This window comes from Pteronotus mesoamericanus, unplaced genomic scaffold, assembly GCF_021234165.1.
Source record: "Pteronotus mesoamericanus isolate MK-2021 breed Mesoamerican mustached bat unplaced genomic scaffold, CSHL_Meso_final contig_65, whole genome shotgun sequence".
In the NCBI taxonomy this organism is placed as follows: Eukaryota; Metazoa; Chordata; class Mammalia; order Chiroptera; family Mormoopidae; genus Pteronotus; species Pteronotus mesoamericanus.
In genome coordinates, this window is record NW_026555228.1 from 2,158,831 (window position 1) to 2,447,188 (window position 288,358).

Here is a 288,358-nt window from a genome sequence, read left to right on the forward strand (position 1 = left end):
ACTTCAGCTCTCTTCATACCATGATCCTGTTATACACACGGCTTTGCAACGTGCTGTTTGTACTTGGTGTATTGTGAACACCTTCCTTTTCATCACATTATCTTTTTTAAGTTCGTATTCATTTATTTTTAGAGAGGGGGAAGGGAGGGAGAGAGAGAGTGAGAGAAACATCCATGTGCAGTTGCCTCTCTCGTGCCCCCTACTGGGGACCCGGCCAGCAACCCAGATGTGTGTCCTGGCTGGGAATCGAACCAGTGACCTTTCGGATGGCTGGAGGCACTCAATCCACTGAGCCGCACCAGCCAGGGCTGGTCACATGATGTTTTGATGGCAAAAAGAATGGTTGTAATCAAAAGCACAAAAGCTGTCCAGTGTCGGAGAACTTAGGTAGAAAACGGAGCCTGCATCCGTAGCTGGTGAGGTGGCAGAAAGCTCCTAGGGGGCAGTTCCTAGAATCATCTCAAAAGGGCCTGGGGAAACAGCGTAGCCCTTTGTTCCAAGTTACGCGCACACAGTATGATCCACGTGTCTCACTCCTAGGCACCTACCCACAACAAATGAGAACATGTCCGCTCACCTGAAATTTTTTACACAAATGGTCATCGCAGCGTTATTCGTCCGAGCCAAAAGGTAGAACTGATCCACGTGACCCAGAACCAATGAATGCATGCACTATGGTACGGCCATGCACCGGGACACTGCTCTGCAGCGTGGGTGAACCTTGACAATCTTAGGCAAAGTCAGAAGAGCCAAACACCAGACACCCCACCTTGTCTGGTTCCAGTTGTGCTTGCAGCGCCGGCATACAGCTCTGTTTTGCGGCTGTAGCATACGTCATCCAACCTGACCCTATTGTTGGACTGGGCGTAGTTTTCCATTGTTTCGATATTGCAGACAATGCTCTGATGACCATCTCTGTCAGTAAATATTTGTGGCCAATCCTACTTGTGTCCTTGCAGAAAGGCGTGTCTGAAAGTTTGTGTGTGAAGGCTTTCTGTAAATGTTGCCAAAAGGCCGTTGGCAAAGTTTGTTCCGTCCGCGCACCCGCCCCTAGAGCGGCACTTCCCCAACGTGGCACTTGGCCGCTCCCCCGGGGGGCTGTCCAGGCCTGTGGGTCCCCCCCTCATGATGCCCTGTTTTGGTTTGCAGTTCCCCTGGCGACGCGGGCCACCATGGGGTTGCACATCCCCACCGCCCGGCTCCAAATGGGGGGCTTCGCAGTGGCCACCGTGGGCTGGATATTCTGCATGACCTCCATGGGCCTCGCGGAGTGGCGTGTGTGGTACGTGCGCCGCTCGCCGCCCCTGCCCCCCGGCCTGGTCTGCGTGGGCATGTGGAAAGTCTGCATTTACCAGCCCAGCAGCTACTCCCAGAAAGACATCGCCTGCCACCTGTACAGGTACGCGGACCCCTCCCTGCCTGTGGATATCCGCGTGGCGCAGAGCCTCCTGCTGGCCGCCAGCGTCTTGGGCCTTCTGGGCAAAGCGTTCCTCGTGCTGGCGCTGAGGCGCGTGTGCGTGGGGAGCCTGCGGAAGGAGTCCACCCGGCGCCTCTTTCTCGCGGCCGGCGTCCAGCTCGTCAGCGCCAGCGCCTGCATCTCCGTGGCTGTGGTCTGCAACGCCAGCGCCGTGGGCAAGGCGGCGGGCGTAGCCTTCCCACCCTCCTTCGCCTTGCCCTTCCAGCCGGAGACGCAGGAGGTGGGGGGCGCCTCCATCGTGGCCACGCTGGCCGTCTCCCTGATGCTCTTGAGCGGGCTGCTTTCCCTCTCCTACACACTGCCCCCCGAGAGCCAAGTGCACCCTGTCATTTCGGAGGTATGACATGCCTGCTGGCGTGGGCCCCGCACACACGAGACCACCAGGCCTTCACGGGGCGCGTGACCGGGCTGCTGTATGAAACATTGCCAAGGGCTCAAGGCCACGGCCAAGTGGCCCTTCCCTCTGGGTGCGGATGGGGCTGGGCGTGGGCGAAGGCCCTCTGGTTCCAAAACATTAAAAAAAAAATCCCCAAAGACCGACCGCCCCCCTGTCTCACTGAACTTGAGTTGGAATTGTTGTCGAGTCAGTGCTACGAGTTTCGGAGAGCTGCACCCCTCCCCCTTCAGCTGTGGCTGAGAACGACGGGCCTGATTTCTCGTGGCGTGCCAGGGACATGTGTGGCTCCCAGAAAGTTTTCCAAACGGGCCCCAGCACGGCAGCATGAGGAACGCCCCCCGCATCCAGGACCAGACGCAACAACGACCAAGAGTCTGCCAGAGGCCCTTTCTCTCTCCTTTCTTCCCCTCCTTTACTCCATTTTCCTTTTTCCAAAGGGCTTTATGTGTTCAATCTTTTATTTTAGGTTTTAGAGAGGGGAACCTCGATGTGAGCGAGAAACATGGGTTGACTGTCTTCTGGAGGCACCCCGACGGGGCACCGAACCTGCCACCCAGCCTTGTAACCTGACTGGGAATGGAACCCTCAACCTTTAGGTTCACAGGAGAATACTCCGCCCACGGAGCCACACCGGCCGGGGCTTTCCAAAGGGCTTGGAAGCAAACTCCAGACCTCGTGTTTCTTCATCCCTATACACTTCAATATTCCTGTCTAAAAAAATGGACGTATCCTTGCGTAACCATATTATACCTTACAAATGAACAATTACTCTCCGTTATCATGACATACTTATCACAATTCTTACACGCCTCAACAGGCGCTCTACCGTGTTATTTGTTCACAGAAGGCGGCCCCCCTGCCTCTTAAGTCCTAAGCGCTCTGCCTACCACACCCACTTTCTTTTTGCGGGGGTGAGGACTGATTTGCAGAAGAAAATGAGTCAGTTGTCCTGTTTTTAAACTTAATACCTCTCAAGGTTTGATTAGATTAGGGTCAGCTCTTTGAGGAAGAGTCTTTCAAAGTCGCTGCCCTGTACCGAAGGGCATTATACTGATGGCATATGGTTAATTGTCCTTTTTGGCGATGCTAAAATCGGCAGGTGGATCCACCAGGGGACAGCCCAATCCCTCTTGTTTCTTGCGCGCGACGTCCACCGAACGGACCATCTACTGAATGATGTTCCTTGTGGGAATCAGTCATTGCTCTGAGGGTTACCGGTGGTTGGTTACCTTCTACGGTGAACACTCTTGTCCGGTTTACTAGCCGCTGGGAGGCTTTTGTAAAGAAAAACTTTTCCTCATCAGGTACGACTCCTTGGTTATTCTAAAATCCAGCCCATACAAGAAAAGGCAAAAGGTAAGTGCATTATCTCCCACCCTCAAATTGTGAAATTTCTAGCATAAGGAGGGAAAATGCCCTCGTTAACCTTGTTAACCTGTGGTGTCGGCCAATGTACTTACTTTTTATCAGTATAGAAATGCATTTGAATTCAAAATAATAGGTTCTATTTAGAATACTCACAGTTAGCTACAGCAAATACCATTCACTGGCTCTGAAACAGGGGTAAAGGTGTTACTCTTTTGAAGTCAAAAAGTGTATTATAAAATGTACAAGGGAAGAAAAATAGATAAAACAAGTTTGCTGAGTATTGGGAATTATTACTGGAGAGACACACTAAGATGCTGTAACAGAGTCCAAATGATAAAACATGCCGCAAGGAGTTGGCTCGCTTTATCAGTCCCCTGGAGGAGAACCCAGTAACCTTGGCAACACAGCAACCCCCGGGCTTGGGAAACAGGGCCAGCTCTCTTGACATGCGCACACAGTAATTCTCTACACTTCCCCTCTCTCTAGCTCCCTTCCTCACACTGATTTCTGGTTTTCTATCTCAGAGTGGTTTCATCCTGTCGAAAAATACTTGGTTTTATTTGTAAAGTGGAGTCAATAATAGCCCGATTGAGGTCAGGAACCATTTAGCTGAAGTTGCTTAAGGATCAAACTTTTGGAAAGGCTCAATCAACTAGTTAGCAGAAAGCATCAGAGGCTTGCAGGGAGGAAGAAAAATAAAACAGGTAATGCACATTTGCTAAAGAGATCAAAAGAACAAGCAGTTTAAAATGGACACAAAGGTGCCTGGCCCATTGGCTCGGTTGGTTAGAGCATCTTCCTGATACGCCAAGGTTGTGGGTTCAATTCCTGGTCAGGACACATACAAGAATCGACTAACGATGCATCCATAAGTGGAATCACAAATCTCTCTCAAAAAAATAAAATAAAGCTCTGCAACTACCTCCTGTCCTTAGAGCAAAGATCCTCAACGGGGGCCACTCTGTTCCCCAGGGAACATTCAGCAACGTCCGCGGACATTTTTGTTGCCACACCTGGGAAGGCAGGGGTGGATCAGGTGGACAGAGAGCGGGTTTGCTGTTCAACAGCCACAGCGCACAGGACAGCCCCCTAGACCCCCCACAAAGGATTACGCTGTCTCATTGTCACCAGGGCTGAGGAGGAGGAGCTTGGAGCTGCCACCTGGGATGGACGAGGAGGACTATTGGTCATAGACACCAGAGAAAGTGATGGAAACCAATCAATGCAGCTCCCACCGGCAGGTCCGCCTATTGAGTATATTTGACGTTTTTCTACAGTGGGGGAGGGGGAGTAAACGTGCTTGACTGCAGACTGGGCAAAAACAGTCAATATTTTTGTGCGGATCATGCTAAGTTTATTTTAACAGGCAAAAGTGACATAATAGTGGTTGGCCCTTCTGGAAGAACATGGTATATGCCTTGCCTTTTATTCGTTTTTAAATGTGTTCTGAGGAATGTCTCAAGGAGGTTTCTTTGCATTGGGTTTGGGTCATCCCCAGAATGGGGACACTATGAATAAAGTTACTGTACACAGTGCGCTGGGACGTAGGGAGGAGTGCAAATTGTCATTACGTGCACTTGGACTTAGGCATGAATGCAAATTGTCACCTCTCTGGATACGGCGGAGTAGGGTTGCTAGGGCGCGTGGTCAGTCATTCCCAGACCTTCAGCCCATATTTACTCATTCCACTCAGCATCTATAGTTGTGTGTGGCTGCTGGTGGTATTCCTTCCCTTTCAGGGGTTATCAACACAACAGTTAAGACAATTTTTGCAGAATCCGTATTAGAAGCACAGGTCTTGATGCAAATCTCGGTCACTGCTCCCGGAACCCCGTGCACTACGGATGTCCTCGTGTGGGGGGAGAATGGCATTTTCTCTCAGATTTCACGGGTGGTCCAACTCACTTCTGATGCCCTCAATGGATTACATTCCAAAATCAATGTCTCAGGAGAGACAACCACCAGCTGCTTCACTCGCCGATGGCCTCTTTCAGCAAATGTTAATTGGACGTCTTTCACGTGAGACGTGCCTCTCAAAATGTTCGATTGAGAACTTTGGGGGCATGGCATATACAGGTCACAACCCTCTACCGGATGGCTCACGGCTCTTCCGGTGTTGAAAAGGGACTCCCTCCAAACTAAACAGATGATGGGGGCGGCGGGGAGGGAGTTTTTCGTAGGTTAAAATTAGACACACTCCCTTCAGTCCCTGAGTCACACACGGAGGGGCATGTGGAGCTCCCAGGAGGGAAACCGGAGGGCTGACCCGAAGTGCCCTTCTCAAAACACATTCCGGTTTGTGAGAGCACAGTGTTTGAAAACAATTTTCCCCATGACATAAGTCTATCAGCTGTTTTATTTATTTTTAGAGAGAAGGGAAGGGAGGGAGAAAGAGGGAGAGAAGCATCGATGTGTGAGAGAGACTTCGGTCAGTTGCCTCTCGCACGCCCCCAGCTGGGGACCTGGCCCACAACCCAGGCATGGGCCCTGACTGGGAATCGAACCGGCAACATTTTGGTTCACAGGCTGGTGCTCAAGCCACTGAGCCACGCCAGCCGGGGGTTAGTCTATCAGCTACTTAAATAGGTGTTTTCCAAACACTGCCCAGGGTCCCAGGTGGGCTGGGTACTCTGCTAGAATGTTCAGCAGAGTCTTTGCCTCTTTGGGGTTTACATTCTTTTTTTAATTGAGTTTATTGGGGCGCATTGGTTCACAAAACCGTACCGGTTTCACGCGTACAACTCAACGAGACATCATCTGCACACTGCATCATGTGTCCGGCGCCCTGAGCGGTCTCTTTCCGTCCCTGTTTATCTGCCTTTGCCCACCGGCACCCACCTCGCTTTCCCTCTGTGTCTGTGGGTGATGTATATGTGCTTTCTGGCTATCCCCTTCCCCTTCTTTCACCCCATCCTCCGTCTCCTCTCCCCTCTGACAGCTGTCAATTTGTTCCCTGTGTCCATGCCTCTGTTGGTATTTTGTTCCTCAGTTTATTTCGTTCATAAGATTCCACATATGAGCGAGAGCATATGGTATTTGTCTTTTTCTAACTGGCTCATTTCACTTCGCATAAGGCCCTCCAGATCCATCCGTGCTGGCGTAAAAGGTAAGATTTCTGTCTTTTTTATGGCCAAGTAGTGCTCCATGGTGTAAAGGTACCCCAGCTTTTCTATCCACTCACTCACTGACAGGCACTTGGCCTGTTCGCAGATCGTGGCTATTGTAAATAACGCTGCAATGAGCCAATTTGCAGGCAACCGATTCTTCCTCTCAGGTGGAGATTTTGTAAAATTGTGAGGGCATTCTTTACGAAAGGGCCTCTCCCCGCTGGCCGTTATTTGCATAATGGCCTTAGCACTGGGAGGAAATCCCATGCTTTTGCAGTTGGTTAGAGACCCTGGCTTCCTTTGCGTGTGTGTGAAGGAGCTGCATGGCCTCTGAGTCCCGTCTGGGCCTGCAGGGCTGGCCTTGGACCGAGTCTCACCCATTCTCGGTGCAATGACAAGAATGGCTTGTGGGAATGGTTCTTAGGTAAACATCTTGTTTCCTCCAATGAAATCTTGCCCGATAGTAGGTCAATGTAAAGCCAGCCTTACAAAAAGGGTTGAAAGAGGACGTGTGTTATTTAAGTGGATCAAACCATGGGTTACTTGTGGAAAAAAATAAGCATGTTGGCTGACATGCCTGTTATGAAGGTTGCTCGAATCGTTACCGTGCAGAGGGTGGCGCGTCTGCCACCTGGTGGTCACTGGGGGAAGTGACGCAACTGGTTTGGGCTGTGAAAAGTGGTCTTTTGATTCTCCCCCGTCTTCAATCTCAGCACAGGGCAACATGATGGATCGTAATGGCTTTACACACAAAAAGCAAGGGGAACCCTGGCCAGGTGGCTCAGCTGGTGGGAGCACCATCCCATAAACCAAAAGGTGGTGGGTTTGCTCCCCAATCCGGTACATTACCTACGTTGCGGGTTTGATTCCGGAAGGAGTGTGTATGGTAGGAAACCAATGTGTGCTTCTGTGTCACATTAATGTTCCTCTCTGTCTCTCTAAAAATCAATAAACATATGCGCAGGTGAGGGTTTTTATTTTGTTTTTAAAGATTATATTTATTTTTAGAGAGATGGGAAGGGAGGGAGAAAGGGAGAGAAACATCCTTGTGTGGTTGCCTCTCCAGCGCCCCCTCCTGGGGACCTGGCCTGCAACCCAGGCTTGTGCCCTGACTGGGAGTCGAACCGGCAACCTTCTGGTTTTCAGGCTGGCACTCAAGGCCCGGAGCCACACCAGCCAGGACCTCAGGTGAGGATTTCTTTCAAAAAGGTGAGAGGACCACCTTGGTAGGGCCTGCTTTGGGGTAGGAGGGAAAAGAATTTCAAGGCCTTCTGATGGACTTTTTGGAGAGGTTTTTAAAGGGCTACTCGCGTTATTTATTTATTTATTTATTTTAACCGGAATAAGGCAAGGCAACGCGCCCTGTGCATTTCCCTTTGGTCCAATCCAGCAGCCAGGACGCAGTAAGGGCGGCAGGATTTCTTTCATTATTTCTCCCCGCCAGAGACGCTTCCAAGGTAAGCAGGAGCTGGAGGGTGCCGTCAGGTGTTTGGGCCGCAGGCCAGCGTGGCAAAGGCCAGGACATCTGTTGCTGACCCCAGGAAGGAAGGCGTCCCCGGTGGCGGCACTCGCCAACGGGAGACAGAGCAGAGCGAGAGGCCAGGGTCACTGCTGGCCACGCCTGCTGTCTGCCCCAGCCATTCCCAGTCCCAGCTCGGGCTCCCAGGAAACGCCCGCAGGTGACAGTTGTCAGGATGCCCCGTGGGTTGAGTGTTTCATGGTTCATGAGTCTCTCTGAGCTTTCCCGTCCTGGCAGCGCGCCCCGCAGCCCTGGGGCATGTGCGCGGCAGGCTGGAGCAGCGGGGCGCTTGGAGTCCCTACGGCAGAGGGAGGGAGGGCGCGGGGCAGTGGCTCCCTCTCCCAGGGCGGGACGGGAATGCAGAGGCTCCAAGTGGCCTGTGCCTGGTCAGCGGTGGCGGCTCTGGGACAAATCCCCAGGTCTTCTCGACGCACTCCCTTGTCACCATGGTCAAAGCAAGTAATTCGGATAGGATCTGCTGGAGAGCTATTTTCTGATCCGAAAGGTCCTTGTTCCCAGAGCTGAGGTGTCTGATGGGAGACATCACATGTTGTCACGATGTCTTCTGCATATTCTCGTTAGGACACCTGCCCTCGCTCTGGGAGATGAGTCACTGCACAAGGAAGATCGCATGGCCCCCCTCCCCCTTTGCCTTGCCTGGAATCCTCATGTGAGGGGGAGGCTCCCCTAACAGACACAACCAGGCCAGTAGCAATAGCGTGCATGGAACTCTGGGCAATGTCAAAACCACCGACTCCTGACTGGCCCGAAGGTTAAAGGTTCAATTCCCTACATACAAGAATCAACCAATGAATGTGTCAATAAGCACAACAAATTGATGCTGTCTCTCTCTTTCTCTTTCTCTGTCCCTAAAAATAAAAATAAATAAATAGGTAGATAAATTTATCCCCATAATAGCTGAAAACTGGAGACACTCTAAATGTCTATTGGTGGATGAATAGCTAGCTATACAGACGAGGTACACAATAAGCATGAACAAAGTGATGAGACACTCAACAACGCAGTGGCTCTCAAAAACATGATGCTGAGAAAAGGGAACCCAAAGCTTATGGTGAGAGGTGAGGGCAGAGGGGTCAGGCACTCGTGGCTATTGACTGGCAAGAGGCATGAAAGAATTTGGGGGGACACAGGAATATTCTGCCTCTTGATCTAAGTGGAGATAACAGGGGAACTCACATAAAAATTCCTTGACTAGCCACAGCAATCAGACAAGAAAAAGAAATAAAGGGCATCCAAATGGGAAAGGAGGAAGTCTGTAGACGACATGAACACGTACATAGGAAATCCTATAGTCTCCACCAAAAATCTACTGGACCTAATAAGTGAATTTGGCAAAACAGTGGGATGTGTCAGTATTCAGAAATGGAGGGCATTTCTTTTTCTTTTTAAAAGATTTTATTTACTTTTAGAGAGAGGGGAAGGGAAGGAGAAAGAGGGAGAGAAACATCATCATGTGGTTGCCTCTCACACGGCCCTAACTGGGGACCTGGCCTGTAACCCAGACCTGTGCCCCGACTTGGAATTGAACCACGATCCTTTGGTTCACAGGCCGGCATGCAATCCATTGAGCCACACCAGCCAGGGCATGATATCAAAGGCGTTTCTGTACACTAAAAATGAAATATCAGAAACAAAATCTAGGAAAAGAATCCCATTTACTATAGCAACAAGAAAAATAAAGTACCAGGAATAAACTCAACCAAGGAGGTAAAAGATCTGTACTTAGAAAACTAGAGAACAGTGAAGAAGGAAGTTAAGGAAGACACAAATAAGTGGAAGCATGTATATCATGTTTATGGATCAGAAGAGTTAACATCATCGAAATGTCCACACTACCCAAAGCAATGTTTAGATTCCACACAATTCCTTTGAAAATACCAATGGCGTATTTCACAGATCTAGAACAGATATTTCAAAAATGTATATGGAACCCAAAAAGACCCCGAATAGCATCAGCAATCTTGAGAAAGAACAAAGTAGGAGGGATCACAATATCTGATATCAAACTATATTACAAGGCCACTGTAATCAAGATAGCCTGGTACTGGCATAAGAACAAGACACATGAAACAATGGAACAGAATAGAGAGCCCAGAAATAAATGCAAGTCTCTACGGTCAATTAATATTTGACAGAGCAGGCAGGACCATCCAATGGAGTAAAAATAGCCTCTTCAATAAATGGTGTTGGAAGAACTGGACTGGTACATCCAAAAAAGTGAAACTAGACCACCAGCTTACACGATACACCAGAATAAACTCAAAATAGGTAGAAGAATTATAAGCTGTGACACCATAGAAGTCCTAGAGGAGAACAGAGAGAGTAAAATGTCAGATATCCCATGCAGTAATATTGTTACAACTGTATCTCCTAGGGCAAGGGAAATAAAGGAAAAAATAAACAAATGGGACTACCTCAAATTAAAAAGCTTCTGCACGGCTAAAGAAACCATCCGCAAAATGAAAAGGGAACAGACCATAGGTAAGAACATACTTGCCAATGATACATTGGACAAGGGTTGGATCTCCAAAATATACAAAGAACTCCTATGTCTCCACACCAGGAAGACAAACAATCCAATTAAAAAAATGGGCAAAGGACCTGAGCAGACACTTCTCCAAGGAGGGCATACGGAGGGCCCAGAGGCATAGGAAAGGGTGCTCAGCATCGCCAGCCATCAGAGAGGTGGGAATTAAAACCACCATGAGGTACCACCTCACACCGGTCAGAATGGCCATCATAAACAGATCCACAAACAACAGGTGCTGACCAGGCTGTGGAGAAAGGGTCCCCTAATGCGCTGTGGATGGGAATGCGGACGGGTGCAGACACCGTGCAAAATTGTTTGGAATTTCCTCCAAAAACTGAACATGGAACTGCCTTTTGACCCAGTGATTCCGCTTCTAGGAGTATACCTTAAGAATCCCAAAACGCCAATTCAAAACAACCTACACACCCCGATGTTCATAGCAGCATTATTTACAATAGCCCAGTGCTGGAAACAGCCTAACTGCCCATCCGTAGATGAGCAGATCAAAAAGCTGTGGTACATTTGCACAATGGAATATCTACCCAGCAGAAAGAAAGAAGGAACTCGTACCTTTCGTGACGGCATGGATGGACCTGGAGAGCATTATGTTAAGTGAAATAAGCCAGGCGGTGAAAGACAAATATCATATGATCTCACCTATAAGAGGAACCGAGGGAACAAAATAAACTAAGGAACAAACTAGAACCACAGACATGGAAACAGGGAACAGACTCACAGCGACGAGAGGGGAGAGGGGAGGGGGAGATGGTGGGAAGAAGGGGAAGGGACTAGGTGAGGAACAGGTATGGACGACAGGGTGGGGGCTGAGTGTGGGAGTGGGGAGTGGGCTGGGTGGAGGACAGCCAAGGGGGAAAAATTGGGCAACTGTAACAGAATAACAATAAAATATTGAATTAAAACATTCCTCGGGCTGCACACTGAAGACTAGTATGCTTCACTCTTTGTAAATTATACCTCAAGTAAAATATAAAACCAAAAGAAGTAAAAAATAAAAATTAAACCAGGAAGCCATAGCCCAGTGGCTCAGTTGGTTGGAGCATTGTGCCATACACCAAAAAGTTGTGGGTTCAATACCCAGTCAGGGCGCATGCCTGGGCTGAGGGGTTGATCCCTGGTTGGGGGGTGTACGGGAGGCAGCCGATTGATATTTCTCTCTCTCTCTCTCTCTCTCTCTCTTTCTCTCTTTCTTCCCCTCTCTCTAAAGTCAATAAACATATCTTGGGTGAGGATTAAAATTTTTTAAAATCAAATCTGATCAAATATGGTCAATGAAGAAAATAACTTTAAAAACAAATTTTAAATAAAGCCACAAGATTTTCCCACTATCTCCCTATTTGCCATCCGCCCTCTGCCTCCCCCTCTGCCCACTTCTATCCCTGCTTCATGCTTCGTGTTGCGAGTTTCCAGAAGGAAGTCTTTAATTAAAACCGTGTCCATTTAGAACCATAAGCAGAGCCAGGTGACAGCCACATTGGAGGTAGACTAGAGGGCGGGGACAATGGCATTGATTTCTGCAATGAAAACAGGACAAAGCTGCACATGAGGGCCTAGGCCAGTGTGGATCCATGCTTCCTCCTCCAAGAAGCCTTCCAGAAGGCACGTTCCCGGTGGCCTTTGCCCTGGATCCCCCCATGACGCGGTTTTTCCAATCCTTGCAGCTCTTCTTACAGTCCTCCTCCTCAGGGCTCTCCTGACTTACAGTGACTCTTTGATCTAGGACCTCAAAAAAGACATTTCTATTCTAGAAAGACTTAACCATTCAAGGGGTTCCATGACTCTGGCCCTTTAAGAAGCCTCTTGTCACAGAGCAGCCCTGGTAGCCATGGAAACGTAAGAATGTTTTGATTTCCTTATTTCTGTTATACCTTGGCAGTTCCTACCTTTTGCGCCTCTGGTCAATTCTCCTCCTGCCTTCTATATTTGCTGGGGAGTGAGTGTAGTTTGTTTATTTTTGCCTCGGTGAAGAGGCGTGGAGAGGTTTTTTTGCGGGGGGCTCCCTTTAGTTTCATCGTTTCACGTGCCCTGTGGAGAGGTTACCGGTAAGTGCCATCGGACAGTCCTATGAAAGAGGTGAGCCCAGGACGCCTTTGTTTGGGTCAGAAACGAGCATCGCCTCCCTTCTGGGCCTCCCTTCTGGGCCTCCCTTCTGGGCCTCCCTGCCTTGACTATTGCCAGCTGAAGCCAGCTGAGTCTCCCCTGAGTGTGAATCATGACTCTCAACACTGGGTGACGTCGCGTCCACGGGACAGTGGCGGGGGAGTGTGAGTGCGGGACAGTATCGTGGACCTTAGAGATGGAAGGCGTGGAGGGGCCAAACCACAGGGTCTTGCTCCTGTATTTCTTTTAAAGAATTTACCTACTTTTAGAGAGAAGGGAAGGGAGGGAGGGGGAGACAAGGAACATTGATGGGTTGCCTCCCGGACGTGCCCCAACCGGGGACTGAACCCACAGCCCAGGCACGCGCCATGACCGGGAATCGAACTGGCAACCTTTCATTTTGCAGTATTGACACCCAACCCACTGAGCCACACCGGTCATGGCAGATTTGCCTTTTTTTGTTGATAGTCTTTTGATGTGAATAACTGTCACCCGATATTAGGACAGGCAGAAAGCTGTGTCAGCAGCGAGGACTTGGAGCGCGGCTTTGACATCTGTATCTCCGGGACCTTAAGTAAGTTACTGAACCTCTCTGTGCTCAGTTCCAGCTCCTATAGAATGGGGATCATAACTGTATATCTATCACTGGGTGGCGGTGAGCACTGAACGTGTCGATATTCATGCAGTGTTTGAAACAGGGCACGACCTACACAAAACACAAGATACGTGCAGAAGAAGCCTTCGGCGAGGGGCAGGGGGTTGTTGGGCTTTGTTCAGAGCTCCCGACTCTACCTAACCATCCCTCTTCTGCTGTAGGTGATTCATCTCCGTTTGGGGAGCGCTTCGTGTGGGCTGGACCTTCCCCCTCCTGTTCAACATTTCCTGCTGGGACGCGCAAGCCCTGCTGCGCTCCATCTCCCTGAACGCTTCACTTCTTCCCCATCGACAGCTGGTACATTTTTAAAATAAGATATATGCACTCTTTCAAATTTAGTCTTCAGGGAAACACATGTCCCTACCGCCCCACCCCCACGCCCCAGCGGCAGACACAGACCCACCGAGATGTCCCCACGCTGGCATGTTTTCCTGCAAATGTCACCTTGCCCTCTCCGCCTCCCTCCCTCTGTCAAAAGTCCCTGGTCCCGGGCTCTGGTCCCTCAGCCCTCCGAGGCCAGTTCCTGCGCAGTGAGGCGGTCACACGGGCTGCGTCCCCACCCCGTGCTGGTCAGGGCGCTTCCCAGCTGTAACCCCGCGGGCCTCGTGCAGGGACAGGGCGCGTTCCCCCAGGCCGCGCCGCCGAGGGCACCCTGCTGGGGATAGCAGCCTTCGGGGCAAGGAAGTAGAGTGTGGAGGGCCCTGAGTTCTTCGGCCGGGCAGGTGCCTAACGTCTGCCTTCTGAGCACATCCCGCCTCACTCCGTGTTAACCCGCAGGGAGAGGAGCCCCGGGCACACCATTTTCTGATTAGCCCAGCGACTCCTTCCAGGGGGTTGAATCGAAATGCAACCCCAATAAGTTGGTCCGCAGTCTAGAGTTTGCTTCATAGGGCTTATTTGCTTCATGCAAAATGCATCAGGGTATTTTTACCTCGCACCCGAGAGAAGCCAACATCTAAAGGGGTAATTTTGAGCAGGTGTGGGTCAAAAAGTAAACAGGCATGATTTCTTGTATGCAACATATCATAGATCTTCAAGGTCATATATGTTTTTAACTACAAAAATACATGTGTGTTTTTCTGTATAAACCATACAAATTACAGAAAAACATACAAATAAGAATGAAAGTCTACCCCTCTTAACTGATCTGCCTAGAATTATTCCTTTGGTGAGCACCCTTGTAAGTCTGTAAAAAAATTTACGTCTCTATTTGTATATATAAAGAAAATCATACCTGTTTTCCTTCTGATACAAATGATCATACCATATGTATTATTATTCACTTTGTGCTTTTTTTGGTATAAAAAAATGTCTTCAGACAATTCGTTCTTGGTAATGGTCACTGTAATCCTGGATGTAGCATAATGGATTTAAGGGTTCGTCTATTAATACACAGTTAGGTTATTTCCAATTTTTCTCTATAACAGACAGTGATAGAAGGAACATTTCTCCCCCTGCACTTTCCACAAGTCTCGCCCCTGCTTCCGTAGTCTCGGGAGCGAAGCTGGTGGAGCAGAGATAGGAACGTTTCCGCTTCCCTCAGTTATTGTCAGATTGGGTTTCAAAAATGCTTTGCCCATCAATGCCCTCACCATGGTCACGCATTTCTCAGCACCTTTTATTCTTATATCAAATATTTAGAACACTCACTGAAGACCGATCCATAGGTAAACCACCTAAATATAACCTATAGGTAGGAAGCACAAGATGGAAACATTTAGCATGGCATACGTGGCTCATGGAGTGTGTTTGTTTGTTTTTTCTCTTTGGTTGCTCCTGGCTTGACTCGGCGACGCCTCTGCCTCGTCTTCAGTGAACCCGGATCGATGCGTTGTCCCTGCAAAAGGGTGGCCCTGTTTCTTAGCTTTGTGTCCTGGGCTTTCAGCTTAGGCATAGCCAACAGCAGATGCTGGCGTGTGTGGGAATTTGACAGCACTGTTATTCCCTTTATGCATATTGGACTTTGGGAGACTTATTTTGTTCAAAGATTTAACGTGTCTGACCATGTGCTTGACATACCCATGTATGTCATGTTCAACAACACCTGGGAGATTCCAGACGAATTGTACTATGGGCAGGATCTGATATTGCTGGCAAACTTTATGACACCAATCACTCTGTATTTTGGCTCCCTGGGAGTGTGGGTCCGCTGGATCAATGCTCCACACCCAGAATTCATCCAAATCTGTTACAACATCTCTGCCTTGTTTCTTTTCCTCAGCTGTTTTTTTATCAGCCTTACACTGAGCTGGAATTTCATTACAGATCTGTATGGCAAAACCACCCTTGACTTCCCCGCATCCTTCCCTGTGGGAGCCGAAATGGTAAAAGCGAAACACATCTCGTATGTGTTGCCCTTAGGCATCACATCTGCCTGCCTCAAGCTGGTCAGTGCCCTGATATTCTGCTATGAATGGTATTCAAACTAGTCGTGCCCAGCGAAAGCCACGTCTGTGGCAACAGATTCAGAAAAAGAGCTCTGAGTGCAGGACCTTCTCTTTGGAATGGCTGGGGCGGGTGTTTTCTTGAGGGCAGTTCCTATGTACACATGCTATTGCCATCATCCCGTTGTTCCCAATAAAGCAGACTTGGTTTCCCAGACGTGTCTGAAGCCTGTATGCTGCTCTTGTGCTCTGCCCCGCAAACCTACTCCTTCCCTTGGAGCTTTTCACATCCTGAAATCTGTAGGCAAACATATTCTGTATAAACTGTCAACACTCAACGGCAAGAAAAATGGCCAGCATCTGGGGTCCGGGCACACGGCACAGTGTCAATGAACACAGCCAACGCTGATGTTAGAAATAAGCTCACATACGATCATCACATGTAGAGCCTAGAAACCCTGAGGACATCCTAACTGGTACGTTAGAGCAGACTTTCTCCACCTCACCACGGCTGGCATTTTAGGCTTCAGGGGTGGGGGGCCATGTGTACGTTGCACAATGTTTAGCAGCATCTGTGGCCTCCACCCCGTAGACGGTGGTAGTACCCCTTTCCCTCCACTAGAGATTGAAGAAAGGCTCCAGACATTTCCCAGTGTCCTCTAGGGGGAGGCAAAATAACTCCCCACCAGGAAACTCTGGATTAGGGCGGCCGGTGCCTTTGGCTGACGGACGCTATGGCCTGGTGAGAGGCTTTGGATGAAAACTGATTATGAAACAAAACTGCACAGGCTCAGGACTCCTTAGCTCCCATTTGCCTGGGTGTGTGGCTTTCATGGACTCAAAGGTCTACTGGAGGTGATTTTGCTTTCCTCCCCCAGAGACATTTGGCAATATTACTGAAAAAATGTAATTTTAAAAAAAGATTGTATTTATTTTTAGAGAGGGGGGAAGGGAGGGAGAAAGAGAGGGAGAGAGACATCAATGTGTGGTTGCCCCTCACACGCCCTCCAGTAGGGACCTGGTCTGCAACCCAGGCGTGTTCCCTGACTGGGAATCGAACTGGTGAGTTTTCCTTTTGCAGGCTGCCACTCAATCCACTGAGCCACACCAGCCAGGGCTGAAAAATGTAATTACAAAAAATTCTTGTTTTACTTTTAGAGAGGGGGAAGGGAGGGAGAAAGAGATGGAGAGAAACACGGATTGGTTGCCTCTCGAACGTGCCCTGATTGGAAGTGCAACCCAGGCATGTACCCTGACCAGGAATCGAACCGGCGACCTTTCAGTTTGCAGGACCACGCCCAACCCACTGAGCCACATTGGTCAGGGTGGAAAAATGTAATTTTTAATGTGTAAAACTCTATGGGAGGATTAGATAGCTAGATAGATAGAGCGGATGAGAGGATTGGGAAACTTGGAAGATAAATTGGACAAAAGTGCCTGAAATCGAGAGTGAAAGATACACTGGAGACGTGATGGAGCACTGAGGAGGCACGGAGGAAAGCAGGAGAAGGCCCAGTGTATGCCTCCAGGCATTTCAGGGAGATAAAAAGCAATCCTAAAGAAGGCAAGATTTGAAATGAAGTTGAAATTTTTCCAGAGTTAGCGAAAGACATGAATCCTTAGATTGAGAAATCTCATTGTCTTGAGTAGGATGAATAAAAATAGGTTCACACCTAGACGTATCAATGAAAATGTAGAAACCTCAGGTACAAAGAAAAATTCTTTAAAACAAAACAAAACAAAACCCAGAGAGCAAACAGAAATTCGTGATAAAGGATCTAGAATTTGACCAGCAAACCCCAGCTATCTCAACAAAGAACATAAAGAGTAAAACAATATCTTCCAGCTCTGACCGGTGTGGCTCAGTGGGTTGGGCACGATCCTGCAAAGTGAAAGGTTGCCCATTTGTCGGTCAGGGCACATGCCTGCGCTGCAGGCCAGGTCCCCGGTTGGGGGCGTGTATGAGAGGCAACTGGTCCCTGTTTCTCTCACATATTGATGTTTCTTTTCTTTTTTTAGATTTTATTTTTATTTTTAGAGAGGGGGAAAGGGAGGGAGAAAGAGAGGGAGAGAAATATTGACTGATTGCCTCTCACTTGTCTCGAACTGGGGACCTGGCCCAAAACCCAGGCATGTGGCCTGACTGGGAATTGAACCGGCTAACTTTAAGTTTGCAGGCTGGTGTTCAAGCTATATCAATGCCACACCAGCCAGGGCATTGATGTTTGTCTCCCTCTCTTTGTCCCTCACTGCCCTTCTCTCTGAAAATAAATAACATCTTTTAAAAACACAATATCTTCCAAGTGCTGAGGAAGTAATGGTCAACCATTAGTAGTTCTATACGTACTAACCCATTGATCAAGAATGAAGACATTTTCACATAAAGAGCTTACAAAGGGAGACACTTTGGGAAGAAAGTAATTGGACCCAGAATGAAGGAGTTGGATCCAGAAGCAATGATGAACACAAACTGGTGAACACACGAGTAAATCCAAACCAGCACTGATTATAAGTTTTAAATGTCTGTGTTACGGAGCTCACATATGACATGTAATGCAGGAGAGGAACAATTAGGGCGAAAGCTCTTTAATGTCCTTGTTTATTTTGAGTCACTGATTACATTTGAAGTTATTAGATATGTTAAAATTTTAAGGGTAAGCAGTGAAGAGCATGAAGAGAAATGAAAGGTAGAAGGATTGGGAAGGAAAGAACAAAACTATATTTTTTCAGAGGCAACATGATTATGTAGAAAATCCAAGAGAAGATTACATAGTCATGATTCCACTTGTAGGAATTTTCCAGAAAAGAGAACACTGTGGATGTAGACACAGCAGCGCTGGCCTGGTGGTGGAGGGGGAGCCGGGAGTGGCCAGAGACTGTGCCAGGGGCTGCCTTGCCCTGGCAAGCGCGCCCTAACGCTGGCGGTGCTCGTGGTCCTATAGTTTTAAAAATTTACTAAAACTGTTCAAACTACTCATCTTAAATGAGTGCACTTGAGGGTATACAAATTAGATCTCAACACAGATGTTTAAAAATTAAATCCGATTGCATTCCTATAAACCAGTGACAACTTTTTAAAATGTGTTTTTTTTTAAAAAAGATATTTACAATGGTAAGAAAACGAATAGTTGTCCAAGGAATCCATCTAAAAGATGTACAAGACTTACATGGGGGGGGGTGACCCTTATTTCAAGTCACAAAAGACAACCCATAGAGATGATCTCTCTTATATGTAGAATCTTAATAATTTTAAATTGCTTTAATGCACTGTAGTAGGACTTCAAACAGGATAAAGGCTGTTTTGAAATTTTTAAAAATCTAAGTAAATAAAATTTAAAAAGCCTAACTCATAGATACAGAGAACAGATTGGTAGTTGCCAGAGACGGGGGGTTGAGGGAAGTGGGAGAAATGGCGGAACTGTGTTTGTTCTTTTTTTGTAGACCATGGGCACGAACGAGTTGACTCCATATGTGAGGGCAGGGGGTGTAGCAGAAATCTGTACTTTCTGTTCAATTTTTCTGCAATCCTAGAACTGCTCTTAAAAATAAAGTCTATGAGAGAGAGAGAGAGAGAGAGAGAGAGAGAGACACTATCTGTCACTGATAAGAGAGACTCTTCCAACATCTCTTCGCTGAGTCCAAAATAATGTTCAGGTCCCTCAGCCCGCCATGGAGGGGTTCTTCATGACACCGGTCCCACTGCCCCTCACTGTCCCAGGGCCCCTCACTGGCCTGGAGACTGTGTGTTCTTCTCTGCGCTCTCCTCTGCACCAGCCAATCCACCTCCCAGGTCTCCAAATGCACCTCCTTCGGGGCCTGGGCGCACACTGTTGTCTTTTGGAATGCTCCCCTTCTCTGTTGTCACAAATGTCTGCCGAGTGAAAGACAAATCCACCCCTCAAAATTCTAGCACCTCTTTTCCAGTTTGAAATTTGATTCTATGAGAATTCTAAAAACATATAGAGGCACATTCAGTTCATTCATTACTCAGTCATTAACCAAGATCAGGGAGATTTCTGTTTTCTCCCACTTTTTGAGTGAGCCTTGAAGGGATATGTCTCTGTCTCTCTCTGTCTCTCTGTCTCTGTCTCTGTCTGTCACACACACGCGCACGCACGCACGCACGTACGCACGCACGCACGTTCACCCCTTTCTCTGAAAGATGGAAGAAAAGAAGAAGAGGTTTTGAACCGCTAGGAGAAGGCAACATCTTGCCATGAGGAGGGTGTAATCAGCCCATACTCGGGCCCCATTCCTGCAGTACAGAGGACGGACACCCGCAGCCAAACGGACCCACCAGGCACGATCATATCTGCTGTTTGTCAGGAGAGCTCGGTGCTTCACTCCACTGCTACGGAAGACAGAGGGACTAGTTCTGGTGAGTCCCAAACAGGGATGCAATGGAAGCATACTCAGTTTGGATCAAAGCGTATGATGTTGGGGTGAAATGACACATTTGAATCGCCTTACTGGGAGATTTTTATTAAATGGCTTTCTGGAGCCCTATATCTCACATGGGCTTTCTCATGGTTGTGGGGCAAATCTCAAGAAGACCTGATTGGCCCTGGCCAGTGTAGCTCACTTGGTTGGAGCGTCGACCTGTAAACCAAAGAGTTGTGGGTTTGATCCTTGATTAGGGCGTGTGCCTGGGTTGCAGGTTCCGTCTCCAGTCGTGCCAGTGTGGTACGTGGCCAGGGAAGCAACCAATTGATGTGTCTCTCTCACACTGATGTTTCTTTCCCTCTCTCTCTCCCTCCCTTCCCCTCTCTCCAAAATCAATGAGCATGTCTTTGGGTGGGGAGAAAGAAAGAAAAAGAGAGAGGAGAGAGAGAGAGAGAGAGAGAAAGAAAGGGAAGGAAGGAAGGAAGGAAGGAAGGAAGGAAGGAAAAGGAGAGTCATGACTTTTGAAAGCTAGTGCAAGAGCTTTGAACATACCTGTGTTTGTCTCTTAAAGGGAATTAATGAGTTTCCTCTAAGAGAAAACTGTCGTCACAGGTCTAACCAAGATAGCAACATTATTCTTGATAATATCTGTGAGCCAATGTGCCCGCGTGGCTGACCACTCAACATTGCCCCCTACCCAGGACATGCATTGCCTTGAACAGATCACGGAATAACTTTACACCTCTGGCTCCTGCCCTAGCGATGCTTCCTGCACCCACATCAGGGCCAGGATGCTCCCGGTCAGGGATGCTGCTCCACAGAGCCCTGCGCAACGGAGCTCACACGGCTCTCTTTCCACCTCGCTATGAACCCAGAATGAATCCAGCCTCAGAGGTGGGAAAATGCTTAGATCAGGAACCAAAGGCCTTGGCAGTTGTTCTTGTCAAGCAGCTTGGGTGTCCCTCAAGTATGTAACCCTCAAGCATTTGGGCTCCTCCTGGGCCTTCTTGCTTTCTTTCTCTCCGAGCTCTAGCTTGACAAGCCGAAATCAAGGCCCATTCCATTGTTCACGGCAGCCCACTCAGGTTATTCCTCATGAGCCAGGATGATGCAGGCAGCCTAATGCTCAAAGGGTTTGAATGGGGTTGAATTTTATATTCAGAGACATACAAAAACATTAATGACAAATTTCACAGAGATAGAGGCAATGTATGGCCATCATGAGCTACTGCGATATTGATCCAGCTGGCCAATCATTTGCCTTATGTGCGAAGTTTTCACAATGCCTGGTCAGGGCCTGGCATGTCACACGTCTCCACGCAGGCTGCTTCCGTTCTTCTTGACCCTTCCCCACACTGGGCACCACAAAATGGAAGACCTGGGGAAATGCGAGCCTGGTAGGAGGATTTCAGCTGTTACTTGTATTTCAAAGGTGGCACAAACTATGAGACTGAATCCTAAGCTGCAACTCTTGTGGTCCAATTGCCTTTCTACTATACTAATACTAGTTTTGTTTTTTTTAAAAAAATACATTTTATTTACTGATTTGAGAGAAAGAGAGAGAGAGGTCAATTTTTTGTTCCACGCGTTCATGCGTTCATTGGTTGATTGTTGTAATAGCCCTTTCTGGAGGTCAAACCCTGACCTTGATGTATTGGATGATGCTCTAACCAACTGAGCTCCCTGGCCACGACTATAGTAGTTTTCTTAAAGGGGGGAGGGATGTACCAGTAATGAGAACAGAATCTTAAACTATGTCTCTTCAAAAGCAGATTGAAAAAGTGGTATGACCCAATCATTGCAGTCACTATTTTAAAAATCCGCACCCAAGCATTCCAACCACTCATTCCTACATTCCAACAAGTAACTTTGGTGAGGACTTCTGATGTGTCAGATATCATTCTGGGCACTGGGAAGACAAATGGTCAAGGCTGGAGGTCAGGGCCTGCCGGCCAAGAGCACCCCTTGAGCAACGATGAGGGAGGGGTCAAGGCTTTCGGATCAAGGTCAGGATGTTGTTGGAGCGGAATGCAGGCGCTGGGTTACTGATGGAGGGGCGGCCGATGAAGCATAAAAGGGAGGCGGGAGAGGGGGCAACCGTGGACACCATTTCTGGACTTGACCCTGAGGAAGGAGCATCGTGACCAGATTGGCATTTTGGAGAGATCCTTCGGGCTGCAGCTGAGGACTTTTGTTACAAGATTCTGGTGACAAGGAGTAAGACTGCACATGCATGAGAAGGCATGAGCGCTCAGGCTTGTAGGAGGAGCTCGCTGCACCTCCCTATGTCCTGGCTGTCCCCTTCCGGCTGGCCCCTCTGGGGTGTCCCAGCAAACGTGCGCCAGTGCCAGGAGCTCTCTTGGCACAGTGCCCAACAACTAAGGGCCCAGGCTTGGGGCCGGAAAGAGCTAGCTTCAAATTCTGCCTCTGCTGCGTGTGAGTTAGGGGACCCGGGGCAAATTGCTAACCCTTTGTGAGCATCAGTCCCCTCACTGACAGCAAGATGGCCTCACGGAGCTGTGGTAGAGTGAAAAGACCAGCGCAGCAAAGTGTGCCAGCTCTCATGGGTGTAACCAGCCCCATGCCTGGGACAGCGGGGGCTTTAGACTGGCCAGGGAGCCTGGGAAGAAAGGGCTCTGGGGAGGGTGGAGACGTGAAGTCACACTGGAAAAGGAGGAGCCTGAAGCCAGAGAAGGGGCGAGGGGACGCCAGGGGCTGGAATCTTTTCCAGGAGAGGAGGGTCAGCTCGTGCAAAGGCCCGGAGGTAGGAGCCCAACTGTTGGCCGTGGGAGCAGAGGAGGCGGGTGGGATGTGGGGAAGGACATGGCTGGAGATGGGGCCTTGCAGCCTCTTATGCTCCCGGGTGGCGTCCAGAGGGCCGAGGGCAGGGGGCTGGAGAGCCACCGGGGCTGGGGGCGGGCAGAGCTGGGGTGAGAGGCTGCTGCCGGGGTGGGACGGCAGTGCAGAGGTGGTGGCGCTGAGCCAGGGGCATGGCAGCTGGCGGGGGAAAGAGGCACAGATCAAGGAGGCAGAAGCACCAGGGTTGGGGGTTGTTGAGAAATAGAGGACAAGCAAGTGTGGTGATGAAAGACAAAACCCACGTGTCCCTCTTGAGTGACTTACGCGCTCACTGACCTGTCGTGTTATGCTTGAGCTAGTGAGCACACTCAAAGCTAGACTGGGAAGATCTTGGCTGACAAATGCACCTGAAGCTTCTGATCGCCTGACGACTTTGGACTCGCCAGCTTGGGTAGCTGTGAGCAGACCAGCACTTTAGAGTGTGTTCATAGCTCCCAAACTGAAGCGGGCACAAGAACTCTCAGAAGGTCATTGCTGGGCCAGTGAATGGGGCTCGGCTAGGACACCGTCGGACCAGAATGGGGGACCCCACATCCACAAGGATATTTACTGCTGTGCTATTCTCACCGCCAGGTCCCTAAACCAGCTGAACTTGGTTGAAAGAAGTCAGGAAATGGCTTTATTTTTCTCCTAAAATGATGTAGATGAACCTTGAAAACATGATGGGGTGGGGGAGAAGGCAGGTGCAAAAGGCCATAATGATAGAGCCCTATTGGCAGGAAATAGCCCAAGGACGGCAAACTCAGAGGGGACGAAGGTGGGCTCCTGGCTGCCAGGGCCTGGAGGGGTGGCACAGGATGTGCAGTGACTGCTCATGGGGCTGAGGCCTTCTTTTGTGGTGACAAAACTGTTCTAAAACTGACTATGGAGACGGTTCACTGTGAATCCGCATGTACTAAAAACAACTGAATCATGCACTTGAAATGGGTGAATTGTACCATATGTGGCTAATAGCTCAGTAAAGTTGTTACACTATCTATTCATCTATCATCTATCTGTCCATCTAGCTACCCATCATCTGTCTGTCTACTCATCTACCTATCCATTTATCACCTCTCCATCTGTCTACCCACCCATCTATCTATCCATCAATCTCTCCATCCATCTATTATCCGTCTGTCTGTCTATCTATCTATCTATCTATCTATCTAGAGAGCCAGAGATGCACATGGTTACATAATTCCTGATAAACACTGTGTAAAGTAGGAAACAAAAGATACTTAAAAAAAAAAAGACACTTCACTTAATGGTTTCTATCTTAAATGAACATTTACACATTTAAGAGGGAAACATTGATAGTCTTCCCTAACCTTGGTGTGGAGGGGGCCTTTTCAGAATCGCTTGTAGGGCTTTCACAAATGAGTACGGCTCCCCCCGAGCCTCTGCTGACCCTGCAGTCCCCATGTGTGAATCACTGGAACATGCCTGGAAAATAAGGACCCAAGCTGGAAAACTTGTCATTAACACTGTAACACAAGATGAATCTGTAAGCTCTAGTCGGGGTGACTTAAGTCAGGAGACAGAGCAAAGAGGTATAACTGTGCTAGAGGGGGCATAAGTTGTTGATCAGACACGCTGATGGTGTGCCGAGAAAAGTCCAAGACAGTGCTGCTATTCCAGACCCAGGGAAGGTCAGGTACACAGATGGATACAAAGTACACAAAAATCAATGACCTTTCTTTGTCTCTACTGCAGTCACTTCAGAATTAGAATGGAAGCAAAGTCCTTTCTCAAAAGCAACAAGCTCAAAAACCTGCAAGAAGCTTGATGTACTATATATAAGGGTGTTCAATGCAACATTTTCTATTATAACCAGAAAACAAAAACAAACGAAAAACCAATAATTAAAGACAGAACTTGAAACAACGAAAGCCTCTGAACAGGGTCAAATACTATTTTTTTTTTTACAGACTTGCTGACAGGTAAGGAAACCAAGAATCGAGTATCCAGACCTCGTTCAAGTTTAGCCCCCAAATAGCAGAAAAGTTGACTTTGTGCAGAAGAACAGCGGCCCCTTGGTCTTCCTATCTCCCCTGCCCAGGACCTCAGAACGCTGAACCGAGGGCAAAGTGACATTATCGCTGATTTTTTCTATTCTTTGTTCTTTTCTGGATACTCTAAGTTTTCTAAAATGAGCCCAGGTTAGTTTTAATGAGTTATATATATGGTATCTTTACCAATACAGAAAGAACACATCTGGATTTTATAAATTATTCTACATGCATAAAGCATTTTTTCTTTTTTCCACTGGATGGCAGCGTAAGCACGTGAAATGATAGCAAAAGTGGTTTCAGAGCATTTGGTCTGAAACAAACTCTTCTGCGTTCATAAGGCATTCTTCTGTGTTTCCCCTGGATGGCAGCATAAGCGCGTCAGAGAGCAAAAATGGTGGCGGGTATATGGTCTGAAATTGGACGAGTCTATTATAGAGTCTATTACATAGTTTAGTAATTTACTTTTTTGTTGATTGGCTGACTTGAGAAGGAGAGAGAACATGTTCGGTTCCACTTATTTATGCATTCATTGGTTGCTTCGTGTGCGCGCGCTGCCCGGATGTTGAGCCCACAAGCTGCGTGTAACGGGACGAAGCTCTCACTAAGTGAGCTCCCCATCCAGGGCCGTCTCTATTACATTTATAAAGGCATGTCTTCATTGGCTGAGACCCTGAGTGGAATGTACAGCGTAAATATAGTTATGTAAGTTTACTGATGTAGATATACATAATAGAGTTATATATAAGATGCTCGTTGAAAATTTTGTTTCTTCATAGCAAATAACAAAACAAAAACCTAAAAGAAGAGACAGAACTTGAAGCACCCATAGTCTCTGAACAGTGTCAAATTCCTACTATTTTTTTTAAAGAGGCTTCATGACAGGCGAGCAAAGCAAGAGTCAAGCATCAAAACCAAGTTCCAGTTTAGCACCCAAATAGCAGAAAGGTTGACCGCATATGGAAGAACAACTGCCCCTTGGTCTTCCTATCTCCCCTGCCCAGGAACTCAGAATTCTGAACCAAGGACAAAGTGACATTATCGCTGATTTTTTCATTCTTTATAACTTTCTGGGTACTCTAAATTTTCCAGGATCAGCATGCATTAATTTTTAACAAGTTATATGTGGTATCTTTAGTATATATAAAGAACACAGTTGGCGCTGGCTGGTGTGGTTTAGTGGGTTGAGTGCTGACCTGCGAACCAAAGGGTTGCTGGTTCAATTCCCGGTGTAGGGTGCGTGCCTGGGTTGATTCCAAGTCTAGGGCACATGCCTGGGTTGCGGGCCAGGTCCCCAGCAAGGGACGTGCCAGAGGCAGCTGATCAGTGTATCTCTCACACATCGACATTTCTGTCCCTCTCTCTCTCCCTCCCTTCCCCTCTCTCTACAGATAAATAAAACCTTTAAAAACACAGTTGGATTTTATGTATTAGTCTATATTCATAAAGCATTCCTCTATTTTTCCACTGGATGGCAGCATAAGCGGATCAAAGAGAGAGCAAAAATGGTTTCAGAGTGTTTGGTCTGAAATTGAACACGTCTGTTACATATATACTTCAGTAATTTTAATTTATTTAAGTTTATTGATTGATTTGAGAGAGAGAGAGAGAGAGAGAGAGAGCTACAAAGAGCAAAACATTGATTTGTTGTTCCACATACAGGGAGATCGAGCCCACAACCTTCTATATCTGGACAATGCTCTAACTAAATTTACAAATGCATCTAGCCATTGAGAAAGACACTGTTTAAGCCCTGGCTGGTGTGTCTCAGTGGATCGAGAAGGACACTGTTTGGAATTTACACTATAAGTATAATTATGTGATTTACATATATATATATATATATATGCACACACAGAGACACACACATGTATATGTTATACATATGATTTTCATGAAAATTTTTTTTAAGTAATAGCAAACACTGAAAAACCAAAAGCAAGAGACAGAACTTGAAGCAACCAAGGTCTCTAAACAGGGTCAAATTACTACTATTATTTTAAAAAAATCTTGATGATAGGTGAGCAAAGAAAGAATCAAGTAACAAAACCAAGTTCAAGGTTAGCACCCAAATACCAGAAAAGTTGATTTTATATGGAGAAAACAACCGTACTTTGATCTTTCTATGTCCCCTGACAAGGAACTTGGAAAGCTGAACCAATGGCAAATTATTTTATTGGTGATTTTTTCATTATTTATACTTCTCTGGACACTCTAAATGTTCTATTATGAGCATATATGAATTTTAAGACGTTATATGTGGTATCTTTATCAATGTGTAAAGAAGACACCCGGGTTTTATATATTATTCTACATTCATGAAGCATTCCTCTATTTTTCCACAGGATGGCAGCATAAGCACATCAAATAGATAGCAAAAATGGTTTCAGAGTTTTCGGTCTGAAATAGAACATGCCTGTTATATAGTGTGGTGATTTTTAAAAATTTCTTATTTATTGTTTGATTTGAGAGAGAGAGGAGAGCAAGAAAGAATGGGAGAGACAGAGAGCTGGAGAGAAAAATAATGATTTGTTTTCCACTTTTTATGCATTCACCGGTTGATTCTTGCATGTGCCCTGACTTTGGACCAAACCTGCAAACTTGGCACAGCAGGACGATGCTCTAAGTGAGCTAATCAGCCAGGGAAATATCTATTACATTTATAAATGTGTGTAGCCATTGAGCAAGACCCTGTTTGGAATTTACACTGTCAATATAGTTATATAATTTTACCAATGTATTTCTATATATTATATATAAAATGTTCGTGGCAACATTTTTTTTATCATAGCAGAAACCAAAACCAAACACAAGAGACAGAAGTTGAAGCAACCAAGTCTCTAAACAGGGTCTAGTACTAGCATTGTTTCTTAAAGAGTCTTGATGATAAGAGAGCAAAGCAAGAATCGAGTATCCAGACCTCGTTCAAGTTTAGCCCCCAAATAGCAGAAAAGTTGACTTTGTGCAGAAGAACAGCGGCCCCTTGGTCTTCCTATCTCCCCTGCCCAGGACCTCAGAACGCTGAACCGAGGGCAAAGTGACATTATCGCTGATTTTTTCTATTCTTTGTTCTTTTCTGGATACTCTAAGTTTTCTAAAATGAGCCCAGGTTAGTTTTAATGAGTTATATATATGGTATCTTTACCAATACAGAAAGGACACATCTGGATTTTATAAATTATTCTACATGCATAAAGCATTTTTTCTTTTTTCCACTGGATGGCAGCGTAAGCACGTGAAATGATAGCAAAAGTGGTTTCAGAGCATTTGGTCTGAAACAAACTCTTCTGCGTTCATAAGGCATTCTTCTGTGTTTCCCCTGGATGGCAGCATAAGCGCGTCAGAGAGCAAAAATGGTGGCGGGTATATGGTCTGAAATTGGACGAGTCTATTATAGAGTCTATTACATAGTTTAGTAATTTACTTTTTTGTTGATTGGCTGACTTGAGAAGGAGAGAGAACATGTTCGGTTCCACTTATTTATGCATTCATTGGTTGCTTCGTGTGCGCGCGCTGCCCGGATGTTGAGCCCACAAGCTGCGTGTAACGGGACGAAGCTCTCACTAAGTGAGCTCCCCATCCAGGGCCGTCTCTATTACATTTATAAAGGCATGTCTTCATTGGCTGAGACCCTGTGTGGAATTTACAGCGTAAATATAGTTATGTAAGTTTACTGATGTAGATATACATAATAGAGTTATATATAAGATGCTCGTTGAAAATTTTGTTTCTTCATAGCAAATAACAAAACAAAAACCTAAAAGAAGAGACAGAACTTGAAGCACCCATAGTCTCTGAACAGTGTCAAATTCCTACTATTTTTTTTAAAGAGGCTTCATGACAGGCGAGCAAAGCAAGAATCAAGCATCAAAACCAAGTTCCAGTTTAGCACCCAAATAGCAGAAAGGTTGACCGCATATGGAAGAACAAATGCCCCTTGGTCTTTCTATCTCCCCTGCCCAGGAACTCAGAATTCTGAACCAAGGGCAAAGTGACATTATGCTGACATTTTTTCATTCTTTATAACTTTCGGGGTATTCTAAATTTTTCCAGGATTACCACATCATTAATTTTTAACAAGTTATATGTGGTATCTTTATAATATATAAAGAACACAGTTGGCGCTGGCTGGTGTGGTTTAGTGGGTTGAGTGCTGACCTGCGAACCAAAGGGTTGCTGGTTCAATTCCCGGTGTAGGGTGCATGCCTGGGTTGATTCCAAGTCTAGGGCACATGCCTGGGTTGCGGGCCAGGTCCCCAGCAAGGGACGTGCCAGAGGCAGCTGATCAGTGTATCTCTCACACATCGACATTTCTGTCCCTCTCTCTCTCCCTCCCTTCCCCTCTCTCTACAGATAAATAAAACCTTTAAAAACACAGTTGGATTTTATGTATTAGTCTATATTCATAAAGCATTCCTCTATTTTTCCACTGGATGGCAGCATAAGCGGATCAAAGAGAGAGCAAAAATGGTTTCAGAGTGTTTGGTCTGAAATTGAACACGTCTGTTACATATATACTTCAGTAATTTTAATTTATTTAAGTTTATTGATTGATTTGAGAGAGAGAGAGAGAAAGAGAGAGCTACAAAGAGCAAAACATTGATTGGTTGTTCCACATACACGGAGATCGAGCCCACAACCTTCTATATCTGGACAATGCTCTAACTGAATTTACAAATGCATCTAGCCATTGAGAAAGACACTGTTTAAGCCCTGGCTGGTGTGTCTCAGTGGATCGAGAAGGACACTGTTTGGAATTTACACTATAAGTATAATTATGTGATTTACGTATATATATATATATATATATATATATGCACACACAGAGACACACACATGTATATGTTATACATATGATTTTCATGAAAATTTTTTTTAAGTAATAGCAAACACTGAAAAACCAAAAGCAAGAGACAGAACTTGAAGCAACCAAGGTCTCTAAACAGGGTCAAATTACTACTATTATTTTAAAAAAATCTTGATGATAGGTGAGCAAAGAACGAATCAAGTAACAAAACCAAGTTCAAGGTTAGCACCCAAATACCAGAAAAGTTGATTTTATATGGAGAAAACAACCGTACTTTGATCTTTCTATGTCCCCTGACAAGGAACTTGGAAAGCTGAACCAATGGCAAATTATTTTATTGGTGATTTTTTCATTATTTATACTTCTCTGGACACTCTAAATGTTCTACTATGAGCATATATGAATTTTAAGACGTTATATGTGGTATCTTTATCAATGTGTAAAGAAGACACCCGGGTTTTATATATTATTCTACATTCATGAAGCATTCCTCTATTTTTCCACAGGATGGCAGCATAAGCACATCAAATAGATAGCAAAAATGGTTTCAGAGTTTTCGGTCTGAAATAGAACATGCCTGTTATATAGTGTGGTGATTTTTAAAAATTTCTTATTTATTGTTTGATTTGAGAGAGAGAGGAGAGCAAGAAAGAATGGGAGAGACAGAGAGCTGGAGAGAAAAATAATGATTTGTTTTCCACTTTTTATGCATTCACCGGTTGATTCTTGCATGTGCCCTGACTTTGGACCAAACCTGCAAACTTGGCACAGCAGGACGATGCTCTAAGTGAGCTAATCAGCCAGGGAAATATCTATTACATTTATAAATGTGTGTAGCCATTGAGCAAGACCCTGTTTGGAATTTACACTGTCAATATAGTTATATAATTTTACCAATGTATTTCTATATATTATATATAAAATGTTCGTGGCAACATTTTTTTTATCATAGCAGAAACCAAAACCAAACACAAGAGACAGAAGTTGAAGCAACCAAGTCTCTAAACAGGGTCTAGTACTAGTATTGTTTCTTAAAGAGTCTTGATGATAAGAGAGCAAAGCAAGAATCGAGTATCCAGACCTCGTTCAAGTTTAGCCCCCAAATAGCAGAAAAGTTGACTTTGTGCAGAAGAACAGCGGCCCCTTGGTCTTCCTATCTCCCCTGCCCAGGACCTCAGAATGCTGAACCGAGGGCAAAGTGACATTATCGCTGATTTTTTCTATTCTTTGTTCTTTTCTGGATACTCTAAGTTTTCTAAAATGAGCCCAGGTTAGTTTTAATGAGTTATATATATGGTATCTTTACCAATACAGAAAGAACACATCTGGATTTTATAAATTATTCTACATGCATAAAGCATTTTTCTTTTTTCCACTGGATGGCAGCGTAAGCACGTGAAATGATAGCAAAAGTGGTTTCAGAGCATTTGGTCTGAAACAAACTCTTCTGCGTTCATAAGGCATTCTTCTGTGTTTCCCCTGGATGGCAGCATAAGCGCGTCAGAGAGCAAAAAATGGTGGCGGGTATATGGTCTGAAATTGGACGAGTCTATTATAGAGTCTATTACATAGTTTAGTAATTTACTTTTTTGTTGATTGGCTGACTTGAGAAGGAGAGAGAACATGTTCGGTTCCACTTATTTATGCATTCATTGGTTGCTTCGTGTGCGCGCTGCCCGGATGTTGAGCCCACAAGCTGCGTGTAACGGGACGAAGCTCTCACTAAGTGAGCTCCCCATCCAGGGCCGTCTCTATTACATTTATAAAGGCATGTCTTCATTGGCTGAGACCCTGAGTGGAATGTACAGCGTAAATATAGTTATGTAAGTTTACTGATGTAGATATACATAATAGAGTTATATATAAGATGCTCGTTGAAAATTTTGTTTCTTCATAGCAAATAACAAAACAAAAACCTAAAAGAAGAGACAGAACTTGAAGCACCCATAGTCTCTGAACAGTGTCAAATTCCTACTATTTTTTTTAAAGAGCCTTCATGACAGGCGAGCAAAGCAAGAATCAAGCATCAAAACCAAGTTCCAGTTTAGCACCCAAATAGCAGAAAGGTTGACCGCATATGGAAGAACAACTGCCCCTTGGTCTTCCTATCTCCCCTGCCCAGGAACTCAGAATTCTGAACCAAGGGCAAATTGACATTATTGAAATGTTTTCTTTCTTTATAATTTTTTGGGTACTCTAAATTTTTCTAGAATTACCACGTATTAATTTGTGCTAATTTTTTGAGGCCTTTTAAACCTGTGAATGTTCTTTTAAGAATCCAAAAATGTGTAAATAATTCATTATAAAACAATATTAGAATTATGCTATGTGCTTTCTACAATGCCTGTTTAGAAATTAAATCTTTTTTTCCTAGGGAGATTATTTCTAGTAAGTATCTTTTTTAATTGAAATTTACATAGATTTTAAAAATATTTATGTATTAAATTTTTGTAAGAAGTCCGTATTTTTAAGTTCATTAAAAGCGAAACTAATAGGTAGTTTCTCCTTCATTTATAATATGGAATATAAACAAAGTTACACTATTAATTTCATGTCAGTAGGAAAGTTAAGAATCCGTTTCCCAGCTTCCTTTGTTTTTGAACCATTTGATTTTTTTAAATTTTATTTTAATTTATTTTTTCAAATACATTTGTCTCTGCCTCCCCCCCACCTCTTTCCCTTGCCCCCTCCCTCCTTCCCTCCCTCAGCTCTTCCCCTTTGGTTTTGTCCATGAGTCCTTGCTATATGTTCCTTGACTTTCCCCTTCCCTTCCTTGTCCCTGCCCCACCTCCCTCCTTCCCTCTTGTCTCTGTTGATTTCTTCTCCTTTCAGTGTTGCTGGTCTTATTTTCCTTGCATCTTTGTATTGTTGGTTAGGTTCCACTTATAGGTGAGATCATATGGTATTTGTCTTTCGCCCCCCTGGCTTATTTCGCTTAGCATAATGCTCTCCAGTTCCATCCATGCTGTCGCGAAGTTTAGTAGTTCTTTTATTCTTTCTGCTGTGTAGTATTCCATTGTGTATATGTACCATGACTTTTTGATCCAATCATCTACTGATGAGCATTTAGGTTGCTTCCAACACTTGGCTACTGTAAATTGTGCTGCTATGAACATTGGGGTGCATAGGTTCTTTTGTATTGGCGTTTTTGTGTTCTTAGGGTATAGTCCCAGCAGGGGAATCACTGGATCAAAAGGCAGTTCCATGTTCAGCTTTGTGAGGAAATTCCACACTGTTTTCCACAATGGCTGCACCAGTCTGCATTCCCACCAACAGTGTACTAGGGTTTCCTTTTCTCCCGCCTCGCCAGCACCTGTTGTTTGTGGATCTGTTTATGGTGGCCATTCTGTCCAGTGTGAGGTGGTACCTCATGGTGGTTTTGATCTGCATTTCTCTGATGGCTAGTGATGCTGAGCATCCTTTCAAATGCCTCTGGGCCCTCTGTATCTCCTCCTTGGAAAAGCGTCTGCCCAGGTCCTTTGCCCATTTTTTGATTGGATCGTTTGTCGTCTTGGAGTGGAGTTGAGTGAATTCTTTATATATCTTGGAGATCAAACCTCTATCTGATGTATCATTAGTGAATATATTTTCCCATAGGGTTGGCTCCCTTTTCATTTTGCTGATGTTTTCTTTTGCCATGCAGAAGCTTCTTATTTTGATGAGGTCCCACTTGTTTATTCTTTCCTTTATGTCCCTTGCTTTAGGAGACATATCAGTGAAAAAATTGCTGCGTGGGATATCTGAGAGTTTCCTGCCAATGTTCTCCTCTAGGACTTTGATGGTGTTGCGACTTATATTTAAGTCTTTTATCCATCTTGAGTTTATTTTTGTGTATAGTGTCAGCTGATGATCCAATTTCAATTTTTTGCATCTAGCCATCCAGCTCTCCCAGCACCATTTGTTGAAGAGGCTATTACTGCTCCATGTTATGCTTCTGCCCCCTTGTCAAATATTAGTTGACCACATAGACCTGGGCTTATTTCTGGGCTTTCTATTCTGTTCCACTGGTCTATGGGTCTGTTCTTGTGCCAGTACCAGATTGTTTTGAGTATAGTGGCTTTGTAGTAGAGTTTGATGTCCGGTATTGTGATCCCTCCTACTTTGTGTTTCTTTCTCAAAATTGCTGGGCTATTCGGGGTCGTTTATGGTTCCATATAAATTTTTGAAATGTCTGTTCTATTTCTGTGAAATACGTCATTGGTATCTTAATAAGGATTGCGTTGAATCTATAAATTGCTTTGGGTAGTATGGACATTTTGATGATGTTAATTCTTCCAATCCATGAGCACAGTATATGCTTCCATTTATTTGTGTCTTCCTTAATTTCTTTCCTCAATGTTGTACAGTTTTCTGCATACAGGTCTTTTACGTCTTTGGTTAAATTTATGCCTAGGTACTTTATTTTTCTTCTTGCTATATCGAATGGTATTTTTTTTCTGATTTCTTCTTCTTCTATTGCATTGCTGGTGTACAAAAATGCCTTTGATTTCTGAATGTTGACTTTGTATCCTGCTGTTTTGCCGAATTCACTTATTAGGCTGAGGAGTTTTTTGGTAGAGTCTACAGGGTTCTCTATGTACACTATCATGTCATCTGCAAACAATGATAGCTTTCCTTCCTCCTTTCCTATTTGGATGCCTTTTATCTCTTTCTCTTGTCTGACCGCTGTGGCTAGGACTTCCAATACGATGTTGAAAAGAAGCGGTGAGAGCGGACATCCTTGTCGTGTTCCCGATCTTAGTGGGAAAGCTTTCAGTTTTTGCCCGTTGAGTATGATGTTGGCTGTAGGTTTTTCATATAGGGCCTTTATTACGTTGAGGAATGCCCCATTTATTCCCATTTTGCTGAGTGTTTTGATCATAAATGGGTGCTGTACCTTGTCAAATGCTTTTTCTGCATCTATCGAGATGATCATGTGGTTTTTGTCTTTTCTTTTCTTTATGTGCTGTATCACATTTACTGATTTGCGTATATTGAACCATCCCTGCATACCTGGGATGAATCCCACTTGATCGTGGTGGATAATCTTTTGAATGTATTGCTGGATGCAGTTTGCCAATATTTTGTTCAGGATTTTAGCATCTATGTTCATCAGCGAAATTGGCCTGTCGTTTTCTTTCTTTGTAGGGTCTTTATCTGGTTTTGGGATCAGGGTGATGCTGGCCTCATAGAAAGAGTCTGGGAGTCTTCCCTCCTCTTGGATTTTTTGGGATAGTCTGAGAAGGACAGGGGTTAGCTCTTCCTGAAATGTTTTTGTAAAATTCTCCTGGGAAACCGTCTGGCCCAGGGCTTCTGTGTGCTGGGAGTTTCTTGAATACTGCTTCAATTTCCCCAGCTGTTATCGGTCTGTTCAAGCTTTCTGTTTCTTCCTCGTTCAGTGTTGGAAGATTATATTTTTCTAAAACTTTGTCCATTTCATCAAGATTTTCAAATTTCTTGGCATATAATTGTCCATAGTAGTTTCTGACGATCCTTTGTATTTCTGTGGTATCAGTTGTTATTTCTCCTCTTTCATTTCTGATATTATTAATTTGGGTCCTCTCCCTTTTTTTCTTGATGAGTCTGCTTAAAGGCTTGTTGGTTTTATTTATCTTTTCAAAGAACCCGCTTCTGGATTGGTTAATCCTCTGAATTGTTCTTTTCGTCTCTATGTCATTCAGTTCTGCTCTAATCTTGACTATTTCCTTCCTTCTCCTTGTTCTGGGATTAATTTGTTGTTGTTTCTCCAGTTCTTGAAGTTGTAGTGTTAGGTCTTTTATTTGAAATGTTTCTATCATTTTTAGGTAAGCCTGTATTGCTATGAACTTCCCTCTCAGGACCGCCTTTGCTGTGTCCCATAGGTTTTGGACTGTTGTCTGTTCATTTTCATTTGTTTCCAGAAATTTTTTGATTTCTTCTCTTATCTCCTTATTGACGCATTCATTGTTTAATAGTCTACTGTTCAGTCTCCATGAGTTTGCAAGCTTTTGAAGTTTCTCTTTGAGGTTGCTTTCCAGTTTCAATCCCTTGTGGTCCGAGAAAAAGTTTGGTATTATTTCAATTTTCCTGAATTTGCTGAGGTTTGCTTTGTGTCCTATCATGTGGTCTATCTTTGAAAAACTGCCATGAGCATTTGAAAAGAATGTGTGTTTTTCTTCTTTGGGATGTAAGGTTCTATATATGTCAGTTAAGTCTCTTTGATTCAGTGTGTCATTCAGCGCCACAATATGTTTATTAACGTTTTGTTTGGAAGATCTGTCCATTTTTGACAGTGGGGTGTTGAAATCCCCTACTATCAGTGTGTTGCTGTCTATATCTTTTTTGAAGTCATCCAACAATTTCTTTATAAACTTGGGGGCTCCTATATTGGGAGCATATAAGTTTACAATGTTGATGTCTTCTTGATAGATTCTTCCTTTAAGTATTATAAAGTGCCCCTCTGGGTCTCTCTTTATGGCCTTTGTTTTGAAATCTACTTTGTCTGATACAAGTATGGCAACCCCGGCCTTTTTCTCATGCCCATTTGCTTGGAATATTTTTTTCCATCCCTTTACTTTTAATCTGTGTAGGTCTCTTGCTCTGAGGTGGGTCTCTTGTAGGCAGCATATGTGTGGGTCATGTTTTCTTATCCATTCAGCTACCCTGTGTCTTTTGATTGGGGCATTTAGTCCAGTCACATTGAGAGATATTACTGATAGAAACTTACTCATCTTTTCTCTTTGTACCTGTGTTCCTCTCTCTCTCATTCTTTTCCTTCATCTGCTTAAACCAGTCCCCTTAGCATATCTTGGAGTGCTGGTTTGGTAGAGATGTATTCTTTTCGTCTTCTCTTGTCTGGGAAACTCCGTATTTCCCCTTCTATTTTAATTGAGAGCCTAGCTGGGTAGAGCAGCCTTGGCTGTAGGCCCTTGCTTTTCATGGCTTGGAATATTTATTGCCATTCCCTTCTGGCTTGTAGTGTTTCTGTTGAGAAGTCAGCTCCTAGGCGTAACGGGGCCCCCTTGTATGTTACTTTCTCCTTCTCCCTTGCTGCCTTGAGGATTCTCTCTTTGTCTTTGACATTTGCCATTTTAATGATGATGTGTCTTCGAGTGGACCTCCTTGAGTCCCTCTTGAGTGGGGTTCTCTGTGCCTCCTGGATCCATGAGAGCCTTTCTCTCCTCAAATTAGGGAAATTTTCCATCATTACTTTTTCGAGGAGGTTCTCTATCCCTTGCTCCTCTTCTTCTCCTTCTGGTAGCCCTATTATACGGATATTATTGCGTTTCAGGTTGTCCTGCATTTCCCTAAATGCCTCTTCATTCTTTTCGAGTCGTTTTTCCATTTCTTGCTCTTTCTGGGAGCTTCTTTCTACTTTATCCTCCATCTCACTGATTCGATCCTCAGCTTCATCCAGCCTGCTTTGGATTCCTTCTACTGTGTTCTTCCATTCAGAAATGTTATTCTTCATATCCTCTTGTGTCTTCTTGATAGTTTCTATGTCCTTTTCCAGGCTGATATAGTTTGCTGTAAGATCCTGATAGTTTCTCTGCAGTTTCTCATAGTTCTCTTTGAGCTGGCTGAGCTCATTGAGCTTCCTTAGAACCATTGTTTTGAATTCCATATATGATAGTTCCCTTACCTCTATTTCATTTAGCTCTCTCTGTGGGGAGTCCCCTTTTCCACTCAACTTCTTTTTCTTCCCATTTTTGGGGGAACTTCTTTTTCTTCCCATTTTTGTGAGAGTCTGTTAAGTATTTTTGTCCTTTACTTTTCTTTCTGGGCCTGCCTCTGATGATGTCAGTTGTTGACCCTATAGGACCTTGGGTTGTTTGTTTGAGCCTTCCAGGAGTCTAATGCCTGTGTCTGACTCCTGCTTGGAGCAGCTCTGTGACCCCTTCGGTCAGGACTGGGCTATTTTTTGGGATCTCTCTGCACTCTCACACCGGCTCCTTGAGCGCGCTCCCAGCGCGGCAGGATCCCCCACCTGCCTGGGCTCGCATGCGCTTGCCCCAGACCAGGGGGCTTATTTGTGACCTCACATACTCATCTGGCCCCCCTGGCCTGCGAGTTCCCCGGCACTGGTCAGTTTAGGGACTTCTGTTGTGTGTTTTCCCCGCTTTTGGCTCTTTGGGTGCGTTGCTTGCCCTCGCCAAATGGGGACTACGGAAATGGGAGGAAGTCAGCTCCAGGACTCTCCGGTTAATCCTGTCTCCGGTCTCTCCTCCAGGGACTCTGTGCAGCTCTACTAATTTCGTGGGCTGCTCCGCAATCGCGGCGGGTAGGTCAATTTACGCCTGCCCTTGCACCTCTGCACTCCCTCGCAGGCCGTATGGGTGCCAATCTGTGGGAGACCTTGCTGGCCAGTGCAAGCGTTTGCCAGCCCACGCGGGTCACACACACGCTCGCCAACCCTCGCCGGTCACTCGGTGCAAGTGTGCATGCCCAATTTGTACTAATTTATATGTAATATCTTTATCAATATAGAAAGAACACATCTCGATTTTAGAAATTATTCTACATTAATAAAGCATCCCTCTATTTTTCCACTGGATGGCAGCATAAGCACATGAAATAAATAGCAAAAGTGTTTTCCTGATATTTGGTCTGAAACTGAAATTATTCTACATTCATAAAGCATTCCTCTCTTTTTCCACTGGATGGCAATATAAGCATATCAATAGTAAAAATGGTTTCAGAGTGTTTGGTCTGATATTGAATGAATCTATTATATAGTTCAGTAATTTTGAAAAAGTTTTTTACTTATTGATTAGAGGGACAAGACAAGAGAGAGACCTGTAGGGAATGAAACATTGAATTGTTGTTCCACTTATTTATGCATTCATTGGTTGATTCTTGTATTAGCCATTTACAGGATCGAACTCTCAACCTGCATGTATTGGGAATATGCTCTAACTAAATGAGCTACCTGGCTAAGGCAATATCTATTAAATTTATAAATTGCAGCCATTGAGCAAGGCCCTGTTTGGAATTTACAGTACAAATATAGTTATGTAATTTTACTGATATATATACGAGGTCTATCCAGAACATATCCAGCCATGTGATATGAAAAATAGAGACATTTATTGAAGAAGATACAAGATACAAGAAACATTGTACATAGGACAATGATGCCTCTGTCTCTTTCTAAGTAAGCACCTTGGAACCTCACACAGTTTCCCATTCACAATCAGCTGCCCTGTCATATTTTCCTAAATCTCACGGACAGTCTGAAATCTCTTCCCTTTCAAAGGTGATTTTAGTTTGGGGGAAAAGCCAGAAGTCCCAGGGTGCCAAACGTGGGCTGTAGGGGAGCCGAGTACCCTGGGCGATTTGATGCTTCACCACAAAACTGTGCATGAGATACGATGCATGAGCGGGTGAGTTGTCGTGATCAAGCTGCCAATCACCAGCTGCCCATAGCCGTGGCCTTCTGAGTCATCCGAATAATTGATGCAGAAGGATGCTCAAGCTTAACACAAAATTTGATGTAGATTCATTGCGCTACCTGCTCAGTCATTTTGAATGTGATGGCCACACAGTACACATGCTCGCTCAGTGGCGTCTACCGCCCTCACTGACTAGTACAGTGAAGTCGTCATTGTTCACACATGCGCATTCCAGTCCACTCTCCTTGGCTGCCAGGTTACATCGATGTCGCACAAACTATTCTCATTATATCAACAATGGCTGGACGTTTTCCAGACAGACCATATCTCATATACACACACACACATGTTATATAGAAGATGTTCATTGAAATGTTTTTTAAAATTATATATTATGGGTTATGCTATTACAGTTGTCCTGATTCTTCCCTGTTGCCCACCTCCACCCAGCTCTCCCTACTCCCTCAGGCAATCCTCCGCCATTGTCCATGTCCATGGGTCACATGTATAAGTTCTGTGCTTACTCAATTTTCTATACTGTACTTTATATTCCCATGGCTATTCTTTAATTACCTATTTGTACTTCTGAATCCTCTCACCTCTTCACTCATTCTCCACCTACCCCCTTCCAACTGGCAACCATCTGGTAACAAACTTCTTTTCTTTTGCTGCTTTATGCTTCTCTCTTTATCTTTAACCTTTCGCATTTTAATTGTGATGCATCTGGAGTGGGCCTCTTTGCTTCCCTCATAATTGAGACTCTGTGCTTCCTGGATTTGCATGTCAATTTCCTTCACCAAATTAGGGAAGTTTTCTTTCACTATTTTTTCAGATAGATTTCCAATTTATTGCTCTTTCTCTTCTCCTTCTTGCATCCCTATGATGCAAACGTGGGTATGCTTGAAGTTGTCCCCAAGGCTCCTTACGCTATTCTTGTTTTTTTGAATCCTTTTTTCTTTTTGATCTGGCTGGGCTTTTTTTTTGTTTGTTTGTTTGTTTCCTCGTGTTCCGTATCATTGCTTTGATTCTTGGCTTCATCCATTCTACTCTTGATTCCCTGTAAATTGTTCTTTATTTCCATGAGTATATCCTTCATTTCTGTCTGGGCCTTTTTTTATGCTGCTGAGGTCCTCACTAAGTTCCTTGAGCATCCTTATAACCAGGGTTTTGAATTGTGCATCTGATAAACTGCTCATTTCCATTTTGTTTAATTCTTTTTCTGGAGTTTTGATCTGTTCTTTCATTTGGGCCATGTTTCTTTGTCTCCTCATTTTGGCAGCCTCCCTGTGTTTGTTTCTACGTATCAGGTAGAGCTGCTATGACTCCTTGTCTGATAGTGTGGCCAAATGTAAGTAGGTGTCTTGTAGGGTCCAGTGACACAGCCTCCCCTGTCACCCAGGCTGGGTATTGAAGGTGCGCCCTTCGTGTGGGCTGACTACACCCTCCTCTTGTAGTTGAGCCTTGGTTGCTTTTGGCAGATTTGGGAGGGACTTACCCAGGCCAGTCAGCTGCAAGGAGTAGCTGTGACCACTGACATCCCTCCTCTGTCCTCCATGGAAGATCAGCTGTGCAGGGGCAGGGTGGTGGTGTTCTGATGTGGTCTGTAGCTGTCCACTGGTTTCACAGGCTCTGGGGTTTCCCAGGTGTTGCAGACCAGGGTCAGCCATTACCTGTGTTCCTCCCGGAGCACCCAGAATGCACTGCAAAGCAATCTGCAGGTGGCTGCTACTTGTTCTGAGATTGGAGGTTCACAGGAGAAGCCAAACTGTGATCCAAACCCGGCTGCTGGTAGTGCCAGGCCTGGGGCCACTTAGACAGATATATGGGGGCTGAGGGCTCACTGAGTCTTGTTGCTTGTTTGAGAGGATTTAGAAAGGTGTGAAGCCTGAGCTGAGAGCAGCCATACACATGGAAAAGCCACTGTTAACAGCTTGGGTGGACTCCTATGTTGGGTGGGGCAGAGCCTCAGGGATTCCTCAGGGTGGAGCCAACCATATGAACCAGGTTGATGGAGCCTCAGATGTGGCCCCTCCCTGCCGGCTCTGGCTCTGTGGGAAGAGGGCTCATAAACAAGACAGTGACCTCTGCCCACCTTTCTGCCTGAGAGAAAGCTGTCCCCCAGGTCTCGCCCTGATGCCAGATACCTCAGTTCTTCCCCGTATGCCACCGGTGTCTTTCAAGCTGCCATTCCGGTGCTGGAGCTCAGAGGGAGTACATCTGAGGAAGTCTGTGTGTGGGGCCCCGCAAGAGGCACTGCCCAGGACTCCAGTAGTTCCCCTCAGTGACTCAAACCCCGCTGGCTTTTGCAGCCAGAAGTTATGGGGGCTTCTCTCCCTGGCACGGGAATCCTGGGCTGGGGGACTTGGTGTGGGGCTTGGACCCCTCAGTCCCAAGGTATCCTTCCTGAATTTTTATCCACGACCTGTGGATGTGGGACCTGCCTGTTCTTCATCTCCACATCTCCACGACCCCCACCAGTCTAGATGGATGTGGTTTCTTTAGTTCTGTAGTTGTGAGACTTCCATTCAACTCGATTTCTGACTGTTCTGAGTGATGGTTATTCTGTAGTTTACTTGTAATTTTGATGTGGTTGTGTGAGAGGGCAAGCAATGTTTACCTACACATCCATATTGACTGGAAGTCTACAACTGTCCCTTGATCTTTCTATCTCTCCTGCCCAGGAACTCAGAATGCTGAACTAATGGCAAAGTGAGATTATCAGTGATTTTTATAATTCTTTTTACATTTCTGGATACTCTAAATTTTCTATTAGGAGTGTGTATTAATTTCTAATAAATTATAGTTTGTATCTTTATCAATATATAAAGAATACAACTGGATTTTATATACTAATCTATATTCATAAAAGATTCTTCTATTTGCCCACTGGATGGCAGCATAAGCACATGAAATAAATAGCAAAAATGTTTTCAGGGTCTGAAACTGGATTATTCTACATCATGAAGCATTCTTCTATTTTTCCACAAGATGGCAGCATAAGCACATCAAATAGATAGCAAAAATGGTCTGAGGGTATTTAGTCTGAAATAGAACATGCCTGTTATAGTTCAGTGATTTTTTAAAGAAATTTTTATTGATTGATTTATTTTAGAGAGGAAGGAAGAGAGAGAGAGAGAGAGAGAGAAACATTAATTTGTTTTTCCACTTATTTATGCATTCATTGGTTGCTCTTGTATGTGCTCTGACTAGGGATTGAACCTTGGCATATTGGGATCATGCTCTCCCAAAATGAGCCACCTGGTCAGGGCAATATCTCCTAAATTTATAAATGCATGTAGGCATTGAGCAAGATCCTGTTTGGAATTTACACTATAGGAATAGTTATGTAATTTCACATATATACACATATATACACACACACGCATGTGCATGTGCACACACATACATATATATGTATTCATATACTATATATGATGTTTACTGCCACAATTTTATCATAGCAAAAAAAAACTAAACTAAACCCAAACCAATAACTAGAGACAGAACGTGGAGCAACCAAATTCTCTTAATAGAGTCAAACTACTAGCGCTTCTTTATTAGAAGCTTGATGATAGGTGAAAAAACAAGAATCAAATATCAAAATCAAGTTCAAAGCCAGCACCCAAATAGCAGAAATCTTGACTATGTGTGTGTGTGTGTGTGTGTGTGTGTGTATATAGAGAGAGAGAGAGAGAGAGAGAGAGAGAGAGAGAGAGAGAGAGAACACAATGGCACCTTGATCTTTCCATCTCCTCTGCCCTGAATTCAGAATCCTGAACTAATGGCAAAGTGCAATTATGGGTGATTTTTTAAAATAATTTTCTGGGTACTCTAAATTTTCTATTATAAGCATGTATTAATTTAATAAGTTATATGTAGTATCTTTATCAACATGTAAAGAACACATCTGGATTTTAGAAATTATTTTACATTTATAAAGCCTTCTTCTATTATTCCACTCAATGGCAACATAAGTACATTAAATAAATAGCAAAAATGGTTTTAGAGTATTTGGCCTGAAATTGAATGGTTCTGTTATATAGTTCAGGGAATTTACAAATAATTTTCTATTGATTGATTTGAGAGAGAGAGAGAGAGAGCTAGAGAGAGAGAAACATCAATTTGTGTTCCACTTACTTATTCATTCATTAGTTGATTCTTGTATTAGCCCTTTACAGGATCGAACCCACAACCTGCACATATACAGACTATGCTCTAAGTGAACTACCAGTCCAGGATAATATCTATAAAATTTATAAATGCATGTAGCCATTGAGTAAGACCCTGTTTGGAATTTACACTATAAATATAGTTATGTAATTTTACTGATATATATACACACACGTGTGCATGCACACACACAGACACACACACACACACACACACACACACACACACACACGAGTTCCAGCCAAGATGGAGGCATAGGTAGATACACTTTGCCTCCTTGCACAACCAAAATGAGGACGACAACAAATTTAAAAACAAAAAAACAACAAGCATTGCTAGAAAATCAAACTGTATGGAAGTCCAACAACCAAGGAGTTAAAGAGGAAACATTCATCCAGATCAGTAGGACGGGTGGAGATGGGCAGCCAGGGTGGAGAGGACGTGCATCCAGGCTGGCAGACTGGGCAGTCCCACATTTACGTGCAGAATAGCCTGGAAGAACAATTGGAGAGCCAGACAGACAGCACAACCCAGGGTTCCTGCGCGGGAACCTCTGCCTGTAGAAACTGTGGAGGTTGCGGTAGCAGGAGAAACTCCCAGTCTCACAGGAGAGTCCGTTGGAGAGATCCACAGGGTCTCAAAATGTACACAAACCCATCCACCCGGGAATCAGCACCAGCAGGGCCCAATTTGCTTGTGGGTAGCAGGGGAAGTGGCTGAAAGCCCGCGGAGAGCCGAACAAGCAGCATTGTTCCCTCTCAGACTCCTCCCCCACACACAGTGCAACAACGCAGTGGGTTGCCCCACCCTGGCACATATCTAAGGCTCTGCCCCTTACAATGTAACTGGTACATGGAGACAAAGAAATATGGCCCAAATGAAAGAAGAGATCAAAACTCCAGAAAAAATAGCCTTAGCTGATGTGGCTCAGTGGATTGAGTGCCAGCCTGCGGACCAAAGGGCTGCCGGTTTGACTCCCAGTGTAAGACACATGCCTGGGGTGCGAGCCAGGTCCTCAGTAGGGGGTGCGCAAGGGGCAAATACACATTGATGTTTCTCTCCTTTTCTCTCTTCCTTCCCCTCCCTAAAAATCAATAAATGAAATCTTTTTTTAAATCTCCAGAAAAAAATACAACTAAGTGATGAAGAGATAGCCAACCTATCAGATACAGAGTTCAAATCAGGATGCTCGCAGAAATGGTTGAGTATGGTCGCAAAATAGAGGAAAAAGTGAAGGCTATGCAAAGTGAAATAAAGAAAAATATGCAGGGAAACTGTGAAGGGAAGGAAACTAGGACTCAAATCAATGATTGGGAGCAGAAGGAAGAAATAACATTCAACCAGAACAAAATGAAGAAACAAGAATTCAAAAAAAATGAGAAGAGGCTTAGGAACCTCCGGGACAACTTTAAATGTTCCAACATCCAAATCATAGGGGTTCCAGAAGAAGAGGAAGAGCAAGAAACTGAAAACTCATTTGAACAAATAATGAAGGAGAACTCCCCCAATCTGGCAAAGGAAAAAGACTTCCAGAAAGTCCAGGAAGCTCAGCAAGTCCCAAAGAAGTTGGACCCAAGGAAGCACACACCAAAGCACATCGTAATTAAGTTACCCAATATTAAAGATAAGGAGAGACTCTTAAAAGCAGCAAGAGGAAAGGAGAGAATTACCTACAAAGGAGTTCCCATGAAACTATCAGCTGATTTCTCAACAGAAACCTTGCAGGCAAAAAGGTCCCACATCTGCTTGTGGATAAACCAGGAGGAACAACTGGAGAGGGCAAGACAGACTGCGCAACCCACGCAAGAAGGGGCTGGCAAGAAGTATTCAAAGTCATGAAAGGCAAGGACCTAAATTAAGATTACTCTATCCAGCAAAGCTATCATTTAGAATGGAAGGGCAGATAAAGTGCTTCCCAGATAAGGTAAAGTTAAAGGAGTTAATCATCACCAAGCCCTTATTATATGAAATGTTAAAGGCACTTATCTAAGAAAAAGAAGATCAAAACTATAAACAGTAAAATGACAACAAACTCACAACTATCAACAACTGAACTTAAAGAAAAACAAAAACAAACTAAGCAAACGACTAGAACAGGAACAGAATCACAGAAATGAGGATCACATGGAGGGTTATCAACAAGTTGGAGGGAGAATGGGAAAAAAGGTACAGGGAATAAGAACCATAAATGGTAGGTGCAAAATACACAGGGGAAGATTAAGAACAGTGTAGAATATGGAGAAGCCAAAGAACTATGTATGATCCATGGACATGAACTAAGGAGGGGATGGATGCTGGTGGAAGCAGGGTGCAGGGTGGAGGAGAATTAAGGGGAGAAAAAATGGGACAACCAATAATAGAAACAATACACTATACTTTAAAAATATATGTACATACATATATATTATACATAAGATGTTCATTAATATGTATTATTTTTATGATAGCAAATAATAAAACAAAAACTGAAAACAAGAGACAGAACTTGAAGCAACCAAAAATCTCAGAACAGGGTCAAATGACTACGATTTTTAAAAAGAGGCTTTATGACAGGTAATAAAGCAAGAATCAAGTATCCAGACCTAGTTCAAGCTTAGCCCACAAATAGCAGAAAAGTTGACTTTGTGCAGAAGAACAGCGGCCCCTTGGTCTTCCTATCTCCCCTGCCCAGGACCTCAGAATGTTGAACTGAGGGCAAAGTGACATTATCGCTGATTTTTTTTCTATTCTTTGTACTTTTCTGGATACTCTAAATTTTCTATAATGAGCCCAGGTTAATTTTAATGAGTTATATATGGTCTCTTTACCAATACAGAAAGAACACATCTGGATTTTATAAATTATTCTACATGCATAAAGCATTTTTTCTTTTTTCCACTGGATGGCAGCGTAAGCACGTGAAATGATAGCAAAAGTGGTTTCAGAGCATTTGGTCTGAAACAAACTCTTCTGCGTTCATAAGGCATTCTTCTGTGTTTCCCCTGGATGGCAGCATAAGCGCGTCAGAGAGCAAAAATGGTGGCCGGGTATATGGTCTGAAATTGGACGAGTCTATTATAGAGTCTATTACATAGTTTAGTAATTTACTTTTTTGTTGATTGACTGACTTGAGAAGGAGAGAGAACATGTTCGGTTCCACTTATTTATGCATTCATTGGTTGCTTCGTGTGTGCGCGCTGCCCGGATGTTGAGCCCACAAGCTGCGTGTAACGGGACGAAGCTCTCACTAAGTGAGCTCCCCATCCAGGGCCGTCTCTATTACATTTATAAAGGCATGTCTTCATTGGCTGAGACCCTGTGTGGAATTTACAGCGTAAATATAGTTATGTAAGTTTACTGATGTAGATATACATAATAGAGTTATATATAAGATGCTCGTTGAAAATTTTGTTTCTTCATAGCAAATAACAAAACAAAAACCTAAAAGAAGAGACAGAACTTGAAGCACCCATAGTCTCTGAACAGTGTCAAATTCCTACTATTTTTTTTAAAGAGGCTTCATGACAGGCGAGCAAAGCAAGAATCAAGCATCAAAACCAAGTTCCAGTTTAGCACCCAAATAACAGAAAGGTTGATCGCATATGGAAGAACAAATGCCCCTTGTTCTTTCTTTCTCCCCTGCCCAGGAACTCAGAATTCTGAACCAAGGGTAAAGTGACATTATTGAAATTTTTTATTTCTTTATACATTTTGGGGTATTCTAAATTTTTCTAGAATTACCACATATTAATTTGTACTAATTTATATGTAGTATCTTTATCAATATAGAAAGAACACATCTCGATTTTAGAAATTATTCTACATTAATAAAGCATTCCTCTATTCTTCCACTGGATGGCAGCATAAGCACATGAAATAAATAGCAAAAATGGCTTTAGAGTAGTTGGCTTGAAATTGGAATTATTTTACTTTCATGAAGCATTTTTCTTTTTTCCCACAAGATGGCAGCATAAGCACAACAAATAAATAGCAAAAATGGTTTCGAGGTATTTGGTTTGAAATAGAACTCGCCTGTTAATAAGTTCAGTGATTTTTAAATTTTTTTATTTATTGTTTGATTGATTGTAGAGAGAGACAGGAAGGTAGAGATCTACAGAAGTGAGAAAGAGTGAGAGCTGAAGAGAGAAGCAACGATTCTTGTTCCACTTACTTATGCATTCACTGGTTGATTCTTGTATGTGCCCTGACTGAGGATCAAATCCACAACCTTGGTGCATCAGGACGATGCTCTAATTTAGTGAGCGACCTGACCAGGGTGATATGTAATAAATTTATAAATGCATGTACCCACTGAGCAAGATCCTGTTTAGAATTTATACTTTAAATATAGTTATGTAATTTTACATATATAGTATATAAGGTGTTCATAGAAAAATTTTTTCATCATAGCAAATAACAAAACCAAACCAAACACAAGAGCAAGAACTTGAAGTAACCAGTCTCTGAAGAGGGTCAAATTAGTATTTTCTCTAAAAGAGTCTTGATGATATGGGAGCAAAGCAAGAATCAAGTATCAAGATGAAGTTCAAGTTTAGCACACAAGTAATAGAAAATCTGACTTTATACAGAAGAACAACTGTACCTTGATTTTTCTATCTCCCTTGTCCAGGAACTCAGAATGCTGAACCAATGGCAAAGTGAGATTATCACTGATTTTTTAATTCTTTATACTTTTCTGGGTACTGTAAATTTTCTACTATGAGCATGTATTAATTATTATTAAGTTATATGTGATATCTATCAATTTAGAAAGAACACATCTGGATTTTATAAATTATTCTACTTTCAAAAAGCATTCCTCTATTTTTCCACTGGATGGCAGCATAAGCACATGAAATAAATAGCAAAAATGATTTCAGGGTACAGTCTGAAGTTGAAATCTACATTCATAGAGCATTTCTCTATTTTTCCACTGGATGGCAGCACAAGAACATTAAATACATAGCAAAAAATGATTTTCAGATATTTCTGAAATTGAATCTGCCTATTTTATGGATATTTCAGTAATTTTGACTTTTTTTGCAGAAAGATTATTCATGAAATTGTTTATTTTTCTAATAAAATGATTTTATATTCATTGTAAAAATTGATATATAAGAGAAAGCATGACACCTCTAGTCACATTACTCAGATGTAGGGAAGGTTGACAATCTGGTATTTATCTTCATGTTAAGAGGAAGCTGCACAGTTTTAAATACAATGTGCCCTGTATGCAATTGTTTTCCAACTTACCCTTTCTCATCAAATGTGTCTTAAGTACATCCCTGCTTCTCTAAATTATTAGATATGGTAATTTTTAAAGTTTGCCTGGCGTTCCAGCCTGTGGACACATTGTGACTTGTTTAACTGGTTTAAATTGGCCAGTTAGGCTTTAAACTGCCCTTAAAGAATAAAAGCTTTCTCATGAACACAATATGCATAGAAAAAATAATAGTCAGCCAAGTAATCAGTACTCATATTTGCTACATTTTAATTTTTACCATTTGCTTCACCTATTTTTAAGAAAGAAAAGCTTACAGGTAGAGTTGAAGTTGTCTCTATCCAATTAATTTCTATCCTTCCATCCTACAGTCACCTCTACTCTAAAGTTGGTTTTTCATTTTCTCATCCTTGATCTCAGGCTTTAACTCAAAAGTTTGTTCCTTAAACAATATAAGATTGTTTGAGTGTTTAAATTGTACACATAAATGTGCGTGCATATTCGTTATTCACTTAACATGATTTCAGGATTTACCCCTGTTAATATAGACCTAATTTTACCTGCTCTATTATCGTCTATAAATACAATTTATTAAAACCCCCCCCCCATCGGTGTGCATTTAGGTTGCTTGTAATTGGAACCACTGCTCTGTGATGGGGCAGGTGTGCGTGGTTGGTCTGGGAGCTGTGCCTGGAGAAGAACGAAGGGCTCAGTCTAGAGGGCGAGCCTCTTCCGTCCCGCCGCATACTGGTGAGGCGCCCCTCCAGACTACTCAAGCTTATAATCAGCCGGCCGTGAAAGGAGTTCCATTTCCTCACATCCTATGTGTGGTATGAGGCATGGCTTTCTTATAGCATCTTCAAAGTTAAGCATCTTGCTGGCTCATTAGCCAGCAAGTTTTGTCTTTTGAGCATTTCCAATCCGTAGCCTTTGCTTATTATCTACTTGGGTTGTTTGTCTTTTCTCACTGATTTGTACAATCGATTTTTTTTTACATAGTTCTGATTCAGACGGGGCCTCTAAAGGAAGCACGTGCTATGTGCAAACCCAGTAATTTAAGGTAAACTTAATAGAGGGACTATTTACAAAAGCACGGGCAGGTTCGAGGAAAGCAGCGAAGAGCAGTGCAGTACCCAAAGTGGGCAGCAGGTGGCAGAGCTCACCACCTCGGGCCTGAAGTGGTCCGGCAAGTGTTGGGCAACAATTCTCCCAGGGTTTCTGGGCGTTTCCGCCTGGTCCGGCTCTTCTGAGCAAAGGGCGCTGGGAAGCTTTGTTCAGAGATGACTGGATAGCCGCCAGCCTTGAGAGCTGGAGATAGTGGACATAATAAAGATAAAGAACGTAGCCCTTGGGGGGGACACTGCAGGATCCTAAAGCCTCCTCCTTCCCATCCGTGAGACCTTTGCTCACCTCCCGGGGAAACAGACCTGGAGAGCCCTCCCCTCGGCCCCTCGGGAGATTTGCCTGCATTCCGGATGGCGGCATCCGTCTGCAGGGGAGGACGGGCAGGCCAGCGGCAGCCCTGATAACAGCCCAATTTCCTAACCCGAGGGGCCTCCTCCCACCCGGGCAGGTGAACATGGGGCCTTTGTCACGTAGCCCTGTGGGAACTGTGGAGCTGGGTACCAACTCAACATAGCGCTGTTGCTGCTGCTTTCTGCTATAACAGCCTGTGTCTCTGATCAGGACGCTCTGGTGCCTGTCGTCAGGGTATGTCCCTGAAACTGGGCAGGCTGACTGGTCAAAAGGCAAAATCTCAGAGCCCTCCTAGTTTCTGACTTGACAGAAGTGAGCAGAGCCTGGGAAATGTAACTGAGTTAATAGGAGCTCAGTCTCCGCGGGGGACCCAGCCAGCTCTGTGCACAGTAAACACACACCGCCTGCCTTCTGGGCTCCCCCCCGGCGCTTCACCTGGGAACCAGAGGGGGCCAGAGCACCTGGCTCAGGTCACACAGGTCGGCCTCGCAGGAGCAAGCAGAACAAGTGGGACAGGTGGAGGTTGGACAGGAGCACAGGAAAGCCTTCGGGCACAGTGAATGGTCTGCTGCTTTGCAGACTTCCTCTCTCGCACTGTGCCTTGTCTTTCCTATGGAAAGATAGTCTGCTCGATACTGGCTCTTAGACATGCGTTCAGACTTGCTGTATGTACTTGTACCTGGTCCACATAGCTAAATGTTCCATGTGTATATTGACTAATTGTTGTATGCTGGCTTCTGAGCGTGTCCGCTAGCTCAGATAAACAGCAAGAATGATAGAGACTAATTGGAGCAGGGTGTGTGTGGGGTTGGTTAAAAAAAAAAAAAGAGTGGAGCTACAACACTCCACAGTAACAACATGCAGGAGTTCCAGCGTCTGCCATTGCAAGTGTCAAAAACCACGACTTTCTTGGGACAGGCAGTGGGGACACTAGATCCTTTTTCATTGGAAGCCCAGATGTGGTTGTCTCCAAGGTTGGTGGAATTGTCACCAGCTTCCTAGTGGCATGATTGACCTCGATGTGACCATTACTCTTCTCTGTTGTCCTCCGTATTTTAATCATGTGAGGAGCAAGACATTTGTAGCCATGCCCGGTACCTCATCCAACCTTGACAATGTCAAGGGAAAGAGGTAACTATTGTTGTTGGATGACTCTCCTAAAAAGAGAAGAAACTTCTCCCAGAAGCCCTCCTACCAGATTCCTGTCATGTCTTGGTGGCTAGAGTTGGGTCACAGTGGCTTTCCTGGAAACATCTACTGACAAAGCAGAAGATAACAAATTAGTCATACTGAGTTGATTCCTGAAGCAGGAGAAGGAGTTGGCTGTTCCTTCCAGAAACATGCCATGCAGTGGGACGGCGGGTGACCACCACCAGGAGCGTTTGGACTCTTTTAGGTAGAAAGGCAAGTGAGTAGATGCTGGGTAGACAAGCCAAAGCCTCCACTACAGGAGTGACCCAATTAAAGCTACCTCTCCAATCTCCACTGTAGAAAACAAACAATCCCATTGGGAAACAAAGCAAAAGACGTGAAGAGACATTTCGCTGAAGAGGATAAACAGATGGTAAACACATGAAAAGATGTGTAACATCATTAGCCATTTGGGGAATACAAATCCAGACTACAATGAGATATCATTACACAGCTATCAGAAAGGCTAAAAAAAAAAAAATAGTCACAACACCAACTGCTGAGTAGGATGGGAAGAAACCAGACCATTCATACATAAGTAGTCAAATGTAAAATGGTACAACCACTCCCTGTCTTGGTGGGTCCATGTGACACCTTTTATTCCTATGATGGTATCAAAACCCCAGCCCTTAATAACAAGGGTCTGTATTGGGATACGGTCCCCTTCAGACCCAGGAAAGTGCCGTTCCTCTCTAGCTAGTTTGTGTATTTCATATTTGTATTATATTTTATACAACATGTCTATGTATTTGCAGAAATATGAGGGGCATGGGATGCATTACTCAATCTGCCCAATTGCCAGAACTGAAAGTTGTAGTCTGTTTCCAATTATTTAATATTATAAATAATGCTATGATGAATATCCTTGCCCATTAATCTTTATGCACATCTCTGGTTATTTTCTTTGGAGAAAAGCCTAGAAATGGTCAGAGTATGAACATTTTTAAGGTGTTTGATATATATAACGTCCCATTGCCAACCCCAAAGAATGCCCCACTTTACATTCCCTGCGAATTCCTGTTTTCCTGCACCCACTCTGACATTTGGGAACTTCTAAAAAACTACGATTTAGTTAGATAAAAAATAAAGTGTGAAAACATTATTTTTTTTACATTTTAACTGGTTAGAAAAAAATCAGAGGAAGAATAAAATTGTGTGACATGTGAAAATGATATGAAATTCAGATTTCAGGGTCAACGAAGACAGTTTCATTGGCACAGACACACATCCATTCCTTTATATAGCGCCTATGGCTCTGTAGCTTTAAGCTACAGCGGCAGATGAGTCATTTCTACAGAGACTATGGCCTGAAACACCTAAAATATTTACAATCAGACCATTTGCAGAAAAGGTCTGTGAGCCTTTGGTCTAGATAAAATGAGCCCATACACAGGGACATTGTAATACAGTCAGACCATGGTACTAACCCCATTAGTGAGACCAAATGAACTACAACTACACACAACAACGTGAATGAATCTCACACACATAAAGTTGGAAAAAAGAACTCAAATATCAAAGAAAATGCATGTAGCAAGTATCCTGTTGATAGAACGTTTAAATACAAGCAAAAGTGACCTTCGCTGATAGAAGTTAGGAGAGTGGTAACCCTGTGAGGGACAGTTCAGCGACCAGAAGAGGCCATGAGAGGGCATCGCCAGTGCTGATCTGGGTGCGAGTTAGATGGGTGAGTTCACTTTGTGAAAATTCATTGCGGTCTACACCCACGACTTGTGCATCCACCTGTGGGTGAGTGGCACTTCAACACAAATTATAGAAAGAAAAGGAAGTGACGGGGGTGGGGGGCACCCTTTGGTCACATCTGGGAACATATAGTTCAATCGAAGCAGGCCAATATCTATTGATAGACTGATTGATTTTAAGAGAGAGAGAGAGAAAGAGACAGAGGAAGAACAATTTGTTGTTCCACGTATTGATGCATTCGTTGGTTTATTCCTGCATGTGCCCTGACTGAGGATCAAACCTGCAATGTTGGCCTGTCAGGGCGATGCGCTAACCAACTGAGGTGCCTGGCCAGGGCAAAGCAGGCCAACATTTCTTCTGCATTTTTTCACTTTCTGTTTCTCAGTTCTTCTCCTATATTTCAGCTTTCATTGCTTTCCTGTCCTCACTACCTCCTTCTGCTCCCGGGCTATGGGGAGGAACTCCTCGTAGAAAGTAGGTTGGTGTTATACAGGTCGATGCATTTGTGACAGGTATTTATTGCTGTGTAACAAATCACCTCCAAAATGAATGGCTTGAACAACAACGCTCTGTTGTTTGCCCATGATTCGGTGGGTCAGGCAGGGCTCAGCTAAGTGACGCCTCTGCCACAGTTGTGCCCTGGGCTGCCCAGCTGTCCAGGACGGGAGGCGCACGGAGCCTTAGCTTACAGAGCCCGGCTTCTCAGTGCCCCTTCCCACATGGCTGTCCTGGGCGGCCGTTAGCATGGCCGGTTCAGAGCGCTCAGGCTGCTGACGTGGTGGCTGACTTCCAAGAGCAAGAATGTGGAAGTGCCAGTTCTCTTAAGCGTGGGGAGAGAAGTCCTAGGACATCACTTCCACCATATTAGATTGGGCAAGTAAGTCACGAGGTGTGCTTGTTCAACATGAGGGCAAATAAACCCCCTTTCTCGATATGACTAAAAGAAATGCGTACGTGACCTTCTTGAATCTACCCAGAACTGTATCTGAGGTGATAGTAGCTGAGTTGGCTGGAACTTACCACACTTCCTAGGGTGCTAGGGCCTCAGCGGGTTACAGTACGTACCCCCTGCCCCTTCCACGTTATGGGAGACTTCTGTCGTCCCATTAACGTAACATGTTTATGTCCCAGCCGCCCAAGTGCCACTTGCATGAACTCAGTAACAAATACACACATAATTTAATCATTTGTGGAGACAGTTTATGGAATTAATTGAATTGGAACTTGTCAGCTTTTCGTTGAAAATAAATGCCAGGATGTACTCTGTTGAGCGTGAAACTCAAGCAACACAACATTACCATTACAGGGCTGCTGCCTGAGCTCCGGTCTGGACCGATGCTTCCTAAACTTTAATGTGCATGGGAATCACCTGGGGCTCTTGTTAAAAAGCACATTCTGATTCCGTAGGTGTGGAGTGAGGTCTGGTTGTGCTGCTCTGTGGGCCACAGAGTGTGACGCTCACCGCGGCAGGGCACAGTCAGACCACATTGTAATTCAATCAGTTGGAGTTCAGTACCTTCCAAAGCACACACTGGTGCAAACACCCCCTGGTTAAATTGGCTTAGAGTTAAGCTGGTCCTTTATAAGAAACATAAATCAGTCGGTTAGGGATGAAATAATGTATTCAGATGACAACCAATCACACACACATACACACACACACATCTATAAATGGATGAGAACATGACAAGGGCAGAAAATTAGATTCAGGTTCATGCACAAAACCAGAAAGGCAAGCACTTTAGGAGGAATGCAACTCGAATCATATCAGACCTTATCAGCTCTTAGCAGGCTCTGGAGGGCTGAGCAAGGTTTCTGAGTTTGGGTGGAATGTATTTGATAAACAATATTGGTATTTGATCATATTATTGACACAGGGTTGCAAAGATGGACTTGTGATTTTTTTAATGTAAGTGCCGTAATTTGGACACTGCACAGCCCTTCAGAAGTGGTGATTACAGCTCTCAGAAGTAGTGTGTATGTATGCACAGAAGACTTATTTAGTTTACAAATTTCATAGTCAACTTATTCAAGTTACCAACTCAGATGCCTCATTTTTCTTTAACCTTTTAAGTTCAGCCTGAAAACTTCATTATTCTTTGTTTTAAAGTTCATTTTTAAGTCTAGGACATAATAGCAATGACTTTTAAGGGGCCTTTGGAAAATACTTGATTCCACTTGCAAACTTAGTTAATTCAACGCTTCCATGAATTTCAAAGTACATTTAAAACTCTTAGTGTACTGCACTCAGTTTTCTTTTTAATCGCTTCAATTGTCTCAATTAACAAATACCCTCCCCCATACTCGAATAACTTTTAAATCCAATGAATTAACCTCACAAATACAGTGAAACTTAAGTTCTCTTAAAATGTGCCACTCTTGTTTATAAAACTCGTTTTCAACTACAATCACAAGTTTATACTAATTACCCAATTGTACCCTTTATAATGGTCTCCAAAGCTCAGAAATTCTTTGAAACTTTACAAAAGCAGAAAATGTCAAATATGCACACATTCCTTCTTCACTCAAATGTGAATCCTATCGTTTTGAGTCTCTAAAAGCTTCCTGGCACTCGGAGGAGCCCCCCCCCCCCCCATCACGATGACAGTCACCATCCTGTGACCGGCCGGCACACACGTCCTGGATTTGCGCTGGTCCCTGGGTAGATTGTTGTCAGTGACCGTAATGGGCCACTTGAAGCCTATTAATGATTGCTATAGCCACAATGCTCTACTTCCCAGGAGGTGGTCTCCAGACCCTGACCCTTAGTTTGAAGCCGTACCCATTATTGACTCTTCCGTGTACCCAGGGACAGTTGCAGGACGAGCAGCTTGACCCCTGGACTGGATTTTGCATTTACGTGTTCTCAAAATATGTGTTTTCCCCCTAGCTCTAAAGACCTTTGCACTCCAAGAATCCTAAGATACTCTTTTATCTGCTAATAAGACCTTCGGAATCCTTGGAATCTTTGTAGATGCTTTGATGAGATTGGGTTTGGATCTTAGGGCAAAATTGACTCAGAGGTGGTGGAGTTTGCTTCCTTAGACGCACTTCATACCTCAGTGTCTGTCTTTTGGTGACTTCAGCAGCAGCACGTACTCTTTCGGATATTTCAGATTATAGAGTCGTCCTTGCCCTCCCCCGTCCTTGCTCTCTGAGGTGGGGCTTTGGCAGATGCTTAGGTCATGATGGTGGGGCCTCAGGGATGGAATCCATGTTCTTTTACTTACTTATTGTTATATTTTTAAAAAATATGTTGATTGATTTTAGAGATACAGGAAGCGGGGCGGGGGAGAGAGAGAGAGGGTGAGAGAGAGAGGTACATGTGAGAGAGAAACATTGATTGGTTGCCTCCCATCTGTGCCCCGATCAGGGACTGAACCCACAACCTAGGTACGTGCCCTGACTGGGGATCAAACCCGCAGCCTTTTGGTGTACCGGATACAGCTCCGACCAACTGAGCCACACTGGCCAGGGCGGGATCAACGTTCTTTGAAAAGAGACCTGACAGTGCTCCCCTGCCCCTTCCACCCTGTAAGGACACAACCAGAAGCCTGTGACCCAGAAGAGGGTCCTCTACCAGCCCTGTCCACAGCCTGATCTCGGACTTCCAGCCTCCACACCTGTGAGAAATAAAGTTCTGTTGTTTATAAACCACCCTGTGTGTGGTATGCTGTGAAAGCAGCCCGCACGGACTAAGGCAGGGGCTCATATTTTCATTTTGTACCGCAAAACGTAGACCCCAAATTATGCAGCCAGTTCTGAGTGGGGACACCAGGAAAATCCAATCAGGCAAAACTCCAACGTTGCTTACAGTGTGGTTGGCTTGGGGCTGGCTCTTTGCCCATTTCTACTTCCGTGCCAGGTAAGTCTGGCTGAACTTCATGGAGACATGGCCTACAGCTGAGTGACAAACAGATCCAGGCTCTTAAGTGTGCTTTTGCAGAGCGAGCGTGAGCATTTGCTCGGTGACGCGACTAGGGCTTGGCACCTCTTAGCTGAAAAATAGGCCCCTATTGATTATGAGGTTGAGTAGCGAGAATGCTACCCAGATGGCTCTCTGAATCAATATTGTCAAATCGCTTTTCTTGGATGCCACACGCCCACCTTCTTCCGTGTCTGTAATGCAGGCTTCACAAACCAACGGGGCTGGGCGGGGCTTTCCTACGAGCTCCCCCACGGGGCTGCTGGTACACGAACCACTCTGTGAGCAGAACGAGTCCGAGAAACACAGCAGCTGGTGATGGAGTCGGGGGGTGTGATGGGTCCTTCCTGTGTCAACCTGACGCAGCCACGGAGGGCAGAGACCTTGGGTCAAGTGTGCTTCTGGATAGGCCGAACCTTTGAGTCTGTAGCCTCAGGACAGCAGAGGCGGGCGGGCCTCACCTGATCGATGGAAGGCCCCATCAAAACAGAGATTCCCTCTCCCATGGGTGAGGGGGAGCTGCTCCTGCCTGCCTGATCGAGCTGGGCCATCAGTGTTTTCTGCCTTTGGACTGGAACTGAAACATCAGTTCTTGCTGCTGGCCTTGGACTGGAACTATGCCATCGGCTGTCCTGGGTTTCCAGTTTGCTGACTGCAGATCTTGGGACTTGTCGGCCTCCAGAATCATGTGGGCAAATGCCTTATAATGAATCTCGACACATATATACACCCTATTGCCTCTGTTTCTCTGGGGAACCCTGACCACTACGGAGGTCAGATGGGGTAGCTGAGCTTCAGTAGATGCCAGGAGAACCCCTCCTTCCAGTCATGACAACTAAAAATGTCTCCAGACACTGCCAAATGTTCCCCGGGGGCCGCAGTCGCCCCAGTTGACAACCACTGATATATAACCACCATCTCGGGTTGTTGCTCTAGGATCTAGTGAGGTTACATGTGTTCCAAAACTGTTCCATTCATGCTACAAAAGAGACTAATTTATAACGCTAGTGTCATCAAATGAAAAAAAAATTGTTAATGACCCAGAGACTGCTCATTTCTGTGTTGGCTAAATCCTCCTGCTTGTTTCCGTAAGCCTGAGACTTCCAAGCTGCTCTGCTTGGCTCAGAAAGCAGAGGTCTGCAGTTTAAGAATCTGTTTTTCCAAATACACAGGGGACCAGAGTCATAATCCTAAACAGGAGAGAATGCAGCCAGGAGGAAGCATTTTGTAGTATGCTGGCTCACGGCAGCTGCGTCTTCCTGAAATGATGCTTTGCCTGGAATCCATTTCCAATGGGCTCGTTAGCATTTTGTTGAACATAACCCACGGGCTGTGAAGGAAGAAGAAGTAAAAACGTAGCTTCGGAAGCGGAGACCTGGACATGGAAGTGGGTGACTAGGAGCGTTCTAAGTTCGGGATTGAAGCTGGTCTAGCATTTTTTTAAATCTGGATTTTAATCACCCAGGTACAAACGGAGACCGCCTACAATATGACGGCCATGGACCGATTCCAAGGACATTGCTCGGCTCTGAGAAGCCGACACAGGGCAGGATAGAGCACTAAAATGGACTAAACACAGGCTGCCTGGCTTAGCCACACAGCTGACTCTTCCGGAATACCCTGCATCTCTTTGCAGCGGAAGATCAGCAAAGGAGAAAAAGCCTTGATCTCCAGACGGCGGGATGCATCAACACAAATCAAGGAAGTCCCATTTGAGAAAAGTGCTCCCGGTCTCCCTGTCCACACACCAAATCTAAACAACGGCTTTTCCGATCACAAGTCAAATAGGTGTCTAAAGTTAAAGAGATAAAGGCGTGAAATAAAGGATTCAGGAATAACCCCACCCCTTCCCCATTCCAATTCCTGAGCCTGGGGAGAGGTGTGGACTTAGGGACCTTGGCGTTTCTCTCTTCCTTTGCAGTCCCTAAACCAGCAAGACAGGAATTAGCAAGAATTACATCTAATCTCCTCCCAAGTGTGTGGATTTGCATTATTTAAATATATGGGAAGCGCCCATAACCGAGTAATTATTACAGCATTTGAAGAATGCCAAACAATGAGCCATTTCTTCTTCAGACCCAATCTGGCCCATTTCCGTTTTCCTCTTAGCACATTGTACAGAATTACCCAATGTGTCACTTCCTAGAACACTTGATTGTTTACACAAGTAAGCAAGACTTCTTTGGCAGTATTTATTTCTCATTTTAGACACGATGATTGCTGCCTTCACGGTGCTCTCCTTTCTAGAAGCCTCTCAAGTATTGCATGTGTATAGATGCACTTTCGTACCTTCCTTTTAAAAACAAAGGTTACCCTTTGGGAAGAGGGGTAGGGAGAAAAGGCTGAATCCAATTGAGAGTAGGAAAATCTTCAAATTCTGTGCTTGCTTGTCTGGCATGCAAGGAGTGTGCTGGATTTACTCCTTAACAAGCATTTTTAAAGAAAATATTCTGCAAGGGGATTTCCCAGAGGGTCTGTGAGGAGGACAAGTATTTGCATCTCGATTACCCAGAGCCCAAGTGGATTTTTCCTGAGCCATTTTTCCATCAGAAATCTTGGTGGGAGGAGAGGTCACTACAATGTTTGTGCTTTTGTCGTTGGCGAGGCTGAGGTTTTCATATGGAGGCAATAAAGAATGCATAATTGTGCATTCAGCTAAGACTAAAGATTCCTTCCCCTAGCAGTGTGTTGTGTGTGCATGTGTTTTTTGTCCAACACGGAAAGCCCCACTTGACTCTTAAGAAAGACGGGCCTTATTCTCCCTAACAATTAACACACGCACACACGATTTCTCAACTTACGGCAAAGCTGGGGAGGTAAGAGGCCCCTTACCCCTCCCATCTTCTCTTCCATCCCAAACCCCCACACAAGCCCCCACACAGGACAATCAGCAGCTGCCTGGACAAACATTGCAAGCCTGAAGGGCTACTGCTCCAACAGGCAGGCCTTGGTCACACCGAGTTCTGGACTCTTCCAAGTTGGCTTATTTTAGGAAAAAAATGCAGTGGGCCTCCTTCACTTAGGTATCTGAGTCAGAGAGGTCCAGAGGCCAAGGATAAAGCATCTTCAGTGACGTCTACAATCTGTCGTCTCTGGCAGGCAAGTGCCATTAGGGATACCTGTAGATGTTGTCATGACGATCAAACGATTCATATTTGCTAAGTGCTTGGGAGAGAGCCAGCGAAGCAGACTCTCTGACGTCAGGCCTCCTCAAAGCAGTGCGTGAGCTGGGGGTTCTCGTGCGAGTGAGTGATTGAGTGAGTGATGGTGGATGCTGGCTGATGCGGGCATGGAGGTAGGCGAGGGCGGGGAGGAGCTAGCAAAGCCACCATGGCCCTTGGCAGCTCTGGAATGTAGGTGCACTAACGTTTGTCCCACCAGGACAAGGGAGTTGGGCTGTCACAGTGCAGAATGGGTCCCTGGAGGGTGGGTGACACCATCTCAGACGTCTGTCAGCCAGGGGTAGTCCTCTGTAAGGGTGCAGCCCCAGCCAAGGAGATCTGGGTGGGGAGCTGTGTCTGCTACGCAAATTGACAAGCATTTGATGACAGCAGCTCTATGTGCCGAGGAATAAGGGCTCAGAACTCAGGAATCTGAAGACCTGAGCCTCAGTTTTCCCATCCAAGATGTCTTCCTTTTGGTCTCACAAGGCCCCCTGAGTCCCCAATTTGAGGTTGGCACCCTGGCTTCATCTGTAGACAAGTCAAAGTCACGAGCGCCTATTTCTTTGTCTGGTCCCAGACGTGGGCAGTGGGGAGTGCACAGACTCTGCCCTTTGTCTGTAGCACCTCAACACCAGCACAATGCCTGCACACAGTAGGTCAGCAGCACGTCCTGGCTGGCAGTCTGAACGACTACATCACACCTGCCACTCTCAGTGAAAGGCCTCAGCTCCTAATGGATGGAGCTTCAGGGGATGTGGAGGGCAGGGGGGAGAGAGAGAGAGAGAGAGAGAGAGAGAGAGAGAGAGAGAGAGAGAGAGAGACAGACATTGCTTTGTTTTTCCACTTTTTAATGCATTTATTAGTTGATTCTTATAGATGCCCTGTGCGGGGATTGAACCCACAACCTTGGTGTATCGAGGACAATACTCTAATCAACTGAGCTACCCGGCCAGGACCCCTTCCTCTTTATTGAGGCTTCTCGGCTTGCCTTTCCTTCCTGGAGCTGGGAGTTGCTGCTGTGCCGGGGTGTCCTCCCTCTCTTCCCACCTCCCTCTGTAGAGGCTGGCTGCATTCCAATATGCTCCAGCCCCATTCAGGGTAATTTCCAGTGAGAGCTCCCAGATTTGTGACATTTTGAGATGACATGATGCCTGGGAGGGCCATGTCAGGTAGTAAGGTGTCTGCAGGGGGTCAGAAGGAGAGGAGAAGAGGAGGCAGCGGCAGCCCTCTCAGCCATAAATCATGCCAATCGGCAGGGAAGATGTCAGAGCACTCCCTGGAACTACACAATCGCCAAGTATTTGGTTTTTTGATACTCTCCCCACTTTCCCTTGGACATTTCATAACCGTCCAGGTTTCACTAAAAGGACTCCAGTGATGGAATTTCCGGCATATAACAGGCCGGGGGGGGGGGGGTGTGCAGATACTTGGGCAGCAAGGGAGTTTCTGTGTTGAGGTGGGAGGAGGGGGGGAGGAAAGGCCTTCCTTGGATATGTCCCAATGAGCAGTTTCCATGCCTTCACATTCTTCTTTTTAAAAACAACTTTCCCCTTCTAAAAGTAATATTACTATTTTACAAACAATTTGGAAGGTAAATAATTAAAAAAAATCATCCCTCTGAAGGAATGCAAATGACTGTGAGCATTTTGGACAACTTCCCTCTGGTCTCTTTCCTTAGGTATCTCCGTTCGGATCCCCGTTGGAGTTTTTACTAGATAGTTTTGTGTCACTGTAACAGTTTTACAACCGCCGTGATAGTTTCCTGCACTTCCTGACATTAAGTCCTGCGGCCAGGGATCTGGAGCACTAAGTAGCTGGGGGTTTGGAGCAAGAGAGAACCCTAACTTTGGACTTCAGTTTCCCAGCCTTGAGACGTGAGTGAAACATAAATTATCACTGAGGTTTCGTGTTTTAGGAGTCGTCCTGGCTTCCTCCCCAGCAGGGGCCTACTTGGGTCTCTGCTCCAACTGTGGGATCCTCCAGGCTGGAAGATGGGAATGCTTAGGGCAGGTCAGGGGGCCTAGGCCCACAGTGGGGATTCGGGATAAGCCCTTTTGGGGCTCTCCAAGGGACACCAAGTGGCCACCTGCCCAGCTGACCACTTCCAGGTGGTCCTCCCTGCCACACCCAAGAGGATGGGCCTCCGGTTCCTCCTCTAGCTACGACCTCCCTCGGTCTGCCCTCGGGGGCTTTACCACGTTCGTGAGACCACCTTGGGTATTCGGGAGACCCAGGGCACAGCTCCCCAGCGCGATAGGGCAGAGGGGAGGACCCCAGGCTTCGGGCAGTGGGTGAAGTGAGGTGACCGCCCTCTCCCCCGGGAATTGTTTGGGCCCCAGGAGTCGGCCCCAGGCAGGCCGCGCCTGCAGCCCGGGTGGGACGCCGTCCTCCCGGCCCCCCTTCCTCTCCGCGGTGGCCCGGGGGCGGACGGACGCGGTGGCGCCCATCCTGGCCCCCGTGCGGTTTCCCGGCGAGGCCCGAGGAGGTGGTGGAGCGGGAGGGGAGAGGGAGGAGCGCGCGGGGCGCTGGTGGGGAGGAGTAGCAGCGGGCGGGGGGAGAAGGAACAGCGGGCCTGGGCGGAGGAGGAGAAGCGGCGCACGGGGTGGGGGCTGGGGGTAGAGGAGCGGAGAGCGGAGGAGCCCCGGGGGAGACTGGAGGCGGAGCAGCTGTGGGAGATGGAAGGCGTCGCAGCGGGCCTGGGACCGAAGCAGAAGGGGGAGGGGCCGGGGGCGGGCCGGGGGCGGGGCCTGTGAGCGCCCCCCGCCCCTCGCCGCCGGGCAGCGCCGAGGAACGAAGATGGCCGGGCGCGCCGCGGGAACTGAGGAGTCGCCGGCAGCAGCGGCAGCGGCAGCTTCAGGGTTGTGACTCCACGCGCGGCAGCGACTCGAACGACCGGAGCAGAGCGGGCCGCCTGCGGAGACCCCGACGCTCCGCACCAGCGGGCGGCGGGCAGGCGCCGGTGCACGGGCGCCGGGCGGAGGATGCACCGGGCGCGGCGGGCGGCTCCCCGCAGCCGCCCCCGCGCCTCGGGCGCCGGGCCTTAGTGCTGGCTGAGGAGGCGGCGCGCGCGGGGCGGCCGGGCGGCGGCGGGGCCCGCGCCGTCATGCCGTGGTTGAGCGGCGGCCGCCGGCGGCGGCGGGGACAGACGCGCGAGGCCCCGCGAGAGCCGCCGCCGTCCGCGCAGCCCCCGCGGGAGCCGCCGCAGCCCGCGACCCCCGCTGTGGTCCCCGCGCCCCCCGCGTCCTCCGTGGCACCGCTGCGGGCCCGGGAGAGCGCCGAGCTGCCGCTGCCCGCCGGCTGGGAGGAGGCGCGCGACTACGACGGCCGCGTCTTTTACATCGACCACAACACGCGCCAGACGTCGTGGATCGACCCCCGAGACCGGTAAGGGCGCCGGCGGGGGCTGCGGGCCCGGGCCACGATCCGGACGCCCCATTCCTTGGGCTCCGGCAGAGGCTCGAGGACACAGGGAGGTCTCCGGATCTGGGCGACGAGCAGGGCGCCCACACGCCCCCATCTCCGGGGCTCTGGTCGAGGATCGAGGCGCCTCCTCTCCCGGCTTCGAGCTCCGGAGCGCGGAGCCCCAGCCTCCTCCCGGTCCCCGCCGCGGCGGACACACTGACTGGGTTCCCTCACGTCACCCGCTGACCGGCGCCTGGGAGCTGGGCGCCTGGAATTTCCTCTCCCGGGGCTGACGGATGGCCCTCTTTTCCTTTTTCCGCCGCGGCCTCGCCCATCCCTGCCGGGCCTCTGCGGCCCACCACCCCCGGCTGTGGCCCCGCAGGCACCCCGGCCCCGCGATGGCCAGATGAGCTGTCACCTTGGAGCACAAACGTGCGCCCTAGCTTGGTGGCGTGGGCTCCTTGTCTGGCGGGCTCAGCCTGGTTTCCATCCAAAGACTGCTGCCGGTCGGGACACCTCCGGGGTTCCCAGTTCTGTGGGAGTTGGGAGAGCCTCTTCCCAAACCGTGATGGTTAGTTACTCTGTAGCGCCTTAAACATCGAGTTAAAATCCTGATTGAAACAGCCTTGTGTATTGTGGCCAGAATGGATTATGATTAGACCCAGATGCTTTTGGAAAAATCGAAAAACAAGAGTTGGATTTTAGGTTTCCTCTTTGTGCAAGATATGAATAGGGCACTAGGCTGTCTTCTTATTTATGTATATAAACCCTATGGAGTCAAAAACGGATTCTTGCCTTTAATGAAGTCCGTGTAATGATGATGCTTTTCTTAACCCCTTTCAATAGTTCAGCTCCTTTTGGAGAGGCGCATTTTTCGTGGGACTGGGAATTCTGTTGAACCCGAGTGTTTCCAGTGGTTATCTGATATCTTGTCCTGTTTGGAGCAACTTCTGTCCATTGCCTGAGTGCCAGAAAGGAAATATACTCCAGGTTTCCCAGTGATTTTAAGACTTGAAAAGGCCAAGTGTGGTGACATTGCGCCTGCTTCCTCCTACCTGCACAGGAAAGGCAGCGCTGCACGGCACTAGCGTTTGAAAATAAACGTTGGAGGAGGGAAGCTGCTGAATTATTGTTTGAATATTTCTCTAGGTTCAGATAGGGAAAAAGAAAACAAAGCAAAACAAAGCAAAAGGACTGTGGTTCCCTAACATTCTCTCTGAACTTTGCAAACTCTGAACTCAGAAACTTAGATAATGCTGGCACGCTTTTATGGGTTAAAAGGATGCTTAGTTATTTTGAAAATCAGGTGAGATCATATTGTAATTTTAACCAAAGGCCAGAGCCACAGCTGTTTGATCAAGCCTTGGATGGTTCTGGAATTGCTAGAACTGCTTGGAATGTGGTGCCCTTTTATGCTCTATGTGTGTTAAAAACCCAAACAACTGGAAAATGAACCAATTAAAAATACCGTTTTGCTTAGAAAAGGCTAAGGCTCATTTTATGAGGGTAATATAAAACAGTTGTGGTTACACTGGAGTGGGGATTCATGACGAAAAGTGTAAATGTAAGAATTTCCCTTTTTATGGTGTGACCCAGGACCCGGGGAAGCAGATCCTACACAAGTCAGCTTGTAGAACCCTCCTTTCCGCGCATTTCATGCACGTTTCCTGTGTCTCTCCTTCCAGAAGTTTGTTACCCAATGACATTCTCCCCGTTTGCAGACATCGCTTATGTTAGAGATTTTTAAAAAGTCTTGTTTCTAGTGCTCGCCTCGGCAGCACATATACTAAAAAGTCTTGTTTCTAATGCTAAAAAGTGTCGTTTGAGTGAACAAAAGTGGATATTTTACATTTTTTGTAAAGTAAAAACATGTGTATACTTTTATGAGACATTGTTTTTATAGTGAGTGAAAATTCAGCAGGGGGACAGCTTGCACTTCAGCTCCCATAATACCTTGCCCGAAATATGTATGGAATGTTCGGCAAGCCACAAACATTTAAGGGGAGTCTCTGAAGGGTGTAAATGGTGTAATAGTCATTCTTCTTCTTCTTTCAAAACAGAACCCTGCCGATTTTTATAGGTGACCGGGTATCCTTTAAAGTTGGAATTGTTTTATTATATGGAAAAAACTGTGTTGGAGCATATTTTCTCCATGTGCATCTGACAGTTAAAGCCCCTTTTGAGTCGCCTTTGATTCACACGATCAGAAAACAGTGCTCAAGAAATGAGGACTTTCCCCCAAACTGCTTCCAAAGACAGAACTGACAGGAGAAAGGCAAATAAATAGAGTTTTAAAGAAAATGAAGAATGAAATTGAAATTATGGAGGAATTTCAATGTAGTAGGTTAGGGGCAAATTATTGCTGACTTAAAACACTTCATATATAATTTAGCATGAACTGTAATAGCATAAAATATACCGCTGTAAGCAAAGTATCTGAGGGCCAAGGGTGGTAAACAATCTCTTCTAGAGTTTTCTATTCATTCCATTCATTGTTGTGTTTCTCAGCATTTGATATTGCCAGCTCAGGGCGTGTTGGTGAATTATTGTAGCTGTACTTTCTTTTTCAAGTCACAACAAAGAGGTTGCAAGCCTAAGGAAACATCTTTACAGATGTGGCTGTAAACATCCCACTATTTTCAAAACAGAATTCTTTTAGTTTCATGATCAGCCCACTTTAGGTTTAAATTTACTATCTCTGCAGATCAGTACTGTGAGTATAATTTTCATAGTTTTTGGAATTGTACCCAAAAACTTCTTAAAAAACAGAGTTAATTCACCATTTCTGTGGCTGGTAGTTTCTGTGGGTGAGTCTTAATGGGGTTTACATGAGTGGCACATATGTATTCTACACATATTAACTCCAAGTTCAATGTCCACTTTATAAAAAGGTATTTACCATTTAGGTGGAAAATATGGGAAGAATATTTTTGCTTCCTTTGGAAAAATTCAGTGCCTTCGATGGTTGTGTAGACATACGTGTGCTTCCGGTGGGGTTGTGTCGATGTTATCCTATAGATGGACTGGGTGGTTGAAACTTTGTTCTATTTGCCTTAGCTCATTTATTTTTATTTTTTATTATTTATATATATTGTAATCCTCACCCAAGGATATGTTTATTGACTATTTTTTTTTCTAGAGAGAGAGGAAGGAGGAGGCAGGGAGGGGGAGAGAGAGAGTTAAAGAGAGAGTGTGAGAGAGAGGAGAGAGAGAGATCTGTGTGAAAAACATCTATCAGTTGTATATACCCCTACTGGGGATCGAACTGGCAACCTAGGTATGTGCCCGGCCTGTAAATCAAACCTGCAGCCTTTTGGTGTATGGTACAACGTTCCAACCAACTGAGCCGCCCGGCCAGGCTCCCTAGCTCCGTGTTTATTGCACACTACTGGAAATGCCAACCGCGAGCAGCTGAGGAATGGGGACCATATCACATTTGAGATCAAAGCAGGCGGCCACGATCGATGATGGTGGAAGGCCCAGAGGGTACCACGGCAGAAGCTTCTAGGGGCCCATTTGTTCACGTGATGGATTTGCCCTGCGCCACGTAAAGGGATTCTGGGATATTAAAAGTCCTTTGGACAGGTTATTGCTTTAAGGAGAAAACAATCCTTCGTTCAGGGATTTGTCAGGTTGGAGCCCCACCGATCAGAGCCAGATGACATCATTGATTGCTCCCTTCTTGGAACCCTTATTCAGTATTAATTAATAGGACATTTACTATATTTACCACGCAGAGTTTATTTTGGGATTATATAAACGTCCTGATAAACTAGTAATGATTTCTTAATTTTTCACTTACAGGTAGTGTTTGTATGAACGTGGAAGAGTGTCTTGATTTTAGGAACATGGGGGTGGGATCCTGGAAGAACGTTCTTCCATTTAGAGGAGCAACAATCACTTCTTGGTCTGTTCTTGGTCTAATATCTTTCTTTTTCTTTCCTTCCTTTTCTTTTTTAAGTGAATGGAAAAGTCATTCATTTCCAAAAATAGCTCCCGGATGTTTGGAAATCTCTAAGTTTCCTTTTCTTCCCTTTCACTCTGATTTTGAAAGTGGAAATAATGTGCTTCACCTTCTCTGGTAGGTTCTACTTCAGGAGCCCTTGGGTCAAGTGACATGTTAAAGGTCACCTGGTGAGCCTGGCAAGCTGCTTCTAGCCCAGGTCCTTTTGCTAATGTTGGCTGCCTTTCCAATAAATTGAAATAAAGTTAATCTGATGGGATAAAAGCAGAGTTAGAGTCTACTGAGTTGAGCTATCCCCCTTAAAACCCAGTAAAATGAAGAACTATTTCCAGAGATTCTTGGCCTCCCGTGTGCTGGGATGGTAGATGGAGATGTTTGTCTGGGAAATGAGACAGACATAGAAAATGAAGACAATGCTAGTTACCAGGTGCTATTATCAGCTGGCGATGGCTTCTGGGAAAAAGAGGGAGGGCTCATTTGAGCTGGGGAGGGGTCTTTATTCTCATCCATCCTCCCCTGGATTAAGGCTTTCTCGTGCTTTCTCCGCGTTGGAGAAGAAAAGTGGGAACGTGAGAAAAGTACTGGAGATGAGGAAGTGCTGGCTGTGTTCAGAGTAAATGAGGGGATCAGAGAGTTTGACCCACAGCCCTTATAAGGGAGTGAAGAGTCGGGCAAGACCACACATAACTTGGAATCCTACAGCGTTGGGGTTGGAAGAGCTAGGGCTGTCCTTGTTCAAACTCGTCATTTCTCACTTGAGGGCTACAGTCAAGGGGTGCGTCCTTCCGGAAGTTGGAAGGACAGGGACTTGAGCTGTGCCTTCTAACCAGGAACTTCCACTGTGCCACCCAACTGTCCAGCCCCTACTCCCTCCCTCCCGCCCTCCGTCCCCTCACTGTCGCACAGCCTCTCAGTCGCAGGCACTCTTCCAGGGTTCAGGACTCCATGTGTGCACCAGCGGACAGTCCCCTACCTCCGTGGGGCTTACAGTGCGCTGGTGTCTTTCTCCCTAAGGCCTCACCATGCTGCTGCTGCCTCCCAGTTTCTCCCACTGGAATCCCTTGGGTCTGTGGTTATGGTGGACATAGGTGGAGTGCTCACCATGTGTCAGGCGCTCTAGGCATCTGCATGGATGCTTTTACCGAAAGCCCACAATGCCTGCACAAGTGTAGGTGGACGGATGATGAAACTAGGCCAAGGGAGGGTGACTTAGTGACCTTGCTTCCCATAGCCAGTGAGGGGCAGCGTCTGTCCAACGCCAGAGTTCAGCCCTCACTTGGCTAGAGAGATCTGTGCTCCTTGCATGGTGTAATACCCACCGATTATTTTTATCTTGCATTCAGTGTTTGCTATTTAACCCCTCCTCTGGTAGGTAGAATGACGCCCCCCCCCCCAAAGATGTCCATGCCCTAGTCTCTGCAAACTGTTAATAAGTTACCTTCCATGGCAAGTAACATTTGTAGGTGGAATGAAGTTACGAATGTTGAGATGAGGTGATTATCCTGGATTACCTGATGGGCCCAGTGTAATCACAAGGGTCTTTACAGGGGGAAAGCGGAGGGTCAGAGTCAGAAGAGGAAATGTGACGGCAGCAGCAGATGTTGGGAGTCACGTGGCCGTGCAGGCAGCGTCTAGCAGCTGGAAGAGGCAAAGACGTAGATTTTTCCTTAGAGCCTGGAGATGGAACACAGCCCTGCTGAGCCTTCGATGTAGCCGAGTAAAACTGATTTTGGACTTTGGATCTCCAGGGCTGTGAGAGAACACACTGATGCTGTTTTAGGCCACTCGGTTTGTGGCAGTTTGTTACAGCAGCAATGAGAAACTAATGCGCCCCATGCGATGGTTTTCAAGTGAGCGTGGGAGCATTTGGTCAGCTTGGTGTCTTTGATAACAACCACAGTAGCTGATGTTTACTGTGTGCTTAGCAGGTATCATACTAAGCGTTTATATCCATTTCTCCCTGGTGCCTGACAGCACCCCTAGGGGTCCTCATTTCTTGTGGATTGAGCCTGGAGTCTTGCTCACATTAGGCACCAAGTGAGATCTGATGAGCTAGCCGAACGTGGGATGGTGGGCGGGGTGGATTTCCTAGAGAAGAGGCCAGTTGGAAACCATCAGCGGTTTTCACAGATGGTGATGGGCCTGAGCTAGAGAGATCCGGGGCACTAGGCCTAGAAAAGGCGGGGATTATGTCAGAGGAATTGTGAAGGCAGCAAGAAGTGCCCAGGATTCAGCTGACGCTTGAATGAAGGCAGGTGGAATCAGAAGGGGGTCAAGGGGATCTTGCTGACACCTTAGGAGGAGCCGAGACTTACCAGGGGTCAGCCCGAAGGCCTTCTATTAACCCCACTCGTAAATCTTCACTGTTTTGGCTGCTGCGGTTGATTGTGTGCGTTTAGGGCCTTGGCTACATAGAGAAGTGTGTTGAGCTGCTCACCTTCCTGTCTTGTTCATGGGCAGTGCCCTAAAAGGTGGCCAGACTTGGGCAGGGGATCCTCTGGAGCGGAGTTCTCAGTCTCGACGCTGTTGGTGTTTGGGGCCGGGAATTCTTTGTTGCGGGGCTATTCTGTGTAGTGTAGGATGTTCAGCAGCATCCGTGGTCTCTATTCAAGTGTCTCCAGACGTTGCTAAGTGTCCACTTAGCGGGGGCAGTATGGCCTGGTTGTGAACCTCGAACTACTTCTGTCTACGTGGTTACAGCGATTCATGTTTAGGAGCTGAGTCTGTTTCAAGCAGATCGACAGGACCGTTACTGAGCTGTTACGTAAGAGAGGGGGAGACCACAGAGGCTTCTTGCGGTGTGTCCATGAGGAGTGGATGTTAAACGTGCTCATATGGAAACCCCTGGATTTACTACACCGCAACCAGTGGTAAAACCAGCATATGGAACTTTGGGGCTGTATTGTAGTGCAGGTGTATTCTTCAACTTTTAGAATATTCTCCATTGATAGGTAGTTCCTGAATGTCAAGTGTATACACACACACAGTGGAACAGAAGAAAACGAGTCCGCGGCCACTTCAGTGTCTGCAGCGACCCCGAGAGCCGGCCCGGCCTTCCGAGCGTGCGCGGGGCGGGGGCAACGGCAACGGTCTGCCTGAGATGCCCCGAGACATGCTGATTCTTTCTGCCCACGAAGGGGCCGTGTGAGGGCCGCCTCCGCCTCTGCTCAGAAGTCCTACGAGGACAGGGCAGGGGTGTCTTGAAAAGCAGCTGACAGAGCTGTGGGGTCGCCAGCCGTTTCCATCCGGAGGGGCCTTTTTATTTCGTTAAAGCTCAAGGGGCTGAGGGACAGAGGGAGGGAGGAAGGGAGCTGGCCAACTCCTAGGGGACAGGCCCTGCCGTCTCCTGGGTCGGTCAGGAGCCAGGCTGGAGATCTTCCGAGGGACCCTGGGCACCAGCCCCAGTGCCACCAGGAGACAGAGCACGGCCGACACGAAGACGTTGCCAGGCCGCGTGGCAGTTGGGCGGGACACAAGGTAGCCATTGCAGGAGATGGATTCTTTTTTGCCCTTGGGAGCTCCGTGTGTGGGAAGGAGCCCTGGATGTGTGGGTGGACTGGATTTGCCCTGAAAATTATCGCCATGTCTTCGAAACAATTGAGGTAGAATTCACGTATCATAAAATGCATGGTTTAAAAATATACAATGTAGTGGTTTTTAACATATTCCCAAGGTTGTGCAACCGTCGCCACTATCTACTTCCAGAACATTTTGAGCGTCCCCAAAAGGAGCCCTGTGCCCACGAGCAGCCACTCCTCATCTCCCCCAGCTCCTGGCAGCCACTAGTCTGTTCTCTGCCTCCGCAGCTTTGCCTGTTCTGGATTTTTCGTGTAAGTGGGGTCATGCAGCCTGCGGCCTCGTGTCTGGCTTATCCCAGTCAGCATAATGTTTTCGAGGTTTATCTGTGTCGCAGCACGGATCATGCTCCATTTCTTTTCCTTGCCAAGCACTGTTCCACTGTGTGGCTAGAACGCATTGGGAAGCCGCCCTGAGGTGCCCTCCCTGTTGAGGCGTTCCCTGCAGAATACAGGAAATAGCTATGTCTTGGATTCCGTTATGTCAACTCCCAACTGTTTTACTCACAGAAAAATGACCATTCACATGTTTACAATGTCAAAATATAAACATGACCTCGTGGACTCGGTGGAAAAAACGAGGTCTGGGCCGGCCGTGGTCAGCTGTCTGCTCCGTTCGCAGGCTGCTGGCTTCGGATCCTTGATAACCAGGCCTGGGTCTCCCCACCAGGGCAGTCGCAAGGCAGTCGACCTGGCCTGGGACCGTCAGGTATCCCGGCACCCTCTGCCCTCAGGGCCCAGGCAGCCCCATGTTTTAAGCTCTGCCGGGGATCACAGTGTGTAGCCAAGAGTCGCAAACATTTTGTGCCAGGGCTAGTGGAAAAGTGATATAGGATGTGCTGGTGTTTAATGGAATTGAAGTTGGAAATCTTAAAATGAGAGACTGTGAGATGCTTAATCGTTTCTCTGCAGATTGGGCAAAGGTGATTATTTACTTGTCAAGGAGAAGGTGCCCTTGTTCTGAGGACCAGCTGGACAGACCTGCCCTAGGGTCGTGGCTGTCACTTATCTGACTGGGCCTCCTTCTAACTTCTGGGAGCTTCGCTTTCTTCCCATATAAACTGGGGCCCATGTGGGCTGTGACGAAGGCCCAAGAGTGAGAGAGGCGGTGCGCAGAGCCTGCGTCCCCCGCACCGCAGCCCCGGCCGCAGGGCAGCTTGATTTTTAGAAGTGGCAGTTATGTCGGGACGGGTGGGCATGCTTGGACGGAGCCTGTGAGGGTTTGGAATGGGGGAGTCACGGGCCTCCCGGCCCAGGGCGACTGGCAGAGCTTGCTTGCAGGTCAGAGGCCAGGCCGGGGGCATGTCCCGCCGCTCTGCCGGGCTTCGAGCTCCAGGATGGGGCTCGGCACTCAGAGGCCAGCTCAGGGAGGATCTAGCCGCAGTGCTCACATTCACAGCCTCCCCTCCATGTTTCTTCTGTTTCAAAGTGTCCTTTGTGCACACTGGCCTACTTCTAACAGAAAATTAAAGTTTTTAAAGAAGGGGTGATGCTGTCCTAATAGTAGGCCCTTACAAAGCCTATTGTACTTATCCATGAAGTTGAGTGCACTGCGTGTGACTGATCAGCCAAGTGATGCAGCCAAAGCATCGTGATGAATTGGCATCATGGCGTCCAAAGAGCTGCTTTGAGTTTTCCTTTGCAACCAGCCATGCTCATCCTCTTGCTCTCAACCCTCGGTTGGCGCCGTACACCGATGCAAGATGTGCTTGGAACTGACTGTGGGTGCCCTCTAAAATGCTCAGGCCCGTAGGGACCTGGGGTATTGTTTCTGTCACACAGGGCTCCATCGAAGCGTTCTTGCCGTATGAGAATGACACCGTGCTTTGTGTCCTTCTGGCCCCTTCTCTACACCTCCTCCCAACTATACGTGCATAAACCCAGACTTCGGTTTTGAGATTTTACCTGAATGGGATTACACTATCAGTCCCTTTTCTGAGACTTGCCACTTTCACCGAACGATATGTGTAGGTGCTCTTTCCACCCTCAGCACACACAGAGCTACAGAATGGTGACTAGTTAACAATACTGTAGTGTATATTTGAAAGATACTAAGAAAGTAGATTTTATAAGCTCTCATCACAAGAAGAAAAATTTTTGTGTCTGTGTGTGGTGATGGATGCTAACTTATTGTGGTGATCATTTTGCAATGTGTACATCTATCAAATCGTGTTGTACACCTGACATGAAAATGGTGTTGTATGTCAATTATATGACAATTTTAAAAAAGAAAAAAGAATTCACAGATTTACCACCATCCTTTTTATTTTTATTTATTTAAAAAGTTTAAAAAATATATTTATTTTAAAGAGACAAGCGGGGGGGGGGGGGGGGGAGAGAGAGAGAGAGAGATGTGTGAGAGAGAAACATTGATCAGTTGCCTCCCATACATGCCCTGACCTGAGATGGAACCGGCCACCCAGGTGTGTGCCCTGACCGGGGATTGAACCCGCAACCTTTTGGTGTATGGGACAACACTCCCACCAACTGAGCCACACCGGCAAGGGCTACCACCATTCTTTTTTTAAAAAATGTATTTTTATTGAGGTAAAATTCACATAGCAAAATTACTCATTTTAAAGTGAACAATTCTGTGACATTCAGTACAATCACAGTGTTCTGCAGCCACCCCCTCTGTCTAGTTCCAAAACATTTTCTTCTCTCCGAAAGGAAGCCCTGTGCCCATTAGCAGTCACTCCCCATCCCTCCTCCCCACCCCAACAACCAGCAATCTGCTTTCTGTCTCTATGGATTTGCCCATTCTGGACATTTCATATCAGTGGACTCACACGATATATATGGTCTTTTTGTGTTGGGCTTCCTTTACTCAGCATCATGCTTTTGAGGTTCATCCACGCTGTAGGGATCTGGTTCTGTGCTTCTGCTTTTGGTTTAAAGCAGGGGACACACCATCTTGTGATCCTAACTGAGGGCAGCTGTGCGAACTTTGCCCCCAGAAGCAGCCGGCACCCTTTAAGAAAAATGAATTGAGCATCAAAGGAAAGAGATCGACTTCATTTAGTTTTTCATTTGTTACTTTGAAAAAAGAGAGAAGTGTAACATATTTCACGTTTCTTTCTAAAATTAGGGACAGGAAGCCAAAAAACTAATGTGTGCTAAGACATCAATGCTGCAATGGAGTCTAATGAATCATTAAGCTCACCTAGCCCTTTCCTCAAGGAGGAGAGAAGGCAGGCCCCAAACAAAAGACCTACAGAAAATAGCAACCCAACGATGGGACGAGTCAGCCCCGGAGTCAGGCTGGGACAGCCAGCTCCTACCAAGCCCCCCGCATTGCTCGCGGCACCATGAGAATGGCTGCGCTTATCGACAGTTGACAAACCAGTGTTTGAGCGGAAACTCTTTCCCAAATGTGATGGCTGACCCCAGGGGGCCTTGGGGACAGGGTTTTCCCATAGCAGCCCAGGGGCTGAATCCAGTCCCTCATGTTTATGCACAGCCTGCAGGATAGGAATGGGCTTTCTGTTTTTAAGTGGTTGAATAAGAATCCAAAGAAGTGGAGTAAGTACTTTGTGAATGTTATATGAAACTCCAGTTTCAGTGTTGGTAAATAAAGCTTTATTGGAGCACAGCCATGCTCACGTGGTTATTGTCTATGGCTGCTTTTGTACTGCAAGGGCAAAGTTGAGTCACTGAACAGAGACCCTGTGGCTACAAAGCTGAAAATATTTACTATCTGGCCTTTTAGAGAAAACAGTTGCTGACCCTCGATCTTAGGAAAATGCAGGATCTAATCAAGGTACCATTGGTCAGTGGGGGTGGTGGGCTGAGGGGCGCAGGATAAGAAGATCCCATAGGGAAGTCTAACCAACTAGGGAGAAGGGGCCCAGAATCATAAGAGCCAGCGGGCGCCAGTGGGCACCAGCGGGGGACCTGTTAGTTTGGGGACCCTCAGTAGAAACTTCTCCCCACCCCCCAAAGGATGTTGCATCTGTCATAAGACATCCAGGGGAAGTTAGATCACTTAAATAACAGGCAAATTAAGACTGCTTTATATAATAAGGCAGGAAAATAACCACTTTTAGAAAGACTTCCATTAAAAATAGTTGGTTCTGGAGATCTAATTGTGATTATTGGTAATGTATACTTGAAAGCTGCTAAGAGAGTACATCTTAAGTGTTCTCACTGGAAAAAGAAATGATGTGATGCCAGTGTTAGCTAGTTACAGTGGTAATCATATTGCAACAAATAAGTGTATCAAATCAACACATTGTATCCCTTAGACTTACACGGTGTTATTCATCAGTTGTATAATTGTATCTCAATAACGCCGAAAAAAACACACAGTTCAAAGCTATGGTTTAATTCTACAAAGAGTTTTAGTTGCTGGGAGAATCCAGGTGTAGGAGATTTTGGAACAGGAAATGTGTGGCGGCTCTAGTTCATCCTTGTTCTTTCAGCAGTTGAGCTGTGTACCTTAAGAATATGTCTTTAGAAAAGATTGCGATATGCTTTTGGAATGCCCATATAATGTCACAAACTTCTGTGTTTAGAAACTGGTGTTTTTTATTATTATGCAAAGAAAAGGTGGTGGGTAGTTGCTTTTGAATGGCTGTGTGGTTTGGGATCTAAAATGATACGGCTCTAGCACACGGCGGCCAACCCTGCAGAGTTGTTTCACATTGTGACTTTCCTTCAGAAGCACCGCGACACCATTTTGCACGCTTCACAAGGCATCTCGGATCACCCTGTGCTTGATTTGGCTCAGGTCAGTCCCAAATTGTCGTGTCATTAATCTCGCTACTAAAAGCCAAGGCACCAGAAATCAAACCCTCCCCCCTCCAATATTATAAACCTCCAAAATGTCACCATGCAGATGGCATATTGACAAAAATGTCAAGGATTACCAAAAATAGCTTCCTGAGTTCACATGTACTCAGGGGAGAAGAACAGAGTAGCATTTGCATTTTAAGTGCCACCATGGTGGCCAGAACCAATAATTCCTGTTGGAGCAACTCCCAACCCTCAGCTCTATCTCGGGGCTTTAGACATGCTTTCAATTTTTAAATAAGAACTCATGTATGTATCATGGCTTTCAAATTATTAATAGAATTCTTTTTCTTGTGCCATTTAATACCCAGCTCCTTTAAAAATATGGATCACTATACAGCTTTATATAAACATGTAACCAATAAAATACTTGTTTTTCCTGAGTCATTGTCAACAACTCGGTTCTAAATCCAGTGCCAGCTCAGTAAATATTTGGAGTCCAAAGTCTGCATTTCCTTCAGATGGGCTAATTTTTATCTTGTTAAGTAAAGTAGAGAAACATATCACTGGCTTTTCATCTGTTTTGGGGTGGCTAGTAGCCACTCTTTCAGTGGGTGGAGCAGATGCCATCCCTTTTTGCGCCATTGAAAATGATACCCTAGTATATCACTTTGGGGACAGATGCTACTTTTTAAGAAATCATTCTTGGAGTTCTAAAACCTTGTGGATTAATCCCAACCGGGTGGTGGGGTAGGAGCAAGAGTTAGCCTTGGATTGCACAGCAGGGAGTCAGTGTCGACGGAGAGGCTGTGCGTGGCGTGAGGGGAACAACGCGATGCCTCTATGTCTTTCCTCTCTTCCCTGTGGTCTCTGACGTGTCAGGGGTGTTGGTTGCTTTACCTCTCCACCTGGCGCTAAAGGAGGTGCCTTTGCATGTGCCAAAATACTAAAATAACTGAAAATTGGGAAATTTTCCGTGAAGCAAATCAATGACATAGTGGGACGACAGGCGTATATATGAGTTACTGGAATTGGTTTTGGGAAGCAGTTGGCTGGTGATGTTGGCAAAGCAGGGAGGTGTTAAGAAGCGGGGTTTTTTTTTTCTATCACCAAAAAGGCAGTCCTACATTAAAGTTCTCATTCTTGTATTAATTAATGGGTTTCAAAGAAACTGAAGTTCAGTTTTTTTCCTTCCCATGAAAATAAAGGTGAGACAGAAGTGTAACCTTTAGACCACCCTACTTTTGAATTAGGTCTTATATTCACTGGAAAGATAGTATCGAAGTCAGAGCTCCCCACAAGCAAGGAAAACAAAGGGCTGCAGAAGGAGGCTCAACGGTGGTGCAGCGTGTCTGCAAAGGCGCGAAGGAATAGCACGCGCAGGGAGGACTGCCCCCGCCGTGGTGGACTGGTGCAACGAAACAGTGGCTCATCGTCTCTGATCGCTGGTAGTAAAGCCAAATTGCTGAGATACCCCCAGGAACCAGCGGGCGGGATTGGAACGCCATAGGCTTGAAGCCACAGGCACCATTTCCGTTTCAAGCTCAGTCTCGCGCGTCAGGGTCCCGCAGGAATCACAGACTAAGCGGTGACCATCAGCGGTCAAGTGTCCAGGTCCTTTCTGTCCAGTGATATCTCTAACCACGGGTTGTTAGCCAGCTCAGAGTTTGGCCATTCTTTCTTTTCTTGACCTGGCCTTGGCTGCAGCTTCACCTGCCCCCTTGGTCCTTGTTAGTTCTCATAAGAGCCTATCAACATTTGCCCTTACTTGGTGTTTGTAACAAGTACAGCATGGTTCCTTGATACTGAGCATACCTCTCCGGTTTGTTCTGTGCTCATCTATGTGGACTAAACTATGGGTCCTTCCATCATTCTGGGGCACGATTTTGAATTCATATACCATCCTGGTTACGTTGCTCTTGACAGCCTCATAGCTGGGATTGCCTTCATTTTCCTGAACGTTACACATCTATTTCTGTTGTTTTAAAATGCATAGATTTTTTTCAGAGAGAGGATGGGGCAGCATGCCATACTCTTTACCCTCCTTACCCATGGTGAGTGTCGCCTCAGGTAAGCTACTGAGGTCTCAGCCTACAGAACTGCTCTCATTTTTATACACATTTCAGGTTGCATGCTGTTCAGTCCTAGATGCATGTAAGATTCACCTGGGGAGCTATATATTTGCATTTGTACGCACACCTACACACCCCCCCCTACGCCTCCCCCAACAGATTCTGATCAGCAGGGCCCAGGAAGCCCCCTGATACCCATTTCCCCACATTTTTTATTTCTTGATTTTAGGGAGAGAGGAAGGTGGGGCAGGGGGGAGAGACAGAGGCAGACAACATACATACATTTCTTGTTCCACTTACTGATGCATTCGTTGGTTGACTCTTGTATGTGCTCTGACTGGGGATCGAACCCTCAACCTTGGCGCATGAGGATGATGCTCTAACCCACTGAACTACCCAGCCAGGGCCTAATTTCCTCCTATCTTATAGATTGAGGTAAAAATTCAATAACATACAATTAACCACTAACCATATGAAATGGTTAATTCAGCGGCATTTAGTACATTTACAGTGTTGTGTAACCACCACCTCCATCTAGTTCCAAAATAGTTTCACCACTGAAGAGAAAAGAAAACCTTGTACCCATTAAGCAGTCACTCCCCATTGCTCCCGCCTCCCCAGTCCTGGCAACTACCAGTCTGTTCTCTTTCTCTATGGTTTGCCAACTCTGGACATTTCCTACAAATAGAATCAGAGAGTACGTGGTCTTTTGTGTCTAGCACGTGTTGTTCCAGGTTCAACCGTGTTGCAACGTGGATCAGGATTAATTCCGTTTCATGGCTGAATACCATTTCATTATAGTATAGATGACACTTGTTATTTTCTGGGGTTTTTTGTTTGCCTTTTTAAAAAAAGGTCATCCTTTCAGGTGTGAAGTCGCATCTCATTGTGGTTTTGATGTGCATTCCTCTGATGACTAGCAGCGGTGGGCATCTGTCTTCTCATGCACTTGGTGGTCACTTGTAGGTTGTGGAGAAAGAGCTGTTCAAGTCCTTTGTCCATTTTTACTTCTGTTTGTGGTCCTTTTTTGTTGTTGAGTTTTAGTAGTTGTTTATATATTCTGGTTACTGTAGCCTTATCAGATGTATGATCTGCAACCAGTGCCCATTTTTAAAGTGTCCCCCTGCTGGGTTTGATTAGCAACCAAGCTTAAGGAAGCCTGATCTAGACTGGCGATTCTTGGAGTTTCCTGCAAAACTCCTGGGAAGCTTTCTTAAAAGAAAAACAAACCCCCCTCAAATGCGGCCGTTGGCCTCAAACTGCCCAGGGCGTTCTGACAAGCCCCTCCTCCACCCCCAAACAGAGAACCCGGTAGCTCCACAGAGAACCAGCCAGCACAGCTTCCTGCTCCCCGTTCCCCAGAAACTTCCGAGCAGCGCGTTTGTGAAATGGGCAGCGGCTGTTCATCACCATGGCTTGCATTACAGACGGGCCCAGCCTCCGTGAAGTCCCACCAAGACTTGTCATGTTGGCAGGCCTCTCAGGATGTGACATGTGTCCGCTGGTTTCCTCTGTGCCCATGGGAAGGGCAGCATGGCATTGACATGTGAGACACCGAGCTCTGCACGCATTTCTTTCTGCTTTCTTTCGATGGAGAGAGCGCTGTGGGCGCTTGCCAGAAACATCACTTGAATCATGTGAATGTGGCGTGTTGTGGCTTTCTCCTCTGAAGAAAGACACTGTCAGCCTGCTTCCCCTACTCTAAGTCACCTTAGCTCCAGAGGGTGGCTGAGAGGGTAGGACGGCTCTGGGGCTGCAGGGGGAGCTTGGTAGTGAAAGAAGGTCTCATGTGGTAGGAAGCTGGGCATGGGGGCAGGGGAGGGTGGGATTCCTCCGTGTTCTCTGCTTCTAGGAGTCTCTTAAGAGAAGACACCCCGGCAGACCGGGCAGTGCGTCCTGCGGTGTCCTTTATCACCCCAGTGGGACCCTTCTGGTACCTGGGCTCCTAGGCGCTGCGAGCCTGTCACATTCCCGGTGTGGACCCCCTGCTCCAGCCCGCCGCCTGGACCCCTCCCCTGTCTCCTGCTGCTCTAAAATGACTTATCGCGCCGGAACTTTGGGAACAACGCAGGGACTCCTAAGAACAGATTTTGATGGGCGGGGAGGGAGAATAAAAACATACCACCCAGGGCTTCAATTCCATAGAAGTACCTGTGTTTTCTGAAATTTCAAGTCAGGGCGGAGGGCGCTTTTGCCTGGGCAGTTTTTATAGATCATTTCCCTTACAGGCCGCATCATGTCCAACCTTAGAGAAAGAAGGCAAATGAACCTGGTTCGAATGCTCCCCGGGTCAGCTGTACGTCTCGTGCTCAGCACGTGCTCCCTGTGCCAGTTTTCAAAATCGAGGACTATTTTAGGACCATTGTCTCCCTTCCTGGGCTAGGTGTGGCATTTTACCACGTGGATGCATACTGTTGTGAAGCGCGTTGTGTCCATGGGTCTCACTGGTGCTTTTTTTTTGTCCCCACCTTGCCAGACTGCCTGGGGCTTGTCCTCATCTCTCTTGTTTCCCAGAGTGCTTCTTGCACTTGGGGGCCAGGAGTGCCATCACTCACCCCTGGGTGGGTGAACCAATAATTATTCGATTACAGTTCCTAAAGATATTTTAAATATTCAAGGTGGAATCCTCAGTTTGAAAAGCAGAGACTGATGACAGTGACTGATCACATGCTCTCCATATATGCTTTCTGACTCCACTCCCCTGCTCACCTCCCTCTCCGTGGAGCTGCCATGCTGCAGGAGACAGATGACTGTTTACTTTTGAGCGTCGACCTGGGCTTCAAGTCATGATCTGAAGAGCCTTTAAAAACTACTGTTGCTCATGCTCCACCACGAAGCAATGAAGTCCAGCTTCCTGGGCCGATCCCAATGTCCCTGGTGAATCTACTGTCTCATGGGACTCCGTCTTGTTCACAGTAATAAATGAATATTTGTCGATGATTTCGACCCCTGCATGAAACTTGGGCAGATTAGCCTTGGCCTTGGAAACTAGAAGTATTGAAGTTTGTAAAAGGGGAAAGAAAGGTCAAATAGCTATAAAATGCCATTGTATTATTGTTTTGGAGTATGAGATGGGGTTATGGGTTTGATGTTTTCCTGACCATAAACATAGTTTATATTAATGTTGAATCGTTTCCTCCTTTGAGCTTCCACAGTCCTCAGTCTGTGCCCCTACCATTCAGGGAATTTATCGTGTAGTGGTGATTTGTTGTTTATTTGCTCCCTGGCCGAGCTGAATTCCTTGAGGTTAACTCCTGGCACCTAGCATCTCAAATAGCGTTCCTGTAGTGAATTTCTAAACAAATGAATAGCACTTTACAGTTTTCATAGTGCTTCTCCTAGGGTGGGGTCCCCAAGCTCTCTCATCCTTAGCCAAGATTACATGCCTGAGACCGTGAGCATCATCTGTACCAGGCTTCATGCCTGCCTCTGCTTGGCAGGGGCTCCCTTACATGCCTTCTGTTTGCCAGGCCATTCCCCGGGAAGGATTTTCCCACCTCTGCGCCTCACCTTGGGGTGGTGGTTACAGACTCAAATGCTCAACTGGGGCTGGACCCCCAACCAAATGGTCAGATGTCAGAGGTAACAGAGTAGTGAGGACTGGACAAGCTAGTGAGTAGCCCTGATCAGCTTTAGCCAGTTTCCGTCTCTGGGGACTGTAATCCCTGTGTTCCAGCTCTTCTGATTTTCAGGAGCATTAGAAATCCAGGTGTTTGTAGTGAAATCTCCCGCGTTTAAGTGCTGGCTGCCTGTTGGGGTTTTGGGAGAACGTTCCGAGGGCCAGCACGGCAAACCAGACAGAACATGTCTGTAGGCCGAGATGGCCCCAGGCGGCCTTGGAGTCACATGCTTCCAGCTCTTGCTGCCTGGCTTGCCCTCCCCTGAGGCAGAGAGGAGCAGGAACCCAGGGAGCATGCAGTGGTGGCCACGCTTGTCCTTGAAGCTCGTGGGAAGAGGAGAAGAGGCCATGTTGGGTTCTGGGTAAACTCCTTAAAAAAAATGACTTATTTATATAAACAGTCCCACCCAGCCCTCTACCTACAATTACTGCTATGTTGGGTGTCTTCACTAGTCTTTTTTGGTTTTGTAAACAAACGATCCCAAACTTGATCATATATCAAGTAATTTAATAGCCATCCTTTCCCCCAACCAATAACCAAAGCACTTACAAGTTATTACAGTGTGTGAGAGTATTATTAAGCACACTTTAAAAATGATCCCAGATAGGCCCCCCAAGGATGGGAATTCAGTTTAGTGTCTGCTTCATCTGTCCATAGTACCTGGGAAGAGCCTGGCATGTATCGTAGTAGGTACTCAGTGAGTAACTATTGGTTGATTGTTGGTATGTGGCACTCTTTTGGATCCCATCCTTATTGTTGGCCCCTTGGCTTGTCTCCTTTTTCTTGTTATTGTGCATAGTACTGGGATGCACCTCTAGATTCATTAAGTCTTTACATATTTTAGATCATTTTCATAGGTGGTACTGTTGACATTTAGGCTGGGTCATGCTCTGTGGTGGGTCTGTCCTGAGCACCATAGGATATTGAGCAGCATCCCTGGTCTCCACCCAGCAGATGCCAGGAGCACCTCTCCTCAGCAATTGGGATAACCAAAAATGTCTTTGGACATCGCCTGGTGTCCCAGGAGGCAAAAATGGCTCCTGGTTTGAGAACTACTATGTTAGTGGGGTTCGTGACCTGAAGGACACCAATGTGTTTTAAGATTTTGAACCTTAAAATACGCATTGCTTGGAGAAAGTCTTTCAGTGAATGGTTGTTTGCTGCCCCCCCCACTCCCCTGTTTTCCCTGTTCTCCTTCCCACGAGGGACCAGTGTCCTTTCTCTGACCTTGGACTATGTGCAGTTGCGCTGTCCAGTAGGACACTCTGTGATGAGGGAAGTACTCAGTGTGGCAGCCACTGGCCACCTGTTTCTTGAGTACTTGAGCTGTGACTGGTGCACCTAAAGAATGTACTTTCCATTTTCCTTCATTTTAATTAATTTATGGAGCCACGTGTAGATAGTGGCTGCCACAATGGGCAGTGTGGGGAAAGTCTCTCTCTGTGGCACCCCAAAATGACCCACCCTTTTTCACAATGGCCCTGCTGAAAATCAAATCACTAGCAAGTTTGGGGGCAACTTCTCCGTGGTTGGTGTGTGACTACTATTGGTTTCGGCGCCTTCTTTTGTTACCTTCCAGCGTCTCAGTTAGGAAAGTGATCTACGGAAAGAAATCATAACTGAGATAGGAAGGAACCAGGCTGCCCTCCGGCCCTGTAAGCCTGCCTGGAATGTGTTTGCCTGTAAATCCCGAGGGACCTGCTTTAGGAATTCTGGCTTACAGGAGAGACCCAATAGGAGGAGGGAGTCTTCTCTTGACTCATAACATTCGCTTCCTGCTTTCCAAGAGGTTTCCTCCCCACTGGCCTATGTAGATGGGTTCCTCATCGGTTTGCCTGCCCCTCCATCCATCTGTCCTTCCCTCCCTTTCTCCTGCCACTCTTACATCCATAGTCCATCCATCCTTCTGTTCATCCATCTATTCTTTCATCTGTCCTTCTGTTCATCCTTTCTTCATCTATCCCTTTGTCTAGCCATCCATCCATCCTTCCATTGGTCCACCCACTGATCCAAATTTTCATTTATCCATCCCTGCATCCATCCCTTTGTCCATCCTTCAGTTCATCCCTTCCTCCTTTTACTCATCCCTCTATTTTTTCTCTGTCCCTCCTTTCACTCTCTGTCCACCCCTCCTTTATTCTCTCCATCTATCCATCCAGCTCTGTCACACCATTTCTCCATCCATTTGAACCTAGTCACTCCTGCTGCAGGGTCAGGGCCTGTGCCAGGTACCAGGGGAGGGAGGAGGGCAGGACCACTGTGATCCTTGACTTCATGGTGTGCAGAGTCTAGTAGGGGCACCTGAAGACATTTGCCCTTCAGTGAAGATTCAGAGCAGAGCAGAGTAGAATTTTGAGAGCAGGATTTCTGGGCTCGTGTTGAGTCAGGGAGAGGGGGCTGTGGATGCTTGGAGCCAAAGATCGAGTTAAGATCATTTCTGGATTCAGAGCATTGTGCCGGATTTTTGGAAGGGTCAAAGACAGGGGTCCGTGTCCTTGTGGTCTCAGTCTCTGCAATTGGGTTGCCTGGTCATTACTTCTGAAAGCCAGGCAGGTGTGACCCTTTGGTCTTCCTTGGTTTCTGGTCCTGGGAATAACTACTCACTTCCTCATGTTCCTCTGCTGTCCTGAAGCAGATCTCTGGCACATGACGTTTACTTTAGCAAAAGAACTCACTGTTGAGTCCTGATAGAGTGTTCCCTTGATAGGAGGGACCAGGTCATTCTGCATGGGTAATTAAGCAGGTCTCATTCACCTTATCGTTGCTCTTTTGTGACAGTACTAAAGTCTACTCAGATGGCTCAGGCTCCAAGTGGTTTGGTTTTGGGGGTATGCTTCGAGAAGTTTGACAGAACAAATATATTTCAGAAAAATAGCAAGTTAGTTGTTCAAAGTGTTGCTTTCCGTTTTGGAGACAGCTGGGTGTTGTGCTTTTGTTTCAACAGTCTGGGAGTCCCCCCGCAGCCAGACCTCCGGGCCACGTAGTGGCGGTGTGCATCAGCAGGGGTGGGGGGCAGGCACAGCTACGGGCGTCTTTGCAGGGTCGAAGGGATGATTCCACAGGCTCCCTCATGGGGCTTTTAAAGATGTTACAGGGTGCCCGGAGTCCGGCCTGGTCGCACCTGGACTGCCTCAGTCGTTCATTTGTTCACGCAGCTGTGTCTCAGGCCCCATGGGGGATGCTGTGAGAAAGGCAGCAGCCCCTGTCTCTGCCTCCATGGAGAGGGTCGGGGCGGCCGGCCGGCGTGGCAGAATCCTTTATACCCATAACGAATTATCCCTTGGGCAGCCATGTGTTAGAGCGGATACGCTGCAAAAGACCGCGACTCAGTGCCTCTGTCATGGCCCTTGGAAGGGAAACTGTCAGGATCATGGAAATGTGCAGAAATGGTTACAAAGGAGGCTCGTGTCCCCGTCACGCTTCCGCGGCGTGCACCTGAGATGATGCTGCACACCTCGCCTTGCTCAGGGGCTTGGTGAATGGCTTCCCAGTGGCCCGAGGACCTGGGCCCTGTCACTGCTTCCCTGACGCAGGACTCTTCAGGTGTCATCATTTTTTGCCCACGACTCCAGCCCCACTCCCTCCTATCCACTTTCTCTGCAGCCGAGAGGATCTTTCTACAGAGCAGATCTGATGATAGCGCCCGCCCTGCCTCCCATGCCCTGATCTTTGTCTGGACAGCCCACGCCTTTGGGGGGGGTGTGGGGAGGCTTCCTTTTGCTGGGCCCACCCTCGCCCCACCTGCACGAGGCCAGGGCAGGTCCCCAGTCTGTGAGCGTCGTCCCCTGCCCCTTCTGGGCAGGTTAGAAGTGGCTTTGGTGCTTCTGTCTCAAGTGGGTTTGAGACTGTAACCCCACCGCCTGTGAAACCAGCCCTTCCCCCTGGAGCTGCGCTCTTTACCTGGTGCCTCTTCCTCTGGGCGGGGAGCTGGAAACAGACATCCCGAAACTGGACTTGCCGGACTGACGGCATTTTGTGCATATACGAAGGCAGCATTTTGGGTGTATGTGTAGGCACATTTTTCTAGGGAGGAGATTGACGGCTTATCTCAGGTTCCCAGAGAGATCCAAGACCTAAAAGCACCGCTGTCCCTGCAAGCTCTCCTCTCCTGGCACATGGTATTTCTCATGAGCTTGATGGATGACTGAGTGGCTTAGATGCGCAGACATTTTCCCCGTGCTTTGGTTTACGGATTCAGCAGGTGATGTATGCAAAGATGGCATCTGTAAAAAGTGGAATTCTCATGCCAAAAAGAAAACAGATGAAGTGACTGCTGAAAGTTGTTTTTGAGGGGTGGGGTAGGGGGAGTGAATTATTGCAGAAAAGGGCAGGCGATAAAACCCTTTCACTCTTACTCTTAGAAGCCTGACGCAGGACTTTCTGCAACTGGGTACAATACACAGGGAGAGTTTGATCTTGGCGCTATTTGCAAGGCTCAAAGTGAGATCACAGAGCCCTGAGGACTGTGACGTCCCCGCTGCTGTGTCCCACTTGTCTGAACAGATGGCCAGAACCATCTGGGTCGCCTCCTCCTGTGATGCCATTTCTAAAGAATGTGATTGTTGGGCCTCTTCACTCCGCTTGGCCAGGCCCGTTTTCCTCTCCCATTTCAGCTGAATTGACTTCTTCCGTCAATTGTCACTATTTGTTTCTTTTCCTCCAAATCCTTCCTTAAAACCTCCCCTTTTAATTTTTACATATCCCTTCCCGTCCATTATAACCAGTAGTAAGTTAACCAAACTTTTGGAATAATGTAGTTTACTTTTAAGGACCTTGTTGAGACCCTCATCTAGCACGTTGGCCATATGAAAAAGTGAGACGGTGGTCATTAACTTCCCTACCTGTCATCAGAGGAAGCATTAGAAATTTGTCAGGTGCGTAAGGGAGATACAAAATTATTAAAAAGTAGAAAATGGTACATGGCTGCTTATTCTTATAGCAGTTGTGCAGCATCTTTATTTCTAGTGTTTTCCTCAGGGATGGTGGTTTCCTGCCTGATTGGCTCTTGGAACCGACTGATTTTTGCTGGAAATTTCCTCCCCGAGTTCAGTGGGAGTGCAGAGAGCCAGTGGGTACCCGAGCAGGCTTCGTATGGGTCTCCATTGCCCACTTTTGTGACCAGGACGCGCCGCTTCTTAGGTGTGCACCCCCAAGCTCAGTTTCCTCCTCAGTGAAGTGGGAGTGGGATAATGGACCCACGTCTTAAAGCTGTAGTGCCGATTCAAGGCAGCTCTCCTTGTCTGTCTGAGCACGATGTGGGCTTTGCCCAGGACTGGTGGGCAGGGCTGCATGCGTTCAGTCCTGTCTGCGAAGCCTGTGCACTGACCGCTTCAGCGCTGTGTGACTGGACGCGTCCACCTGGAGACATATCCTAGAGCACTGCCTTTCCGAGTGCTGCTGACTGCTTCCGAAAGGAAGGGCACCGTTTCATGTCACACACAACCAGAAGCACAGTGTCATGACAGTATGACTTGGAATTGGTGGATCAGAATCACCAGTTGCGTGTAATCAGCAATCAGAATCACCAGCCTAACGTGAGCGAGGTAGCAGCGAAGCTAATGATAGCACCCAAGTTTTCTGATTGTTCTCTTCTTCCCCCGAGTGTTTCAGGTCGCTTGGAATCCTGAAATTGTTTCTTCTAACTGTAAATGAAGTTCTTACTAGAAACCTCAATATGGGAGGGGGGGGTGTAAGGGGCCTAAATAGTAATGGAAAAATAAATACAATAAAGACTAAAAAAAAAAAGAAACCTCAGTATGTGTGCCCATATGTGTATTTTGAACACACCTTAGTGAAGTGTCATTTACATACCACAAAATTCACCCATTTTTGAGTAGTTTGATGAGTTTTTCCAAATGCATATAACTGGTCGACCATCACCGTGATTGGGTTTTAGAACATTCCCGTCTCCCACCATCCCCCGCCATGTCCCCTTTCCCGCTCCACTCCCCAACAGCCACCGATCTGCTTTCTGTCGGTGTGTGTATTTTGGAACACCATCCTCTGTGGTTCCTCCTTGGAAAGGCGGCTTCCAGCGGTCAGGCTCTCCTGGGAGTCGTCATGTTTCCACCCTCCCTGCTGGGTGAGCTGCGGTGGCCGGCGGTCTCCCTGGCGGCCGGCTTCCCCCGGTCGGGGGCCTGGGGAGGAGAACGCACGCAGGCCCATCTGGAGGAGACTGGCTGCTGAGGGCTGGTCTGTGTGCGGGGTGGGCCGCTGTGGAATATCGGCAGGTCCAGAGCTGACTTTGGGGTCCTCTTGCTAGGGACCTCCAGCCTGCACTGGCTCTCCTGCATTAGCGCTGTCCGTCCAGGATGCCGTTCCTAACTCGACAAGCCCGCGTTTCCTATTGCGCTGGTAAACAGATCCCGAGCACCTGTTAGTCCCATCCCCGAAGAGGAAGCAATGCATCCGTCACGCTGCAGCCCACTCTCTCAGATCCAGTCTCTCAAGCCCAAATCTGCACACCTGCTCTTGGGCATATATTCTCTGAAGACAGCGCCACCCCAAGACAGCTTTAGAGCTGCCGTAGACATAGATTTGGGGGCAGGCTTCCCTTTGCCATGGCTCAGGTCAAGTCTGTGGCTCGGCCCTGTGTGTGCAGCGGAGCACCTAGTGGGGCAGGTCAAACAGAGCTGGAGGAGATGACATCCTTGCCCAGAAGTAACAAACACTAGGGGAGATGCGACGTTGACAAATAACCACCTACAGTTCTCCCTATGGTTTTAGTAGATGTCTAGGAGGAGAGAGAAAGGGCTGAGGCTGGCCAGGGAAAGGACCGCTTACTTCCGCGGGGGTGGGCTGGGGCTGGGGCTGGGCAGCGGGAGTCTGGGCCACGTCTGGGAAGATGCATAAGGATTTGAACACAAATTGGGGGAGGAAAGCATGGCAAAGGGAGAGAACAGTCCCCTTTGGGCCACAGCAGTTTCGCAGGTTGCTGGGAATACAGAAGGACTGAGGGGGGCAGGGCGGGAAGCTGAGACTTCCCTGCCTGAGGTTTTATGGTCTTAGAAACTTGACTCTTTTAAGGTCCCCGCTAGGGACTTGTGGAAGACGGTTCTCAGGCCAGATAATTCTTAAGTGCTCTCAGTCTCAGCTGGCGGATTTTGCCATGATCCTTCATAGAGTCAATTGTAGAACTGGGCGAGGCCCCCGAGCTGCGCTGTGGTGCAGTCGGCACAGCCACGTGGGCGACCGTACGCCTGAGTTGTGGTGAGCCAGAGCTGCGATGGGCTCTAAGAGTAAAACACATACTGCAGTGCAAAGAGTTTGTACAAAAAAGGATGCCAAATATCCTGTTTATATTTTTTATAATTACGTGTTAAGTTGATAGTACTTTTAATATGTTGAGTCTAATAAAATGTTACTAAACTCAATTTCAACTGTTTCTTTTTCCTCTCTTAAGTGTGGCTACTAGAAATTTTAAAAATAAGTGCGTGACTCCTCTTGTATTTTTATTAGAGTGTCGCCCTAGAAAGTCCTCTTTGCCAACTGGACCGAAGTGTGTCTTTATTGTACTCTAAGTTGTATTGTTAGAGCTCATATATGGAAATGAGCAAAGTGTTTTTAGGACTGTGTACTTGATGGGCTTGATGAGAAATTGCTTTCTGTCATTTTCGTGACAGAGGGACTCTGCTGGGTGATGTGCTTTCTAGTACCATCGTATCGGGCATTAGGATTCAGCATGGGAGTTTGGGGGCACACAAACATTCAGACCCCAGCAGCCATCCTCTACTGGCTTGCCTGGTTTTGGGCATGGAGGATCCTGCACAAATCTTACAGGACAAGCCTGCGAGGGGTGTACATTACCTCTGCCCCCCAGCACATGGCTAGAGCCCAGCCACATGGCTCCACCCAGCTGTCCAGCAAACGGGGAGATGTGATATTTCTGTGTGCCCAAGAGGAAAATGAAGCAGGGTTTTGGTGGAATCGTTGCATTGCTGCTCCTCCATTGCTTTGGGGAACGGATGTTAACTTACCAGAGGCAGCCTTTAAATACCAGCTCAACTGACGGGGCATGACCGTTTCATTGTGACTATGAAAAGATGCATTTGGCATGATTCGAAGTGGGGCGTTGCGACCTGATTAATATCCCCATTGAAACATCAGCAGCATTGACCTTCAAACTCAGACGAGCTGACTGAACAGACTCTACCATCCATCTCCCTTCAGGCTCGCTGGCCCGTTTCTCCACTGTGAAAAGCTGTGCCCCTCAGAACGTGCTGGCCCCTGGCTTTGCGTGGGGGAAGCTCAGGAAGACAAATGCAGCCGTAAATGATGTTTTGTTCCCGGGAGTGACACCTGGGAGAAGCTGAGTGAGAGGTACCTGGTTGAGGCATAACGGCTGGTGGTAAAACTTGTTGATACTAAAGCAGCCAGTCTGGTGGTGGACCTTTTGTTTTTTGAAATGAAGCCCTGGAGACTGGAGGTCTCCCACGAATGCAGTTTTAGGATTCACCCGCATCCTATTCTCTGTGATCATTTGTCTTGTGACTGCACTGCCATTTATAAAACCTCCGTGTCTTCGCTTTCCTGGAGATGTCTTTGAGGAGCCGTTTGCTCTTCAGATTAGTCTGGAAATTTGTCCCTGAACCGTAACTGTTAGCTTTCTCTTGAAGTTGATGAAAAGACTGATGATGTATAATTTATTTTTTATTCTCAAGAAGACAACCTTTTCACACAGAAATCATGAATGTAATTCAAGAGTGATTCTCAAACTCTTACCACTACAGTCGGGTCCCTTGTGCTACATCATTACACTGAAACGTTAATTGCAATGCTTTGACTGAATTCTAGGTATGATTACTTTTTACAGTAAGTTCTAGAATTGGAATTCAATGATAATTGCCAAGTCTATATGTTATTCCAAATAAATTTCTGGAGTTAAAATGTAAATGTTGTGACTATTCGAGTGAATTTTCAGGATGAATGTGGCAGGTTTGTGGTACATTCACCACTCTTTTAACCTTGACAGAGAAATGAGGAATATTTCTAAAAGAGCTTCTCAACTTTGTTTCTTGGGTGTGATTATCATTTCCGGGAATCTGCTGGAATTCCTAGACTGTGCTTATCAGTGTTTTAGTGCAATTTCAGGGAGTTCGGGGACCCGCTCAGTGCTAAGTGAGAACGCTGGCTCTCGGGTGTCAATGGTGCGCCATTGAAGTTGGGGAGGCAACCGCACAGCAAACGGGGCCTAAGTCACCGCATGGTGCCCATGTCCCAGCAGGCTCTGAAACTCACTGTGAGCCAGGTATGTCAGAAAAGCCAAAGGAAGTCATTATAATTTCTTGAGGTTTGGTCTGGAACTGAAATTGAAATGAAGAGGATCCTCCCTGAATAGCATACTGAAAACATGTAGGATGTGGAAATATAAAGGTCATCTTGTTCCAGGAAGCTGGACAGTGTAGTCCACATGCCATACCCTTGCCCTGGCCTTTTTTTGATAAAGAAAATGTGTTAGGAATCAGTGTTTATACTCCTCTCTGCTCCCTCTGTCTGCTGCCCACCTCTCATTTTCTGCACTTTGGTATAGCTGGTATCAGGGGTCCCAGGCCCCTGAGCCTGGCCAGGAAGGCGGGCACGGTCTTCGAGGCCCTGCACCGCCTCCTGCTCTGCCCATCCCCTCTGGCCCTGCGGTCTTCCCAGCAGCTGTCTGTAGTTGGCAGAGTGATGGCCTCCCAAGATGTCCATGTCCTGATTCGGGCTGGAACTGGTTCATATGTTACCTTACATGGCAGAAGAGACTTTGCAGGTGTGTCTAACTAAAGGATCTTGTAATGGGCAGATTATTCTGAACTATTCAGGGAAATCCAGTGTAATCACAAGGGTCTTTATAAGTGGAAGAGGGAGGCAGAGGAGGGAGGACCAGAGACAAGACCTCCTGAGAAAGACTCGGCCGGCCGGGGCCGGCTTTGCAGGCGGAGGAAGCTTCCGTGGATGGTGGGCAGTCTTTAGAAGCTGGACCAGGCAAGGGAGCAGGTTCCCCTCTGCGGCTTCTGAAAGGAACACAGACTTATTGGCAGTTTGGTTCAATAGTTCAGAGAAATAAACCCAGGCTTCTGATCTTCGGAACTGTAAGGCAGTAAGCCTGTGTTGCTTAAAGCCACCAATTTTGTGGTCCTCTGTTATGGCAGCAAAAGGAAACGGATACAGTGTGAAGCAGGTGTACTAGGGCAATGAGAGGGAGGCAGGAGGGGGAGGGCATGGAGCTGGTGTCCGTGCAGAAACCAAAGAGGCTGTCCCAGCTAACGTGACCCTGTGAGGTTGGTCTGATCACCCTCACTTTCAAGATTAGGAACCGGGCTGTCTTGGAGCTGGCATGGACTGAAGTGGCCCGATGCTGCTTCTAATAGAGTCCCGCAGGATGCAGCAGGCAAAATGGAGTAAAAAGAAGTCCGGTGCCAGTGCCACCCATCCTTGTCTCCCTTCTTGTGGACCAGCTCTGGTAAGAATGCAGAATGTATCCATTTTCTGTACCAAGGCCAAGGATGGGAATATCTCTGAGTGGGGGTTGGGGCAGGGAAAGAGGGCGTCTTTCCTGGTTGACGTTGCTCAGATGGGGCAACTGAGCAAGGAGATCAGGGAGAGCTGGCCCAGGGGCCTTGAGATACAGTGTTAGAGCTCTAACGCTTTGAAGCGTGGGAACAGTGGGTACGCTGCTTATCACTTCATTGCTCACCGTGTTTTCCCAACTCCCCCACATTCTGAAAATGCTATTAAACTTACACTGTACTCCCTACCAACTTGTTCCTTGAAAGTAAAGCATGCTTCTGCCATATGGATTTATTCTGAGCCCTTGAACAAATGTGTTAAAGATATCCCCAGAGGGCGATGAAAAAGACCACCACTTATCTCGCTGGTAGGCATGTATGCTGATGGTCAGGCACCTTCGCAATACACACCAAGCATTTACTGTAAGCTCATATCTTTTCTTTACGGTAAAGAGCAGAAAATTGGAACATGCCTAGATAGATGACTTCAGGTGCCTGGTAAATAAATTATGATTTACTGCACACGATGCAAGACTCCAACACAATAGAAAGTGATGCTAACAAAGAGTTAAAGGGCCTGAAAAAATACACAAATGAAAGAAATCAGTGTATGAAATTGTATCTAGTATGATATCAGCTGTGGAAAAATGTAGGAAGCAGAAGGAGAGAAAGTAGCCAGGGCCTCTGGATTATAGGTGACTTCATGTCCTTTCCTTTACACTTGACTGTCTAGATTTTTCACGTTAAATTTAAGATATGGAGAAAGGAGCTTCACATCCTTGACCTTGTACATTTACTTCTGGGACTTTTTTAAAAAAAGTAACTACAAATACAGATTATGAGCTTTACACACAGAGATGTTCCTTTCGTCGTAGTCTTAAAAATTGAGATATAGCTCACATATACCATAACATGCACCATCTAAAGTGTACAGTTTATTTGTTTTTAGTATATTCACAAAGTCGTGTGAACATCTCCACTGTCTAGTTCCAGAACTTTTTTATCACCCCCAGAGGAAGCCCTGTACCCATTAGTAGTCACTCCCATTTCCTCTCTCCCCCAGGCCCTGGCTGCCACTGCTCTACTACCTTGCTATGGATTTGCCTCCTATAGACATTTCTTATAGATAGAACCACACAGCATGTGGCCTTCTGTATCTGGCTTCTTTAACTCAGCACAGTGACTTCAAGGTCCATCTGTGTTGTAGCCTGTGTCAGTACTTTATCCTTTGTAATGGCTGAATAACATTCCATTGTATGGTTAGACCATGTTTTATACATGCATCCATCAGTTGATGACCCTTAGTTGTTTTCACCTTTCGGCTGTTGTGAGTAATGCTGTTATGGACATTCTTTTGTATGGGCATGTTCCTGTTTCTCTCGGGTATACACCTAGGCATAGAATTGCTGGGTCATATGGAAACTCTTTGTTTAGCTGTTTAAGAGATGGCTGCCCTGGCTGGTGTGGCTCGGTGGAGTGAGTGCCGGCCTGCGAACCAAAGGGTCGCCGGTTTGATTCCAGTCAAGGCATGTGCCTGGGTTGCGGGGCAGGTCCCTGGCTGGGGGCGCGTGAGAGGCAGCCAGTCAGTGTTTCTCTTCCTCTCCTTCTCCCTCCCTTTCTCACCCTCTAAAATAAATAAGTAAGTAAAATCTTTTTTTTAGAAAAGAAAAGAAATTGCTGAATTGTTCCCCAAGCAGCTCTCATGAATATTTATACTAGTGGAAATTAGAAAATAATGTAGCTATCCATAGTAGGAGAGTGTTTAGGTAAATTATGTTAATCCCCTTAGCGAACCCTTTGTGAAAATGGAAGTTATTTATTCCTGGATTTTATTCCTAGGCTTAACTGGGGCCAGTGGAGCCGCTTCCAAGGAGGTTTGCTCACATGGCTGGCTGTTGGCGCTGGCTGTCGGCAGGAGGCCTCAGTCCTTCTCCATGTGGGTCCCTCCACTGGGCGGCTTGAGTGTCCTCACAGCGTGGTGCTGCTCTCCCCTAGAGCCAGATAGCCAAGAGAAGAAGGTGGAAGCGCAGTGTCTTGTATGACTTTACCTTGGAGGCCACACACTGTCCTTTCCATAATATCCTGTTGGTTGTACAGGTCAGCCCTATTCAGTGTGGCAGGGGGATTACAAGGTCATGAACATCAGCAGTGAAGAAGTGTGGGGAGCCATCTTAGAGGCTGGCCGCCGTGGGTAGGCTGTTGCAGGCGAGTGCATTTCACAGTGTGACGGATGAATCCAGTGAGCGGGCGTACATGCTCCTCCGTGCCGGCAGCTGCCCCCTTAGCTGCATGAGATCCCTGTCCTTGCCTTCTAGTGTACCACTGTTGTCTTAGAGAGCCAGAAAACTTCATCACTGTCCAAGCCGCTGTCAAGTGAGGGCGAACGAGCTCAAAATGTGGGCGCTGTGGGCTGATGAGACCAACAGCAAGGACTTGGTAATTTTTCTGTGGGCGCAGAGACTGAGAGCCATGACTCCTCATCAGCTCGCTTTGAGGCACCAATGCTGTGGAGGGTCATGCAGAGCCCACACCTTGTTTAGAAAGGAAGTGCAATCAGAGACGTGGATTGTGTAGTAAGCCAGAATAACATTCACCAAAATGGTAGATGTATCGGTTTGTTTATTTTTGGAACAAGGAGTACGGAAATGTTATTATAATTACCGGCATTGGTTATTGGGCAGAAAATTGAAAAATATGAACTTACAATAGTTTCATAACAGTTCTGAATTGTAAAGTGAGTCGGGTGGGCTCAGCAGTACTGAGAGATCAGGTCTCCCACCTATGTCTGCGGACTAAATGAGATCATGTATGTAAGCATACTTAGACTGCGCCTGTGCTTGGGCATTTTTCCCTAGGCTTACTCATCAATCTAGGATAGCAGAGATGTGCGCAGGACTCAGTTTATCTTAAAGTAGCATTGTCTTTGTTGTGGTTTTGTCCCATTCAGGACTTGAATCACACACAAAATCCTGCTGTGACCTGCTAGACGTGGAACCAGACCCCTGGCACAGTGTTCCCGACCTGTAAAGGAATCGTGTTGTGGACGTTGTGTTGTGGGATGGGACCGGCACACAATAGGCTCTTGTGATGTTGTGGGGTTTTGAGCGCATTGTATTTGGGAGGATGTCTGCAGTGACTTTTACCTTTTGTATATTTCTGTTTTGGTATGCACTCTAATTTCTTAAAACCGTATGTTTAAAATGAAGACGAATTCTGATCAGTGCCTTTCTAATGGTGTTCATCAATTTCTAAATGCTACTGGCTGAGACAAAGCCTTGTTGCCGAACCAGTTTGGAAGAAAAACATGTTCAGAATTTATAGTGGTCTTGTGGGGTTTGGCGGTGGTTGTGGCTTCTCACTTTCCCGGGGCCAGGGACTTGAACAGAGGATGTGGGAGGATTGAGTTAGTGAAATTGAGGTTATCGGCTTCCCATGCATGTCAGTCTGTGCATTTATAGAGAATACTGAACAGATAGCTGCCCAGACTCAGACAATGATAGGCGTGGCATGTTTTATACAAGAGCTGTCTTGTCAATCAGTGTGATCGTGGGGTGTGGGGAGGGGGAGTTCTAGTTAAAGAAGCCCATCTGGAAACTTTACCTTTATCTCTCTGTGTCGAACCAAGGTTTTTAATCAGCTTTGCTTTAAGGAGAGAGGTCTGTAGACAACATGCTTTTGTTGTTTTTCTCCAGAAAACAAGAAGGACCCTTTCCAATCTTGATTCCTACTGCATCGGGCACCCAGGCAGTAGGTAGTAGGCATCTCCTTGTATTGTTTACCACGCGTGTTTGGATTTTTGTGTTTGGTCAATAGTTATTTTTAACTCCTTAACTTATGACCGCCAGTCATAGAAAGATCATGTTTTGGCTAGATGAAAGCTGCATTGTATGGAAAGTTGGGAGGGCAAACATTTTGCAGGAATTGAGAACAAAGCGGGGCTGCTGTCCTGTTGCTGTGGAAGAGCCGCATTCCGCTGTCATCACCTCATTACACGCACTGCTTGGAAGAAGATGCTTGTCTTACCTGTTTTGTAACTTTTGATATGTTTTTGCTGGTATTTAAAGTTGCACTATGAGATAGAAATGCTTTTAACTGTGAGTGTACTGATATTGTTACTGATATTACTTAGGCAAAGCTGGTGATTTATTTTTCCAACCGAAAGTTGGGGGCAAAACCAGTCAACGAGATAAGATAATATATCATTTCGTATTAAAACCTTGATTCTAGAGTCGATTCAGCAAACTTACACAAGACCGACCTGATATTCACATTTGCTTTTGTAATTTTATTTTGCAGGATAACAAAGCCACTGACCTTTGCCGATTGTGTTGGGGATGAACTTCCTTTAGGATGGGAAACTGTATATGATAAACAGATTGGAATTTATTACATGGACCACATAAATAGTAAGTAGAGTGCCACATTGAGTTATTGTATGTGACTGAGTTTTCATTTTGATCTCAAAGATGCCAAAAGCTCTTTTTGTAGAGCAAAACAATCTTTATAGCCCAGTGCAGCATTAAACTGGATTTTATAAATGTAATCTGAAGTTTTCATTAGCTGACTCCTTAAAAAAGGGAAGCAGCTATGTAGCTACTTTGCTTGTACACTGCTGAGGACTGTATGGCGTATGTTTAATGGAGGGTCATAATATCTAATGTAAGGGATACCTCTCCCAGACAGTTTGGAACTAGAACTACCTCTTACAACGAGAAGGTTGGTTATCGCAAAGTGGAGCTTACACATTCTTGGAATGATTAACTGCCCAAGTGGTGACCTTAACTTCATTTTGGCTTATATGCGTAACTGGAGTCCACCAAACCTTTCTGATCTCCGTGAAGGGAGGGAATGGTGTAAATACTACGGCTAAACCAGCAGGTCCCTGACCACACCAGCCTGCTTTGTAGGACTGCTTAGAGCAGTGGTTCTCACCGGGGCTGATTTTGCCTTCTGGGGACACTAGGTAATATCTGGTAATAGTCAGGTGTCACACATGGCGGAGGGGCCTCCTGGTGTCTCGTGGGTAGAGGCCAGGGGCGCTGCCAAACCTGCTGCAGTGCACCGCACAGGGTGGCCCCACAAGAGAACGAGCCGGCCCCAAATGTCAGGAGGGCCGAGGGTGGCATACCCTGCCTCCCAGGCCCCATGTCATTCTAGATCTGTCTCCCCACTGCTCACGCAGTGTAGTGTTTCTGTCATTCTCCTTTTTTTTACTAGCAGGGGCGTAAAGCACGGCTTCCCCTTACTGTGTGTTCTGTCCTCTGTGTGTTAAGTGCGGGGCAGGCCGGAGGGTCTGAGGATGCCGCACGCGCCTCGCAGGAGTGACTTCAAAGCTCTTCCCTCAGTCTGGTCCCATGGCTTTGCATGTCCTCTTATTGTGGTCAGGCCAGGTTGCTGCCTTTAGGGCTGATTCCTTCACTGTCACTTGCCAACTCGCCTCCTGAATGGCAAACCTGAGTGGCGGTCATGTACTTTGCAGAGCAGTCCCCCTGATATTTCACCTGAAACTCATACAGAATAATATTGAATGTAAACTGCAGTTGAAAAACAAAACAAAACAAAACAATAGAAGGAGTATAGGTACACATTATTCCCCGAGGGTAGCATTGTTGTCCATCCAATCTGGATTAGGTAGTTAAACAAGAAAGAAACAACTCATTTGTCACATTAAAAACTTCAAAATATTAATGTGCATGGTGTTTATTCAAAGTATGCCAAAATGGTCTAATCTAGAGAATTACTAATCTACACATAGTTTCTTCAATTACAGTTGGACAACAAGAAATGAGTAATAGACATTCTCACTATTAATCTTAAATGCACATTTTCAGTGAACAACTTTTTTAATCATTATTTTCTTTTTCCCTTTTATGTTTGTTCTAATTCTATTTATTGAAATTTAATTTTATGTTTATCGAATCAGATAATTAAAAATTTGAGCTAAAGAAAAAGAAGAGAAAGAAACCTGAATGGCCAGGCTCCCCCTGTCAGCCCTGGGGTAGAGCCATTTCTGATACTTGGCAAAGACTGGGCGCTCAGCAGAGGTGCTGCCTGGCCTCCCGGGCAGGTATCCGGGTGGCAAGAGGGCTTCTAGGTGGATCCACCACCCCGGCTGACCCGGTGGTGTGTGTTTGGGGTGCCTGGCCATCTGGGCTTGCTTTCCCAGCTGCTGGTGGGAGCGCCCACAGTTGAGGGCCGCTCCTGCACAGGAGGGCAGTTCCCACAGGTGAAGGCAGCTTCCACAGGTGAAAGCAGCTCCTACAGGTGAGGGCAGTTCCCACAGGGGAGAGCCACTCCCACAAGTAAGGGCAGTTCCCACAGGGGAGGGCCACGCCCACAGGGGAGGGCAGTTCCCACAGGGGAAGGCCACGCCCACAGGAGCTGGCTGCTCGGCCAGGTCGCTGTGCTGTGGGCCTGCGCGCAGCATAGCTTCATCTCCAGGCTTTCGCCTCCAGGGCCCAGGTGGTGTGACTGAGCAGTAAAGGCATCTGCCTTACACAACCTTTCTGGAAAGTCGGCCTGCCCGCCGTGGAGGCCCAGGACCTGTCCTGGCTCGTCTCTCATAAACTCATCCCTCCGCGGCCCCGGCTCGTCTGCCGCTGAATCAGAGCAAGTGTTGTAGAGGTCCCTCTGTTTTGACCCCTCTTTAGGCCCTGGGGACGCAGGAAAGCGAAACCCAGCCTCCACCCTCAAGGATTCGACAGTGCACTCTAGACATTAAGGACTTTCTTAATGCCGCCTTGAGTGTAGTTGGGGTGAGCCGCCACCAGCGGGGATGTGGGCGAACACATCACCTCCAGGCTCACTCCCTCTTCCCTCTGAGGCCTTCAGAGAACCCAGTTTTTTTTTTTCAGAAACAAGAAAAGTTATTGTTGTAATAATTTTTACATAGAGGGCCAAAGACCCCATTCCAGAACACTTGCTCCTGAGAAACCAACTCTTGGTATCACAGCTTTCAGAAGGCACAGAACCCGAGGGGGCAATTCTATTAAATTGAAACTGTGCAGGTCGACAGTGGGGTTAGGGACCAGAGGGGCCCTGAGGTGACCACCTTGAGGGGCCCAGGACCCTCTCACACACTGGACAGGGTGCTGACAGTGCCGGCCATCGCAGCGGGTCTCACAGCTGCATAAACGTCAGACACATCGGGCAGTTACAAACAGCTGTGGCTGCTCTGCCCCAAGCCCTCTGACTGAACTCCGGCACTAGGGCAAGACCCTGCTTTTTGCTGTTTCCCTGGTTCCTTATTTCCCCACGTACGCTGTCAAGGCCTGGAGAGGCTTTCTAGGAGGGCTCTGGGGTGGTGGTGAGAAGGGGGATGAGAGGTGTTGGTGGAAGGGGGTTTAAAAGAAGAACTTACTTGAAACATCCTAGCAAGTGCTCGTGTGTGTGTGTGCGCGTGTGTGTGTGTGTGTGTATGTGTGTGTGTGTTAATGTAAACCAGACATAAAATTTCCATTTTTAACCATTTTGAGGTGAAATGCACAGAACACAAAATTAACCATTATGAAGTGTACAGTCCAGTGGTGTTTGGTGCCTTCACAGCATTATACAGCCAACACCTCTATCTAGTTCCAGAACATTTCATCGCCCCAAGGTCAAACCCTGAACCTGTGAGCACTCCCTCCCCATTTCCCTTCAGTTTCCCAGCCCCTGGCAACCACCAATCTCCTTTCTGTCTCTACGGATATGCCTCTTCTGGAATTTCATATAAAGGGAACCAGATACTATGTGATATTTTGTGTCTGGCTCCTTTCGCCATGATGGCTTTGAGGTTCAAGCACGTGATAGCCTGTGTCAGTGCTTCATTCCTTTTCATGGCTGAATTATACTCCATGGTGGATAGATTACACTTTTTCATCCATCCATCCATCAGTGGGCCGTGGCATTAGGGTTGTGGTAGTGCTGCTCAGGCGACCCACTTTGGGATTATTTTGCATATTTGTTTAGGGTTTGGCTGGGGGGAATTGGACCAGCATTTCTCTCCTATGAACTCTCTCTTATTTTGTTTTGGTTGCCAGCAGCCCGCATATGCTTATCAATATGTCAACATGATAGCGGAGACAGCATAGCCTGGGGACGCTAAACATGGAACAGGGACACTGCTTTCCATTTTTGACTTGTGTCGAAACCACCACCAGCAGAGTAGTTGCATGAAGAGAGTTGACCTTTGCTGAGTCTGGGTGTCTTGCCCGTTTGCTCAGTTTGCCCCCTCAGTCTAAGGATCTGATTTCGGGACTGTAGTCCTCTGTCCTTGGAACAGACTGCCCCTTCTGTTCCTCATTCAGTGAGCCCACGGACAACAATCGATGGCCCTCTGGGTTTCAGCCTGATGAAGGGTCCTGAGAATACAAAAATGACTGAGGCTGCGCGCCTGCTTTCTAGGGGTTCTCACTTTATGTAGGAAACAAAGAAATAGAAAAACAATTAGGTGCTAAATGGAAAGAAAAGCAGTGTTAGCCATTGCATAGAGATGTATGTGCTCTGAGGGCAGAGAAGGCTTCAGAAAAGAGGTGCCTCTGCAAAGGGACTTGGAAGAGGCTCAGGTCCCTGGTGGGCAGAAGGGCAGGGGCAGCAGGAACAAACGCACAGGTGAGTGATGCCAAAGATGGGGACTTGGGGAAACAGTCAGTCTCTTTAGAGGGCATCTGTGGGAAAAAGGACAGAGTCTGGCAAGTGAGTTTTAGGACTCACGTAACATGTGGAGGATGTTGGATTTTGTGCTTTCAAAGAGGTTTGCGTGTTCAGGAATTTCAAGCAGATGTGGGAAGGCAGCTTTGGTGAGTGCACGGAGGGTGCCTTTCAGTGGGTGAGATACGAAGCCTGCGTGTGTTTGCAGAGAGATCACGAGGGTCTGACTGAACTAAGGGGAGATGGAGAGGAGGGCGCGTCAGCAGTCATTATACCCAGCGGCAGGGGTCACCAGCTCTTGATGACCCCCGGCCTGTTCTGGGGGAGGGAGAAGGGCAGGGCTTCCCTGGGGATGGAGCCCAGGCTGGATTCCCTGGCCGGCTAAGTGCGGGAGTCCAGACCATGGCGCTCATGTGGGCAGGGAGGGCAGGAGAAGCGGGCGTTCGCTGTTGTGTCATTGTTTGGTTTGGTTCCTTTTTTTTTTTTTTTTTGAAGATTTTTACTTATTTATTTTCCGAGAGAGGGGAAGGAAGGGAGAGAGGGAGAGAAGCATCGATGTGTGAGGGATACATTGATTGCTTGCCGCTCGCACGCCCCCAACAGGGGACCTGGCCCACAACCCAAGCATGTGCTTTGACTGGGAACTGAACCGGTAGCTTTTCAGTTCACAGGCCAGCACTCAATCCACTGAGGCACACCAACCAGGGCTGTTTGGTTTGGTTTCAGTTTTGGGGGGCAAAAGGGCGCTGCCTGAGAATGAGTTTTGCTTTGGATGACAGACTCAGAATTACTTTGGGTCTGTCCAGGCAGAGAGGCATGGAGGAGGCAGGTGGGAAGCAAAGATGGGAGCTCAGGAGAGAGGTTGGAGTCAGAGGTAGGTAGCGTGAGCCTTTCTAGGAGCCTGTAGGGTGAGAAAGGCGGACCGGGAAGTGGGCAGTTTATGGACCGGAGGAGACAAGCAAGTCCAGGAGGAATGCAGACAGGCTGCAGGTGTGGTGTGAGAGCAATCTGGGCCGGAGGGCAGCGGAGCCGCAGGCACCCTAGTCAAAGAGGTCGGTGAGAAGAGCGCTGGAAATCCATTAGCTTGACAGTGATTAGCTCATTTGGTGCATCTCTGCCAACATTTGTTTACAGTGTGAAAAATAGTCTAGTATTGTCTTCCCCCTCCGGTGAACTATTTTGTGTCTGTGGAGTTTTCGCCTCATTTTAAGTGGCTATAAAAATAAAAGGGTTCCTTCCACACTCTAGGAAGGTTTGTTATGTAGACTCTCATAACGTGTATCCTGGTAATTCATTTTCATATTGACGCGTCCCATAACCGCATGACTATTAGTCAACCTCAAGATTTGACTTTGAAGTCATTGCATTCTTTGTGTGTGTGTGTGTGTGTTTTACTTACGTCTCACGCTTTTTCATTTCAGAGCTGACCCAGATTGAGGACCCCAGAGAACAGTGGAGGCGAGAGCAGGAACGGATGTTGAAGGAATATTTAATTGTAGCCCAGGAGGCTCTCAATGCCAAGAAAGAAATCTACCAGATTAAGCAGCAGCGCTTCGAGCTGGCTCAGGAAGAGTACCAGCAGCTGCACAAAATGTGTGAGGACGACAGCCGCTCCTACGCCAGCTGTGAGTTGACTGACTCCCTCAGTTAACACGCGGGACTTTAAAAGCCACTTCTCTGCTAGGTTGTCTGCAAACCCCAAACTTTACTCGGGCAAGACAGCTTCATCAATTTTCTGTTCCCGTACCATTAGGTCATCAGCAGGCCGCACTGGAATCAGATGGTCATCTGCTAGCCACTCCTTTAGCAAATACTTATCAAGTGCCTACCCGGTGCCCAGGCACTGCGATACAGTGGCGCCTAAGAGACGACGGGCGCCTGCCCTCGTGGAGCTTACATTCAGGTGGGGAAGGTGGAGAACAAGCAAGCACATTTCAGGTAGTGACGTGAAACGACCTCGTGTCTCCCCTTTGTCAGTGTGGAAAAAGGCCTTCGCCTGAGACCCCTGCAGTTGTCTGGTGATCCTTGGGAAGTCCACACAATGGTTCACAAATCCCGTACCTGTCTCTTTGTAGGGTCCTTTCTTGGGCCGCCACCAAAGGTGGGGGAACTCAGTTTAACCCAGGCAATCCGGGGAGCTCTTTCTGCCCCTCCAGTTAGATGGACACATGCTGATATTCTCAAAGGGAACCCCTCTTAGTTTAGGAGGCTGCCAGAGGTGGCCCCCCGTTTCATTAGTACTCAGTAGATACTCAGGTACTGGGGGAGCCAGGTCCAGTCTCGGAAGTCAAGACATCTGTTACTGACCCCATCAGGCTGCCTGAGTCAGTCCCCGGACACATCGGACAGCCCACCACAGGGACGCTGGCGACGCCTGTTCTGGGTGACAGGGAGCTTGGGGAGAACGAACGAAGTTGCTACCACTAGGTGTTATTTTATAAAAACCTAAGTCTACTTGAGACACGAAAAGATTGACCTGTGGCATGACTGCCATACTGTCAGGTATTTGGCTCTGGTGACACCGCTCCGAACAGTTAGAGACCTGGTCGGAGCTTTTATTCTGAGTTGCAAGTCAGAATGGAGTTAAGGCCAAGGGGCCGTAGGTCTTTTTGATGGCAGCTGCTGTTGAAGGTGAATAAGCCACACAAGCTGTGAGGAGGAGAGGGGTGAGGTCTCCCCCACCCTGTAACAGGAATTTCAGATTCTTCTTTTACCACGTGCCTCGAGAGAATGTAGGGCCTCAGGTATAATGGTATGTTGTTTCCAGGTGGCTTTCTCTCTTGTTCTTCAGATATTGGTATGTCCTAGATTTGTTTTTGTTTTTGTTTTTTTTATTTTAACCTCCCATCAGAACGGAATGAGTCAGCTCCGTGCTAAATTTTAGAGCCTGGTTTCTTATCGCCATAGTTTTTCTTTCTTTCTTTCTTTCTTTCTTTTTTTTTAAATGTGTTTCTCTGATTCTGGTATCAGGATAATACTGTCCTCACAGAACAAGTTGGGAAGTGTTCCCTCCGCCTCTCTTTTCAGAAAGAGTTTGTGTGGGATTGGTGTTAACGCTTCCTTGGTCGTTTGTTAGAATTCACCAGAAAAGCCATCTAGGTCTGGAATTCTTTGTGAGAATGTTTGTAGGTACAACATCAGTCCTTTCCTACATAGAGGTATGTTCAGATTCTCTATTTCTCTGTGAATCAGTTCTAGTATTTGTGTGCATCAAGGAATCGGTCTAGTTCATCTGATCTTACCGTCAGGAAACTTTTCTCTAAAGGATCAGGTAATAAGTATTTTCAGCTTTGTGGGCCACATGGTCTCAGTCGCAACTACTTACTCAACCCTGCTGTTATGCAGCAAAAGCAGCCAGAGACCATGTGTGTGGCTTGTTCCGAGAGAAGTATAAAAAACAGGTAACAAGCTGGAATTAGCCCACAGGGAATTAGTCAGGTTTGTCAAGTTTTCTCAGACTTCTCTTATAGTTCTTTTCATTCCTGGGGGCTCTGAGGTGGTGTCCTCTCTCTTTCATTCCTGATCTTTATCATTTGTGTCTTCTTTCCTCTCTCAATCATCATAGCTGGCATTTTATCGATTCTGTTTATCTTTACAGTGACCTGGCTTTTGGTTTACCTTTTATCCCCTACTTCTTGTCTGTTTTCTATTTTTATTGCTTTCTCCTCTTTATTATTTCCTTCCTTCTACTCAGTTTGGCTTTAATTTGTCCTTCCTTTTCTAGCTTCCCAAAGTGAAAACTCAGATCATTGATTTTAGACCTTTCTTATTTTCTCACATAGCTTCTAAAGGTATAAGTTCTTCTCTAAGTATCACTGTAACTGCATTCCTCAAAATCTGGTGTTTTCATTTTCAGTCGGTCCAGAAATTTTCTCATTTCCTTTGTGATTTGTTTTTTGACCATGGGTTCTGTAAAAGTACGTTGTTGGGACTTTTTAAAGGTGTCATGTTGTTGATTTCTAATTTAATTCCATTGAGATTGGAGGCTACACTGTGTAAGATTTCAGTTTTTTGAAATCTATTAGGACAACTTTTATGGCCCGGCATATGGTCCCTTTTAAGTGATCTTGTAGGGTTGGAAGCCCATATGGACTTGGTGCCTCGAAGTCACACCCAGCGGAAGCATTGACTTTTAACTGTCTCTGAGAACATATAGTTAGCGCTTCTAAACCTTTCAGGAAGTTACTTAGTAGAAGCTAGGTTGAACTGTATAAAGTTGTCATTTCTGTAGCTTAAAACAGGCTGAATATTGGTAATTTTATATGATTCAACCTTCAGGCACCTTTTCTGTTCCATGGTCCCTTTTGGTCAGGTCTCCAAAGAGGCTCTCCAATCAGTGTTTCCAAGGATGGAACGGGAGAGAAGGACATATCAGGAAAACTTGAAAAGAAGTTTCTTGCCAGTGACGGAAAGGAAAGATTGCCCAGGGAAGGTGTGTCTTACCTACTGGCTACTATACCGGTGCAGCCAGGACTTCAGTTGCAGTGAGCTTGGGGACTCAGGACTGGAGCCCTTGGGGATGCAAATATAGGAGGATCTTATTGCAGCCCTGGGATTCCACACCCAGCCCGAGGGGGAGCGAGGGAGGAATCCCGCTGAGCCTGTACGTTCAGGGCATTCAGAACTTGTAGTCCTATGGAGCTGGGACATCTGTCAGCATCCATTTTTGTATTTTCATGGGCTTCACACGCCCTTCACGTTTGGGCAAATAGGGAATCACACTCAGTTACGTTCCTTCCTGTGCTGTAGGGAATTTCATTAGTGCCCAGTAAAAAAGAAGTTCTGAAGATGCTGTCTTCAGAGTGGCGTATGGAGAAACCTGCAGTACAGGAAGCAGGTGACTCTGTGGTGTTGACTTGAAATTCTAACATGCTCATCAGATTCCATTTTCCGACCCACTAGAAGCCTCTGCTTAGATGCAGCCTCTGCATCTACTCATGTAGGTTGCCTTGGAGGTTGGATTGGGCCTGCCTGTTTTCATAAAGGGCTGGAGATGCCACCGGCTCTTGCCGTGTTCTATGTCAGAGACTACGAGTGGAATCTAGAGTTAATCCACGTGGTTTATCAGGTTGTCGCTGCCCCTGGGGTTTTGACCAAACTCCATCAATTTGCCATTTAACCTGAACTACCAGTCACAATGAGGAAAATTCTTAGATATGACTCAAATGAATTTTTTTGGGGGGGCCACAAAATAAAGTTCAAGGGCGTGATCCTGTTGGCTTGAATCGTCATGATCTAACCAAGGTCTCCCATAGAGGTCTGGGCCCACGTCAGGAGCTGCTGGCGGTAGGATCCATAGCATTCCTGAGCTGCGCTCGGCCATCCAGGTCTCTCACAGCCTAGCTCACTCTCAGCGCTAGTCCTCTGAAGTAGGGAGGCGTGCCCTTGCTCTGCTCCTAGGAACAGAATGACGTCTGAACTTATTTCCCATTATTCCTTCATTGTTAATGACTTGAAGCTAAGGGGAGCAATATTCAGTGAACTACTGTTTTCTGTGCATTGTTACGATTGCAACATTGTGAAGCACGCATTATGATGTTATCTTCATTGGACACACAAGGGGCTGAATATTGGGGAGGCCAAATTACTTCAAGGTTACATACCCAGTAAATGGTAGAACGTGGATTTGAATCCAGGTCTGGTTGTGTATGTAGTCTTCAGTGCTCTGTACTGTTTCCTAGATATGGAAGAGGCAGCTTACAAGAACCGATTGTGTTTTTGGAACACCTTGCCCTCCCATTGTTCAAGTTATCTGGAAATAAAGACCGGTTGTAAGTTGACAAGTCATCTATTTTGCAACACTAAATGGGGCAAGTGGAAGGCAGAGCACTTTCTACTTTTTGACTTTCTCATGGTCCACGGTAGGATTGCTAAACTATTCATTTAGTTTTCAGCAGATATTTATGTAGCACCCGGTGTTGCTATACACTAAATGTTGGGGACCCAATTTATCCCTAATGGCTAATTACAGGGGGAAATGAGGCAATAATGGTAAACGAAGGAATGAACAGCCATTTCTCATATTGGAGCAGAAGGGTATAGAGGAGGGTGGAGGGAGGGGAAATGCATCATGCTCACACCCTTCGTAGATTTCTCCAGGTTATGGAAATCACCAGAATAAAACTCCATTTGTTGGAGAGAAAAGATTTTGTATCAATATTGCACCATCTGGTATCTAAGAATGTGTAAGCCTTGCCTTTTTTCGTCACTGACCAAGCAAACCCATCTAGACGCTTCGGTGAATTTGAGCATGCATGTCCCCAGAAGGTTAAGGACCCAACTTTATTTGTGTGAACTTGTGAGCTAGCTGTTTGGTACCCAGTTCTGGTATGTTTTCTTACAGCTCCATTTTGCAGAGTTTTCTTTTGCTTTCTTTATGCTAATATGTTCTTCTGTTTGCCTTCCTTTTAACACGGAATACATTAGTTGTTTCAGAAACTTTTTTTTTTTTCTGGAGTTACTCGTTCATTCTTCCCAAGAAACTCTAGCCTCTGGATGTGTTCAGATGAAGTATATGACCTTTTGCAGCATCTTTTGGAAGGGATTCTTGCATGGGGTAAATTATCATTTGAACCACAGTTCAGTAAATTACGGATGGCCCGCAGACTAAAGCCAATCCACTCAGGGTATTTGTAAATAAAATTCTGTTGGAACACAGCCACATCCGTTCTCTTACCTATTGTCTGTAGCAGCTCAACGAGTTGAGTTGAGGTACAGACTGTATGACCTACAAAGCCAAAAATATTTGCTATTGGGCCCTTTGCAGAGAAGGCTTCCCAGCCCCTGGTCCACACCAATGGTTCTCAGTGCTGCCTGGCTGCACATGAAAATCTCCTGAAGGACTTTTAAAACCCACTGCCGCCTGGGCAGAGATTTTGATTTAATTGGTCTTGAGTGGGGCCAGACATTTCTCTAAAAAGCTCCCCAAGTGATCCCCAGAGTTGAGACCCACTGGTCTAGATTGATTCTTTTAGCAGCAGGAATATGGCTTTATTTGTTACCCTGGCTCCTAGGAGCTCCCAGAAGTCTACACCAGAAGTCTCTTTGGGTGGCTGGGAAAGAGTCAGCCTTATCTCTGTTGGGAAAGTGCTGATCCACCCTGAATTCCTGAGTTAGGTGGTGGTGAAGCTTGACCTTATCAGCGATCAGCGCTGCCAACATTCTTTCTGAAGCCCCAAGGCCCTCCCACAAAGACTATCTCCCTTTAGTTCTCTGGTAAAGGGTTTCTCATCTACTATCTAGATTAGGCTAGGGGCCAAAGTCCATCCATTTAGTCTTTTGTTTTCCCTCATTGGAGCATGTTGGAGCAGGCAGGGGAAAAATGGATCACACAGCATTTTTCACAGGTATTAGTTGGCAAGACTCAGTCTTGAAGGTTGTAGTGGAGCGCACACGTTTACTGAGAGATAATCCCCAGTCTGTTCTCGATAGGATTCTTGAATTGGATTTGGTGACTTCTTGCGTTACTTCTGTAGGTCTTGAGCGTGCTTGTTTTTTTTTTTTTTGGTCCTTTGCTTATGGTGCCTTTTAAAAAATGTCATGCCCTCCTTTGTTGGCCTCAGTTATCCCTGCTCCGGTAATTAGTACCTGTCAGCATGGAGCCTGTCAGGGCTTGCCTCCTTTCTTCCAGTCTTCGCTGGCTCCTTTGAGCAACCCCCTACAGTGCTGATGCTGGAGACACCCCCCGGTCTTGAGCCTTCTGTCCAGAGGATGTCTTTGGAGAGACAGAGACAGACCCACACAGTTTCCCCCTTTCAGTAGCCTGTATGATTGAAATTCACGATAAATGCTGCGGTCTGTAGCATTTTGAGTGTTAAATACACAAGTCTAGGTCACCTGCTGGGCAATGGGCTTTGGGGAGCCAGAGGGCCATTTCTTCTTCCATTGGAAAAGTGAATCTGATGAGAGGGTGTTGGACAGCTGACCCATAGGAGCCCAAGTTCCAGACACAGGTCCCTCTGTGACTGATGGCATAATGCAGATCAAGTCACTGCACACTCAGTCTTGAATCTATAAAGTGGGGGAGCATCATCATCATCTCTCACAAAGATTTTTATGAGACTAGATGAAATAAATGTGAAAGACACCCTATAATAGCAAGGACCAATCATGTACGTGGTTGTGGTCCAGTTGAACTAAAACCTTGTTATTATATCATCCAAAACAATAGCATGTGCCTGAGTGGACTCCTTAAGCTTTTTAATAGCTCTGCCCACTCAGCTTCAGAGGTGAAAGTCTGGTATTTATCATAAACCCTGAGATCAGAGACATGTCTTAACAGAGGAAGATAGTTTTTCTCTAAATGATGTGGAGCACATGCTGTTAAAAATGGGGTCTGGAGTCCTGAGCTATTTCTTGGACTCCAGATATGGATTCCATTAGACTTACTGGCAGACATAAGGAACTGAGAATTTACATAAATCGAATTATATTATTAAAAGTTAGGCCAGTGTTCACAACTCTCCTTAGCATTTGAAGATAAGGTGTACTCACTGTCTTAGGCGCCTGAGTTGACTTTTCTTTCATTCCAGTCCTGGAATTTTATAATTTTAGAGACTATAGCAAAGCTAACATGAATGATATCAATAGAAGTAAAACCTAGTCTATCATTTAGGATGGTTTCAGCTGTAAGTCTCAGAAAAGACTAACTCACACGGGTCTGGACAGTAAGGAAGTCCTCCGAGGTGGGGTGGCTTCCTGTTGGTGGATTTAGTGGCTCGGGGATGTCGCGTTTCATCAACCTCTACTTCCAGGACTGGCTACGTGCTGAGTCTCCTGGGGGAGGAGAGGTGGATACCTGACAACCTCAGGATGCCGGTAGTTAGGACGGAGAAGGGGGGCAGGTTGCCATGTATTTGTCCAAGTGTGCCTGCTACACCTCCCATGTGAATTACGAGTTTTGTGGCAATGATTTCAGATCATTGTTACTGATGTCTAACATTGCAGTTAACTTCCCTGCACTTCGGTGGTGGGGTTACTTTCTACCCCAGTGGGAAAGATCCCAGGTGGTAACTGTTGGCATGGTCTTCCTCAACTGTAAGGTGACAAGTTGACACAGTGCAAACGAGGAGTCAGCAAACCCTAGGCTCATTTGCATATTATCTGGCTCCCGAGTGAAAGCCCCTTAAGCTGAGGTCTGAGAACCTTTTAAGTCCCAGGAGTTTAATGTGGAGATTTTATACAAATGATTTCTGCCTCTTAAGGGCAGTGTTTGAGGTGTTGCTTTCATCACTGATCTTCAATGAAACCAAAGAGTCAGACCAAATAGAACTTGTAGGATTTGGAAATAGACATTCTTTGTCTAAGAAAGAATTCTATTTTAAAAACATTTTACTCCATGTCTTGAGAGATTACGATTCTAAATATAAGAACATAAAGTTGGCAAACACTTAGCTCCTCCAGATATTTATTTCCAGTGGATTCTAGTGGTTCGAAATTCTGACAGAGTAGATTTGCCATAGAACTGTTTTTTTATAAAGAGGTATCTCAACTGCTCAAATTAACTTTGAATATAATTAGGGCTGTTAAATAATCTTGCTGTTGAAGCCATTTGGTGGCTTTGAGCCATCCTTTGCCATAGAAAGTCAGGACATGGTTTTGAACTAGTTTCTAGGTGTTGGCAGCCAGTTCCCTGAATGACAGCCTTTAGTCCCCAGATCAGAGGAGTACAAGAAAGGATGCTGGCCCTGTGGGTGGGTCTTCTGAGCAGGTGACATTAATGAAAATGACCTGGAGGCAGAGGAAAGGAGTGTGGGGTGTCCACAGATGAAGACAGAGGAGCGCTGCACCACCTAAGGAGGGGACACAATGCAAGTCACTGTAGCCCAGAAGCTGATGGCCTGAGGAGCCTCAGAGAAAGGAGAGGGAAGCATCAGGAGCTAGGCACGTGCCGCTCTATATTTTAGGGTGACAGGGTGGTGGGATGAGAAGCAGCCACTAGCTGCTCCAGCTGCTGAAATGACAGAAGGGGCTTACAGCTCTCTGCGCAGATGGAAAGTGGCTAACTGCTTAGCACCCACGGGAACGGCTCTTTGGGTTTCCTCCACCCCCAGGTATCGGCTCCTCGTAGAGATGCTGGGGCCGTAAAAAGAGGTTAAGGCCTGTGCACTGCACCATTTAAGCACACATTTAGTTATGTGACGTGCTTTAGCTAAACAGCTATCAAAAGCAAGGTGCCAGAATAAAAGGACGTGTGCTTCCCTTTAGTTCATGTGGAACAGCCTGGAAGAATAGCTTTTTCTCAAGCCTGTCAGACACTGGCACATTACTAGAAAGTTGTCTTTTTCATTTTACAGATCTTTACTATTTTTTTCCTACTTATGTCAAAAATTATTCATCTGGGGACTATAGATATGAAGGAAATAAAAATAAAATCTTTTGTAATGAAACCATTGAAAATAACCACAGTTGACTTTTTGGCTCTATCCTTTCAGAGACTTCCGTGTGTGTGCATTTTAAAAGAAAGTAAAAAATGATTCATAGTGCATCCACTATTTACACAGTAAGAGCAGTTTTCCATAGTTAATCATACCTTTCCCTCCCCATGTGTATGTGGTTTTTAAGCCTACTAGTTTTGTAGTCGAAGTAAGCAAAGTTTTGATTTACCGATAGCCACCTATTTTACTAAGTGGAATCCTGTAGAAAGGCCTCATGCAAAAATCAAACATCCAGACTTGAGGTTGGGAAATGCTGATTCTTTAGGAGCCAGTGCCAACTTGTAAATCTGGGACTTAATTATTTAATACGGTGAATCAGAAGTTCCTATCTATGTGTATTTGTTTATTTCAAAGGATCCATTATAAAATAAATTATTTTCCTTCTCTTTAGCCTTCTCTGGATATTCAACAAATACAAAATATGACCCACACCAGATTAAAGCAGAAATAGCAAGTCGCCGGGATAGGGTAAGTAAAACAAGTGTTCTCACAACTACATGCCTCATATGTATTTTTATGTAACATCACTTATTCTGGTTTATTTTAGGGTGGTCAGTGTGTCTAACACTCATATTTTAGTAAGATTTTTGATTTCATGGACCATTATTATGTTTGGTTGTACTCTCTGCTTGTTCCCAATAGGAGGGAAAATGTTTCATTTTAAAACCTCAGCCCATCTAACAAAAAGTTGCCTGTGTTCCTGTGTGTACCCTCCTTTCTCCCCTTCAGCCCCTTGTCTTGGTTGCCAGGGGAGGGGGTCCGCTTTGTTGCATTGGCATCAAAACCCAGAAGACACCTCGGAGATGACGCCTCCCACGGTGGTTGGCGGTCGGTGTCTCAGTGCCTGGAGCAGAGCATATCTTTCAGGGCAGTGGTTCTCAAATCCTGGTGCACCTAAGAATAACACCTGGGGCTTGGTTAGCTGTGCCAGGTCCCGGGCCCACCCCCTGAGCATAACACAGGCCTGGGGCGGGTCCCAGAACCTGCTTAAATAAGCCCACACTCTCAGCAGCCGGGCTTCATACTAGGCTTTGTGAGTAGCAAGGAGAAAGGAAGAGAGACAAAGTGTTACCCAATTTGCTGATTGTGATGAGCAAATCAATACCTTAAAAAAGAAAATAGTTGGCATTTCACCTGGAGAGGAACACATGGGACTCTGGTGTGTTAGCAAAGCAGTTCATTCTTCCAAGGTGGCTGTTTTATATGCGTGTGAATGGAAGTTCATGGAGAGAGCAGATGATCCAGTGAATTGCAAGCTAATCAGAAACTTCAGTGACAGTGATAACAACTGTAGAAATAATTTTTCACAGCAAGTTTTGGGGAAAAACAATGTTATTTGTCTTTAGCTTTCCAGATTGAAACGAGAGCTGACCCAGATGAAGCAAGAACTGCAGTACAAAGAAAAGGGGGTGGAGACCCTGCAAGAGTGAGTTGCCTGCCGCTGTAGAAGGGAGCGTGGGGTGATTGCCTTGTGTGCTGGCCTCGCTGGTGCCTGGGCAGGAATCCTAGCGCTTCATGGGCACCCGCTTCTGTGCTTCTGTGTATGCCTCTGGCTTCCCAGCCCGGAGCCTCAGAATCTCTCTTTTCCCTGAAGAGTCTTCATTCCTTTAAATGGAACTACTTGCGAAGTGGGATCTTTATTTTATATTTATGCACATTCTCAATAGATGCACGTGGCTGTTTACATTTGAATTCCAGTTTTGTTAGTTTTAGACTTACATTTTTTAATTCTACAGGTTAAAATCAAGTTAATTAAAATAAAATAAAATAAAAAAAATTACATCCCCCAGTCTCAGTAGCCACATCTGAAATGCTCAGTGGTCACACGTGGTTAGTGTAGATTTTCTTTATCTCAGCGCCATTGACACTTTGGGCCAGAGGACTCCGAGTGGTAGGGCTGTCCTGCGCACCATAGATGTTCACCAGCATCCCTGGCCTTAGCCCCCTAGATGCTGGTAGTACTCTCTTACCCATTTGTGACCTCCAAAGATGTCTCCAGACTTTGCCAAGTGTTCCCTGGAGGGCGGCCCATTTGCCCCCAGGTGAGAACTCCTGGGCTCGTGGCTATTCCATTGGATGGCACAGTTCATGGAATATTTCTGTCATCACAGACCATTCTGTTGGACAGTCTGGTCTATAGGTCTTCCTCCTGTTGGCATATTTACAATTAAAACTTCATCCCTACTAAGAGTTTCTTATTATTTGTGAGCTTTATTAAGTCAGCAAATTCAATGAACAAAAGTTATTTTATAAGTGGTGATATTGTTGGTCTGCAAGAATTAATTTTCTTAAGAAAAGGGTATTGTATGCTCGTTGGTCAGCATTCTCTCTTGCTTCAGAGTCTGGCTTCACGTGCTGAACTTGGGCATGTGCTTTACAACTTCTGCACCCACTCTTCTTACGGTCAATGGGGACTGTCTCAGCCAGCCTGGCTGCTAAATACCATAGACTTGGGGCTTAAAGAGCAGACATTTACTTCTCACAGTTCCTGCTTCTTGCTGTGCCTTCACACGGTGGGGGTTTTGAGGGAGCTCTGGTCTTTGATGTCTCTTCCTTTTCTTCTAAGGACACTAATCCCATTTTGGTGCTCCAGTCTCAGGACTTTATCTAAATGTAATCACCGCCCAAGGCCCCGTCTCCAAAATCTCCAAACACCTTGGCATTGGAGAGCAGGCGGGCACGATCCAGTCCCTAGCAGCTCTCACTGGGCTAAATTGTCTGGGAGGCAGCACCAGTGCCTGCTACCTAGTCAGCCTCAGCAGACGGCTGGAATTGTGGGGGCGTGTTCCCAGTGAGGTGGGCGGCGCGCCTCTCCCGCGCACCCTGTGTGTCAGATGTGACTACCGTGTTGCTCTCTATAGGGCGGCGCTGGGTGAATGTGAGCATTTGACAAGTGTAGCCATCTCCGCCTCACAGAAAGGGTAATTACTGGGCATGTCAAACGCTGTGGTTTAACACTAGGTTGAGCTTCGCTTTCTGAATCATCCAGGATTGATTTGGTTGATGATTCATTTGTCCATTTCTTTATTAAGGGCATGTTATAGGCACCTGGGCAGACACAACAGAAAGGTGAGCTGGGTCCCGTCTAGAGGGGCTGGGCTCTCTCTGGCGCTGACACCTGGCCCTGCCCCCCGCCGGCCCCTCCAGGCGTGGATTTTGGTGCACGCTCAGTGTGAGCTGGAGTCTTGCCCTTACAGCCGGCCTTTTGCTTTCTCTGCCATTACCCAGCGGTGTGTGTGCTCATTCTCCTGCAACGCGCATCTGCAGCGGGCCTTCCTTTCATTAGCCCCAGTCACTACAGCTTTTGAAAAGTTTCGCTTAAGCAAATCAAGCAGCTTTTTCCGTATCAGCCACCAGCGTTGTTGCTCACTTTGTCTGTGTGCAGCTGTGTTTCCCAGTGCACCGCTGCGTGCTCGGTAATTTTACCCCGTACAGCCCAGCCAGCCACCAGAGCACAGACGCCTGCCAGGGTGCTTCTGTGTGCGCGGTGGCCACGTCCTCCCGGTCACTTCTGCTGAGGGCCTGGGTGAGAAGTAAGCAGAGCCAATCATTTAATTTGGTAGGTCCTTGAAAGTTGCTAGGGCTCACTCATGGAGTGGGAGTCTGCTTTCCTTCTTTCACGTGGCCAGTGCTTTCTGTCATTACCAGAAAGAATCACAACTTTGCAATGCCTGTAGATGATACCGACTTTTCAGGCTAGATACCGTGTGGGCTGTGAAGGTGATCGGGGTTCAGGGTGGTTCAGGAATGCTATGAGGTGACACAGGACCCCTGAGCCTCAGAAGGGAGTCTGCCTGGCACCTTCCCCTGCCGGCTTCGGCTTCTGTAGCGGGATTGCCAGGCCTGGCGCCTGTCCCTTTGCCTGGTTGTCGTCACTCTGGCCATGTCCACTTCCTTATTTGAAGACAGAGGTTACATTGCAACGTCAGCTTAAGACCAAACGCCCTAGAATAGTGATTTTCAACTGGCATGCCATTAGAATTTTTAAAATGTGCGATACCTGAGTATTTGGTCAGGGGCACTGACCTTTTTTCCCCTCAGACTGTCGAGTGAAAAAATGACAGCAGCCAACACAACAATAGCTGCGCAGTGTGAAGCAATCAAAATTATACCTATTTTTGGTCCTGTTGCCAAAAATATGTATTTTCGGGTGTGCCACAGAATTTTAGTAATGAGTTTATGTCTGCCCTGAGATGAAAAAGGTTGAAAATCGCCGGTGTAGAACATAAAAGGGGCCGGGGCCCAGGTGTCTGAGAAAGTCCTTCTTCGCATTGCTAGGGAGTCGGTTTAGCTCGTAGTAGAAGTAGTTTTAAGACTAGGAAAAGGCGACCTCGGTTTCTCCAGGTTGACTGGGCAGGAAGCGGAAGCCAGTCGAGGAGGGTTGTAACTTTTCACCTGCAGCCAGCATGGAGTACGGGCTACGCTGCTGCAAAGAGGAGGCCCCGTGCTGCATGCATTTTCTGTCTACTTTCCGTAGCAAGATCCCAGGTTCGGGGGCAGCGCTGGTAAACAGGCCCCCATCAAGGGGACAGGCCTCCCTTCCTGCCAGAGCCTGGTGGAGGCTGAGGAGTGGCACGGGGGGAAGTTGTGGACCTGCCCTTGGTCCTGGGAGACCCACCCCAGCTTTCCAGACGGAGCAGCCTCGAGAGGCAGCTTTTAATCAGATGGTGCGTTTTCACTGTAGGTGTTCACCCTATTCTGTGACATGGTCTCAGAGCTTAAACTTGTTTGCAAGTGAAAGTCATCTGGTCCCTTCCTCTGAGTTGCCCAGGCCGTGTGTGAGATGGCCACAGCCTCGTTATTTTTCTGGTGCTGAAGATGGGCTCTTATATTTGGATCAGATCAGGCAGCTTGGTATTATTTATTGAGAAGTTTTGAAAACCTTTGGTAGGCATTGATAAGGTAGGTGATCACCCCACCCTTGCTGTCAGATTCTAACTCTTAAGCATAGAGAATACATGAGCTCTTGTCCGTAACTGGGCTTCTCGGATACTATTGCCAACCTCGATTTAAGGCAGAGACCCTAGGTTTTCCTCCAGAAACATTTCTGCTGTTCTTGCTTCCCAGAATATCCAGTGTATTCTTTTCCAGAGCACCTCACCAGGAGTTTGGCCGCTTACAACATTTTAAACTCGACTTGTTTATCTTGGTGAACTTTCCTGGCTAGCGAGAAAATCCATCATTACGCTTGGGTCCAAGTGAGGAAAAAAGAACCTTTTGTATTTTTTTAAGTCTATGTATGTTGTTAATTTTTGTAGATGGGAGCTGGCCATGAACACAGTCTCTGGGTTAATGATAGAATATGTACGTGTGTGTGTATAATACATATAAACTTTTAATGATGGAAAATGTCAAACATACACAAAAGTAGAGAGAACAGTATAACGGACCCTCGCCGCCACCCCGCATCTCACTTCGACAACTAACACGCAACGACCCATCTTATTCGGTCTCACACCGCGTCATCCCCTAAGCTCTAACTACTTTGTTGAAGCAAATCCCAGAATCATATTTAATCCACAAATATCTCTCCCAAACTTCTGGACTCCTTTGAGAACATAACTATAAGCCCACTTAATAGTAATCTCTTCCTATTGTCCCTTCTCCAGCAAGTTTGCCCGTTTCTCTGGTTTGTTTGGGTCCAGGTTCAGATGAAGCCCGTGCAGTGCGCCTGGCTGCTGTGTCTCTTCATCTCTACTCCCCTCTCCTGTGTTTTTCCTCCTGAAAACTTTGTTGAAGAAGCTAATTTCCTTTTCCAGTAGAATTTCCCCAACACTGGGTTTTGCTGCTTGAATGCACATGGTGGTGTTTAACATGCCCGTGCTATTTATGCAAACTGTGGTCATCAGTTTGAGGGGCATCATCTGATTCAAGTTCAGTTTCTTTTTCTTCCCTTTTCTAGGAGGTTCTTACGTTTTGTAGGTGGGGATGTTGCTTCCATCAGGAGGCACACAGTCTCCAGTGGTCTCTTTTTGTGGTGTGATGATGATGGGTAGGTTCTGTCATTGTCTGCTTGGTACATCCATTTGTAGTCGGCTTTCCGCCTGACGCTGGGCACATGTAGATACTAAAGGTTTCAGCACAAGTTCCCGAAACTGGGTTTGCTGGGCGAAAGGGTAGGTGCATTGCTGGTATTATTAGATATTGCCAAATCCCCCTTTCTAGGGGTCGCTCCATTTTGCATTCCCAACACTAGTAGGTGAGTGTTCCTGTTCCCACAGCTTTGGCAACAGAATGTGGTGTCAGGCTTTTGCATTTTTTCCAGTCTCACAGGTGAGAGATAGTATCTCAGTGGGGTTGTCATTTGCATTTCTCTTGAGGCCCTTTATAAAAGTCTTCAGAAAATAGGAGCGACATTTTTGATTAACAAAAGTCTTCAGAAAAAATGAGGCTTTTCCAGGGAAGGAGCCCCTGGGCTGCGCTCCTGCGCTGTTTCCGAAGCTTGTTTGGAGGCGTGATCTTACTGTAACTCATTCTAGCATCCAGGGGCGAAGGGGGAGGACTCAGAACTAGTCGTGTGCAGTTTCCCAGATGGGTGATGCATGAGAACGTGCCAAGTGTGCCAATGGGTGTAGGGAGATTTCCCTCTCTGGTTATGCTAGATCTCTTGCAGATCTGGAATGTACCTCGTGTTAGATTCCGAGTTGTCCTGCAGCCAGGAAGCTCATTTAACATTGCTTCACCCTGAGTTTCCCACGCTTATGTGCCATTGAAGCCTTTTTCCACCATGACACCTATAACATCGCTGCGCGCTGGCACGATGGCCCGAGAGACTTTGGTGGGGGGCACTGTCCTGACTGCCTTCTTACTATCTGTCTTTCACGGTGTGCTGTTTCCAGGCCTGGCGCCCACTCCATTGTCACAGCTTCCACTGTCACTGCTCAGCCACGCCGCGGCAGTGGCTCACCATTCTCACACTCTGGCCATGGGGATTCTTTTTAAGTGTCTCCTCTGCTGGTGGGCCCTTAGTGGCCTTCTCTCTGTTACCTAGACTAAAATCCAGACTCTGGATGCATTGGGCCCCTCTCCTGACCTTATCCCTCTCTGGTCTCACCGGCGCTCACCTGTGCCAACCCCCTGGCCACCTTGCTGGTCTCCACAGCGTTATGTCAGTCAAAGAGATAGACAACAAATAGAAATCGTCATGCCAGGCAACGGTCAGCAGTCTAAGAAAAACAAAGCTGAGTTGGGGAATAGAGTGGGTGCCGTGCAGAGTGGCTGATGTCGCTGCTCCTGCCCGCTGGGAGCCGTCCCACAGTTCACTGCATTCTTGGACACTGGGACCCTCAGGGTGAGGGCCTGGGCTGTGAGGATCTCGGGGAGGTCTCTGTAAATCGGCCAGTTACCTTCTCATTAACTGCCCTCTAGCACTTCCTTCCCTGCTACATACTGTGTTTTAAGAAATCCTATTCCTTGTTACTGCTATTCGAGTCACAGAAAAGGGCTGTAAACTAAATGTTCCAATAAGCAGTTTCCATGAGGTACATTCTTAGCCAGGTGGCCTCTTTCCTTCAAGCCTTTTAATTGCTTGATGAACTTCTTTCCGATTGGGGTGGTATGAGTGAAGTTAAACCCACGTCCCCTTACATAAAAGTCCTTACTCTCTTCTGAGCACTCGATACCAGAATGAGGCAGTATTAGATATTGGAATTAGCGTTTTCTGTCCGAGGGGATTTAGTGGTTTCAAAAGAGAGTAAGATTGTTCGCAGTTAGAACAGGCTTAGACCAACAATATCCCATTAACATAGCACATGAGGTACAGCCCGTGCGAAACCCCGGCACTACTCAGATAACAGTAAAACACACAGAAATGGGGGCGGAAACAAAAAGAGCATTGTTCCTGCTGCGGGACAGGTCTGGCGTTCCACACAGGACCTGCTGTTGATAGAAAGCTGCCGGAAGCTTTCTGAGGTTCATTCAAGGCCCCCTGCCAGAGCTGGTGATGTAAAAGGTAGAGTTGTAACAAAACTTCTCATTCTTTTGGGTTGTAATGTGTGGTATTAACATGGAATATCTTTAGAGGCCTGGCAGCCCTTTTCTTCAAGATGTGGGTTTAAGGAGTCGTTTGGTTTTACTTTTGCCAGTGCAATTCTCTTGACATCTTAAATTGAACAACAAATATGGAAACTTGAGGGCAGCAGGAGGAAGAGGTCGATGATAAACATCTCAAAAATGGCTTCCCAATAGTACTACGGTTATCGTTTGGGGCTCTGCCTTCTCCTCTTCTCTCTAACCATTTCTTTCGAGAGCAGACCATAAAGACCAAAAAGCTTTAGTCTGGGATGACAGTCGATTGGCTATGTGGGTGGCCTTCGGATTTGACACAGTGTGAGTCTGGAGACCTTGACTTGGAGGGTGTTGCCCCCGCCCCCCGTGATGAAACGGATGAGGGCTGGTGTGAGGGGCCTCAGTGGGAACCTCACTGTGTCTCTTAATGGCCGTGTGACCTTCAGCAAGTCACTCAACCTCCCCAAAGCTGTGGCAAAATGTTGAGAGATGAAAAGTAAAGACTGTGCATTCTGAGTACTAGACTTCTTTTTTTTTTTTTTAAACACTGTCCATTTGGCTTGCTCTTATATCAAAATACCACAGACTGGGTGGCTTGTAAACAACAGAATTATATTTTCCATAGTTCTGGAGGCTGTAAGCCCAAGATCAGGGTGCCCGCATGGCCACGTTCCATGTATCGTCAGAGCCCGCTTTTAAGTTCAAACATGACCACCTTCCTGCTGTAAGCCCAAGATCAGGGTGCCCGCATGGCCACGTTCCATGTAGCGTCAGAGCCCGCTTTTAAGTTCAAACATGACCACCTTCCTGCTGTAAGCCCAAGATCAGGGTGCCCGCATGGCCACGTTCCATGTATCGTCAGAGCCTGCTTCCCAGTTCAAACATGGCCACCTTCCTGCTGAGTCCTCATGTGGTGAAAGGGCCAGGGAGCTCTCTGGGTCTCTTGTGGAGACACTGACCCCATTCACGAGAACGTTTCCCTCAGGACCTGATTGCCTCCCAGAGGCCCCACCCCCTAACACTGGCACACTGGGGGTTAGGGCTCCAGCATGGAATTTCGGTGGGGCGGGATAAACACTCAGATCATAGCACACTTCGTAATAACTTAGGTCCTTCCAGTACCGCCTTCTGTTGGGCAGTTATCAATTTCCAATCATTTTATTTGAGATGTATAAGCACTGTCTTGGACTCTTAATTAAAATTTTAAAAAATTATGATTTTCTTAGGAAATGGAATATATTGATATTTTAGAAAATACCAAATCATTGAGCACACCCTCTGAATTTGGCCCAAGTTCTAGAGGGAATTTGACAAAAAGGGAGAAAACTCCCAAATGAATTTTGCAGATATGAAGGAAGAGGTTTTCTGGCCTTTCAAGTTTTTGTTAAATGAAAATCCATCACGTTTGAAAAATGGAAGTGGCTTGAATTCTGTAAAACATTGCTTGCCTGTGTGGACCCTACCTTGGCTGCTCTGAGGAAGGGTCCACCTGTGGTATCAGGGGGCCTCCAATGCAGACTTGAGAATTAGGAGGTGGGGGTTTGAGTCCCGGCTCTGCCACAGTTTCCCTTGTTATCTTGGGCCACGTAGTTAATCTCTCTGAGTCTCAATTTTTTTTTTTTCATGAAAGGAAATCTCAGAAGATTATGCTTATCTTGTAAAGCCATTGAGGGGATTAAAGGGGGTGACAAATGTAAAGCTCACAGCAACACCCTGTCACCTAGTAGGTCCTTGAGACGTTGAACTATTTTAATATGCTATTTATATAATTATATAATGTAATCAAATAATGTCTGCTACATAAAATGTTTATATCAGGTTATATTTATATAATATATAATGATATTTTATACAATGACAGGTTCTACAGTAATATGTAACTATTTTTACGTGATAGTATTGCAGAGATTCCTAGAACATTGAGATCACGTTCTCTAATAGCTTTCACACTGTTTAAACAGTGGTGTCTCTTTCCCTTCCCTGCAGACATCATCTTCTATAGAAGCAGAATAGCTGAGACTGCAAAGCAGGGGAGGTGCTTGCTGAAGCAGGGCTGATGGCTCCCCTTTTAGCTACTCCTGCTCACCATGTGGGGACACCCTCGGAACTGAGTGAAAACAGCTGCCCTAGGCCAGGCTTCATTCTTCTTCAAGGTCTCAGAGCGCTCGGGTAGAGCTAAGGCTGGAGCTCACGTCTGTGGCCGTGAAGTTGAACTTATCCTAGGCGCTGTGTGGTGTCTGCCGATGGGATGGATTACAGGGCGCTGATCCCTTTGCCTGATGGGAATCACAGCCTGTTTTCCTCCATGTGGCAGACGTTCCCAGCATAGAAGCTGGTGCCTTGAGAGACTGCTGGCTCCATCCCTGGTGTCCTGGGGGCCACCCTTAGGCTTTATAGCTGCTAAAAGCAAAAAGGAAATCACAACACTTAAGTACAGAGCTGGGGCTGACATGGCCGGCGTCCCTCAGTGCAGCCCGAGCGGTGGCTGTGTGTCTATGACTATTGGACTAGGACGGATTTTCGAGCAATGGAAACAACTTTGTTTAAGGCAGTTGAGTTTCATTTCTTCATACAGGCGTCAGTGGCAGGTGGTGAGCCATTGGCTGTATTTTTCATTCTGGAGCAGCCAGTAGACCTGGTTCCCAGGAGCTGTGGTCATTGCCTGCTACAGACGAATGGGACTTTTCTGGCCTTAGGTTTTTTTTCTTCCCGGTCTGGAAATGCTGTAATCCTTTTCTACAGACTTCATCAGCCTATGTGGGTTGTGGTTTGTGACATAAATGAGATGTATTGGGAAGCCTTTGATCAGAAGATGAATACAAGAAGACATTATTATGTAAATGAGTCTAGATGTTTTTCTGCAAGAAAAGTCAGGCCACTTCCTTGGCAGATGTGAGATGGATGGCCTTTTATTTCTGTCGTGCGTTAGAGACTCCTGATTCTCCATAGAAAAGCTGTAGTGGAAGAACACATGGCCAGGCCATGTTGGGATTTAGGGGTGTCCCCATTTAATGTGTGGGGTCCCATGGTGCGCCTGCATCCGCTCTCTATGGAAGAGGACTTGGGACCAGTTTTCATAAATGTTTGATTTGTGACTGATGGCAGTCACAGCAGTGCCGCCGAGCCCCAGAGCCCATTTCCAGAGGGAGGTGATGGTTTCCTGCTTGTTCCGTTTGTCCTTCTCTCATTCCAAGGGCGCTGACAGCTCAGATCAGCTCTGGTGCTAAGTTCTGCTGTGAGTTGTGACGCGTCTGGCCAGGAATTTGTTAATGATAATAAGGTACCAGAGTTGGTGAATTATTCACCTTCACTCCCATGAGTAAGTAGATCGAGCATCGTCCTGATAATAGTGACAATCACCGCAAACATCACACGCCAGGCCTCTGCCAGGTCAGCCCTTTCCTTACACCTTCTCATTAAATGGGAGAAACAGTGTTAGTATCTGCATGTGACATGAGGAAACTGAGGTTTAAAGAGGTGACGTGACCTGCCCAGGTCCCCCTGTAGAGCTGGAGTGTCACCTGTACTCACCAGCGTGCCAGGGTTCTTTTGTGAGTGGAAAATGAGGGCGTTTGGGCTGGCCATTAAGATCTAGATTTTCAGTTAACACGGAGGCAACAACTTAGAACCAGAAGCGCTGTGATGGTGCAGGTGGAACCTGCCATGGACGCTAATGACTTTCCAGAGGAATGCACTCCATTTCTGGAGCAAAGGGTTCCAGCTTCTTTAGCCCCAAGGGCTTCTAAGAATCAAGACTTAGGTATGGAAGACATGACAAAGGACATGCTGCAGGACACTGCGTGCTCTTGGACGGTCAGAGCCAAGCCTTGCCTTGGTCACTGCTCTGCTTCTGCTAATCAGAACCAGGCCCCGTGCACACAGGGGTTGGTGGGAAGGGAGTAAGGAAAGGTGAGAAGGAAGGGAGGGAGAGAGGAAGAGAGGAAAGGAGGGAGGGAGGGAGGGAGGGTGAAAGGGAAGGGAGTTTGAATGCCTGGAAGGAAGGAAGGATGAAGGGATGTTTGGTTTGAAGAAAAGAATTTGAGGAGGTGAGTAGTAGAGAGAGAAGGATAAATTAGAACCAGCATGACAAAAAAGAAAGAGATGCATAGAGGACACGTAAGAGTTTTCAACTTTTGTATAAGGCATCCTTGATGAAATTTCACTACTTCTTGCTATTTCCCATATATCCTCCTTGCACACAGAACTCAGTTGTATGTTTGTTTAGTGGGTGGTTCGCTGGGGATGAGTGAATAAGACCTGGTCTTCCTCTCAGAGAGGGGAGTTTAAAATCTCAGGCAGTTTCTCAGACTGGCGACCTCATAGCCTCCCAACTGTACATCACCCTCAAATGATGGCACAAGCCTCGTGCCTGTGTTCACTGCAACAAAGGGGCTCTATGCCATCTCCATCCTCCTTTGCCAAAGCCTTGTTTTCACTGTTTCCTACCTTTCTACGGAGCTTTCGAGGTTTTTGTCATGTTTTAATGGATGTGATAATCTCACACGAATGACAATAGTTTTCTCTTTTAACCAGGATTGATCGTAAGATGTCAAATGCTCACACCAGCTACAAACTGGATGAGGCGCAGGCTATAATGAGCGAGCTCCGGACCATCAAGAAAGCCATTTGTACGGGCGAGAAGGAGAGGCGGGACCTGATGCAGGTAAGAGGCCAGTCTGCCGCTTGCCTCTCTTTCCTCCATTTAGAATTTAAAACATATTCTATGTTTATTATATGCACAATTCATATATGTTCTAAGATATACATGTGTATATATTATGTGTGCATATATCTTTTATGTATGTGTATACATATATATGTAAAAATAATTAATGCATTCCCTAGGGCTGCCATGACACAGTACCCCAAACCAGGTGGCTTAGGACCAAAGAGATTGATTTTCTCAGAATCTAGAAGCCGGAAATTTGAAATCAGGGTATCAGCAGGGCTGTGCTCTCTCTGAAGGCTCTAGGGGAGGCTCCATCCTGCCTCTTTCAGCTTCTGGTGGCCGCTAGCACTCCTTGGCTTATAGATGCATCATTCCAATCTCTGCCTCCATTGTCACATGGTGTTCTCCCTCTGTCTCTGTGTCTAAGTGTTCGCTCCTTATGAGAACACCAGTCATTGGATTAGACCCCGCTCTAATCCAGTATAACCCCATCTTAACTTGATTCCATTTGCAAACACTCTATTTCCAACAAGCTCAAATTCATAGGTCCCTATTGAACACATTTCTTGGAGGACACAGTTCAAGCCACAACAATGGGTGATACATTCAGTGTTCAATAATCAAAATAATTCAAAAAGTCAACAATAGGAAGTGTTGCTATCTCCCCCTTCTCACACTGCCCGTGCTTCTGCGCATGCTCAGCTGCCCTCACAGAGAGCGAGGACTGTGCCTGCTGGTCGTCACCGGCTCCCTCACACAGCGATCGGACCTTGCACCTTGTCCCTTATCTGTGCACAGAGCCCCTTCATCCTTGATACGGTCGCATAGCATTCTACCATGTGCATAGATGTAATTATATGGCTGGGATCACTGTAGCTTTATGTTGCTTTTCTTTTTTGCACCTTTAGTTTTTGTAATTTCTCTTATATGTTAGAAAAAGCTGACTTTTTGCAAATGGATGCACGCTGGTCTTTTCACTCCACTCTGGCATGCATTTAGTTGTTTCTGTTATGACTTTTATTTTTTGCTCAACACACTAAGTGAGCACCTAGCACCTGGTAGGCATTTGTCTTGATTCTACCAAAGGACATGGGAAGCAAAGCTCAAACTCATTGGCCAAACGAGACAGGTACATATGTAACTGCCTTGCAGGGCATTCCTTCCTAAGGTCAAAGACGGGCGAGACTTGCAGAGTGTCCCCAGGGTGCTCATTAAATTGCAGGTAACCGAGCCCTACCCCAGGCCTACAGGATTGACTCTCTGGCCGAGGGGCCCAGAAATCTGTACTTTCAGGCACTCTGTCTTGGTCCTGAGAGGTAAATGGTCAATTGTCAGCTTTTCTCCAAGCACTGGTAGCAAGGAGAACATCTGTCATTCACTGAGGCATCGTGTGTGCATTGCACAGGTGTTCTGTGGCTGTGATCCATTTAGTTCAAGCCCAAACCCCAGGCCTGAGCCAGGTGGCGTTGCACCGTGGGGGCACCACTGGGACACAGAGGCCTCGCCCCAGGTGGTCGAGCTGGCGCCCCTGCCCTGACCTTTCTGAGTATGCAGAACTGGGGCAAAGCCACCCACTTGGCCTGAGTTGGGTTCCCCACTGTGGAGGCTGCAGGTAGAATTTCTTGAAGAAGCTTCAGATCTCAGCATCTTCTCTGAGAAGCTCCAGGGAGAGGCACGGGCAACGTCATGTAGTAAAGTCAGTTAAGCTGTTTTGTCTGTCTTATAGGAGCTGTACAGCATCGGCCCGCCGCAGGACGCCTTTGTCTAGATTCAGAGCAGCTGCGTGTGCCAGACTGTACGTGGGCACCCTGCTGTCTGCAGAAATAGTCTTTTTAAAAAATTATGGAAAATTGATTTCTCTTTAACCTTCACTCAGAGGGGTTCTCCATGTCAGCATACATGCTTCCTCTGATTTTTGGCGAACTAACATACATATGACATGACTTTTGACTATGTAGAATTGTGATTGAAAAATCAGGTTATAAAAATGTGTAAATGTCGTCTGGGAGCTGTTTTCACCTTTTGTGTGGTTTATAAAGATGTCAGGGTAGCATTCATCTCAGACTCATTTCTTGATCGAACATTTGGGATGGGAATTCCCTTCCTCCCACTTTATTGAGGTGTAGTTCACAAACAAAATCGTATACATTTAAGGTATACAATGTGATGATTTGATAGACATATATTGTGAAATGCTTACCACAATAAAATTAGTTAGCACCTCCATGACCTCACGTAGTTACCTTTGGGGTGTGTGTGGTGAGGACCTCTAAGACCTGCTCTGTACGCAAGTTTCAAATACACAATGCAGTGTTGTTAACTGTCGTCACCATGCTGTGCATTCCCTCCCCAGGACTTAATCATCAAACTGGAAGTTTGTCCCCTGTGGCTGACATCTCCGTTTCCCGCTCCCCCCAGCCCCTGGCAGTGGCAACCACCCTTCTCCTCTCTGGTTCAATGAGTTTGGGGTTTTTTGGAGGGAATGGGTTGGTTTGTTTGTTTTGTTTTTTTAAGAAGACACAAAGTTTTGAAAAACAGTAAGAATGGTACCACAGTTGTCCTCTGTGTTATTCACATGCTGCCAGGAGGACTCAATCGCTATCTGATTTAAATCACTGAACATTTTATCGAAGGCGCATGGAGTGCTGGACATTTCTTTTAAATCTAATGGGAATGGGGTTGGGGTGGCCAGCCCCCCAGTGATGAAGCGGCCGGCCTGCAGCCCGAGCGCAAGGACCGCTTCTGGAAAGAGAGACGCATTACCATCTCTGTTCACCTAGCTCGTTCGCTCTGTTGCAGAGCCTGGCCAAGCTCACCGACGGGTTCAGGAATAACTTTTCTCTGACCGACCCGCTGCAAGAGATCCCTCACCATCAGGGCACGCTTGGCGAGTCTCACCAGTTCTGCGACGCGGGGTCTCAGACCGACATCATCGGAGAGGTACGCTCACCGGGGAAGAACTGAGTGGGTCGAGAGAGAGAAGGGCTGCTTTGGGGTTGCCATAACTCATTTGCTTTAATTTTCTACTTTCTCTTCAGAAATGTTTTGGCTTTTATGCCATTAAGTTTGAGGAAAAAATTTTGTTTCTCACATCCAGCTGTGAAGGGTCAGTGGCCTGGGACGCAATTGAATTGCTTATTACCTCTAACTTTGTGATTTGGATTTTTAAAAATGGCAGAATCCTTTTGAGAATTGAGCTTAGATGGTTTCTTTTGATAGACATGTAACTTTTTAGAGTATGGATTGGCTACCTTTTCCTGGAAAGGTCCAGATGGTAAATATTTTAGGCCGTGCAGACCGTGCCATCTCTGCCACACCTACTCAACTGTGTTGTAATGCAAAAGCAGCCATTGGGATATGTGAATTATGGGCGGGACTGTGTTCCAATAAAACTTTATTTACAAAAACAGGTGGTGGGCCAGATTGAGCCTTCCAGCCTTAGTTGGCTGATCTCTGGCCTAGACCAGCGATTTTCAGAGGCTTTATGGCTGTATCACCCTTGGCTTATACTTGGTGCTATTTCTTAGTCTTCTAAAACAGTGCCAGGAAGTTGAATTGAATTAAAATTAATTTCGTTTGGGACCTGAAAGGATTTCCAAACTCCCCTTTCTGAGAATTAGGGAAACCTTGAGTTAGCCACAAAAATAAAGTTGGCAGTCGTCATTTGAAGGAGGGTGGTGAATACTTGAAGACTCTACTATGGTAATGTCATTGACTGACATTTATCATTTATTTGTTACAAATGGAAAAACAGTTTGGGTGGCATCTTTTCCTTTGGGCTTATTAAGTAAAGGTGAAATATCAGTGGAATGCAGAATGTCCTGCCTCAAATTAAATTTTTTTTTTTCAAAAAGGGAAGAACCATTGACAAAAACCTCTGGGTTTTAAATAATTAGCTAATATTTTGAAATTTTGGCAGATAGTGCCTCTTTGAGGGGAATACAATACTAGTAAATAATGACTTCTTATATCTTGGATGCTCTGGACTAGCCCTATTTTCAGTTTTCACCTCATTGTTCTTTAAAGTAGGATCAGGCATTTGTGACCAGGCATCTTTGGTTTAAAGAATATGGTGACCATTAGAAGAATCTGTAAGTCAAAAATGTCTGGCATTTTTTGCCTAGAGATGTTGGCAGGAGGGAAGGAAAGAAGTACAGTTCTCAGTGAATTACGTGACTCAGTCATTGCTGCTTATCATGCAGTTAGAATTAGAATTTAGAGACTCTTAACCGGTTTGAGGAAAACAGGATAGGTCGAAGGTTCTCTCCTGGTTTTCTGAAAATGTCATGCGAGAGTGGCCAGTTATGCTGCTGTGCTGTGTCCAGTGGTGAATTGTCACTGCTGATGAGTGTATTGGGGCTGGCCTGGATTGGCAGCCTCAGGGCTTTTATCTCCATTTAAGTAGTTTCCATTCCCTTGTGACAGATGAGGGGATCGAGGTTCCAGATTACCTAAGGTCATGTAGTCTGGGAGAGGCAGGTGTGAGTTTGAGTCAACATTTCTGATCCCTAAACCCCTGTGCTTTCTACTGCATCCCATTGTTATAGAAAAATACAGTTGACCCTTGAACAGCGTGGGTTTGAACTGCGTGGGTGCATGTGTACAGTGTGTATGAATAAATTCGTCACTAGTCATGCAAGTGGAATATTTTCAAATATTTGTTGACATGAGGTTATTTTAAAAAAAGATTAGCAGCCATAATATATGGTCAAGTAAGGTCAGATCTATAGATAGAGGCGATTTATTGAAACCAGAGCCTCGTATTTCCAGGAATGAAGGAAAACCAAGGTGAGCTACTTTTCCTCCCACACAGGTCTTTTTTCCTTTTGTTTAGGGATTTGTTGACTTCAGTGTAATTAGTTTGAAAATATTTAAGTACAACTAGTGGTCATAGCAGAGCATAGCATTTCAAGTCTAATTCCTAAGGTGATGTGCCCCAATCTTGGGCTTTCTTTCCTCCTCTTTTGGCTCTTTAACAGGCCATGGAACGTTTGGAGGAGTCCTCTAGCCTGTACCTCACACAGCTAGTCTGTCATCTTCAGATCTGGCGACTTCTTAGAACATTGTTTTGTATTTGTTAAGGAATGAGACTATAGTGCACAAAATGGGATGAATTGTTTTGCCTTTGTACCAACTTTTATCAAGTAATTCCACATTTCTTTAAAAACTTATTTTATTGTTTGGAATTATACAATAAATGAATATACTTTCACTGTTAAAAAAAATCCACTGGTGTTGGGAAAGCAAAAGTCTCCCCAGCCCCACCGATCGGAGGTGGCTGCTGAGTAGTATTTGGTGTGTTTCCTTCCAGACCTTTGAAAAGTGGAAACGGGAAGATGAATTCAAATATTCTTCATTGTTGCTAAAAGTTTAAACGAATTTCCTATTTTGAAAATATGTTTTTAATATGTTTTCCTTTCTACCCCCCCTTCTCTGTTTTGGAAAGTTTGTCTTCGACGATAAAACGAGGCTTGTAGACCGAGTCAGGCTTAATTGGCAGTATGAGGAAGCCAGAAAGAGGTAAGAAGCTCCTTTTCCAAATCTCACTTTCTGCTTACTTCCTTTCTCCTGTGCAAAGACTTCCCAGGATTCCACTGTGTGATTGTCTACTTTTTATCAGAAAGCAGTGTTTTATAGAATAAAAGATAAAGGATGTTCATTTATGTGTAGTTAGCGTCTTAAGGCATATGAGGGGAGGGCCCAAAAAACCAGAATTATCTTCTGGAGGGCGAGCCCCTTGTAGTACAGGCTTCCCTTGTTAGGTGAGTGTTCTAGAAACCCATCTGGGTCAGTATACCAGCTGGTGGTGGTGTGAGACTCTGCGTTTGGCTTCAGTGAATTGTTTTTGAAGACTCTTTGAATGTGTTTGCCCATTTCATGATGGGCGATTTACGAGTGCACCTGCCCACACTGTGCTGAGTGTCTAATAGTTTTTGACCAAAAAGGGCAGGACCCCCGTGCCCCACCCTCCCTATTCACCCATTTCCCCAAGTGATATTTGTTTCCCCGGATGAAAAAAGTCCTCAAAGGGAAACGTTTTGCCGCTGTGGAAGAGGTGAAACAAAAACGGCGGAAGGGCTAAAAGGCATCCAAATCAATGAGTTCGGAAACCGTTTTGAGCCGTGGAAAAAACATTTTGACAGGTGCACTGCATCAGGTGGAGCGCACTTTGAAGGTGACTGAAGTTTAAACATGGAAGAATAAATGCACAATTTTTTATAAACAAATTCTCGGTTTTTTTGGAGGTCCCCCCTCGTAGACAAAATTTCATGTGCATTTAAAATGGCAAAATTCTCAAAATTGCAAATAGTTATAATGATTTAATAAAAATAGGGACTTTTTTGGCTCTCCTTACCCTCTCAGGTAGTTTGGAACTCCCTGCCTCCCTGCCTGCCTTCCGTCCTGTGTTGCTCCCTCCCTTCACCCGCCCGCCCTCCTTCCCTTTCACCTGAGCCTCGGCCCCTCAGACGCCTTAAGCAAAACGGTTATGCGTCCTAAATATGTGGCTTCCAACTCCATAGGTTCATGGCAAAAGTCACGTATCTTGGTCTGAAAGACAATTTAATAAGGATTAGGTGAACAGATGGTAGCAGTACCTAATCTATTTCATTTTGATAGTGAGCATCAAAAGGTCATCATTTCGGTTAACCTGTGTTATAAATCATCTGCCTTCTGAAAATCGCAGACCTGACCTTGTGTGTGCATTTTCAAGTTTGTCTTTCTCTCTTCCCTCCCGGTCTTAACCACGGGGCAGGGGCAAAGCTGAGAGGTGGTATGCAGTCCTCCCCGGCGGGGGCCCTGCTTTCAGCAGTCTGACCCCGGCCCAGCTTTCCTGTCCTCTTTTTTAGAGACTCTGGTTTTTTGCATGCGGGAAAGAGTCTTAAAACCAAATGATTTGAAAATATGTACTTTGGAAAGCTATAAAGCATCTCTTTTTAAAGTTCCTTTTGTCTTAGAGGGTGGGGGAAAAGGAGCGGAGTGCCAAGTGGGGTGAGGGGGTCCTTTCTGGAAGCTCAGTAGTTGGGTCTGCTCAGTATACTGTATCATTCATGGATGTCTGGAAATCCACTTTGTTGCCTTTTTAGAAAATGTAAAAATAGCCACAAAAACCGATCATCTGACTCCCCGCTGGAGGGCAGGCTGGGACTGACATGGGCCTTTGTTTGCCCACGCCTCTGGCCTCTGCGCCGTCCTTCCCGTCTCTCCCCGAGGTATTCGTGGTGGGCTCCCCGTTTGCCCGCGGACCGCGGCCAAGCCCCTGCGGCCGCGCTGCGTGTCTCCAAGCTCAGATTCCCCATCTAGGCTCATTCCTTCCCTTGAGCTGCCTGGGGTTTGTCAGGCGATTGTCCCTTTGCAGTGTTCCTCTGCTCATTCTCACATGTTTCTTCTGGAACTGCACAATGTGGGCGCTGGAATTTGCTGTGTTGTATAAAACGCAGAAACTAGGTGGTTGCTACACTCGGGAACATAATTGTTACGTGTTTTGCTGTGACATTTACCAAACATAGCAAGTGATTTCTTTGTTTTCCAGAGATGGTATGTCGAGATAATACATTTGGGTAAACAGTTGAGTATTTGAGAAACTTATTCAGGGGAGGACATTGCACTTCCTCGTATCTGTTAAAGGAAAGAGGTATTTCAAGACTGCTGGAGCCTTGGCAGGAAAAACACTGCAGCCACAGAGGAGGGTCCTGTCCCCAGCGTTTCAGCCTCTGTGGGGCAGTAGGGGCTTCTCAGAAAGGCCTTTCTGGGCTGCACTGGCGACATCTACAAATCTGGGATGCGCCGTCCAGGCCTCCCGGGGTGGCTTGCACAAGCCCTGCCCACCTCCCCCCCGCCCCCCCGCAGTGGTTCCCAGCAGGGGTGGGGGCGAACCCTCCGGGGGACTTCTGGCCTCGGCTGGAGACAGTTTGGGTTGTTGCAGCTCTGGGGGAGGTGCATTTGGCGTGCGGTGGGTGGCGCCAGGGACGGTGCTCGCCATTCTGCAGTGCCCAGGGCGCCCCGCACAAGGAAGGACCTACCCCCAATGTCACCAGTGCCAAGGCTGAGGACCTCTGCTTTGTGCTGAAGGATTAGGACATCTTAGTGCGGCCATCGCTGCGTGATTTCCCAAGGGCCAGTTTGTGTGGGTCACCCCCGTAGCTTCACCCACACAGAGAAGCTGCCGGGGGCCTGGGACACTGTACTTCTGCTGAGTGCCTGCCCTGTTGCAGGTGTTTTGAAGAAATCAAGTGGTTTGTGTGGTGTTAATCACATGTGGTTTTCAACCTGTTTGGGACATAAAGTCCTTCACAGCAAACAGAAATATGTGAGAAGACCAGGGGTTCTGCCTGGGAGCGGGGCTACTTCTGGTAGTGTATGAGGACACACTCCAGGGTTTATATGTGTGCTCATACACACGTAACACATGCATGCTTACATATATGTGTATATCCACACACGTATTTCCTTTATTTTTATTACATGAATAATATATGCATACGCAGTTTTTGTCAAAGGCACTGTCGTAGAGACCATCCATCTTCCCCTGTCTAACCTCACCGCCCGTCTTTAATGGTTGAGTGTGAAACCTTCCAGTCCTTTCGGTGAATGTTTAACTAAATTCAGGCCAGTGTAGTTAAATATGATGCATAGCTTCTGCCGTGTGATAACCACCCCTCTATGGATGGACATGTAGATGGTTCCAGTTTTTCCTTTTCATAAACAGCACATCTGTTAACGGGCCCAGCCTTGCAGAAGTGACTGTTTCCTCAGACAGATACTTAGTAATGAATTGTCCGGGTCTAGAGACACATGCATAGAAAGTTTTGATAGATGTCACCAATCGCCTTCTGAAATTGCTTAAGCGCTTTACACTGCCACATAGGATGATCGAGAGTACTGGTTTTTACATCTCCTTAGCATCATTATATATCATCATTCTTTGTAAATTTTACTAGTGTAACGGGCGGAGACGTTCTCTCAGTTGTCGTATGCTTTTCCTGGTGACAGTGGTCCAGCTTTTTACTGGTAGTACAGCTCAACGTAGTTTTGTGTGACTTGGGCTGTTTAAATTGACACGTCTGATTTTTTCCCCCCCAGACACGTGATCCTTTCAAAGCATGTGAGATCCCATTATTGCTCTGTTCATAGTGGATGTGAACCATTGTTGGGGGTGATTTTTGGCCCCTCGGGGACATTTTTGGTTCTCCTGACTGCTGTCATCGAGTGGGAAGAGCCAGAGGGTGCTGCCAGACACCCACTATGCACAAGACGACTCCACAGCAAGGACTTAGGTGGCCCAGAGCATCAGTAGCACTGCAGTTGAGAAACCTTACTCTTGTCTTGCTCCTAAATGTCTGCTGTTTGTAGACAACATGGGCCTCCAGGAGCAGGTGGCCCGCTAACTCAGGGCGTTAGCCCACTCCCCTGTCCTGCTCATGCGCCTTGTTCCAGCCCCAGGGGCCCGCTTGGTGTTCCTTGGAGACATGCCAGGCCTCCAAGCTGCCAACCTGCTGACATAGTGCCTGGAGCCGGCGGATGGCGCCCCAAGATGCCCATGCCCTAATCCCCAGAACCTGTGAGTGTGTTGCTTTCCATGGCAGAAGGAGCTCTGCGGAGGGGATTAATTAATTCAGGATCCCCAGGGGGCAAGATGAGCCTGGATTCTGTACCTGGGCTCAGTGTCGTCCGAAATCATTCTGCCCCTCTGCAAAACCTGCTGGGCTTTGCCTCTTCTCCTGTCCTCACCCAAGGACATGCTTACTGATTTCAGAGACAGAGGGAAAGGGAGGGACAAAGAGGGAGAGAGACATCAATGTGAGAGAGACATAGATTGGCTGCCTCCCACACGCACCCCAACCAGGGACCGAACCCACACCCCAGGCTTGTGCTGTGACCGGGAATCGAACCGTTGACCCCTCGGTTTATGGGATGATGCTCCACCTGGCCAGGGCAGCTTTGCCATTTATAAACCAGGAGAAGTTTCTGCATTTAAGTACTTCAGAGAAGGAAGTCTTTCCTTGTATATCTAGATGTGAGATATTTTTCCACAGCTGGGAAATCATCAAAATGCAGTGTTGTGGACAATGAGAGGTTTCATAAGTATTTACATTTAAAGGATGTTTGTGGGAGTGGACCTCATAATTCCAAATGGTGGTGTGATTTCTAGAGAATTCTCCAGACCAAACCAGCACTCTCATGGCTAGTTTTGTGTTCTTAATTCCGGGTCATGTGAGATGTACCCAAACGACTGCTGCTTCCTTTCTCGTCAAGAACATCCCTTTGGATTCTCAAGGCAGGCTGTAGGATGGGAATATTGTTTAGGATACATTGGTTAAAAATTTAAAAATTTTTCAAGGCCAATTTGGAAGAGCAAGTCTTCTTGAAGCAATCCCGGTGACGCAGATAGCTCCTTATTTTTAACCTAAGAGCACTTGTTCCAGAACTGTGCACAAACTGTAGCTGTTTCCATAGAAACACTCGCTGTCCCGATAGGAACAAAACATTCGGCCCATCCAGTTTCTCTGTGTCTTAGTGTCTGTTGCCAGGATGGGTCCTGCTGTTCATCCGTTGTCAGGAATCAGGATAGTGTTAGGATTCCAGTGGAATTTGATCAGTTGCTTGGATTTTTTCTTCATTTCTCAAGTGACTGTGTATCTGGGTTTTGGGGGTGGGGCTTGGCTATGAGAAACAAAGAAAGGATCCTTGACGTTGTGGCTCCCTCTTCCCATTCAGGCCAAGAGAAAGAAGCCTGCAGATGGTCTGCTTTTCATTTAAGGAAGTCGCTCTCTGAAGATCTGTACATTCAAAGGGGAAAAGATGGGAGGGCAGGGAGGAATGTTGGGGTATTAGTAGACCTTTATGCCGCATAGTCTAGATTCAGACTTCTCGAATTTCCAGTGTAGAATAAAGAGTTGAGCCACAACGCTGGTTTATCAATATTTAGTTCAAGCCACTGAAGTGATTTCATCGTTCATCTTAGATCTCAGCTGAGATTTTCTTGAAGATTTGCTTTTTATTTAAATGAATATTTGCAAAGAGAAAACTAAGGAGAGAAACCTAGAATATCAAATCTGTAGCTGTAGTTGAAAGCTGAAGGCACGAGGCCCTAAGCTGACACCGCGTCCTGGAATGTGGCATTGGGATCCGTCACGGCTCATCACTGTCACGTGGGCCCGCAGCTTGCCTGGAGTGCCTCTTCTGTTCCAGAAAGCAGCAGTATTTTAGGAACATGTGAGATTATATAGTAGGCTGCAGAATTCGCTGTACATCAAATAATGGGGGATTACTCTGGCTATGTAAAAATGCCTCCAAACTGTGTACTATAGAAAGTGTATTTTTTTTCTTGGAACAATGCAAATCACATTTAAGATTTTCATGTGAATCGTGAAGGTCCAAGTAGTGTCTGCAGTATAAATGCAGCTTTCCATTCACAGTTTAATGGTGCCTGGATTGTAACAGAAAAGGTGTTTGAACAAAACTAGGGAAGGAAAAATGATTCTTATTTTAGTTCTGTCCACATTAGAACCGTTCAGGGAATAGAATTTGGAAATCACATAATAAATATGAAACCTGAATGCTTGACTGACGGTTTGCTTTCATTTCTTCGCTGCTGCGAGCACGGGGTCATAGATTTTAAAGCTTTTGAAGGCATTTGTGACAGATTATATATAGGCCATAAAATGCACTACCTATCGAAAATAAGAATCAATAAAAAATACAGTTGACTTGTAGGGAAAAAAGAACTCTTGCCAATTTTAAGTTGCTCTCAGTTCTCTTTAAAAATGAACTGGGAAAAGTTTCTTTTTTGTAAACTTGAATCATGACCTTGCTTTGCTTCCATGTATTTAATTTCACTGAAATGATATTTCAGAAAAGAGCCATTCTGGACAATTTTTTCCTTGTCTTACCCAGAATTGGAAGGCTGGCAGTTGCAGGAGTGTGGTTCCAACCCCGGGGTCAGCTGTTTGGTGTGGACGTAGAAGAAGGGGCGTTAGAACCGCGCAGCCGTGCTTTAGCCTTAGGCGGCGTGTCTGTTTCCTCCAGCAAACCTAACGCACTACGGCTGCTCCTCCAGGGTGGCTTGTCTCCAGGCCAGCGGCATGCTGGACAAGGCATATTGTTTAAAGGCAAAGCTGTCTTGTCTATCCCTTGGCGAATGTACAAGAAATAGTTGAGGGAATCCTTCTAGAGCTTTCGGCTTCCAGTGCAGACAGACACATGTGTCTCCCTCGACCTGGCTGAGAGCAGGCCGTGGGTGCGTGCCTCCAGAGTGTGGATATAGGGAAAGAAATAGCATCTTGCAATAGATGCCAGTATTCTTCCAGAGTCAAATGTGACTCTGGAATGGACATGCAGCCATTTACATCATTGGGAAATGGAATTATTTTTTAAGAAGCACTAGTCTTCAGCACAGAAATGCTTGCCTAGCGTTCAGCACAGCCCAAGCAACTTTTCCAGATGGGTTGCATGAAGTCAGCTTCTTCCAGATTTTCTTTCTGCTTCTGAGGTTGTCCCTCACCATACATCCTTGCATATTTTTCTTGCAAGCTATGGAAAGTTACAGTACAGTATTTAAGTTGGGCCATGGTACTACTACTTTGATGCCCGTAGTGGGCAGACCTTTTGAAATTTGCCCTTTGCCTCTCCTCCCTCATGCAATTCTTTTTCTCCCCATCCTTCTTTTTTCTGATAGTGGACGTTCCTTGAGATCTTCTGAGAAAGCGTAAGATTATCTAGGTTTGCATCTTCTGTCACCCTCAGCAACTCATATCCTTGTAGCGCGGCAGCTAACCTGGGGCCAACTCAAATGGAGTCTTGATCTCATTTGTAAACCTCAGAAATCTCAAAAGGAGTGCTTTTAAAATACGCCTGCTTGTAGCGTATGTATGAGAATTAGTATATATTACAAGGTAATACTGCTAACTTAAGCTGGGCTCAGATAGGCTTTCAGTGGATCCGCTAAATTGAAATGAAAAATTATGTGGACACAATGGATTTGCTCATTGTTCTTCGTCTCTTTCATATTTACTCCTTACCTTTGACTTGTCTTGATCTACAGTAGAATGTTCCAGAAATTTCATTGGGTATAGTGTCTGATTTGGCACTTACTTATTTATGGGTCTGCTTAGAGTGTATTTTCCTCGGGCTTCAGTTATATGATGGCCATAAATTTTCATTACGCTAATTAGACAGAGGTGGACGCCTAAGCGCAGTTGGATCCCTAACTCTATTCAGCTGCCTCTGTCATTAGTTTTTTCAGTGACATGATTTGGCACCATTTTCCAACACATTTGCAGGAAATTAGTTTTAAGTTAGAAAAGAACTTGTCTAATAAAGCTACTGACGTTCAACTATTTTTTTTACCTTCTTGGGGAATTGGAGGTGAGTAAATGCATACATTTAAAGCAGTCAGCTCTGGGTTTTCTGGTTGGTTTGGTACCTGAAGAAGGGGTCCTGCCTGGCCCTCTGGCCGGGCTGGCTGGCGCTCGTGCTGATGTCTGGGTCAGGAGGTACCCGACTTGGTGCAGGGCTGGCTGACAGGCTTTAACACGCGGCCACTGCTGGTCGATCAGCGGAACCTGCAGTGCTGAGGAGGATTCTGAAGGGTGGGCCCAGCGGGCAGGACGCCAGCTTTGGTTAGTGACATTTGGTGGTTTTTGGACATGTGCGCCAGCCTTTGTGGTCCACAGCACTGGGTTCGGGTCGAGTCTGGCGTTTCTACATTTCTGCCCGGAAACAGATAACACTCTTGTCTAGCCACAGTTAAACTTAAAAACATTCTACTCCTGCTTTGAAAGGATGCTCTGAAAGTATAAGCCACATCTGTTTCACTTGATCTGCGTTCGCCAACACTGCAGGACACAAAAAGTGGTGCAGCCTGTTTGCCGGGCAAACACGGGGATGTGCATGCAGGCCCAAAGAAAGCGACGATAGAGTCCGTGTTTTTGCTCCTTGAGGAGGGGGTGCTGACACAGTGCGGCCAACTGGGTTGCGCCCAGAGTAGCTCGCTCCCTGACCATGCCCATGTGCACCAGGGCTGACTCTCGCCCTTCCACACAGTGGCTGGTGTATGTGTGTACTGCTCCATGCATTCAGCCCTTGGCAGCTCTCAGCTCTCTGCACGACGTTTGGAATTTCATGCACAGTCAAGGTCTCCCAGGCGGGAGCGAGCTCACAGGCAGCGGGCCTCAGGGCTCCTCATTCAGGAGCGCTGTGATGGGTGCATGTCTCTCCTCAACTTTCTCACGGCGGGTGTTGGCAGTTAGGCACGGCCGAGTGGGCAGCAAGCCGGAAGCCCCTCTCATGTGTGCAGCCACGTTTAGCTGCTGGCGACGGGAGACGGGGAGAAGAGAGCCAGCCCCCTCCTGCCCTGGGACAGGACCACGTAGGAAACCACAAATCTGAAACCACACAGCACATGGGCGTGTGGAGGGCTGCCAGCCTTTTTGTCAGTTCTTCGAAACAAGCATGATGTGGTTACTGTCGCCCTGAATCTCATAGGCAGGGGAATTACACTCATTTTTATACACACATTTCCAAATTCCTTATTTTTGTGATTTCAGGGTCACTTGGTGCAGTCATTTCAGTATTTACTTAGTAGAGTGAGTTTCTAGAATCGATTGTGTGATGGTGCTGAGAACAAGTGAGGACAGTTTTGTAAGTTCCTGTACTTTTCTCTCTCCGTTTCTTGCAGAGTCTCAAATATCCAGCAGCAACTGGCCCAGCTTGATAACGAGTCCTGGCCGGGCATGGCCGAGGCCGACAGAGACCGGCTGCAGCTCATCAAGGAGAAGGAAGCCCTGCTTCAGGAGCTGCAGCTCATCGTCCAGCAGAGGCGGCCGGTGGAAGACGTGGCCCGGCTCGAGGAGGAGAGGAGGCGCCTGGAAGAGGAGATCCAGCGCGCGCGCGCCACCTCTGTGCAGGGCGCCACGGAAAGGTGGGCTTGCCCTCCGGGCCTCCAGGGGCAGGACCCGGCTTCTAGTGAAGAGCCAGCCCGGAAAGCTGCGTTAGCAAACTTGCATGTGGCTTGGGAAGGGTCTTGGTCAGGGCACCTACTGCCTGACCAGCTTCCTTGCCAAGCAGAGAGAAGGTAAAGGGAGAGTGTAGCTTCCTGTCTGTCCATCTGCCTGTCTACGCACCCACCCACCCACCATCTGTTGAGCTCCTACCTCGCATCAGCCACTGTTGAGGGTGCCGGTGGCACATTTTCAAGCAAGACAAAAACATCCTCTGTTATTTGGGCATTCATGACTTAGATGTGCTTTTTAGAATTTGGCCATTCAAACTGAAATCATTCGGGGGCGGAATTTATAGTTGAATTTTCTTGTTAGGAAAATATATTCGCTGTCTTTGAACTCTGCCAATGGGCTGTTTTCTCATCTACAGGATTCTGCTTCAGGAAAAACGAAATTGTCTCCTCATGCAGCTGGAAGAAGCTACGCGCTTAACATCCTATCTCCAGTCCCAGTTAAAGAGGTAGGTACCTTCAAGAGAGAAAGCTACCCTTCGTTCCCATGTTACGGACATCATGTTATAATGACATGCCCAGGAACTTCATAATTCCCTTTAGCTTGGTTTTCTCCACCAGAGCTTAGAACCAGAAGGGGTGTAAACATAGAATGGAAAAGAGGGCACGTTGTATTTTTAAGAGGAGCTGCTAATATACGATTCAAGGAACGGGAGGAGACTGAATTCGGCTGCAGAGTAACAGGTCTGAAGTCAAATTTATTCAAGGATTTTCTAATGCACAGCTTCAGAAGTGTGTGTACCCATCTGCATGTATGCACACCAACCTTTTTATTTTGAGTTTTAAAAAATCATTATAGATAGTAGTTTGGGGGGGGTTATAGATATTTCAAAATAAGATTTGTATGCTCCGTGATAGCTCCTGTTTTCAAGTACTTGCTCTATCGCGAAGCATAGCACTCAGGGCTGTCTATAATTTTCTCAGTTTTATTCCTTTTAAGAGTTTCAGGAGATAGGAACTACTTTTGTCACAGCCCCCGGTGAGAAAGCGGGAAGCTGAGAAAGGGCAAATAACTTGACCACGTGGACTCAGCTAGACTGCCTTTGAGCTGGGCTTGAACTCAGGCATGATTCCTTGATGTTAACTACTGCTCTCTACGGACATTCAAAGGAAACAAAGGAAATATTAATGAAGGTGCCTTACAGCATTCGCAGGTGTTTAAAGACACGCTCCAGTTCATGGGAGAATGGGGCAGGAGTCTGTTCCAGCAGGGACAGACTAGCTACACAGCCTAGCTGTGAACAGCAGGGCTCCAGCCCCATCTTTGGGCTGCTTTCCTGAGGGCGTGGGCTCTCTCGTTTCAGCCTGTCTGCCAGCACCCTGACCATGTCTTCAGGGAGCAGCCGTGGGTCCCTGGCCTCCAGCCGGGGCTCGCTGGCCTCCAGCCGAGGTTCCTTGAGTTCCGTCAGCTTCACCGACATCTACGGCCTGCCACAGTACGAGAAGCCCGACACCGAGTGTAGCCAGCTTTTGCGCTTTGATCTGATTCCCTTCGACTCGCTAGGACGGGATGCCACCTTCTCAGAGCCCCCGGTTCCCGCCGGCTTCCACAAGCAGAGGCGCTCCCTGGACACACCACAGTCCCTGGCTTCCCTGTCCTCCCGCTCCTCCCTGTCTTCCCTGTCTCCCCCAAGCTCGCCCTTGGATACGCCCTTCCTCCCAGCCTCTCGGGACTCGCCCTTGGCCCCGCTGGGGGATAGTTTGGAGGTGCCAAGCCTGGGCGCGCTGGACAGACTGCGGGCTCAGGCCTCCGCTCTGGGAGAGGAAGATTCGCAGGGTGCGGCGTCCCTTCCGCCGCACGCTTTCCCTGGCGACGGGGAAGGACCTCGTGAGCGAGGACCCCAAGTGGCTGCCATTGCCACCGGTACAAGTAAGTATTGCCAAGTCCTGAGTGTTTTCCCGGTCCTGTGGGGAAGGCTTCAGATTCAGGGAAGAAATCATGTGTAAGGGCACTGAAGCCAGCTGGCACTTAGATGACACAGCGAGCTTTAATTTCTGGACCATTGCTAGGGTGAGGAGGGCTGCTGGCCCGCTGTCATGTGGGTCCTTCCCTGCTGTGTCCTGGAAAGGTCAGTGAAATTGGCGAAGTAGTCTTTCCCAGGTGTTTGGCTGGTTTTCAGGAGGTGCTTAATTGTCCACAATGAGGGGAAGAACCACGCGGTCTTCCACATTGAGAGGCTGATAGAGAGGCGCTAGGGCCTCAGTGAACTCTCAGGGCGTGTCCAGATGGAATGTTCCCTGTGTGCCGCCTCAGGCCTGCACGCGGACTGGTGTCTGCCTGTAGCTGAGGAAAATCTCTACTTCCTTTGTCTTTATGACTTCATCTCTTCGTCCTTTGTCCTTATAGTTTTCAAGGATGTAGTTCTATCCAAAGTGGAAATGAAAATAATTGGCACAATTTGAAAAGACGTGCTGGTAAGCATCAGTCATTTCTGCCGGGTCAGTTTCTCTGGCGGTCTTCAAACTGAGGGCCATGTAGCTGCAGGGAGTTTCGTCCCTCCAGTCACTGTTAACTTCTACTTGGTGCCAGGCTCTGTCAGCTTATAGTTCACGTGGAAAACCGAACTGCTGTTCTAGAGAATATTCCAGCTGATGGCCTGTGCACAAAGCAGGGCCTGGGCTTCAGCCCTTCTCCTCTTGACCCTGTGTGCTTTTCTAAGCCAACCTCCAAGAACTTTAGCTTCCTCAGGTTTGAGAGAAGATCAAGAATAAGCTCTCTTATTCCTGAAGTTCACCCCCCTTAATTAACTTATTTGCACACCAAAACGGCTTTAGACATTCTGTTAGGTGAGCACTAGATAATTCGAATAGCACAGTGGATGTCAAGCAGGGGCCTGTGTCGTCCCCCCAATACTTTGCAAGGTCTGTCTAGGGACTGCTCACATTCACAACTGAGGGGGAGGTGCTACTGCCATCTAGTGGCGGGAGAGCAGGGATGCTCAGTGCAGAGGACAGCACCCGCCACAGAGAATGATCCAGCCCAACCATCCGTAGTACTGAGGCTCAGAAATCCTGGTCATGTAGTGTTGAATAGGTTAGCAGTAAAGGGTAGAAATAAAATGTGAACACAAAACTGGATAGTGTAGTGGAAGCAGCTTTGGACTGGCAGCTTAGAGACCCAGAATCCGTTCCCTACCCTGTTGACTTGCTACCTGGGTGACCTTGAGCGTATCCCTGGACGTGGCTGAGTCTTAGCTTCTCTGCCCTGGAATGAGGTGATCTTTATGGGCCCTTCCATTCCCCACCATTCTCTTACCATGAGGCTTTATATATAACTATGCTGGTTACTACATACAAATAAATATGCATAATAGTCTCTGTTAACACTTACAAATTTAATCAGCTCCGGGGCTTTTTAGTGTCTCTGTCATCTTGTGTCTACCCCTCTGTGTTTGCAAACACACCCTTTACATTCCCAGATACAGGGTACACATACAGGTGATCTCCATTGGCTTTGTTGTTTAGAATCACAAGTTCAGGGCTCCATGTTTACTTTTTTCATTCCCAAAAGAAAATACAAAATAGGGACTGAATTAATCTGTTGTGACTTAAGCTCAGTTTCTCAGTGCCCCTGCCTCCCATATGAACTTTTTTTCATTGTTCACATACATTTGTCTCCATTTCCCCCCCACCACTTTCCCCTGCCCCACCCACCCCCACCTCCCACCCTCAATCCTTCCCCACTGTGGCTTTGTCCGTGGGTCCTTTATACATGTTCCTTAAGTTGACCCTTCCCCTTCTTTTCCCCCACGAACTTCTCTTTAAAGTTTGAGATATAGGAATATCAGTCTCATTATGCAGAAAATCCACACAAGGCCCAAGGGCCCTTTTGGGTCGGAGGAAAGGCAGTGTAGGAAATAGAAGAGTTGACTTAATTTCTGATGCTAATTTCTTAATTTTCCCTTTTCCTTTTGTGGCTGGCATTGTAAGGTCTTAAGACTGAAAGGTATTTGCGTTTGCTATGGTCACATACTGCCACCTGGTGTTACATTCGTGCATGACACTTAGTTAACTTGGATCCTTACAAACTAGAAATGACCCAGCAAATGGGTCCTGGTGGGGGCTTCCAGGGGGCCGGGTTGGGTAACCAGCCTCCGGAATGGACGCAGAGTGACTTTTTGCTTCCCTGACGCGGGGGGCAGGCCTCATCCCTGAGCCATCATCGCTTCAGAGAGTTGGAGAATCTCTGCGCTCATTATGTTACCCCGCCCTTCATTTACGAAGCCCAAGGTCACATAGTTCCCTCTGACTTTCCAGTGGAGTCTGGATAGGAACAGTACAGTCCAAGTTTGACCTCAGGCAAGTTTTAGTTAGATAAAATTTTAGGAAGATAACATTCAAAATTGCTCAAACCTACCAGGCAAGCCCTAGGATATAATTTCTTTTAAATCGGTTTCAAGGAACAGAAGGCGGTACAGGGAAATATGGCAATAGATTGTAATCTTGAATATTTTTTACATATTTACCACGGTATTATCTTCCCTGAATTTTAAAAGTCAAACGTCTCATCATTTTTAAATATTTTCCAGTTTTTATTTCCTATTGGTATTTGCTAATCTAAAATGAAAACCTTGACTTTGCTTATCTATTCCTTGATGTTTTTATGATGTTCATACTGTTTAAAATTGTTGGATTAAATTCTGAAGTTTGTTCACTTTGTGCTTTTTCTTTTTATCTCTTTTCTCATGCAACTCGACAGAAACGCTCACTGTAAGTGACCTTGGAATTTTCCTTTACTTTGTTGGTCAGGCTGTGGCACATCTTTGTGCAGTGAATCAATGTCTTCAGGATGGCTCGGGAGCGGCTGAGCGGGCATAGCTTATAGGTGTACTTTAATGAAGTTCAACAATTATCATTATTATTATTTCAACATTAATATTTATCTCGCCTGCTAAAGTTGTATAAGAAAGAACTTTTATTCTTGAAGTCTTTATTCTTCTATATATTTTCCCCCAGATTTTTAGCAGCTTTCATTAGGTTACTATGCCAGGTGGCAGCTTTGCTTACAATGTGATTTTCATTGCATCTTCTTCCTTTCTATCAAGCAGTGTTGATGTTCTCAGGTCTCAGTGTCTGTTTTTTAATGATGAAAGAGGTCAGAGATTTTAAAAATGACTCTTTGGAAGCTTGTTTACTCCTGACTTCATTGGCATTGCTCTCGTGGTCCATCTTGTTGCCTTGAAGCCCGAGAGCAGACGGCTGGAGTACCGGGGGTGGGGGTCTGCTGTGCGCTTTTCTCCTCACCCAGGGCAACTGCTGGCTGCGCTTCCTCCTGTCAGCTCTGCTTGCAGTTGCTCCGTGGTTTCGGTGTCTGAGCCCGGAATCACCGAGGAGTAATCACTTCATTTCCTTTGTCTCTTCATCTACCTTCCTTGCAATGAGAGAGAAACTCTGTCAGAATCACACCGTGAGGTTAACTGGAAGTGCTTATTGCGTGGCCTTAAAGGAACATGAAGCCACGTCGGAGCCGTGTCGAGTGTCAGGGCTGTGAGTGGCAATAGCGGTTTTCGTTTCTGGGATCCGCGCATTAAGCTGAGGGGTTCCACCTGCAATCAGAGCGGGAGACTTTGGGTTCTTCCGGGTGGCAGGGAGACAGGAAGAGCGGGCCTTGGGCAATCCTGACCTACGGTGTGAGAGTCGGTGTCTCCGGCCACTCGAGAATGGAGGTGGCTCTGGCCCTGCCCAGAAGAGGAGCTGGTAGTCCCCAGCTTGGCTCTGCAGGCCTTTGGAAGGTCAGCTTCTGCCTGCAGTTGAGATTGTGAGACCAAGGACTACAGCCCCATCTGTTTTGGGTGTTGTTGAACGTGTTCGGATTTAATTGTGAATGGTAATTTGATTGAAAAAAAGAGAAGGTCATAGGTAGACTCATCACTTCCCTCATGTCGGGGGCGCACGGATGTCTAGGTTTTCCATTTCTGGAGCTCAGATGGCTGAAGAGAAGTGCAGAGACAGCAGAGGAGGTGCGTCACTGACAGGAGGCACCGTCCCATCAGAGTGTGAGGCTCAGAGTGTGAGGCTCGGTGCAGGAAGGCGCCTGGGGACAGAGTCACGGATGATAGGCCTGCCCTGTACTGGTTTTGTTAAAAGGGACTTGGTGCTATGAGGGAAGGAGTAAAACAGTTGAGGAAATGCTGAAAGGAAAGATGTCAGTGGTTATCTTTGGGTTTTGATTAAAACTGATGTGAGGCAAAAAGAAACTGCATAGAAACGGTAGCTTTTTAACCCCAGGTAGGCAATTTTGGAAGCAGACCTGGCCTGCCGAGGAGGATACTGCGGTTACATGGACCGACGTTCAAGGGCATGTTTTCAAAGGCTGCATCTGGGTTCAGCTTTGTCCTATGACTTGAAAGTCACTACATTTTGTTAGGGTTTACTTAGATAATTTTTTAAAATTTTGTTTTCCGATTACAAAACATTAATATATGTTTATTGTATAAAATATGGAAAATACCAAACAGCCTAAAGAAGGAAATGAAAAATACATACCCCCCACTTGAAGAGGCAGCTGCTGTTTGCATTTGGGGTAATGTTTTTCCTGGTCATTTGAGTATGACAGTCTCTCAGAGCACAATGCGAAGGGGCTCCCCACTGACATCTCATGTTCTCTGCTCCTCATTTACGGGATGAAAAAGATTTGTTACAGTTTAAGGAGCTTTTAAAGAAGTAGCCAGAAGTTGATTTCTTCAATTTTTCAGTGTTTAAAAAAAAGTTGAGTGCAGTGTATTTAAACACATGCGTTTTCATACAGCGTGTCTCTGGAGCACAGAAACCAAGCATAAGCTCCAACTCAGAGTTCATTTCTTGGCACCGCTGTGTCCTCCTGACCTGTGTGTCTCTTATTTGTAGCAGTGACTCTTCGAGAAGACAGCGCCAAGAGGCTGGAGAGGAGAGCACGCCGCATTTCTGCGTGCCTCTCGGATTACTCGCTAGCCACTGACAGCGGGGTATTTGAACCTCCAAGCAAAAGGTTAGAAGCTGATCTTATTATCCCCTTCTCCCTAAGCAGCTCTCCCACCGTGTTACTGGTAAGCACGAAAGGGACCCGTCCCGAGAGTCCCACATACTGAGACTTGGTGTATCCCCAGGTGGGGCTTTTTCTGGCTTCTCTCCACACTGGAGGTTGGGCCTTGGGAACCTGCAAAGAAAACTCCTCTGGCTTCGGTGTGGTGTTTGGCTGCTGGCCCTCATCCTGTGGTTCTAGGACGGCTTTTCTCTCTGGCCCTGGTGGGTTTGAGGCTTAAGCCAAGCAGAACTAGGAAAGGAGAATCCATGTACGAGACCTGCTTGACCTGCTTTTCTAGAAGGGACACCCATTAGAGACGAATTTCCTCCTTTCCCGAGCTACCGGGATGGCTTTGCAATGACAAAGCACCTTTTGGAATTTGAAGGTTACTTTTATTTGGTATCTTTACCGTCATTGTTTCACCTCACTAATTGCAAACTTGTGAGAAGTTCATCTTTGAACTTTGCTCAGAGTATCACACGTGGTTTTGAAAGGTATGCGAAGTTGTTTTCTAGAACATGCCAGTTCAGAGGCAGGTGCTTAATGAGATGTGTCACGGACCCAGGGACCTGCAGTCACTTGAAGAATTTATTTACTTATGTTGCAATTTAATAAAGCTTCTGTTGGTACGAAGCACCCCTCCCACGAGAGCGCGTGCGCTAACCCTGCGGTCGCCGGTTGCCTGTGGAGTAACCGCTGTGACTTTCCGGTTGTGCTCAGGAGTGAAGATGCCGACGAGCCTGCCCATGGAGACACTTGCGTTATTGAAGGGCCCCAGATCCACGTCGGGTTCTGGTGAGTACAGAAGACTCCTTCCCTGACGCTCGTAAAGGTGATTTACAGTAGATTGGGGCCTGCCCAGTGACTCACAGCTCCGCAGAAGGGCCAGGAGGGACAGAGGGACCCACGGGATTGGGGGCTGCCCACTGGCCCAGATACCCGAGGCCGCTGCAGTGGTCCCAGGGGAGGGGACACAGGTGGCAGGAAGGAGAGTCGGGGAAGAGCCGCTCCGTTGCTCCAGTGCCTGCCAACACTGAGAGTCACAGATGGGAGCTGTCACCTCTTGAAGCTGGAGGTTTGCAGCTGTCAAGCAGGAACGGCAAAAGCCCCCGGTGAGGTGGGCGGGCTCTTGGGGAAGTTCTCACACGGTCCTGCGCTGAGTCGCCTCTGCGCGCTGCGCCACAGACAGCAGGCCTGCCTCCTGCTCCCCAGCGCGAGAAACCAGCGGGCTAGTTCGCAACACGAGGCTTTGTGCTTCCTGGTCAGTTTCGGTAGTGCTCCGACTATAGCAAGGCAGGACGCTCGCGGCCCGAGTTTTCTTTTGCTCACTCTTGTCATTCAGTTGAGTGCTTTTCAGCGTTGGCACTAGTGTCATTTGGGGCCGGAGCATTCTTTGTTGCGGGCGCTGTCCTGTGCACGGTGGGATGGTGAGCAGCACCTCTGGGCTCCACCCACCGATGCCAGTATCTTGTCCTCTGCCCAGTCGTGACACCAAAAGTGTCTCCGGCCATGGCGCATGCCCCTGGGTGGCGGGTATGGCAGGACCACCCCCAGTTGCGGGCCACTGCTGTAGTGCATTTGCACACTTTGGGGAATGGGCGGTTGATGAATTAGTATTTCGTTTTCTAGGCATGACAGTGGCAGCGAATGTCTCCTCGTGAACGTGCTCCAGCTGAAGAACTTCGCCGGGCTGGTTGTGAAGGAAGACTGCAAAATGTGAGCCCCCGGGCCAGCGAATGTCCCACCCACCACCCGCGGCCTCGCGGCCTTCCTGCTGCAGTGCTGCTCACTGGCCTGCTCCCCTCGGCAGTTTGGGTTGGGAACCCCAGTTTACAACCAAATCAGGGAATATCTGTCTTTAAAAGCAGGGCTGTAAGTTTTAAGAAGAGCCTGCTTTATTACTTGAGGCAGATGGAGTGAGTGGAACCCGGCTGCCCACGTGCTACGGCGGTACCCAGAAAGCGCCCAGGGCCCATCATTGGCCACATTTGGGCTTGACACGTCCATCCGGGTCCCGGGGCTGGGTGGTAGTGTAGCCACACTCGGCTCTGTGATCCAGTGAGGTACCTGAAGAGACCTCTGGCTGGGAAGCGGGGCCCCTTGTCTGAGGGGAGGAGAAGGAAATAGCAGTTGTCACCATTTGAGAGGTGCTACTGCCTCTGTGAGCCCCGCAGCCCAAGGTAGGTGCTGGACGGAGGTCCCAGCTACCCAGCGGGGTGAGCGCACCGGGAGTGAGGCATTCACATCCGCGGGCTCCTCCATGAGGCTCCTTCATTAACTCATCCTCTAAAGGCCACAGAAGCAGCTGGGGTGGAAGTGGCTGAGGGCTCCCCGGGGCTTTGTTCTCCCCACGGTGGACTTGGTGTGTTCGCCAGTGTGCTGGTCTCCGTGCTGGGGTGGACAGGGCAGGACACGCGGTCCCAGAGGCCAGGCAGGCGGAGCTTGATGGGGGAGCCGAGGCACACTGGGGCGAGAGCGCAGATGTCTTCCCCAAGAGGCAGGAAAGCAGAACCTCTGACTCCTCTCAGGCCTGACTACTGCCTTTGAAGTCTTTCTCTTTGTGCCTGGGCTTCCCCTAACCTCCAGGGGCATCTAAGCGCCTCGGCCAGCCTTGCTCTTTGTGGAGAAAAGGACTTTCTCCAGAAGACTTCGTGGTTCTCCCCGTGGGTGTTCAAAGAGGACGATGTGTGTGCGCGCGAGCGCGTGTTTGTGCGCGGTCCCGTGCAGACCGCCCGTAGCCTGACTCTGTCTGCTGGTTTCTCCTCTCCGCTTCCAGACATGTCCGAGTCTACTTGCCATCACTGGACTCCAGCACACCGGATACTTACTGCTCCAAGGCTGTGGAATTCCAGCCCCCCCTGGTATTTAATGATGTTTTCAGAATCCCCGTGCACCCAAGCACGTTGACGTTGAAGTCCCTTCAATTATATGTGTGTTCAGTGAATCCGCAGCTGCAGGAAGAACTGCTGGTATGGCCTACGCATGCGCGAGCTCTGCCTTCTGTGCCTCCCTCCTTCCTTTCTTTGTCTTTCCATCCGTCTTTCTTTTCTGCCGTTCTTTCTTCATCCCTCTTTTGTCGTCTTCTCTCTCTCTTTCTTAGTCTTATTCCGTCCTTACATCTTACTTTCTTTGTCTCTCTGCTTTTCTCCCTCTTCCCCTTTCCTCTCTGTCCCCTCCTTCCGGTTTCCCGGGGTGGGTTGCGGAGAAAGCATCATGCTAAGGAGGGTCTCTGTAACTGGGAGTACAGAAGAAGACGACAAAACCAGTTATCTTGTCATGTGTTTTGTGCTCTAAAAATATGGTATCATCTCAAATGAGACTTGCAAAACTCCAATTCAACAGCTTCTAAATTATCCCCATTTTTAGTCGAGGGAACAAAGTAGGGTAGACAAATTTGGCAAATGAAAATATAGGATGGTCAGTGAAATTTGAATTTCAACTATAGGTCCTTTTTAAGTATGTTTAATACAGTATTTGGGACATACTGATGCTTTAAAAACAAGTTGCTCATTTGCAGTTCGGACTTACCTGGACGGCCCTGTGTTCCTTCCCGGCAGTGTGCCTTCGGTCTCCTGTGTTCCTTCCCGGCAGTGTGCCTTCGGTCTCCTGGCCGTCCACTGTGCGGCCAGACTCGGAGGCCAGCGTGGTTCCCTTGCAAGGCTGGAGCGTTGCCCTTCAGTCCTGGCCCCTCAGCAGCAGAATTAGGGATTGTACAGTACGGCCAGGTCTCTCTGCTTTCAAAAATTCCCAAGAGCATCAACCCCACTCATCAAGTGGCAGACCCTGAGCCCAGCCCACCCTTTCAGATTGGCCATTCTCTGGCCCTCTTCCCCTTCTAGCATTTTCTGATTGGACTGAACAAGCAATCGAGAAGCTACTCCTTTCCCCATTAGGCTCCTCTGTGATCACTCATTTTACTGCAGTCCTTTGAAGGACAGTGAAACATCTCACCTCCTTTCTGGTCAGGATTGGGGGACAACTTTGATGTTCTAGAAGATTCCCATTGGTGGTGGTTATGGTGAAATCACTCGGTGCCTGTTCTGCCCTTTTTTTTTTTTGACCCACCCATGCAGGGCATTGCTCAAATTAACTTGGCCGACTGTAACAGCCTGAGTGAAATGCAGCTGCGCTGGTACCCAGTCCAAGTGTTCACCAGCCCTGACCTGCCCAGGACAAGGGAGAGCCCGCGGGCTGAGAAAAGCAGCACCCGGGACCCTGTGCACACCGCTGTTGCCACCACTGCCGCCACTGCTGCCGCTGCCACCACTGCCGCCACCGCCGCCGCCACCGCCACTGCCGCCGCCGCCGCCGTCGCCACCGCCACCGCCGCTGCCGCCATTGACTCTGGGAAGACGGTGCGTGTGTCTGGCCTACAGAGCAGCTCACTCCTGCTTCCTGGCCTTGAGACTGGCTTTTCCTGGGGGAGGTCCTCGCTAAGAAGCATGTGTGTAGACGTGGTCTTGGAACATAGAGGTGAAGCAGCAGATTTTCAAAGGAAGTCATAAAAATTGAAAGGATGAATGTGCATGGCCATTCGTGATAGTGTTTTTTAACACAAATGTGGTCATGATCGTGATGGCCTGTTGGTTGTTTTAATATTTGAGCCTTTAGCTGTTAGCAGTGGGGTGGACTTCTTCCCCCGGAGAGCAGCTGAAGGACAACCGCCAGCCTGGAGGGAGGTACCTCACTGAGGGGTGGGCCCTGTACCTGCTGCTCCGAGCTGGTTATTAGACCTGCCCCTCTCCTCCCGCAGGACGCAGTGACGGTGCTGCTGGCTAGAACCACGGCCCAGCTGCAGGCGGTGGAGAGAGAGCTGGCCGAGGAGCGCGTGAAGCTGGAGTACACGGAGGAGGAGATCCTGGAGATGGAACGGAAGGAGGAGCAGGGGGAGGCCGTGTCCGAGCGGTAAGGCTCCTTGGGACCGGCAGTGAGGCGGCATGCCTTTTGTCGGGGCCGAGGCCGTCGCTGTGTCCGTCAGCCGTGGTTCTGGGAGGAGCTGCGTCTTTGGGTGCACGTTGCTTTTCTCATCCACGTCTCTGCAGAATGCGCTGGGCGATTATTCAGAGAAGTGGGGACTCTCCTGGGGGAACTGAATGCTGACCTGGACGAGGGCAGAACTTTGACCTCTGTGCCCCCGCTCTGCGTGTAGGCTTTTCACCTTCTCCTTCTGTTCCAGGATTTCTCTTAAAGAGCGGGACTATGGAATGACTCCGCTCTGCCGGGAGTGAATACCAAAAGGTCCCTTTAAGGTTTTTTTTTTGAACAGCTGTATTGAGATACAATTTATCTACCATACAATTCACCCATTTAAAGTGGACAATTTGGTGGTTTTTTGTACAGTCACAGAGTTGTGCCACCATCGTCATAATCAGTTTTCATCAGGCCAAAAAGAAACCCCATGCCCATTAGCCGTCACCCCCGTTCCGCCTTCCCTTCGCCCCTGGCCACCCCTAACCTACTGGCTGTGTCTGTGGATTTGCCCGGTCTGGGCATTTCATCTAAGTGGAACCATATGATGTTCCTGCCTGTTTTACCGTCAGTGGCCTATTGGTGAGCCCTTGACTTGGTGCAGACCCACCTGCCATAGAGAAATAATGGAGAAGCCCAGCGCCTCGAGTGCACTGGCTGTTGTCTGAACCTTTCCAGAGGCACTTTCATATTGCTTTCCGTCCACAGTTTTCCATAAAGAGTGTCGTATTTCCAAAGCTTCCCGCTTCTTCCTGTAGCTCTTCCTGGATTTATTTGAGAGGAATTTCTTTTATGGAGGGAGGTGCATGGCCGAGGGGGGCAGTACTGTATTCAGGGCCGGGCGGGAATCCGCGAGAAGCCTGGGGAGGGTTTCCGGGGTGCTGGCATCTTCAGCAGGTGCAAGTGCGGGAGGAGGACACACAGGGCCTTTTCCTGAAACTCCTTGCAGCACTGCGCTCCCTAGAAAACATAAGTGCACTTTTATAAGGAAAGCAGCTGTCCGCAGTGACTGGAAGCAGACGGGGGCTGTCTCTGCTACTGTGCTCTGCGTGCACCAGGGAACCGTCCCTTGGGTGAGCATTGTGTGGGCTTTGCAATATGCACCCTTAGGAGCTGGCAGGCCGACTCGGTGGACAGCGGCTGTAGCAGCTGCACCCAGACCAGCCCCCCGCACCCAGAGCCCTGCTGCACCGCTGTGGACTCCATCCACGCACAGCCGTTTGCGGGACAGGCAGATGCTTACAGCCCTGAGAAACCTCCGCCCCCTCCTCTAAAGGTAAGCGTAAAGGTCAAGGGGGTCCCTGGAACCCCAGACACTTTGCCGCCCAGCACCGGCAGGAGAGCATGCGTGCCCCGCACCCTCCAGGTGAAACCGTGGGAATTGGCGGGCAGAGGGGCTAAGGGAGCGCGGAGCTGAGAGGCTTGGGCGCAGGAAAAGAATGCCACGCGTGGCTGACTGACAGAGAGCCCGGGGACAGTGGCTGTGGGAAGTGTCTAAAACGCGCAGGACCGTTGGATCAGGGCCCATGGTGAAGGCATTTTGCTGAGAGCTGAGGAAAAGCAGGGGCTGGCTTCAGGTTAGTAAATAGGACCATAAAAATGTTTGTCAACTTTAAAAACAAAGAACAACTACAACTAGAAATGGTTGACTTGAACTCCTTCACACGCCTCTTGGTGACAACCCAGTCCCATCTCCAGGGCCACCGAGGCACCGGCTGTTTCGGCGGCCCCCGGTTTCGGACACTTGCTTTTCTCCCTTAGGGACTCTAAGAACAGTGAAGCATCCTTTTGTGCCTTCCCTTCGCCTGATCTCAGTTGTGTCCACCCCCAGATCTTCAGGGAGGCCATCTTTCAGGCTTGCAGTGACAGATGTCTAAGGGAACCAGTGCAATTAGAAGATAGCTAATCAATGCTCTATTGAGACTTTGTTCCCAAACTGTTCAGCTCACCCAACACAAATACTGAGGAAGCGAAATCTGCCCCGTCGGCAGCTTCCAAGGCCGCGGCGCGCGTGTGGTGGGGCTGGGCTGCGGCCGGTGCTGCTGTCCGACTTCCCAGCCCCTTCGGAAGCAGTGGCCCAGATTATGGCAGAGGCTGTGGGAAGCTAGTTTGGTGTGGCCCACTCCTCCAACTCTTCATTTTAAAACACTTCAAGTCTATGGAAAAGTTGCTGGAATAATACAACAAATAAGCCAGAGAGTCTTTCACCCGGACCCCCTCCTAGTTCCTCACCATGTTGGCAGTCTTTCCGTGCGTATGTGCGTAGGCGCCCGGTGTCGCAGAGGCAGCAGCAAAGGAAATGGGGAGTCCTGCCCTTGGGGGAGACGGGCAACAGACAGGGCAATCAGGAGGCTGAGAGGCTGAGCCTCCTGCTGGAGGCTGAGATGGTAGAGAAGTGGGGTTAACAGTCTAGAAATATTTACTATCTTAGAAAGGATTTACGTTTAGAAATATAAATTTGCATTTATATTTTGGAAAGGTCGGGATTGTAAAATGGTACAGTCCCTGGGGAAAACAGTATGGAGGTTTCTCAAAAAATTAAACACAACTACCACATCACCCAGCCATCCCACTATTGGATATATCTCCAAAAAATTGAAAGCAGGTCCCCAAGAGACATTTGCACATCCATGTTCATAGCATTATTTACAGTAGCTGAGATGTGTGACCATCCCAAGTGTCCATTGATGGAGGAATGGATAAAGAAAATGTGGTATATATGTACAATAGAATATTAGCCTTAAAAGGGAAATCACGTGACGTGCTACAAATGGATGAACCTTGAAGACTTTATGCCAAGTGAAATAAGCCAGTCACAAAAGGACGGACACTGGGTGAGCGCACTAATGGGAAGTGCCCCGGAGCAGTTAGACTCATAGAGATCGGAAGTAGGCGGTGGGTGCCTGGGGCTGGGGGAAGGGAAGTGGGGAGTTAGTGTTCAGTCGGGACAGAGTTTCCATTTGGGAAGATGAAAAACTTCTAGATCTGTTTCTCAACAATATGAGTATATTTGATATTATTGAACTGTACACTGAAAAATGGTTAAGGTGGTAAATTTCATGTTATGTGTTTTTTACAATAAAAAAGAAAGAAAGGTCATGGAAGCCTCGTGGAGAAGGTGATTTTTGAGCAGGAGCCTTAAGGAAGGGGGCCCAGGAGCCTTGCGCAGGGCCAGGGGAGTGTTCAGGTAGAGGAAGCCACAGGGGCCGTCCTGGTGGGGAGGGCTGGGCACAGGACTTGGAGCTGAGGACAGGAAGTGAAGGGGCAGGTCATATGGGGCCCAGTCAGGACTCTCGCTTTTTTTCGGAGACACTTGGGAAACTGGTGAATGGTTTGAGCCCAGGGGTGACATGATCTGACTTCAGTTTTTTTTTGTTGATTTTTTTTTTCGTAAAGTAATGTATTGACATGAAATTTACAGAAGATGAAATGAACCATTTCAAAGTGAACAGTTCAGTGGCATTAAGGATATTCAGTGTCGTGTACCCACCACCTCTGTCGGCTTCCAAAACACTTCTGTCTCCCCAAAGTGAAACCCAGTCCCCATGAGCAGTCAGTCCCTCCCCATTCCCTCTCCCGCAGCCCCTGGCAACCACCAATCTGCTTCTGTCTCTGTGGATTTGCCCATTCCGGCTGTATTCTGTAAATAGAATCACACAATATGTGACTTTTTGTGTGGGGCTCCTTTCACTCAGTCTAATGCTTTCTGGGCTCACCTGCGCACATTGCGGAGTCTCTCAGGGCTTCGCCCTGGTCCCAGCTGAACAGTCGTCCCTTGCCCGGGCTGCCACGTGTCCTTATCTACCCACTCGTCAGTGCATGTTTGGACTGTTTCCACCTTTCAGCTATTTGAATAATGCTGCTGTGAAAACATTCGTGCGCAAATACTTGTTTTGTCCACAAAAGGAAGACTTGAGCCTTTGTAGATTTAAGAAAAGACTTTTATGTGGGCCCAGCTGAGGACATGCCTGAGAGCAGAGTTCCAAGAAACCTTGAAACAGTGTCTGACTTTAGGCAAGGGAATGACCGGAGCTTCTCTGGGCAAGAGGACACAGAGAAAGACAGCTATGTGTCAGCAATTTGAGTAAGTCCCATACATTCAAGGAAGCAGACGACCTCAGGCGGAGGGAATGTACAGATAAGGTGGGGTCATCCAGTGCCTGGAGTCAGGGAGTCATGGGAATGGGCCTGGAAGCAATTATTTTGAAACCTTTATCAGGATGTAGAAAGAACAGGCTTTGCCTCCTATAATCATTTATCTTTGTAATTGGGACTGTTAGAGAGTGTACGTGACCAGCCCCGCAGAAGGCCTCGGGGAGGAATTTGCCGGGTTCCCCTGGTTACTGATCAGGTTGGGGCAGCTTACACACCCTTTCCTTCCCCAGTAGCGAACCCCTGTTTTCAGGTCTTCTCGATATACTCAGAGGAGAGGAGTGTGTGTGTCTGGCTGCAGTTCTAGCAGGGTCTTCCTGGGTGCTGTGTGGAGAGGGGACAGAAGAGGGGCAGGCATGGAGTCAGGGCCACGGGTGAGATGCCTACTGCACTCCCTGGGCGCAAGACCGCAGTGACCCAGATGGAGGGTTGGTGACAGGTGGTCAAAATGCACGTGATCTTGAATATGGATCCAAGAGGACTTGATCTTGGGCCAGATCCTTGGGCCAGAAAGAGGACAAGAATGCAGGATGATACCAAGACTTTTTTTTTGCATGAAAACTGGCAAGTAGAGGTCCTTGTGAGAGGAGGACGGGTCGGGAAAGATCAGAAGTTCAGTTTCAGGTGCGTTAAGTGTGACATGGCGGTTAGAACTCCAAGCAGAGGAGGCAAGGGTGTGGTCGTGCACGCAATGTTTACTGCCGTGTTCTAGAAGAAGTCGTGGTAATAATGAGTTACTGTCTAGGTCGACAAGGAAACCAACACCGAAGACCTCTTCCCAGAAGAAGTAGCGAGTCTTCCGAAGGAGCGACCCAGCCGCAGAGCCCGCGGGTCGCCTTTCGTCCGCAGCAGCACCATTGTCCGTTCCCAGACTTTCTCGCCTGGGGCGCGAAGCCAGTATGTTTGCAGAGTAAGTTGGCGTTCCTTTGCCACCAGAAAAATGGGTCGTCCCCCCGCCCCCCGGTTGTGTTTTCATTTTTACTCTTTATGCTAAAAGACATACGTGTTCTCACAGCTAATCCCAATCAGTGAGCAGCACCCTTGTGTGGATATGAAATCCATGCTGCTCTCATCTGCCCTGCCTTGCCGCAGGCATATCTAACTGGATTTCTCCCGGATTCCAACCCCTTTGCCGTGAGGCTTTCAGTGCTCTGTATGCACCAACTCGAGGTCAGGAAGCAGGGTGACGCATCTGTACATCGGTCTAGGGGATAATGGATCGAAACCGGGAATATCCTGAGTGGGGCCGAGATCGGCAGGTCAGCTCGCTGCGAGTCGGAGGGCCTGAGTGGGGAGGCATGCAGGAGGCCCAGGGAGGATGGCAGCCGCAAACACGTGGGCTCGGGGGCCGCTGGCTCTGCCTTCCTACCCGTGAAGGCGCGCTCACCTTTTTGATGGGAGGCGCTGGCCGGCTCTCAAGCCCGGCTGCTCCTTGCAGTCCAGTCACGTTGGGGGCCTTCACACATGCTAGTGCCTGGGTTCCACTCCCAGCGGTTGTCGTTGGTCATGCAGGGGCCTGGGCATTGGCACTCCGGGGCGCTTCTGGATGATCCCAGCGTGCTTACAGGGTCGAGAAGCCCAAAGAGCTGGAGAGGGAGACCCAATCCACTGTGGTCCTTGGAGAAGGGACAGCATGTTGGAGGCCGGCAGGCAGTGACAGCGCAGACGAGGACAGAGAAGGGATTTTTAAGCATAAATGGGTTGGACACAGTGCCCTGGAGGGGCCATTGGATGGGGGAGAACTTTGACCCTTCCCACTCCTCTGATTTGGACTCGTTGGAGGGGCTGCCAAGGAGCTGGCTCTGTGAGGGCAGAGCCATCATTTCGTTTGTGATCATGGCTGTTCACAGTGACAGGATACAGACCAAGACCAGCAGAAGGAAGAGGCACATAGGGCCGCGTTCAGGAGACACCGGCCACAAGCTTTCGGTCGGTCTCTCCAGCAGGGTTGTGCAGACAGCTTGTATCTCTCCCAGCAGTGACAGGTGACAGCACACACGGGTATTGCCCACCGAGCGGGGTCACCTGAGCCTTGGTGTGCAGGCTTTCTGTGGGGTTGGCCGTGTTGCCCTAGTTCATTGCCACGCGACAGCCTGTGGTCTTCAGGCCCCCAGAGGTCAGGCTCATGGCCGGAGGCCCCCCGCTATAAATCACATTGTCAGCGGAGATTGCGTGGCTTGGCCCAAGGTCCCACAAGACACTTAGGCAGGACATTCCAGGGCCTTCCAGGTCACCTCTCGGGCGCTGGCTAAGGACCGTTCTTGGTGCAGCATTAATCCTTTACCGCACACACTGAACAGCAGGAGGTGACGCCCAGGGGGCCCATGCTGCCCTTCTGCCACGTCTGTGAGACCTGCTGCTCTCTGCACGCACGTGAGGTGTCTGGCTCACGGCTGCCCCGGGCGGCACAGCGTCAAGCCCAGGCACTCCTGTTCCGTCAGGGTTTAGCCCCTCTGTTGGGCTCCTGGCCCCGCTGGCTCTGTCGGCTCTGCAGTGGGAAGCGCCTTCCCCACAGGACCTCAGTGCAAGACCAAATCCGAAAAACAGCTTTTTCCTCCTAAGCCGTGGCGTATCAGTTATACAGAAATACCGCTTTGGGAAACAGTCTTCAGGAAGGCCTTGATGAGCTCATACAATCTTAACAGATCACCCCGAAGCCGCCCTTCCAGCTCCGCCTCTATACATTCAGCAGTGGCTCAGAGGCTCCGGAGCAGAGTCAGTTTCAGGGGTTCTCCAAAAACGTACAGATTCTGCGATAATGCGTAGACTTTGGTATTGAATGATGCTGAGTTCAGAGAGGTGGCGGAACTTACTAAAGCGGGGCGGGGCGGGGCGGGGCGGGGGAAGGATTCCGCCCTGTGGGGCCAGTGCTGAGTCAGGCGGCTGGAGGCGCTAGATTGAAGGCCACCCTCCTGTCCCTTCCTAAGACTCTTGCCCAACACTGTGGAGCAGATTCAAGCCTGCTCGTTGCGAAAGCGAGGTGGTGGAGGAGGAAAGCCGTTGCTCCCCCGGAGGAAGGCTTCCAGCGCCTGTCTGGGTTCTGCGCCCTGCCTAAAAGCACGCGTTTACTCACGGCGCTGTCAGAGGCCGCTTTGTTCTCATATATATTTGTCATCGGGAGGCATGGCAGCCGCCATGCCACGGCGCTGCCTGAGTGTTTTGGGCCACGAAGGCCAGGACTTTGGCTTTCACACAGATCCACATTGATCCTGAAGCGAGAACCCGCCACCAAATGAAATACATAATGTCTTGGCTCCCATAAAGAAGGCATTATTTATTTTTCTTTTTCAAGGCGGACCTCTCCCCGTGACTGGCAGAGCGGGTGTGAGGGCCTACTGCAGGGGCGAGGCTGTGTTTTGGAAAGTACTTTCTTTCCAGCCCTTGGCAAAACCAGAAATACAGCAGATGACAATGATGAAAAGTGCCAAGCGCTGAGGACAGGGCTGGCTTTCATGAGCGTCGCACATCATATCCAGCCGCAGTGGCTATTGATAGGACAGAAATTCTGTGGACTCAGTTAGCCCAGAAAGTTCCCATGGTCTGGTTGGTGGACATGAAGGAGGGCGGGTTGTTGCGGGGAGAGAGGGGGCTTGGTATGCTTATTGGGTTTGTTTTTCTTTGTCTTTTGTTTTACTGAAAAGTCTTGTTACTGAAACCAGGAATCTCGGTTAAAGCACTGCAATTCACAAGTACATTTGAGTGCCTATGAGGAGAAAGAAAATAATCTAATTCAGAGTACAGAGAGAGAGGGAATCTTGAGTTTTCCAAGAAAGCGTTTGTGAACCTCGTTCTTTTTGGTGCAGCTCTATCGTAGTGACAGCGACAGTTCAACGCTGCCCCGGAAGTCCCCCTTTGTCCGAAACACTTTGGAAAGACGAACCCTTCGCTATAAGCAGGTGTGTACCACGTAAGCTAATATGGAACCTAGACTTCCCCTGGGAGTTATTTTTAGAAATCTTAAAAAAGGTAATCTTTCAGAAAACTGCTTCACCTGTGTTCTTTAATTGTGGGAGAACCTTCTAGAAGGCCCGAGCTTGCCTGCCGCGTGGCGCCCACATGCCCGGTTAGCACGTGTGCTCACGGCCGTGGTCCCCTGCAGTCCTGCAGGTCATCCCTGGCCGAACTTATGGCCCGCACCTCCCTGGACCTGGAGCTGGACCTCCAGGCGTCGAGAACTCGGCAGAGGCAGCTGAACGAGGAGATCTGCACCCTCCGCGAGCTGAGGCAGCGCTTAGAAGACGCCCAGCTCCGAGGCCAGACCGACCTCCCACACTGGGTGCTGCGCGATGAGCGATTCCGGAGTCTGCTGAAGGAAGCAGAGAGGCAGGTACGAGGCCCGGGGCCTGGTCGCACCGCCCTTTGCACTGGTGCTAGTGGCTCACAAGTAAGCATTTCAGATGGTAAAACTAATGTAAGCGACCCAAGCGCTCGCATTCAGGAGCTGGGTTTCTCCCTCTCTTCGGGTGGCACCAACGCACACCTGGACGCCTTGCAGCTGCCACGTAGGGGTGCAGTGAGGTTCCCCTGCCGGAACCCCCGCTCCCCGCTTTGCGGTGAGGTGTTTTGTGTCCCTTGTCTGTGAGGCATGACCCCAGGGACCCCGAGTAGGTGCTGTGAAGATTCCCTGGGTGCACAGAGTTGGGAGTGGTTTCATTCATTCCTCCTTAACAGTGGTAGTATAACGTCTCGTTCATCCACTGTTGTTCTTCCAGACAAGACAGACCAAACTTGACTTCCACCAGGAACAGGCAGCTGAGAAGATGCTGAAGAAGGCCTCCAAAGGGGTCTGCCAGCTGCGTGGGCAGAACCACAAAGAGCCCATCCAAGTGCAGACGTTCAGGTGGGGAGGACGCAGGCCTCGCTCTCCTGCTCTTTACTGTCATACCTGCCATTAGAAAGACTTTCATAAGTCTTGAAAAAACCCACAAAACAGGAATCCCCACTGCTATTAGCATTTTCATGTTTTCTTCTGCTCTTTTTTTTCCTAGATGCTTTTTTTCATGCTATTTGCCATAATAATGTGGGTTCAGTGATGCATTTAGCTTTGTTCCAGTTAAATAGCGTGCGTTGCCACACGATCCACCTTTGTTGGCTGTTGTAGCTCATCTAATAGATATAATTTACAGGAATATTCTCTTTTATAATGCTGTTTCTTTCCCAGTGGTTCCTATTGTAATCGACACAGTGATTTGCTTATATACACATCTGTGTAGCACCTTGGCCTTTTTGGTTACCTCCTGATTGCAGCATAATGTCCACACTGGGAAGTGTGCACATCGTAGCTGTGAACCAGTTCAGGGAATTATCACAGATGCCACCACCTCTTCCCACACCAGAGTGACCACCGTTTCGAATCTGAATAGCATAGATGAGCTTCCCCATATCTATTCACATCGCATAAAATGAATCATTTAAAATGAACAATTCCAGTCCTGACTGGTGTGGCTCAGTTGGTCGGAAGTTGTCCCACAAAGTGAAAGGTCGTTGGTTCGATTCCTGGTCAGGGCACATGCCTGGGCTGCGGGTGTGGTCCCTGGTCAGGGCACATGCCATATTTCTCCCTCACATCGATGTTTCTTTCCCGTTCTTTCTCCCTCCCTTTCTCTCTCTCTAAAAGTAAAATACATAAGATACAAAATAAAATAAAGCGAACAATTCCACAACATGTGGTACATTCACAATGTCGTTCAACCATCACCTCTGTCTAGTTCCAAAACATTTCCGTGTCCCTGAAAGGAAACCCAGTACCCATTACGCAGTCACTCCCCGTTCTCCCCTCCCCCCGCCCCCGGCAACCACCACTCTGCTTCTGTCTCTTTGGCTTTGTCAATTCTGGACATTTCACATAGGTGGAGTCATACAATACGTAGTCTTTTGTGCTCGGCTTCTTAGGAGAATGTTTTTGAGGCTTGTCTACATTGTAGCATGTGTTAGAACGTCATTCCTTTTTATGGCTGAATAATACATGCCTGACTTTTCCTCTTAATTTTTTTACACCTTGAATTTTCACATCCCCATCATAAAAGAACATAAAGAGCCTGCCTTCCTTCAACTATGGTTTAGAATGCCTTCATTTGTACAGTTTTTATTCATTAATTTATTAATAAAGCAAATATTTACTGAGTGCCTAATGTATACCAGGCACTGTTCTGGGCACTAGAGACAAACCCTTGCCTTCATGAGGCTTCATAACTTCCATTACAATTTAGAGACTCTATATTCCAACAGATGTGTTGTTTGGACTTAAATTCAATCTGTTCTATGAGTAAGAGAAGCGTTCATTGATATTGCGAGCCTCCTGGCAGCTTTCAATGCATTTATATTAGCTTCTAACCTGTAATTCTTTCCAATTCCAGGGAGAAGATAGCATTTTTTACAAGACCAAGGATTAACGTACCTCCTCTGCCCGCCGATGATGTTTGATGTAGTGCTTTGTACACATGAAGTATTTATCTTCCTGTTTTGTTTTCATGAAGTTCTTAGACTAGCTAAATTTGTCTTTAAAATATTTGTGCAAAGCTATTAATATACACATTTTGTAAAAAAAAACACATATCTATACATATATATTTTATAATAGTGACGGCAACAGGGCTTGGTTTTTCCTTGTTGTGAAATTGACATCTCTGAAGACAAGTTATTTTATAAAAGATCAACTATCATGTTAAGAGTGTACAGTTTTTACGCTGTTTTATTTGACTTAAAGGCTGGAAGACAGAAACGAAGTGAGTTCAGGCAAATTCACTGTATTGTAATTTATTTATAGTACTTTTTTTTCCTTGAAGGAAAATACTGACTTTAAGATGTATTTTAAGACTGAAATTTTGTTCTTCAGTATTTGTCATGCAGTAGAATGGAACTTTTGGGGCCGGTTTTGTTTCTGACACGGAAATGTAAACACTTTGTCCTAAATTTGTCACTCGTACCAGCTTCTCATGTGTGCCTTTATCATGTACATTGTCCACTGTCACACTCATTGTGTTCTGTTAAGATCCCACCTCGGGGCTCAGTCGTAGTTCACACGTGTGCGCGCGGGCATCGCAGAGCTCGGTCTCCCACGGCGACTGCGCACTGAGAGCCCTCATTTCTGTGTTGAGTCAGCACGCCAGCTCTGTGCTCCCCCCGAGTCTCCCCGCAGAGCCCCCGGGGCCCTGGCTGGGGCCTGCCCGTCCACGGCGGCTGCCCACTCTGCCCTGCACCGGCCCCGGCCGGCCGCTCTCCCGGTGCGCCCCATCCGAGCGTCACCGACCAGGGAGGCGGTGCTGGGGCTCCCGTTCTACTGCTCTGTCATGAAGGAAAGTGAAAGGGACCTAGGAACGTGCCCTCGCATCAGTCAGTGAGTCCGCTGATGCAGACAGCAGTTCCGCCATAGACACGATGACCTCTGAAGGCGCTTTTCTGCGGAAGGAAGCGCATGCGGGTAACGGCAGTTACCCAGCGAGTCACTTACAGGAGAGTGTTTGATTCATTTGATTTAAATCGCAGTCCTCCCTGGTACTGGAAGGTACCCAATATTTCTTAAGAAATCTTAGAAGTAGTTCATGAGAAAAAAAAATGTTTTATGTAATTAAAAAATACCATTATTCTTTTAAAATGCCAAATGATATACCTATTTTGCCTCGTGCATATTTATTATATATGGAATGCACTCTCCTTTCTGAGGCCTCAGAGAAGGAAACGAGGTGGTCACATGAAATAGAAAAGAGAACTCCCTCGTCCTAGATTTCTCTGCCCCTCCCTTGGAAATGCCACCTTTTAATCAATGTCTCTCTTCTCATTAGTCTGTAATTGTCCCCCTTGTATAATCCACCTTTTTTGCATTTATTAAAAGTGAATTTTGTAAAAGCATTTCATTGACACGCGACCTGTCACGGGCAATGGACTTTGTCAGTGGTGGTAAGACTGAGAACTCTATGCTTTTCACAGTTGTCATCTCTTGCTATGTATTTCTGCCTCGAGTCTTGCTGGTTTTTGTTTTGTTTTGTTTTTTTGGGCTAATTTCTCTGTGTACCTACCCACAACAGAGATAGAGCCACGCCAAGCCCCGCGGCCCGTGGCAGGCGGCATTGCTGAGCGCGCAAGGTCAGCAGCGGGCCATCTCTGCGTCCCAGCTGGGAAACTTGAACCAACGACGGTCCGCCACCGGACTCGGGGGTGGGGAGGCAAGTCACTGACGCCTTGGGTACACAGCTCCTCCCTTGGGAGAGCCCCCTGGCCACATGGCCTGGCCACTTGTTTTCAGCAGCTGCTACATGAAGCTGGCTCTCAGTGGACCTGTGGGCTGAAGCCACTTTTCTGCCAATCCTTATTAAGTGGCAACGTGTGGAAAACCTGCTAGGCCCGCGCATAAAGCTCTCCAGCACGGGTTTCCAATAAATCTCACTGGCCGGCATGTACAGATTTAGGGTCCGAGTGCCTCCCCGCCCGCGGGTTTGAGAAAGAACCCCGGACACCAACGCGGGCCTGCTTTGCTGTCTGTCCGAGGTGCGCTCGTGGTGGCCCTCCCCATCCGCTGCTGTCCTGGCCCGAAAGGGCACGTAGCCAGTGACAGCTGGGGCGGTCAGGCAGGAGGACTCGAGCACCTGAGTGGCTTCTCACTCGTGACCTGATTTTGCAGCTTTCTAGTAGTTAAGACTGCCACCCCACGCCCCACCCGAACACCCGCACGACAGAAAGTGAAGCTCTGTCGTCTTAAGGGGTAGTTTCATCTTCTGTTTAAATTCGCCTGTGTTATGCCTTGTGATAAAGAGCACTCTGCCATGGTTGTCAGCAGCTGTAGTCCAGAGATGGGGAAAAGGGAATGTGATCTTCACTTCATCTGATCATTGAATTGTCACCGCTGTAATCAGTAACCTTCTGTTGTGGGAATAAGTTCTAATCAGTAGTCATCTCTGTTCTAATTGTGTCATTTGTATCGCTTGAAACTATTTCTTCTATAAAATTAAACTAATCTGCCTTAAGAACAAAATGGAAATGTGTGATTCTTTTCAATAAAAATTTAATGACAGAGACAAATATATAAAAATGTATATCATTTTTTCAACATAAAAATAGAGGTACAAAAATCGTAAAATGGACGTGCATGCAGCTGCCCCCGCTTCAACACAGATTAGTCGTGGCTGATGTTGTTTTGTCTACACCTCCACCTGCCTCCCCCGTCCTTATCACATCTGAACCCTCACTGACTCGATGCCATTCGCTGTCCGCGGGTCACTTTTCCGGTCATCTCATAGGTCATTCTTTTTTAAACACAACGGAATCCCAAATATGGTCCATGTATTGGGATTTTAAAATCTTTATGTAGTTTTTAGACCCTCACCCATCTCTCCCACCCCATGCCTCCCGCCTCTGGCAACCACAGGTGTGGTGTTTTGAGTGACAGCTTTCCTGACATGGAATTCATCTATCATCCATTTCACCCTTTTAAAGCATACAATTCAGCAGTTTTTAGTATATTCAGAGCTGTGCAAATATCACTACGATCCATTTTAAAACTTTGTCACCATCCTCCCCCCAAAACCTTGTGCCCATGACCAGTCATGCCCAATTCTCCCCTCCCCCCGGCCCCCAGTGACTCCTCATCTGCTTTCTGCCTCTGGATTTGCGTGTTCAGGGCATTTCCTATCAATTGAATCCTGCAACATGTGGCCTTGTGTGTCTGGCCTCTTTCACTCAGCATCATGCTTTCCGGGTTCATCCATGTTGCAGCATGTCAGAACTTCATTCATTTTTATTGCTGAATAATATTGCATTGTATGGATGGGCCACATTTTGTTTATCCATCTACCAGATGGCTATTTTTAGCTATTAGGAATAATGCTGCTGTGATCGTTCGTGTTCAAGTTTTGGTGTGGACAGATGTTTTCCTTTCCCTTGAAGTCTCTAAAAGTGGAATTGCTGGGTCATATGATAACTCTATGTTGAGCTGTGTGAGGCACTGCCAGACTGTTTTCCAAAGCAGCTGCACCATTTTACGTTCCCATCAGCAGCGTATTGAGGGTTCCAGCATCTCCACATTTTGGCTAACACTTGTAACGCCATTTGATCGTAGCCATGCTAGTAGGTGCAAAATGGTGTCCTAGTGTAGTTGTATCTATTTTTAATCTACAGGATAAATGCCCCTCCCCCCACACCCCGTGTCACTTGTTGAAGAAAGGAGGGCGCATGTCGTCTTAGTCCCCCACATGCTGGACTTTGCTGATTATATATTCCTGCTCCTCTGAGCCTTACTCCCTATAAATAAATACTGAAAAAAAGCTGTTGAAATTGGAAGCTTGATCTGTTTTCCAGCTCATGTTTTCCCATTCTTTTAGGAGAAATGGGTGGTGAGACATTCATATATTCATGTGTCAGGTGGCTTATAAAGTCTCTTTTTGTAATGTTCGTGACATTGATCGATACCTTCATCCATGAATTCATTAAGGGTTGCAAAATGATGATAGTTCTAATTCTATCACTTTTTTCAAAACTTACTATTATTTACTTTGAAAAACATTTGTAAAGAGAAACTTCCTCATCTATTTGGTTACCCAGTGATAGTTTATAAGGGAGAAACAAGATAAATGCTTGATTCTGGTCTTTATTGACCTGTTTCAAAAACAATGGATTGTTTCCCTAGCATTGTACAGTCGTGACCAATTTGTTTCTGCTTTGGGGGATTTTTTTTAAAAGTATCATTAACACATGGATTTAAAGGTGTTTGGTGCTCTTCAATCCTTTGGAGTTGTTGTCCTTGACGGTGCTCAAATTCCCCTCCCTGTCTTTGGCTGGGGAACCTCTCCTGGTTGGCTCATGGCCTCTTAGGTTATGTACCCAGAACTCTCAGATGGCTTTCTTGCTACCCTGCATGAGCACATGATTCTGACCTGGAAATGATCACCCCTAGCGACACTTCGTTGTTTGGGGGCGGGGGCGGCGCTTATTGCCACTGAATTGGTCATTGTTTTTAGGCCTTGTCAGTAGGTAGACAATATTTTTTTTTCAAAGTAGGATTGAAAAAAAAAGATGACAGAGAATCTCATATAATTACTCCTTTGCTTTACCCCATATCACACAGATACGCAATTGTGTCAGAACCACAGTACCAACATAGTTACACATAGTTACTGAAAACTGACATTTCTCTTGCAGTTATTTTAGACCTTAAGGCATATCTCACTAGGAATATGTCATCAGATTTACTGTGTTTAAAGTAACTTGGAATATTTATTTTCTGTGTGGTTCAGCTATCAGACACATGTATGTCACTTTATTTTGGATTTTAAATCTTATAATTATGTAAAATATTGACATGGTTGCAAAGACAAACCTACCAAACAAAGTGTATCCAAGGGGCCAAGTGTCGATTCTTGCCCTGGGACCCTGTTCCTCCCTCTCCTTACCCTACATGAGCACTTAAGAAATTATGTTTTTCCTTGCATTATGTTTTAACATAAGCAGATATATAAGTATATAGGCACATATACAAGCATGTACACAAAGATGGACGCACATATACAGGTGAACATACATACATGAATATGTACACATCTGTGTATCTGCTCCCCTCCAATAAATAGTAGACACCAAATATACTTTTCTCCACCTGGCTTTTGTCGCTTACAGATATATCTCCAGAACCCACCAATATCTGTATTGGCCGCTGTGATAATTTACCACAAACTTAGTGGCTTAAAACAACAGAAGTTTATTCTCAACAGTCCTAAAGGCCGGAAGCCTGACATTAAGACATTGGCAGGGCCGGGCTCCCCCGAAGGCTCTGGGTGACGCTCCTTCCTGCCTCTTCTAGCCGTGGGGGCTGCCCCCCAACCCTGTCCTTAGAAATCCCTGGCTTGTGGGGTCATCACTCAACCGTTGCCCCTGTCTTCACGCCATCCTCTCCTCGTTGTCTCCCCCTTTTCCTCTTCTGGCTGTTAGGAAAACACGGGTCATTGGGTCCAGGGCCACCAGTTAATCCAAGATGATCCCATGTCCAGATCTTCAATGACCTCTGCAAAGACACTTTTCCATAAAAGGTCATGGTCACACATTCCAGATGGACATCATTTTGGATGCTCATCATCCAACCCACTACCATCTGCCCGATGGCTCCCCCAAATCCACGCCTATCCCTCGGGAAAATTCCATTGCCCCGCTCCTACAACCCCAGCGCAGCACGTACAGTCTCCATTTCTCTGCGCCTTTGCACTCTGTGCTAGTGGAGGCGACAATTTATTCCATCCTCTCTCCGCCATCTCCCGGTGTCTCTGGTTTTCTGCTCTTAAAAAGAATTCAGCAATGCAAAGCCTGTGCAGATATCTCTTCATACTTTCACCAGGGTTTCTGGGGGATCCCTTGTCGTGCGTTCCCATGGCCAAAGGGGAAATGTATGTGGCATTCAGCCAGGTACTGTCACCTTCCCCTCCTAGGGATAGACCACTTTGCAGTGTCACCAGCAATGCATGCGACAGTTTCCCCACAATGTCACCGGTAGAATGTTGTCACCCTAGTGAGGCTTTGCCATGTGCAGAGGTGAGCAATGAGATCTCAGTGCGCTTTTCTTTGAGCGACGCTGCTTTAATGAGAAATGTTTACCCGCACATTTTAACACCTGTTAAGGCTGGTCCTCCTTCCTTTCTTTTTTGGGGTTTTCTTGGTGATTCTTGCTTATTTGTTCCTTGAGAGGGATTTCATAATCAACTTGTCTAGCTTCAGAGGTAGGGAATGATGACATTGTTACCAAAAATTGCAATAAATGTAAAAATTAGGGAGAACTAGCATCCTATGATGTTGAATCCTTTTACCCGAGAATGCATTTCCATTTGTTCAAGACTCATTTTGTATGCGTCAGGAATGCTTTACAGTTTTACTCATATATTTTGGATATTTCTTAACAGGTTTTTGCCTCTCTTATTTTCTGTTTTTATCGACATAACGATGTGTTTCTAACATGAGTGCATGTTGGATTTTTTCAAATTCCTTTTCTCTATCAGATGCTCATAGGATCTTCGTCCTTAACTCTAAAAACATGATTGATTATATCAATGGATTTTGTAACGGAGAACCATCCTTGCTTTTGTAAAATAAACTCCTTTGGTCATGATACACAGATACGAATGTGCTTTGGAGTTGGTTTGCTAGTGATTTGTTTATGATTTTTGCATTGATACGCTGTAATTATTTTCAGTGCACTATCGGCCAGAGTGAGGATCAACGTTATACCGCACTAAGCCAACGTGCCCATTTTTCTTCTTTTTCTTGGCTCAGACAGGAGAAGTTTGGGAGAGTTCTGCTGTGAAAACATCTGGGTGTGCTCCGTGCTTTTCTCACGGGGGGCTTCTTAAACCATTCTCTCTCTTTCCTCTATGGAAATTGAGCTTTTTAGACTTGTCTCTTGAGGCCAATTTTGATAAGTTCTATTTTTCTTAAAAATGACTTATTTCATCTATGTTTCCCAGTTTGTTTGTAGAGAGCTGAACAGAGGAATGTTTTGTAATTTCCTTCATTCTGATGGGTCTTTTCCCCTTGTCATTTCCAGCTTTTCGTACTTGTGTTTTCTCCTTTGTTTTGCCTTGATTAGGCTAGTTATTGGGTTATTTTTAAAGCTTTTCCTTTTGAAAGAGAACCAGCTTTTGGTTTTGTTAGTTCTCCTATTGCTTGTTTTATAACTCATGAAATACTGTTTTATTTTTATTAATTCTTCTTTTCCTGTTTTTTTGTGTGTGTCTTAGTTGTCTTTTTATAGCTGTTTGAGTTGGGTGTGTTTATTTTTACTTTAAACCAATTTAGTGCTGTAAACCAGTGGTCCCCAACGTTTTTGGCACCAGGGTTGGTTTCGTGGAAGACAATTTTTCCATGGGCCGAGGAGTGGGGAGATAGGGGGCGGAGCTCAGGCAGCCCACGGACTGGGAGGAGGGTGGTTAGGGACTAACCCGCTATAAACTTTTGTCTGTCAACTAATATGTCGAGTTTTCATTATCATTATTCCTAAGAAATTCTATAATCTCACTTTGTATTTCCCCTTTGATCCAAGAAGTGTTTATTAACATGCCTTTAAAAAATTTTCCTGATGTAAACGTCTTTACAAATATTTTTTTTTAAATTTCTCCTTTCATTGCAAAATTGTCAGAATATCCTGTTTGTGTTATTTTTATTCTTTGGAAGCTACTGAGGTTTCCTTTGTGGCCTATGATACAATCAGTTTTTGTGAATGTTCCATGCAAAGCAGGCACATTGTGCCTGATTAGGGTTCAGAAATTGGTGATTGATACATACATGCAAATATACATACATACATATGTACATATTGGGGGGGGACCCAAGAAAAACCAGATTTGTCTTCTGGAGGGCAGGCCCCTTGTAGTACAAGCTTCCCCCACTAAGTGAGTGTTCCGGGAACCCATCTGTATCAGTGCGCCAACTGGCGTTGTTGTGAGAGGCTGCGTTCAGCTGCAGTGAATTCTTTGGAAGGCTCTTTCAACACGTCTGCCCATCTCATGATGGCTGATCTACAAGTGCACCTGTCTGCACCGCGCTGAGTGTTCAGCAGTTTTTGACCAAAAGCGCACGACCCCCATGCCCACTCTCCCTATTCACCCAACCTCGCCCCGAGCCACTTTGTTCCCTGGGTGAAAAAATCTTCAAAGGGAAATGCTTTGACTCTGACCCTCGTGCCTCCCTCCTGTAAGGAGCCTTGTCATGACGTCACCCGGGACCACCTCCCTGTCTCAGGAGCCACACCCTAACCAGAGCTGCAGAGTCGCTTTTGCCCTGTGAGGTAACACATGTACAGGTCCCGGGAGTTCAGGTATGAGCCTCTTTGCAGGGGCCACTATTCAGCCGTGCACAGAAGCGCTCTTCTTTGAAGACCTGCTCTTCTATTCCAATAGGTGTGTGCTCTTATGCGGTGTTTCGAATTTTGTTTTGAAGGAGAAGGTCAGATGCTCCCTACATTTTGTGGCGTTGGGAGCATCTCGCCTGGGCCCTGTGGCTGGAGCCTTCTGGGGTCCGCCCTTCCCACCAGCAGACACCCTGGCCAGATGGCTTTTCCTTCCCTGAAATTACAGGCAGAATCCCCTGAGTAATAAACCCAACCTGTTTTATTTAATAAATTGGCAATGAATTGAAAAGAAACGCTTTACAGCACCATTCAACAAAACTATCTGCGATGACGGGACTGTGGTGTATCTGCTCTGAGTACTGGTGGCTGCCAGCCACGTGTGCCTATCGAGTGCTTGGCAGGTGGCTAATGGGACTGAGGAACTGGATTTTACATTTGACTAATTTGAATGAATTTAAATATAAATAGAAACTTATGCTCTCACAGGGAAGCAGAGCAATTTGACAAAACTCAGCGTTCCAATCCAAAACACCTGGACAAGTATCAGCTTTTCTCAAAGGCCAGGGCAGAGAAGGTGCTCCTGTGCAGGGAGTCGCGCAGCTTCCGCTGCCTGGGCCCGGGCGAGATGCTGCATCACCGTCCAACTCCACGCCCAGGAGCCTGAAGCCAGCCGTCGGGAGAATTTACACCATGGGATCCTGCCAGTGCTACCAACCACGGCTCCCGGCTCCCCGCCCTCGGAGAGCCGGGTTGTTGAACCTGGACCAGCACACTCAGTGTGAGGAGACAGGTCTACCGAACCGCCTTAGGGCAACCTGAGTTTCCTGGCGCCCAAGGGGAAAAAGGAGGCACTGGCAATTACACAGCGCTGACTGTCGGAGAGGAGATCGGTGAGGGGCTCCCTAGGGCAAGCAAGCTGCGCTCTCTGGGCCCTTAGCGCTCTCCCGGCTGTCTTCCCATGACAACACCTGCAAGGGCTTTCAAAGCTGTCATTTGTCACCTCGCCCAAGGCCATCCCTTTGGAGAGACATCAAGATAAGATGGTCGCATTTGCAGCTTTCAAATGGCCACCACGGCCCCTGAGCACAGCTCAGAACGCCGGGGGGAGGCTAGGTTGTATATTCCAGTGCTCAGGGGCCGCATCATTCACTTGTGCCTCAGGTCTTTGATGGCACTGGCCGTGTAGGTAGCACCAAGGCGGGTGTGGGGTCATTCATTCATTCATTCATTCGTTTGGAGAGTGTGCCCGGATGCGCAGGAGCTCAGGACAGAAGGGCAGGAGAAAAGGGTCTCGCCTCCAGGTTTAGCAGACCCACCATTTACAGAATAACGTACCAGATATGCAGGAGGAGATTCAAAGGGATAATTTGCAGTAGGTAAGGAAGGTGCTCGCCTTGGCTGCAAAATTTATGCGGGCACCAAAGGGGAGAAAAATCAGCAATTAAGATAATATTTATAAAAATCAAATTTGGTGGAAAAATTCACAGTAAGCCAAAACGTCCCATTTTAAAAGGAAAACAGGCTGTTCTTGTCTGATGGCTCTGCATCGCTGGGCAAGGGACACAGTCGTCCCCAAGCAGCCAGGGCTGAACGGCCTGCAGGTCTCCACAGAGTGAGCTCACGTGGCTGACGGGCCTGCAAATATGGCCCACGTGGGGCTTTGTATACACTTGTGTGTGTGTGTGTGTGTGTGTGTGTGTTCGATTGCAGAGTCTTGATTAACTTCAGTCACATGGGAGGATATTTGGATGAGCACGTTTGGGGGTCCACATGTGCCTTGTGTCTCAGGCTCCGCGGCGGCTCTGCAAGGCGTGGCCTATTCTTTCACGACGACGGCTCCGGCTCCCCACGTCACGGGAGGGAGAACGGAAGCTGGCAGAGCCTTGGCAGTAGAGCCCCCCCTCTCCCCCCCGTCAATGCTCTAATCCGCTCCTGTTCTACCTCACGATGGGTGTGGCGTAAAAGGTGGTAACTGTGGTTGAGAACATCTGGAGACAATTTTGGTTCTGATGGACCATTGTGTCTCGGAGACAGCGCTGGTCCCTGGGCTTTCCAAGCCGGGTAAACCCAGCTCCCCGCTCTCCTTCAGGAGCTTGGGCGTGCGTGTGAGCGAACGATTTGGACGTAACCTGGCGAGTGCTGCGGAGGGCCCCAGGGAGCTGGGGTGGCACCAGGTGACAAGCCCGGACACCCGGAGGAGGACCCTGCCTGAGCACAGGGCAGCCCCGCCAGCAGAGCGGGCAACTGCTGTCAGGTCACGGCCGCCTGCAAAACAGGCCCCAGGACGCTTGCCCCGCCTTCCCAGGCCGCGGGGAGAATCCAGTGACAATGGCGGCACTAATGCAAGGGGCTTGAAAACTAGTTTTTACTATGTGATGTGTTTCCACGTCTACGACAGCTTCCTTCTGCCACCGTGGCCACCAGTTCTCGGCCCCAGAATAACCACCCTTGGCAGCGTCCTGTGTGACGATTTTGAAATAGGGTATGAACACACAGGCGGTTGTATCCCACATGCTGGCAGTATCACCTTTAAGTAATTCTAAAGCAGGGTTTCCCCAGCTCAGCGCTCCTGATAGCCTGGCCTGGAACATTCTCCGCTGAGAGGCTGTCCTGGGTACTGTGGGGAGCGGGGCAGCATCCCTGACCGCCACCCATTGGATGCCAGCAGCACCCCCGTCCTGTTGTGGCAGCCAGAAGTGTCCCCATCCATTACCAAATGTCTCAGCAGCAGATAATTAAGAGGAAAAAGATTCAAAGGGATAAAACGCAGAACTCTTTGAAAAAAAGAAGGCGCCAGTGCAGAGAAGTGAAAAGCCCAAACGTTATGGCATATTTGAAGGACCTTTTCAGGCAGGACGGTGACGGTGAACCCTCTGTCCACAGGGTGGAAGAAGAAGTGAATTGAAATGGAGGAGAACTGGAGCCTGGCCCCCCACACGACTGAACATTAGCAGCAGTTCCTGGCTGGCGTCTTCGTTCCTCCTGATTTTCCCGAGCAGCACTTCTCAGAGGCTCTCCCAGACGTGTGACTTCCCTGCCGTCTCGTTCTCGGGCTTGCCCCCAGCAGGGCCCCCAGCGCCAGTCTCCACTCCCACCTGCATCAAAGAAGGGACTGCCTCCTGGCGCCAAGCCAGAGAACAGGCGGGCCCCTTAGGACTCGCCCAAGGGAGAGAAGGGACAGTGAGAAGCAATTGAACATATCGACAAAACACAAAGTGAAATAGACTTAATGAACATCCCAGGGAAGAGATTTTGAAAGTAGAACAGAATATAACAAACCCCGCGAACCATTCCCTTTTTCAGAAGAGGTCAGAATTGATCACCAAAACCCCCAGTTTCGAGCTAACATTTGCCAACCATGCACAGTGCCTGCACTGTTTGGAAAAGAGGAGGAAGAAGCACTGCATTATTTGACGACAGTTCAAGTGACAAAGTTTGAAGCGAGTAAATCAGGTTACAGAATCGATTTTTATTTTCATGAAAATCCTTACTTTGAAAATAAAGTTCTCTCAGGAGAATTTCATCTGAGTGAGGAGTGGTGATCTCTCTCCAGAGCACACTGACATCAAGTGGAGATCTGGGAAGGATTCGCCAGAACATTCATGTCGAATGCAGACTAAAGCCAGGCAGCGTGAGGAAACACACAGCTTTTTCACCTGGTTTACTGACCATTCTGAAGCAGGTGCCGGTGAGTTAGAAGTCCTCAAAGATGACCTTTGGCCAAATCCATTACAGTGACCACTACTTGGTCCCTGATATGGATGATGAATAAGGGGAAGGAGAAAAAGATGACGGCGATGATGATGAAGAAGAAGGGTTGGAAGGTATCGATGAAGACGGGAATGAGGATAAATGTGAAGAAGATGAAGATGGTGATGAGGAGGAGGGAGGAGAAGAAGATGAAGGAGAGGATGGCTGATGGAACACTGATGGATTCCAATGTTCTTTTTTAATTTTCTCCCGTTCCTGGGAGCAAGTTGGAGTCTTCCCCCCCCCCCGCATCTTGTGCTCAGTCTCCCTGTGTTTGAGGTCTCTTTTCTCTCCTTTACACCACGGTTCTCGCCTCATTTTGGGGGGAGGGATGTACCTTGAGAAGAATACAGTGGGACAGGAATCCCTGCTCCTTTCTGTTCCAAATTCATTTTTATCCCTTCCTGTCTCAACAAAAACCTAATAGAATCAGCGCACGTGCTTGGTGGAAAAAAAAAGAAAAACCTTCGCTTCCTTAGCTCTGCTGGAGGCTGGAGGGCGCTAGGCCCCTGCGTAGCTGTGCATAGAATTCTAGCTTTTTCCTTCCTTTTTCTGTATATGGGGCTCAGAGATTACACTGTGTCTCTAGGTGAATATGGACAGTTAACATTTACCAACATGGGTCTGTCTACTTTCTCTTGTTTAAAAAAAAACTAAAAAATAAAAGGGGTTATAGGTCAGCTTCTCCTTTGGTATGTTTAATTGTGATGTTTAGTGGACATCCTTGCAATTTTAAGGTGACACTTTTAAAATAAAATTCTTCCCTGATGATGACTTGAGCCCTGTCACTTGATAGGAGAATCAGCAGAACCTATAGGATCTTATTCGGAATTGTCATTTCTCTATTGTAATTTTGTTCCTGTTCATTTTTAAATTTCTTTCTGTTTCACTGAAAAGGAAAGGTGATGGTCAGTTTCAAATGTTGAAAGTGTACAAATTGCTTTGTAATAATAAAACTAAATGTGTACACAAAGAATGTGATGCTTTTCCCTCAGAACACATATGACTTTTCAAGTTTGACTTGTATAACATATCGTCAAACTTTGTCAACCTACCCCTGACTGGCGTGGCTCAGTTGGCTGGGGATCGTCCTGCAAGCCAAAGGGTCGGGGGTTCAGGTCTTTGCAGGATGAGCCCAGGGCTATGTGCACTGAGTAAAGGGATCTGAGTCCACGGGTTAATGTCTCCATAGCTGGGAAACAGTACAAGTACGATTTGCTCTCAGTTTCTGAAAATCTCTAAATCAATCAGGATGCCAGATTGCTGAAAATTCAGTTCTAAGTATGTCGCACTCTTAATTTTGTATTTCAAGTTGCCATTAAAAAAATGGCAGTACATACGCCTGGGTATAATAATAGCGCCTGCCACCACCATCTGACAGATCTGCTTCTCTAGTGTCTGGTCATACATGGGGCTATTGCTGGCATGTCTTTATCGGGACTACAAAAATGTGGCCGAGAAGACAGGCTCTCAGTAAGAAGTCTGTACTGGTGGTTAAACTCAGGTCAGGAGTACTTTTGTCTCTAAGGACCAGCTATTTAGCATATCATCCAATGAGACCTGTCTCCGTGAGCCTGGGCGAGACGGTGAACTCTGCTAAATGCCACTGTGCAGAGAGCAAGCTTTTGAGAAGCTACCTAATCCCTATGCTTTGTAGTGCTGTAAAATATAGTAGCTAAAAATGAAATGCCACTTAACTTTTTCAGAGATAAATTAATGGACAGCCTGGTCCAATTCAAAACTATTTGATGTATAAAACTTTATAAACGGAACTATTCCATCAACAAGCAAAGTGTCATGAAAACCTATCTAGATAGTTACTATGTAATTTCTGCACAGGTCTCTGTTTAGTAAATATATCACTGTATACTGGTCAGGAATCTTGCTCCAATAAAGGAACGTAATTTTTTTTGGAAAAAAAAAGATTTTTATGAGCAGAACAATCTAGGAAGACCAGGAATTGTTCTCCGGGGGCTTTGCGGTTAAGATCTGAGACTCTTCAAGTAATAAAATCTACAATAAAAAGTACACCAAAATGTTTATCCCACGAACACATGTCTACTATGGTGCTTTGAAGAAAACAAGCAACAATAACTGTTTCTTCTTACAAAAGCAATACATGTTATTCTAGAAAAATTAGAAAATGTAGGTGAACTAAAAAGAAGCACGCAAAACACCTCTCATCCCACTAACCAGTGAAATACCACGCTTGATACTTCTGTGAATTCATTTCCTAGTTGTTTTCCATGTGCGTATATTACAGTCTTTGTGCGAATAGAAATATATCACACCTACATTCACTAGAAAGGTCGATCAACACATAATGCTTTAGAGTTTGCTTTTTTTCATTTGATAAACTGTGAAGGTATTTCGATGTCAGAAAGTATTGACTACCGTGTTAATTTCAAGTCTTCCATTGAACAGATGTCTTATAATTTAACCCATCCTCTGTTTTTGGAGATTTAACTTGCTTTCGGTGTTTTGAGATCATAAACAATACTGCAGCAAACTTTCCCAAAGTGATTGTTTGCACTCCCTCCCTCCCTCCCTCCCTCTCCACACGTAAAAATTCCACAGCCCTGGGGCCCACAGTATTTTTCAAACATGCAGGCTTGTAAGGCTCTTGGTAAAAAAAAGAAAAGAAAAGAAAAGCTAAACAGCCTACCAGGAAGATTTTTCAATGTGCATTCTCATGGGTGGTATCCTTTCTTTTTAATTAAAAAAAATCTTTTCCAAAATGACAAGTTTCATCGGTGGGCGTGGAGGATGTTGGAAGGGTTACCTCATTCTGTTGAAAATTGCAGTTTTCCGGCCTTTTCTGAACTGCCTATTTGCTGTAATGCTTTTTATACTTGAGCAATCACCTTGAAAACAGAAGGTGAAACTAACATATGGGCCAAAAACGTCGCCCACGATGAGGAAGGTGGCTCTACTTTCGACATTTCCACCAATCCGGAACTCGGAGCAGATCGCCTCAGACGGCAGGAGGGCGTTTGATAGGACCCCTGCCTGGCACAGATTCTTGGAAGTCTGTCGCAGTGGTCTGCGCCGCCCAGCAGGGCTTCCTGTGCTAGGGACGCTGGGTTCTCTCCGGGCACGAATGCCCCTGTGTAGGCGAAGGAAATTGGCCTGCCGGGCCTCCAGAGACGAGGTGACAGAGCTGGCTGGGCAGGGCTGAGTGGCTGGGCGGAGCACGTGACGCTCCGGGCCGGCTGGGGGTGGGGTGGGAAGGCCTGGTCTTGTGAGGCTGAAATCGACAGTCACCTCTGGCGGGAGAGAGAGCCTGTCAGTTTCTGTCTCCGTCAGACCCTGAACCCACAGGAGAGGGGATCTCCGTAGCATTTTTAACTCTATATCTCAGGCATCTGAAACCAGAAGGTAAGTTGCTTATCACTTAAAAAATAAAACCAAAAAAAAAAAAACCAAAAAAAACAAACAAACTTGAGAAGAGTGACCTAGAAAAGCACATGGCCACTTTGTTGATTTTTAAAATCTGGTGTTGAAAATAATCGCTGGCTGAGAGAGGGTCATATTTACCCCCAAAGAGAGACTGGCATTGTGAACAGAAATTGTGTTCACCCGGAGGGAATGGCAGTCAAATGCCCGGAGTTAAATATAGAAGGACACGAAAGCTGCTGAAATAAACAGCAAGTAAGCCTGGCCTGCTTGTAAAACGATCCACTTCACATCCCCTCCAGGGGCACGAGCAAAGGGAATGTTAAAATGGTGATTCCAACGCAAGTGCAAGTAAACTAGGGCTATGGGAAACTGGGATACAAATAAAAACAGTTCTTGCTTTTGTCCTTTCACAGTTAAAGACATTTATGTGGTTTGGCGAGAAAAGCTGATATGTTCACTGCTTGAGTCTAAAATATGCCATTTCTAATTTACGAAATGACCACAGTTGGAATTGTCTCAGGCTTTCTAGGCAAGGCTGTTGTCGGTTGTGCATGAGGAATGTTGACATTGTACATATTTTCTAGAATAGTACGATGACTCACTTCTGCAGAATATGATAAAAATTAGAAAACGTGAAATAATGAGCTACTGTGAATTAACTCTGTCATGTCAAGACAGATCAAAGCCCTTGCCAGAAGATTTAAGAAAACACAGACATGTGTACAGCCACACTCATGCAATACGGCTTTATTTTAAATAATCAGAAGTTCAAGGAAGTAGTAGAAATGTGTTGTTACCACCTTTTTCTTTGGCCAATACAGGTTGATGTCGGAATGTAGCTATTGGGAGTAATTAAGAGCATTATTCACCAGTGCAATTAGTATACTATTCCATAATGAATATGCGTCAAATGCAAGTATTTGCTATCCTGTTTCATAAGCGACTTGAAACATGGGCCCTCTATGTAAAGTATGTTCATGCACGCAGTATTTTCATTGTCAATTTCACTTACAGAAATATACTTACTTCTCCGCTGCGTTTGATAAAGACTTTTAAAATAAAACACTAAATTACTTCCTTTCATTACTAATCCCCTTACTGCTAGCTCTCTTGAAATCCTATTACATGCGCGGAGCCTGTAATCATTTGGATTTCTCCCTCTGTGCCGTCTGTTTCCCACAGTTGGTGGAAGGCCAAGCCAGCTGCGCGCAGCGAGCTCAGCGCCCAGACGGAGGCCGAGGCTGGCTTCGCGGCCACTCGCTCCTCACCGCCAGGGACTCCCAGGGGCTCCCCCACCCCGTCTCGCCCCGCCAGCCTGCCCACCACCTCCCGCTACCTCCCGCGGGCCCCCGAGGGTATCACGTGGCGGCGTGGGACCCGCCTCCGGTGACGTCACCGCGCTCGCAGCCCTGGCGTTGAAGAAAGGATGCTCTAGCTAGGATGCTGTGCAGGTGGGTGGCCGGGCTGCGCCATGCGGCACTGCAGGTAAGGGGCGCGCAGTCGCTGAGTCCCGCCCGCGGGCCTGCAGGCCGGCGGCGCCCCAGGAAGCCAAAGTGCGGTCCCTGGTTGCCCCGCCTTTGCATGCACCAGGCGCGGCGGGGGTGGGGAGAGGGGAGCTCTTGCAGGCCAGCGTGACTTGGATCTTTGCATGCCCATCCCGGGAAAGTGGGCAGGGGCCAGGCAGGAAGATCTGGCCTCTTGCTCAGGAGGGGGAAGAATCTGGAGTGATCACCAATGCATTTATAAGGAGAGAGTGCGGCCTGGCCAAGATAACTATCAACTGTTTCCAGCTATCATTGTGCGTCTTAAATAATGGTCCATTTACTAATTCTGACAGGAGGTTGTCCTCAGAATTGAGCCTGGTTTCTTTAAAGCAAGAGCTGCTTTGCTTTGAATGGAATGGAAACTTCTTGATTAGCAATTTAAAGAACTAGATATGCAGTCAAAAGCCTTTTTGCGTTATTGTGCAAGGTTTCGGCACTAGAACGGCATCTCATAAATGTATTTTTTTTCCCCCTTCAGGTGTGTTAAGTAGATGCTAAAAGAACAGTATCCAATTCAATAAACTACAATACAATGCAGCCTCTAAAGATAATATGCGAGGGCAAGAGAGAGTGAATCAGCTCCCGTAAGAACAAAATGGTCTTTAGAAGAGGGTGGGGGTGGAGACGAGCACCAGAACCCAAGAATTCCCAGCATTGTTTGAATCCCCTTGCTGAATAGTGAGCTTGCTGACAGAAGGGGCCAATGATGACTCAGCGGCAGACGGAGGGGGCGGGGGTCAGGTGACTTTTCAGTTCGTTGCGCTTTTTATGGACTCTGGAGAGGTCCGGGCCTGTGTGTAGATGCCTTCCTTTGGTTCCAAGCCCACCCAAGGCCGGGAACACGTGTGGGCACCCGTAGGAGGAGGAAGTGGCATTCTTTCCTCTAAAGCGGGGCGCCCTCTGGGAGCTGCGGCGGCAGTGAACTCTGTTGGAACTCACACCGTTGGGGGACCTGCAAGGCAATGCTGAGGTTGCACAGCCGAAGTTTCTTTATTGCCGACTTCTTGACTTGGTGCACTTTGGCTTCCTGTGGGTCCCCACCCTCGCTTCTCCCGCTGCCCACCCTGAGCAGAGCAGACGATGGAGGAGGAGGTGGTGGAGTCCCGGGTTCCACTTCAGGCTTGGGGCTGTGGAACCTTGGACAAGTCGCTTTGTATCTTTGGGCCTCAGTTTTCTTGTACTCGAAGGAACCGGGAGTGTAGAGCAGGGTTTCTCCCCCATCAGCACTAGGGACATTTCAGGCCGGGTCATTCTTTGTCATGGGGCTGTCCTGTGCGCCGTGAGATGTTTAGCGGTGTCCCTGATCTCTACCCACTGGGTGCCAGTAACACTCCTTCCCTTCTCTCCAAGTTGGGACAACGACAGATGTCTCCACACATTGCCTCCCTCATAAATGTTCTTCCGGCTCCAGTATTCTAGAATTCATTTTCCTGTGATTTGTTTGATGCTGAGCCCTTGGTTAGCGTTCGGATTCCCTTCTGCAGTGTTGTACAGAGAGGAAATACAATGTGAAGGCTTTTTTTATGCTGTGGGGTCCAGAAATAGCTTCTGCCAAAGAGGCGTGGCCTATTTGTGTGCCAGTTGTAGCTGGGAAGCCACCGAAGGGTTTTCGTGGGAAAGCAAACCCACCAGGCACTAGGTCAGCGTGTATCCACCGCTGCCGGACTCAGCCTGTGGCAGACCTGGATGTTGTCCGTGTACGGGGCCACTTGGAACCTGGTGCGGACTAAAGTCGAATCCCTCTCTTCATCTGCAAAAGTGGGCTGAGTGGTGTGGGCGGAAGTGTTGTAAGCAGGAAACGAGAAGACCGGTGCTGCTGGCGCCCATGGCGGGGTGAGGCGTTGTGATGTCGGCCACAGGTGGGGGAGGCCAAGGCAGCCTGTCCCTGAACCCTGATGTGGACAGCCCCCGCGGGCAGTGCGGGTCACATGCTTTACGCTTCTGTGTGGGACTTACGTCTCAAGCCTGGCTCTGCCACTTGGCAGGGTGGCTTTGGCTGCAGCCCTTCCCCTCGGAGCAGATGCCGTGTCCATGGAATGGGACCAACTGCATGTGCTCATCCTGCTCCCTGGGCTTTTTGCGGGGATCACGTAGGTGTAAGAGGGTCTACATGCTGGAAAATTCCCAAGAGGCAGGAAGTGGTGATGGCAGTGGCATTGAGGGTGGGGGCTTAGTTGTCCCCGTCCCCCGACTCTGTCCCGGGACTGTAATGTGTCCCTCCGCCCATTCCCCTGCCACCAGCTCTCTCTTGGACTCTCCTGGCCCCATAAAACTTGGTCTGCCAGGCTGGGCTGGTGTTCAGTGTGAACGAGCTGAGGTGTAGAAGGCTGGGCACCAGCAGCCCCCTCATCCTCTGCTGGCTGTTGTCCTTACACGTCATATTCCAGGCCGTCCAGGCAGCTCCTCTGTATCCCATACCCCAGAGTGGCCCCTTGTACCCTCGTGTGCCTCAGAGGGCTTGGCATCCTCAGTGGGCCATCGGGCCCTGCCTTTGCAACAAGTCGCTATCGGGCAAGAAAGCAGAAAGGGGAGATTCTCCATCAAATGAGACTCATGAGACTGAATAACTGTCATGCTCAGCTCTGCTGTTATGGGACGGTCCCAGAGACTGGATGGCTTACAGCAGGCATATATCTCTCACAGCTCTGGAGGCTGGAAGTCCAAGATCAAGGTGCCAGCGTGGTCGGGTACTGGCGAGAGCCCTCTCCTGGGTTGCAGATGGCTGACTTCTTGCTGTGTCCTCACATGGCAGCAGGAGAGCCAGCCAGCTCTCTGGCCCCTCTGAAGGGCACTGCCTCCGTTTATTAGGGCTCCACCCTCATAACCTGATCACCTTTCAAAGGCCCCACCTCCTGACACCGTCCCATTGGGTGTGAGGGTTCAACATGCGAATTTGGAGGAGACACATTCAATCCCTGACAATCATCAAATATTTGTAGCTCTTAATTGGCTTCTGGCCTGAATGAAGATCTGTAATAGGCATTTGGGGACAGCTGGGTTATGTTTGTGTGACTGCCTATTAGCTGATGTGAGGAAACTACTGGAAATTTTATGAGATGTAATAATCTTATGGTGGTAGACAGCCAGCTAAGCCCCTCCTGGATGGCAGGCAGAGGGAGAAACAGTCAGATGTTTGTTTCTGGTGCCGTGTTTCGAGGTACTTTGTTACACAGCAATAGCTAGATACACTGTCTGTATGTAGAGATTTCGTTTTTGGAGATGCATACTGTAGTAGTCAGGGATGAAGCGTCATGATAGAATAAGTTCCTTCTTACATTTTAAAAACCATTAATGAATGGCTGACTAGAAGACAGAAGAACTCTCATACCTGCTTCTACATTCAACTTGTTGCAATATTACGTGTCATGTAGCCTCTGGAAAATTCTACTGTACACACAGGAGAATGAGAATGCAAAAGGTGAATAATTTAAGATGATTATAAAAATATTTTGACAGCATAGAACCTCACAAAAGGTCTTGGGGACCTCCAAGGTGTCCTCAGATCACACTTTTGAGGACCACTGCTCTAGACCAACAAGTGACTTTGAAATGATTCTGGTAAACGAAGAGAGAATGAGTTGAGGCAAATATGGCTCCACAGGAACACTTGTTGGGTTGATTGGTGCTCTTCATTGGGCTCTTCTGGATGATGTTCTGTGTCCTTGAACATGTTCATCATAAATTTAAGAAAAGGATAGAAAAGAAATGTCGACTCTTCGGACATGCAGGGGATTCTGACTAAGGAGGTCTGGGAGCGAGGAGCGCTTCCCCGCCGAGCACCAGGCGCCCTCGTTTGGAGGTCGTTTCACAGCAGAGCGCTCACAGTGTGTCCCGTCATGTGGTCATTTATTGACCTAGTTCCCCGTTGCAGGACATGGGGATCACCGAAGCTTTTATAATCAATGCTAATGGTATTGTATGAATGTCAAAAAGGCTAAAGAGGAACTGATCCTCTGTGATCAATGAAGTGCATAGCCTTTAGATGTTGGAAGAGAGCTTTAAAATCAAAGCGACCCTTAAATTTTACAGGTAAGGAAGAGATGTCCAGAGAAGTCAGGTGATTTATCCAAGGTCGTGAGACCAACAGTGACAGAGCTGGAGAAGAACCCAGGTCCCCAGGTGCCTTTACAGAATCTTCTTTTCCCCCGCCCCAGGCTCAGAGGTCAGGGCCTGTGTGTGGCCTATTCGCCACTGCACACACAGCACAGAGCACATGGTGTAGTGGGTGCTCGGTAAACATTTGCTGAATGAAGAGATAAGTGAGATATTGGTACCCTGAGAAGAGACCATCCGTATCATGAGAACTGCACAGGCATTTCCATAGATGTGAGCCTCAATGTTCATCATTTATTCACTCGAGTAGCAAATATTTGTTGGGTCCCTGCTGTGTCTCCAGACCAGGCTTCCTTAGCCTTGACACCTTGGGCATTTGGACTGGGTACTCTATGGTAGGGGTGTCCTGTGCACAGCCACGTGTTAGACAGCATCCCTGGCATCCACCCCTTCGATGCTAGTAGGAACCACTGCCCCACCCCTCAGCTGTGACGACCAAAGTCCAGACATTGCCGAATGTCCCCTGTGGCCATATTTGCCCCCGGTTGAGACCTTCCACCACAGGCAGTGGGATATACTGGGATCAAATGGACAAGGTTCATCCCCTTGTGGAAATGACCCTTGAGGTGAGGAAAGAGAAAAGAAGCCCATGTTCTATACTTTGCTGTCCAGTGAAATGCAGCGGGAGGCCAAGGGTGGACAGCGATCGACTGAGAATGCTGGTTAGACAGGGCAGTCAGGAAGGCCTCTCTGAGGGCTAACATGGGAAGAGGCACCCGAAGGAAATGAGGGAGAGCTTTGTGAACGTCGAGGCGGCTGAGTGCTCAGGGCTGAGGGGACAGCCAGTGCTAAGGCCGCGAGGTGAGGCAGGGCCTGGGGCGCTCCCGGAGCCGCAGGGAGGTCGGTGCGTCCAGAGGGTGCTCGCTGCGTCCAGAGGGTGCTCGCTGCGAGGGGTGGCTGGACAGACTATGTGGGAACTCAGCAGTAGGGCCATCGACTCTGGATCATTCTAGGTATGATGGAAGGCCACTGGGTGCTTTTGGGTGGCGGAGTGACATGTTCAGAGTTGTGTTTGAAAGGGTGGCTCGCTCAGAGGTGGCTGAGGGAGAAAGCAGTGTGGCCGGTGGGCAGTGAGCTGGGTGACCAGGTGAGCTGGCCTGTGCCTCCCACTTACTTAGCAGCAGTGTCGTGCTAGGTCCCTGGGGGGGGTGGGGGCTCGCCCATCGCAGGGGTGGATTCTGCACGTGTAATTACCACGCTTCCAGATGGGCCTCTCGCCGGGTCAGGGCAGCATCATCCTGGAGGGGCCGTGGCCGCAGGGACAGCGAAGGAGCTGGTGCGTACGTTCTCCATATGATAGTAGAAAGGTCTCCTGGCTGTCCTGCTGGGGATGAAGTCACCTGAGTCCTCAGGCCACTGTTTGGCGCCTGTGATCGTTGGGGTCACGGTCATGTCTGTACACAGCTTTCTCATTGCCCCTTGAGCCCAGGACATTCTGTCACTGGGTCTGTGAGCTGGCTGCTTGCAGGGCCTGAGGGCTCAGCCCCAAGGCTGCACGCTGGCAGGCTGAGATCATTCCTCAGCCATGGGGGCCTGACCCGAGCTCCTCGTCCCCCTGCCGGGCATGGCTCGCTACCATCTTGGATTTCCTTCCTCCTGGACCTATTTCCCTCTGCAGATTTACTCACAGGGCACTTGCGTCCTGTCGTGCGGGCCTTTTGTGCGGTCATCAGGAGCAGGGAGCCTGGCCATTGGTTGAATTGATGAAAGCTCCAGGCCCGAGTCCTCCCTCTGGGAGGTGACTGAAGTCACACAGGGGAGTCTGGGAAGGCCGGGCCAGGCCCCGGACCCTCCTATCAGCAGCAGCTCCAATGCTCAGGGTGGGTCTGGGGCTCGGTCGGCGGGAGGCTTGTCCACAGCGGCTGCATTTCGCTCCTCTCTGTGCCTTGCTGGCTGTGGTGGCCGTGGTGGCTAGGGTGGTGGCCAAGCCTCCTTCCCTTGTGCGCGCCCAGCGGTTTTTACCACGTCTGTCTGTGGGCTGACTGTGCTTCCCTGCCTGTTGGTTCTTCATTTCTTCTCTGGCCATAGATGACTAAATGTGAAACTTATTTTTTCCCTGCACTGTAACCCTTGGAGGTCCTGGCTGCTTAGAAGCGCTTTGTGGTTAATAGTTAGGAGGGCTGACCGCCTCGATGACAGATGAGTCATTTTTCCTCTCAGCTTAGTCATGCCTTCTAGCAGCATGTCTTTGGCCCCGAGCTTATGAAATGACTGCCATTTCAGCCCTCGCCTTGGCAACCCAGCTAGAATATGGTTAAGCCGCCCTGCGGCCATGTTCCTCTGTGGCCTTGCTCTGAGGACAGCGGGAGGAACACCTCAGGGCTGTACTCGATGACTCCCTGTGCTTAACCTTTACAAAGCTGCTGGTGATGCGGAGCTGTTCGAGCTTGATTTTTCCATGAGGGCGTGTACCCTACACGGGCAGAACAGAGATTGTTGTGGAAGAAATCAGGCCAGGGGGGCGGCAGCGGTTCCAAGCGAGCAAGGGACACAGGGCGGCTGTTAGGGGCTGAATGGTGTCCCTCAAAATTCACATGTGAAGGGGTATCGGAGTCAGAGTGCGATGTTGTTTGGGGACAGTGTCATTACACAGGTGATCAAGTTAAAATGACCTCATCGGGGGGCCCTAACCCAGTGACAGTGGAGTCCTTACGAGACGAGGGAGTTTCCACACACACAGTCTCGGGGAGAAGACCCCGTTGAAGGGGCACAGGGAGAAGACAGCCCTGCACGAGCGGGGAACCAGCCTGTCACCTCCGTGGCCTCAGGCTTGTGGCCTGCGGCACTGTGAGGCCATCGTTGCTGTTATTTGAGCCATCCCGTCTCTGTGCTGTGTCTGGCAGCCTCAGGGAACTAACAGGGCGGTGGTTTCTGGGAAGTGTGAGCCATCACCCACCTGGAAGGTCACAAGGAACTCAGCTGGCCTTTACTTGTCCCCGAGGCCTGCTAGGTTGTTGTGGAAGAAGGGCCTCTGGGGCCTCCCGTCTGGGACACGCGGGCCTGGGACCTCACCTGTCCTCTGCCTCAGTTTGCCTACCATTGGCCTGAGGGTGACAGTATTTCATTCAGAGTGTCAAGAGCCCTAAGGACTGAATATGGGACCTGTGCTTAGAAGGGCGCCCTAGACCAAGTTGTTATTGGTGAGAAGGAGTGTCCGGGGCCCAGGGCCCTCGCGCCCCTCTCCCTGCCCCCTGGGGTGGGGACGGACAGCCCCGACTCCATTGTTTCACCCAAGGCCACACACAGTTGGCCTGATTCCCTTTCCAATTCACGGGTCTTGTTCCCAAATGGGACAGGGAGCTGCGTGGTCCTGCGGCTGTAGGAAGCATGCCCCAGAGGGAGGGTCACGGGCCACGCCAGCTCCCCAGTGCTGCGGCAGCCAGATACGGCTCAGGGAGCACGGAGCTCCAGGGGCTGGGAGGTGGGGCGGGGAGGGAGGAGGAGGAGGAGGAGGAAGTGGCCCCCTCCAGCTCTGCTGGCTCCAGGCCATTTTGAAATGGGGAAATTTCAATTCTCATATCTCTTTCTGCATGTTCTTTGTCTCTGAGCTTCCCTCTTACAGGGACTTGAGAGTGTCCTGGGTCCTGTGGCCTTTGGCCTCTCGCCACGTGGCCACCACGATCTCGCTGTCAATACCCCTTGGCCTCTGCCCTCCTGGGGAGCCCAGCTCGGGGTCTGGGAGATTAGCTGGAAGAGGCGAATGGGCCACGGCCTCTCAGCACGCTAAAGGTGTCTGCACGGGAAAGAGGGACGCTCTGCGATCCCAAATGAATATTAAATGGCTGAGGTCGCAGGCAAGGTGAGGCGAAAAGCTTTGACGGGCGTGGGGACCAGCCTCCAAGATGGGCCCCGATGACCCTGCCTCCTGGTGCTTCTGCCCACGCGTAGTCCCCTCCCACCCTGCTCACTGAGCGCTGACCTGTGCCACCCGTAGGATACTGTGGAAGTGATGCTGTTTGCCTTCCAAGGCTGGGTCACAAGAGACCCTACTGCTTCTACCTTGTCCTTCGGATCACGTGCTCTGGAACAAGCCGGCTGCCTCGTCCTGAGGACACCAAGCAGTCCTGCAGGGGTGCGGGGTGCAGGGTGGAGCACAACTGAGGCCTCCCGCCCAGAGCCAGCGCCAACCGGCCAGCAGGCCTGGGCGCCCCCCGGGAAGCGGGGTCTCCTGCCCCCGTCAGGCCTTCAGATGGCTGTAGCCAGGGCCGGTGGTTTGACCACGATTCCCTGAGAGACCTCTAGCCAGGAAGACCCAACCGAGCTTCTCCCAGCTCCCTGACCCGCAGAAGTGTAAGATCACACATGTTTCTGTGTAGCTGCTGAGTTCTGGCCTAACTTGTTGTGCAGCATTGGATAGCAAACACACCTGCTAAGAGCCTGAAGTTTTCTGGGAGAGGTCAGCTCCCCAGCCTGTGGCTGCCGCCCTCTTGCCTGTTCCGAAGCTCCACCGTTCTCTGATGGCTCCACGTTTGTTCCCGGTGTGAGTTCTCTCTCCCAGCGTGGGGAGGAGAGGAGCGGAGCTTCTTGCAAGGTTTGGGTATACTGATGCTAAATTAGGGCATATTGATGATGAGTCCGAGTGGATTGACTTTAAGTTAATGGACAGCTGCCTCTATTTCATGAAAATGTGTATCTGCATATCCATCCTCACGGCCTGGAGGCTTCGGCACAATAGCCCCCACATGCCAGTGGGGTTTGGATGTGTGACCATCACGTCGAAACCCCGACATTCCTCTGTAGCATCTCTCCTTTTCCTCCTGCCCCACTGAGTGGGAGCCGACCCACAACGCTGCAGGGAGTCTGTGCCCTCTGCCCGCTTGGCCAGCCCTGGCTTTTGACTGAATCATTCCAGTGGGAGATCATTTCGGGAGGAGATGATGGTACGGGTGTTTTACAAGAGAAAGAAAGTATTGCACAGGCACTTCAGGTGAATAATTTTCCTTGTGCATGTGTCTTTTTTCCTCTGGCTGCTTTTCAGCTATCTTCCTTTTCAGTGCTTTAGTCATGTGATCATGCTATGTCCTGGTGTAGTTTTATTCTTTTTTCTGTGTGTGTGTGCTTGGGATTTGTTGAGTGTCTTCTATCTGTGGGGTTGTAGTCTACCAGTTTGAATCTATGTATAGGAAGGGGTTTCCTGTAGTAAATGTTCTAATCAGCTAATCCAGATTGATTTCAGAGAAACTTCTTGAGAGAGTTTTACACCAGTTCCCCTCTTTGGTCCTCCACTTGCAGAAGAACACAAAGGCTTGGCCTGGGCGGGCCTCGGGCCTCAGGCACTGGAAGGCCTCTGTCTCTCTTGCTTGCTTGTTCAGTTTCTCAACTTGTCTCTTGTGACATTCGGGGCGGGGTCATTCTTTGTCTGGCAATGTCCTGCGCACTGCCGGGGGCTAGCAGCATCCCTGGTGTCTATCCACTAGATGCCAGTAGCACCCTGTCAGATGTGACAACTGTCTCCACACATTGCCCAGCGTCCCCTGGGGGCAGAATTGCCTCCGTTGGGAGCCACTGGTGTATTTTCACCGGTCTCTGCTGCCTGGCTTCCTGCCCCTCTCTGTAGACACCCAGTAGGGCTGGTGGCTCCCAGGCTAACCACTCCCGGAAAGGGAAATGTCATTTTTCTCCATCGTGCTTGCGTGGCCTTGTGTGGGTCCCACGCACACCCCATAGACAGGCACTGTGCCTGGCGGTTGGAGCTGCAGAGCGCTCACCTGTAAAATGGGCCGCTGCTGCGCCCCGCGCCTGACTGCGGGGCCCCAGGCCCTACCCGCCCCCAGCAGCCCCGCTTTCAGCCTTTGTGCTTTCCAGTCTCCTTCAAGTTCTGGCCCTTTCCAGGCCACGCCCCATGTTGCTATCAGAGGCCCGTTTCCGAGTACCCCACTCTTCTTGAAACAGACAAAAACCTGAACAAATGACAACGAAAGTGTGCCGCAAAAGAAGCTGAGCATTTTTATACTTTAAAAAAATCTTTATTTATTTATTTTTAGAGAGGCAGAAAGGGAGGGGGAAAGAGATGGAGACAAACATCTATCGGTTGCCTCTCACATGCCCCCCCCCCGGGGACCTGGCACGTAATTCAGGTACATACCCTGACCAAGGAGTCGAATTGGAGACCTTTCTGTTTTGGGGATGACGCTCCACCCACTGAGCCTTGCTGGTCAGGGCAAAAGTAAGCATTTTTAGACAGCCTGCGGTCCCTTTCCCAGCCATCACAGGTTCTCTTTTCAGCATAGCCCCCTTCTACCTGAACTCCAAGGACCCCAAGAGTGGGGATGGCTTTGTGCTCCAAAGAAAGATGACAATACTGACACCTAAAAAGGGATGGATGCCCCCGAACAAAAGCCACACATGAAAACTCTGCCTAAGAATCTGCATTCACTGATGGGCAGGCCTCACTCTCACACTTCTAAAAATTGCAAAGTATCGCAAACATGCCAAAAAACGCCTAACACTTGGATTGTAAAAGACACATCCGTGTTGCCACCCAACGCATGTCATCATTGATACGATTCTATATAGGTGGAATAACACGGTGCATTCTCACGTGTCTGAGTCGGTCAACATGCTGTGTTTAAGATTCTTCTGTTCCCAGCACATTTGGGGGTGCACCTGAGTCAGAGGGGGGCAGAGGAAGAGAAGCCACTGAAGGGTGCGAAGGTGTCCTGCTATGTTCTGAGTGCAGGCAGGAGTTCCATGTTGGAGCCTGTGGAGAAAGGAGGAGGCAGCCCCTGCGCGTGTTTTCTTGGCCGCTGCAACCTACCACAGGCAGAAGGGCTGCTTGCAGAGCACCATCTGGTGGCCGTATGGTGCAATGACACCCTCTCTGAGACCAACGGCACCTGGCGTGGCGGCCTTCAGAGGAGCAGCCTGTACCGAGTAAATGGCGGCTAGGAGACATCAGCCGTGGGGCGCAGTGCCTTGTGTGATCCATGTAGTCTGCAAGGAAAGCAGCTCTGCAAAGGATGCTCGTGATTCGTCGTTGAAGCTTCTGGCAAACGCGTAAGAAATGAAGCTTTCGGGGAGTTTTTTTTTTTTCTTAAGCAGCCATCTACGCAAGGTCTGGCTGTGAGCTCCATGTTCTCAGGTCCTCTCCTCCCCGTGTCCAGAACCTCTCACGGTGCCTTGTGCTGTGGGTGACCTCGAGCTCTGTGGGCCGTGAAGAGTTCGTAGAGCAATGGTGTGGTCATATTTTGATTGATGAACCAAGGGTATCTGGGATCTTGTAGCATTTAAATAGCTAATTCATTGGAGAAACTTTTCTAATTGTAGAATATCACAGAAACCTCAAACTGTGTGTGTGTGTGTGTGTGTGTGCACGTAACTACCTTTCATTTTCCCAAAGCTTCCAGGTTGAAGCATTACGCGTGAGGTCCTTTAGTTACGTTTCTGTGGTATCATCCCTCCCGCAGGTACCACTGTGACAGACGACCGTGCCTGCTTCTCTCTGGATTTCTCCCAGTGGGTCACGGGGCTTTCTCTGCTGGCTTCTGTTGCTTGCTGAGGGCTGCAGGCCTGCTGGACGCTCTGGTCTCTTGGACTGGGCCCTGACGGGTCGCGGATGCCCACTGCGTGTTCCTGTAAATACAGTGTCACGGCGCACAGCCGCTTGCCTCCATTTACCGCTTGTCCGGGGTTGCTTTCCACCGCCGTGGCTGAGAGGGGTAATTTTGAGAGAGGCTGCATGGTCCGCAAAACTGAAAATAGTTCCCATCTGGCTCTTTGCAGGAAACATAGCCAACCCCCCAATGTCAGTTAACTCCAGGTAACTCACCATGAAGGGACAGGAAGGAGAAAGGTGACGAGGACAGCTTGTTGGGAAGGCTCCTGACACTGGGAGGAGATGTTGGTGGCAAAGGAATCTGCTGGCACTTCCCCCCCTGTGGTGACCGGCCTTCCTTGCTGGCTGGAGACTTTGTCTTTTAACCTGTGTTACGACTTTCCGGTCCATCTGCCCAAGTCATCGGGGGCTCGGTGAAGAGAGCAAGGTGGCAGATAAGGCGACGTGGTCTGGTTTGGGACAGGGATACTGGTGTAAAGGTGGTCCCATTCTTATGGCGCCTGGTCACAGCCGGGCTGAGAGAGGAGGGGATGGTGGAAAGTCTCCAATGACACATCAATGGGTGGGTGTCAAGAATGCGAAATGATGGCAGCTCATGTGCCATGGTCCCAAGTGGGAAGCTTGCAAATGTCTGTCCCTCCGCAGTCGAAGGGGGAAGCCCACAGGGGTTCATCCCCACAGTTGATCCCACCGAGGGCCAAGGCCGGTCCGTGTGCGAATGTTTTTAATATCCTTCTATGATTACAGAACAACCGAGAGAAGATTTTGTGACCCATGAAGATTATATGAAATTCAAGTGTCTGTGTCCATAAGTCAAGTCGATTGAAAATGCCCCAGTCATTAATCCGTGTACTTTCTCTGACTGCTTTCCTGTGACAGAAGCCGTGTGGCCCACAGACCTTCAAATATTTGTTATCTGGCCCTTCATAGGAAAAGCGTGCAGTTACCGGAGCCAAGAGAATGAACAAAGGATCATCACACTGAACAACGGGGATGGGTCTTACTAAATAACGTAGAATAAAAGAAGAGAGAAATAAAATATTACATTGATATGAAGTTCAGAAATAGGCAGAATTAGTCCGCGGTGTGAGGGCCAGGAGAGTGGGTGCCGTTAGGACCGGGAAGGGGCCACGAAGGGGCATCGTGTGTTTTGTCCTTTGATCTGGGTGCTGGCTATGAGGGTAAGCTCTTTTGTGAAAAGAAATGCTTAAAAATGCTTCCCACGAGCTACCGGAGACCCGTCCCCCACACCCGGCCGGTTGAGCAGCTCAGAGCAGTTTCTGCAATGTAGCAAAAGTGGATATGTTAGATTTACTACTCCTGCTTGCTAAAACTTTAACTCTACAAGAAACAGGACAAACTAAGAGACTATGGAGAACTCGATTCTTGGATGTGCCCTGTGATAATTTCCCAACTTAATCCCCATTTCCCTGATGTCTGTCATCCTTTGGTCCGAGGGGGACAGATCGAAGTCTTCGTAGCAGCTACGGTGCGAACTCCCATTGACAAGTGTGCCCGTGGGCTGGGGCCGTTCCTACCACCTCCCACCGCTTTCCTGCCGCTTGCTTCTGGTGTATATATTTGTGACTATTTGGTGACCTATTCCGCATCACACTTTCTAGTGCCCACTTCTAAGTGCTATGGGCAGTAATGGCCGCAGATTTCCTGACAGCTTTCGAAGGTGGTCACGGGATCGTCACGGAGACTGTCCAGTTTTAATTTTGCCAACAGTGAAGAGGATTATTATTATTTGTAGTGATTTTTCTGCTTTGTGATGACTGATGTAAAGAGCTGACAGTGAAGATAGCTCTGAAATTACTGGAAAGTCCCATGGGCTTAACCAGTATCTGGGGCAGAGACAAATAATTTTGATTAATTAAAAAACGTTTGCTTGTCCCTGAGGGGGGAAAGGGGCTGGTACTGAGGTTCGGTCTCTGTGTCACGCGTTCGGGGTGGAAAGCACCCGAGGACAGTCCATGCGAGGGTCAGCGGAGGTCACACAGCCAGACGGGATTCACACAAATTTCTCGTTTCGTGGCCTTTCCACTTTGAATAGATGGATTTCTTTTGAACAAAGAGAATAGTCTGTAATAATGTAAACACTCTGAGGAGTTTTCAGGAAAAGATATTTAAAACGCCAGACATACTCATGTTTTCATGCTTTTGGATTGCCAGGGAGGAAGCCCCCAGCTCCCTCTGGAGAAGTTAATGCACATTCCATAGATGGGGTCAAACAGGTCAGAGTCACGGGGGTGAATAGGAGCTTTTCAGATAGAGGACAGGAAAGCTGCTCCAGGTGGAGGAAACGGCGCGCTCAAATCCATCTCAGCGCTCATAAACTCATTGCTAAATTGCTGCAGCGCGCCAAAAAATATATTCTATTTTTGCTGACCTGACCAAAAAAAAAAAAAAATAGGTGTAATTTTGCTTGATTCACACCGGACGGCTATTGTGTTGGCTGTTGTCATTTTTTTATTGGACAGTCTCAGGGAAACGAGGTCGGTGCCCCTGGCTGAATCGTCAGCTAGTGCGCGTTTTAAAAATTCCTGTGGCGCGCTGGTGAAAATCGCTGCTCCCACGTATGGGACTCTGCAGGACATTCTTGGGCAGAGTGAGTTTTTGTTTCAGCCATTGTTGCCTGGAGTTGTTGCTTCACTAGAGGTTTGGTTGAGTCTCAGGTAACATGAGCTCCTTTTTGATACAATGTGCAAGTCTGCAATTCTTCTATCTGCTGGCCCAGCCTTTCTCCCGCCGCCGCTACCCGGTGAGGGTCAACAGTCTGCCATCTTCTTTTTCCCATCAGAGATTTTCTTTACCACATATAATAAGAGGCTTATTACCATCTTGTTTTTGTAAAAATGAGAGTGAAATCTTTGCTTTCTAATTTTACTCTTTCCCTTTTATTATTGGTGGCTACTTACTTATGCAACATGATTCTTCCCTGGGCACTCGTCAGCCGGTGTAGGTTTCAGCTTGGCATGGCTCAAACCTCAAACTTTTAAAGTTTTAAGGCAGCTGAGTTGTGCAGATGGTCGATAAATCAATCACTATGGCCACTTTATTGCTTGTAAGGTGATTACCCCACTTTGCCCATAGCGACTTTTCAATTTGATTAAAATGTAGTTTCATCAGGTCGTGGTGGAGCCCTCCAGATATAAAAATACATAAAGCAACGAGAGAAGCCTGCACTTAAATATTTTTATAACTACCCTTCACCTCTTTATTCAGCACTTTTGTGGTTCTCGTCCTGTAATTCAAATTTCCATACTCCTTGCCAAAGGACTTTTTATTTAGTGCTTATTCCAACCTCTTGTCTTTGTAAGAGCGCGTTATTTTCCCTGCTCACCGCTGCTGAGCGCTGGCCCCGCTGCAACGCATTTTCTCCCTTTCAAATTAGCTCCGATGTGATCTGTAATCAGGCTCTGACGGCGGTATAATGTGGCTGATGTCTTAGTTTATTTGCAATTGTTTTTCAGAGAAGAGGAGCCAGAATAGTGAGAGTGGAATTGTTATGCAGGAAAAGAGTAAACCCTCAACTTTGCTACCGTCCTGGCAACAGGAGGCCTTTTGACTGTATTTTCAGAAAAACGAACCCCGAGCACATGCACCCGGAGCCCCGGCGAGGGCAGCGTGCTGCCTGCCTGGCACGGCTCTCGGCTTGTCTGAGGCCGTTTGGGCTGCCCCAACAACGCATCACAGGCTGGTGGCTGATAAACAGCGGATATTTATTTCTCACAAATCCGGAGGCTGGAAGCGTGAGATCCAGGTGCTCGCGCGTTGGGCGAGGACCCTCTTCCCAGTCACAGACTTCTCGCTGTGTCCTCACGTGGTAGAAGGGACAAACAAAGGAGCTCTCTGGGGTCTCTTATAGGGACGCTAATACCATTCATGCGACACTGCCCTCGTGACCCAACCGCCTTTCAGGGACCTCGCTTCCTAATACCATGACATCTCGGGTTAGGAATTCAACACATACATTTTTCGGGGTCGGGGGGGCCCAAATGCTCAGACCATAGCACGGCCCGTGTGGCAGGTGGTCCTTGTCCTTCTTGTCTATCCCATTGCCCATCTGTGTGGCACCCTCTGCAGGTTACCTGGGCTCCCACCAGTTAGGTCAGGCGTAGCCGGCATGTTCCCTCTGCTGTTGCTCTGCGCTTTGAATATCCAGTGACAGTCACGTAGGCTGCCTGCCTGAGTGGCCGTTCCTCTCTCCCAGGACAGCCAGGTACTGGTTTTGTTACAATGATTTGGTTTTGAGTGGTACGCCTCAACCCCATTTGTCCCTCCAGTCCTGTCATTTTGACACCTTGCTTTTGCAGAACATGAGATTTTTCAGAAATGTGTACAGTTGTGGTTCTGTATTTGTGAATTTACCTACTCGCCAAAAATTATTTGTAAGCCGTACATCAGTGCGCGTGGCACTTTTCCCTTCATTCACAGACATGCGCATGTGCAGAGTGGCAAAAAGTTTGAGTCTCCAGCAATGCACTTCTAGCTGAGGCTGAAGAAGGCAACGCCCCGCAGTCTTGTTTCAGCTCTCACACTGTGATCACGTGTCCTTTCACAGTCTGTTTAGTGCCAGATTTTTCACGTTTTTGTGCCTTTTTATTGGTGATTTCGCTGCTTACAATGGTGTTGAAACTCAGTGCTGGCCTCTAGCGTTCCTAATGCCACCCACACCAGGGTATTTTTGTTATAGCAGCCTGTATTGACTAAGACAGACTGTGTGTGCGCGCGTGTGTTTATTTCATTGCAGCAGAGGTGCCTATGTGGAAATAATTCTTTCTCATATAAGAAAATAACGCAGGTGGCTTATCCTGCTGGGTGTGTGCAGATATCCTGCTTGCGTTTTTAACCACAGGTTTTCTCTCCCAGGTGTAACTAGCATGGTTTCACGCACAAGCGATGAGCGGCTCTGGAAACCTAATGGATTTTCTCGATGAGCCATTCCCTGACGTGGGGACATACGAGGACTTCCACACCATTGACTGGCTGAGGGAAAAGTCACGGGACACTGACAGACACAGAAAGGTAGACGGCAGTCATAAGAGACACATTGAAGGGGATCCCCTGCTTTCATTAGACAGTTATTGAGATCAGACTTAGGTTCCTGTGTCATCGGCGGTGGGGGCTGGGTTCGGAGGAACAGAAGCGCTGCGGGACAGGCAGGGCTGAAAGTATTGACTTTCTGTCCCGCTCTCAGAAGAAGGTAGGCCTCTGTCAAGACAGGGAGGCTAATAATGGGTACTCTTGCAGTGTGTTCAGATGCATCCACCTGCCTGGTCACCACGATTCACGCTAGCGAATCCGGAGTTCTTGCCTTTAACATTGAACCTGGAAAACAAAAGAAGGAAATGACGTGTTTGTTAAGGAGACTCTCTTGTGAACACGTCCTTAGGATGTAGATTAAAATAAGAATCTTTATTCAAAATGGTGGCACTGAATCGATGTCTCCCTTCAGAATGGTTTTGAATAATCAAAGATCAAATCACACCTCATAAGTTTGTTCAAGTAAGTGACTCTTGACTAGAAAGCTCCTTTTATCACTGTGGTAGGAGAAGGTAGTGGGAAGTCGGTTGGTTAATTACATTTGTTTTCTCAAGCCCCTGGTTCCTAAGGAAGGTATCAGGGAAGGAAGCCTGAATTGGAAAATACATCCAGATGATACTGTGTCTTTCTGTTTCCAGATAACCAGCAAAAGCAAGGAGTCCGTGTGGGAGTTCATCAAGGGTCTGCTGGATGCCTGGTCAGGATGGGTGGTCATGCTGCTCATCGGCCTGCTGGCGGGTACGTGGTAGGGTGCTCCCGGGCCAAGGCTGAGCTGCACAGCCCCGAAGCGCCAGCGGTTCGCGATGGTGCTCTGAAGAGGGAGTGTTTCTCTTTTACCCCATGCAAGAAATTGAGTGCCTCAAATGCCCGAGAGCAAAATACACGACCATACATTTAACATAACATCCATTATCCAGTGAAGCCAATCCTGGCTGGTGTGGCTCGGTGGATTGAGCGCCAGCCTGCGAATCAAAAGGTCGCTGGTTCAATTCCCAGTCAGGGCACATGCCCAGGTTGTGGGCCAGGTCCCCAGCTAGGGGCGTGCGAGAGTCAACCAATTGCTGTTTCTCCTGCACATTGATGTTTCTGTCCCTCTCCTCCTCCCTTCTCCTCTCTCTCTAAAAAAAAAAAAATTAAAAACAAACAATAAAAAAATCCGTCATGCATAAGGCGCGATCCAAAGGCAGAGCCCAAGTGCGGTCACTGCAGAGCTGTAACTGGAGAGCTGGCAGGCCGTTCCACGCTGGAAGAAGGTCTCTGGCCACACTGGGTTTTCTCAAAGGCACGCATTTTATATTCTATACTGCTTGGCTATGTAGAAGGCAAGAAAATGTGGAGAAATTTTGATCTCTAATAATAAAACACTGTATGAGGCTGGCCTTTACTAATACTGGCAGGCCCTGGGATGAACTGTGAACATCCCAAGACACTCAAAATAATGCGAGACGCCTCAGGAGCTGGAGATATGTCCAGCGCATACATTACTCTGACCCTCAGGGCCTCTGTATCCTTCATTTTTATAATCCCAACCCCATGTTTCTAGAGTGAATGGAAGAGTCTGGCGGAGAAACTTACCCTTTTAATAATATCCAATGCACCAGCTCTCTATGGAAATTCTTTCCTGAAACTTGCTCCCTCTTACGAGGCCGTGAATGTCACTGTCTATAATAAAGAGTTTGAGCTTGCTAAAGACATCCTCTTCATAAAGCCCCCCTACCTATAACGACGTAACAGTATGGTTAGAGGACTGACCAGACACCGACTCTTAATACGGGCAGAATATAGCAAATGCTCTAAGAAAGACAGAACACCAATGGGGCACAGATGTAGATTTTGTGATTATCGAGGACTTCGGTTTCTGGGTGCTTCTTCATTTGTTCCATATACGATTGTAGGAGGGGCTCCGTCGGCCTTGGCACGTCACAAAGAGCCAAGAGGAACCCTTAAGGGAGACTGCTTTCCTTCTAGTCACGGGGCTGTTCATCCATTTCTCCCAGTCTGTCCTCCTCTCCCGGCGGCATTCCCAGTATATAATGGCAGCAGTGTTAGAAGGGAATTCGATTTTGTGCTTATACGGTATCTTGCCACCAGTTTGTTTGACTGTTTCTATGAAGACCTTCGAAGGTAGGCAGGGTGTGAGTTGGCTATGAATTTTGATGTCTTCATTTAGAATGGATTTATAAAAACCGCACATTGTATAATTAACCTTGGCTCCTAGGATGGAGAAATATAGAGAAATGAAGAAATCCACAATAGATATTGTGGCATCTTGCCGGAGTAAATAGCACAGTGTAGATTTATTGACTGATCTAAGAGCCTGATTGGGCTGCCTTTAACCTGGTATTAGCCAGCTGGTTTCACTATCAACCTGATTTCTGTCAGTTCTTTTAGGAAGAATCACCTGGGGAATTAAAAACAAATAATGCTCCCTGGGGTTTCAACCAAATAGTGTATTTGGAGATGATGTCCTAGCATTGAGTAAAGACCCCCCCGACTTCCTATCCACCTCCACCTGTGATTCCAATGCGCAGCCGGGGTAAGAACACCCTGGAGAAAGGCTAGCCCCTGGATACATCAGCAAACGAATATAAGAAGGCAAGAGTGAGTGACATGATACTGACCGTTAAGGCGGCCAAAGTGTTCTTTTGATCTGGATGTATCTTGAAGGGATGGCCGGTAAACTGCACGCTATTCACTCTCCCTGCCCCCAGCTGGTGTCCTCTCCTCAGTGGCGCCCAGGACATTATGTTCTGACCCTTGAAATGGAGAGGTCCAAGAAGGGTCTGTTCTGCAGGGCGTTTATCAGGACTCACCACTGGGTGTCACTGTTGCTCCACCAAACGAAGCTTTTACCACAGCATTAACGAAGCACTTACTGTGAGTCGCCACTGGGTGTCACTGTTGCTCCACGAAAGAAAGCATTAACGATTCGTTCATTATGAGTTAGCACTGGGTGTCGCTATTGCTCCACAAACGAAGCGGTTATCGGCAGTCACCACAGGGTGTCGTCGTTATTTCATGCATAGAAGGGAGCTGAGACTGCCAGCACCGGGAGAAGCAGAGTCAGCCAGGAAGATTGGGTATGGGATAACGTGAGGACGAGTGAATGAATGGTGGTGGAATTTGGGGTGATCACTGGGTCTCGCCCCTAGCTATCTGCAGGACCCTTCCCTTCCCTTCTTCAGTTCTTTGTTCAAATGCCCTCTTTGACTTGAGGTGTTCCCTGATCACCTTTTCTAAAAGTACACCTCTTCTCTGAGCCTCATGCCCCTCACCCACTGTATGTGTTTGTTTGTGTATGTAGGTATGTAACAGCTTTATTGTGGTATAATTTATATGCCATACAATCATCCACTTAGAGTATACACTTCACTGGTTTTTAGTGTAGTCACAGAGTTATGCAGCCATCACCACAATCAATTTTACAACATTTTCATCAGCACCCAGAGAACGTCCATACCCTTTAGCTCTCAAGCTCCAGTGTCCGCAGCCTCTTCTCTGCCCCAGGCAACCACCCATTTTCTGTCCCTCTATGGTTTGCCAACTCTGGGCATTACATGTAAATGGGATGATACAATATGTAGGCTTTTGTGATTAGCTTCCTTTATTCAGCATGATATTTTCAAGGTTTTTCCATGCTGTACTACCCTCCTGAGTATATCCTCAGTAGCCTGAGAGCCTGAGAGTATTCCTTGCCCTCATAAAAGACTGTATGTGGCTTATACTAGAAAAAGACCCAGGATACTGCTCTGTGGCCCACTGTACAGTCTATTATACCCCACTTCTCTCAGCCTTTAAGGTAGTTGTTTAGTTATATAGATCCACAGTCCCTTACACAATAATTTAAAAACCCCACAGAGTTCTAATAAGTGAGATTTTCCAAGCTTGGCTCCGATCTGGTGGCCAACCTTACTTACACAATGAGGCCGTTAGTCCTCATGCCTCCATTTTGTCTGAGCCGTCACATTTCCCTGAGAACTGTTAATGCGTGTGACCCCAGCATCCTTCTCCGGAAGCTGCTGCGGGTTATGTCATTGGGAGGGTGCACGTGCTCTATTCTTGAGGTTTGGAAGGGATGACTTGTACACGCTGCCTGGCCCCAGTGGCTTGTGATGAGGGAGACTTGCATGGTTAAAGCCACCCAAGGACTATGTATCATTGGCCTTTGTATCTCGTTGGGCTGGGCACTGCCTTGCCCACATCCGAAATGCTCAGAGGACTTCATGGCTAATGAGGAAACTTCCTGTATGTGTGGCAGCCCCTGGCGTGTTCGTGTCCTTCTCTGGTGTGTGGCCTTCCTGGCTGATGTGCCCCTGCACTGGCCCCATGCTGTGTGTCTCACCGTGTCATCATGGGGCAATTCCTCTAAGTGGCTCTTGCTGTCTCCAGGCACCTTGGCTGGGGTCATCGATCTCGCCGTCGACTGGATGACCGACTTGAAGGAGGGGATCTGCCTGTCTGCCTTCTGGTACAGCCACGAGCAATGTTGCTGGACTTCCACAGAGACCACTTTTGAGGACAGGGACAAGTGTCCCCTGTGGCAGAAATGGTCGGAGCTGCTGGTGAATCAGTCAGAGGTGGGTTTCTGGGCAGGGTCCTGACTGGAAACACCCGCCATTCAACAGGTGCTTTGGGGACACTGCTGGGCCATGTGTGAATGTCTGTGCTTCACCTTCAAGTGTCCTGAGGATCGCCTGTGGCTTCATACTGGTATGACTTGGCTTTTTCTAGCTCTAGCGTGCAAACTTTAGTTGAAAAACCGTTCCCTACTGTTTCATGTGCACAAGACACGCATATATTTTTAAAATTCTTGGGTTTGGCTTTATTTTTCTTACCAAGAGTAGTTTCCTGAAGAAAAAGTTTTGATTTTTATACCTTCTAATTAAGGAATAGGATGGTATCTTAAACTCTATTCCTTTTCATGGCTTAATAACATTCCGTTATACGGGCAGACCGCTTTTTATTTATCCATGCATCAGTTGATGAACATGGGTTGCTTTTACTTTCACTCTATTATGAATGACTTATTTTGAACGTTTGTGCGTAAGTTTCCATGTGGACATGTTTCCATTTCTCCTGGGTATCTACCTACCAGGAGAATTTCTGGGTCATATGGAAACTCTATGTTTAACTGTTGAGGGACTGCAAGAATGTTTTTCAGAGCAGTCACACCATTTCACATACCCACCAGCAGTGCATAAGGGCTCCCAATTGTCTGCATCCTTACCCACGCTTGTAATTATCTGTCTTTGATTCTAGCCATTCTAGCAGGTGTCAAGTGGTACCTCATTGTGGTGTAAGTTATCATCTTCCCATGCATGTGATGAGCGGGTCGCATAGGATGTTTCTGGGTGTTCTGTGGTGAGAGTGTCCAGGCACAGGGCGTAGCGGTGAACCACAGACCGGGAGCTGGCGTTCGTGGCACTGAGAGCTTCAGACCTGTATAAAAGTCTTAGCCTGGGAAAACGGTTCACTTCTCACCAAATTCAGTGGTTATCACAATGACTGTGGGTCACTGCCAGATCAGGAAGCCCAGAGAGGAGCAGTTAGGTTGCCCAGATTCGCATTAAGGTCACTGTGAAGACCGCCCAAGCTAGAACTATTCTTGGAAAATGCAATCTATCTCCTCTCCTCCTGCCCACACCATTTGGTTTGCAGCTCGGCACTCGGTCTACTGAGCCACAGCAGCCAGGGCTTGTCCCCACCTCTTTTGCCCAATGGAAGTCCAAATGAAGACATTTGCAATGCCCTTTGCCATTTTGCTAAACCTCTTTCTCGGTGAATTGAAAATGAATTTCTTCGACTCTCAGAAGTAGACGGGATCTTGAAATCTCACACATTCTCAGTGCTCGCCATTGCTTCCAAAATCAATTCTCTCGGCCTGATGGCAGTGGACAGGAAAAACTGGCCACGCGCCCTATTTTATTTCTTCTCTCCTACTTGCGATATGTGTTTTTGGGGAAATAGGGCCGTTCATCTTTTCAGTCGTTTCTAAGATTTATACTTTGATTCAAAGAATTACTGTTAGCAAGAGTGAGAAGTTATTTTTAGCCCGAAAAAGGTACATTTTTAAGTGGGTGACATGTGTTCCTCGGTCCGCTTTCCCTGCGCATAGGTGTGAATGTATGTGATTGTAAGGGGCGAGCAGTCTCCTGGAACGTGTTTCTGCATTTAATAGACACACATGTGGCCGTGTCCATGGCCTGACTTGCAGGTGACCTTGCTTTCCCTCCCCCTCACTGGAGTAATCCAGATGGTGGCAAGAAGCGGAGGCCCGGGGAAATGTGGTCTCCACCCAGCGGACCAGGTCCTCAGCGCCAGAGAGCCGAAACTGCGTGTTCGCCTGAGAAAGCTTTGTCCACACAGCAGATGGTTTGGAAGAAATGGTTCAATGACTGATTTTGATAGGTGATCAAGCTTCCCCTGCAGAAGTGCCTCTCCGGTGTTAGCATGTATCCGAACCCTCCGGAGAGCCTACCAACATACTTTGCCGGGTACCTGTTCCAGAGGGTCCCGTTTAGCAGCTCTGGGGCAGGGCCTGGGAGTCTGCATCGCTGTCCTGCCAGGGTGGGGGGTAAGGGGGCTGACCGCCGGGGTCCGGGCGCACATTCCAGCAGCACTTCTCACAGTCCCGGCACCGTGGCTGCCGCGGCTGTGGCCTCAGTGAAAGCAAAGGGAGGCCGTCCCACTGCAGACGAGACAAAACACACCTTTTAGGGGCTCGAATGCGGACTTTTCTGCATCACACCTTTCATTAACTCTAGCGCAAGCGGCGATTACAAGCGAGTCTCCCTCCCCCGGTTTCCATGGTCACTGAGACTTCACTGGGTGGGAGGCCTGTGTAAACCGCTCCTGGAGAGCCCTGGCTGTGTGTGAGGGTGCGAGCAAGAGCCAATAAAAGCAACGCTGCCTTTTCCTTGACACAGGACCCGGACAGAAGCTGCCTGATCTGGTCAGTACTTCTGCTGTCACAGCGGAGGGCGGGCCGCTCGGCCTGCTGGGGCTCACCGGTTCTCTTGTTTTGTGTCTGTTGCTCAGGGTGCCAGTGCTTACATTCTGAATTACCTGCTGTACATCCTGTGGGCCCTGCTGTTTGCGTTCTTGGCCGTCTCCCTGGTGCGCGTCTTTGCGCCCTACGCCTGTGGCTCTGGTATACCGGAGGTGAGTGTGGCTGGATTTCTACTGCGCCCGTAATGAGGACAGAACACACTTCCGTAGCGCTTACAGGCCAAGTCCAGTTCCAAGCATCTGACATCTCTTAACTCATTGAGTCCCCACAGTGAACGTATGCGGTAGGTACTACTGTTCTTCATTCGATAGTTGAGGAGCGGAGCACACAGAGGTTAAGTAACTTGCCCTAGGCCACGAAGCTCGTCAGTTGGGAGCTGAACTCAAGGTTTATGGTCTATATTCGGGATTTAGATTCTAGTGCTTCGCAGATGATTAAAGTCTTGTGTTTGCAAACCACGCATAACCCGCAAAGCCAATGGAATCGGAATTCATTTACCGCATACGTTCAGTGTGGCACCTCAGTAACTTGCAAATACGTCTATGATGCAATGTGGAAATAGACAATAGTGGAGGTTTGTTGCCACAATTTGCTCTTGTGGTGACAAGGTGATAGCGATGTTGACAAAACTTAATTCCACATTCAAGGCGTGCGCTGTGAAAGGCGCCCCTGCGAGTTCGCAGTTCTTATATTTTTCAGCGCTGTCATGTCACCAAAGCAGGAGGGAAGCGACCCCATCGATCAGAAGGGACGCCTGAGACGAGACTTCAAACCCAGGATGATCTCTTGGTAGAATAAGGATAATTGAGCTAATTCCTGAAAAGCCCAGACAGTGAACATTTTAGCCAGAACAATCCTTCGAGCTCTCATATGATCACTGTAAGCAGCCAGTGCAGTTCTCCTTTGGGTTGGTGCCTCAGCTGTGCCCAGAGGCAGTGGAGATGGTAAGTTTCAAGATGTGAGCGATTATGGTGACAGACACACGCGGCTCCCCGCTCCCTGCACCCACACTCTTCGTTGGTGCTGCCAACACTGCCGCTGGCCCAGGCAGTTCATGGAAAGGGCTGGAGTAATTAAAAGATTGTCGAAAGAAAAGCTTGACATGTCTTGTTCCAGGAACAATAGAAAAAAAAGACTGAATATATCACACTGACATTTTGATGGTTTATATTAACATAATGCTGCAGGAGGCCAAAAAACAAGCAGCAATCCCATCCCATTTCCTTAATACAGCCGGTTCTGCCCTAACGCAGTCTGCATTCTTCACAATCTCAATGCCACGCACCGTCGCGTAGTACCAACGCGGAGCTGCTGGTGAGGCGGGCTTAAGGGCACAGCCCTCAGAAGCTTTGTCGGTGACACATGGAAAAAAGAGGACCTTATAAAAACAGTAGCGCCGTTTGCACACGTTCACTGGTTAAGGAACACATGCATGCTCCCTAGTGCACGTGTGACCTGGTAGGTGTTTGAGGCACGTGCCTGTGTGTGTTTTGTGCGTTCCTGCACGGCTGGATTCAGCTGGTGCCGTTTTCTGTGTTCACGCCGTGTTTCTCCCAGATGAAATTGTGCATAAACAGACGCGAAATTTGTTATGCTCAAGTTCTTCCCTAATGCCTGCAACGTATTGGAACAAATTTGTGTTTTCCAAACAAACGTTATGGCAGAACTGACTGTATTTTATTTGATACCTAAGATGTAAGGCACCCTGGACGTTAAAAGGAACAGATTGTTGTTGGCATCTCGGTTTGGGATCCCGCTGCCAACGGTACGCAGTTTTTGATTCAAGCCACTTTGTCAAAATAAGGAGATGGCCAATGGGGGATTGGCAGGAAGTTGAAAGCAGCCGTGCAAGGTGTGATGGGCACTGCCATCTTCTTCCATGAAGCAGACATGCCAGGCTCAGCTAGTGATCCATCAGGCAGACAGGCAGCTGGAATCCGAGCTCTGTGTGGGAGAGGCTGCCCGAACTTGGTCTTCATCCGAAGCGGGCATCTTTCTCAAAAGGACTAAAATGCCCAGTCGAGCATTAAGCTTCCTGCATGACAAAGTGCAAGAAATACACTGATGGGGATGAAATGCAAAAAAGTGAGGTCAAGTGACAGAACTAAGTCGCAAAAGAATACATAAAGTGCGATTCTATGGATGTAACGTCCACAAACAGCCCAAATGCAGCAGCGCGCTTTACTGATGCACACATGTGCCAAAGCTATAAAGCAAGGCAGGAAGGTGATCGGGGTGGGGGAGGAGGGAGGTCCCAGTGCGGGAGCCGACACAGGGCTTTCAAAGGTCCTCACTCTTATTCATGGCAGTGGGTGGTACATGGGTGCTTGTTTTATTCATGTGCTTTTAACCACATATACTATGTACCATCCACTTCTGCATTTATAAGAGTTCGCAATAGTCTTCTGAAGTGTCAGGAACCCAGCGGAGATTTTATAATTAAGTTTTGGTTTATTATGACTCAGTAACAGCAACATTTTCATTATTATAATAGAGCTTGAAATCTGTAATCTCGGTGCAGTACCTACCCCCAGTTCTTAGAGGGAAGGGGCAGAGTAAAAAGTAAATGTAAACAAGTAGATCCTGGATAAAAGGAACCTCCTCCCGGTCAAGACCCAACCGACTATGTAAAACGACTTCTCTCAAACTGAGATCTGAGGCCGCTGTCCTTTGTTTGAGCAAAGATACTCACTGAGATAACTTGGAGAACGTGCTTGCTCTCGTTTGAGCAGATCTGCTGGAAGCTGCTGTATAGGATGTGCAGAGGCAGACGAACAGCCACCACACTGAGCTTGTGCAAATTTAAAAAATTGCTCGTCCTCCCCAGCATTTGCCTCTGAAGCATTTTTATTAGTTAGAATGAAGATTCCTTTGGAAACATTTTTTAAATGCGAATTTAGAGAACTTTTTTCTGTGTAGGGAAATGCTCTTGTCTAAGCTGTCTTAAAGCACATTTAAATGTGAGCGCTCGTTCTTGGACATGGGGATTTAGACAGGGCCAGGCACGGGGGCCCTCTTTCTATTTTGTTTGCTGCATTATCAGAACCACCATTGACTATGTAAGAAATCCTGTCCTCTTAGAACTTACTTTGAGTTGGTGTTTCATTACGAAACCTGAACACTCTCACAGATATTTGTTTACCAGAAAGAGTTTAAAGTTAACCCCATTGCCTCACAAATTTGCTGAAGTTCATCTTGTTAAAGCCTTGCTTGACTCGGTCTCTATTCAAATGAAAGCAAGTGATTGGATTTTGGCATCTACTGGGAACGAATTTGCTTTCTTTAGTCCCTAATTTGATCATGACAATTTTATAAAATCATTTTAGAGAATTACAAAATACCTATTACATTGTTCAATCCACCACATGTCACAGCCGGCGGAGGCTCAGGTAATTGAGATGCTTGTAATTTTCTAAATGGTATTATGCTTTTAAACACTCCCCTAGGGTCCAAATCCACATTAACTAACTGACAAAAAATTCGAGATAATTTTATTCAAGGCAACACAAAAGGGCAGGATTGTGGCAGGCATAATAAAGCATCCCTTAAATAAGTGGATGGCAGATGCCCAAAGCGCAGGCTCAAATAGGCCAAGTACTAATAGTTGAAGGCCAGTTCAACACTGCTAGTTTGTCTGCCATTAGTTAAAGGCTAGTGCAAGAAATACCATCTGATTGCATAGCTAGAAGACCTCAGGGATTTTTCTATGGGAAGGAGCGCCTTGAGTTCGCGCATGCATGCCTGCGCACTTGCTCTCGATCTTTCTCCTGGAGGTAAGAAACAGATCTCTATCAATAATTCTGGGACAAAAATGGTCCATTCACACCCCTTTAAAGTTTTGAGGATTAGCTCACTTCATGTCCCTCTCCAAATTGCCAAAGGTGACGTGATGCTGAAGAGGGTTTCAGGATGGTCCCTTAACTATGGAGAAATTAGGGAGACCTGTGCTGCTGTTTTCAAGAATGGAGCACTGAGTGCTTCCCTACCTGCGATTTTAAAATCACCTGGGAAGGCTGTAAAAATCCCCACGCTCAAGATACAGTTACATCAGACCAGTTACATCGCATCTCTGGGGGTCCAAATTCCTTAGGTGAGTCCAGTGAGTGCCAAGGTTGAGAAGAACTGTAACAGCTATTTGAGAAATTGATTCCTTGGCAGAGCAATGCCCACTAGGAGGCACTTTGAAGTGACGTAAATGTCCTGACACTGACAAGAGATAACATTGTCCCATTATGTATTGCTATTATACAATGGGAGAATGGAAATTGACCATGAATTTTATTGGCTGATTCGCTCGGTGTCTTAACTAATTTATAATTGCAAGTTTGTAAATTGCTAGCTCGGCAGTAAACATTGGCTCCATTTCAACCATTCAGGTAGAATGTTCTTTACTCATTGATGATGCTTCTGTATTCCAAAGAATGCAGTTTTGGGGGAAGAGGACTCCAATGTAGGAAGTTAATCACTGATGCTGACACCCAGTTGATTTCTAAAAGTGTTAGGCAAATTCACGTGCACCTTTAGGAAGAAAACCATTATTTGGCACTTAGAAAATGTGGCAGGTCTGAAAATGGAGCAAGGCCACTCTACCAGTAGTCGAGGTCTTTTTCAATACAGGAGGGCAGGAACTGCTGGAACGGAGGAGGTCTTCACAGATTCAAACACCTTTACATCCCCCAGAGCTGCGTTCTTAGAAAACATTGAGCATCTTCTTTTTCCAACAATATATTAAAAATATTTTCACACATACAGAAAAGTTGAAAGAATTGGCTGTAAACACCTAAATACACATGGCCTGCAGCAGGGGTCAGCAGACTTGTTTGGAAAAGGACAGAGAGTCAGTATTTTAGGCTTTGTGAGCCAAGAGACAAAATCGAGCAACTCTTCTCAATAAAAGGCTAGGAGTCTTGTTTACATATTACAAATAACAATGTTGAAAACACTCTTGGTGTGTGGGTGATACAAAAATAGGCAATAGGCTGCATTTGGCCCACAGACCTGACCTGAAATTCCACTGACATTTTGTTCTGTGTGCTTTGTCTCCATGTGGAACATCTTGCAACAGTCAAAAATTAATAGGTAAGATCAATAGGTTCATGTCTCTTTTCAATACAACAGAGGGTAATATGAACAAGATAAAATGCCATAAATAAAATGAGACCCTGATAACTACTTATTCGGCCTTCATCATGATCTTACTACTCTAGGAATATGCATTGTTTCACATTTCCATTAATATAATACGAAATTATATATTAATATAAATTCCGTTAATGTAAAATTATACTTAAATCAATACCGAAAGCAGCCTCTCTTCCATAGGACTTAGTCACTCTAAGCTTGAGAACTGCGTCTCGGGGAAATTCGTTCTTTCCCAGCCGTGGCATCGAAGCAGCTCATGCCTCCTTGTTCTTCGTCCTCTGTTACAGATCAAGACCATTCTGAGCGGCTTTATCATCAGGGGCTACTTGGGCAAGTGGACCCTGCTGATCAAGACCGTCACCCTGGTGCTGGTAGTGTCCTCGGGCCTGAGCCTTGGGAAGGAAGGGCCGCTGGTGCACGTGGCTTGTTGCTGTGGTAACTTCTTCAGCAGCCTCTTCTCCAAGTACAGCAAGAACGAGGGCAAGAGGCGTGAGGTGAGCGTGTCCCGCTTCCATCTTCTGGAAGGCGCCCCCTGCAGTCCCCCCTGCACACGCTCGTTTTCACAAAAGGCCTTGGGCTACACGAAACGCTTTGCCTTGCAGGTACTTTCAGCGGCGGCTGCGGCCGGAGTCTCCGTTGCTTTTGGTGCTCCAATTGGGGGTGTGCTTTTCAGTCTAGAAGAGGTGAGCAGGGGAGGCTGCGGGAGCGTGGGGGTTGAGGGCCGAGGGGTACGGGCTGGCTGGCTCAGCAGCGCGCCTCCATTTAAAGCCCTCTGAGGACTGGGCTCTGAGGGCCATTGGCCCCATCCCTGCCGCGCGTTAAGGAGCCACGAGTTTTGCCGCTGAAGATCTGTTTCTAAGAATTGTTTGAAAAAATTGCCAATATAAAATTTTTGGAAGATTTGTAGTGTCCTCGCTTTCTTATAACCAATTTACGTAAGCATTTTTGTTTTTGGCAATCCAAAAGATCTTTTCCATGGGTCAGCAAATGTTTTCTCTAAAGGGCCAGGTAGTAAGTATTTTCGGCTTTGCAGGACCCCCGGTCTCTGTCCCAGCTACTCAACCCTGCCGTGTACCGTGTTGCCACAGACAACACAGACGTGACTGGGCATGGCTGAGTTCCAACACAGCTTTCCTCATGAACCCTCACGTTTGAGTTTTACACGTCACAAAATAGTGTTCTTCTTTTGAATATCTCACATGTCACAACGTATTCCCCCTGAACCATTTAAAAATGTGACATTCATTCTTAACTCATGTGGCATTTGGCTACCTTTGCTGGGCCAGGGTTTTCTGACCCTTGGTCTAGTCTGTTGTCCAAAGAATCAAATTCAGAGATTGCTTTTAGGAGCGTCTCTGTGCCATAAACAGAATTATGATTCAGTATTTTTATTTCTCTTAAAAATAGCTCAGAAACACCTGAATGAGTTTGCATTCCACGTTTAGACACAGAGTCATGGAGTCAAAGACTAAATATCTTCGTTGGTGCCTTTGGGTTATAATTAACCGCAGATTGAGGACGCAAGTACCGCCCGTATTCGGCCCGACTTTAATTTTCTCCTTGTTTGCCCCAGGTCAGTTACTACTTTCCCCTGAAGACCTTGTGGAGGTCCTTTTTCGCGGCCCTGGTGGCGGCCTTCACGCTGCGATCCATCAACCCCTTTGGGAACAGCCGCCTCGTTCTCTTTTACGTGGAATATCACACACCCTGGTACATGGCCGAGCTCTTCCCCTTCATCCTGCTGGGGGTCTTTGGGGGCTTGTGGGGAACGCTCTTTATCCGCTGCAACATCGCCTGGTGCAGGAGGCGCAAAACCACCAAACTGGGGAAGTACCCGGTGCTGGAGGTCATTGTGGTGACCGCCATCACTGCCATCATCGCCTACCCCAACCCCTACACACGCAAGAGCACGAGCGAGCTCATTTCTGAGCTGTTCAATGACTGCGGGGCCCTTGAGTCCTCCCAGCTGTGTGACTACATCAACGACCCCAACATGACCCGGCCTGTGGATGACATTCCCGACCGGCCGGCCGGGCTTGGGGTATACACGGCCATGTGGCAGCTGGCCCTGGCGCTGATCTTCAAAATCGTCATTACCATATTTACCTTTGGCATGAAGGTAAATGAAGGGGAAGGAAGATGGGGGGTACCCATGTCCTTCTGGGGACAGCACCCTATTTGCCAAAATCAAATTGTGATGGGAGGAAAGGGGGATTGACCTTTATTGAGTGTTCTCTTGTGCTGGGCACTTGACATTCTCTTAATCAGTAAGGTACTATGCTTTTGATAAATAGCAAGTGTGTGAAATAGAGGTTTTAATCCCATTTTGCAAGTGAAAGAGCTGAGGCTCCGAGTACAACAATCGTATAGAGATGTATACAGCTTGGTGAATGTCCGTGAAACACACACGCCTGTGTAAGCAGCACTTACCACCAGAAACAGAACATAGAGAATCCTCTAGAACCCCCATTGCTTTCTGTGTGCTATCTTTTTGTTTTGTTTCTTTTTTAAAAAGTCTAAGAGACCATGTATAGAGTTTACATTGAGTGTGTGATGGTCAAACACAAACCTGAACTTTTGCCCTGAGGACAAGGTTGGATGGACTTTAATATTAAACAACTGACTGTCTCTGATCCATCCTTTCCTAGCAAAGGGATTTATCTTTGTGTCTCAGGAAGATGCTAGCCGCATCTTCCAGCGCGTGCTGGGAGAAGTCCACTTCGAAGTTACAGGAGATTAAGTGGCCACGGGATAAGGGGCAGCTCAGAAAGGAACAGTTTCCTCAGGAATGGCCCAGGTTCTAGAAATCACACTCAAGGATCCAGACTCACCTGGAATGTGGTTAAAGCTCCACCTCCAGCCTGAGATTGACGGCAGTCCCGGGCTGGGCAGAAATGCAGCTCCCACTCAGCATCGCAATCACGTGCGGTCTCTATGCATGTTCCGTAGCGCTTGTCTGATCACTGGATAAATTCAAATGTCTTTTCACACGGCAAAATAGAAACCACACTATTACCAAGATCTTTTAGTTCACATAGTCTATTTCTTTGCTACCTCTAACCGGGCTTGAAAATACTCACTGTACTTTTTGGAAAATGGACTTTGTCAGGAAGAGGGCACTGCCCCGTGCCCCCGACAGGTGTTTGACCGCTCTGTATTCAAGAGGGCAGGAAGCTGTTGAAAGCTTTTTGGAAGATCCAGGCAGCTGCGCTGCTGCTCTCAGCTTCTTTATTCTACCTGTGAACGGCGCAGGCCCTTCTTTTCCATTTTCATGCTGTGGCTTGACATTTAATTTTAAAAGCTAATTTGGAGGACACGCAAGGGGAGCAAGAAAGTGGTGAGTATCTCAAGTGACAGATGCTTGCTTTGAATGCTATTTGCAGAGGGGCTTATCATTCTTTAATCCACAGCAGGCAAGCCAGGCTGGCTTTTGAAGGCCGGGAAATGAAAGTGTAAAATCGCATTCTCTCCAAGTCACAGCAGATAGGACTGGCTAAGTAGGAGCAATCACTTGTCCCACCTTTGCCCAGCTGGCCTACTTTGAAGTCCTGCACCTCCTTTGAGGACTGAAGCAAAATGCAAGCGTGTTGAGGGGGCATGGTGTATACTGGGGGCGGGGAGGCGGGAACTTAGACACCTTTCCTCATGCTTCTTTTCCGTGTGTGCTCTCTGGAGATCCCATCGGGCCTCTTCATCCCCAGCATGGCTGTGGGAGCCATGGCGGGCAGGATGGTGGGCATTGGCGTGGAGCAGCTGGCTTACCATCACCACGACTGGATCATCTTCAGGAATTGGTGCCGGCCCGGAGCGGACTGTGTCACCCCGGGACTTTACGCAATGGTGGGAGCGGCAGCCTGCCTAGGTACGGCCAGAGGTGGGGTGAGGCAGGGGTGGGAGGTACAAGGAAAGGTGACGCAGACCGAGCACAGAGGCTGATCTCGGTTAGAGGAGTGCCTGCAAGGAAGACACGAGCTCTTGCTTTCTCAGGATAGGAGGGACTGTGCTGCTGTGACAAGTAAACCCCTACATCTCAGTGGCTTAACACACGAAAGCTTATATCTGGTCCATGATAGGCAGTCGATCCTCATTATTCATGGATTTTGTAAACGGGAATTTGTCTACTTGCTAAAATTTGTTTATAATCCCTAAATCGATACTTGGGGGGGCTTTCGCTGTCACTCTTGGACAGTCACAGAGCAGTGGAAAGTTGGAGTCCTCCAACACACGCGTTCATCCCCAGCAGAGGCTGACCAAGCCGAAGGTGTACCCTCTCGGTTCAGCTCTCAGACTGTACACAAATGTCCTTCTCATGGTCTATTTAGTGCCATGTGTTTTGCATTTTTGTGCTTTTTGTTAATGATCGGCTGTTTACAATGGCCTCCAAGCATAGCCCCGAGGTGCCGTGTGGTGTTTCTAGTGTGAGAAGCCCGGGATGTGCCTTAAGGAAAAAATACATGTGCTACAGAAGCTTCCCTCAGGCACGAATTACATAGTGCTGTTGGCTGTGAGTTCAACGTTAAAGAATCAGCCATGTATATTAAATAAGATGTCTCTGAGGAGAAACGCATAAAATAAGGTTTTGTGTTGATTTTGACAAAAATGTTGTGACCAGAGGCTCACAGAAACCTTACCTTATGTTTCCCCTAGAGCAATGATTCCGAATTTGGTAATTCACTGTTTATGGTGATTTTATAGATCACAACTACCGTGAATAATGAGAATCATCTCTTGTGTGTGGGTGTGTGTGTAGAGTATGAGTGTACAGAGGGTTTCTCTCCACTTAGTCATCATTCAGGGATCCAGGCTGATGGAGTCTCTACTATTTGGCAGCTGTACTATGTAGAATAGTGGTTTTCAACTGGGGGTGATTGTGCCTCTCAGAAACACTGGACGGTAGAGGAGACATTTTTGGCTGTCACACCTGAGGGTAGAGGTGCTATTCACATCTAGTGGGTGTATGCTGCTAAACACCCTCCAGTGCACAGAACGGCCCCCACAACAAAGAATGACCTGGTCCCAAGTGTTCCTAGTGCTGAAGTCAACAAACCCCAGTTTAAGCTCATTCGAAGATTAGGAGTTGCTATGGATTCTCCCTTTGAATACCAGGGGACACAAGGGTGGGTCCCTCTCCTCTCTATAGCCGATAAGAGTTTCTACAGTTTTCCAGCTTATGGGGTCCCAGAAGAGAGCCACACTTGCTGAGTCAGAAACCTGCCTAGCTCACATAGGATCCGCTTACCAAAAAGCAAGGCACGTGGTCCTAGGTGACTAGAGAACCAAGTTGTCTCTCACTGCAGAAGAGCCCTCCAGTCACGTGTGACTTACGGCTCCCCGATGCGAGGCTGCATTTAACAAAGCCTGGTGTCAGATCCAGAGGTCTGAGCATGGCCAATGTGTAGAAATGTCTCCTTAGAAGATATGGGCTTGGGCTGTCTCCTTAGACACTCCTGTCAGGAGAATTTACAGCCAACTTGTCAATTTCCACAATTCCTGCCCTCCTGAGTGTCTGGGGTTGAGTTTCAGAATTTCATTCCTCTCTTCACTTGCAGGTGGCGTTACCAGGATGACTGTGTCATTGGTGGTCATCATGTTTGAATTAACAGGGGGTTTAGAGTACATTGTACCCCTGATGGCGGCAGCTGTGACCAGCAAGTGGGTGGCCGATGCCTTTGGAAAAGAAGGCATCTACGAGGCCCACATCCACTTAAATGGGTACCCATTTCTGGATGTGAAGGATGAGTTCACTCACCGCACACTGGCCACCGACGTCATGCGGCCTCGGCGGGGAGAGCCGCCGCTCTCTGTGCTTACGCAGGACAGCATGACCGTGGAGGACGTGGAAACGCTCATCAAAGAGACCGACTACAACGGCTTCCCCGTCGTGGTCTCCAGGGACTCTGAGCGCCTCATTGGATTTGCCCAGAGGAGGGAACTGATTCTTGCAATAAGTGAGTAAAGAGAGGGGAGCTCACATGCTACTAAAAGACAAATGGCAGCCTTGGTACCCCTCATATTCTCAAAGAGGGTGGAGAGAATGTACAGAGGTCAGAGGGCTTTGAGCCAGGGGATCCCACACTTGAGTGAATGTATATTTGTGCCACCCGGGGATCTGGTTGAAGTGCACATCCTGATTCCGTAGATCTGTGGTGGGGCCCGAAACTCTGCATTTCTCCAAAGTGCCCCCTTAATGCCCTGCTGTTGGCCTTCACATCACACTGTCAGGAGAAGTGTCTTGAGAGAGCATGCTTAGCTGGAAGATGACCACCACGTGTGCAAGCAGCTATCTGGGCCCCAGTCCTGCTAGGAGGCAAGCAGCAGCCGCTGCTTTTTAGGGAATTCATTGTTGGGCAAAGCTGAGAGGAAACAGTGGGAAAGCAGGGCTGCCCGGGGCCGAGCTGCTCTCAGACAGACTTTGAGGCAGGCTAACTACGGAGCTGGTTAAGTTCCTTGCTTGGTTGCCTCCCTTGGCTAAACACAAACCTTTCACTTCACTTTATGATGTTATGTCCCATTCCACCAGTTCGAGGCCCATGTGGGTTAAGGAGCAGCAGTCACGGCAGTTGTGTGTGATGCTTTTCCTCCTCGTGTGCTAACTGAAATCAGCTGGACTGAGTGGCAGGCTCCTGAGTTGGGAGAGGAGAGAGAGCACGATGCCCAGGTGGGATGTCCCGAAGGCAGGCGGCTCAGAGAAGCGTGCCCGTGGGCCCCATCAGCCTAGCGATGAGTGCATTAGAGGGGGAGCAGCTGGAGAAGGATCCCACAGAGCAGAGCCTGGCTGTGAGTGGTTGGAGGCCCCAGCGCGGAAGAGCAGTGAGCCTCAGGGGCTCGCTCCGTTGGAGACCCAGCGGACCTCCCGATGCCCTGGGGCAGGGAGCAGCTGAGCGTGTGTGCGGCACATGGCAAACACAAATGCCATCCTGCTCACGTGCCTGCCCCATTACCTTCACACCGTCCCGGCATTTCACCATAGGCTGGGGCCCATGGTGCGGTTCAGGTGTGCAGTCGATGATTTTACTACATATTCCATCTTTCAGAGTGTTTATGAAATTTGCCAGTGGAACTTGCTTGGGTAGGATGGCAGAACGCCCTGCTGGACAACGCTTTGCTTCTCCCTGCCCTTTGTTAACTATCTCTTAGGCTCTCCCTTTGAATTTCCAAATCTCTTCACACGTTAAATAGCTTTGGAGAGATCTTTAAAGTGTGTTCATCAAAGGCTTTATCGAAATCACTTTAGATAAGCTATATCCTGTAATATTAGGTTATTGCTCAAACATATTTACCCATCACAGAGCAACAACTGATTGTCTGTTTTAGACATGATAGTACACTTGTCCTTAAGTGCTCAGTGAGGCTTCTCTTATAGGTCCTGTTGCTTAACAGGTAGGGGCCTTTAGGCATAAATATCGCCTTATTAAAAACAAAACTTCTTAAAAAGCTGTATAAGAAGGATTGGATTTGTTTTAAAATAATGTAATCAGCAACCTTTAAAAAAATGTATTCAGCCCCTAAAATCTTTTAAGCAAAGGTTGAAATTAAAAAAAAATAAAGTAGTAAATGTCACAGAATCCATTACCGGTTGTGTAGCTCCAGGCACACCTGCTAAGAGACAGTTGACTAATTTTGCTGAAAGCCATTACTGTAATCAAGTGGGAAGCAGCAATTGTCATCAATCGGTTAGAGAAGAAATTTAAGCTTGCCAACCGAGTGCTCCCCTAGAAGCTATGTTTGGAATGTCTGAAGAGGCAACACGCAGTGTAAATAATACCTATATGCTTTCAATCAGACCGAGGATAGTATAGAAGCTGTTATTTACATGGTTTGTGGAAAGGCAAGGAGGGTTTCATTCTAAGCAATCAGGAAAGCTGTTTTTCTGGTCTGTGGAAGTAGAAGACTCAATATTCTGGTGGAGAAATTTGTGACCTATATTTGCAGAACTATATGCTCTTTTTGTGAATGTGGAAATATGACATTAGCATTTAGTTACTAATGATTCCATGCTGATTCTACTTTCAGGGGAATTAGGAGCAAAGATTATAGATATATAGATCCAAGATAGTTTGGATGAGAAAAGAATGGTAAATAAGGCCAATAAGGATTTTCCTTACAGCTCATGTTAGAAATTGTAGCAGCTGCTCATGTGATGCTGAAAACGTGGTATCCTCAGTCCCTCTCTGGAATGCCAAACCACGGCCGTCGTCTTTGATAGAGAGCAGTTCACTGGCACCATCTCGGAAGCGGGGCCCTCTTCACTAGCCATCACGCACTAGCACACGGGGCCATACGTGACCCCGTTCCAATTCCTAATAAATGGGACGTTCCCCCTTGGTGCCATCTGCAAGTGTGAGGCTCTTTCCGTGCTCAGTGGGGCTCAGGCTCTTCCAAGTCTTGAGTTCCGCAATTAAGCGAGGACTGGTGGAGAGAGGACTCAGTGGGAAGCCACAAAGATGATTAAAGGGATGGAAAGTTAGAGTTATGGGCAAGAGTTAAGGGAACTCTGATGTTTTTTGTCTGGTGGATGATTTAATGATGACTCTCCAGCATGTGGAAGATGCTTACTTGCGGAAAGGGATCTACGTCCAGGACTGAATAAGATAAGTGTCAGATCTGTTGGACAGGCTGTTGAGGAGTAAAGAGGTTTTTTTTTTTTTGCTGGGAGAACAGTGGTGTTATTTGCTCCTTTCTGCTGGGGACTAAAATGTATATACGGAGGGGCTTCTTCATGCCTAAGGAAACCATAATGTCATAAAAGAGTCTGCTTTCTCTTCTAAATAGTTTTTATTTCGTTATCATATCATTTTTGTACTGACCACCATGGTACTTGTTTCCTATTTTCCATGTTAAGCTTTCTTGTTAATTACATCTGTTCTTGTGGAAACAGTTTTAAATGAGGAAGATGATAGAGTATTACTACCCTAAAAATGTAATTACCCTAAAGTACAGTTTCTCAACCTTGCAACTGGTGACATTTGGGGTTGGGTCATCCTTTATTGAGAGGGGCTGTCCTGCGCACTGTACGGTGTTGAGCAACAGAACATCCCTGCTTTCTACCCAGTAGATGCCAGTAGGAAGCCCGTCCTCCAGTTACGACAACCAAAAGTGTCTCCACATATTACTAAATGTCCCCTGAGGTAGGCAGAATTGCGCCCAATCAAGAACCATTACTCTAAAACCATTGTTATAGCTTACTGAATATGTGATTATTTCTAGTCTTTTAAAATTTCTTGGCCTATCATAGTTTGTGAAATTCACTTTATCAACACTTTCCTAATGACCCTCTGTGCACCTGGCATTATGGTTGTACTACTGCTAGAAAGTGGAAGGTCAAGTCGAATGACCTTAGCAGGTACTCCTAAACTGTACATCATTTTTCAGAGGCTGTGGACATCAATACTAGTTCTGGTAGGATGTACAATAAACCCCCTTATTAAAAAGAGTTTAACTACTTGATCTTTAAAACAATTAGAAATGAAGTTTACTACATTTTTTAAAGTGAAAGTAATACATACTGAGAGAATATTGGGGAAATCAGAAGCTAAAGAGCAAACAGAAAAAGGCCTCCACATTCTCAATGCCATAGAAGGCCATGGCTAATATTCGGTGCATTTTCTTCTTGTCTTTTACACATGTAAACATTGGGTGTTTTTTGTGGGGGGGTTATTTTCTAACGCGGGCTCCCACGAGTGTTTGGGGTGTGAGAGTTTCTTCTGTTGCAGCACTGGATCTTCCCCTGGGAGAGGAGTCAGTGAGTCCTTTCACTCAGGAAGCATTTCTTGCGTATCCACCATGTGCCCTCACAGTCCTAGGAGCTAAAGTTCAGGGGTGACCCTCTGTGAACTTACATGTTAGAGTTTATTGCAGACATTTGGGTGACTGATGACAATTTCTGGTCCAAACTGAGAGCAGATGGTTTACCCTAGTGGAGAGATGCACAGAGCTTTCTTGCTGGTTCTTCTGTTCACCAGCTTTTGGCCTGTGCATAGCACCTCCACCCCCGCAATCCGAAGCTTTAACAGAAATCTTTCTAATGGAGTTCCAAAGTAGCCTCGCAGAGCTCGCCTGGAGAGAGCAGCAGCTGCCACTCTTGGAGTAGCAAGGAGCACAGCTCCTCAGACCTCCGGCTCTGGCTCCACCTGCTGCCTTTCATTCTTTGTCCGGCAGTGACTAGCTCATGGACTTTCATTCCTAATGCCTCCTACGTGCAATAGACCCTGTTTACATGGCAGGCAAAGCCAAGTCCACCAACAGTTAGTAGGCTTACTCATTCCTTATTCACTTGTTGATTGATTGGTTCATGCATGCATTTGGCAAGTATGTATTTGGTGTCTGCTGTATACTAAGCATCATCCAGGCACTGGGAATGCACTGGTGAGCAAGAAGTCACTGAACTAGCTGCTGTTAGAATCAGGGCTTCTAACACAATCAGTGGATTGCCAAGGAAATGGAAGCTTATTTGTTTGAACAAGTGGACTGACACTGTACCAAGTTGCATTTGATTTTGAAAGGGGTTCAGCAAACTCATGGGATCAGTTCTTGATTGAGGTGTGTGACTTGATCCATTTCTAATGTTCTACCTGATTATTGAAAGAGATGGGGTTCCCATTATGTGGGACTTTTGAAGAATCGATTGCTATATGAAAATGAGCCAATAGCCCTGGCTGGTGTGGCTCAGTGGATTGAGCACCGACCTGTGAACCAAAGGGTTGCCGGTTCGATTCCCAGTCAGGGCACATGCCTGGGTTGCAGGCCAGGTCCCCAGTAGGGGGCATGTGAGCGGCAACCACACAAGGATGTTTCTCTCCCTCTCTTTCTCCCTCTTTTCCCTTCTGTCTAAAAATAAATAAATAACATCTTTCAGAAAAATAAAATGAGCCAATAAATATGTGTTGAATCTTGCCGCCCACCTGACTGCTCAGGACAGAACCATCTCGATTTTGGAGAGAGGTTTGCGTGTGGTGTGTGTCATGTAGCATCTCCATTTGAAAACATATTGTGCCTCAATGTCATCTGGCGTTTGTGGTTGACTCATATCCCATTTGATGTAACTAGATTTAACCTGATCCAAAAAATGTGCAGGCATTTGCCCAGCGGGCCCCCCGGTTTCTCTTTTAAACAGAGACCCTTTTTCCAGCTCCGCCTGAGCCCGAATGCTGCCAGTTCTCCTTTAGAGTACTCTACTGCAGTTAATGGCCTCAGAGCAGGCAGTTCGAACAATATAGGTGAATTGTAGTCTTTGAGAAAGCAAGAGCTATGTTATAGAAACCAGGATTCATTTTAAGGCGAGCCTCACCGTACATTTTTCCTAACCTTTTCCCATGAACCAAAAGAAAGATTAAAATTCCAACAGAAGGAAAATTGCCTTGGAGAAATATCTTGAGACCGATGGATTTGTTTCATGTGTGACTTAAAATAGCCTGGGTTTCTAGTGCTGCATAAAGCTGTATTCTAATGAGTTCCTGTTACCCCACTTTTCCTCAGCTCTCTTTCACATGGCCTTGCCTGTAGATAGAAATAGGCTGATTGTTACCATAACAGTTTTTACTATATTTCTTTGAAAAGTCCTCAAAATGGCCCATTTTTAAGAGAGCATATCCAAGGGGAGGGAGATGCGGCTTTTCTAGGGGTATTTCTTTGGTCCCAAGGGTCGTATTTGGGATTGAGCTGCATTTCTGGGCTGTGAGCCTGGGATGGCCCTATTAATTTCCTGTTCCTTTCAGGACTCAAAATGTCATTTGGGTCAACTGGAAGTTACTTTGTAAAAAAAAAAAAAATGTATTAAGGTCACTGAGCAGCTAAATGAGGTTTCTTGTCACGTCAAACTTCAGCCCATGATATGAGGTGAAGAAGCGTTAGGAAGGCAAGGGTTGGGGGCTCTGGGCCTTCTGGGTGCCCTGGAGTCCAGGGGAAGCAATGCGTTCCCCCAAAGGAGCTATCCTACTCAGACCCATGTTTTAAGACTTTGGCAGTGAACGGTTGGATCCCCGCAGGGGGACCCTAGCCCAGCAGTGGCTGATTTTACAGATGTTCAGCTGAAGTCCCTCCTTAAGGATGTGGCATTTGCCCTCTGAACCCCTTTTCTGTGCGATTCTGGGATGCGGGAGGAGGGAGGATGTGTGTTCCTGCAGGTCCGGGGTTGCGGCGGTTGCTAAGCGGGGGATTTTGGTGTGGCTCATCCTCCTGCTTGCCCGTTCTAGAGAACGCCAGACAGAGGCAGGAGGGCATCGTGAGCAATTCCATCATGTACTTCACAGAGGAGCCCCCCGAGCTGCCAGCCAACAGCCCCCAACCCCTGAAGCTGCGCCGTGTCCTGAACCTCAGCCCTTTCACAGTCACGGACCACACGCCCATGGAGACGGTGGTGGACATCTTCCGGAAACTGGGGCTCCGGCAGTGCCTGGTGACGCGCAGTGGGTGAGTGGCTGGACCGGTGTTGATGCGGTGTGTGCTGTGGCCAGACTTGGGAGAACAAGATGAGTGCGACGTAGCGTCAGTTCTTAGGGCACTCAAGGGTCAGCGCTTAGTAGAGGACGGGTAAGTTGTGGCAGGTGCATTGAGAAGAAAATGACCGGGAGCTGTGGGAACTTAGCCCCAGGGGCTAGTGTAGCCGGGAAGGGAGGAGAAGTTTCTAGCTGGGGCCGCTGTCTGGCCTGAGGCTGCAGGTTGAGCCAAAAAGGGAGGAGGCGAAGGAGAGGGTTTGGAGCTGCTTTTCTACCACCCAGGTGACACCTGGCTCAGGGAGAAGGTACAGCCTGCTCTGCTGTAATGTGACATACACATTCCTCACAGTCAGGGTGCTGATCATATGCAAAAATGAGCAATGAGAACCACAGGGCTTGTGAGAAAAAATAGAGTTAGGAGCACAGTACTCAAAAACGTCATCAATGCCACATTAAAAAAAGAGAGAGGGCAAGGTAATAAAAATGGTGGTACCATTTTAGACATGTTAAATGATTAAGAAATATATCAGTATGACAATAAATATGTCACTTCACCTTGAGAGAGCCCCGAGGTTGGCCTGTGCGTCTGAGCGTTGTGAGGGCCACCCCAGGGCTCAGCCGGGTGCAGTTTTCTGCGCTCACCTGGAGTTCCTCATGGATGGAACCACCAGAAGCAAATATGAAGTTTGTATTGTGCTCAGCTTGTTCCCTACTTTAGCAGTCTGTTCAAAACAAGTCCATGTTTTCAACACAAACGCATTGCAGAGCTGAGAGACTCGGTGGCCCCATGGTAATGTCTCTGCAGCAGCAATATTCTTTTTGCTTTGTGATTATGCAAACCAGGCAAGCGGCGCTGCAAAGATCAAAGGGTCGTGATGGCAGGAGCGGTGAAGTGCCCTGAGGGCCATTCTTGAGCTCAGAGGCTACCCCAAATTCCATGGCCTTGGAAGCTTGGTAGGAGGAAGAGCTTGGCTCTGTCAGGGCAGCCTGGACCCTCTGGTTGTCTGCCCAGTGCATTCCTTTATGGGCTGGGGGTAGGAGATGTGGGGCGTGGGTTGTGGAGACATCGGTCCCCTAAGTATAGTTTAGGCCTTTATAGACTCCAGAGGCTTCACTCCCTGACGGAGTTTACATTTTCAGAGCCAGCACAGCCCAGTTTAATCCAGCACCTCTCAAGCTGGCTGACTTTGCCGCCACCCACCCCCCGCCCTGAGAGTTTGGTTGCCGCGACTGGGGGGAGGGAACGCTGCTGGTTTCTAGTGGGTAGAGGTCGGGGATGCTGCTCAACAGCCTACAATGCACAGCACAGCCCCCATTGCAACTAAGAATCATCGGGCCCAGAATGTCACTCCTATTGCAATTGAGAGACCCTGAACTGGGTGCCAGAGAACAGCCAAGCGATGCCTTCTTCCCAGTGTCCTGCTAACAGCGGCCCCGGGCTCTGCCAGCAGTTGGATTTGCACATTGACCCAGAGAACTCCAACAGGACAGGTGTCCTCCTAGCTCTCACAGCAGCTGGGGGTGTCTTGCCCTTGGGAAGGGCAATAAATAAGGAACAAATAAACGGATGATTGAGGCTAGAGATTATATTTGCTGTGACTTTTTAAAGGAACTCTGGTTTGCAAACTTGAGCATGCACCAGAATCCCTGAGGATTAACCCTCCAGGTAGACTCCAGAGTGCTGGGCCCCGGCCCGGGTCTGGGTGGTGGTGGAGAACGTATATTTCTAACAAGCCCCAAGGGGCTGCTGTCGGTCGGGGGACCCCACTTGGCAAAACACTGAAGCCCATTTATGTACTGTACTGGGATTGCCAGCGCTTGGCATAAATACTACTGTGATCACCCATGTCGTCTCAAGTGGATACCAGTTTCTCTTTTCCTTGAAAATAATCATCCAAATGTCAGTTATCATTGGAATTTCCAGCTCTGGCAGGAAATTCGGCTCCTAATGCCCGCTCGCACCTCACGGAGCCCCATGAGGTTTTCCTGTGAAGATTTGGGTGCTGAAATTGGCTCCGAATGTTCCATGAGAAAACAAAATCGCTCTCTCTTGCTCTCTCTCTCTCTCTCTCTTTCGCTCTCGCTCTACATATTTTAAACAAACACAGATGCTGATAAGTTAGTGCTGGCAAGGGGTCCTTGTGTGCAAGGCCTTTCATCTCCCCGGGCTTTCAGCCAGGGCAGGCATGTCTTAAGCCAGCGCGCGTTTTTGATTATTCTGTCGCTGTGTGCCTTCCTTGCTTGTAGCCGAGAGCCCAGCTCATCCTGTTGACCTGCATCATCCGCAGGATTTCTCGGGGCCTGGGGTGCAAGGTAGTTGTGAAACCAGACCAGGAACCAAAGAAGCCTTTGTCCCCAGAATGTCGGAGTCTAGGAAGCCTACAGTGGCAAGGAATGAATCCGGTGGGGTTTTTCATATATGGGATATAGAAAGGACAAGCGAGCTGGGGAGATGGTGTCAGCTTTTCCCAAGATCTGCTCGGTGGCCTCAGAGGAGCTCAGATACTTTAATCCGAATTATGGTCACAGTTACAGATTGGCCATTTATCAGTCACCGAACTCACTTGAACTAGTACCTAAAGGGCTGGAAGTGCAAACTCTTGATTTAAATCAAATGGGGTGTTTCACAGCACTAATGAACCCCGCTGGATTTCATATCGCCTCCTTCCAGGTGGATGTGCAGGGTTGTTCTGCGGTAACTATTGTTGCGGGCCAGGGCACAGCTGATGCCTGCACCCAAGGCAGCTCCTGAATTCGTATTTCCGCCAAACCGTTGTAACCAGCTTGACTTTCAGACATTGTAGTTGCAGAGCTTGAAGGGGGGCTTGTCAGGGCTGCTTTAGGCAAAAGCCTGATCTTTGATGCTGTCTCCAGGGTAAAGATAAGGAAATAAAAACCAGGCTTTATAGATATGGGAAGAGTAGCGTGTGTATGTGTGTGTTGGGGGCTGGGTATAGTGGAGTTCTTGGCACTTTGCAAACACTAACAAGTCATATTTTTAGAAGCAACATTGGTTTGATCGTCTTACTGAGCATCTATTTGACTGAGACCCAGAGAAGGCTCAAAAAGCGTTTGAAAAATAAAGCCAAGGAGCTCGGCATCTACTAAGGGACAGGCATCTAATCTAATCTAATCTAATCTAAGTGGTTTTACCCAGGTGCTCCAGAGGCGCATGTCCTGAGCCAGGCTTTGAAGTAGAAAACGAATTTCAAAGAGAACAAAAGAGCATTTTGAGTTGAGGGATTATCCATTAGCCAGCAATTGCCAGCAGCGGAACCCCTTCCCTCCCTGTCCCAACACACCTTGACGAACCCAACTGTTCACACCTGCTCCCCTTTCTGTTTCTGTTGCGATCACGCTGTCCTAGTGGCGTGTCACAGGCATTCTGCTAGCCTTCTCACTATTCCATTTTTATATTAGAGTTGAGGGCTGTTATGCACTGAATGATGTCACCCCCCACACCTCAAATTCTTACACTGAAGCCCTGTCCTCCAATGTGACTATATTTGGAGATGGGAACCTTTGAGGGGATAATTAAGATTAAATGAGGTCGTGAGTGAGGCCCTAATCTGATAGGACTGGTGTCCTGACAAGAAGAGAAAGAGACACCAGGGAGGCTCAAACAGAGAAAAGGACCATGTGAGGTCACAGTGAAAAGGCAGATGTCTGCAAGCCAAGGAGAGAGGCCTCTGCAGCAACCAACCCCGTCAGCTCCTTGATCTCGGCCTTCCAGCCTCCAGGACTGTGAGAACCTACATTTCTGTTGTTTAAACCACCCAGTCTGTGGTGCTTTGTTATGGCAGCCCAAGCGGACTGAGCCAGGACTCAGACTCGGCTCGGCAGGTTTAGTAAACAGCATCTGGTTTTCCGGGGCGTCATCAGTTTGACTGCATTTTGATAAATTTCAGAAATGTGTTTAAAGTCCCATGTGAACAAGTTTAAAGTCAAGTAGCTCTAAACAGCTAGGATGAAGAACAACAATTCTTGACTTTATCCTTCTTTACTACCCCTCTCCCTTCAGGCAAATCCTCCCCTCCGAAGGTTTTGTTTTCTTTAATTACTAGACTTGATTTTTTAGAGCAGTTTTAGGTTTACAGAAAAATTGAACAGAAAGTACAGAATCCCCATATTCCCTCTCTTGTCCCTTCAGTTTCCCTTTTGTTAACATCTTCACTGGTGTACTATATTTGTTGCCATTGATGAACCAGTAGCAATACATTGTTATGAAAAGATCGGTACTTCACATTAGGATTCACTCTTAGCGTTGCGTGTTCTGTTCACAAAGGAGAACAACACGCACCCACCGTTGTAGTATCACAGAGAGTAGTTTCACTGCCCCAAACACCCTCTGTGCTCTGCCTGATCATCTCCCCTTCCCCCACCTCCCCACAGCCCCTGGCAACTGCCGGTCTTGTTACTGTATCCCTAGGTTTGTCTTTTCTAGAATGTCAGAGGATTGGAATCACACAGCCTTCTCAGACTAGCTTCTCTTGACAACATGTATTGAAGGTTGCTCCACATCTTTACCTGGCTCGATGGCTCATTTCTTTTTAGCACTGAACAATATTCTCTTGTCTGGATGTTTGTTTATCCATTTACCTACTAAAGGACATCTCGGTTGCTTCCCAGTTTTGGCAATTATGAAGGAAGTATACGTCTTTTAAGAGTAAGGACACTCTTTTTACATAACCACTAAGCCGTAATTACACAAAATTAATAATAATTCATTTTATCTCCCAATATCTAAATCATAGCAAATTTCAGTCCAGAATTCCTTCAAGGTTCATACATTTCATTTCGTTGTTCGGCCTCATTCGTCTTTCATTTAAAATAGTTCCCTGCCTTTTTTGTTTGTTATTTGTGACGTAGATTTTTTTTTTTTTTTGAAGAGTCCAGACCAGTAGTCTCACATTCTGAATTTGTTTGATTGCTTCCTCATGGTTTGATTTGGTTTAAGTAGTTTTTGGCAACATTTCAAAGTAGATGATGTCATAATGTCAGCTTTTCCGACTTTGTTGGCGATAAGCTCCATCACTTGGACGAGGTGGTGATGGCCGGAACCCTCACTTGTAAAGGGACATTTTTCTCTTTGTATGTAATCTGTGGAGGGTTGCTTTGAAACCATGTGAGTTTTCTGTTTTCCAGCAACCATTCACCCAGCGGTTTTGGAACCCATTGATAATTATTGACTGAACTAATTCTTACATTGGGGGCTGCAAAATGTTGGTTTTGTAATGCTATTCTGCTTTCTACATGTTTCCTCATTTTTGGGTTATCATAATCGAGTCATGATGCTTTATTGCAGTGTTTTGTCATCCGTGTTGCCAGTATTCTTTTTGCTTAGCATGCTTTGAAAGGCTCCTTTATGCTGTTTTCCTCTCTCCTGAGCTGTCCTATGAGATAACGTGGACATAACTCAGTGTGACAGAGGGGGGAACTCACACAGGAAATCAATCACTTTTTGAAGGTCCAGTGCAATCAGGGACAAAGAAGTCAGAATTCTGCCCTGACAGTTGCACTGACCAGTGTGCGCTTTACCAGATGTAACTGACTTGAATACTGCTCTGAATACTTGAACTCCCCCTTGAATATTGACTTTCTATTAGTAAGAGATGAGTTGGACTGATGTGGCTTTAATTAGACAAATGGCTTTGTGTTACAATTGTGTTTTCTGCTTTTTTTTTTGATAACATCATTTTACATATGCAGATACAGAGGAGCCTGTCATTTTAATGGCTGTACAGTATCCCAGTGTCAGATTGCCATAGTTTACTTCTCCATTCCCTTTTTCTTGGATGTGATGGAGATGTGGTGAGCAGCATTTTGCAAACTCATTTGGCAGTGGAACTTCTTTTCTCCAAAGAAGTTGTGTATGTCACCTTCACTGTACCTAGAGGACATGATTTGTGCCAGAAGGGGGTCATTTAAATATTTAATGAAATCAAGAGCAAAGCAAGGGCTGTCGTGAATGGATGTCCAAGTGTGTACTGCGTAATTCAGGGAGGCACTATTTACATTGTAGTGTTTGTGAACAGTGCTCCCTGGAGTTGTGCAATATACCGTCTAGGTGGCCCTATACAAGGGACCCTGGTAAGTGGTATTGTTTTTTTAAGTTGAAAGCAATGGAATTTTGGAAGAGGAGGTAATTTACGTATATGGTCAGAAATGAATGTCAAACTCTACCCTTCCAGTAAGATAGATTTAAAATAGAATCAATTGCTTTATTTAAAATGCCTTATACTTGGAATTTCTGTGGTGTGGGCTAGTTTTGAAAATGGCTCTGATAAAATCCTTTTATTTTATTGTTTAGAATCTTGAAATTTAGGAGTGTGTGTTAGTCATCATAGGTTTACTGCTGGAATAAATAAGTTTGCAATCTCAGTGGCCTGTTGTGTTAGGTTTATTTCCGCCCCCGCCCCCTGGGTCACATCCGGTGTGGGTTGTAGCAGGTGTGGGCTCGAAACACATAGTCATTCAAGGACCCAGGTCTTTGAATCTGGTGGCGCCTAAGTCAATCCCATGTGACCTCAGAGTCCTTCACTGACTGGCTCCTCTGCCTCTGATTGGCAGATGAGGAGAGTGTGAGGAAATGTATGGGCAAATTGGAAGGGGCATCTCTCATGCCTATGCTGTTGGCCAGAGCTCATTCAGTTGGCTGCATCCAGCTGTAAGTGAAGCTGGGCAATGTTGTCTCTCTGTATGCCCAGGTGAAAAGGGAAAAAGGCACTGGTGTTTAGAGACAGGCATGAGTCAGTATGGCAAGGTTGACCTCTTTTCTTTATTTTGTTTCTTCTCCAGGAGACTTCTTGGCATCATTACAAAAAAGGATGTTCTGAGACATATGGCCCAGATGGCAAACCAGGACCCTGAATCCATCATGTTTAATTAGAAACAAGATGGCAATTATTATGAGAAAAATACAACAACTGTGTCATTTTAAGAGAAGTAAACAAATGATGTGTTATTATTCTAATGAATGATCCAAAAGCTGTGTTTGGAAGGAAGGGGAGAAAGATGAAAACTTTTGTTAAAAAAATATACATCAATGAGTAGGTATTTTATAGCTTTAACCCCTTATGAGTTTCAAATTGTGTTTGTTAATGACTTTACTAACTGCTATGGGGGCATGTGGGTGGGTGTAAATGATGTGGTTTGTCCAAGGACATGGAACACAAATGCTCAATCAAGAAATGTTTGCCCTTCTGTTCAAAGCTGATGTCTGTGAAGCTTTGAGTCCATAAGGAAAGGGTATTGGTGTGTCAGTGTCCTTATTTATTGGCTCCTGAAGTTTTGCTGCTATGTTACTGAATCAGACTAAAGATATTTGCACTTACTTTGTTGGAAAAGAAAAATTAAATTTGAACATAGTGAAAGCTGCAAGTATGGATTCACGCATGTCTATCCCATTTCTTGCTCCTGTTCTCAGTCTGTTATTTTGCTTATCCATCAGTTTCTGAACCAGTATCACCTGTTATGATGAGTGTGAAGAAATCATTTCTTTATGCAAGTCCAGCATCTTGGGACTGCCTGATGAACTATTGGAATGTTTAGTGCTGCACCGTATTCCCTGCCATGCAAAGGGACTCGTCCTTATTTTGAGAGTATACACACCCAAACACTGATTTTCATCCTCATCCCATTTCCTTTATTTATTTATTGCCGTTGCCTGTGCATTCTTAAGTATTGATCAGTCCAGCACTTTCTATGGGCCATATCCTATATATTGCCAGCTTGCCATAAGTGTGCTTTAATTTCCAAATAGCCTATACAAGAGTCAGAACAGGCTACCCAGTGTTACTGCTTATTTTCCCTCTCAGATCTTATTAAATACGGCTGCAGAGCGGGTGAGGCATATGAGTTCTCAGTGGGAACTCCTCCAAATGGATTGCAAGAGAAATACTAAATTGATTCTAAATCTGTTCCATTCTCTTCTCTGTAGGATGCAAAATGCCCAGCTTTAATGTATAAGCATGCACTTTCATACCAGCAATCAAAGCACAGAAGGACAGAGTTAAATTCTAGACAGCCAATTTGTGCATTGGGCATCTTTGTATTGAATGTAATGATGCATTTATTCTTTCAGTTAGGACTTCTGTCTTTTCTGAGGGAAGGAATTAAGCTGTGTTTGTTAGGTCCACTGTATGATCTATGTGAATAAGAGTTACCCTGTTTGCTCTATCTCTTTAGTCTTTGTTCTTCTCTTTTCACTGCGTCGTTCTCACCCTTCTCAGTCTCATCATTGGATATTGATGTATCAGGTGAGCATTTGGCTCCAAATCGTAGAAAACCCAATGAACAGTGACAAGCTGAATAGGAAACCTGGGACTGCACACTCAGGACCATCATCTGCATAATATCATTAAGGGTCCACACTCTTTGGTATTTTTTTCCACCATCCTTTGCAGCATAGTCTCCAGATGGTTACTGAACTTCTGGTACGATGTCTGCTTTCTAAGCAGGAAGAGGCAAGTAATAGGTGCAATGATAAGATCAAGAAAGCAAAGCTGTCCCAGAGATGCCCAGCTTTCACCCCTTGGCTAGAATTCTGTCACATGGCTCCCCCAGCTGCACGCGAGTCTGGGGAAGGACAATGTTTAGTGAGGCATATTACTCTCCGAACAAGATTTAGATTCTCTTAATGAGGAAGGGGGGGATTGATCCTTGGGAGGGGGGTGTTGTGTGCTGTACTGGATGCCATTGTTGTGCCCCTGTCGTTGTCCTTCCTGTCTTCTTTATCTTGGTTTGCTGGAGCCCTTTGAACACTTTCTTCTAATCTTATAGTCCCCGCTCCTCTCTCAGATGTGACAGAGAACTCCTAATCAGAACATCTTTTCTTAGCCCAAAGAAAAATGTTCATCTTGGATAAAAACCTAGCTAAAAGTGGCTTTCTATGAAAATTTCTAGTTGATGTGTTTAAAATGTTTAAATCAGATTATGCTGACAAACTATGGAAAATTTGTTTCTGTAATTGGCTCCCTCCAAAATAATATCAGATAGCCACTTCAGTGAGCAGATACAGAAGTAGGGAATTCAGTGTTCAGTCTCATGATAGAATGAAACTTGTTGTCTCATCCACGGCACATACGTATTGAGCAACAGATCCTAATATTAGTATTGTTAGTTGGGTTTCCATGGAACAAATGCAAGTGAAGCTGGACTTTCCTGGACTTTAAATCTGGAAAAGTCTTTAAGGATTGCTTCATGTAGTTCCCCTCTTATTCCCGTGTGGCCTCCCAAAGAGTATTAGTCACAGCCTGGATTTAGATAATCCAGGACGCCCTTTTAGCTGAAAACAAGGAGCTTCAGTAGAGAACACAAAACAGTGGAAAGACAGCCAAAGGTCAGTGACACCAGAGAATGTCCTCCTCCTCCAGCTGAGGCCATGGAGGGATGGGAGGGTACTTCCCTCTGGGCCAAGGTCATCAAGGGAAGTTGTGTCTTAGCGTAGGGATGCTTAGCATGGGGATGCTTAGTGTAGGGATGTCTGAATTCACGGGGAACAGTTGGGATTGTTACTTGACTTAAATAACCTAACCTTGTTTTCCTTCATAAGTTGAACCTCCAATTTGTTGTAGGGTCCAGGCTCTTCTCAACTAAAGGCCAGTGTCAGACAGGCAGGTTAAGGTCAAGAATGGGGGAGTTTGCAACAGGGACTACCAGAGCCAATTGCCTTCCTCCCTTGGAGCCCTAACTCAGCCCTGTGGTCCACTCAGCCACTGGCCACACTCCATGGGGAACATGCTGTTCAGCTTTGTCACTCCCTGTTAAAAAACGTGTGGGTAGGGATTCAGAAAGTATTTACTGTAGCACTTCATCACGTAACCTGGTGATCTGATGAGCAAGAGGAGTGGAACTGGGATGTGGAGATGAAATAAACATTTTTCAGAGGAACATTTTTATTTCTTTTTTCTAGAACCAAAGGCTTTAGACATTTGTAGAACTTACTGGATTCCTTCTGAATCATTTTTTAAATGTAAATGGACATAAATACACAATGGAAAAGGAGTTCTCTAAGCAGGCATATCAACCTATCTGTTGCCCTTTCTGTTATGAAGGAACTGTGTCATAGAAGTCTGGAAATGCAGGTGTGTGCATGGCTTTTAGAGAAAGGGAACGTGCTAGAAGCAAATCAGCATTCAGGGTTTGCTGTTACTTAGGACCAGGCAATCTCAAATTTCTCCATTCAGTTCTTCGCAAAGTCCTCACAAAGGAGAAGACAGGTCAGTAGATATATTTTTGGTCCTAATAAGTCGCAGAAATGGAAAAACTCTGAGCAGTTTGTTTCACTTAGGTGAGAGCTGGTTACTTTAAATGATCAACACATGCAAATACTGCTCAGTGTTCATTATGAGGTGATGAGCTGGAAGGGAGAAAAAACTGGAGTTGGAAAGTGAATTACATAATTGTCATAGTACACCTCCGTTTTAACCTCACCGGCCAGTGCTTTATCAGACTCAGCTTCCAACCTCTGCAGTGATTTACAGGAGGGCAGAGCCTGTGCGCCTAGCTCAGGGAGCAGGAAGCAGACTCCATTTTCATCCATGTGGTCATAACAAGCTTTTCACCAGCCTCCGCGTGCTGGGAACAAGCCTACGTGTGACTTTTACGAGATCTATTCGCATTTGGTGTTGGAGTGCCCACAAAGCAATTTTTTTTTATTGTAACACTCTGCATAAACGTTGGCACCTTATTAAAAATTAAATATTTGAACTCTTTTTTAAATTATAACAAACACAGATGCCTCAAGAAGCATGGTGTAAATGGAAGAGATGCTGATTTCACAGCATTTCTACCTGATTCCGGTGACTGCTGAAGTATCTGGCCAAGTTGGAGACTTCATCTTAAGATTGTCATGCACCCTAGCTGGTGTGGCTCAGTGGATTGAGCACTGACCTGTGAACCAAAGGGTCACTGGTTCGATTCCCAGTTAGGGCACATGCCTGGGTTGCGGGCCAGGTCCCTAGTGGGGGGTGTGCGAGAGGCAACCGCATGTTGACATTTCTCTCCCTCTCTCTTTCCCTCCCTTCCCTTTTCTCTAAAAAACAAACAAACAAACAAACAAACAAACAAATAAATAAAGTCTTTAAAAAAAAGATTGTTATGCAAGATTGTAACATTAGTTTGGTCAGCTTTAAAATCCTTTGTTCTTAGCCTAGTGGACAATGCCAGATAAACAGACTGCAGCTACAAGTTTCCGGAGGTGGGGTAGGACCACTGTCCCTAGGCCATCTGCATGTCTGCTCTGTGCATGGAGCCTGGGAGCACAGCTTGGGTAGTTGTCTAACACTCATTCTTTCATCCTTTCAACAGAAAATTTTTATTTATTACTTTGGGAACTATAGGATTTGCATTATGTTCTTTCCCACACTATTTTTTAAATTGAAAATTTTCAACTTCACAGAAAATTTGAAAAAAATAGCACAAAGAATGCCCACATATGTTTGACTTAGAAGAGGCAGAGAGAGGAGTCCCCTCTGATTGGGGGAGGGAGCCAGTTCCAGGGACAGCTTAGGGAAGATCATCCTCAGCAGAGGGGACAGCAAGTGCAAATGTCCTGAGGTGGACACAGGCCTAGCCTGCTGGGGACCTGCTAAGGGTGAGTGGCTGTGGGATGTGTGGTCCTTGTCGGGGAATTAGGGTGTTTCAAGTTGGTTTTGTTTTACCTTGTGGAAGGGTAGATATAAGTAGGTGCTTCAGGGTCCATAGGGCCAGGTAAAGACATGGGATTCAGAGGAATGACATGATTTGATTTGCATTGTACATGAACCATTCTGGCTGTTGTATAACAAGACTAGAAGCTAGGAGACTGTTGCCAATAAGTGAGTCATGATGGAGCCTTTCCCCAGGGTTCTTGAATTCCAGATATGTTTTCAAGATAGAGCCAACAGACTTGTTGGTGGAGTGGATATAAAATGATACAACAAATTTGCCATTTACTGAGATGGGCCAGCCTAGGTGAGTAGCTCCATTTGGCAAGTGCTACATTGGATATATTAGTTGGACACTCAAGTGCAGAGTTCAGGGGAATCATTACGGTTGGAAACATAAATCAAGCCATGTCTGGAAACTTATGTGGTCTAAGGGTATCCTAAGAGCAAACAGAACCAGCATTCTAACCAACTTTCAATACTGTATTGAGTTTTCAGAGTGTTACACTGACTTAGAAGACTGCACTTGAATTCCAGCTTCATTGCCTCTTAGCTGTGTGATGTTGTCAAAGGGATTGAACCTCTTTGAGCCTGGGTTTTCCCATATCTGTAGAGTCAACTACTGTTCTTGACCAGTAGCATGGCTGTGAGAATTAAGTGATTTAATTATTGTAAAGCACTTGGCTTGAAATAGACCACACAAATGGTAGATATTATCATCTTCTCCAGTTATGAAGCCCTCCTAGTAGCTTTAATTGTTAATTAATTAATTTTATGTTCTTAAAGGACATATTACACTTTAGTTTAATTACAACACCCCTACAAGTAAACACAGATTGGGCTAACCAATCGCCTGTGTTTCCAACTGTTTCTGAGGTTATTTATTTTTTTTTCAAAAACCAAAATGAAACAAAACAAGCTAAACCTCAGATCACTTAAGGGATGTCAAAAAAATTCTTTCCATGTCCAAATTAGTGGGAAATCATTAGAAAAGAAACCACTTGGTAGGAAATTCCATTTCTATGTATCTTTGTATTGACTTGAAGGGCAGAAAAACACAAATACGTGTAAATATTGAAGTCTTGATTAGCTTAAAATTTGGAGCAAGAGTTCATGAAACACAAGACTGTGTGCAACTTGCTTATTTTCAGACAATGTAAAACCCAATTCCCACTACACTTCCAGACAGGAAAATCTCACTGGCATGGTGTTAATGTAGAAATAAGTCTCAGTAGTAAAACTCATGAAAAACCAGCCTTTTGTTGGCCTTGGATATTTCCATTCAACATGATGTAGTTAAAAACCAGAGAGGGTGAATAAACAAACAGGATTTATCCGAAAGGTGACAACCCATCAGATTTAATTCAGGGAGCTGAGCTAGAGCGAACCAGAATGGCCTTGTACAGAAATATCGGGGTCAGGTGACTTCTTCCTGAGCTTTCATGAGTTGAGTTAGGACCAGAAACTTCTGTGTCTTCCCAGGACAATGTAGGCTGGCCCAGCAGAGGGGAGCCTGGCATGCCTGTTGCTGTAGCTCTTCCCCAGTTCATCGGTAGTTAATTGGCTAGAAAGAAGCTCCCATCTGTGAAAGCAGATAGGGAGCATCTATTTTTGGCAGTTTCTTAACAATTGCATTTCATTAAAGAAATGCTTTTTTTTTTTTCCCTTTCCGAATGAGCAATAGCAAAGAGCACCTTGTGGGGATTTCCAAACCCCCAAACTCAGGGTTTGGCTCACAGAACGAAGGGAGAAATTTCTATATAATTCCAGCGTTTGTTGTGGAACACATATGTCAAAGATTAAACAGCCGTCCTCAATCCAAACAGATTCTGTCAGAGCAATTGAAAGCACATACATATATTCTCGTCCTACAGAGTGCCTGACAGGTTGCGTCCAGAGGACACTTGCTGGTGGTAGAACATTCCTGCCTTCTGCGGGCCTCCATGTTTGTTTTACACACTCACATCCACTCTTAGGGCTTCCACCTGTTTCCAGACGATACTAACCCAAGCGGAAATTGGTGCTGGCTTCCTTTGGATGAACAGGTTTCCTTTTCATGCATTTCTCAAACTCAGCCTGTCCCCGGAAAGGTTGTGGGTGGTTTACATGATCACCAAAGAATTTTGTCCAGGATGTTGCCCAGCGCCTGGTTACTCCATGGGGCAGGAGTCTCAGCTCGCTATTACAGAGCAGGGAGAACCACCAGATCTCCACCTGGTGGGGATACGCTTCTCACAGTGCTTCCAGGAGGCACTGTTTCTGCAGGATGCTGCCAGGTGCCTGAGGAAAAGAGTGGATTCTGTGGCTCACTCACTCAGTAAGTCTCATGTCATGGGACTAGGGTTCCAAAGGGCAGCCCTTGGGAAGCCCTGCTATGGGGCCAGGGGTGCGAGGGTCCAGGAGTTTCGGTGAGGTTTTCATAAAGCCGGGTGAAACTCCTTGGTTGTAGGCGAAGACAGGGTGGGGAGTCTAAGGCCTGGGGACAGGCTTTAGTGTGTCTGGGTGGCTGGGGAAGAGTGTCCCCCACCTTGAAGCAGAAAGCAACAATTTACAGAATAGGGGACATTTACCTCTTTCCGAGAACTTAATGGCACTCCCGGAGAGACCACAGTCATCTGGGCGCACATCTCACACCAACTGGGGATTTTGAAATGAATGCTCCCTGGTCAGCCAGCTGTGCGATCTGCCCTGTCCCCATTCCTCGGTGATCTTTGCTTGTTCCATCTCATTAGGAAGATTCCCCGCTGCTTTCTTGAGTTGACTCTGAACATTTTTGTGTCTTTACTGAAAGTTTGGAGCCATGGTTGGCCAACTGCAGTGCTCGGGCCAAACCCATTGTGCCACCCTGTCTTTGTAGAGGTTTTGTTTGTGCATGGGCATGCCCATTTGTTGCCGAATTCTCTGTGGCTGGTTCTGAGCTACAGTGACAGAGTTCAGTAGTTGCAACAGAGGCTGCCTAGCCTGCAAAGCCTAAGATATTTGCTATCTGAATCTTTACAGAGAACGTTTGCCAGCTCCTGGCTTAGAGTAGATTAAGTTCACCAAACCGCTGGATAGCCATCAGGGGTAATATATAACTTTCTTTCTTAGACTGGATGGAAACTATGGAGGGCTTTTAAAACAGAAGTAAGGAAAGGTGTGTATGTTGGTGGAATAGGATGAATGTGTTCAAATGCTTTTCTACCTTCCAAGTTTTTCCCACAGCTTCACCTGTGCCAGAAATCTCTGCCCTGACTTGGATATGCACAGACGTTATTGGTGACCTCTGTTAAATTTAAATATGTTTTCTGTGAGGGAAAGCAACCCCTAACCTTTAGCCCGTACTTTGCCATTTTTGAAGGGCTTTTCATATTTATTTATGTTTATTACTCTCAATGGTCCTGTGAACTCAAAATGATGATGCCCATTGTTCAGGGGAAGAAGCTGAGGCTGGGAGGTGTTAATGCACAGCAGAGTCTGCTGTGGAGTCTGCAGCACACCGGTGCCTGCAGCCATGCCCAGAACCTCTGATTGAACCACTCTTGGGTGGGGCCTGGCATCACCTTTATCAAAGCCTAAAGAGTGGTCAGGTGTGAGAACCCCTGGCTCCAGGGACTCACCCCCATTAATATGGCCTGGTGGTGGTCTGATTAGAGCTGAAGCTTGGCTCTTCTTGGTGCCTCTAAGTCCAGGACCTTTTTCCTACAATATGACAACTCACCTTTGCTCAGACTGGTCTCAGTCGAACAGGTTGGCCTAACCCAGTGGTCCCTGGGCGAGCAGCAGCAGCAGGATCCGCCGGCAGCTTGCTGGACGTGCATGTTTTCAGCCCCGCCCTGGACCTAGGGAACCAGAAAGTCCAGGGACAGAGCCCAGTGACCTGAGTTTGAACAGCTGATTGGGACGCAGCTCAAGTTTGAGAATATGCACCTGGAACAGGCCTTGCTTCTGGGAAATTAGCTCTGGGTGTAGAGGGGCAGAATGAGTGTGAGAAGGGATGGAAAAAGACTTCACGGCCGTCTGGCAGAGTACGAAGACACCAGGGCAGCAGGAAGAAGTTGAGATTTCACCAGCGTCTGAGGGGAGCCTCTGCTAACGTGCTTAGGCCACAGGGTCCCAGGAGCTGTTAGCAAGAGTTCCCGCATCCCTTTGCTGTGCTGGCAAGTCGGAGGGGCCTTTGGGTTTTGTTTCATTTTTTTGTTTTGTAAGGTTTTGGGTTTTCCTGAATCAAGCACTTTGTAGAGATGAACATTCTTGTGTGATTAAATGAGACTTCTTCTGCTTGAAGCCAAAGTCCCATTTTTTGCTTCGATTTCAGCCCAGGTGCTCCTTTTAATTGCATTTCGTATTCAACTGTGCAGCCATCCCCTTTCCAGAGAGGGCCGGGCCCCTAATCACTACAGTGCCTTTGCCCCTGCAGCTGGGACTTCAAAGGCTGCAGAAGTCATATTGTAATGTGAGCTCCAAATTGTCCCCGAGATGGAATACAGAGAGGCATCATCAGTCAAGCCTCGTCAAGGGGAGGGGACACCTCGGTGTGGCATGAGGGTGAAAGAATCCAGCCTTGTCCTCAGTCCCTTTCCGAGCCTCCCCTCCAAAGCATTGCCATTCCCCATGTGAAAACCGCATCAAGACATACATAATTCAAGGCCGTGTGCTGGTCGCCGAGAGCGAGGGGACAGACGTGCATGCCCCGGGAAAGAATGTTTGTTTCAACCAAACATACACAGCACCAGCTGCCAAGGGGAGAAGAAAAGCAGAGAAGGGGCCTCCCGCAGACTGACATGGGAAAGGATAAACAGTGATTGCAGACTCTGAGCAAGGGCTGTTGTGGGGGAAATAAATGCCATCGAGCCGAGCATGTTTGTGCAATTACTGGGCCTCGAGACTGTGACTGCCAAGCACATGCTGTTTCCAAGATGAGGGGGACCACGCGAGCTCGTGATGGTTTCAGGTCTGCACTTCGACATTCAGGTTTGACTCTAAGAGTTCATGAGAGCAGGCCTTGCTTTACATAACAGCTTCATTTTAAGTTCCAAAGCACAGTCTCTGGAAGCAGATGTGATAACTTGTGGTTCTAGTTTACTTCTTCAGATCAGAGCTAATGTAGAGTATTGATTCCTAAAGTGGGAATTCTGAAGGGGAAAACTGGGATTGGTTGGTCAAATCTATGAGTTTCTTGAGATCAAGGAACTATGCCTCCATTGCCTTTCTTCAGTGTCAGTTCTAGTATTTTGTATGTTGATGGTAATCCTTACATGTTTTTGCAGAATGGATAAGTGCTGAGAATCTGTTCTTTAGTTCTGATTTTTGAAGAATAAATCAAGAAAATAATCCTGGCAGAGTTTTCTGGAGACATAGAATGTTTTCTCACAAGGGACTGATCCACCATTGTGTAAAATGTCACATGTCAAAAGAAAGTTGTAATCAGCTTGGCGTTTCCTGGCCTAAGAAGGACTGCTCTGCTGAAAGATCTTGAACTTCCAAAGACAGAAAGTGAAGGTGGAGCCCGAAGACTCTTCAAGCCCTGGTGCATCTTTGATCACACTGAACCCACAGAGACTAGTGGTTCAGGAAGTCCATGCCCATGACTTTGCTGAACACGTCACATCAAAGGGAAAAAATGCCCCACTGACTGGAAAATTCTTTTGGTGTTCAGTGTTGAGAGAGCATACAAATGAGATTAAATTTCAGTATTTCTGGATTTGGTTAATAGATTCTCTCTTTTAAATATAAGAAAGTAATTCTGTTTACTTAGTAGAACAGTATCCAAGAGGTACATCTAATAGCCGGGTTTATAGGGGAATAAGAACATAGCTAGAGGTAGACAGAGCATGGTAATCTTTAGAGAAGTGACATCCAAGACGGCCAAAGTCCGCCAGCCCAAAACTCTCACAGGAGACTCGGGGTTAGTGGGCAAATCCCAGGACATTGTTTGCAACTTGACTCCTTTCTTGGGGATTCAAGGAGGCTGAAGCAAAACGGTTTTGCAGCTCCGTGTGCCTCTAGTCCAGCTTTCAAAGCACCAGTCATTTCTATGTTCTCACTGAATAGGTTTGCTAACTTAAGAATGGGTTTCATTCTGCACAATAGTAGCAAATATTCCCTGACCCCTTTCCTCTGCCAGTCAGATTCCAGGCTTTGCTCATTTCACTGTCCACCATGTTTTCGTTCTTGAGTGCTCACTCGGAGCCAAATCGGCCAGGCTCCCCACTTGCACAGACAAGGGCTGTGGGTGCTGGGGAGGTTTGGGAACTCACGGGAGCTCTCCTGGAAACCAGGCAGCATGACCCTTGAGCCCGCTTCTGACTAGCAACGGGACTGTCACCTACTATTTTCCCCAGAGATAGAGCTGAAGTCAGCACCTCGAACTAACTGGTAGTGGAAGAGGCCAAGAGTCAGGAGGCAAAGCAGCCCCTTGGTGCATTTTCTCTGAAGCCTGCCTTCGTGAAGGAGAGACTCCCTGAGTGTGTAAAGGTGCTGGGCTCTAGGACACTGGACTTTACCTCTCACCCCACCACCCCCATGCAAACAAGTGATGACTACAATTCTCTTAATGTTTAGTGATCAAAATGGGTAAAAAAGGGTCCTACTCACATTTAATGGTGGTTCAGAGAGAACGTCTAATGAACAAAGAGAAAGGTGCTGGTTGTTTCTGTGTTTCAACTCCCTCAATATAGTTGCCTTTCCCATCTGCCTAGCGGGTGGAAGGTCTTAGCCTGGGTTCAGCTGCAGTGATGGCTGACTAGCATTTACTTTCCCTTTACATTTTAGAGACTATGATGCTAACCCAGTGGTTCTCAGCCAGGGGGTGATTTTGCTCCTCAGGGGACATTTAGCAACATCTGGAGACATTTTTGCTCATCACAACTGGGAGAGGGAGCTCCTGGCATCTAGTGGGTTGTATTAGTTCCCTGGTGCTGCTGTATCAAACTACCACAAACTAGATGGCTTAAATAACAGAAGTTTTATTCCCTCATATTTCTGGAGATGAGAAGTCCAAAAGATGTCAGCAAAGTTGGTCCCTTGTGAAGACTTTGAGGGGAACCTGTTTCATGCCACTCTCCTAGCTTCTGGAGGATGTCCTTGGCATTTCGTGGCTCGTGGCTACATTGCTCCATTCTCTGCCTTCACCTTCACTTGGCCTTTCCCTCTATTTCTGTGTGCCTCAAATATCCCTTCCCTCTCTCTTAGCAGGACACCGGTCATTGGATTTAAGGCCAACCCTAAATCCAGGATGATCTCATCTCAAGACACTTCACACTTAATTCCACCTGCAAAGGCACTCTTTCCCACTAAGGTCATGTTCACAGGTCCTAGGGGTTGGGATTTGGACATACTTTTTGAAGGGGTGATCTTGAACCCACTACAGGAGTAGAAGCCAGGTATGCTGAGAACCATCCGACACAGCACAGGACAACCCCTGCCACAAAGAGGCGGAGGAACCCTTCTCAGCCATGACTGACAAATGGCGATTGTGGCAGAGAACACCTTTTGGTTTGTTTCAAGGCCTTCAGCCAGCTGTCACGTGCAGTGTGACCCAGCACAAGCTATGTAAACACATGCCAGCTGTCACTGCCCTGTTCTAGAGTGTGAATGATCATGTCCAATGAGTGGAGGCCATCTGTGCCCAGTAGGTGGCATTCAAATACCCAATATAACCAAGGCTGGTGTGCAGATGACACAAAAGGTAAAGAATGCAGCTTTCAGAAATGTGTGTATTCTGGTATACACATAATATGTAGCTTGTATTTCTTTTTTGAATGCATAGTAAGAACTTCCCATTTTCCAACACAGGGCTAGGTAGTAAATATTTCTGACTTTGAAAACCAAGAGGCAAAACTGAGGATATATAGGTTCTGATGTAACAAGAGAGAGGCCCTGCCATGCCCTGTCCCATTTACTGAGGTGGCTGGTCTTGGGTGGTGGGCAACTTTGTGCTCAGTGCCGTCTGCCGGAGACTTCCAGAGCAGGAGTGACCAGCCCTAGGGCTGGGGCCTGGCACAGAGCAGAACAGGGCCATGGTGTGTTGATCAGTTACACTCTCTGCCTCAGTGACCCCCAGGTCCCAGCACGCTCCTCCCTCCTCCTGAAGAGCCAAACCCTCTCAACATGGGAAGCAGGCAGGAGGGTCCTAGGCTGCTCAACTGGCATGGACCCTGGACAGCAGCTATTTCTGGGGGCAGAGGGGGAAATAAAGGTGGTGGGTGATGCCCTGGCTGGTCCCCTAGATCACAGTGCCAGCTTGCTCTGTGGGCCACGCAAACATAGGCGGTGATTTGGATTTGGCCCCAGGGGCCCTAGTTTACCATTTTCTGGTTTGACCTTATGGTAGATACTCAATCAGTCTTTTTGGCTTGACAAACTGTACACCCCATTTGCAAAATCATGATGTTGAAAGCAGTAATAACCATCTGACACCTCATGCTAAGCTAGCCCACGGATTTTATAGACAGTACATCAAGGCTCAGAAAAATGTGTGCTGCAAAGCTTTTCTTTGCAAATGAGTATGTGGGCCAAGGAGATAACCAGACTCAGGGAGGTGAAGGGAATGTTTTTGCCTTTTGCATTTTGGAGTTTAGCTTCCCCCCTCCTCCTATATCCCTGACCATCTTATTGAAGTACATATCCTGCAAAAATACAAGCAATGGGGCTCAGATTCTATTTATTCTCGTGATATATATTTTAGTTTTGGCAAACTAATGTTTTAGAAGTGGTGACCAATGAATTTATCCTGTCTTTTACTATATAATCCTCAAACACAAATATTAGAAGCAGTAAGTTTGGAAAGAATAAAAGAGCAGAGAAGGCCAACACTCAAAGTTTCAAATGTCATGAACTGTTTGCTGCACATGCCAATGGTCTGGCATTTGCAATACGGATATGTTGGTTAAGACAAAACGCCTTCTTAGTCAAAGCCCCAGAAAATCATCTGCTATCACAGTAGCAACTGCTGTCAGCAACTATTCTTTTGCTTAGAAACTTCATTAAAATGTCTTCTCAAAAATCAGCTGTCACCTCCCATTTTATTCATCTGATCTCATGCTGTATCCTGCTTCCGATGTGTGCTCCCCAATCCTCTCTGCGCCAAATTTCATAAGGTTTGTGGACTGTCCGTTCTTTCCCTGTCCTCTTTTAAATCCCTCCTGGTGCAGTTTGAGTGCAATTGCGGAGCCTGGGGACCTTTCCTGAGTCCTTAATTGTACACAAACTTAGAATGAAGTGGATTTCAGGCCTGCCGCTCTGCCGTGGAAGTGATCAACAACCACCAGAAACTTGAGAGGGTTTTAATGGAAAATGTGAAATTGAAGATAACAGATGAGATACTTTAGCCTAGGAAAGAGGGCAGAAATTGGGGTTCAGACTTCCAAAAACCATGCTCCTGCCTCAGTCAACAGTCTTAATGATCTGATTGGCAATGACTAGGGAGTGATCTCAGCAGGAGACTTGATACTCAGAGACATGGCTGAAGATGCTAAAAGGGCTCGCTGCCACCTCTGTCACCCAGATCCTTGCCGATGCCCAGACAGACGGAGCCCAGATATGAGGAAAGGGGCACATGGCAAGACATCTACAAAGTTCTGGATTTTTCTTTACCTTTTGAAGCACCTGAAATTTTGCTGCTGAAATTTCTTCAGGGCCTATGTGACACACAACAATAAACAACATCCTCTTCCAACCCATAAATATGGGGCTTGCAGGACTCCAGCCTTGGCCATCTTGTCTGTGCAAGATCATCCAAGTTCTCGGTTTGGACCATCTCTCCCACATCCTGGCCTTGACCTATCTCTGGAAATCCAGGTGGGCTCCTCTAACTTCCTGTTCAGATGCAGCTGGAGATCCCTGAGAAACTTCAAATTCACTGTGCTGTCTAAAAGAGACACTTGAGTTTAAAAACTCCGATTGGTTGCAACATTTGGCATCTGGATGGGGAGGAGCCATCGATGATGCTTTACCTTACTGGAGCCGACTGAGAGGTAGGCAGGTTTGGGCAGGTGGGAGTGGTGGTGACGTGATGGGGTGATGAGTGACTTAAAAGAGGAAAATGAGGTGGTGTGGGTGAATTCTTTTTTGGTTTCAAGTCACAAAGACTCAACTCAAAGTAGTTTAAACACACACGCTCACCTATACACACACAACAACAGCAGCAAAGAGAACTTTGCAACTTTATTGGCTCAATAAACTAGGGAGTCCAAGGGAACAGTATGAGGAACAGCTGGATCCAGGTGTTCAAATAATGTTATCTCTCATAAACTGGGTTCTTTTGTAAAAGAACCTGAGACAAAGGCTTGTGTGCTGGTAGGTTATTTGGCACAGCATTGAAAAGGAATGGGGAGAACTAAGTGAAAGATGCACGAATGAGCTGCCTGGCACTCTGGGAAACTGGAGCGTGTGCTTTTCCCAGAGGCAAAAGGGAAACATTGATTCATCAGCTCTGTCCCCCATTCATCAAGTATGACTCCATGGGTGTTGACTCCTCCCACATTTATGGGTTGTACATGTGAGTGCTAGGCAGTTTCCATAGGCGTCCCATAGGAAAGAAGCCTCGGGGTAGAAAGTGAACTCAGTGCAGGCTCAGAGGAGTCCAAGGGTGACAAACATTGTCAGGTTGCCTCTGCAGGAGGCTGGTCAAAGCCTGCACAAAACTGATCTCAGTCACAGTGGATGGTGTGAGAACAGAGGCCAAGAGGATTCCAAGTAGCTCATAAAGGTGTCTTACTCACCACCAGCATATCCCTGTCTCCCTCTCTCTTGCTCTATCTCTTTGCATCTGCCTTATCTTCAGACAGGCTTGTCCACATAGCAACAAGATGTCCCTAAGAAGCAACAAGCTTATATGGTCCTTAGAGTTCATCACTGCAGAGAAAGAGACCCTCACCACCTGATGCATAATATTCAGAATGGGTTCTCATGGCCCCTCCTTGGTGTGACCAGGAAAGCAAAAGGTCTTGGTTCCTTGCCTTGCTAGATTTACATGGAGCTGAGGCTCTTCCCCAATGGAGAGGTGACTGGCTATGGCAGACATGGAGGTGTGCCGCTCAGATCCTCTTTCAACCTTCGAGAAAAAGCTCACTGCTGGGTTGCAAGGAGTGTGTTTGGCCTGTTGACTTAGTTCAAGAGCCAAGATCATGCTGTTGGGCAGTCCCTGGCCAAGGACTTAACAATGCAATGCCACAAAGTCCCTAGTTTTCCCAGGGCAGGACTCCTCCAGGGCCCGTCTTGGTTTGGGAGCTCCCTTTTGGGTTGATGGAGAGATTTCAGGTCAACATCAAAGTCTGGCAGCTTCCCCTGCCCAATCCTACTTCCTCAGAGGTTGCTCTCCAATATACCTTTTGCATTCCTAACTCCATCTCAGTGCCTGCTTCCTGGAGAACTCACCTGGCATATGGGCAGATGAAGAAGTAACCGATGTTTGCTTGGGAGATAAGAGACCTTGAAAGATAAAGGGAGAGGGGAGAGAATCGCAAGCTTTGAGTGGGTGTACCTAATTTATATCCTGTATCTATTGATCCTAGTACTTCACATTCTTAAGGGTATATTATTGGTTTTTTCCTTTTTGTATGTTTTAATTTTATTATTTTAAAAATTTTATTTTTCAATTACAGTTTACATTCAATATTATTTTGTATTAGTTTCAGGTGTACAGCATAGTGGTTAGGCAATTATATAATTTATAAAGTAACCCTCCCAATAAGTCTACACCCATCTGACACCATGCATACTTATTTTATTATTGACTATATTTCCGGTGCTGTACTTTACATCCCATGGCTATTCTGTAACTGTCAGCCTGTGCTTCTCAATCCCTTCACCTTCTTCGTCCAGTACCCCAACCCCCCTCCCATGTGGCAGCCATCAGTCTTTTCTCTGTATCTATGAGCCTGTTTCTGTTTTGTTTGTTTATTTTGTTTTTTAGATTCTACACATAAATGAAATCATATGATATAAGTCTTTCTCTGTCTGACTTATTTCACTGAGTATAATACTCTCTAGGTCCATCCATGCTATTGTAAATGGTTAAGATTTCATTCTTTTTATGGCCAAGTAATATTCCATTGTCTATATGTACCACCTCTTCCTTATCCATTCATCTGTTGCTGGGCACTTGGGTTGCCCAACCCAAATCTCGGCTGTTGTAAATAATGCTGTAATGAACATAGGGGTGCACATATTCTTCTGAATTAGTGTTTTGGGTTTCTTTAGATATATTCTGAGAAGTGAATCACTGGGTCATAAGGCAGTTCCTTTTTAAATTTTCTGAGGAACATCTATACTATTTTCCATGGTGGCTGCACCAATTTGCATTCCCACCAACTATCTTCTGACACTGGTTCTTTAGGTTCTGGGCTAGATTTGTAGCTTCCTTTGGGATTGTTCATTGTTGTGTTTTAAGTCATGAAGGTAGATACCTGGTTTTCAAAGAGGTCTGGGAAAGACTCTCATGCTCGGGAGCTTGCTGTGGCCACTTCCTCGTGCTTGTAATTGTGCCTTGGCAAATATTTCTTTAACAGAAGTTTCTTTGAATGAAAGTAATTATTCAGTCAACTCTCTGTTTCCTATCTGAGGCCCTGAGCTCTTTCAGGGGAGTGATCAAACATTGACTGGGCATAGAATAGTGCCTCAGTATGGCAGTAGGCTTTAAAAGTTTACTGAGTTAATGCTGGATGTCAAGGGGACCTCACTCTTTGAGAGGATGAGGAGGAACTCTTGCCTTACCACTAGTATCTCACCTAAAGGTCAAAGGAAGTGGCTAAATGAAGAAAGCTTCAATGTATCTTGACAGTTGCAGTAAATCAACAAAAATGGCACTGTGTGTTGCAAAAGGGAATGCAGTTGTCACTCTATAGAAAGAGAAAGCAATTCCTTATCATTAGGCCAGAAAACACTATCAGAGGATAAAGATCAATCAGGTTGCATTTGAAACACTCTGCTTGCTTTTAGTGTCCTTGTCTTGAGAAATGATTCAGCACTCACTATAGGCAGTGTGATGACCTCCAGATATGAATAATAGCAGAGATGGCTTTACACTAGGCAAAGCAGATGGAAAATGGAGCACATCTGGACAGAAATAAACCTGGTGGAGACAAAAATATTCAAGGCTGTTGCCCACCTGTTTTGCCCACACTCTGGGTAGAGTTATCTTGATTTCAATTCATATATCAATTTATAACATCACCAGAGAGATTCCTTAGCCTGGGACATTGTGAAGATAATAAAGGGATTTGCTGAGAAGAAAGGAACCATGCTATGGAAAGAAAACTATATCCATTTTAACAGTAAGTTAAATATGAGAAATTCTGAAGCATATGCCATAGGGTTGTGTTAAAACTTCCAAGTAATACCTTTAAGAAGCTGAGTAGACCCTTTAGTTTGTTTGACAGAAAAACTCAGGGTGTTATGAGTATAAAACTCTACCCACCCACCCACCCACCCACCATCTCTTGAGCTCCTGAAGCACATCAGGCGCAGTTGAGGGGACCAGTGGCACATTTTCAAGCAAGACAAAAAACATCCTCTGTTATTTGGGCATTCATGACTTAGATGTGCTTTTTAGAATTTGGCCATTCAAACTGAAATCATTCAGGGGCGGAATTTATAGTTCAATTTCTTGTTAGGAAAATATATTCGCTGTCTTTGAACTCTGCCAATGGGCTGTTTTCTCATCTACAGGATTCTGCTTCAGGAAAAACGAAATTGTCTCCTCATGCAGCTGGAAGAAGCTACGCGCTTAACATCCTATCTCCAGTCCCAGTTAAAGAGGTAGGTACCTTCAAGAGAGAAAGCTACCCTTCGTTCCCATGTTATGGACATCATGTTATAATGACATGCCCAGGAACTTCATAATTCCCTTTAGCTTGGTTTTCTCCACCAGAGCTTAGAACCAGAAGGGGTGTAAACATAGAATGGAAAAGAGGGCACGTTATATTTTTAAGAGGAGCTGCTAATATATGATTCAAGGAACGGGAGGAGACTGAATTCGGCTGCAGAGTAACAGGTCTGAAGTCAAATTTATTCAAGGATTTTCTAATGCACAGCTTCAGAAGTGTGTGTATCCATCTGCATGTATGCACACCAACCTTTTTATTTTAGCTTTTTTAAAGGTTATGGCTATTTTAAAATAAGATTTAGATGCACACTCCTGAGAAGCCCTCTGCGACCCACCAGGCTTTTTAGCACCTAATTAGAGACTTTTTCTCCTGATACATGTGCATACATTTCTGTTGCTCTTTTGTGAGTTTCTTGACATAGGCAGCAGTGCCTATTTCCTTGTTGAATCTCATCCTCTGTGACAGTCAGGAGAGGGCCAGTAATCATTTGTAAACAAATAATTAAATACTGCTCTCTGAGACTTTTCCTACCTTGTGATGACTTCTTTTATTTTAATCACAGTGTTATATAGTCTTTGGAGCCTGACATTTATGCTCTGCTTTCTCCTGACCTGAGGGGGCTTTGAAGTTCATTTGAACGGGATTTTGCCTGAGGAAATGTATTTCTGTACTAGAGGACTCTGTTATCCCGCGTGACTTGCCCCAGGCCCCGAAGCCCTCCGGAGATAGTTGGAATTCTGAGGGACACACACAGAGAATTTTAATGCACAGTTAATTGGAAGGCCTTGGCAACCTTTGCCCTTTTACTTGCCCAGTGTTTGCCCTAAAAATAAAATTTTAAAAGCTTGCAAAACTAAAAAATAGGATGTGAGTTGTCAGATGTTCTTGTGCTAGAGTCTTCATTTCTATATGACATCAAAAATTAATGAACGAATGCATTTACTCCGTTTTTTATCCTTCTGCCTTTCAGAAGAGTTTGAGGGAGCCTGAAAGAAATGGGAGCCATCTCTGGAACATTATTATGACCCGTGTGAAAGAACAAGGACTTAGCAATAAACTACATAACCGTTCACTATAAGTTCCATTCAAGTTGTTTGTTTTCCCTGCAGGTTTAAAATATGACTCCCTATTCAGAAATTTAGTGCAGTCATAATTTTTCCGAACTCTACCTATTGCATAGAGTGAGACACACCTGTAGATGATAAAAAGGGCAACAGTTCCTCTTCAGTTGACCTTACAATCAAAATATGTTCAATGGAAACCACAAGAAAGGGAAAACTTGCTTTCTTTCTGGGAGGGAAAATAATGAGTCATCATATCCTTATGATAAGTAGAATTATCAATTCATAAAGGCTGAGTAATAGGTTTTCACCTGCCAGGGACTAATGACCCATAATTTTACTTATGGGAAATAGCACCTTCTAGTTCCTGGTACTTACAGCTGCCAAATTACACAGGTCGGCATCTGCTGGTCTCAGGCCGCATCTAATGGACGTGTTCTGCTCATTCTGATGCTGACTCTAAAATTAAAGAAATATTAACACCTTCTACCAAACACTGTGGAGGCTGGTGTCTTCTTCAAGCCATGAACTGGGCGTACATTCTCTGTTCAGCACAATTTATTCAATATAAACCATAGGTAGCCTGGCACAGATGGCCTGACCTTCTCAAAATAGAAAAGGTCGTCCAGCTTGGCTCTCCCAAAGCTGAGCTGGGTACAGCCGTTCACCACTGGAAATTCTCTCTGTCCATTCTCTCTGTAGGATGTTGCGATATTGTGATTTATCAGAAAAATATACATTTGGTTATATATTTGGTCTTCGTCCATGGTTCCTGGCTCACAGCTCCCAAAACCTTGAATGATGAGGTTTGGGGGAGCTTCCTGGCTGGCGGACATATAAATGTACCAGGAGGGTGGTGGGTCCCAATTCCCCAATTCCAAGGTGACAGAGGTACTGTGCTGAGGATCCTTCTGGACCTCACCCTATGTACTTCTTAATCTGGCTGTCCATTTGTATCTTACAATAGAGCAGAATTGTAATTATGGTGCTTTCCTGAGTTCTGTGAGTCATATTAATATTTCTAGTGAAATATTAAACCCGAGGGGGGCAGATCATGCAAACCCCCAAATTTGTAGTCGGCCAGGCAGAAGCATCAGTAGCCTGGGAAGGCATCTGAAGGCATATTTGGGGCTGGCATCTGAACTAAGAGAAGTTCTGTGGGAGTGAGCCTTAAGCTGTGGGGTCTTTGCCAACTCTGAGTAGTTAGTGCATCAACTGAATTAAATTGCGGGACATCCAGTTACCGTGGGGAATGGGAGACTTGCCTGGTGTTGGAAAAAGGACATATTAGTTGACAGGATCATTGGAATACATAAAATGAAAGATCACATGTTCTGGTAAAAGCCTACCTATGGTTACCTATAGCAAAAGGTATAGCAAACCTTTAACGGAGTTTGTCAAGCCTGGTGGAACACTTAGAAAGTTATAGGATCTTGACGGAGCATCCTTATGATGTTACATTGGATGTTATATATGATGGAATAGCTATATAATTGTATTCAACATAGATAGTAACATAAACTCTTCTGATATTATGAGATGAACTAATTGTTTCAACTACTGATTAAAATTGATGACCTCCCTGGTGGTCTGGATTATGTAAATCTATCACAGTTCCTCTATTTTTCTTAAAATATTTTAAATGTTTAGACAAATTGGAAAGCCTGACTTCTTTAGACTGCAGCAGTTGTTACTTATAGAAGTAGGAAAAGTGGTTGGAGATGGCGGTGGAGGTGGGGGCAGAGAGAAATTGTCCTGTCCTTTGGTGTCTTAGGGAGAGTCTCTCCAGGCACAGTGGACTGTGGACTGGGCATCACCTGAAGCACATCCCAACAAATGACATGTTCCTAACATGGGACTTTGTCACCGTGGCCCGGAACCTGGTTTTGCTTCCTGTGGGCTGTGGAATCTTGGCTATGATAGGAAGGCTGCTCTTATTCCTGGTGTATTAGTTCCCTATGGCCGCTGTAACAAATCGCCACAAACTTAATGGAATGAAACAACACAAATACATTATCTTACAGTTCTGGAGGTCAGAAGTCTGAAAATGGGTCTAAATGGGGCTAAAATCAAGGTTGTTAGGTCTGGTTCCTTCTGGAAGCTCAGAGGAGAATCCCTTCTTTGCCTTTTCCACTTCCTTGGCTCATTGCTTCCTTCCAGAGAGCGATGGCATCAATCTAAACTCTGACCCCAACATCGTATCTTTTTCTCTGTCTCTGACTTTCCTGCTTTCCTGTTGTAAGGACCCTTGTGATTACATTGGGTCCATATAATCCTGGATAATCTCCCCATCTCAAGACCCTTAACTGTATCACGTCTGCAAAATCCCCTTTGCCATCTAAGGTAACACCATCTCAGGTTTTAGGGATTAGGATATGGACGTCTTTGGGGGCCATTACTCTGCTTCCCACATCCTGGTCTCCATTAACCCAAGACCTCAGGAACATGAAAGAAGGATGTGTGGCGCATAGCCAAGTGCAACTATAAAAACTACTCTGGAAGGTCCTGTTGCCTATCCCAAGACCTGTTCATCAGTGATCTTCACCAGGCAGCTGCAAGAATGGTTTCCATTGGGATCTGTTTTGGATTCTCTCCCTCCCTCCTTCCACTTCTGCTGATCTTCTCTTCTGAGTGCTCTGGAAAGGGGGATGTGTGTGTATAGAAATAAGCAGGGATGCATGATCATTACACTTCTTGGCATTCTATAGGGCTCACAACCCAGAGGTGCTTAATAAATAGGTGTTGTTACTGGTGGTGGTTCCATTCTTAGTGGTTTTGTGGCAACTATTGTTTGGCTGCCCCTAAATCAAAATCCCAGGTGCCCAAAGTGGGCACCAAGTTCCTGGAATCAGTGGCGGAAGGCTGCCATTGTCAACTCCCTGCAGTTAGTTGTGCCAAAGAGAGTGGTCAGAACCGAAGGAATTAAGTTCTGTTTTACTCTTGGAGACTGGAAAAAGCATGCACAGTAGAATAAATAACACATGAGACAATGAGCTACAGGGGCACCCCAAAAGGGGAAAACTACTCAGGCTGAGGCTTCCAACCAGGGTTGCATATTGGAATAACCTGGGGACATTTAAACAGTACCCTTACTTGGTTGGCACTGCCAGATATTTGAATTTAACTGGTCTGGGCATCAGAATTTTAAAAGTTCCCCAAATGATTGTACTGTTCAGCAAGAGCCAAGAATCCAGGCCATGCATAGAGCCTCAGGTGAGGTACCCTTGTACTCACAGAAGCCATTTACCCCAAGGGCCTCACCACTTGGCTGTGGATTCAAATCACAGGGGTCTTGTTAAAATCACATACCAAGTCAGCAGGTCTGGGGTGGGGCCTGAGGTTGTGCATTTCTAGCAAGTTTCCAGGTTAGGCTGATGCTGATGCTGATGCTGCTGGTCCAAGCACCAGACTTTAAAGTGTGAGGATCTCCCAACCCATTTTATAGATGGAGTAGATGGAGACCCAGGGATCATGGGTGAGTTACCACAGGTATGTGGCTGAGTTGGAAACAGGATCAAATCACTTCCCTCCCAGTCCAATAAACATCCCACATCGCTTGCCTTTCTTTGGTGGGAAAAGGATTCCACTGTGTTAGCCATCAGTGAAAATAGGGCATTGACTGATAGTATAATACTTATGAAGGTTTAACAACATGAAAAAGAAAAGTTATGACAGTGTAAATCAATAATATTAATCCCCTTAAGCAAAATGGGTATAAGTTATTTATTTGCTATATATATTTATACACACACACACATATAATTTTTTCTTTATGAAACAGTTTTAACAAGAAGAAACCCTGGCAATTGTTAGTGGGCTGAGAGTGAAACAGGAACTCAAAACTTTGCATATAAACTTGGCTTGGTTGAAGGAATCAGACCAAATTTGTTGAAGCTGGAGAGGACCATTTAAAATCAGGAGTGCTCACATGGACATGTGGGTGGCTCAACTGCGAGGGTTATCTCTGGTTGGTCTGTCACCACCAGCAACGGATTCTTCTCTTTCCTTCTCTCTTCCTTCCTCACCCTTTCTTTCCCCTCCCTCACTTCCTCCCTTTCTCCCTTTCTTTCATTAAAGTTCAATGGGGTCCTTAAAACTCTTTGGTCTCCAAGAATCCCCCTTTCTCCAATTTAGTACAGATATTTTAGAATGGTTAACTCTTGAAACCGGGCCAATGAAAAGGAAGGCAAAGTCAAACTTGCCAACTTCACCCTTTTACCCCAGAGCCAAGTGGAAGGAGGTGGCCTGTGCCAAGAGCTTTACATCCTGGGAGAGTACTGGCCTCTCTACCCATAGCTCCCTGCCTTTGGGCAAGCCACTTAGACTTTTACTAACCTCACTTTCCTCACTGGTTAAAAGGGGACAACATGATAATTTTTTCAGGGTTGTTGTAAAAGATAATTCAAGGAAAAAAGGAAAATTCTTTCTCTATTTTTTAAGTATATTTCATTGAAAATGCTATTACAATTGCCCCAATTTTTCCCCCTGTGCCCGCCTCTGCCCAATACCCCCTTCCCTCCAGCAGTCCCCCCCTTAGTTCATGTCCATGGGCTGTGCATATAAGTTCTTTGGCTTCTCCATTTCCTACACTATTCTTAACTTACCCCTGTATATTTTGTTCCTACCAATTATGCTTCTTAATCCTTGCATGTTTTCCCCCATTTCCCCCTCCTCCCTCCCACCTGGTAACCCTCCAAATGAGCTCCGTATCTATGATTCTGTTCCCGTTCTGCTTGTTTGCTTAGGTTGTTTTTTTTAAGATTCAGTTGTTGATAGTTGTGGATTTGTTGCCATTTTAATGTTCATAGTTTTGATCTTCTTTTTCTTAAATAAGTCCTTTTAACATTTCAGGTAATAATGGCTTGGTGATGGTGAGCTCCTTTAGCTTTACCTTCTCTGGGGAGCACTTTACCTGCCCTTCCATTCTACATGATAGCTTTGCTGGATAGAGTCATCTAGATTGTAGGCCCTTGCTTTTCATCACTTTGAATACTTCTTGCCAGTCCCTTCTTGACTGCAAAGTTTTGAGAAATCAGCTGACGGTCTTATGGGAACTCCTTTGTAGGTGATTTTCTGTTTTTCTCTTGCTGCTTTTAAGATTCTCTCTTTATCTTTAACCTTTGGCATTTTAATTATTATGTGCCCTGGTGTGGTGCTCTTTGGGTCCAACTTGTTTGGGACTCTCTGTGCTTCCTGGACCTGTATGTCTATTTCTTTCACCAAATTAAGGAAGTTTTCTTTCATTATTTTTTTCAAATAAGTTTTCAATTTCTTGCTCTTTCTCTTCTCCTTCTGTCATCCTTATGATTTGGATGTTGGTACGTTTGGAGACGTCCCAGAAGCTCCTTTTACTATCCTCATTTTTTTTAATTCTTTTTTTTTTCTTGTTGTTCTGGTTGGATGCTCACTACTTCCTTATGTTCCAAACCATTGATTTGAGTCCTGGCTTCATCCCCTCCACTGCTGGTTCCCTATAGATTTTTTAAAGTTTCACTTAGTGTAACCTTCATTTCTTCTTGGGCATTTTTTTTTTTATGTCGTTGCTGTACTCAATGAATTCTTTGAGCCACCCTGATCACCAGTGTTTGAACTCTGCATCTGATAGGCTGGCTATCTCCATTTAGTTTAGTTCTATTTCTGGAGTTTTGTTCTGTTCTTTCATTTGGCCATATTTCTTTGTCTCCTCAGTTTGGCAGCCTCCCTGTGTTTGTTTCTGTGTTTGAGGTAGAGCTGCTTTGACTGCCTGTCTTAGTAGCATGGACTGTTGTAGAAAAGGCACCTGTAACTTGTGTGAGATAGAGTCTTAGGTAATCACCAGGGCAGGGAAACATTCTTCACGGCATTGTGGCTCTGTGTAGGGGAAGGGCGCGGAGAGGGGACTGTGCCGCTGCCTGGATTCTGGAGGTTTGCCTGGCACTTGCCCTGTTTCTAGTTGCCTCACTTCCTCCCCCATATGTGACTGGTGCCCTTCTAGCTGCTTCCCTGGTGCTAAATCTCACAGGGGGTGAGTTTGCATACATTCTAAGTCTGTGCGGGCCCTTTAAGTGGAGTTTCCTGAAAATCTAGCAGTTTCTTCCATTGCCCCAACTTCCACTTGTTCTTACAGTCAGAAGTTATGGGGATTTTATCTTTATGGTACTGGCACCCTGGGCTGTGTGTTCTAGACTGGGACTGAGATCACTTCCTCCCAAGGTATCCCTCCCAATTTTTATCCACCACAGGTGAATATGGGACCACCCATTCCACCTGCTGCCACCTCTCTGTGCCACACAGAGTCTCTGTGCCTCTCCACCCATCTCCGTGTCTCTGCCCCTCCTACCCATTTGGATGAATGTGGCTTTTTTAAACGCTTGGTTGTCAGACTTCCATACAACTTGATTTTCTGACGGTTATGGGTGTTATTTGTTTTGAGGTGTAGTTGTAATTCTTTCTGGGGTTGTGCAAGGAGACAAATGTAGTTTATGTAGTGTGTTTATGTAGGCCTCCATCTTGACCAGAAGGGGAAAATTCTTTATAAAGAGTGCTGGTGCTTCTGCTGTTGTTTGGCTAAGGTGAACTCAGATCAAGACCATCCCTTAAACATTGCAGAGAAAGATAAAGAATAAAAAAGCCTCTATTATGGGGTAAGCAAAGTAAAAAGAAGACTGTGGCTTTATTTTGTCATTATACCTGACCCTCAAGAATTTCAGACTGGCCTGGTTTTTTTGAGTTTCCCTGGCCCCAGGCAGATGCTGCTTGCTGGGCACCTGCTGGTGGCTGTGCACTCAGGCTTTTAGTGATGTACCCTGTCTGATTTACATTGGGGATATGATTTCTATTGTCAGTCTGTCTGCTTGGGACAATATGATTTTATGAAAATTGAAATGAAAACTGACATTGCTTGAAAAATCAACACACAGAGATGGCATTTATTCTGGAGGAATAACTAGAAAAATGTTGGTACTGAAGAGAAATAATCGAATGTGAATAGTACACTAAACCTTGTAATGCCAGTGGCCACCATCCTCAATATCAGTGACATTTTGGGAGGCTATGCTCTCTGACTTACTTTCTTCCAGTTTCTACAGACTTTAAAGTCTGACTTCGTATGAAAGTACTCATGCCTGAAGAAAGCAGCTCATTACAAAAATATTTTTTTGGTGCATTTCTTGTATTTTTCATGTATTTCATGCAAATTTCTTAGGTTTGTCTTCTAAAATGGTGAAGTTTGATGGACACTAAGTGTTGGAAGCAACCTAAATGTCCATCAGTAGATGATTGGATCAAAAAATTATGGTACATATACACAATGGAATACTACGCAGCAGAAAGGAAAAAAGAACTACTCAACTTCGCAACAGCATGGATGGAACTGGAGAGCATTATGCTAAGCGAAATAAGCCAGGGGGCGAAAGACAAATACCATATGATCTCACCTATAAGCTGAACCTAACCAACAATACAAAGATGCAAGGAAAATATGACCAGCAACACTGGAAGGAAAAGAAATCAACAGAGACAAGAGGGAAGGAGGGAGGTGCGGGCAGGGAAAAGGAAGGGAAGGGGAAAGTCAAGGAACATATAGCAAGGACTCATGGACAAAACCAAAGGGGAAGAGCTGAGGGAGGGAAGAAGGGAGACAGCAAGGGAAAGTGGTGGGGGGGAGGCAGAGACAAATGTATTTAAAAATAAATAAAGAAAGAAAGAAGAAAAAAAGAGAAGAAAAAAATTATGAACAATAAAATGGCAATAAATAAAAAAATAAAAAAAATGGTGAAGTTTGGATATTGTGTAGAGGTGTGAGAAGCACTTAGGGATTGTCACTAAGGAAATAGATCTTGACAGTGATTATAAGCCCTGCAACACAGGTAACAACAAAACAGACTGTATGGATGATACCAGGCCACTTGCTTAAGAGTTACATAAGGGGAGGGGAAGCTTGTTAAAAATGGAGATTTCTGAGCACTGTCCTTGAAGCTTGCAACTCAGTAGGTCTGGGGTTGGGTCTGAGAAGTTGTATTTTTAAAGTGCCTCGGTTGATTGTACAGCTTAGCTAGATTTAACACATACTAGACCACACAGGGACATGCAATCTTCTAGGACTAAGCCCAGGATCTTTGGCCAAATATGATTGATGGGCAATGGAACTAGATCAAGGGGTTAGTGAATTTTTGGAAAAAGGTAATAATTCTAGAGAAAGAAAATTAGCTAGCAATTCTCCAATACTTATTATGAATAACAATAATGATAAAGTATGATGAAATCTCATGTTGTCCCACTCTATCGTCCTGGACCATGACTCATCCCTTTGTCCAGCACCTCCGTGCTATAGACAATCCTCGCCCATTGGTCACTCAGTACCTGCCTCAGTTAGCAGATCGACTGTCACAGTATAGCAGTGTTTGTGTTCAAGTCACCCTTATTTTACTTAAGAATAGCCCCAATGCTCAAGAGTAGTGATGCTGGCATATAGAAGAAGCCAAAGAGGAGCCACAAAGTGCTTCCTCTAAGTGAAAAGGTGTGTGTGATTAGGAAAAACCCAGTATATATAGGGTGTAGTACTATTTGAGGTTTCAGGCATCCACTGGAGGTCTTGGAATGTAACCCCCAAGGATAATGGGGGACAACTGTACTGTAAGGGACTGACAAACAGATAAAATGATTTTCAGTTGCTGTTAAAACTCATTATGTTTGGAAAGATGAATCTTGTTAACTGTGATCCAAACAAAGAAACTTACTCTCAGGGAGAAAGTATAATCAGATATTAAACATCTGTTTGATTAATTTTGTTTGGTTGGCACCAAAGACTGGTGTATTTTTTTTGGTATAGCCCTAAATGTAATAAATTCATGTTTTAAATATAATATTAGCTGTATAATTTTATTCTGCTTTGTTAGCTTATAATAGCCCAATAAAATCTGACAATAGAATGAAAGACCCTCCTTGGGGTGATATTTTAATTGTCATAAAAATGTCATATAGATTAAGGGGCCAGCTGAGCCCTTATAGTTTCTCAGGGACTAGAGAAATCATTAAAACAAAATGCGTATGCTATTCTGAGATAAAATACTGGCCATGATTCCAGCTATAATGTTCTTTTATGTGAGTTTTGCCAAATATAAAGGCATGAATTATACTAATTCCCAGAAATCATCTTTAAAAAAGCTTCCATGAAGTACTGTATTAGAGATTTTTCCCTCTTCCTCCTCTATATTTTATTATGGGAAATTTTGAATTAATACAAAAGTACACATAATTGTATAACCAATTCATTATACTCACAATATTTACTTCCATAGCAGTTTCTGCACTTCCACTTCTGCTAAACTTTGCGTCAAGTAGTTCTTCTGGTCTTTTATTTCTGGTAGGCTCACCCTGCAGCAGTTGGGAGACACAAACTTGAACAGATTTGACCACTGAGCTCTGGTTATCTCCCTCCTCAGAGTGTCTAGACGCTCTTCCCTAACCAGGAGGAAATACATAGGCTGTAGTTTTTTAAGGATTCTAACGTAACTTGGTCTTACGTTCTCTGTTTTCTCCGGGGACTCTGGTTTCCCCCGACATCACAAAGATGTGCCTGTGGGGGGAACTGTCGTGTCTACATTGTCGCAGTCTGTGTGAGCGCGGGCGTGGGCGTGAGGGGCCCTGGCAGCAAAGCGGAGCTGGCCAGGTGGGTCCTGCCCGCTGCCCCGAGCTGCGGGGAGGGGCCCCGGCCTCCTTGACCTTGAACTGGGCTCTGCGGGTTGGAAAATCATTCTTTTACTTGTGTTTATTCATCTTTCTCAAATGTGTGTGTAGCTTGTAGATACTTCAGTGTTTCCTATTAAGAGTGTTTGGGTCTTTATTTAGAAATTTGGTGATGTTTTTGTGACCAGAACAATGCTGTAGGGACGTAACTCTTGTTGGTATCAACAGTCTACAGTCAAATTGATTTCATTATCTGTCGTTTAGCTTTTAGACACAGTTTCTAAGAACCTATGGGTGATGTTAAGTGAGGACTTACTGTTATCTTCTCTGGCCCTTTCCAGAAAAAATTGTCTAACCTGTGCTTTAGTAGAACTGCTGTTCAGACAAGGGTATTAAATCAGTCCAGCTTTTTTACCAGTCAGGGTCTACTTAGTCAGAAAAACCGAGTGTCTGACAGATGAGAATTTAATACTAGAAACAAGAACCTAGGCTGAAAGAACATTTACCATTTGTAATTTACTGGTCACTGTGGCTGAAGAAAAGAACCATCGATTGCTCTTAAACCTTCTGCCTGAAAGTGACATACCACATTGGTTCACATTTGATTGGCCAAGGAAAATCAGATAGCTGTTCCTTTAAAGGAGGCAGGAAGTGCAATTCTACTGTATGCTAGGAATATTTAGTGCACAGCATTAACAAAATCCAGTATATGCATTGCATGAGTAGTTAAAACTCAAATGACTCACTGTCAGAAGCAAATACACACTTAAAAAATACTGGCTTTTTTCCTGCTAAAGGGAATACAACATTTCCAAGATTTTAACTGGATTGCAATCTTGCATTGTATTTAATACCCTTAAGAGTTTGCTGAGAAGTCACCCTCTTAAGACTTCAAAACCTTCCCTCTTTCTCAACATTTTGTATACAAAGTGTGTTTGTGGAAAGAACTAAAACATACATATGTATATCTAATTAGAATTCTTTTGGTTTTACACAGCCTATTAAAAGTGGCTTACAACATGAGTATCTGAAAGAAACAAAACAATGGCATTTGCATATAGATGGAGCTTAGAGTAAAAATTCTGTGTTTTAATTTGTAGACACAGCACATATTCGCTAAAAGAAGAACTTTCTGCCATAAGCAAATACCTGTCAATTCCCATCAACGTTTACTAGTGTTTGTGATAGTTAAAGGTCAACATGATGTTTTCAGCATCAGTCTTTACTTCTAGTGAAAAGGTATGTCCTTCTGAATGTGGTTTATTCGCTTTCCTCCTTTTGGCAACTGATTGTGAAGAGGGAGAAGATCTGTAAACATATTACTATAGGTGAACCGTCATCAAATTAGTGTCCTCAGGCCAAATCTAGCTACCTCCTCTTTTTGTAAATAAAGCTTTATTGAAATGTCACCATGCCCATTCGAGTACATGTTGTTTATGGCTGTTTGGGGGTTACAACAGCAGAGTTGAGTAGTTGTGACAGAGACTGCATAGCCTGCAAAGCTGAACATATTTACTATCTGGCCCTTTACAGAAAAAGTTTACTGACCCTGTTTTAAAATTCTTTTCAATCTGCAGAAAAAGGTTTGTATATAAATTATGTACCCACACATGAAGTTATGTGAAAGCTCTCAACCATTTATAGGACATGATGTGATAACACATTAATTTTATAAAGATTTTAATCATCATTAATTTTGGTAAATTGAATATTTTTCTTCTTGATCTTCCTGTTTTCTAAGTGGCACCTTTTCTTTAGCCCACAGAACAAATGTTCATGGTTCAGCATTATTCTTTCCATCTTGAAATGTGTTTCTCTACTGTCTTGTATTTTACCTCTATTTATTTTGTCCTTTTCAGTCCTCTTGTCAACCCTCTATATGTCACCATCCTGTGTGTTCCCCTATGGCTCTGCCTTTGATTTTCTTATCACTTTACCTAACCCCATTAAGTGCAACCAGTAACTCCTGTGATGTCAGCTACAAATCTTCTTCAAAATTTGCTCCATACCCAGATCTTTCTCCTGAGAGCTGGGTTCCCAATCCCAGAATCCTCTTTCTTGAACATCTCCACTCACAGGAACCTCAAACTTGGCTCAGGAATGACCACTGGAGAAGAGAATTTGGTGGGATATGGTGTGCTCTATTGTGAGAACTGACACATGGGCTTCCTTGTCCTCTCTTGTGTATTTCTAGAAGAAGAGATTTCACTTTTTCTGATTTTAATAAAACATAAAACATTTTATTTAAAAAAATTAAGGAGCCTCTCTAGTGTCATTCCTTAGTGCTACCTGAATTAGAAACACAGTATTCCTCCCTTTCATACTTACGTTCCTTCACCTATTTATCCATCCATCCATCCATCCATCTATCCATCCATATATCTAATAAATATTCATTGAGTACCAACTATGTGGCAGAAATTGGATGGGCCCTCTCTTAGGTCCTACTACTTGTAACATGGTTCTCAGCTCTCCTGAAGCCTTCACTCTGATAATGGAATCCCCTTCTAGCATGTCTCTTCAAAGGTCACTGACTACTTACCCTCAGAGTCGGTTGTTTCAACCTCTGGTTCCTGGACCAGCCTGGCATATGTTTGCCTCCTTCAAACCTACCACTTTCCTTTTCTTGATCCTTTCCTCAGCAGTAGTGGTCTTCGTCTACGGAGTTTAGAGTGCTGGGACAGGTCTAGAACTTAATCTGGGTGGGAAAAACACTGCCCTCAAGTCTGGTTTTGGGGGTGTGAGTGGCTAGATATCTCTGGGCATGGCCTTGATTTTCTGTGTTTGCAGGCTCTCTGTTGGGGTTCATAGTGACTTCCCACTTGTGCTTCCCACTTGAAGCCAGGCAAAACACTGTGCCTACCCTCTGTTCATGTTTTCATTGTGGATTTTTCTCTCTTCCCTGTTCTTATGACTCGTGGTAAACTTTTAGCCCTTAATCTGTTAAAAGAAAAATGGCCCAAGGGAGATGGCCATGGAATGTATATCTCTGAGAATTTTTGAAGTTAAAATTTGACAGCTTTAATAGTCAAGGTTTCTTTAACACTTAAGAGACAAAAATAGTTTAAAAAATATTGTTAAACATTTCATGTTGATGATCTGCTTAATTGCTTACATGAAAAGATTTAAACTTTGCAGGCTCTCTGATAATCCTGCTTTCCTTCCAAGAGCCTACTTTTGGTTTCTAACATCTGCTCTTAGTGACTGATTCTCCCACCATGTGGCTGCTAGCCCATTCCTTACCACCTGGCCCCAACTCTCTGTCCCATCATATGGCTTTTAGTCAAATAGTTGCTTATGCCCTGGGACTCGCAGACATGCATGCCTGCACCTACATCGCAGACCCGGAGCCTTCTGTGTGGGAGCGATGCATATGGCAGGCAGATCTTCTTTTCATCGGGATCAGGTTCAATGCAACTGTTGCATAAAGTTCGCTGGATGATGCCCCGATCAAAGACTGCTTTCCTGGTCACTGATATCAGCCCCTCCATTTCCCAACTTCAGTTTGAATCACGTTCAGCCAAGTTGAAATTCTCTTTAGCAGTTGGGGCCAAGGGGAATCAGGATAAGGAAAATGTTCAGATAATACTTCAATTCTCTTATCTTAAGCAGTACAATAAATGCCTGCACTATATTCTAAGCCTATTGGCTGATTAGGTGGCTGGCATAACAATTTGTATTATCTTTGTCAATAATAATAACTGATAATGTTTATTCTGGACAAACTAGAGCAGGCCCTTGACATAGATTATCTCATTAGTTCATCCTCGGGTGCCAGTAATGTGGCCAAAACAGCTGTTTAAGAGAGAGGAACTGGAAAGCGCACTCTCTCTGTGTCTCTCTCAGGCTTTCGGCATTCAATTTTTTCCAATGTTTTTAAGTTTTATAACTTTTAATTTTGAAATAGTTTGAGAGTGAAAAGAAATTGGAAAAATAGTACTGAGTTCCTGTGTATCCTTCACTCATCTTCCCCCAACGATAATATCTTACATAAAAAGAGTACGTTGTCAAGACCAGGAAATTAACATTGATGCAATACTATTAAAGCATTCTTGTGTGTGTATTTCTATGAAATTTGATCACACATGTAGATTCAAGTAACCATCACAATCAGGATACAGAATTGCTCCATCAGCACAAAAAACCCCCCTCATGTTACACCTTAATAGTCATACTCTTTCCCCCAACCCCAGCTCCTGATGACAGCTGATCAGTTCTCCCTCATTATAATTTTGTCACTTCAAGGTGGTTATATAAATAGAATCATAGAGTGTAGAACCCTTTGAGATTGACTTTATCACTCAGCATACCCTTGAGATCCATCCAAGTTGAATGTATCAATAGTTATGACTTTTTGCATAGTTTATTAAAGAGAGACTTTCTCGAAGAATGCCCTAACTCTAGTGTTCAGATTTCAGTCAACTGGTGCTCAGTTCTTCGGCATATAATGGGGAAGTCGTTTCTAGGCAAGGTCAGCCATGGGGCAACCTGGGATCTAGGAGGTTTGTCTTTGTAAAGACCCTTCTGGCTTCAATCAGCCTCTCGCCTTTCACCCAAAGTGTGTAATTTTCCTTCAGCACCTCATCTTTTCTTTCCCTTGTTTCCAGCTGTATCTCAGTCTTAGTCCCTGAGATGAATGCCTGTGATAAGGACTTAGATGCAGTTTTTTAAATTTGAGAGGTGATCACAGGAAGCAGGGGTGAGTGAGAGAGTAGGAAGAGAGAGGTAGGGAGGGTGGAGAAACTAATAAAGGGTGTGTTAATGAGTGGGTCACAGCTGTGGACAATAAGCTCAGTCCTGCCAGAGTCTCCTACAGAACCCTGTAGGACGTGCCTATGAATCACCACTCTGAAACATGGGAGGTGGAGGCATTTACCCAGTAACTCCCATCTCTTCTTAGTTGACAGTGGCAGCAAGCACATTAACCCCCTAGACTTCTGGATAGTACCTGCACAAGTGGATTTAGTAAATGCCAGAAACTATTAGCCAGAGCAAATCACAGCCTGGTCCAGGTTCAAGAGGATAGGAAATGGACTCCTTTCTCACAGCACACACATACAGGGGTGGGAAGAACTCTTGGGAGCCTTCTCTGGGGACTTAGTTATCATACTCATGCATCAATAATTAGTCTTAGTGGCTGGAGTGCACTTGAGTCAAGGGAAGACAATGCTAGGCTGCCCAGGGAACTACGATGTGGTTTGGCCTGATAGAACCACCAGCCATTTTCTGGAGAATATGGAGTCAAAAGCAGAGAGAGAGGGAGAAGGAGCATTGTGTAGAGTATAGCTAAAAGGGCAAGGATCTGTGAGGAGGAAGAGGAACCATGAGAGGCCACAAGCAAGCATGCAGAGAGAAGGGGAGATTCTGGGAGACACAGACCATGGCTGAAAGAGGCAGAGACAGTTCTAGTCTCTAGTGCTGACCAGAGGCTTTCAGTTCCAGGGTTATTTCCAATTAGTACATGTGCATTATGAGACATCCCTTTTTATCTGAGATAACCAAGTGTGTCTCTTTTCTTTATTTCCAACAAAATGATTCAACAAATGTATTTGAGCCCTGACTGGTGTAGCTCAGTTGGTTGGAGCATTGTCCTGTACACCAATAGGTTGCTGGTTTGAGTCCCATTCAGGGCACATACCTAGGTTGCGAGTTCGATGCCCAGTTGGGGCATGTATGGGAGGCAACCAATTGATGTTTCTCTCTCACATGGATGTTTCTCTTTCTTCCTCCCTTCTCCTCTCTCTAAAGAATAAATAAACAAAATCTTAAACAATGAAGAAAAGAAGTGGATTTGAGTCCCGGGTCTGTCCCGAGTCTACTGGTTCTGTGTCCCTGGGCAGGTTACTTCCAGGATTCAGTTTCCTCATCGGCAAATGAGAATAATAATTTTGCCTATGTCATTTGATCGCTTTGAGTATTACAGTATTTATATTATGAGAGTTAATATACTTACAACCTCTTAGAACAATGGCTGGCATGTAAAAAGCACTGTGTAAGTAAATATTTTTTAATTTGTGTATTAAAATTTTTTTCAATTACAGTTTCAATTCATTATTATTTTGTATTGATTTCAGGTGTACAGCATAGTGGTTAGATAATCATATACTTTACAAGGCGTCCCCCCTGATATTTCCAGTCCCCAACCAATGCCATACATATTTATTATAATATTGTTGACTATATTCCCTGTACTTTACTTTACATCCTTGTGACTGTTTTGTAACTACCAATCTGTACTTCTTAATCCCTTCACCTTTTTTCACCCAGTCCTCCTAAGTAATTGTTAAGTAAAAAATAAGATAATGTTTAGGAGTCCTCGGTTGACAGAACAAATACAGATTCTGCTTTGGAAGGAAAGAAAGCTATTTTATTGGGAAAATACATTATTTTCTTGTGTAATCAACCCAAGTCAATCTTACCAGTCTGTTATTGTGGATCACTGAACTAGAGACATGTATCCTGAGAAGTCCGGAGCCAAGTTGTCTACAGGGCAGATGAAGCTGTGGGTACAGCCCATCACGTACGCTAAGGCATCCTGATTTGAATCAGGAATTTCGAGCTTCTTTGAGCTTGCTATGCTCTTCCCCCCCGCCTCCTTTTTTCTTGCTCACTTCTCCCCTTCTCAAGATAACCCAATTTATAGAATTGCCTCAATATGTGCCGGTTGACATGACATTCTGAGTGGAGAAGAATGCCAGAGAGACCCAGTCGTTACCTGTTGATTTATGGTCCCTCTGCTTCACTGTCACTTTCTGATTTAACATCAAAAGAGCGGATTAAGAAAGCAATCACACTGGGCAAACAAATATACTGTTGCAAATGACTTTGCAAAAAAGTTTTTTTTTTATTCTGGCCATGTATAAAATGAGCTAAAAGTGGCTGTTGGTGCAATCATTCAAATGCCTTCGGACCCTCACACCATATGTTCCCTGTGTTTTCTTTTATCACATGTGAGTGCGTATTATAATACACGGCAATTCTGAAGGGGAACCAGATGGCTGTGTGTTCCGCAGTTCAGGATTCTCCGGCCGAAAGGAAGAAGGAATCTGGGGCTATATTTGGTTCTGATGAAGCTGACAGGCCATGGAGGAGGTAATCAGTGGTATTTAAGGAGGGCTCACATTTACGATAAAGAGTTTAAGTGCTCCATCACGTCTGACTGTGTCTGGAATGGGCATAGCCTTTTAGAACAGATTTCACATATTCCTTTACATTGGCTCAATCGGAATATGTTGAGACTAGCAACAGTTTCAACTCGTTTTTCTTTTTGAAATATATACGTTTCAGAAAAAGCAAGCAGTTTCTTGGAAAGAGTTTAAAATATGGCCAGTTTTCAACTCTTGCTCCCTTATTGTCTAGGCTGCTAGAGAATCATGTTGCTCAATAAAAAAAGAGTGGGCTAAACTGGCCAGAAGGAAGTAGGGAGGGACCCGACTTGCTCCTCTTCTCAATGCAGTTGAAAGGCTCCTGGCCACCTCCACGTCATGAAGTGAAAACATTTGGCCTTTAGAGGTGTGAGGGGACAGTCACAATGATGTGTGGTTGGCCTTGCAAATTGGACAACATACGTTACTGTCTTATTTGCTCCGTACCAGTGTGAAAATGATTACCATTTATAAATGGAAAACAAAATCTATGAAAACTTGGGTGGACTAAACAGATAATTACGCTGTAGCTGGTTGATTTCTGTGAGCCACCTCTAAGCCCACCTGTCCATCACATTTGTTCATGTTGAAATTTGTGCCGCAGTCTTTTAAATTGGTGACTCTGCTCTTACCGCCCGCAAATGTCGGCACTTGCTAGAGCTCCCTCCACAGCCCCTTTGGTGCCTTACTCTGTCTCTCTCCCTTTGGGAATCTCAACAATACTCATGCTTCCTCTACCACGTGGTGCTCTTCGCATTCTCTCTCCTAGGGCTCCCTCTGATACTCCAAACTTGGCCACCCAACCCTTTCCAGAAAGCTCCAGCTCCAGTTCTCATAGGCTCGTTCAACTCAAAATGACCCAAATCGGACTCAGCATTGTCCACCCTCTTGCCCCTTGAATTTCTTTCTTTGCGGATGGCCTTGTTACTTGTTCCATGCTGCAAGAATATTTTTTCTACAATAGAAATGTGGTCATAGTATTCCCTCAATCAGATCTTTCAGGAGAGTCCCAGGATATTTAGGATGAAGTTCTAACATGGTGTCAGAGCCTGCGAGACCCCTCATGCTCTCAGCCATGCCTGTCTTTTCTTTCTTCTCTCCATGGGGATCTTTGAGCTAGCTGTGTCTGACCTCCTCACAATTCTTCAAATATAGCTTGCACATTCACATTTCTTTCCATTCTCCTTGCCTCTCCTCATTGGTTAAGAACTGCACATGTACTGGCATTTCTTAACTACCCCCTTCCTGTGGGTTCTTACTTCAGGCTCTGAGTTCTTTTGTCCAGTTGGCAGCACGATATGAGGCCACAACTGGGGAACCACAGCCCCAAACAAGAAACATCCAGAGACTGCTCCTGCCTAGCTCTCATTGGCTGGGAGGAGAAGCAGTAAGGAAGGCAGACAGGGCGGGAAACTGGTGGTGGGGTGGTGGTTCCAAGGTCCCATGGAAAGGCAGACAGACAGACAAAGGGCTGTCCCAGAGGAAGGAACGAGGGGCAGAGAGTAAGTTACCCACTGCAGGGCTGTGACCGTACACACAACCTAGCCCTTCCTCTCATGTGACCTCACTTACTACCACTGTGACGACTACCCTCAGTTTTGCAGATGAATAACTGGTTTAAGGTCACATAGTTGATAAGTGGCCAAATCAGAATTGCCCTCACAAAGTTTTAACATTTGAAGTTGGCAAGGGCTAAAATAGTAATAATAAAGTTGGTGAGGACTTTATGTGCCTGAAAAGCCCTAGACAGTACCAAGTACTTCTCTGAAATTGCTTCATTTAATCTTCACAATAGTCTGAGTAATTAATATGCAAGTTAACCATATTTATTTATTTTTGAGATAATTCACACTTTGTAAAATTCACTATTGAAAATGATAAAATACAGTGTTTTTTTAGTATATTTACAGAGCTCGTCCAACCATCAGCACTAATTCGGGAATATTTTCATCACTCCAAAGAGAAACTTTGTGCCCTTTAACAGTCACTCCCCATTGCCCCCTACCCCTGGCCCCTGGCAATCACTAATCCACTTCTGATCTCTATGACTGTAAACATTTCTAAAAATGGAATCACACAATATGTGGTCCTTCATGTCTGGCTTCTAGTGTTTTTGAGGGTCATCCATGTTAGTATTTCATTCCTTTCTATTGGCTCAGTGATATTACACTGTATGAACAGACCACATTTTGTTTATGAATTTACCACTAGCTGGGCATTGGGTCATTTTTACCTTTTGGCTATTCTGAGTAGAGCTGGTGTGAGTCCCATTTTTAGGCTAGAAACTGAGGTTCAGAGATGTTAATGAAGACACAATAATGAAAATATTGCTTTTTGAATCAGGCAGACCTAGATTCAAAACCTAGCTTCATCACTTGCTTGCTATGTGACTTTGGACAAGTTATTTATCCTCTTTAGCTTTCATAGTCAACACAAAGACAGTGATATCATTGAACTATTAGGGTTGGTATAAGGACTCTTTTTAATTTTTTTCAATTACAGTTTACGTTCAATATTATTTTGTATTGGTTTCAAGGGTAGGTATGAGGACCCTTGATAATACATATAAAGGACTGCTTGGTACATATTAAGACTTCCATGAAGATTGATGATGGACCCTCCACATTTGGCCTTTCCTAGGTGCCCCATAACTAATTTCAAATGAAGAAATGAATAAAAAGAACATGATTTGCATTCTGATTTGGCCACTTATCAGCTATGTGACCTTAAACAAATTATTCATCTGCAAAACGGTGGGTAGTAGCTGTTGCAGTGGCAGTAAGGTTGAGCACAAGGTCTAGTAGAGTTCCTAGCCCATGGTAAGGCTCAGAAAATGTCAGTTCCCTTTCCTTTAGTGCCAGCTTACTATTCCTTCTTTGATTGCAATGCAACGTGCAACTTAACCCCTGAACTACGCTTTGAAGTCTACATTTATAGTTACCCATAATTTTTCACTTTTGACTTTTAAATATTAACCTTCTATATTATTAGGGAAAGAAAACTACAGCATTAAAAACATAATTTGAGAGTGCTTATTTGAGTAAATACCCAATGCGTTCATGAAACATTATTTTGCTTCTCACCTGAATCTTCACTTTTGAAATTTTTGTTAAAGTAAACTTCTCTAAAATCAATCATATAAAAATTAAAGGTGCCAAACATTCAGCTTTTTCAGAAAGGCTAAGTAGAAACTGATTAGCTGGCATTCTCAAGGTTTATGGGGAGAGAGAGTCATGTTGGAAAAGTCACTGCAATGAGCTCTGTTCATTTTGTAAGGTCAGGGGTCAGGGCAGCGTGAAGGGAAATGTCTTTGAAAGAACTCATCGAATGTCACTCAGAGATTATTAATTTACTGAAAAGTCTACCTTTGGCCTGGGGCTTTACTGAAGTTAGAATTTGCTGGAGTTTCCTTTGAACTCTGCGTCCAGGCATCCAGAGGAATGCGGGCTCACTCTTGTGCCGTGACCTCCTAAACCTGGCCGGCATCATCACCCCGCATTTGGCCTGGTGGAGGGTTTTTTCTACATCTGATGCTGATGACATGATTCTACTCAGACTCTTTAGCAACATCACCTTTCAAAGATTATGAGAACAAAAGAAAAAGAAAAAAATGAGCACCACAGGATTTTGGCTTTCCACTGCTCTTACCCAATTATTAGAGTTCTTCAGTCTGAGAAGATGAACGCCACAAAGATTGTTTAGAATCTGGTGAGAAAGGAGGGCGCAGTGTGGGAAGAAGGTGACAGGGTGTTAGGGCAGATTCCTTAGCAACAACATCACTTATGAGGAAACTTACACTAGCACGTGTTACTAGTTTTGGTAAATACCACACTCATCCATTCATCTTTTGTATTCCCCTGCAAGTGGTTTATGAGTATATTTCATTATGCTAGTTTAAAATCTCAATTGGTTTGCATTTGTCCATTCTTACACTTTAAGAAATTTTAGCAAATTCATACACAGAGCGTCAGAGTGCACATCAGCTGGTGGTTCGGTTCCTTTTGCTCTGCTTTGCTTTTCGGATGATGGAAAGAGGCCAAGTAGGCATAGGGTTAGTGTTCCAGGGGCCAGGGGAGGGAGGGATGGGTTTTTTAGTGGGGACAGTTTCAGTTTGGGGAGATGAAAAGAGTTCTGGAGATGATGGTAGTGATAGTTACACAACAATGTGAATGTCCTTCCTACCACTGAACTGTGCACCGATCTTGGTATGATGATCCTTGGTAAATTCCCCATCCTGCAGCAGTAAGTCCTGGATCTGCCTGTTCACCCCTCCCTTCCCCCCCTTATCTTCTGGCAACAACTGCTCTTCTTACTGTCTCAATAGTTTCTTTTCTTCTCCAGAATGTCATAGAGTTGGAATCATACAGTATGTAGCCTTTTCAGATTGGCTTCTTTCACTTAGTATTGTGCATTTAAGGTTCTTCCATGAATAATTAAATATAATTAAGTAATATATAAGACCTAAATATTATAATGGTAGAGCAACACAAAATCAACCTTCCATCCCTTGGCCCAAGGGTTGAATGGACCTCATTGCCTCTTGGTTCCCCAAGATTTCTCATATATATGTCTGTATTTGTACCTTAATAAGTTTCTTGCTGAATTTTGTTGAAAAGTCTGAATCCCTCATAAGGGACTTGAGCCCTTCAAGCTTAGGGAATCCTATGGAACTGGAGACTATTATGCTAAGTGAAATAGGCCAGTTGGTGAAAGACAAATACCATGTGATCTCACTTATAAGAGGAATCTAATGAACAAAATAAACTAATGAGCAAAATAGAACCAGAGGCATGGAAATGTGGAACAGACTGTCAGCGGTAAGAGGGGATGTGGGAAATGGGGACTGTTAGAAGGAGGGTGAAGGGATTTGTCAAGGAACATATATGAAGGACCCATGGGCATGGACAATGGTGTAGGGATTAACTGTGGAAGTGGAAGGCGGGCTAGGCAGAGAGGGGCAAAGAGGGAAAAATTGGGACAACTGTAACAGCATAAACATTAAAACATTATAAAAAATGGAAAAATGAAAAAAAAAGAGACTAGGGCATCCTAGTCTCCTCAGCAGCTAATACACAGAAGAGGCTCAATAAATGTTACTAAAAGAAAGGAATAAATGCATAAAGGTTAAAGATTAAGATCAAGATTAGAATTTACATCCTGACTGGTGTGGCTCAGTGGGTTGAGGACCAGCCTGTGAACAAAGGGGTCACAGGTTCAATTCCCAGTCAAGGCACATGCCTGGGTTGTGGGCCGGGTCCCCAATTGGGGGTGCGTGAGAGGCAACCACACATTGATGTTTCTTTCCCTCTCTTTCTCCCTACTTTACCCTCTCTCTAAAAATAAATAAATAAAATCTTCAAAATTTTGTTAAAAAGATTAGAATTTTAGGGAAACCCTAGGATGTAGGAAGTTTTCATGTTTTAAAACAATTTTAAATAACTTAGACTGTGCCCTGACCAGTGTGGCTCAGTTAGTTGGGTGTCATCTAGCAAAGCAAAAAGTCGTTAGTTTGATTCCTGTTCTGGATGTGTTTGGGAGGCAACTGATCGATATTTTTCTCTCACATTGATGTTTCTCTCTCTCTCCTTCTCTCTCCCTTTCCTTATCTCTAAAAACAAACAAACAAAAAAATCTTAGAGGCTGTATGATAGAAATCTTTGAGGGAAATGTTCATAGCAGCACAATTTGTAATAGCCAAGTGTTGGAAGCAACCTAAGTGCCCATTAATAAATGAGTGGTTCAAAAAACTATGGTATATTTACACAAGGGAATACTATGCAGCAGAAAGAAAGAATGAACTACCCTTTGTGACAGCATGGATGGAATTGGGAGCATTATGCTAACCGAAATAAACCAGGCAGTGAAAAACAAATACCATATGATCTCACCTATAAGTGGGACCATCAAGAAAAATATAACCAGCAACACTGAAACAAAAAACAAACCAAGAGTAACTAGAGGGGAAGAGGGAGGGGAGTAACAGGGGAGGGAAGGGTCAAGTCAAGGAACATGTATGGAGGACCCATGGACAAAGCCGAAGTGGGGAAGGTTTGAAGGTGGGAGGTAGGGATGTGTGGGGCAGGGGAAAGTGGTGGCAGGAAAATGGAGACAACTGTACTTGAATAATAAAAAAATTAAGAAGTAAAAATAAAGAAATAAAATTAATGAGTTTAAAGTAAAAAAAAAAAAAGAAATCTTTGGGGAGTTTGTGTAGGTCATAAACTATGCTCTCCATTTAAGAACTGTCCACAAGAATGAAAATGTCTGTGTGATCACTGCTGTTTCCCCAATACCTGGTCTAGTAGGCAGTTAATATGTATTTGTTGGAAGACTGGATGTATGAATGCCCCTCTGAGAAGCCTTGATTATGACATGTGACTATATCCACTCTGCCAGAAACTGATTAGATTGAGATTATACACATGACTCAATGGGCCAATGAGATTCTCTCCTGGAAACTTAAATTGGCAGTAAAAGACAGTTGAATTCAGTGTTCTTGGCCTGGTAGCACTTAAACTGAGGGTGTGTTAGATTAGTCATATTCTGCCACAAGAATAGAGAAGTAGAAAAAGCCAATCAATGCTATGCATGTATATACATGTGTATGCATGTGCCCACGTGTGCACACACAGCTCTCAGCCTTTTCTGGGCTTCCTTTCTGATTCTTGTTTACGTTTTCTCCCCAAGGCCTAACTTTATTCCTTCCCTTGGTTCTATGAGACACCCCATAGACTTACAATAAATCCTCTTTCTGTCTAAGCCAGCCCAAGCTGATTTTTGCCAACCAAAGACTATTAGCAAATATACTCTGTCACCATAATTCATTTTCCTTCTCTGATATTTCAACATTTGTAAGATTCTAAAGTCACCCTAGTAAATATTTGTGTTAATTTGAATTAATTTCAATTTCCCTGGACTTCAGCTATTTAGAAATGCCTACTTGGCCCCCTTCCATCATTTGAAAAGCAAAGCAAAGCAAAGCAAAAGGAACCGAACCACTAGCTGATGTGCACTCTGAGGCTCTGTGTATAAATTATGCCTTTGAAACACTTGGCGTCTTCCTGGGAAACCATTTCCCAGCAGGGGAAGAAAAACTAACAAGTTTCAGAAATATACTTGAATTATTACTCATTCCTAAGGAAAAGTACAACTTTGAAGTAACTTAAGAAATGAAAACAAATTTGTCTTTAGTGGAAGGATATGGAATAGTCAAGAGTGAAGACCTGGGGCCAGGTGGTCTGTTTATATGTCATAACCCCCAGCTGGAGGGCATGCATTGTCAGACTGGCAGCTGGATCTTAGCTTTGCCCTCCCAGCACCTAGCATAGGGTCTCACCTGAGAAGATGCTCCATACATGTTTGTTGAAGAAATAAAGTGGTGAAATGGAGGATAATGATTAAGTCTGGAAATCAGAATCAGAAGGGAATTGCTGGGTTCCAATGTTCCATATCTGTGTGACTTTGGGTCTGTTACTTATCTTGCCCATGTATCAGATTCCATGTAAAAGTAGAACGTGAACAGAGCTTCTTCAGAGTGTTGTATTTAAGTAAGTCAGTACACGCATAACATTAGCTCCATGCCTGTAAAGGGGGAGGCGTGCAATAAATGTTTGTTTACTGGTCATCATATCAGAGAGTAGCTTTTCATTGTTACATTTCCTCCTTTGAAATTTTATGAAAATGCTAGAAGAAAGAATATTAGGGACATTTCATTTGGCCTTTATAATAAAGATATTAAAGAAATATATTCCTGTGTCAGGTACATTTAAGTCTTACCTTGTTCTCAAGTGAGTGAAAATTTAGTGGGGAATATTAATACAAACATGACCTAGAACATAAAATTTTAGACCTTAAAAAATATGTAAATTTATTGGGTTGGCCAAAAAGTTTGTTTGGTTTTTTCTGTATGATGGTTCTAGTAGCACTCAGTTGTCTTTAATTTCATTTGGAACAATTTTGTTAGATTGTATTGTGACAGCTGTCATATCAGCATGCATTAAAAATTGGTGAATTTTTGTGAAGGCATTTTAATATTGAAGATAGAAGAAAATAAGCAACATTTCTTCACATATTATGCTTTATTATTTCAAGAAAGGTAAACATGCAACTGAAAAGCAGAAAAAACCCAAACCAAAACAAAACAAAAAACCAATTCGTACAGTGTATGGAGAAGGAGCTGTGACTGATTGAATGTGTCAAAAGTGGTTTGCAAAGTTTCATGCTGGAGATTTCTTGCTGGATAATGCTCTATGGTTGGATGGGTAGACCAGTTGAAGTTGATAGCGATCAAATAGAGACATTGATTGAGAACAGTCAACATTCTACCATGTGGGAGATAGCCAACATACTCAAAATATCCAAACCAATAAAGTTATTGGTGAAAATGAAAACTGTATATTTTATTTTACAGAAAAAAAATATGGACTTTTTAACCAACCCAATAAAAAGCTCACAGGATGGTCACACCAGAATAAAGTTTGGATCCAAGTATCACATTTTCCAGTTTATAGCCAGAAAGCTTCATACATCTCTTGGGCTCACAAGGATCAGCCTGGTCACAGCAGGAGATACCGTGCTGGGTCATTTCATACCAGGGTCATTTCTCTGTGCTTCACTCTTGCACGCATGGTGCTAATCCAAGGATTACTTCCTTCTTCATGAATCCACACAATAACATCCTAAGAAATATTGCTTTTCGTGACCTTTTCCCCTTCCCCATTGAACAACTCTATTTAAATTACTTTCATCCCTTTTTCCCCTGGAGATATTTAACATATCTGTGGCTCTTGGGAAGCTGTTCAGAGCCTCACTGCAAATGGGCTCCTCTATGCCTGTTATAGTTGCCCTTTACTTTACATATCGTGTTTCTGAGATCTCTCTGAGGACGGGACCAGGAACGCTTATTCTTTTGGAATGAGCACATGGTTATGTGATGGCAGGGGGCCGAAGCTGACTGATGAAATAATCTTAATGACTGTTACTGTCTAATGCGAGAAGGCTCATGGAAACAATGTCCTGATAAAGTTAAGACTGCGGGTTTAGAACCCAAATCAGCCAGATCACTCTGTTTTATTTCGTTTCCCAAACTTGGGCCTTCCCAATGTCAATTGTGTATGTTTAGATAACAATTAGGTTAGGATTGAGAGCATACATGAGCCCAGGACAACCCTCTGCACCTCTTGCCCAAAGAAATTAGGCAGGTAGATTTGTTAGTATCATTGTAGGGTATGGCATTGTGACAACATCAGAATTAGTTCACTGTGGATGGTAAAGGTAGCAAATTGGCATGTACCATCTATTCTACTCTGCATCTAGGTTGGAAAACCAAGAACTAAATACGATTCCCAGTCTCTTTTGCAGCTTGGTTCAGGTATCCTTAGGTTCCTTTAATCAGATGTATTCATGAGAAACTTAGAAGAGAGAAGCAAGGTGGGGCTGGCTTTTGCTCTTTATGTTGGCAAAGCCAGTCGTGAACATGTACGTAAAGTGTTTCATGTTTTTGCATTATCAAAGATCCCAGTGTCCCAGTTGACAGGCAGGGCTCAGGGCACCTTTCTTTGTTTTCTTTTCTTTTTGGTGCAGACCTAGCATGCATGGTGCAGCCCCTGGAACCAACAGTTCCAGAGGTGGCTTCCTGGTCGTCTTCTTGATTAAGAGAGAGGTAGCAACACCCATGCAGAACTAGTTCTGCAGTGGGTTTCAGAGGTGGTTCCTGGGGGCCCAGCTCAAAGCTTGCTCTTGCAGTGTGAGGATCCTGCTTGTGCTCCACAGAGACACTGCAGACAGAAGCTCCTGGCACACAATAATCTCCCATGCAGCTGCTCTATGAATGAACATTAGTAAGTGTTTGATTCAACATATGTTTATGAACTCTTAATACTGAGAGGTTGCTTAGCAGGTTTTGAAATTTAATTGATCACGTATTTACTGTGTGACTTCAGCCTCAGTTCCTTCATTTATAAAATGGCAACAATAATTTCACCCTTCTCCTAGGATTGCATGAAGGGTAAATGAAATGATGCATGCAAAGTACCAATATGGTGCCCAGCTTGGAGGAAGAAATCAGTATGTTTCCTATATGAATGGTACTTGCATTGTGCTAGGCACTAGGCACAAAGATAAACCCAACAGACTTGGTCTCTGACCTGATGGAGCTTGCAGGTCAGGAAAAGGGGAGGCAGACACACAAGGTTAAAAACAATACAATGCTTACTATGATAGAGGAGTAGAAGACATCAGGGGGCATGTGGCAGGGACACCAAAACCAGCCTAGAGGAGGGATGTTGCAGGGGGCACAGGGGTGGGTTGGGAGACACTTTGATGAAAACCGCTTGGCCAAGAGCCAATTGCTGAGAGAGAGTTTCCCAATGACCAAAACACCTAATACCTAAAGGCTGATTCATCAAAATTTATAAGTTTACCAAACATTTATTTTAAGAATATTCTTCTTGAGTGTAGTCAATTAATGTATTTTACCTAGACACTTGTCAAAAGTTCTTGGTTTTAGGCTGGTTTTGACTTCATGAATCTATTTTCCATTAATGTTCATATTTGTGGAAAACCATGTTAATGAAGTTATTTGTTGAATATATTAATAATTATAAAATTTTATTTTATAAATACACTGAATATATTATTGACTATATTCTAAACCCTAATGATTTAATATTTTTATTTACTATAGTTAGCAAGAATGTGATCCTAAGAAAAAATATTGATTTCATTGAATATATTCAAGGAGACTATCATCCCTTATAGGAAGATTTTAGGCAATGGGTAATTTAGGCAATGGGTAATTCAATCAGTTGGTCATTTGGCAAATTATCATTTTGAAAATTGATCCCTCAATTAATTGGCTTTAAACGAATTGGTTACTTGGTGTATTGGGCATTTGGCTAGTTGGCTATCAACTCTTTCAAACTCTATTGATGAGTATATCTGTCATTTGCTTTCCACACAGACAGCAAAGCAGGCAGCTGTGTTGCCTCCTTGTTCCCCAGTGATGAACTCACGTGATATACAAAATGGATACCTGAGAGAGGGAACTGGCCAAAAAAAATTGGAAGAGCAGCAAAAAAAGCAAATGTTCTGACATTGGAAGTGAAATTCATACCAAATATGGAATTGAAGAAGAGAAAGTTGATTGCGGAAAGATTGCTGCTGCCGCCATTTGAGAGACTCTAGACATGCAGCCAGGGAAACTTAGTGAAGGGGACCATAGCAGCATAAGCGAGGAGCATGGCTGTGGCAGAAAAAATGAACATGTCCCAGAGGAAGTGATGCTGGCGGAAATCTTCACACTGAACGCACTTTCAGGCATAGTCTATGATATTGAAGGTACAAAGGATAAAATGTTAGCAGCCAATCCAAATTTAGAAAGGAGTATGACAATTTCCCAAGGCCCAGAAAAGATGCTCCATTGTAAGTTATTTGAGTGTTTTACAAATCAATAAAACACTTTGATTCTTAATGTTTCTAATGACAGTGTACTTTGTGAATATTAGTTTTGCTATGTTTTATTTCCCTGTACATTTATAACTGACAGTAAGAGAGTTTTTAATACTTTGACCTAAATGTTGTAATTCCCAGTACAATCCTAATTCCTTCCCCAGCTTGCATGATCGTTTTTACAGTCCTGTGCTGCCATGGCAAAGACGGCCTGCTTGCACTTCAAATTCAGCAGAAGGTGAATACAACCTAGGGCTCTTGTTTGTCTTGGGTTTCCTTTGATGTTACCACTTCAAGAAATACACAAAACTCAAATATTTTACATTATAAAATCTGGCTTCTGGGAAATTGAAATGTATACCATTCCTCTCCTCTCTCTGGCAACTAATTCAAATGAAACAGGTGGTGAGGAACAGAGTATTGTACTTGTGGAAGATGAGAGGAATTTTGATGGCATCTGGAAGAATGTTATCTGATGCTAATGCTGATTTTCTCTCATGCTCCATGATTGCCCGTTGGTGGAGCGGAGCAGTGCTCTTAACGCTGTCAAGGACAATTTTCTCCTTGAGTGATCTTCTCCAAAAGGGTTCCCACTGATTAGTTATTTTTCATTATTATTACAATTTAAGTACCACACTTAAGTCAGACTTCCCCATTCTGAGATGTAACCTTTAGCTGTCATTGTAAAAAGATAAACAGACATAAAACTATTATACACCTGGTTAAATGAAAGGAAACCAAAAATGAAAAATATTTATGCAAAGATAGTAGTATGAATATTTATGTGCACACTGTATAAACCACTTGTTCTAGAAGAGAATGGACTAAAAACTTCCGTATTCATTTTATGATCATATCTCTATGACTACATGGAATTATTCCTATTAACCATTCGAAAGTATGTTGATTAGTTATAATGTTGGATTAGTGGTTCTCAGGAATTTTTCTCTCTAAACACCTGCTGGGATAGGTCACGATCCTATCAGTAGCAAGGTTCCCAAAACCAATGTAGCTTTCATTCAAGGAAGATAGCAACATCTCTGAAAGGGTCATGGTTTGCACCCCCATCCAGGTGAATTGGACATGGTGACCCTCCTAAAGAACCGCCTCCAACACACGCACACTATAGTTGAGAATCACTGGTTTGGAATGTTCAAGTGCTAACAAAAGTCCAGCATCCTCCAAACCTGAAGACTTGGATCCATGTTGCAGCTTACCTCTACTTAACCTCTAAGACACACTTAACCTTGAACTCTCTATGTCCTCCTCTGAAGTGTCTCTGCCCTGGGTATTTTAATGGACCGAATAAAACAATTCACATGAATATGCTTGTAGTTGTTAATTGGAGATATGTTTCATGTGAGGCATATCCTTCCACCAAAATATCAACTTGTCTGAAAACTTTCATTAGGATTTGCAGGTTTGGGATATTTATTATCAGCGTTCCATGTGAAATACAAGTTCTTTAGATTCCATTCATACTCAAAGTACATTTTTATTTTTAATATTATTTAAAAATGCCCCAAAGAAATGGAACAGATAAAAATTCAATTTTAATGTTGGATAAGAAGGAGTAAGTCCAAATGATAGGGGTATGTTGCAGGGAAAGTATCCATGGGCTGACTTCAGTGATTTATAACCTATTTTGCTCTCCACAGCACACTCAAATGGTTCAGCTGAATTAAGTACTTTAAGACCTGGTCCTTACAAAGACCATAAATAATACTAGTTATGGGTTGTGGGGACAAATTAAAGAAGCAGAATTGGCACAATGACCCAGCTTCAGTGTCTCCTATTCCTGATCCCAAAGTAGACAACTGTCATGTCTGTATAATGTGGATAACACCAGAAGGGAGACAATTCTCCATGACTCTTCACATTTCCGCATGGTTCAGGTTTTCTGAGCAAAGGTCTCAGAAGCTACAGATAGTGTGTCCCTGAAGTCAGAGACATTTAGGGACTGAGCTCAGAGCCATTTGCTGACATTCAGGGTAGTGAAGCTAGAGACCTCCCCCTAGCCCACCCCGACCCCAGATGCGTGAGGTTTGCTTTGTTTTTGAAGGGGAGGATGGGCAGCTGTGTCAGCAGGCTGCCTAAGCTTCAGGTCTCCTAATTTGGGGGTTCTTCTTAGAGGGTGGAGCCCTGTTGCACATGGACATAACATCTGGCCTCCATTCCATCACCCCATAGGGGTTAAGGCTTGGGGAACTGGTGCTAAGATGCTGCTCTGGCTGTTTTGTCTTGAGTAATAAATTGTCTGTTCTCTAATCCAGAAAGACTCGTGCCTCCAGTCAGATCAAGTAGGATAAGGTCTCAGACTCTCCAGAGTTTCTGACTTAATGGGATGTACTGGGTGGAGTTGTTATGGGTATTAATTTAGATCATATAAGCATTGAGGGGCTAAAAATCCTTTTCTTTTACCTTCTCTGCTACAGTCTAAATGTTTGCACCTCCTCCCCCAAATTCATATGCTGAAATCCTAACCCCCAATGTGATGGTATTAGGAAGTGGGGCCTTTGGAAGGTGATTAGGTCATGACAGTAGAGCCCTCATGTGTGGGATTAATGTTCCCATAAAAGACCCCAGAGAGCTCCGTCATTCCTTCTACTATGTGAGGACACAGTGAAAACACTGCTGTCTGCAACCCGGAAGAGGCCTTCATCAACCTGACCATTCTGGTGTTCTGATCTCAGACTTCTAACCTCCAAAGCTATGAGAAATAAATTTCTGTTCTGTATTTCTGTCCTTCGGTCCGTGGTATTTTGTTACAGCATCTCTCAATGATAAACCAGTAATAGCTGATAATTATTAGGTTTTATGATGGGGCAGACCCCGTGTTGAGCATCTTCCATGCCCTCTCATCTAACTCTCAGAATAACATTATGAGGCAAGTAAAACACTATGCAGATATTTTAGATGAGCACACTAAGGCTCAGAGAGTTGAATTAGCTTGTTCAAAGTCACCAGGCTTGTCAGCAGCAAGACAAGCATTCAACTCAGGCCCTGAGGAGGCCGACAAGTCAGTAACCACACACTTACTCTCCTGCTGCCCAGGAGGCACTTTCTGATTTTCCTGTATGTTTGTAGGACGTGACCTTGGAAACATAAGAATACAAAAGAACTAGCCTCGCTGTTTGATGCCACATTATTTAGTAATTTATTTTCTCTTATGTGCATGGAGATTTCCTTACCTCGAGTAGAATCTATGAAGTGAATGGGGGTGTGAGTCCCTCTGAATCACCATCTGCAGGCCTTGCTACTGCAGTCTGACATTAACATGGGAATGGCTAATTCCAACCAAAGAGTCTGTTAAAAATTCTCTCTAGGGCCTTCCAAAGTTCCCAATGCACATGGCCAACTATGTGGCCTTGGAAAATTGACTTGCTCCAGTGAAGTCTTATGATAAGCCTTCTGCATTTGAAGGTTAGGAAAACCTGGTTTAAATGGCCTGGGTCAAAGCAGAGAGGGAGAGGGAGAGGGAGAAAGAGAGAGGTAAAGAAAGCAAAAAGAAAAAAAAGAAAGACAGAAAAGGGGAGAATATGAAAGAGAAAAAAAGAGAGAAAGGAGAAAAAAAAGAAAGGAGAGAGGGAAATGACAGGAGAGTGAACCAACAGCATTGATTGAGGATTTGAGGCAATGGACCAAGGGACAGGAGATTAGGAAATGCAGAATGCATAGAGAATGTTCTTTCTGGACCAGTCCTAAATCAAACATGCTACAGGCCTGGAATCCATAAGATTTTAGTGTCAGGAAATGTTTCAGAAAAGCCTGGGAAATTTTCTTTTAGGATCACATTTACTCCAAAGAAATCAGCAAGGTATATAGCACCAAGCAGGATGTTATCTAGATCCCTAATTTTTTTTCTAACCAACAATTTTATTTATTATTATTATTTTGACTACACAGATTTTCATTTGCTATATATTTTTTCAATACAGCTGACATTCAAAATTATTTTGTATTAGTATCAGGTGTATAGCATAGTGGTTAGGCAATCATATACTTTACAGTGTTTCCCCTGATATTTCCAGTCCCCAGCGGGCACCATACATATTTATGACAATATTATTGACTATATTCCCTGTGCTGTACTTTACACCCCCATGACTATTTTGAAACCACCAGTCTGTACTCCTAAATCCCTTTGCCTTTTTCACCCAGTCCCCTAACCCTGTTCCCCTTTGGCAACTGTTAGTCTGTTCTCTGTGTCTATAGGTATGTTTCATGTTTCAATTTTGTTTTTTAATTTATTTTGTTCCTTAGATTCCACATAAAAGTGAAATCATATGTTATTTGTCTTTCTCTGACTGGCTTATTTCACTTAGCATGATGTTCTCCAGGTCCATCCATGCTGCCACAAGTGGTCAAGATTTCATTTTTTAACATTGAGTAATATTCCATTGTATATTTATACCACAGATCTTTTATCCTCTCATCTAGACCTGTAACTTGCTAGAAGATTATTCTTTAGTCAAATAACACCCCGTGTGAAGAGAAAATGGGAAGGACAGAAACCATTGTAAGGAAAGGTAAGTGGGTGGAAATTCTTGAAAAATTGCCGAGCAGGGCAAAACACTGTCATAGAGAACCGATGGTTATTAATACCTGAGATTCAAAACATACTATCATGAGAAAGAAGGTAGCATATTTGGTTTTTTGCATTTCCATATTGTCTTGGGGACAGGAACAGTAGATCACTGTTAACTCCAGTTATCTCTGTGTTTCTTATAAATTGTGACTTAATCTGCCCTATTAAATGGTTCATCTGAATTTGCAAACAAGAGATTTAGCAGATGATAATAGGCATCTAAAACTCCAGGTTATATTTACATGGAATCTTTGTTTCAGGATACTTTTATCTGCATACAGTGAGGTAAAAATAACAATGGAGTAGTGCTGTGATGGTGTTTCCTAGGCATTTCTCCAATACATCATCACAGATTTCAAATTGTCAAGGTAAAAATGGGTGATAAACTTCCTACCGTCATCCAAAAAGCGAAGTGCAAGGCATGGCAATTTTTGTTTATAGGGCTGTCAGTGAGAGGTGCTGAGTCATATCATATTTCTGCAGTGTATGAATTTCCTATTGCTGCTATCACAAAATACCAAAACTTAGTTGCTTAATACAATATAGATTTAGATCTTACAGTTTTGGAGGTCAGAAGTCTACAATAGGTCAGCAGGGCTGCATTCCTTTTGCAGGCTGTACAGCAGAATCTCTTTACCTCTTTCAGCTTCTAGAGACTGCTCATATTCGTTGGCTCATGGCCCCTTTCTCCATCTTAAAACCAGCAGTGTAGCATCTTCTCCCCTCTCTGAACTCTACTTCCATCCTTATATGTTCTCTCCCTCTCTTTCCCTCTCTCTATACTAGATTTTCCTAATTTCTTGACCTGCAATTTATTACCTAAGAAATCCTTCTCAGTCCGTGTGTTTGGATGGAACAATGATGGCAGGGTCGTTGGTTTTTGATATTGACCTACACATAGCTACTTGTTACCATACAGATATTCAAATATTGACATACAGAACTAGACTTGGTTCTAGATATTGACATACATCTAGATATTGATATGGAGAACTTTTGATACCAGCAATAAAAATACAGCACCTTTCTATAACTTATCATCCATTCTGCTTGGAACTGGACTGAGTGTTTAATACACATATCCCATTTATTACTTACAAGAGCTTTCTGAAGCCAGTGTAAGTACATTGATTTTACCTGTGGGGCCACTGAGGATCAGAAAGAACAAATAATGTGCACAGGGCCAAAAAAAAGCTAGCTAATTGAGAGAGGCACCTACTGCTCTTTCCAAGGGAGAACACGAGGACCTCCCCCCATTCCCAACACACACACACACAAATTCCTGGGAGCTTTAATTTGGTTGACATTTTTGTAGATGATTGGGGAATTTGAGTTCCCTCATTTTTTTTTCAGAGGTATATGCAAGATCAGATTGGAATAAGAGTTTACCAGTTGAATTTTGGAAATATGAAGCACCTGAATATTAGATACTTGAAATGTATTTCATCTTCATTGATTCCTTCTTTATTTTCATTTCATTTCTGAGTTGCCTCAGTTCTTGTAGCTGAAATGGCTTAATGGTCATTACTGTTGTGTATATTTGCTATTAAATTTATTTCCTCAGTAGTTCCTCACAGATGGTGGTAACCTCCCCTCATTGCCCTTCCCTTTTCAACCTAGTGAGAACAGCTCTGTCTGAACATCATGCCACTGGCCCATATTAAATATCGATCTGAAAGAAATTGCTTGAGGGTCATACCAGTTGAGTGACAGTCAACAGTCGTGAGTGAGGGTGTGATGGTTAGCATCAGGGGCTGGGTTTGTGGTCTTAGGTATTCAACTCACAGCTCAGGGATCATCAATAACAATGATGAGAATAAAATAACCTCAAAAATAGGCAGAAAACAAGAGGTAGAGTCCTGTTGGCTGAGTGGCTTTCAAAGCCCCAGGAAAATTAATTGATAATCCCTAGGGGAGTGCTCCATGAAGAGCCATTCTGAAAGAAATTGTCAGGCTTCTGTTTAGATAGGCTGCCTGGGAGGTGGGGAAGAAGCTCGAAGAAGGAGGGAGGAGAGATGAAATAGGGCTGCTCTTTCAAAGGAAAGTGCTCTTAGGTTTTGTATCAGCATTCCAAGGTTATCATAAACAGGCTTGTGTGTTTGTCCGTCAGTGTCCTTCTGCCTGGAGGTTCCTTCAAGCGCACTTTTGTTTGACCTTCTGCATATTTGCACATTATCTCTAATTTCACTTAAAATAAGAACAAATGTGGGTTAAGAAAGTCCACACATCATCTCCTTTCCACTTCCAGACATCAGCTCTTAGTCTAGTTTGTGAGAGCTGAGGCCATGTGATCTGAGTCCTACTTGCCTTTTTATGAAGATCGGGCCAGTTTTACAGTTTTGACATTCTACTTACTAGTCATGGAACCTCTCTGAAACTCAGTGTTCTCATCATTAAAATAGGGAAAATAATATCTACCAGGAAGCATTCTTTCTTTTTAAAATTTTATTTTAATTTATTTTTTTAAATACATTTGTCTCTGCCTAACCCCCACCACTTTCCCTTGCCCCCTCCCTCCTTCTCTCCCTCAGCTCTTCCCCTTTGGTTTTGTCCATGCCAGGAAGCATTCTTAAGAAAACCAAATGCAGTTGTTGTGAAGTCTCTTCATAAAATACTTAGCATAATACAGATATAAGTCTTCATTGTTACATCAAGAAAGAATTAGGGAGTTTAGTGGGCCTACAACATTAAAAGTAATTAGTGTAAAGAGAGTCTGTAAAATGACAAAGGACCACAAGTACATAGGAAACAATAAGAAACCATAGAAATGTTTTCAAGCCATAAAGAACCTTGGAGGTATCCCCTAAGTTACAGATAAGAAGATTGAGTCAATAATTTGACCAGGTGCAACACTTCATAGGTGACATTGTTGGTTCTAGAAGCCAGGTCTTCTGATTCCCAGTTGAATGCTTGCTCTGTGAGAAGACAGAGTTCCAAAAGATTAACAAAGAGTGCCTTAAACTATCCTCTTACTATGTCTACAGATGGTCATATAAGTGAACCCCCAAATAAATAATCTTTTTCTCTCTTCTACATGGTCCCAGTGTGGGTTCTTTGTCATTCACAGGGGAAGAAACATAAACCAAGCTTGATCAATCATGGTATATCACACTAGATATGGTGGTTGGTTAAAAAATTTGCAGATGGATCATGCCAGACTGATCGGTCATTTTCAATCAGCAGTCTTAGGAAAGATCAATGTTTGCCCTTGAGTATGCCAGAACAGGAGGATGTAAATCTTGACTGATATATACAAGGTGACAAAGATTCTCTCTCTGACTAAACTTTAGTTAGGTTCTTCTGAGCTCTCTTCTTGACTAGGCCTCATCCTTGGCCTTCTGTGTCCATCCTGTCCTTGCCAGGCTTGATATTCCATCACCCTTGATATCTAACCAAGTCCCCCATCCTCCACTTTTAATGTCTAAGTCTTTGGCCTCCCTTTAGGAAGAATCCCTTCTATCCTTTTGACTTAAGACTGTGAATGAAACATTGCTCAGATGGTAGTGTAGCTTGGTAACCCTCTGATGAGGTCTTCTATTTCATTCTAGAAGGGCTGAACCACAGCGTTTATACATGGTGCCTTACATGTATCACCCACACAACAAATGAACAACTAGAATCCAGTAAATTGTGGGTTCAGATTTCTCACTTTCACTAAGAGCAGGAAGCAGGACAGAGAAAATCTAAATAGCAAAAATATACAGGAGAAGGACTTAATTATGATTGTAATCTCAAGATATAATTTCAAGTATACAGTATCACAAAATCTGGCAACATTAATTCATCTGTGGCATTGAATGGGTTGTTATTTATAATTGTTTCTGTTTTCTTGAGAAAAACAAAGCAATACAATTCAAAACAATCCTCACTCATAGCAGGCTTTTGCAAACATGAATATTTTCCAATAATAATGTAGTGTTAAAGTCTCAAGTCATGGAAATGTAATATTCAAAACTGTTTACATCTCTCTTTTCCTCCACTTTCTCTCTACCCAATCCCATCCTTTGCAAAATGAAAAACTATAAAAGCATGTTTCAAGCCTCTTTCAGTATGTGTCAATTCTAGGAATAAACCCAGAGCCCATTAATCACTCCAATATACAGTTCCAACATGAAACGAGAACCAAATCCCCCCTTTAAGATTGATTATTTTTAGAGCAGTTTTAGATTTGCAGCAAAATTGAGTGGTAAGTACAGAGATTTCCTATACACTGCCTTCCCCCGCAATGTGCACAGCCTTCCTCACAGCCCACATCTCCCACTAGAGTGGTTACAATTGATGAATCTATATTGACACATTATTATCGCCCAAAGTCCATAGTTTACATTAGGGTTCACTCTTGGTGTTGTACATTCTATGGTTTTGACAAATGTATACTGACATGTATTCACCTTTATAATATCATACAGACTAGCTTCACTCCCCTAAAAATGCTCTGTGCTTCACCTCTTCATCCCTCTCTTCCCTGGCAACCATTGATCTTTTTACTGTCTCCACAGTTTTACCTTTTCCAGAATGTCTTATACTGGGAGAAAATTCCCTTTTCAAGTAGCTCAGCATCATCAATAATAAATACAATTGTTTTATGAATAATATAAAATAAAAAATCAGTTATATTTCTCTGCTTGCTAAGGTTACAATTATATTGGATGGGCTAATCACTTTGGTGGGGCAGTTAAGTCTTGAACCCTCACTTCTGCTTTGAAAATTGAGAAAACAGTTGGTTCACAAATAAATGTCTAGTTCAGAAATGTAGTATTTTCTAATAAGAGAAAAATCAACAAATGTTATTAATTAGAAGTTGAAGGAGAAATATCATATAATCATGTCAATAGATGCATAAAAGGCTTTTACCAAAACTCAGTATTATAAAAGATCTTGGTATACAAGAAATAGAAGAAACTTCCCTAATGTTTACTAAGGAATATTTACAAAGAAATTATAGCAAATTTTACACATAACGATGATATATTAAATGTATTTCCTTTAAAGTCAGTTTAAGATAGAATTTCTTGCTGCCAGTAGTTTTTTCATCATTGTATGGAGATACCAGTCAGCAAAATTATTATAGGATTTTTTTAAAAAACAAGAACTCTGATTATTCACAGATAATATGATTATCTATGTAGAAAGCCCCAGATCATTTGCAGATAAGTGTTTGAAATTGCTGAATACAAAATAAGCACACACAATTAACTTTGTTTCATTTCACCAGTAACAAACAGAAAACAAAAGAATAAAAGAGAAAATCACAACAGCATCAAAATTTTAAAGTATTTGCGAATAACTTCCACAGAGCTTTATGGAAATAATTACAAAGACTTATTGAATGTCATTAAGGAAAATTAATAAAATGCAAAGTCATAGCATATTCACGGAAATCAACATGGTATTAGTTATGTCCTGCTGCATAACAAATCACCCTACACTTAAAGGCTCAAAACAACTGGTTATTATCTCACAGTTTTTGTAGGTCAGGAATTCAGGAGCAGCTCACTGTGTGGTCTGGCTCAGGGTCTTTTGTGAGGTTGCCATCAAGATGTCAGCTGCAGATGTAGTGATCTGAGGGTTTCACTGAAGTTAGAGGATCCACTTCAAGCCCACTTTCATGGCAGGAAGCATCAGTTCCTCACCACGTGGGTCTTTCCATAAGCCTATCTGAAAGCTGGCTAACCATGCCCACTCCTCACCAGTGAGGGGTCCAAAGAGAGAGTCTCTAAAGTCACACTGTCACTTCTGACACTTCTAGCTTTTTTCTATTTATTGGAAACAAGTAACCAAGTCAAGCCCACATTCAAGGCAGAGGGGAAATAACTTCTATGTTTTGAAGGGAATGTCAAGGAGTTTTTGGAAATTTCTTTTAAAAGATTTTATTTATTTATTTTTAGAGAGAGGGGAAGGGAGGGAGAAAGAAAGGGAGAGAAACATCAATGTGTGGTTACCTCTGGCGTGCCGCGTACTGGGGACTTGGCCTGCAACCCAGGCACGTGCCCTGACTGGGAATCGAACTCTTTGCTTCGCAGGCCGGCATTCAATCCACTGAGCCACGGCAACCAGGGTTGGACATATTTTAAGCTGCCACAAAAGTCAATATTATAAAGTTATCAGTTATCTACCAATTGATGAATAGGTTCAATGCATCCTTTTGCCTTAATTGTAAGTTTGTTCTATATTTTTCTTAACAATTAGATTTGTAAGAATTTTAAATTCTTAAATACTTAGAAAATTTAAAAAGATATTTAGTAAAGCTAAATAACATTGTAAATATATGTGATAAGATGATAAGAAAGAAATGATAAACACAAAATTCAGGATAAGATTTACATCTAGAGCAATGGTTTTCAACCAGGGGTGATTTTGGCTCCCATGGGAAGGTTGGCATCATCTGGAGACCTTTTTGGTTTTCTCATCTGGGAGGTGCTATTGGCATTCCAGTGGGTAGAAACCAGGGATGCTGATGAACGTTCTACAACGCACAGGTCAGCCTTCCACAGCAAACAATGACCCAGTCCCAAATGGCACAGATGCTGAGGTTGAGAAACCTCCAGAGAGGCAGTGGATTTGGGATGGGGCACGAAGGGAACAAAATAACAATAACATTAATTGAGTTAAATTAATTCAGTAATGCAAGGACAAGAATCTATTTTATAATGATTTAAAAAACATATGCATATTCTTTTGTGTTTACTCAGTTCTTAATAATCACAATAAAAAAGACAAGTTGATGAGTCAAAGAACTTCGGACTCATTGGGCAGGGAAGGCTGGGGATGAATACCTGTTTTGAACAATTAGGTATATGGTGGTATCATTTAATGCTACATTTTTTCTTTTTCCTAAGATAAAAGCCTGTCCATAACATCTCTTTATACTCTTCGCATTTTATTGAGATGGAAAACAGCTCTTCAACATTAATAATATTTTGAAAATGACCTTAAATTCAGAATGTATTTTGCAAACTCTGACAAATCTCTTAAGTTGGCGATTTATAAGTCAGTGTTTGTCTTTTCAAATCCTGCTGGCCATAAGTCATTGCTCTACCTCCTCTCAGGGAGGATCAAGGGAGTAAATCCAGGAGTGAGGCAGAGACCTTTTAGCACTGGAAACATCATGTGAGCAGAGGCCTCTAAGATGTCACAGCCCAGGCGCCCCATGAGCTGTTCTCAGTGCCCTCCCAGAGCTCGCTGGCAGCAGGAGTCAGCGTCAACCGGCGGACACCCCGCAGGTGAAAGCAATTCACCGTGAGCCCAAAGCTCAGACCAATCGGATTCTCCAGGGGGCGGGCCTAGGGCATCTCTCGCCTCACTCTGAACTCCCACATAAGTTCGTGGTTACCCTCGGCTTTAAATGAATGAAAATCAAGTCTTCCATGATTAAAAACAAATGCTGTATTTGGTACCACGGTTGCACAGAGCTGAAGGTCTGCTGTGTGTATCTTATACCGGAATGAACTGGAGGAGACAGAGTAAGAGATGGAATTTAAGGAAACGTGATCTTTTTTACTTTTAGATTATGCTCTGATTTTTCCCCTTAACCATGTAGTTGAATTTTCACACATGATAACAATATTTTCCTTGCAGCAGATGGGGCCTTTTATGAAAGGGGTTTTGCACCTTATTTTGTCTTTCATATGTCTAAAAATTATACATAAAAACCCCAAATGTGAGCAATTCGCCTAAACTCTGCCAACCCTTTGTGTTTTTAAACAGCCAGCCAGGAGGTAGTGGGGCTATTCAAGTCTTAAAAGTGTGTAATGACCCCCATTACGGAAATTTGAAATGCTGTCCAATCTTAGAGAACCCATTTTTTTTTTAAAACTGCCCAATGCTAGCTTTAGGCACAGAAGAATGACACGTGAGTCTAAAGGTCAAGCCCAAAACAGCTCAACAAACGATGGAGCTCTCCCAGCATTAGTCCCATTTTAAACTTCTGTCATTTTAAGCGTATTTTAAAATGAGACCTTTAACTGAGTAAATTGTTCTGGGAAAGGCAGCAGCCATGGCCTTCATCTCCTGTGATTCTTCTCCAGATTTCAGCAGCGTTTTGGAAAGTTAATTATATGAAAGATTAAAAATGTTGAGCATCTTTTCACATGTCTGTCAGCCATCTGTATGTCTTCTTTGGAGAAGTGTCTATTCAGGTCCTCTGCCCATTTTTAATTGGATTGTTTGTTTGCTTCTTTTTTGATGTTGAGCTGTATGAGTTATTTATATATTTTGTATATTAACCCCTTACCGGATATATAATTTGCAAGTATCTCCTCCCATTTATTAGGTTGCCTTTTTCTTTTGTTGATGGTTTCCTACAATGGGCAAAAGCTTTTTAGTTTGATACAGTGTCATTTGTTTTTGCTTTATTGTCCTTGCCTGGGGAGACATACTCAGAACAATATTGTTAAGAGTGATGTCAAAGAGTTTACTGCCTATGCTTCCTTTTAGGAGTTTGCAGTTTTAGGTCTCACATTTACATCATTAATGCATTTTGAGTTTCTTGTGTATAGTGTTAAGAAAATGATGCAGCTTTATTTTTTTTGTATGTATGTGGCCAGTTTTCCTAACGCCATTTACTGAAGAGATTGTCTTTTCCCCATCATAAATTCCTGCCTCTTTTGTCATAGACAAATTGACCATATAAGCATGGGTTAATCACTGTTTTTTTAAAAAAATTCTGTTCCATTGATCTATATATCTGTTTTTGTGCCAGCACCATGCTGTTTTGATTATTATAGATTTGTAGTATAGTTTGATATCAGGGACTGTGATACTTCCAGCTTTCTTCTTTCTCAAGATTGCTTTGGTATGCTCTAGCTTTAGGCTGTCAATCAGCTCTTCTCCCCAAAGGAGGCTCTCTTGAAAGGAGATCCAAGCAATGTATCTCCATAGCTACCACTGTAGTCCAGTGTTTCCTCTTCTACAAGTTACCTGGCCACAACCTTTGCCTACTTTTCTACTGCATCTTTGTCTTTGTCACAGATATATTTGATATTAAGACTTGGGGAGCTGGTGTGCACAAAACATGGTGCAGAAATCCCAGGGGATGTGCGCAGATCACTGAGAGCATCCTGATTCAAATCTCAAATTTCAGTATTTCTGTTGGTCTTCTGTTTTCTTCCTGAACTCTGATCTATACCTGCCTAATAATTAATTGACCAACTTTACATATCACTCTAAAACCATATTTAAATTTCCCCATGTGTGAGTTCTAATTTATTCTTTAGACCAAGATTTTGCAACCGCAGAACTATTGGCATTTGGGGCCAGATAATTCTTTGTGGTGGGAGCTGTTCTATGCATTTATAATGTTGTGATTTATGAGAAATGTATATTTGGTCATTTAGATGACTAAAATATATTTCTCATATATATTTGGTCTCCATCCACAGTTCCTGGCTCACAGCTCTCTAAAGTCTTAGAATTTCCTGGGCAATAAGCATTGCTAGGTAAAGGGCATACAGGCTACATGAAGAGGCCACGTTTGCATTTGGTAGCCACCTGGCCCAGGTGTCTCCACATCCAGGTGCTCAGAGCCCTTGTTCTTCTCTGTGTCCAGTTCCTCTTGGAGACACAGTCTAGCTTTCCTCTCTCCTGTGTTTCATGTATTTTGCTTCCTCTTTTTACACATCTTCAGTAGTCACCTGTGAAAATAATGGTTGGTCAGAGA

At 46.0% G+C, this 288,358-nt stretch overlaps 3 protein-coding genes and 1 pseudogene across 5 annotated transcripts; all 4 read left to right on the plus strand.

Annotated features, from left to right (window-relative positions):
* Positions 1–1,172: 1,172 nt before the first annotated feature.
* On the plus strand, positions 1,173–1,820 carry CLDN34 (claudin 34). The gene has a single exon (XM_054581175.1). The coding sequence runs from the start codon at positions 1,173–1,175 to the stop codon at positions 1,818–1,820; it is 648 nt and encodes a 215-aa protein (XP_054437150.1).
* Positions 1,821–62,880: 61,060 nt separating this feature from the next.
* On the plus strand, positions 62,881–163,473 carry WWC3 (WWC family member 3). The gene is made up of 23 exons (XM_054581043.1): positions 62,881–63,180; positions 95,944–96,053; positions 101,700–101,903; positions 111,106–111,182; positions 112,061–112,140; positions 123,255–123,384; positions 126,190–126,330; positions 128,837–128,910; positions 138,068–138,310; positions 138,760–138,849; positions 139,705–140,270; positions 145,247–145,367; positions 146,124–146,198; positions 147,033–147,119; positions 148,180–148,372; positions 149,477–149,758; positions 150,157–150,308; positions 151,482–151,647; positions 155,269–155,433; positions 158,327–158,419; positions 158,623–158,850; positions 159,236–159,363; positions 160,880–163,473. Exons 1-23 carry the CDS (start codon positions 62,900–62,902, stop codon positions 160,944–160,946), a joined length of 3,753 nt encoding a protein of 1,250 aa, XP_054437018.1. The 5' UTR covers positions 62,881–62,899; the 3' UTR covers positions 160,947–163,473.
* Positions 163,474–169,310: 5,837 nt separating this feature from the next.
* LOC129076838 (protein SET-like) lies at positions 169,311–173,260 on the plus strand (annotated as a pseudogene).
* Positions 173,261–176,317: 3,057 nt separating this feature from the next.
* CLCN4 (chloride voltage-gated channel 4) lies at positions 176,318–226,716 on the plus strand. 3 transcript variants are annotated; one of them, XM_054581044.1, is made up of 13 exons: positions 176,318–176,469; positions 177,673–177,975; positions 194,578–194,733; positions 195,390–195,489; positions 199,141–199,328; positions 201,790–201,912; positions 207,190–207,396; positions 207,505–207,585; positions 208,476–209,021; positions 210,578–210,764; positions 212,452–212,850; positions 219,094–219,310; positions 226,135–226,716. In XM_054581044.1, exons 3-13 carry the CDS (start codon positions 194,608–194,610, stop codon positions 226,223–226,225), a joined length of 2,265 nt encoding a protein of 754 aa, XP_054437019.1. In that variant the 5' UTR covers positions 176,318–176,469; positions 177,673–177,975; positions 194,578–194,607; the 3' UTR covers positions 226,226–226,716. The 3 variants fall into 3 exon arrangements, with proteins under 3 accessions (XP_054437019.1, XP_054437020.1, XP_054437021.1); XM_054581045.1 differs by having other exon boundaries at positions 177,673–177,941; XM_054581046.1 differs by lacking the exon at positions 177,673–177,975.
* The last annotated feature ends 61,642 nt before the right edge of the window (positions 226,717–288,358 follow it).

Bases quoted from the DNA above. Each gene is read 5' to 3' on its own strand.
- CLDN34 (XM_054581175.1), top strand. From the start codon at position 1,173: ATGGGGTTGCACATCCCCACCGCCCGGCTCCAAATGGGGGGCTTCGCA.
- WWC3 (XM_054581043.1), top strand. From the start codon at position 62,900: ATGCCGTGGTTGAGCGGCGGCCGCCGGCGGCGGCGGGGACAGACGCGC. The intron at 101,904-111,105 runs GTGAGTTGACTG...CCTTCTCTTTAG, and splicing joins CAGCCGCTCCTACGCCAGCT to CCTTCTCTGGATATTCAACA. The intron at 158,420-158,622 runs GTGTGTACCACG...GGTCCCCTGCAG, and splicing joins GAACCCTTCGCTATAAGCAG to TCCTGCAGGTCATCCCTGGC.
- CLCN4 (XM_054581044.1), top strand. From the start codon at position 194,608: ATGAGCGGCTCTGGAAACCTAATGGATTTTCTCGATGAGCCATTCCCT. The intron at 207,397-207,504 runs GTGAGCGTGTCC...TTTGCCTTGCAG, and splicing joins ACGAGGGCAAGAGGCGTGAG to GTACTTTCAGCGGCGGCTGC. The intron at 207,586-208,475 runs GTGAGCAGGGGA...TGTTTGCCCCAG, and splicing joins TGCTTTTCAGTCTAGAAGAG to GTCAGTTACTACTTTCCCCT.